We start from the raw sequence: 288,358 nt of genomic DNA on the forward strand, positions 1-288,358 counted from the left end.
GATAGGAACTTCCATATGCTGGTGTGGCCCTAAAAGAAAACAAAAAAGAAAAAAAAGAAAAAAATGAGGTTGTGATTGAAGGACCAAGGCATATTCTTCTGTTAAAGTACAAAATCCCCTGGATGATGAGGCAGATGAAATGTAATCCACAATTAGAATCTTGGGAGATACTTATTTTTAATTTATTTTTTTTAATTTTATTGGGGTTGATTTACAATGTTGCATTGGCTTCAGGTGTACACCAGATTGTGTCAGTTATACACATACATATATTATTCTTTTTTCCCATGTAGGTTATTACAAAGCATTGAGTAAGTCTTCCTGTGCTCCACAGTAGGTCCTTCTTAGTTATTTATTATATAGATAGGTGTGTATATGTGTTAATCCCACCTTTTAACATTTGATTTCTAATGTGAAAAAATTAATTGAATTGAATGGTGTCGAACAGAAAAAGGAAGTGGATAAAGGGAAGAAAACTGTGGAAACTTGACAAGTTCCAAAGAGCAGCCTCTTCTGCTTTGTATTTTGCCTTTAGAACCTGACTCAGAATTAGAAGATAAGAAGAATTTGTCTCCAAAAAAGTAACTTTTCAAACACTTGGCCTTCTGACCTCCAAATTGAAATTTAAAGTGTTGTGATTGATGCTTCTTACTTATGTCTTTGGCTAAACCATCAAAACACTGTAATTGCGTGTTTTTTTTTTTTAAGGATACAAAAAATGCATTTGAGTGAAATGATTAACTCTTTGCTAAGTCTTGATCGAATGTCCTCCAAAGTAAAAAGGTCAAATTAAAAGCTGTCCTTAATTAAAATGAATGAATAGAATTGATTTAATAAAATTGTAATATTGTTTAATGACTGTGGGGGATTGTGTTCAGGGCAGAACACTGACATTTTGTCATAATCAATGCACATTTTATTAAAATCAATGGGGTCTATTATGCAAGTCCTATTGAAAAGAACTTTAATAAAGTTTAATCTATAAAAAATAACCAACTGTAATTCAATTGAAATTTAACCTGATTGTAACCATAGTGTTCATTCAGTGCATACTTACTACATACTAGGCACTTAGGAGGTATTTACCAGGAGTCACTTTCTTTCCCTTAAGGTATGTAGTCTACCATAAGTGGCTTAAAATTTTGCATTAAATTCAAGTGCACCTAAATGTATAAGTATTTTGCTAGCATTTTAAAGAACTATTTCTGTTACATTGTAAATAAAACTTCACCTTGAAAAAAATTTTTAATGCTAATGGCCTTTCCAATTCTAATAAATGACAAGTTGTTAATGCAAAGTAGAATGGTCTCAGTTTCAAGTTCAAAGGGAATTTTGGTTCTGGGGGAAAAAAATCTACTTATCTTTTGCATTGTGTATAGCTTTGTGCCTCCTGGATTTTTCTCTCCTACAACAAAAATTAGATTTCAGGCCATGCCTATTTTTCATCTTATCCTCTAAAAAGCTGAGATGCTCAACTTCAGGAACCAAGGAGGGGGTGGGCATAGGATTGCAGCTTATTATTAGTCATGTGTCTTCATCTTGATCTTGACTGCCCATTAACACTTCTATTTCCCTGATTCTGATTCTCCATTCTTACTGACATTGCATTTCATTCTATTACATTTGCTTTTAATGCCAGATGCTTCAAAACATTTAAGGAACAAAGAAATTGATTAAAGTAAAATATAACTTTTTGAAAATATTTTTAACTATTTGAGGGCTAAAACAATATCTTGGTTATTTTTTCCTGCTGTTTTGGCTCCATTCTTGTCACATGGCAAATACACATTAAATTCTTATCTTAAATTTGGTAGATTTTTTTTTTATTCACTCATTCTACAAGTATATATCCTGAGCACCTACTATGTTTCAGGAACCCTACTAAATGCTGAAGCTACAGATTAAAGTTAGATGGAGGCACTAGAGTAGGCTAATTGCTGTAATCAAAAAAACTCCATATCATGGAAGCCTACAAGCAAAGCTCATCACTCATTCCTGGCTCAGTCCTGAGCCAGAAATAAAGGCTCCCTGTTTCATTACGGAAGTCTCACTGTTTTCCATATGTAGTCCCCAAAGTGGTCCAGTGTACCAAAATCCAGTCGGAAAATGGAGAAATTGTGGAAACTCCCGTGAGGGGACAAGGTAGAACCAGCCCAAATGACCAGCCAATTCCACTCATTTTCCAGCAGCCAGAATTCAATTCTGAAGTCCCACCTAATTTTAGAAAGTATATATTTGTTGAAAGAGGCTGGGCACACATCTTCCTGGATGAGCAGGAAGAAAAGAACACTGGCTTGGTGAGCTTCCAGCACCATACCCTTCAGGGTCTGCCCTTCTGGTTGCCATAGAGCCCATCCCCCCTCCCTCCCACAGAAAACAATGCAGAGACCATGTGGCTGCTTGTGGTCCAGTGACAGTCCCCTGCCTGCCACACACACATACCCACTTGATAAGCAACAGCAGGCAGGTGGGGTTAGGAAACTGGCAATAAAATTTTGTCACTGAACATGAAAGAATGGAGGACACACAGAAGTACTGGCCTAGTTATGAAGTCCAGCTGATTCAGGGTGTGAGGGGTGCTCCCCAATCAGGCTTTGACTTAGTTTCCCAGGAGCGAGGCTTCTGTCCCCATTCCATCATCCATCCTCCTTACCACAAGAGAAGAGGATTTCAGGAGGTACATCTTCCCTCAGGACATCACAGCTTCCCTACCCTTTTCTGGCTGCAGCAAACTGAATGTTCTAAAGGTCAAACAAGCACAAGGCTTTCTAATTGAGGGGCAGAGCTTTGTTTTATTTATTTATTTTTTTATTTTCCAGGACTGTAATTTTGTTGGTGATAAATCCTCTTCAAAACTTCATTTTGCTGAACATCACTAATTATTAGAGAAATGCAAATCAAAACTACTATGAGGAACCACCTCACACCAGTCAGAATGGCCATCATTAACAAGTCAACAAATAACAAATGCTAGAGAGGGTGTGGAGAAAAGGGAACCCTCCTGCACTGTTGGTAGGAATGTAAATTGATACACCTGCTATGGAAAACAGTATGGAGGTACCTCAGAAAACTAAATATAGAACTACCATATGACCCAGCAATCCCACTTTTGGGCATATATCCAGACAAAACTTTCCTTGAAAAAGACACATGTACCTGTATGTTCATTGCAGCACTATTCACAATATTTAAGACAGGGAAACTACCTAAATGTTCATAAACAAATGGTTGGATTAAGAAGATGTGGTATATATACACAATGGAATACTACTCAGCCATAAAAAAGAATGAAATAATGTCATTTGCAACAACATGGTTGGAACTAGATACTCTCATACTAAGTGAAGTAAGTCAGAAAGAGAAAGAAAAATACCATATGATATTACTTATATCTGGAACCTCATATATGGCACAAATGAATCTTTCCACAGAAAAGAAACTCATGGACTTGGAGAACAGACTTGTGGTTTACCAAGGGGAGGTGGAAGGAGTGGGATGGACGGGGAGTCTGGGGTTAATAAATGAAAACTATTGCATTTGGAATGGATAAGAAATGAGATCCTGCTGTATAGCACAGAGAACTATATCTAATCACTTATGATGGAACATGATGGAGGATAATGTGAGAAAAAGAATATATACATGTGTGACTGGGTCACTTTGTTGTACAGTAAAAATTGACAGAATCCTATAAATCAGCTATAATGGAAAAAATAAAAATCATTTAAAAAACTGCATTTAGATTCTGATTTATTTAATTCCAGTAGACCCGTGTAGCTCTAACTACACCCAAAGTTCTTTCTGAGATAGTCTCAACCCTGTCTCTCTTTTGCATTTTGAATTCCTTTGTTTTGATTGTTTGTGTGTGTGGTATAATGATATGGAACATTATATTGGTTTCAGGTGCAATATTTCTCTGTATTGCAAAAGGATCATCACATTAAGTCTGATTAACATCCATCACCATACATAGTTGCAGAATTTTTTTTCTCATGGTGCCAACTTTTGATATCTACACTCTGAGTAACTTTTAAATATTCAATATGGTATTATTAGTTTTAGTCCCCATGCTGTTCATCATATCCTCAGGACATTTATTTTATAACTGGAAGTTTACACCTTTTGACCAATTTCACCCACCCCTTGCCCCCAACCCCTGGCAACCACCAATCTGTTTTCTGTTCCTATAAGCTGTTTGCTGGTTGCACGGAGGGGTGTATTCCACATATTAAGTGAGATCTCAAAGCCATCTGTCTGAGTCAGCTTCAGATGCTATAACAAATATCATAGGATGGATGGCTTTAACAGCAAACCTTTCATAGGTCTGGTGGCAAGAAAATCTAAGACCAGTTTACTAGCTGGTTTGGCTTCTGGTGAGAGCCTTCTTCCTGGCAGGTGCTTTATTGTAGATAGAAGGCCTTACATGAAAGAGAAAGATCAGCACTCCATGTCTTTTCTTATAAACAGCACTAATGAGGGCTCCACTGTCAGGACTTCATTACCTCCCTGCTGAGGCCAGGTGGCTGGGAGGGACCTTAAACTGACCCTGGACCCTCATGCAAGCACTTGCACTAGACCACAGCCCTCAGGGTCACAAGCAAATGTCAGATCCTGATACGACTTCCCAGGGGCTTCTGTGATCTCCAGTCTTCCCTGCCTCCCACAGCCTCCCGTTATGCATCTCTTAGAGAAAAACTCCATGGAGCTCACTAAAACCTCACTCTTTTGGTTTCAATTGACCAGACCAGCCTTGGCTTAGGGACCCCAAAGCACTCCACCCACAGACCTCACAGGGGCATGTGCCCTAGGGCCCGTCTCATCTGTGCTCTGCCTTGACCTCCCCCTGTGGCCTTGTGAGGCATTCCAGATATTTCTTCCAGGACCTGTGAGTAATAAGCTCCTCCCCTCTCAGTTTTTCTTGTGGTCTGTTGTGGAGACACAGCTCACAATCTGGCACCCTGTGATCCATTTAACTGAGTGCTAATTTAGCAAATTAGCATTCCCTAAGGTCCCGTGTCCAAACACCACTATACTGGGGGTTAGGGCTTCAACATATGAATTTCGGGGACACAAACATTCAGTCTAGAGCAGTCCTATGTCTAAGCTCCATGACCCCACAGCCCATGCACTTGGGTGATCACGGGGAGCCAAGAGCAGGCTGGACCCTAGAGTCCAAACAAATTCAAGTGTGGATGCCAATCATTGGCTCCTGAGCTTTACACTCCTGGGCCTTTGCTCAAATGGTGTCTTTTCCTGAAATAGCCTTCTCGTCTTTTTTGACATGCACCTGCTAATGTTTCAAGTCACCTGAGCCTCATCTCTCCTCTGAAACTGTTTCTGATATAGACAGTCCTGACCCACAGCTCTCTCCTCTTTGCCCCACAAGCTATGTCATCTGGGATGCTCTTGAATTTTTTTGCATTTGCTTGTTTGTGGACAAGTTTACTCTTCTTCCAACCCCCAAATCCTACCCCCACATCAAACACTGAATCTCATTAATCTCCCAGCTGCTAGCATTTACTCTCAATGTGGTAGGTTTCTAAGCTGTCCTGTTGAACAAATTAATAATATGTTCCATACTAGTCTTTATCTGTAAGGAACTCTATGGAGAAACTAAGCATTCAGAGTACTTTAAAACTGATTTGTAACCTAAAACTCCAAGTTAGAAGAGAGGTGCCTTGGTGGTATCAATTTAAAGCAGGACACCCTCTAAAATGCATGTCACTCTCAGGTGGCTGAAGGGTTTCTCTTGCAAGTTTGCTGGCTGTGGGATTTATCTGGATTTCCTTATGAACATGTATTTCCCTCATATACCAGGCTTAAGCTCATTCTCTGCAGACTTCCTCCTGCCGTTCCACTTGTATGAATCAAACTGGGAGTGCTCATCTTGTTGTCAAATTCATCTGACAGATAGATTTGCTACAACAAATGAAAACACTAAATAAGCAGCTCCCATCTATTTTTTATGGCTGATATTCATTCCCAGCAAACAGCAAATGTTATCCCAGGATGAAAGCAACTATAATTCCTGAAGTTTTCATTTTCTTATAAATTACAGTGAATATTTCCATTGTGAGACTTTTTTTTTTTAAATGTAAAGCAATAGTTAAAATACATGTACCTGTATTTTAAAAATTCTTTAGAAAGTGTCACAACCAAGTTTTGGTTCCATAAATAACTGCAGTGAAGATGGCCACAGGAATTTTCACAGAAGGGTTAAAAATATTACCAGAAACATCTAACTTAATCATAATTTTAAAATAAATATGTAAGTATAGAAACATATATAGTCAGATGCAATCAGAAGTTCAAAGGCGGGAGTTCCTGTCGTGGCGCAGTGGTTAATGAATCCGACTAGGAACCATGAGGTTGTGGGTTGGGTCCCTGCCCTTGCTCAGTGGGTTAACGATCCGGCATTGCCATGAGCTGTGGTGTAGGTTGCAGACGCGGTTCGGATCCCACGTTGCTGTGGCTCTGGCATAGGCCAATGGCTACAGCTCTGATTGGACCCCTAGCCTGGGAACCTCCATATGCCGTGGGAGCAGCCCAAGAAATGGCAAAAAAAAGACAAAAAAAAAAGAAGAAGACGTTCAAAGGCAAGGTGCTTAATTACAAATGCTTCAACTCCTGTCAATACAAAACTTTCATTTTTTACCCATCTTCAAAGTCATTGCTTCAACTGGCAGTATTCTTAAGCCTGAGATGTTACAGCATCAGCTATTAGATGTCACCAGCTGCCCAAACCTTCCACACCTTCTTGGGGAAGCTTGACCAAAAGAGCCAGGGAAATGGAAAATGATTCTGGGGACTAATAATGAGAGTAAGAGCTAGCGTTGTTAGCTACCTCCTAGGCATTATCTCCTTTATCCTTCATGACTGCATTTAGAAACAGGTTCTCTGATTAGTACCATTTCAGAGATGACAGAATTAGGCTTAGAAAGATTAAGTAACTTGCCCCAAATTACATGACTATTAGGTGACAGAGGACTTGAAAACAGTGGGCTTTCCATTCGATTTGAAGAGCAATATAAACAAAGATGCTGAAATGCCCTACGTAATTTTCCTTCTTCAGTTTTGAACTTAAATTAAGAGGAGACAAGAGCATTGGTCACACGGAGTTCCCACTGTGGCACAGTGGGTTAAAAATCTGACTGCAGAGGTGCGGTTCACTGTAGAGGTGTGGTTTTGATTCCCAGGCTGGTGTAGTGGCTTAAGGATCCGGCATTGTGGCTGCTATGGTGTAGGTTGCAGCTGTGGCTCGGATTCAATCCCTGGTAGGGAACTTCCACATGCTAGGGGTGCAGTCATAAGAAAAAAAAAATGGTCATGCATGTAAGAAGATTCTCTCCTTAATAAAGTCATTTTTTCAGCTTTTTCAGCAGTCTAAGAAAGTTCTGCCTGCTCATAATGTGCCTACAAATCTGGCTATTATATCCTGACTCCCTGGGGACAGTCTTCACCCCTACGAGACAGTATCTATATTCACCAAGATGGATGTGACTGGAAATTTGCCCATACATCCTATCTTTCACCCTCTCCTCACTCAGAAGATTCCTAACAGGGGAATAATGAGAGGATTGAAATTTAAAAATGCTTGGTAAATATCACCTCAGTTACACATTACTGTCACTGGAGTAATGTGGTTCAATTTCTTAAGTACCACCTGCTATGTTCCAGTCACCTGTGCAGGTATGTCTGTATGGACCATCTCATTTCATCTTTGCAATATCCCCACATGCAAAAACGTTTTAAAGCCAGAGGTTAAATAAAGTGTCCAAGGTCAAAAGGATTAAGAGAAATAAACAAAATTTCAGCCTGTGTCCAACTGTCGGTACAGTACAGGATGCAGTCAACTCTTGCCCGTCGAATAGACAAATGCCAAAACTTAGGCAAAAAATTCACCATTAGGCTTTTTAGTACTTTCTATCCATTTGTTTTCTGGGGTTTTTTGTTGTTGTTTTTTTTAACATCTTGCACAAATGCATCCTCTGATTTTTTTTCTGAGAGGTGCTGAATAAACAGTTTTGGTGATGTGTGGCCACAATTGCAAACGTGTCAGAATCCAATTATTAAACTGATATTTAGGTATTTATTGCTGTCATAAGAACTCCGCACAATGGCTTTGAAAAATTGCCCTGACTCCTGGTTCATATCGGAGGCTTTATCAAATGCACATTTTTTAATATAATGTAGGTGCTGAGAGGTTATGGGCACATTGCATTCATATTCAATAACACTCTATAGTCCTGGAAATAAAATACGGGATTACTTTTAGGGAAAATTTCTTCCTGCTTATATTTCTCATTCTAAAACCATAAGTCATCTAGGAGAGGAGTGTGGCAGTTTCTAAGTAGGAGAGACAGTTTAAAAACTTTGAGAAAATGGAAAAATGGTCAAACATTAAAATAAGGATTATTACTGCCCTACCCATCACACAAATGTAAGGCATCATTTGTGTTCAGCAATTAATAATGGCATATTTGATTCCAATGAAGCTTCCTCTGAACATGCATCTAATTACTAGAACATTTACTGAGAAAATTTTGGATAATATTCTAATGCTCAAGATCATTTCTCTTTACATTTGTCAACAGAAAATAGGTAGAGCCCAGAACCCTCTTGCTTTGGGAAATGCTTACAGGGAGCCAAAAAAGGTTGTCATATTAATTCAGATAAATTATGCTTCTCCAAACAATAAGTTTACTTGTAGCTATGGAAGCTCCCCAAGGGAAATTTCAAAGACAGTTTCTAAAATGATCCTCTGCATGTCCATTACTTCCTTCTTCTCATCCATGACACCAGCTATTCCCAATGGCTAGGATCTTCATCAAGGAAAGAGGTAAAGAAATGAGCAGCCCTCTCTAATGTTAGCCAAGGGCTCTGTGCTTTTCTGAGATTCCACTCAACACTCCTTCCCATCCCCCAGGGATCTATCACAGGTAGAAAACATGCCCTGGTCAACTCAGAATCTTAGAACTGGAAACAATGACACTTAATGACTGTAGATTCTAGGACTCGAAGCCCCAAGTCAGAGGGGGCTCTATACAATCCATCTTCTCCCAGTGGATCTCAAAAGAGCTCTAAAGTGAGAGCTCATTATCTCAACATGCCCACCAAAGCCCCATATCTGGTGTGTTCTTGAAGAAAGGAACAGAGAAGGATGAAGCTTCAAGCCGAGATTTTTGAATGTAAATGCACACCCCAGAAGAACAAAAGGTAAGAGTCAATGGTACATCAATGGTATATATGGAGGAAGATGGGCAAAGAGATGTACCAGTACACACTGCACACCTATAATGCACCTAGGGCTAAGGTACAATCATCCTATAAATCAGGGTACCAACCTCAGCACTATTGGCATTTGGACTAGATAGCTCTTTGCTCCGGGATTTGCCCTGGGCACTATAGGATGTTTTGCATCTTCCCTGGCCTCCATCTACTAGATGCCAGTAGCACCACCCTGCCTTCCAGTTTTTGTTTTTGTTTTGTTTTGGGTTTTTTTTTTAATGGCTGTACCTGCAGCATATGGGAGTTCCTGAGCTAGGGGTCAAATCAGAGCTGCAGCTGCCAGCCTACACCACAGCCACAGCAACACCAGATCTGAGCCACATGTGTGACCTACACAGTAGCTTGCAGCATCACCAGATCCTTAACCTCCTGAGAGAGGCTAGGGATCAAGCCTGCATCCTCATGAAGACTACTGGGTTCTTAACCTGCTGAGCCAAAATGGGAACTCCATCTCCCAGTTTTAAAAAATCAAAAAATGTTTTCAGATATTGCCAAATATCTCTGGGGAAAAACTGGTCCTGTTTGAAAGCCACAACCATAAAGTATGCAAATTTATGTCCATCCTGCCATGGGGAAGGCACTATGATGCTTGTTTTACCAGGCAGGAAATAACTGAGAAAATGAACACCTCATTAGACTTTATTGTGGGCCAGGCATCCTTGAAAGTAGTTTATATATAAAGCCACCCATCCCTTATATAATCACCAGGGCCTTATATAAAGCAGGAGAGACATTATTATCCCCATTTTACAGATGAGGACGCTGAGGCACAGAGCGGGGAAGAGACCTGCCTGAGGTCATATTTCTAGCACAGTCATCCCTTGGTATCCTAGGGGGATTGATTTCAGGACCAAAATCTGTGGATGCTCAGTCCCTTATATAAAATGGTGTAGTATTTGCACATAACCTACACACATCCTCCCATTTAAGTCATCTATAGATTACCTATAATAGTTCATCCAGTGGAAAAGCTAGGTAAACAGTTGCCAGTGTACAGCAAATTCAAGTTTTGTTTTTGAAACTTTCTGAAATTTGGGGGGAATATTTTGTATCTGAGGTTGGTTGAATCTGTGGATGCAAAATCTGTGGCTCCAGAGGCAGAAACAGAACCAGCACTCTCACCCCAGCAGTGAGTGTGCCTCAGCAGGCCTTGCCTAAACGGTCCCATTGCAACAGGAGATGGGGAGATCCACCCTAAGGCTGTTTCCTCCCACTGTGTGAAGCTGTCTCCTAGAACAGAAGGAGAGATGATGCCCTTGAGGATGAAACATCTGCATTTCCAATGAGAAAGAATAGCGTCTTCCACTTTGTGTGTAAATGAAATCTGGCATGTGCTCTCCCCACCCTCACAGAGAGTGCACCAGGTTTAAGGGACAGTCAGGTGTCCCCAGGGAAGACACTTGCTAACAATGTCCCAGGTTCACAGCCTCCTGTATTACCTATCTCAAAGAACCTGTTCCACTGCAGATCATTTGTCTATAACCATACTCAATGTTTGCAGCTGTGCCTATGATGGTTAATTTTATGTGTCAGCTTGCTGGGCTAAGGAATACTCAGAGAACTGGTACAGCACTGTTTCTGGGGGTATCTGTGGAGGAGACCAGCATTGGAATCAGGGAAGAAACCACCCTCCCCAGTGAGTGGGCATCACACTTAGGGGCTTGAGTAGAGCAGAGAAAGCCAGAAGAAGTTCCAATTCACTTTTTGCTGGAGCCAGGACATCCATCTTCTCCGGCCCACCAACCTTGGAGCTCAGGTTTCCTGGGCCTTTGCACTCAGCTTGGGTCCTACACCGCCAGCCCCCTTTTTCTCAGGCAATCTCTCTTGCACTGTATTATACCATCAGCTTTCCTGGTGCTCCAACTTGCAGATGGCAGAAGTGGGGCTTCTGAGCCTCCAAGATACATGAGATAGATAGATAGATAGATAGATAGATAGATAGATAGATAGATAGATAATAGATAAACAGACATAGATATAGATGGATGGTTGGATGAATGGATATAGATAGATAGATAAATGATAGATGATAGATGATAGATAGACAGAGGCAGCTATGAATAGATGGATACAGAAAGATGGATAGATATTGATAGATAAATAGACAGCTAGATAGACAGATATAGATATTTACATAGACAGACATATAGTTACATGGATATGCAGACAAACAGATATAGAGATTTACTGTAGAAATAATATACATTTACATTTGGTAATATAGTATATACTATAATACATAAATAATATACACCATATTTAGAATAGTAATATTAATTAAGTAATTTTAATACAATATTATATATTTGTTTATGTATTTATTATGTTATTTTATACATAATAAGTTATATAATAAATTTTATTAATAATTAATATTTAGGTGGACATATATAAATATGTTTTATATTATTCTCATAATAAATCTCCATCTATACCACCTATTGGTTCTCTTTCTCTGGAGAACCTTAACACAGAGTCCTAACTGGTTCTTTGTATAATATAAAAGCAGAAATATTGGCTGAATTGTTTAGTCATTAAATAATAATTAACAAACAGGCAAGAAAGCCTTACTAAGTGCACAGGCTCCTGAATAAAAAGAGCCCAGGTTCAAGTCCAGCTCCACTGACCTCCAGCTCTACTGTCCTCCAGTTCTGTGGACCAGCAGATCCCATGTCATAGGTGAGGCAGCAAATCCAAGCACCACCTGGTAGGGCTCATCCTAGGCCACAGGGAGACCCTGCTGAGGGTTGGGAGATCAAGCGCTTGTGCTGAATAAGGATGTGAATGGATGAGGATTCAGGCACTGTAAGGGGACACTGGGCTTCCTTCGCACAACTGCCTTCCCTCAGCAGGACAGGGCGAGAGATAGTTGAGTCCTTGGTGCTGTTGGAAGCAGGTTCCAGACCCATTTCAGCATCTTCTCTCTTCCCTGAGATGAGACCGCTTTATTGATTCAGCTTTGAAACATCAAGTTCTCATCTCAGGAGATATAACTAACTCCCTTCTTTTTGCTCATAAAGAAGAAGTGCTAAAAAATAAAAATAAATAAAAAATAAAAATACCTATAGAGCATCCATGCATGTGGGTTGAGGATGTAAAGTTACTGTTCTGGGATTCCATTTTTACAATAACCCTTCTCGCAGGGGCTTCAGTATTATTCAATACAGTCACACTTTCCAGGAGGGTGAATCACTAAATCTGCAAAGCCTCCAGGGACAGCTTAACTGAAAGCCATGACTCCAGGGTCACACAGTGATGCACAGCCCTCCTGGGTAGAAATCTTAGTGGCTGCAGCTCCACAGCTCACAGCAGAGGCTGCTGGGGGCAGTCAGGGAGGAAAAAACTCTTGGGAATATGCAGGCAGAGGGAGTCCTCATTCCACCAGCCACTTAGGCAGCCTGAGCCACTCCACTAGATCCCCTAAATGATTATTTCAATTCTCATTGTGCCTCCTCTACCCTCCACACACACACGCTTACCCCTTCCAGGATTCTGACACAGAGAAAAACCAAGAAGAGACGTTTGAGGGTTGGGCAATGTAAACGGCAGGCTCCTGCAGGAAGGGTCTTAGCTGATGCCTGACCTCTACTCTTCCGACCCATTGGTGCCTTTCCCCACCCTGTCCCCAGCACCACAGGCCAAGTGATGGTTTCTCTTGAATCCCTTCCCTTTCTTTTCTTCCCCAAAATCGCCACTGTGGAGCAAAGATGTCTTAATTACCTCCTGTGAACTGAGAAGCATATTCTTTTCTAAGAATCAGAAACTTAAGCTGAGATTTCCCAAAGTTTAACTCTAAGCAGATACCTACAAACATTAAATAGGGAAACACTAATAAAGAGCACATCCAAAGATAAAACAGATTGCCTCAATGTTTCTAGGTTTTGTTATGCTTTTGCCTTTCTTTGACTGCTCTCAATCCCAGCTAACTTTAATCTTATTAGATTCTCTGGTCTTGGAATAGAATGCTCTCTTGTAATTCCTTAACCATCTCTTCTTAGAGCCGAAATGGTCCCAGGACATAAAGATAGGATTCTACTTGGCCATCAAAATTCCCTACAGTGACACCTGCCATGCATCTTTCAGGAATGATTCCAATGGCACAGCCTGCTATTGAAGCCATTTACTAAAGGTTTTACTGCCCTCTATTAAAACCTCCAGAATATATAGAGAAAGAGGAGACAAAATCTACCCTTGTGATAAAGTACCTAACAACCCAAGAAGAGCAGAAATGACTTCCAATCAGGAAGACATTCTCTATGTAACTCCCTAAATTGGATAAAACAAACTACAGCTGAACACATATTTTCCAGGTCTGCTGATAGCTGGATGGATGAGACCCTGAAGGCGACAGCAGTTCTTCCAAAGAGTGTTTGAACTCCAAAGCATCCGGCTTCTCTTAGCCTCCAGGTACCATTTAAGATTCTAACAAACCAGAACCTTTGAAAAGCAAATTTAAACAAGGATTTAATTTGCTTCCATTTGGTGAGGCCAAGAATTAAAATAACCCCATCACTTTTTCACAGAGGTATTACCTTTTTTTTCCTTTCGCCTTTTTTGTGCCACACTCACGCATATGGAAGTTCCTAGGCTAGGGTTGAATCAAAGCTGAAGCTTCCAGCCTATACCACAGCCACAGCAACACCAGATCCTTAACCCACTGAGCAAGGCCAGAGATTGAACCTGCATCCTCTTGAATACTAGTTGGGTTCATTACCACTGAGCCACAACGTACTTTTTCCCAGAGATGTTCACCTTTTAACATGAACCTCCAATTTGGCAAAGCTAAAGCAATACATTTCTCATGAGGTTAAATAGGATCCATTGTTGAGAGAGCTGTAATTAAGACCAAGGTGAATGCATTCTTTTATTTATAACATTTTTTAATTCTTTTATTTATAACATTTTTAAAATTTTCTCCCCACCTTCCCCCACTCAGTAACCATAGGTTTGTTTTCAGAGTCATTCATAAGAATTATGAATTATTATGAATTACTAAGGACCTACTCACTACATATCAAGCATGATTCTAGGGGATTGAAAATATGATGAAAAATAGAGACTAAGATCCCCATCCTCATGGGACTAGAAAGTTATGTGGGCTTCTAATTTTGAAAGGGAGGGTTATGTTTTTATTTCCTCAACATCTTGTCTGGTATCAGACACAAGGCTAGCCTTAGGACTGTTCCTTTTCTAGCCAGAATGCACTGGGTGCGTATTATGTGCCTGACGTTGCAGGACCCAAGTGAATGTCTTGATTCTTCCTCATGAGAAATCAGGGTCCCTGGTGCAAGCCATGCACAGCTGCTGCAGTGGACATCCACACAGAGCATAAGAACAACAGAAGATGAGGACGAGACTAATTCAAGGAGCAGAAGAGCTGATTAGAGGAGATGCTGCCAGAGCTGAATCTTGGAGCAGGAGTTGCTGAGCCCCAGGTGAAGGGAGACAGGTGTCAGGGGCCGGAAGGGATGGAAATTCAAGGCTGATCACACAGTGTGCAGCAAGGCAGGGAAAATACAGGCAGCCTGGTGTGTCTGGAGTGGCCAGAAGGTGAGAGTGGTCCTTTATCCCAAACCAGAAATGGGATAAATGCTCACAGATTTCTCAGCTTTTTCTTGGGGCAGATGGGTACCAACGCATAGCCTATGCTGCTTCCAAGAAAGAAGTTTGAATTCTCCCTAAAACCCAGGAAAAATGAAGCCCACATTCTTCTGTGAAAAATAAATTTTCTTTTGTCTTTTTAGGGCTACACCTGCAGCTTATGGAAGCTCCCAGGCTAGTGGTTGAATCAAGCTGCAGTTGCCAGCCTATGCCACAGCCATAGCAATACCAGATCCAAGCTGCATCTGTGACCTACACCACAGCTCACAGCAATACCAGATCCTTTTTTTTTTTTTTTTTTTGTCTTTTTGCTATTTCTTGGGCCGCTCCCGCAGCATATGGAGGTTCCCAGGCTAGGGGTCTAATCGGAGCCGTAGCCACCAGCCTACGCCAGAGCCACAGCAACACAGGATCTGAGCCGCGTCTGCAACCTACACCACAGCTCACGGCAATGCCAGATCGTTAACCCACTGAGCAAGGGCAGGGACAGAACCTGCAACCTCATCGTTCCTAGTCAGATTCGTTAACCACTGTGCCACAACGGGAATTCCACAATACCAGATCCTTAATCCACTGAGTGATGCTGGGGATCAAACCCACATCTTCATGGACACTGGGTCAGGTTCTTAATTGGCTGAGCCACAATGAGAACTCCCTATGAATATAAATTTAACCTTGAGTCAGGGAAGAAGCATTCTGGGACTTTAAAGACAGAAGCAGGGAAGGCTCAGTCCAATTTATGCTTCCAAAGCCCAAAGGAAGATGGCAAGTCCTTGAATTTTTGGAAAGGCGCACTTTTTAGGGTTTCCACACTGGTCCCTTTGATGGCCAGCCCTTAATCTGCCTTTGCACACATCCTCTGGTGATGGGATTGTTTGTCTCCTCAGCCTTGGCCACTGCAGGGAACTAAAGATGCCTTTAATATTTATCTGTGTTGTGAAAATTGCTTCTACATGCAGCCCTTTGAGGGAAGTAGGTGAGATCAATGCAGGACTGACATATACTAAATGAAGAAACAAACAGAAATATTTATTTCTCTGTCCACAGACCACAGAGCCTTCTGAGGGTGAGAACAAATTGGCAGCAACGATACAGAACTCCAAGTGGGCATTGACTGTCTCCACAAAGTGCTGTTCGGATTTACTTCTGTCCTTATGGGAGAGAGATCTATGCAAAAACAGAATGAAAGGAAAATTATTTCTATTTAAAATGAAGTTTCTCTGTCACTGTTCTGGGAGTCCATGTTTCAAAGCTTACTTTTGGGGTTATAATCAGTAGTACATCAAATACCAGGTGTTTTAAATACTTGATCCCACTAATTTCAGACGTCTCCAATTTCAGTACCATCACTGACACTTCACACATTATGAAACAAGCAAAGGCAGTGGCTACCTTCACCAAGGGCCTCAGCATCAGTGGTTCAGTCTGCAAGATCCATGGGGCTCCAAACGTGATGCCATTGTTTCCATAAACATCACTCTCTGTGAGTTTCAAACAAGCCCTGATCTATAAATATGTAATAGATAAGCATGAATATTGCATGTATTAGGTGGGTTTCCCCAGAAGCCAATCCTGAAGCAAAGATCAGGAGCAAATGATTTATTAAGGAGAATCTAGTGAAAGAGAGACAGACAGACGGAAAATGACAAGAAGCCAAGTAGGTGTGATTTCAGACAGCACCCTGTGGAAACAGCTGTGACCAGTGTTGCAGGGGAAATCAGGACATAAGTTATGTTCACGGCTGTCCCACCTGGTGAGGGAACCAGGCCCCCATGACCTTGCCCAGTAGGTCACCAGGAAGGGTTGTTCCGGGAAAAACTCTTGGGCACTAGGGCCCTCTGCAGGAATCATGCCTTTGACCTCATGACAGTGCTTGAAATAAGGCAAGAACTCACTGAATGAGGGACAGAATTGCATAGAAACATTAACATGGATCCCAGAGGATGCATGCGGAGCACCGACGAGGCTGTACTATTTCAAAGGAAATGTTCACCACCACAAATAGGAGCAGGGATTCATTCTCCAACAGGCAGATCCACAAATAGCAAGAGTTCCAGCCCCCTCCCAACCAACCCGCACATAAGGGCTTGGATCTACAGCTTCCCTTTCTGCCCCTCTTCTTGCTGGCCACTGCATCACGTCTGACCAAGGCAACATTGGGAATTAGACTTGGTGCCACTGCTTGGAGTGGGCACTGGAGTGGGGGAGGGCCTTTCTTAAGCTTCAGATGCCTGCTCAGGATGCCTAGAGGCTATTCCCTGGACCTCCACCCCCCTGCACCCTCCAAGCTGCAGCCTAAGTTCTCATGCTTGACCAGTCTTTACAACATTTTGACAGGTCTGGGGTCTTTGCCTGGCTCTTGCCATTTTCCCTCTCTGAGAAGCAGAGCCTCACTCCTGTATGTGGTGATGGAGATAGCATGAGGTTTTCAAGATTATAGAGACATTGGTTTGCCACCTACTTCTGCCACTTACTGGCCCTGGATCTTGGGTGAATGACCTAAATCCTCTGGGTTTCCTCATCTGTTAAATACAGAAGAGCAAGACTAGCTCAAGATGTCTTGTGAGACAGCAAAATTATTTGCTAAATAGCAAAGTGTTATATAAACCCTTCTCTGGAAAGCACCTTAAAATAAATCCTCTTAACCTCCTTCCCCTCTCTCTTTCCTTCTCCCTCTTTCTTCCCTTCTCCCTCTACTACTCTTCTTATCTCTCTAGCAATAAATGGAGAAAGAGAATATCCTTGCATGAGATCTGATGCAGACCCACAACAACTAACACAAAAGAGTAGCACTATTCAGTAAGATACATGATGTTCATTCATGTTAAGAACAAAGAAGCTTGGAAATTATCCACACTGGAGCTCCTCATTTAATGAGGTCATTGGTCCTATTATCAAACTCACGTTCAAGTTTTTGTTCCCTATGTACATTGAAGCAAAGAGAAACAAAAAGAAATGTCAGAGTTTGGAGTAGATGTTTATTGCAGGTTCAAGCAAGGAGCATGGACAGCTCTGCTCAAAAGACCCAAACTCCCTGAGTGGTTTTCACAGAAGATATTTTAAAGGCAACATTTGGGGTGGGGGCTGCAGGGTACATGATTGGTTGGTGGTGATGTCACAGGACAGTGCTCTAGGAAACATGTGCTCAAGCTGAAGTTACCATTCTCCACCTGGACAAGGGCCTTAGTTCATACTGAAGAGCTCAAAAGTACTATTATGTATATTTCCAAAGAGGAATCAGGACCCTCACCCAAGGCTGCGCCTTTGTTTCTTGACTGCCCTTTGCCGGTCTCCATATCCCCTCCCTTTCCAGATTGGCAACATTTGAGTCTGCCCTTTGGAATTCAGGGAAGGTCTAGGAGGGTGAAGCCTTTTTCTACAAACAAGAAGTAGGGGACACAGAAAAGCTTTTGTACTCTCGAGGGTCCCACAGGATCCTGCTTGGTTTCAGGTCCTCTATTCTGTGATCCCATATAGCATATTGTCCTGACACTCTCCTAGAATGGATCCCACTGGATCTTGATTACTTTCTTTTATATTTACCTTCCCACTGAATCAGGCAGGGACACGAGTCTAGTCCTTTCTTTTTTTTTTTTTTTTTTTTTTTTTTTGTCTTTTTTTTTTTTGTTATTTCTTTGGGCCGCTCCACGGCATATGGAGGTTCCCAGGCTAGGGGTCCAATCGGAGCTGTAGCCACTGGCCTACGCCAGAGCCACAGCAACGCGGGATCCGAGCCTCATCTGCAACCTACACCACAGCACACGGCAACGCCGGATCGTTAACCCACTGAACAAGGGCAAGGACCGAACCCACAACCTCATGGTTCCTAGTCAGATTCTTCAACCACTGTGCCACGACGGGAACTCCCAGGCCTAGTCCTTTCTAATCTCAATCTCTCAGCAGTATCTGACACATAAACGGCATCCACTACAGAGTAAGTGAATGAATGAGTGAATGAACCAACAGATGAAAAGCATTTCGGAGGCTGTAGTATGGTGGGTTCAGGAGGTTGATCCAGTGTCGGGGGGTATGGACTGCCAAATGAGTCAGTTGATCAGATTTTTACAATATTCTGACATTGGAAAATATGGCAATACATACTGACCAACTTGATCAGAACCATATGCATCTTACTTTGACATACCAAAAATAACTTTAAGTGAAATTTTAAGCCATGAAAATTAGCATCGAAAACAATGTAACACATAGAGGAAGTCAGTTTTCTCATGAAAACTGTTAGAAAAATGTTTATGGGTGAGCTACATGGGTTGTGTTGAGAGAAGATTCAAGTCATGATAATTTAGATGGTAACTAAACCCTGTGGGTCAGTGATTGCAAGTTCAGTTGTCTCTAAGGCTCACCCAGATAATGTAAATCAAAACATTAAGTTGACTGTGGATTATGACAACTGAAGATTGAATGGTGTGCCCTGTCCAGATGGGGTAGTTGTGACCCAGTTCCAACCTATTATTGGGCCAGTTTTTCAAAAGAAACCAGAAGTGTAGCTGTACAATGGGAAATCTTCCAGTTTTTACTTGTAAGTCAACACTATATACCACAAACAAAATTTGAATGTTGCTTGGATTTTAGCCTGAGGTCTTAGAGTCTAAATGACCATCTGGGTGAAAAGTAAAAATTTGAGGAGCATGCAGTTTCTGCAAATTGACCAGAGTGAGCCAGTTAAAAGATTCCTGACTCTATTTTCTTTTTAATTCTTTGTCACACACACACCCAGACCCTTAGTCTAAGTTTCTGCCAATAATGGGTATTTTAGACACAATTTTTACCTACTAAAAGATTATAGCTGGGAACAAAGCGGGTTATAAATAAACAAGTCACACAGAAAGCAAAATTGACTCTTGCTATTTTTTGTACTCAAATTGTACACCTTCTTCTGTCACAACCCCTGCAACTCTTTGTTGTTGGCTCTTGGCATTTATGAGTTCAACTTTTGCCATTTCAATTATATGTGATCAGACCTAAAGGTCAAAGTTATACAGAAAACTCTTTGCTGAAGTCTAAGTGTTAAATACAAATGTTGTGAGATCAACACAACTAGTGAGACGGCCTAACCCACAGCCCAGCCGTTCATCTCGACACACCCTCATCTCACATTATTCTCTAATTATTACACGTAATGTATTTCATGGAGAGTTGAAAATGGTGGGGTTTTTTGTTTGTTTGTTTGTTTGTTTGTTTGTTTGTTTGTTTGTTTGTCTAGGGCTGCATCTGGGCATTTGGAAGTTCCTGGGCTAGAGGTTGGATTGGAGCTGCAGCTGCTGGCCTATGCCACAGCTATAGCAAGCCCAGCTCCAAGCCACATCTGCAGCCTACACCACAGCTCACAGCAATGCCGTATCCTTAACCCACTGAGCGGGGCCAGGGATTGAACCTGTGTCCTCATGGATACTAGTTGGGCTCTTAACTCCCTGAGCCACAAAGGGAATACCTGAAAATGTTTTTTAAAGAAAGCAACCACCGGCTCCTAATACATGCAGACATAAAAGCCAACATTTAGGGCTGGTAAAAAATGAGAAAAGAAAGTGAGGTCTTCATCTTGAGTCGAAGTTGAACATTAGCTCCACTCATCATTCAGAAGCTCAGTTTCTCCTGGTATCTGGCTGATCACTCCCTCTCTGTCCCTTCTCTGTGTTCCCCCTCATCTTCCCAACACCCAAACTTTGGGATGACCTAGACTTCAGCCCTCACCCCTCTCCTCTCTTTATATTTACTCTCCAGGGGCTCCCAGCCCCACTGAGGGCTGCAAGTAACACCCATAGAATTGGTCTCTCAAATCAGATAAACTCCAGCCCAGACTTCCCCCAAGCCCACACCCCAAACATGCTCTTCCCTTAGCCTTTCCATCTAGGTAAGCACACACTCCTAACCATCAATCACTTAGGACGAAATCCTCGAGTTGGCCTCACTGTTTATTTATTTTAGAGCCACACCTATGGCATATGAAAATTTCTGGGCTAGGGTACAATCAAAGCTGCCTCTGTGACCTACACCACAGCTCATGGTAATGCCAGATCCTTAAACCACTGAGTGAGGCCAGGAATCGAACCTGCATCCTCTGGAACACTATGTCAGGTTCTTAACCTAGTGAGCCACAATGGGAACTCTGCTGTTTCTATTTTTTATTTCTCACACTACATCACAATCCACCATCAAATCCTGTTGGCTCTAAATTTGACCTACATCTAGAACCTTCTCTTCTTGCCCTCACCATTCTAGCCCAACCTCCCAACATCTTCCGCCAAAACCATTTCCATAGCCCATGACCTGCTTTTCCTGCTTCATCCTTGCAAACTTACAGGTTATTCCCAGCACAGTAGGGGGAATGATTTTATAAAGTGAAAGTGGAGGATATTAAAAACTTAACTCTTTCTCTCTACTCTCCTATGTTCTCCAGCAGGGGCTCTGCAAATCACACTGAAAAATGTGAGAAAAATGAACAGAAGAAAAAAATGGACAGAAGTCTAGTATTGTGTGCATCGCACATCCACACGGGAGTCCTCAGTGGCAGTGACTCAAAGGGGCATTTAGAGCTTTGACATAGAGCATCAAAAGAATAATAACTTTGAAAGACAAAGAGGAAAGGGACTTGGACCTTGAGCAACAAATTGTGAGAAGGTAAATATATAGAGGACATTTGTAAGGTGGCAGTTTAGCAAGGTTTGCTCCATAAATTCCTCTGATGTTACTTCTGGGCTGACAAGAATCTAGACTTCTCTCTGGGGTGATTAAGAACCACCTCTTCAGAGTTCCTGTGTGGCTCAGCAGTAAGGAACCCAACTAGTATCCATGAGGATACAGGTTTGATCCCTGGCCTCGCTCAGTGGGTTAAGGATCTGGCATTGCCATGAGCTGTGGTGAAGGTCACAGATGTTGCATGGATCCCAGGTTGTTGTGGCTGTGGTGCAGGCCAGCAGCTGCAGCTCCAATTCTACCCCTACTCTGGGAACTTCGATATGCCACACCCCAAAAAGAAAAAAAAAACAAACTGCCCCTTCTTGGTAGAGAGGGGAGAGGGCAGAGGGTTTTTCCCATGTCTGTTTATCCTTAAGTGTCTAGAATTCAAAACAATCCTTATGCCAACCTGGTACATTTGAGGCCAGCATACTCTGAATGCCTTCAAAAGCCAGATGGCCCCTCACTTCTGCTCAAAACCACTATGAGCTGCCCATATCTTTCATTATACAAGGTGGTCATACAGTTTGGAAACAGAGATAGAATGATTTGATTACACTGTTATATTACATTAAATAACACATATTGTCTACTCATCTGTTTCAAGGCTTCTTAGCCACTCCTTAAAACTCCAAATCCTTACCAGGACCCATGCCACCAGGCATCCATACCTAAGAGGCCTATACTTCCTCTTTTTCCTCATTACTTCCTTCCTCTTCCTCTTCTGCAGCCCAGCCAGCTTCCTGGCTGCCCCTTGAACAAGTCTTGTTCATTCCTGCCTTAGGCCCTTTGCACATGCAGGTATTTGATACCTTTAAGTCTCACACTGTCTCTCTATCCCCTAAACTGACCTTACTTCCCACTACCTTTATCACCACCTAACACCTGATACCTTTAAGTCTTACACTGTCTCTCTATCCCCTAAACTGACCTTACTTCCCACTACCTTTATCACCACCTAACATAGATATAAGTCCCATGAGAGATTCTGTTGCTTATTACATACTCAATAAATATTTGTTGAATTAATTAATAGATTAATTAATGATACTTCAAGCATTATAAAGGACCTAAAAGACATTAACTTTTCTTTCCCAGGTTATTGCATGTTGGGGGCCATACTAGACTATGGGGTTAATCTCAGAGGCATCAATATGGGTTCTCTGGTGAATGTCCAGGTCCTTCCATGCTTGGAGTGCCTCAAGGACTGGAACTATGCCACAACCATCTTTACACCCCAGAGTTAGCAAAATGATTTGCACAGATATTATTGAATGGTTAAGTAGATGACCAACTAATGTTTCGATCAATTGAAATCAAACAAAGGAACTTAAGAAATGATTACCCATCCTGCTTGACACTATTTGAAAAAGGAGAAAGAAAAACTTCTGAATTAAAAACAAACAAACAAAAAATCCTCCTAAGATACACAGTTGTCATAGTAGAAGTTGAAGTCAAAATTCAAAAGCGCCCTTTTTGTTTCCCTAAATAGGCAACTGGGATGCAAGTCCATCTCTCCACTCTTCACCGGGGAGGTGCAAAGGAAGAAAACTGTAAGAGAGAAGCAAATGGAGCTTTGGGTTTGGGGAACGGTGGGATGTTTCCAGGTGACATTCCCTTCAGGTGTGTGATGATGTGATGATAGAGATAATGTCATGGTCAATGACAGGACAGAGGACCATCTCTCAGCTATACCAGGTATACTGATCTTCTGCCAGGCACATGTCTTTCTCTTTCAAGAACCACATAAAGTTTCCACAACCTGAAAATCAAAATTCACAACTGTGCTTTCTTGTGCTTCAGCTTCTCAAATCATGTGGCCAGCATAGACTGAGAGGGGGGGCATCCAAGAGTGTTTAAAATGTGTGTGATCACACAGCTCCATTGCTGGTTTTCCTGCTATTTCTGCTCAGCAGAATAGTGTAGAAGGAAACTATAGCCAGCCCATGGTGCCAGCTCCACAAGCAGCCATAATTGTCTGTTTCTTTGTCAATTACATTGTCACAGTTCTCCTACCAACTCGATCCCCACCCACACCTCCTGCCTTCCTTCTGCCAGGTGATTAATTGTGGATTTTTAAAAGGACACCAGGCTTGGAATTCAGCACAGCTGAGTGAAATGGGAAAAATGTTCCTTTGGTATTAATGGGGAAGAAAATGCAGTCATCAGGCATTTTATTCCTTGAACACTGCATTGACTTCTCCTTAAACTGGTTCTGATGTTGTGAAGAATGCCCCCACTGTAGCGTGCACCTCCTTGGGGTGCAAAGAGGCCACCTTTCTTCTCATTCGTGCCTTGCAATTTTCACAGCAAAGGGGATGTGATGGGAAAACAGTCACATGGAATTGGAGCAGGTTATACAGGACACTGAGTAACAGGCAGAGTCCACACTCAGCCTTGGAAAAGGGAAAGCCCTTGTAATCCCCTTCTCACCTGTCACCATCTGACAGCCTCTGTGCTGTTCCTTTCTACCTGCCTCTCTCTGTCACAGGCCATCATAATGTCTGAACCCCCTGCCTGTATTTGGGTTTTATACACCTCTATGCATGGTAATTGGGAATGAGACCCTCTACTTTCCCACAGTTTCTCATTCTGTTTATGGAACTTAACTCAGCATGCACCTGCTGTAAAGATGTTGAATGTTGGGACAGATGTTGTAGCTTTAAGTGACAACCAGAGTGAAAAGATCCATCTGGGAACAGAGAGCAGGTTCTTTAGCCAGTTCCACATAACTTGCCAAGAGTCTTCAGGAAAGAATGAGTGGTCACCAGGTGGGATCCTTCAGAGAACCGTCATTTCCTGGGTAGTTTTGACAATGTCCCTTTGTAGAGTGGAACACGGCTTATCATGAGAGGTGCCTGAATGTGTTTGACAAATGATGCCAAGTGGGGAAAGGATGGCTTTAAAACTCTTTCAATGTTTGTTCCTTCAGCTGGACTTGAAACAGCACATTTCTTGACTCCATGATGCCGAGTGGTGGTTCCAGAAGCTCTCTAGTCCTTTTCCTGTCTGTGCTGCCCTCGTGATTCTAAGGGTCCCTTGACTCGCAGGGCTTGAGGGGTGTTGAGGAGTTGGAAGAATGATTTCAATGAAAGTTCTAGGGTAGTTACTGAAATAAAGAGCAAAGCCAAAGAATATTTCCACATTTAATAGCCATTGAAGTTTTATATATATAGTCAGAGGCCCTTGTCTTATTTGTTACTTTGTTATTAATTATAGTCCACCTTCTTCCCTTTAAAGAACAATTTCCTCTACTTTGCCTACAGTTTCCTTCCTGATCCCCAGAACATCTCTAATTATGTTCATGCTATGACTTTTGTAAGGTTCCTATAAACTACAGTCTACTTACAATGCACTTTTTTCAGTTCTTTTCTCTTCTTTTATCTCATAAACAATTGTATGTTTTATCTCATAAACTCCAGGCCTATTCTAAGTTGGCTACAAGGACTGGTACTATGAGGTTAATTTAGATGACTCTGACCTCTGTTCTGAAGCCCCTTAGTCCCAGTACTACAGACCAGAGCTTCCCAAAACACCTGGGAAATCTCTCAATGGTCTTTAAGAGAATAAAAAGTCAGACCACAATCTCAGAGAAAATACACAAAAAATACCTCCCATAAAGAACTTGTATCAAAAACATGCAGAACTCCTAAAACTCAACAATAAGAAAACAACCAACCCCATTTAAAAGTGGGCAAAAGATCTCAGCAGACTCCTGACCACAGGAAGATATATATATGACAAACAAGCATATGAAGAGATGCTCACTATCGAATACCACCAGGGAAATGTAAAACAACAATACACAATTATCAGAAAGGCCAAAATCCAAAACACTACCCATACAAATTGCTAGGAAGGATATGGAGCAATAAGAATTCACATTCATTGCTGGTGGGAATGCAAAATGGCACAGTCACATTGGAAGATAGTTTCATGGTTTCTTACAAAACTAAATAGTCCTATTGTTGGATCCCATAGTCATGCTCCCAGAAATTGACTTGAGTGAGTTGAAAATCTATATCAACAGAAAAACTTGAACACAGTTGTTTATAGCAGCTTAATTCATAATTTGCCAAAAATTAGAAGCAACAATATATCCCTTCCTAGGTGAATGAATAAATAAACTTTGGGACATCTAGAAAAGGGAACACTATTCAGCACTAAAAAGAAAGGAGATAACAAGCCATGAAAAAACATGGAGAAATCTTAGTGCTCAGTGAAAGAAGCCAGTCTGAAAAGGCTACATATTGTATGATTGCAACTGTAGGACTTCCTAGAAAAGGCGAAACAATGGAGACAGTAAAAAGATCAGTGGTTGCCAGGGTTTGGGAGATGGGGGTAGAGGGTAGGGTAGGAGATTTTAGGGCATTGAAACTATGTATTGCAGCACACTGTAAGGGTGGATATTTGACAATGTATCCATATTTGGTAAAAACCCATAGGAACTACACAACCCATTCTTTATAAACTGTAGGTTTCAATAAAATATAATGTGTCAACACTAGTTAATCCTGGAGTTCCTGTCATAGCGCAGTGAAAACATGACAATGAATCTGACTAGGAACCATGAGGTTGCAAGTTCAATCCTGGTCTCATTCAGGGGGTTAAGGATCCGTTGTTGCCATGAGCTGTGGTGTAGTTTACAAAAATAAGTTGGACCTGATATTGCTGTGATGGTGGTGTAGGCCAGCAGACGTAGCTCTGATTCTACCCTTAGCCTGAGAACCTCCATAGGCCATGGATGCGGTCCTAAAAAGCCAAAAAAAAAAAATTTCATCTATTGTAATAGAAGTACCACACCAATGCAAGATGTTAGTAATAGGGGAGGCTGAAGGCAGGGGTGGGATGGAGGGGGTATGAAGGAACTTCATGTGTTCTGCCCTAATTTTTCTTTAAACATAAAACTGCTGTAAAAATAAACTCTATACATTTGTTCAAGTAATAATTGTCAAAATGCAGATTCCTGGATCAGAGATGCAGTGGGGCTGGGAGGAGATCTGTGAATGTGTATTTTAACAGGCTCCCTACACTGATGCAAATCCCAGGGTGTTGCCTGGCAGGTAGCCCTGGCTCAGCCTCCATGCATCTGCTGCCTTGTTTTCTTTCTTTCCTTTTTTTTTTTTTTTTTTTTTTTTTTTTTTTTTAAAATCCCATGCATGCAGCATATGGAAGTTTCCAGGCTAGGGTTCAAATCGTATGTATAGCTGCTGGCCTATGCCACAGCCACAGCCATAGCAACACGGGATCTGAGCCATGTCTGCAACCTACACCACAGGTCATGGCAACGTTGAATCCTTACCCCACTGAGCAAGACCAGGTATCAAACCAGAATACCCATGGATACTAGTCGCATTCACTTCCACTGCACCACAACAGGAACTCCCTGCTGCCTTGTTTTCTACACTACACTTGCCTGTCTACCCCAATGTCTTTGTAAATTTTTCAGGGGATGGCCCAGGCCTCCTTCTTCTTCTTTCTGTCCCTGTGGTGGCTCAGCTGAGGATGGCTGCAAAACATCCACAAGTAGTTTCTGTCCGTTTTTTGCAGGACTTGCTGGATGGAACAGTTAAAAACCTTCCGGCTGTAGTGGAGCAGTACCCTACAGGGCCTTAGTGGACAGAGGATGACAGACCCCTTCCCCATATCCTCTGCTGTGCCTCCTCTGAAGGACCCCATAATAGGATCTCATGCATATTTCCTGAGTCTTTCAAATGCTAATCCCCCCCACCCAAATGGAAAACATTAACTACTTGATGACCTTGAGCAGCAGCTCCCACACCTACTGGAGACTGAGGATTGATAAAGTTAACCCCTGTGACCCCGCCCTAAGACCTCACCCACAGACACAAATATTACGAATTGGACAAAGGTTCCCTCTCACAGTGCATGTAAGGGGAACCCTGAGTCTTGGTGACCAAGAAGCTGCCCCCTAGGAAGGACACAGCCCTCCCACATCCAGCAACATGATCAGGCTCTGCACCAGCACCAGCAAACCTCCTGCCCAAAAGGATGGTCTGTACCCCTTGCCCTCCCGCAGCCACGAGCTGCCTTAAGCCTTGTTTTCTGGGTGAGCTCAGCCCTCTGGAGCAGCACAGACCAGGGTCACTGGGAGGAGGTAGCCCAAGGATGAAAAGCTCAAGTGCAAGAAGTCAAGCACAGCAGATGGAGCAGAATGGTGCTCGGGTCTGCAGACAAGGGTTCCACTTGGTTACTCGCAGATGTCTGGAGAAAGACCAAACATTTTTCTAAGTCAGTAATGCTGGGAGATGAACCCTTCCACTCCCCCCAGCCCAGGAGAGCAGCCCAGGAAGCGAGAAGAGTTAAATAAGCCTCCTAGGATTTCTTTGGCACCTCCTGGAGGTTTTTATTTGTTTGGGTTTTTGGTTTTTGTTTTGCTTTTTAGGGGCACACGAGCAGCATATGAAAGTTCCCAGGCTAGGTGTTGAATCAGAGCTACAGCTGCTGGCCTACACCACAGTCCCAGCAATGTGGGATCCAAGCCTGGAGGGTTTTTGAAAAATCATTTTCATTTTAAAAGCACAAGGGGAAACATTATTTTCAGGTACTCACGTGGGTACAGACGAACCTGCTTGGTTCCAGCTACTGTGCTGGTTGAGCGCAGGAGAAAGAACAAGTCACTTCCAATCTAGGGTTTTCCGCTGATGCTGACAAGAGCAACCCCCTTGGGGCTGAAGAGAAAAAAACTGTACTTACTCACATTATTCCCCTCTTCTTTCTAAGGTATCTGACTGCCTCAGGAAGTAAGCACCCTTTCTGCTCTTCTTCCAGCCTGGAGCCCAGAACAGATGAGAGGGGATGAGGGAGTGAATGGATGTTGGGCAGATGCAAGCTAAAAATTGTTTTTATTAAAGTATAGTTGATTTACAATGTAGTACTAATTTCTGCTGTACAGCAAAGTTTCCCAGTTTTATATATATATATATGTATAAATAAAATATAAATAAACTAAATATAAATAATAATAAATAATATAAATATTCTTTTTTATATTATTTTACATCATGGTCAATCCCAGGAGATTTGATAGAGTTCCCTGTTCCATACAGCATGACCTCATTGCTTATCCATTCTAAATGTAATACTTTGCCTCTGCTAATCCCAAACTCCCAGTCCATCCCATTTCCTCCCCCCTCCCCCTTGGCAACCACAAGTCTGTGCTCTATGTCTGTGAGTCCATTTCTGTTTTGTGGAAGTTCATTTGTGCTATATTTTAGATTCCACATATAAGTGATATCATGTAGTATTTGTCTCTCTCCTTCTGACTTATTTCACTCAGCATGATAATCTCTACTTGCATCCATGTTGCTTTGAATAGCATTATTTCATTGGTTTTTTATGGCTGAGTTATATTCCTTTGTATTTATGTACCACATCCTCTTAAACCATTCATCTTTCAATGGACATTAGGTTTCCATCTCTTGGCTATTGTGAATAGTGCTGCTATGAACATAGGGATGCATGTAGCTTTTTTATTATAGTTTTGTCCAGATATATGCCCAGGAGTGGGATTTCTGGGTCATATGGTAGTTCTATATTCAGTCTTCTGAGGACCCTCCATACTGTTTCAGACAGTGGTTTTACCAATTTACATTCCCTCCAACAGAGATGGAGGGTTCCCTTTTCTCCACACCCTCTCCAGCATTTTTTATTTGTAGACTTGTTAATGATGGCCATTCTGACCAGGATAAGGTGGTACCTCACTGCAATTTTGATTTGCATTTCTCTAATAATTAGTGATATTGAGCATCTTTTCATGTGCCTGTTGGCCATCCATATGTCTTCTTTGGAGTAATGTCCATTTAAGTCTTCTGCCCATTTTTTGATTGGGCTGTTTGTTTTTTTGATATTGAGTTGTATGAATTGTTCAAATATTTTGAAGATTAAGCTCTTATTGGTTGCATCATTTGCAACTATTTTTTCCCCATACCAAAATTTGTCCTTTTCTGCTTATGCTTTTCTTTGCTGTGCAAAAGTTTGTAAGTTTGATTAGGTCTGATTTGTTTATTTTTGTTTTTATTTCTATTGCCTTGGGAGACTGACCTAAGAAAACATTTGTATGGTTTATGTCAGAGAATGTTTTGCCTATGTTCTCTTCTAAGAGTTCTATGATGATGAGCAATTAATTAAACATAACTGTTGACATCGAGGTGTTGAGAGTCCATGGTGATTACAATGGTTAATCAGCCTGCAAAGGGCAGTAACTGCTATGAAATGGGACTGAGTGATCCTTAGTGACCTTTACCATTTCTCCTGAAACAACAAAATTAGGGCAGGGATCCTGGATCAGGAATCCTAGCTCCTTAATCCTTTGCCTACCAAAAACCACTAGAACCTTAGATTTTTGTTTATATTCTTACAGCATTTTAAATTCTCTAATTAGGTGGCAATTACAGAGGCTTAGAGTCCATAATCCTGGGCTCCAGCTTTTATTGTAATATGCCAAGTCATCATTCTGAAATTTGGTTAAAAACACGGTCAGAATCAAGCATTTATCCTGCCTTTTGAATATCAACCAAACTTCAGGGTAACTAAGTAATTAGGAAAATTTTTCATTCTAGAAGGTAGCTAACTAATGAATGTATCAGGAAAGAGAGAATTATAGAAATCACCATTTTATTTTTTTTTATTTTTTTTTTTTTGTCTTTTTGTTGTTGTTGTTGCTACTTCTTGGGCCGCTCCGGCGGCATATGGAGATTCCCAGGCTAGGGGTTGAATCGGAGCTGTAGCCACCAGCCTACGCCAGAGCCACAGCAACATGGGATCCGAGCCGCGTCTGCAACCTACACCACAGCTCACGGCAACGCCGGATCGTTAACCCACTGAGCAAGGGCAGGGACCGAACCCACAACCTCATGGTTCCTAGTCGGATTCGTTAACCACTGCGCCACGACGGGAACTCCAGAAATCACCATTTTATAACAAGTGCTGGAGGGGCTGTGGAGAAAAAGGAACCCTCCTGCACTATTGGTGGGAATGTAAACTGGTACAGCCACTATGGAGAACAGTTTGGAGATACCTTAGAAATCTATACATAGAACTTCCATATGACCCCACAATCCCACTCTTGGGCGTATATCCGGACAAAACTCTACTTAAAAGAGACACATGCACCCGCATGTTCATTGCAGCACTATTCACAATAGCCAGGACATGGAAACAACCCAAATGTCCATTAACAGATTATTGGATTAGGAAGATGTGGTATATATACACAATGGAATACTACTCAGCCATAAAAAAGGATGACATAATGCCATTTGCAGCAACATGGCTGGAACTAGAGAATCTCATACTGAGTGAAATGAGCCAGAAAGACAAAGACAAATACCATACGATATCTCTTATAACTGGAATCTAATATCCAGCACAAATGAACATCTCCTCAGAAAAGAAAATCATGGACATGGAGAAAGGACTTGTGGCTGCCTGATGGGAGAGGGAAGGAGTGGGAGGAATCGGGAGCTTGGGCTTATCAGACACAACTTAGAATAGATTTACAAGGAGATCCTGCTGAGCAGCATTGAGAACTTTGTCTAGATACTCATGTTGCAACAGAACAAAGGGTGGGGAAAAAAATGTAATTGTAATGTATACATGTAAGGATAACTTGATCCCCTTGCTGTACAGTTGGAAAAGAAAAAAAAATGAAAAAGAAATCACCATTTTATAACATCTAATGAAATAATCAACCTGGACGATGATCATCAGTGGCTTCAAAACCATGAGTGAAAAGTTTGGCAGGGGGCAGGGTGGTTGCAAAGTATGGTTCAGATCATCAACACCTGAACCCAGTTATCAACTGCAATGTTGACAGAAAGGGAGACACCAGACATCATGTATTTCTTGAAGTGATGCAATAAGATGGACACGGTACCAAAAGTTTTGCCAAAACAAAGTACATTAATTGGAATCTATTGATGCTGCTAGATTGTCCTACTCATTTACCAAAAATATGGTAGATATAGGAACACGTTAAATAAAACCAAGGGAAAGAGTCAGTCCAATCCTGAATGTGGGAAATTCTACAAAGGAAATAACTAAATGTCTTCAGCAAGCAATTGGCAAGACAAAAAGGGGCAGGGTGGAGAGTAAATTATTAAAGGTAAAAATAGCCTTAAAAGGCCTATTAACCAAATGCAGTGTTTGGATCTATTTGCAATCATAATTGCAAAAAATTTAAAAAAAAGAGAAACTCCAGAAAAACATTTTGAGACAATCAGAAGAAAGTAAGCATGAGTTGAGTATCAGATGATATGAAGCAATCATTAAAGAATATTATTAATTGTATTTGTTGTGGTAATAGTATTGCTTGTATATTTATAAGTTCATATCACTACCCAAAGTAAAACAATACAAGTGAAATAATATAACATCTTGGAATTCCTTAAAATATTTCTCTGACCAAAAAAAAAAAAAAATATGGGAAACGATGATGTGATTGATGAAAAAATAATGGCAAGCTATTGATAACTGATGATACTGATATTTGATATTGATAATTGATGCTAGGTGTTATTTGTGCATATTTGGAAATACCACTAATAAATATGTTGAAAATCAAGAAACAGGAAAATTAAAACCACCAGATCAATGAAATTTAGTAAGAGTTTATTGTGCATATAATAGTTCATGAACTGGGAACTTTAAAGTTGAAACAAGAGTCTTAGGGGCAGAATGTTACAGGATGGCTTATAAAGTTAAAATGGGGGAAATTAAGAAAATGATTTCATTTAAAATTACAAAAAATACTAAAATACGTAGGAATAAATTTAACCAAGAAAGTGAAAGGCTTGTACACAGAAAACTATAAGACACTGTGGAAAGACATTGAAGAAGCAAATAACTGGAAAGTAGTCCATGTTCATGGACTGGAAGAATTAACATTGTTAACACGTTCACCTAAAACAATATAAATATTCAATGCCATCCCTATCAAAGTGCCAAGGTCATTTTTCACAGAAATGGAACAAAAATTCTAAAATTTATATGGAACCCAAAAAGATTTCGAATAGCCAAAGCAATCCTGAGAAGAATAACACAGTTGAAGGATTATACTGCCTGATTTCAAGCTATATTACAAAGCCATAGCAATCAAAACAGCATGGTATTGGAAAAAAAACAGATACATAGATCAATGTTACAGAAGAGACAGCCCAGAAATAAATCCACACATATAATGACAATTGACTTATGACAAAGGACTTTACAATATACAATGAAGAATGGATAATTTCTCCAATAAATGATGTTGGGAAAGCTGGACAGCTGCATGAAAAAAAAAGAAAAGAAAAGAAAAAAGAAAGAAACTAGACCACTATCTCACACCATACGCAGAAATTAACTCAAAATGCATTCGAGAATTGAACATAAGACTTGAAACCACTAATGGAAGACAAGATGGAGATTCCTCAAAAAAAATAAGAATAAAATTACCATGTGATCTAGCTAGCCCACTTCTGGGTATTTATCCAAGAATATGAAAACACTTAATTTTGATAAGATAGATGCACCATTATGTTTATCATGGCATTATTTAAAATAGCCAAGATACAGAAACCACCTAAGTGCCCATCAATGGATTAAAGTATACAGAAAATATGGCATATATATGTACCATGGAATACTACTCAGCCATAAAAAGATAAAGTCTTGCCATCTGCAACACTGTGGATAGACCTTGAGGGTATAATGCTAAGTGATATAAGCCAGATAGAAAAAGACAAATACTATATGACTTCATTCATATGGGGAATATAAAAAGCAAATAAATAAATGAACAAGCCTAGCCAAACAAAATCAAACATGTAGATACAGGGAATAGAGTGGTGGTTAGCAGAGGGGGAGGGGCAGGGACAGGGTAAAATGGATAAAGGGGGTCAGCCACGTGATTACAGAGGCAATTCAAATTTTGGTGGTAAATGTGATGTAGGATATGCAGAAATAGAAATACAGTGCTGTACACATGCAATTTGTTATAAACCATTATATGAGGTAACTAACATTACTTCAATTTAAAAAAATCTTTAAGAAAATTAGAAAGTTGTTTAACCTTGAAAATGATTAGTGATTACAATGTGTCCCCAACAGAAAAGGATTTTTCAAAAACTTTTATCTTATACCATTTTAGGAAGATAATTTAATTTTCTTTTATAATTACCAGAGACATTTATAACAAATAACTTAAATTTCACTTTTGCTTATGAAGTAAGCTAGATTTAGTTTGTTTTTATGGCTTCAGTGACTTTATCTGCTGAGGTTATTTTTAAATTTGATCTCCTTTTTGTATTTTATTTTAACAAAGGATAAAAAAAAACTTTGCAAATTTATAATTGGCCATGTGACATTGGACAAGTTTTAAATTTCCTGAGTTCTGATCTTTTTATCCATGAAACATGGATAATAATGTTTCTCTTCCCATAATTACTTTGGATATTAATGATTGCAATAGGCCTGCCTAATGCCAGGCTCCTAGTAGGCACTTAAGAATGTAAAAAATCTCTTTCAGATACCAGAGAAGACCCAAAGAAAACCCTTAACATCTTCTTGACCCTGATGCTTTTAAGATTGCAGAGTCCATCTCAGCAAGTCCTCTGAAAGCCTTGTTTTGAGTCCAGGCTTAAACATATCCTGCCCTCCTGGATGTTCCTTAAGGATGAAAATTCTGTTTCATTCCTCATCATGTAGGATATCTACATTCCTAGCATATAATATGAAATCAGCTGTCTAGTGAGGACATTGTTGGCTAACTGAGCCTAGAAATGAATGAATGAATGACGCCTGCTAATCTAGTCCATTTAAAACATGATCAATGTGCAACTATGTAAAACAATAGACTCTTAGAGCTATGGTGAAAAGGAAGAGAGTTGGTAAGAAGGTAAAATATAGTCTCTGGATGAAAATGGATGGTAGATAAGAAGGTATAACTGCCAAAAGGAGCCAGGGAAAACAGTGACAAGATGCATGTGAGACACAGCAGAGACAGGCAGACCAAGAGACATTTTAAAAGTACAAAGGGAGAGACAGACACAGAGAACCAGAGCCCAAATGAAATCCTGCTCCAAGCGAAACACCTTTTCAACATTCTTGAGACCAACAGAGCTTTTGTTCAAGTCAAGACTTTACAATTGCACAGAAATGTAGTTATATCTTTGTTCAAACTGAAAAGGTCCCCTTAAAATTTAGTTTATCTAAAAGTTTTGCAAAAGTTACTTGTGTATAATCACAAAGCTTCAAACAAGAACCACACCTTTGGGTACAAACAATGATAAACTATTTCTAAGTGAGGCATTAAAATGTAAGAGAAAAACTTAGTAGAAACGCATAAAGGTGAGATCTGGGGAGAGGATATTAGGATCAGTCAGAAATGTAAAAGGATGGGTGAGATGTGAGAATAAGACCCATTAAGTATACATCACTCACAGTTTTGAAGAACTAGAACCAACACAACAGGGATTGTTATTGCAACAGCTCTGGAAAAGAATTTCATTTTGCTCCAAGTGAAAAATGGATACTTCAAGTTGAGTTCCATTAAAGGAAAATGGCATTGTAATAGGAAATGTGTTAGAGACATGGTATCTCATTATAGAGAAGAGAAAATCTTTTTTAAAAGCAATATCAAAATCAGAAATGAATTGATGGGAAATTAAAGGAATCGGGATGTGATCTCTGGTATGTTGCAAAGTTTAAAACACTGTATTTTAGGGCTTCTGTTAATAAATAATGAATTAATAATAGAGTTGAGTTTAGGGCAACTAGTTCATCTTGAATAAGAGAGATAATTTGTAATCCAGGAAATGCCCCCTATGCTGATGTATAGAGAGGAATGAATGAGGCTATTTTTCTTGGCATATCCTGTCAAAAACAGCACTGATAAATGTGGATGCAGTTTTGAACTGTCTGATGCTTTCAGAATGTGGAAGCCTTTTAGGAGATCTGATTAATTTAACATGTCAAACCTAATGGTGAATGAGTTCAATTTCTCCAAAGAACAATTAGTCAACAGAATAAATTAACATAAGATATTGTCAAGTGCAAAATCATGCTCGTTTCCAAAGATAAAACACTTTCACTGCTCTTGTTGAACTTGCTTCTTTGTTCTGTGAAGGGTTTCTGTGACATAATTCCTTCATGGACCCAAATGCTTAGAATAAGCTGCCATTATTTCTCACTGCCAAAGCCTCTTAATTTCTCTCTAGCCACACTCACCCACCTCCTGTCTCTGCTTCATGCACTATCCACATATTTCAAGACCACAAAACTCTCTTGGGAAAACCTTTCAATAACATTCCTTTGCACTTGGGATAGATAAACAGGTGTTCTCACTGCCTCCCCGGCTCGGGTAGAGCACCTGTCCCAGTTCCACATCCTCATGACCATCCTTAAAGCCCTTCCATTCCTGCTTCCAAAGCCACTACTCTACAAAAATCACTCTTTCCAACACCATAAAAAATCTCCTCATCAAATGCATTGATGTCTTCCCTGCTGGATGGCGTCTCATCAGCATTTGACACAATGAGAAGCTTCCTTCTGTTAAAAAGATTCATTTCTGCTGGTATTTGAAGGGGGTCACCACCCAGGCTTCCTTCAATGACATCAGCCACCAGCTGGTAGTGTTAGTTTTTGGCTTCCCTTCCTCAGCTAGATCTCTTAATTTGGGGGTTTATTTTTCTAAGAACTAGACTCACTGTTCTTTTCTACCTGTATCCTCTCCCTGTCTTATCTCATACTGTACCTCAGCTTTAAAACAACTCTCATACCAATGGCACTCCCATTTATAGATCTAGGTCCAGGTGCCTTCACTGAATTCCTTACTAATCTAGGCAACTAACTGCTTAACATCTCTTTTTGGACCTAAATAGTCATCTCAAGTTTATCTCAATTAAAACAAAATCCTTGATTCCACCCTTCACCTGCACAGTAATACATGCAAGCTCACCCCAGTCTCAACAAGTGATCTACCACCCACCTAGTCCCTCAAGCCCAAACCCTCCTTGATTCCTCTCTCCTCTTTCCCTAACTCCTAATATACAATCATCATGCACTATTGGTTCTCTCTTGAAAACATGTCCCTTATCTGACCATTTCTCTCCAGCTGCATGAGGCAACCACAAGGGCTAAAGCCACCATTATGTTTCCTAAGACTGTTGTAAGTTTCCTCACTGAGCTATGATTTCTCTTGTCTCCTACAATCCACTCTCCATTGTTGTACAAGGGGTTTTTCAATAAGGCAGATCATGTGACTATCCTGGTTCCATTTCTCCAGTGACTTCCCATCACACTGAGAATAAAACCCAAGTTCCTCAATAGAATCCACAAGGCCTAATATGTCTACCTTTCTGGACTCATCATCTATGTCTTTACTAAACTCTAGGCATAGTGCCTATGAGAAGAACTTGAGCTAAAGGCCATCAAGAAGATCGGGGAGAAAAATGGGAATCATAAAAGAAAACTGCAACTAAATCCTCAATAGAAATTTAATAGATCATACCACTTTTAGTTACCTTGGTAATCAGACTCCCTGGTAATGATAAAGATTTCAAAATATAAAAAATCTACATGCAAATGAAGTAAATAGTAATCATGTCAAATTGATGGAGAGCATAGGCTGCCCTTTAGTGGAAAGTCCAGGGGGCAGGGGGGGAACAGGATTGCTCCAATTCAAAGGACGAGGAGCTAAACTGAGTCTGCTTTCCCAGAACTCCCTGGAAACTGCAGACACACGTCGCTCTAATTTTGGTAAAACCGAGGTGCATAATAAAGTAAGAACTACATGGTTGTACACTGGCTCACCTGTGTGACTGGAGCTGTCACCCCCTTAGAAAAGCCCCTTGGAGTACTAGGATACTTGCTCTTGTCAGAACCTATCATTGCTGGGTTGATGGACAAATATTTGCTGAATGAGCAAATGAATGAATGCATGAGTGAACAAAGGAAGGTTTCTTTGAGAAATGTGGCCAAGTCAGGAACTACCTTCTCACCTGGGGGTTTAGAGTCTATCCAGAGGGATGGCTTCTCCCCTGGCTGTATGGGCTCACTAAGATCTCAATTCAGTATCAAGGATGAAGCCCGTCTTGGCTTTTGCCACTGAAACTCAGCAGAGCCTATTGAAGCAGAGGGAGCTGGAATTCTCCCAGTGGAAAATCAAACTTAAACCAAGTAGACCACTTCTCTAAATACATAAACATGTAAGTATATACAGATGTATTGGGTCAAGGATGCACTCTTCTATAATAAGTCAAGCATGTAGCAGCTGATGACTTAGGGCTGCTAAGTTGGTTAGAAGTACCCTCCAGCTCAAAATTGCCTCCCTTTCCAAGCAGTCATAAATCTGAAGCATCTTTATCATATTTGTCACCCATAATTAAGAATATTTCCAGAAATCCCCTGCAAAACTTCAAACACATTATGTGAGAATGTAACAACATTAGGCCAACAGGGGTGAGTGAGGCATAGGAGAAAGGGGATCTCTGGGCAGGAAATCCTTAGAACTACACTAATTAGTTGAGTCAGCTAATGAGAGTTAGTTAATTTTGCTGAGCCCCCATTCTTAAAGTGTGAAATATGAAGTAAAAAAGAAATCCCAACTTCAGAGCATTGTTATAAGAACAATAGTGGGAACACTGTAAACTATCATGTAGATGGAGTCTCATTAAATGTATTTCCCACGAACATCTTAGACTAGTTGGGTTATAAAATAAGCTAGTGGACATCAGAGTTATAAAATAATGGAATACAAATCAATCAAATTTTATTGACAGGAAGGATTGAGGTGCTCAGAGAAAGTGCAAAGAAAATTAAATTATAGAGACACTTAACCCATTTTCCTCATTCAAAGGCCCTTACACTCAAACAAAAACCCCCCCTCCTTCCTCTCACGGTGATCTGATTTTTTTTTTATTGATGTTTGGTTGATTTACAATGTTTTAGGTACACAGCAAAGGGACTCAGTTATATATATACATATAAAACTTTCCATTATAGGTTATTTTCAGATTCTTTTCCACTATAGGTTATTACATGTTATTGAATATAGTTCCCTATGCTATAGAGTAGATCCTTGTTGGTTATCTATTTATATGTAGTAATGTATATGTGTTAATCACAAATTCCCAATTAATCCCTTCTCCCTCTTCCCCTTTGGTAAGCATAAATTTCTTTTCTATATATTTGGGTCTATTTCTGTTTTGTAAATCAGTTCATTTGTACCATTTTTTTAGATTCCACATGTAAGTGATATCATATATATTTTCCGTCTCACTTCACTTAGTAAAATAATCTCTAGGTCCACCCGTGTATCTACAAATGTCATTATTTCATTCTTTTTCATGGCTGAATAATATCGTGTGTGTATATATACATATTTATACCTTCTTTATCAATTCATCTGTCAATGGACATTTAGGTAGCTTTCATGTATTGGCTATTAAAAATAGTGCTGCTATGAACATAGGGGTGTATTATCGTTTTGAATTAAGGATTTCTCCAGATATATGCCCAGGTTCTATTTTTAATTTCATAAAGAACCTTCATACTCTTTTCCATAGTGGCTGCACCAATTTCTACCCACAGTGTAGGAGGGTTCCCTTTTCTCCAAATCCTCTCTAACATTTATTGTAGACTTATTTATTATGGCCATTCTGACAGGTGTGAGGTGATACCACATTCTAGTTTTGATCTGCATTGAGCATCTTTTTCATATGCCTGTTGGCCATCTGTATATCTTCTTTAGAGAAATGTCTACTTAGTTCTTCTGCCCATTTTTTGCTTGGGTTGTTTGAGGTTTTTTTTTTTTTATATTGAGCTGCATGAGCTCTTCATATACTTTGAATTTAATCCCTTGTTGGTTGTATTCTTCGCAAATATTTTCTCCCATTCTGTAGGTTATCTTTTCATTTCATTTAGAGTTTCTTTTGCTGTGCAAAACTTTTAAGTTTATTAGGTCCCATTTTTTTATTTTTACTTTTGTTTTCTTTTCTCTAGGAGACAGACCCAAAAAAATATTGCTGTGATTTATGTCAAAGAGTGTTCTGCCTGTTTTCCTCTAGTGTGATCTGATTTTTCTTTTTTTTGTCTTTTGTCTTTTTAGGGCCACATCCATGGCATATGGAGGTTCCCAGGCTAGGGGTCTAGTAGCAGCTATTGCTGCCGGCCTACACCAGAACCACAGCAATGCCAGATTGGAGTCATGTCTGTGACCTACACCACAGGTCACAGCAACGCAAGATCCTTAATCCACTGAGCGAGGCCAGGGATTGAACCCACAACCTCATGGTTACTAGTTGGATTCGTTCCTGCTGCACCACGACGGGAATTCCTGATCTGATTTTTGATGGCTCTCTAGCCTGGTTACCTTCACCTGAGTACTCACAGGCCACACCATTGTTTTTCAGACTGTAGGTAATGACCCATTAACGAATTGTCATTAATTTAATAAATCGTGGCTAGCAGCATTTTTTTTTGGCTACATTGATGGCATATGGAAATTCCCAGGCCAGGGACTGAACCCAAACCATAGCTGTAGCAATGTTGGATCCTTAACCCACTGCAATGGACTGGGGATTGGACCTGCACGTCCATAGAAACAACACAGGATCCTTAACCTGCCATGCCACAGTGGAAACTCCTAGTATTTTTAAATGAAATAGAACTGAAGAAATGAGGAAAGAAAATATCAGAACATATGGTAAATATTATTTAAATTGTTATTAAATATTATTTATAAAATAATATTAAGTATTATTTTTAAGGCTTTTCTCTTTTGTGGCTGTTGAATGTGTATATGTCCATATTGGATACATCACAAGGTAAAATATACTTTAAGAGTTCCTGTTGTGGCTTAGTGGGTTAAGGATCTGGCATTGTCTCTGTGAGGATGCAGGCTCAATCCCTGGTCTTGCTCAGCGGGTTAAGGATCTGGTGTTGCTGTGGCTATGGCGTAGGCTTAAAGCTGCAGCTCCTATTCAGCCCCTACCCAGGGAACTTCCATATGCCACAGGTGCAGCCATAAAAAGAAGAAATAAATTAATTAATTAATTAAAAATGAAATATATGTTTTACTACTGGTCACAATCAAAAAAGTTTGATCATAACCAGTAGTAAAAGCCATTACTATATGTCGACTCAGATACTTTTAGTTCCCCCCATATCCAAGACTGTTTCACATCTCCAGGCCTAAGCAGATGCTTTTCCCTCCCGCAGAATGTCATTTTGCCACCAAGTTCCGTCTGGAAGTCTCTTCTTAATCACACACAGCCAAAGTTCAGTTACCTGTTCTGGTAACCCAAACATCCGCCTTGTTCTCCCTGGGACAAAAAGGATACTTTAAAAGTACCTTGAGCTTATTTAATTTAGAGTCAATCAATTACATCATATTTAATCCACCATTAATTGAACACTGCTTGTCTGCCTACTTAATTCTTGACCTCTTAAAGGCAGAAACTGTATATGCATATCATTTTTATTTACTCCAAGAACATGTTATATTGTAGGTGTGTTTGAAATGTTTGCTGAACTGACACATAAAAGATAAGCTGGAAAATAGCAAAGCCATCTTTTCTGTTGAAAAATGCTTCCTAGCCTGCCATCCACTTCTCAGAAGTGAGATCGGCTGGGTTATTGCACAAACTAGGACAGGAAGTACACGCCCAAGATAAATGTGCCTATCTACATTCAGCTGCCACCAGTGAAACTCTGGAGTTGTTCGTGAAGGGTCATCTTCAGAGTATAGACATCAAATCAACACAAAAAGAACTTCAAATCCCAAATAAATGTATCAATGCTTAAAACAAAGTCAACCAGGCCAAGATCCTCAACTTGAAATGTCAGTGAAATCTGTCCTTTCAAAAGGTAATAATATGTTTTCTATGAGACATAGAACACTTCCAATCAATATTTATTATATTAAAGCCTACTTTTAGAGGTTTTTTTTTAATTAAACAACAAAAGAGAAAAGTTCTGTTTCAGTCCCCCAAATACCCAGGGAGGCACGAAAAGATTTTACAATCTGTTGACAAGGCCACAGGAAAGAATCATCGACAGAGAAATGAAATCAAGGCAGTATTTCCATTAGACGAGGGCAAGAGCTGGTTTCTCTGGGGACAGTAATTTTCACACAGTTTCCAGTGGCTCTTGGCTGGCACACCCATGAAACATAATGCAGCAGGAAGATAGAGGTGATCATAGCCACTAAAGCCCATCTCTCATTTCATCACAAGGAAGTTCTATTCAACTGTCCCATATTTAGCCCCCAAGTCCCCTACAGACAGCACAAAAGCTAGCATACACTTCCTATCATTACTCAAATCAGAGGTCAGCATGTGCTCTGGCTCAGCTCTGCTCAAACATAAATGGGCAGTTGAATCTTCTGAAATTCTTCCTAAAATGCACATTTCTAATTCAATGCCTTTAGGATTCTGCATTTCTCATGAACTCCCAAGTGGCTCTTATGCTTCTGGTCACTCTGATTCCAATCTTCACTGACGATATTCTTTCCTACATAGGGAAATAGCAAATAACCAAGGAGTTGGAACCACTTGTAATTTGATCCTTTGCTGATGCAGGGGACTATCATCAATTGGCCTCTCTTAAAACAAAAATAACCTAAAAGCAGCCCTGTTTTGAAAGGAGGGGGAAGGAGAGTGGTCCTAACTATAGGTCCTGCTCTGTGACAGTGACCATGCCAGTGCTGTCTCGTCTAACAGAACACATGATTCTCCTTTTGTCAAACAACAAGCCAAGACTCAGATACTAACTTTTCCAAGTCATCTTAGCCATAAATGACCAAAGTAGCATTTAACCCAGTTCTCTCTGATCCCGAAAAGCTTTTGAGCTGCTGCTTCTTCTTGTTTGTTTGTTTGTTTGTTTCAGCTGCACCCATGGCATATGGAAGTTCCTGGGCCAGGAACTGAATCCAAGCCAGAGCTGAAACCTACGCCACAGCTATAGCAATGCCAGATCTTCAACTCATTATGCTAGGTGGGAATCAAACCAGCACCACCACGGAGACAAGCTAGATCCTTAACCTGCTGTGCTACGACAGGAACTCCTAAGCTTCTTTTATTTTTTCTGCCTCTCTGTTATTTCTGTTATTAGTTAATGATGCTTTCATTTCAGTTCCATTCCACAGATATAGAAAGAGAGATCCATTATGTGTGTGTGTGTGAGTGTGTGTGTGTGTGTGTGTGTGCAAGGAAAAAGAAGAGAGAATAGATATATCAAGAAGACAGGTTCTCCAAGAGCTCAAGGTCCAGCAGGAAGGAAGACACCTGAAGATGTCACCTTCATTCACGTGTTAAGTCCCTGCTGAGAGGCTCTCAGCTCATCTAGTTTTAAAGGGTGAAGAGGAGTTTATTTGCTAAAAGAAGGTGGATATGTTGCCAGGTAGAGGAAACAGCTGGAGTAAAGTCATGGAATTATGATATAGATAGGATGTCCCATAAGGAGGGTTTTTGACTAATAATCAAGGAAGATTTCTTTTTTCACCAGGTCCAAAGATAATGAACAGTTATTTAAGGTTCTGAACTTTAAGAAATAGACCCAGTGAGATGGGTTTATTGACAAAATCCCTTCATTGCTCTATTAAAGATATACTGTGGGATAAAAGTCATGCTTTACTCATAATAATGTCTCAGGCAGCTGATAAAGCAGACAAAAAGAAATGAACCTGCATGTAAATTCCATGGGCTCAACTTAGTTACTGCCTCCCCACCTATACTTGAGATGATAGACGGCAATGACAGCCAATTCCATCTCTATTTTCACTATTTCAGGCTCTGAGAGGTGGGCTTGCTCTACTCTATCGGAGAGCTGTTACAAAGCTGAGTCCACAGTATTTAAATGACCCCACATGATAGAAAGCCTACAGAATATTACATTCATGGCTTTACCTTAAATAACATAATACAAAAGATGCCCCCAGGCCCAGATTACTGAGTCATGTGATGCAAGTTTATCAAATGGCCAATGGGCAGAAAGCCTCACTGCCCACTGTCCTCTGGCACATTGAGTTGCCTGAGCATCTTGCCAGTGGTGATTTTCTGAGTCTTTTGGCATCATGTTCTGGTCCAGGACTGTAGGACCACCTCACAGTTCATACCATCCCTCAGTGACAAGACTTAATTCTAAAAAAACAGTAATGATTTAAAAAGACCAAAAAAAATTCTAAAAGGCCCAAGCTCTCCAAAGTCTAGACTATCCCTCAGTTGCAAAGAAAGACACACGGGCCACAACATAGATGAACCTTGAAAACACTGTGCTAAGGGAAATAAGTCAGACACAAAAGGATACCCACATGAAATATCTGGAATAGGCAAATTCATAGAGGCAGAAAGTGGTTAGAGGTTACCAGAGGTGGGGGCAGGGAAGAAGATGGAGTTACTGCTTAATGGATACAGTTTCTATTAAGGGTGATGAATATGTCTTAGAAATTGATAGCAGTGACAATTGCACAACATTACAAATGTAATTTATTTCACAGACTTGCATAGTTACAATAGTTTAAGTTGCCAATTTTATGTTATATATATTTTACTACAATAAAGAGAAAAATTAATTTTTTTAATTAAAATTGTTTTAAAGAGTACTCAAATCAAATAAATAAAAGTGACAAGTATATTTTGGTTTGGTTTACAGAGAAGTATCTGTAACAAAAACAATCACAAGAAAATTGAAAAAAAAAAGATGGAAAATATATGCAATGCGAGGGCTAATAAAAGAAATAAAATGGAGTGTTATGGGAGTTCCTGTCATGGCTCAGTGGTTAACGAATCTGACTAGGAACCATGAGGTTGAATGTTCGATCCCTGGCCTTGCTCAGTGGGTTAAGGATCCGGCGTTGCCGTGGGCTGTGGTGTAGGTCACAGACGTGGCTCGGATCCCGCCTTGCTGTGGTTCTGACATAGGCTGGTGGCTATGGATCCAATTCGACACCTAGCCTGGGAACCTCCATATGCCATGGGAGCAGCCCAAGAAATGACAAAAAGACAAAAAAAAAAAAAATGGAGTGTTATAATGTTAACAGTAAAAGTTAACAGAACTCAGTTTGGAAAACACTAAGAGACAAGAAGACATTTCATCTTGGTAAAAGAAACAGTTCAGTTCACAAAGAAAACATGAAGTCATAATTTTTTTTCCTTTTAGGGCTGCACCAGTGGCATGTAGAAGTTCCCGGGCTAGGGGTCAAATTAGAGCTGCAGCTGCCAGCCTACACCACAGCCACAGCAACTCAGGATCCAAGCCATATCTGCAACCTACACCAGAGCTTGCAGTAATGCTGGATCCTTAACCCACTGAGTGAGGTCAAAGATCAAACCTACATCCTCACAGACACTATGTTGGGTTATAACCCACTGAGGGAACTCTGAGAATCATATTTATTTATGTACCTGGCCACATAGATTAGAAATATGTGAGGTAAAATCTGTTGGAAATATAAGAGTAATTGACATCTAAAATCATGGAAGTAGATTTACCTACAAGTTTCTCAGAAATAAATTAGTTTTTTAAAAGATTATAAAGTATCTATCTGTACATAGGAATGTCTCACTACAAGATCAACAGGTTCTCTTCAAACATACATGGAGCATTGAAACATGAATCATGTGTTAAACGAAAGGAAATCTCCCCAAATTCTAAAAAGTAAAAATCAAAGAGGCCATATTTTCTGAACACAAATGCAATCAAAGTAGATGATAGCAATAAAAGGCTATCCAAGAGAAAATCCACATGCCTGGGTATTAAAGCACAAACTTAATTAATAATTATGTTAAAAAAGTCACCAGCTAAGATTATAATTTCAACAGAAACATTAATGATAGGTTAAATACAAACTAAGGGATCTAACCAAACCAGTAATGAGATAAAATATATAGAAGGTCTATATGGGAAAACAAGAAAAATTAAGTACTGGTCTTTTTTTCTAAAAGCTAGAAAAATGTAGTTAGTAACAGCATAGGAAAGGATTGATAAAGATTAAAGCAGAAATTAATAAAAAATGAAGTCTTCAAATATGGTTGATTAATAAAGTAAAAAGATAATTTGGGGAGTTCCCGTTGTGGCGCAGTGGTTAACGAATCTGACCGGGAACCATGGGGTTGGGGGTTCGATCCCTGGCCTTGCTCAGTGGGTTAAGGATCCGGTGTTGCCATGAGCTGTGGTGTAGGTTGCAGACGCGGCTCGGATCCTGCATTGCTGTGGCTCTGGCGTAGGCCAGCGGCTATGGCTCCGATTCAACCCCTAGCCTGGGAATCTCCATATGCCGCGGGAGCGGCCCAAGAAATGGCAAAAAAGACTAAAAAAAAAAAAAAAAAAAAAAAAACATAATTTGGAAAATTATCGAAATCCAGAAAGATTAAAGGAACAATGAAGTAAAAATAGATATTGTAATAAGCACTATTAGGAAGTTGTTTTTACATATAGATGAAGAGGAAAATGTTAAAGTGATAGAAGAGTGGCAGGCATGGCCTTTCAATAATAACATCTGGAAACCTAGAAGGAATAGAAAATTCTCCAGAAAAATTTAAATTATCAAAACTGATTCAATACAATGTAGAAAACATAATAGTTCAATACTCAAAATTGTTATTGATAAGCTAATAAGAGAAAATTTATTTTTTAGCAGAGTTCTAGCAAAACTCTCAAATGATTCTATGATTTCTTTCAGAACATAGGAAGAGTTCAATTCATTTTATCCATCAAATATAATTTAATAACAAACTGTAAAAAAGCAAATGAACAGTGAAAAACAATTAACAGATTGAGTAAACAGAGTAAAAGGAAAAAAAAATATATAAAACCCACCTTATGGGAATTCCTGTGGTGGCTTAGTGATTAATGAACCTGGCTAATATCCAGCAGGATGCAGGTTTGATCCCTGACCCCACTCAGTGGGTTAAGGATCCAGAGTTGCGTGAGCTGTGGTGTAGGTCACAGCCACGGCTTGGATCTGGCATTGCTGTGGCTGTGGCATAGGCAGGCAGCTACAGCTTTCATTGGACGCCTAGCCTGGGAACCTCCATATGCTGTGGGTGCAGCCCTAAAAAGACAAAAACAAAACAAACAAACAAAAAAAAACACCTCATGACCATTGACTTTAATATTAGGAATGCAATCATGCTGTTACATCAAAGGATTTCTCAGGCTGATGCTACATGAAATTGCATTCATTTTGAGATGGAGCAAAGAATGAAAACCATGTCATCTTTTTGATAGATGCTGAAAAAACATTTGATAAAGTTCAACCTTCATTCACAGTTTTCAAAAAAGACAGTGATCTAGGTTTAAACGAAAACTTGCTTAACTTGACATTTTTCTCTCTCGAAAACCTACAGTCAACTTTATACTTGATATAAAAGTAAGAGCAACCACTATCAATCATGTGATTCAATACTGTGCCTTGATTCTAGCCAATGCTATAAGAAAGGAAATAGTATTTTTGTCATTCTTTGTAGGGTATGATCTTCTAGCCAGGAAATCAAAGAGGATTACTTGATCTGTTATTAAAGTTAATTGAATTCAACACAGAATTGGCATTGCCTTATATAAAAACAAACTTACATACACCCTGACCTCAGGTTTTTGGTGAAAGTAAGTATGAAACAGAAAAGGTTGTCTGTAACACATGATTATCCTACCCAATTAACCGTTTGCCATTGACATTCCTAAGCGTTCATTTATTCATTTAAGTGAGTGGCTGTTTGATATGCATTTGTTTTTTGTTTTTTTTTTTCTTTTTGTCTTTTTAGGGCTGCACCCATGGCATGTGGAGGTTCCCAGGCTAGGAGTTGAATCAGAGCTGTAGCCACCGGCCTGCACCACAGCCATAGCAATGCCAGATCTGAGCTGAGTCTGCAGCCTACACCACAGATCATGGCAACACTGGATCCTTGACCCTCTGAGTGAGGCCAGGGATCAAACCCACAACCTCATAGTTCCTAATTGGATTTGTTTCTGCCGTGCCATGATGGGAACTCCTTTTGTTCGATATATATTTGCTTCATAGACAACAGAGGGGCACTTAGGGGGTTTTTTTGTTTGTTTTTGTTTCGTTTTGCTTTTTTTTTTTAATTTTATGGCCACACCCACACCATATGGAAGTTCCCTGGGCCAGGGATTGAATCTGAGTCAGAGCTATGACCTGCAGCTGCAACAATATTGGATCCTTTAAGCCACTGCCCCTGGGCAAGGATGGAACCTCTACCTCCACAGCAACCCGAACCCACATAACCCACTGCAGAGTGGCACTTGTTTTTATTTCTGTTGCTGCAAGTATATCAGACAATCTCAGAAGTAGAGCATCAAGGACCAGTCAGCAGGGTCCTTCTCCCAAAATAAAGTAGAGTGTAGCTCAAACAGTTCATCAGAACCGTGATTGCCTATAACAACCAAATGGAGAAATTGTTCAATAGCGGTTTCTGAAATATTAAATTACTTCATTTTTCTAACAAAGAGAAAAAGCCAGGCAGACACAATCCCCTCCTCAGCTGGGAGGTGAGAATTTTAGCTGGCTATACTAATTATAACAAAAGAATAACAGGGAAGATGAAACTTTTAGTAATGTAATAGACCAAGTGAATCCATGAACTCTTTGCAGTGGGGGGTTATATAACAATGGCCAAGTGAGATTTAACTGTAGATAGTTAGTGAAAAAAACAACATGTTAGAAGAAAGAAAGGAAAAGAAAAACATCAATGTATGAAGATTGGGCTTAAAGAAAAACTTTCTATGTTGATTTATTTTATGTAAGGTATGGGCAAAACATCTGAAATGATTTTAGCTGTTCTGTAAGACGTGAACAAATTAGCAGATGTGGTGATGTCATTGAGAAGAAGGGACCCGTAAATATAACATGATTGGGGGAGTAAGAAAGAATCTTCAGGAACCGTTTGCACTCATTCATGTGTCAAAAAAGCCCTAAAAAACACTGGGCATTGGGTCATTGCCCTAAAAAACACTGACACAATTGGAATATGGAGGGTAGATTATGTTAAAGCATTGCAGGTAAGTGTTAAATTTGCCAAAGCTGACAACAGCATTGTGTTTATGTACAAGAATGCCCGTATTCATAGGAAATACTAATAAAGTGTTTAGGGTTAAAGGGTCATGATGTATGCTACTTATTCTCTATTGCCTCATGGGAAAAGTGTATGTGTGTATGTATATATATAGAGAGAGACAGACAGACAGACAGAGACAGAGAGACAGAGACAGAGAAAATATAAAGAACAAACATGTACAAATAACAATAGACGAGTCTGGTAAGAGGTATATGGGCATTCCTTACACTATTCTTTTCCTTGCCACTTTTCTGAAGTTCGACATTTCCAAATAAGTTAAAAGAAAAACAAAGAGAGGAATCTGGGGAGTTCCCGTCATGGCTCAGCAGTTAGCAAACCCGACTAGGAACCATGAGGCTGTGGGTTTGATCCCTGGCCTCGCTCAGTGGGTTAAGGATCTGGCACTGCTATGAGCTGTGATGTGGGTCGCAGATGCGGCTCACATCCTGTGTTGCTGTGACTGTGGTGTAGGCTGGTGGCTACAGCTCTGATTTGATCCCTGGCCTGGGAACCTCCATATGCCATGGGCGTGACTCAAAAGATACAAAAAGACAAAAAAAAAGAGAGAGAAAGGAATCTGTGAGAAGTTTGTTTGTTTGTTTGTTTGTTTTGGTCAAAGACCTCATTCTCTAATAAATAGTCCAAAGATAACATAGCAACCACTTGCTGTATCTACTGGCGCTGTGTGCCTGGCCCTGGCCTAGGAATTTTAGACTTATTTTTTTTTCATATTCATAGCAACCATGTAATGCAAGCTCTTATTTTCTGCACTATTTGTATTACTTTTATATGATGTTTCAATGTCTAGAACAATTACAGTTATTTGTAGGTTTGAATTAAAAACTTGATTCTAATCATAGATCTGTAGATGTGCCCCGAACCTATTTTAAAAAGAGAAATATTAAAACCCATTAGCTGATCCTTGATGATAAACTCCAATAGATAACAGTAAGGCAAGGCTGTTATTTTTCCCTTATGCTACCAGCAACTTCCAAGCCTATATCCAGCCTATGTTGTTGCTTTTTTTTAATCTTTCATTTTAACCATACACATGGAAAGCTGAGAGATAACCATATTTTCTATGCATGGCTTTCTCTCTAGTCTTCAGAAAGTTATTAGAAACTATATCAGTGGTACCTTGCATTCAATCGTTTGATTACACCAAAATATTTCCCTTCAAAAATCAGAAGTTGCCTTCTACCTCCTCCTAGCAAATTGCAATGAGGCTTGTCATTTAAAAAGCTCAGCATAAGAGGCACATGGATAAATGTGCTGTCAGGAAAAAACAGAGAAACAAGGATCTAGGAAAAATCAAATATATTGTACAGAAAAGGACTACAACTTAATACACATCTTAAGAAATGTCTAAGACAGACAATTTTCTACTTCTGGAGTTATCTTTTGGTCAGGTTCTAAGTATTATCAACTTAAAAAAAAATTTCTTAGCTCTAAGGAATACTTCCTTGGTTTAGGAGATTGTCAATTTCCTTCACTTTACTATAGCTTTTAAATAACTGATTATGTAATTCATTATTTATGTAGCTGATAATATAATTCATTATTTGACCACATAATTATCACTCAATGATCAGTAATGACCAGAGAAATGAAATCTCTGGCTTCAAAGTCATTTTATTATATTAGCAGTAAGGATAATGAGTTTAATTCTCTGACCCCATGAGACAGAAAACTTAAGATAAATTATACTGTGGAATAGTAAACATTAGCATTCTGTCTACTGTGAGCTTTGCAGCCGTCTTCCTAGATGAGAATAATAGAAATTGGGGAATTTTTGATGCTGGGAGAAAACAAAAAGATCTCCCCAACACCTTACTTTGCAGATGAGGGTGCTCAGGTCCAGAGAGGGGTCATGACGCCCTAAGTCACTCAGGCAGGCAGAGTTGAGGTCCTGCTGTGCGGCACAGGGAACTATGCCCAGTCTCTTGGGATAGAACCTGATGGAAGATAGCATGAGAAAATGAATACATATATGTGTATGACTGTATCATATGCTGTACAGCATAAATTGACCCAGCATGGTAAAGCAACTATACTTCAATAGGAATTTTTTAAAAAAATTAAAAAGCAACACTATAATGGATAAGCAATGAGGTCCTAAGTACAGCACAGGGAACTATAACCAATCTCTTAGAATAGAGCATGATGGAAGATAATATGAGAAAAAGAATATATATATGCATGACTGGGTCACTAGCCTGTATAGCAGAAATTGACACAACATTGTATTTTATACCTTAATTTTTAAAAAAGAAGAAATAGAATTTTTTAAAAAGAGGTAGTGTCAAAGTTCCCTCTCCATAGGGACTATAATTGACTTTAATTGACTATGCTCTCTACTTCTCATGCCAAGAGTTATGACTCCATGGAGAACACTTAAACTAGCTGTTTATCATGCAAAATCTTCAGGAAATTACATTTCCCTTATTGCATTATTTTTTATTCTTGTATGGTTTATACTTTTTAAAAAATGCTAATATGTATGGCTCATTACTTAAATTTAAATGCACTAATGGATGGCAACCCATAATTTGTTCTAAGCCGGTGCAAGATCCAGCTCAGGTCTTACTTCCACCTGGGGGAATTTGGTTATAGAATATCTTTTTTGGTAGGTTCCAGTCTTTTTTACTGATGGTTTATCAGCAGGTAGTTGTGAGGTTGGTGTGCTCCAGGCAGAAGGTGAGCTCGTGGTATTCCTCTGCCATCTTGTCCTTGGCTCTCCAGGGGAATTTCTATTTGGTTATAGAATATCTTTTTTTGGCAGTTCCCAGTCTTTTTTTATTGATAGTTGATCAGCAGGTAGATGTGATATTGGTGACCTCCAGACAGGAGGCGAGCTCTGGGTTCTACTCCACAATCTTGTGCTGGGCTCTCCAGGGGATTTTCCTAACCACATACTTTCTATCCCTGTTAGTTGTTACTCCATGTACACTGTTGAAAGAACGAATGAGAAAAGAAGGAAGAAGGGCCTGGGGAAAACTACGGAAGAAGGTCCCATCATCCTGCACAAGTGTCTTCCTAATCCGGGAATTCAAGAGTCCCAGGTTCATGTCTTGCCCCCTCTGAGCCCGTCACCAAGCAGGGACACTTGCTAGGGACACAGCTGTGGACATGTGTCCAGGGTCTCCTCTCTGGATGAAGCCCATAAGCATAAGTCCACCTGAGCACATGGAGACAGGTGGGTTGATAGAAGGTGACTGGACCATCCCCGGAAGAAAAGAACCAAAGCCCTTGGCAGGACATCCTAGTGTAAACCACACCTCCATTCTCTCCACCCACTGATCCACTTAACTCCTCTGTCCTTTCTGACAGGCTCTGCTCACTGCCTGGGCTAGTCTTCTCTCTACTTGTAACCAGGTGAAAACTTAGATTCCACCCTTTCTTGTGAAGCCTCCCCCAATTCCTCTGAGACATCAATTCTGATGCAGCCCTCTGAACCCACCATGCTACAGCCTCTGAAATGCTTTTCATCAGTTGATTCATTCATTTATTCACTTACTCACTAGTGATGCCTTTTATGTGTCAGGTACTGCTGGGAGATTGAGATTAGAAAGGACTAGACTTGTTACCCTGCTATCCTGATGCAGTGGAAAGGTAAATACAAAAGAAGACAATTGAGCTCCAGTGGGATCAGTTCTAGGAGAGTGTCAGGACGATGTGCTACATGGGACCACAGGATGCACACTGCAGTATGATTTGACAGTTTTCTCCTTTGACTGAACTTTAAATCTTTGCATAGAAGACAGAGACAGTATTTCATCTCCCCCTTCTCCTTCTGAGAACATTAGACAGGTACCCTCAGATGTTCCCTGACTCAATAACACATGCTGTTGAAGAGACTTGTCTCATCAAGCAGGTCAACCTTCTGCCCAGAGGCCATGATGTGATGCCTTAACTCAGTCACCACAAGGTGCCAGTGATGCAACCCTAGGACTCAACCCCACAAAGCTGGAAGCTTTCTCTCTCTCTCTCTTTCTCTCTCTCTCTCTGTCTTTTTAGGGCCATCGCATATAGAAGTTCCCAGGCTAGGGGTGAATCAGAACTGCATCTGAGGCCTGCACCACAGCCATAGCAATGCCAGATCTTTAACGCACTAAGAAAGGCCAGGGATCAAACTCAATTCTTCATGGATGCTAGTTGGGTTCATTACCACTTAGCCATAACATGAACTCCATATTCCTGGTAAATATATAAATGTCCTTTTTAATATTTAGTGGTATTTTATTTCATAAAGTATTTATTTTTCTGACATTGATACAGTTACACTAATTTGCCTGGCACAGAATAGATATTCAGAACATCTTTGTGAAATTAACAAGGCTGTTACATGAACAAGACAGCTGAGCTTACTGATAAAAGCCCCCATCATTTATGTTTAATCTTATTTATCATTGGACCCACATGCCAGAGAATCTTTCCCATCATTATGCCTCTAATTTCCATGGTTTAATTCAATAAAATCAGGATGGCAGAGAATGATACCCTCAATGAGACAGTCTGCCATGAGGCAAATTTCAGTGAGCAATTTCAGCCAGAACTTTTCCATCATACACCTAGATGGAGAGGAAGAGAAATCTTGATGTCTGTCAAAAGATGAATAAGTTTTTATATACAGTTCAAAGCTGTCAGGTACAGTTCATTAGAATAATAAATCTGTTAAATCTTGGAAGGATTAACATCTCATTATCTCATCCTGTTATGAGAATCAAGGTTTTATTATCTCAATGACTTAAAAGATTCTTATCATGTAATGTGTTCTCACCACCCCATCCCCATAATTTAGGCTTTGATAATAATTTTTTTAAGTTGGACATTATCCTTTAAGGCAAGTGTTAGAATGTCAGTCCTGGCTATGAGAGACAGATGGAAGCCTGTGTTTAAAATGGTTATTCATCTTAGATTCATTCGTGGTTTTATATGCTGTTTCCTAAATACCTATAATTATCATATTTAGCATCTAATCCATTAAAGTACAAACCAAGATGAAGAACAAAGCAATGAAAAACAGCACTAGATCAGGAATCCATAAGCTGCTGGATAGGGGTCTGTGTCTCTCTCCATCACCCCTCACTAGAGGAGCCTGGTCAGCTTCCCATTTGGAATGCTCCTCTCCCTTGTTCAGACTGTGGGTCAGCAGCATCTTTTTTGAGCCTTCCCTGACATCACCAGCCCTTTGGCCTTGTCTATATGCTCTCATTAAAAAACTTGACAGCATCTCTCTCTCAGTCTATTTATCACACTATCCTGCAGTCCTTTTTTTTTTTTTTTTTTGGCATTCATTTTAGTGGCTGGGCACATAAAAGATTCTTACAAAATATTTATGAATGACTAAGAGTAAATCTGGCTCTCCAAGGTTGACTCTGGTACATAGTAGCTATCCAATCCATGTATGGATTTCATTGAAAGGTTTTGGACAGAATTTTTGTTTCTATGCCAATTGAGGGATCTAGAACTCAGAGCAGTTCCAAAACTCATGCCAGGCCAGAGAGGTAATAAGTGTTGTGGTCTATGTGTGGGTTGGAAAAAGAATTTCCAGATTCATAGTGAGTCTGAAGAGAAAGAAGAGTTTATTGAGAATAGAAATGCTGCTAGCACAGCAGAACAATTTCCTGTTCATCAGGAAAGCCAATCCTGAGCCCATGGTTTTGCCTGTTTTTATAGCCCAGGGAGAGGAGAAGTCTTACAATACACCTGCTGACCTCCTGGTTGGGGAAATAGGGGTCTTATGATACACTTGCTGTTTGGTTGGGGGTGTATATTTCCCCCATAGGTTCAGGGTGAGGAGTGAGCCACATACCTTTCCTAGTAGGGGGAAGGAACCAGGTTGTTTTAGTTGAGGGAGGATTACAATAAGACGGGTGGAGTGATGATAAGGATCTGGTAATTCTTATGTCAGCCAGAGCCTTTTTGAGTTTTGTCTCCTTGAAGAGGCCTTAAAATCCCACAATAAGTTCTGGAGCACTTGATTTGAATATGGACCTGCTGGGCTCCAAGCTTTCTCATGTTCTCCTCTGAATCATCAGAGGAGACATTACTGACCCACTGGAACACCTCCGGGAGCATCAGTTGTGCAGGTGAGTCAAAATAGCCACTGAACTTGCTGCTGCTGCTGCTGCTTCTCTTTGACAGAACAACTGACTACTGTACGAAATCCATCCTTAGGGCATCTCAGAGTATCTTGTCTTTTTTTTTTTTTTTTTTTTTCATCCTAACAGTATTCCATGCATAGAACTCATCAAAAAATAGAGTCTTGAAGAAGAAAAGAGGACATTCTCTCTTAGGAAATTCCCACAAGTGAGAAACCACTGCAAGAAAGAAGACAGAGTAATTAATGCCTCCAGTGACACATCTTACCACCACCATTCCCTCCCAAAGGCATCCAGAAGGGAGACCCATTAGTGACATTTCTAACGATTTCTCTGGGACACTGAAATGGGCTGCTCCATCAACATTGCTGAAACCAGCTTGGCCATTACAGGTTTATTACAAAGATAACATCATTTCATTTTACCTTGTCAGGTAATGCTATATCTAACATAGAGAGGGTGTCTATTCAATAACAAACATCTAGCGAGCAGAAAAAATGGTCATGTCACTCAGTGCTGTGACATCCTCATGCCACATCCAATCTCCAAAATAGATTACAGAGTCAGCTTGAACAGCCACTGGCTTGCCCAACTGAATCATTGTATTTGTTTTCTTGTTTTGTCCAGACATGATGATAAAGACCTCATCAATCCGCCCCCACCCATACTCTGTCCTTCAAGATGATGAAGGTCTTCCCAGCATGGACTGTGTATGAGCATCTTGTCTTCAATACATCAGCTTCTTCGGGGTAGCTTCTTTGAAGTCAGGGTATATAGTCTCCTTCAAGTTTATCTAGTTAAGCTTTCATAATCTCTGCATGAAGCTCCTCTGAGTTTGTAGATTAAGTTATTTAATTTTATTTTTATTAGAGTATAGTTGACTTACAGTGTTGTGTCAATTTCTGCTGTACAGAATAGTGACCCAGTCATATGTATGTGTATATGTGTGTGAGTGTATGTATATACATGTGTGTATGTATATACATGTGTGTATGTGTGTGTGTATATATATATATATATATATATATATAATATGCATGTGTATATTTTTTTTCTCATATTATCTCCCATCATGGTCTTATATGCTGTTTTGAAAAAGAGAATAAAACTCTGCAAAATATCTTAATTAAAACTAAACATAAAGGACATAGAAACAACCTGTATGTTTAGTTTTAATTAAGACATTTTGGAAAGTTTTATACTCTTCTTCAAAATAGCCTATATCCTAGGCTGATACAGTTCTTCAACTATACATTCAAGACAGCCTAAGACAAACAGATAAAAGGGAGGTGGGGCAGGACATCTTTCCCAGTGTTAGCTTTGTTCCTTTCCCTTTGTAACCCATGCATAATGAGTCCTTACCTATGCAGATGTCTCTTCCCAAATAAGCTTTGTCTTCTGGAAAAGCTCAGAAAAATCAAATAAGACCATTTCAATAATCTGAGAGCTTGACCTGAGTAATGTTACTTTCTCTTTACTTTTACATAAAAGCTTTTATAGCAATTCATTTTATTTTTAATCCAAATGTGTTTAAAATAGTTAATGGGGAGCTTCCAAATAAATACACTGGAATAAAGCATTTCTACTTCAACTTACTCTCTGAAAGCAACAGAAAACAACAAAAAGAATGAAAATGGACATTGAAGAAAGAATTCCCGGTTGACACACGTATAACGAGGTTGAGTATGAGTGCACAGGAAGTTCCCTTATAGCACACTGGGTTAAGGATCCAGAGTTGCCTCAGGTATGGTGCAGCCTCCATCCATGGCCTGGGAACGTCTACATGCCACAGATGCAGCCAAAGAAAGAAATAAGTACACAAAACTAGGCGTTAAAAGGAAATGATCTATTTCTCTATTTTCTGTAACAATTAAAACTCCTCCCATGAAGTGGTGGGAAATTAATCTCAGTTGATTTTGATTTCTCTCAGATTAATCCTAAGGCCATATCCAGTCCCAGAGGTTTTTGTGACACCAAGGAGATAAGGCTTTGGATCTTGTCATTTAGAGGGAAAGCAGGTGACAGCCATTAGAATACGGCAGACACGTCCACAGAGAAATTGTAGTACCCACGCCTCAAGGATCCTTGGCCATGGTTACACCGGGTTGTTGCTACAAGGGGCCTATACCCATTTGCTTACTCCCTTCTAGTCCACTTGGACACTCTCAGGTGAGACCTAAGGGCGAGGCCAGCATGTTGCTGCTTCTGGTTCACCCAGGGTCCCAGGAGTTGTGGGCAGGCCAGCCACGGCTGGGACACACCAGGCACTGTGTAGCACACCCTCCGAGGCCACTTTCCTCCATTCTCTGTGGGAAACGTACAAGGCTTTCTTCAAAGGTCTTATGTCTACTCAGGACAAGGAGCAAGGCAAGGGGACAGGCACAGATACTCTTCCCTGAGTCTGCACCAACTTCACTCTCATCAGCTCCTCTCAGCCTCATCAATTTCCAACTCTGGAGGAAATGGTTTCTGGCCTGGAAACAGGATGTGCAATTGAAGGGCACATTGCCTGCCTTTCTAAATTACTGTTTCTAATGCTTCAGGCTTGGGGAACACAAAAGCCAAACTCTACCAGATAGAGATATACAATTTCTATTAATATGCAAATAATTTGTAATAACACAGTAAATAACCTGTAATGGTTTTTTAAGTTTCCTCCATTTTACAACATGCATCTTATTTCATTTCCTTTTATGGCTGAATAATATTCCATTGTATGGATAGATCACATGTTTTTGTCCCTTTCTCAGTTGATGGAAACCTGTGTTGTTTTCACCTTTGGGCTATCAGAATAATGCTGCTATGAACATTGTGTACAAGTATTGTCTGAACACCTGTGTGTATTCCTACATCTTTGTGAACACCTGTGTGTATTCCTACATCTTTGTGAACACCTGTGTATATTCCTAGATGTGGAATCACTGGGTCATATGCTAAGCAGAAAAAGTCAGACACAAGAGGCCACATACCATGTGACTCCATTTGTATGAAATATCCAGAATAGATAAATCTATAGAGACAAAAAGCAAATTAGTTGTTGCCAGAGGCTGGGAGAGAGGAGGATGAGGAACAGCTTCTTAATGAATGAGGGAGTTTATTTTGGGCTGATGAAATGTTCTGGGTGTAGATAGTGGTAAGGACTTTACAACATTATGAATGTACTAATGCCACTAGACTGTATACTTTATCTTTTTTTTTTTTTTTTAGGGCCACACCCATGGCATGCGGAGGTTCCGAAGCTAGGGGTCTAGCTGGAGCTGTAGCTGACGGCCTACACCACAGCCACAGCAACACGGGATCTGAGCCATGTCTGCAACCTACACCACAGCTCAAGGCAATGCTGGATCTTCAACCCACTGAGCTAGGCCAGGGATCAAACCCTCAACCTCATGGTTCTTAGTCAGATTCGTTTCCACTGTGCCACAACGGGAACTAGACTGTACATTTTAAAATGGTTAAATGGTAAATTTTATCTTATGTGACTATCACCACAATCTATAAATTGGAGAGAAAATGTCTTATATAATATAAAACATTATAGGATATATGATATAGTAGATAAAATGTAAAATATATTTATATCATATAAAACAATTTATATCATATAAAACATGTGTTTATACTTACATACATTTATGATTTTCGTACTGATTTAATACACATGCTTGAGTACACACCCCCAAATAGCCCCCCGCCTAAAACTGCTATAAACCCAGCCTACAGTGTATGAAAACTAACTATAACAAGTCAGTGACATTTGGAGGAAGTTACAAAATAACACTGAAAGTATCCATACAGGTGCAGCTTTTAGATGAAAGTAAGAGGATGTTTAGTTGTTTAGCTGTTTTTCATACCAGTGTCAGTGGGTGCTGTTTAATACTGAAGAGCAAGATGTACAAGTTTGAACATCTTACTTATTCTATAAAGATAACTGTTCATAAATGGCATTATGGTCAGGTCATGGTACCAGGGATAAATGTGAAAAGGTAGAGGTTGGAAGGTGAGAGGTGGGGCTGGGGTTGCCCTTGGAGGTAGAAAAAAAACAAGTCAAAGGTCAAAGAAGCAAAAGGTGGAGTTCTCATTGTGATTCATTGGGTTAAGGACCCAACATTGTTTCTGTGAGGATGCGGGTTCAATCCCTGGCCTCTCTGTGGGTTACGAATAGAGCATTCTGCAAGCTGCAGCATACGTCGCAGATGTGGCTCAGATCCAGTGTTGCTGTGGCTGCAGCGCTGGCTTCAGCTGCAGCTCTGATTTGACCCCTAGCCTAGGAACTTCCATATGCCACAGATGCAAGTGTAAAAAGGGGGTGGGGGGGGAGGAAGCCAAAGGCAGTGAAAGGAATTAAATCCGCACTAATTATTTTACCTTTCATAGGGGATATAAGTAGATGCTGCAAGAATCTTAGAAATCAGTGAACTTAAAGTTGAATATATTATTAAGTTATGAGAAAAAAATCAACAACAGAACACAAACAAAACAATGTTAACTAACATTTAAAACAGAGCATAAACTTTCCAGGTTCTCAGAAAGAAAACATGCACAAAGCCAAGCAAACACGGAATATGTACCATGGGTAGAAAATAAACTGAAAATCTAAGTTAAACAAAAATGAATATACCAAATCCTAATGTCATATCAATGAATGTTAATAAAATGAGCTCATTTTTCAAAAGACAGTATTTCTCAGATATCATAAAATGTGAAATCCAGGAGTTCCTTTGTGGCACAATGTGTTAAGGATCCTGAGTTGTCAAGGCTGTAGCTCAGGTCACTGCTGTGCTACTGATTTGATCCCTGCCCTGGGAACTTAAGCATGCCATGGGTATGGCAAAAACAACACCACCAACAACAAAACCATGAAATCTATCCACATACTGTAAAAAAGAGAAATAAACAAGAGACTCAGAAATTTTGAAAGCAAAATGATGGGTAGCAATATACAAGCAAACAGACATATGAAGAAGTCAAGACTCAAGAATAAATATTAGTCCTCATTGAATGAAATGCATAAAACATTAAGTGGAACCAAGAAGTGAACTTACTAATGATAGAAGGCAACATCCACGTCTTCACGCAAGAACACATACACTTTTACTAAGCAAAGACAGTGGGGGAGACAAATGAAAATACAGACCCATATGACGCTTTCACTCCTTGTTCTCTGGCCATCAAAGAAAGGTAGAAAAAATAAATTAGACTCTCACAGATCTGCATTATCTGACTAACATGTTATGACTAACAGGTGTATCAAGCTCTACATGTGAAATTAGAGGACACAACTTCCTTTCAGATGCCCAGGAAACAATTTTTTATTTGGCCATATATTTTGCCACAAAGAAGACATCACTATGTCCTACAACTAGCCTATATTCACCAAGCTCTGTGATAACAAGATAAAAATTTGGAAATTAATCATGCAAAAAGATAATAAATGAAAATACCAATATTTTCTGAACACTCTCCTTTAAATAATCCTGGGCTCAAAGGGAAGATTAAAAAGTAAAATTGCATAATCTAAAAAAATACTAATTTTAATAGCATTAAGCATCAGAATTTTGGTGCTATGAATATGCATATGTTAAGTAAATAATTTAAAATAAAAATAAATAGCATTAATGCTTTTTCAAGGTTGTAATATGTATCTGTACTTTATTCCACTTATGTCTGAATAATATTCCATTGTATGGATATACCACTCTTTGTCCAATTATCAGCTATTTGAAAGAAAATATTTGAAAGTATTTGAAAGAAAATTTATAGTTTTAAATACTAAATTTCTAAATACAAACTCATTAAAATAATTGACTTATTCAGAAAAATTTAAAAAGATGAAAAACTGAAGAACAAAATAATACCAAAAGGGGGAAATATTGAAAGTAACTTGGAAAAAATTAAAGCAACAAATTAATAGAACAAGTAAATGGATCCAAGAGGTTTCTTCTTTAGAAAAAATTTATAAAAAGGTTCCTTCTTCCCCACATCTTCATCAACATTTGTTTTTTGTAGACTTTTTGTTGATGACCATTCTGACAAGTGTGAGGTGGTAACTCATTGAGGTTTTGATTTCCATTTCTCGGATGATTAGCAATGCTGAGCATTTTTTCATGTGCCTATGGGCCATCTGTATGTCTTCTTTGGAGAAATGTCTACTCTGGTCTTCCGTCTATTTTTTAATGCAATTGTTTCTTTTTTGATATTGAGTTACATGAGCTGTTTATATATTTTAGATATTAATCCCCTTTGGTCATATTATTTGCATAATTTTTTCTCATTCAATAGGTTGCCTTTTCATTTTTTCAGTGGTTTCTTAGCTGTGCAAAAACTTTTAAACTTAATTCTCAATTGTTAATTTTTGCTTTTATTTCTTTTGCCTTAGGAAACAGATCCAAAAAAAATACTGCCATAACATACATCAAAAAGTGTTCTGGAGTTCCCGTCGTGGCTCAGTGGTTAACAAATCCGACTAGGAACCATGAGGTTGTGGGTTCGATCCCTGCCCTTGCTCAGTGGGTTAACGATCCAGCATTGCCATGAGCTGTGGTGTAGGTTGCAGACACGGCTCAGATCCTGCGTTGCCATGGCTCTAGTGTAGGCTGGCAGCTACAGCTCCAATTAGACCCCTAGCCTGGGAACCTCCATATGCCATGGGAGTGGCCCAAGAAATGGCAAAAAGACAAAAAAAAAAAAAAAAGTGTTCTGCCTAGCTTCTCTTCTAGGAACTTTATGGATTTAGGTCTATAATGCATTTTTAATTTATTTTTGTATATGCTGTGAGGAAATATTCGAATCTCATTCTTTTATATGTAGCAATCCATTTTTCCAGGACTACTTATTGAAGAGAATACCTTTTCTCCATTGTCTATTCCTGTCATAGATGGATGGACTTTAAGTGCATGGGTTCATTTCTGGGCTTGCTACTCTGTTCTGCTGATCTATGTGTCTGCTTTTGTGCTAGTGTCATGTTGTTTTGATAACTGTAGTTTCACTGTACAAAGTCAAGGATCCTGATACCTCCAGCTTTGTTCTTTTTTTCCCTCAAAATTTCTTTGGCAATTCAAGGTTTTATTGTGGTTCCATATAAATTTTAGGATAATTTGTCCTAATTCTATGACAATGCCATGCAAAGTGAGGCAGCCACTATGGAAAACAGGATGGAGTTTCCTCAAAAAAACAAAACATTGAGTTAGCATTGATCTAGCAATTACTCTCCTGGGTATTTATCTGAAAAAAAAAATGAAACACTAACTCAAAAAAATACATGCACCCCAATGTTCATAACAGCATTATTTACAATAGCCAAGATAGGGAAGCAACCTAAATGCTCATCAACAGATTAATAGATAAAGAATTTGTGGTGTGTGTGTGTGTGTGTGTATATATATATATATATATATATATATATATATATATACACACTACATATAGTATGTAGTAAATATATATTATATTTATATTAATAAATACATATAATAGTATATAAATATATATACTCACATATAAGTAATACAAATATAAATAGTATATATTAGTATATATAATACTATATATATAAGTAGTATATATAAATACATACTGTATATACGGGGATTATAACACCCCATTTACAATAGACAGATAAGCCAGACAGAAAATCAATAAGGAAACACAGGCCCTGAATGAAGCATTAAACCAGATGGACTTAATAGATAGTTATAGGACATTCCATCCAAAAGCAACAGAATATGTATTCTTCTCAAGTGCACATAGAACATTCTCTAAGATGGATCACATCCTGGGCTACAAATCCAACCTCCGTAACTTTAAGAAAATTGAAATCATATCAAGCATCTGTTCTGACCACAATGCTATACAACTGGAAATCAACAACAAGGAAAAAACTGCGAAAAACACAAACAAGTGGAGACTAAACAACATGCTACTAAACAACCAATGGATCACTGAAGAAATCAAAGAGGAAATTAAAAAATACCTAGAAGTGAATGACAATGAAGATACAACACTCCAATACCTATGGGATGCAGCAAAAGCCGCTCTAAGAGGAAAGATTATAGCAATACAAGCCCACCTCAGGAAACAAGAAAAAGCTCAAATAAACAACCTCACTTTACATCTAAAGCAGCTTGAGAGAGAAGAACAGACAAGACCTAATGTTAGCAGAAGGAAAGTAATCATAAAGATCAGAGCAGAAATCAATGAAATAGAAACAAAGAAAACCATAGAAAAGATCAATGAAATGAAAAGCTGGTACTTTGAGAAGATCAACCAAATTGAAAAACCCTTAGCCAGATTATCAAGAAAAAAAGAGAGGGCATAAATTAATAAAATTAGAAATAAAAGAGGAGAAGTAACAACATACATCACAAAAATACAAAGGATCATAAGAGACTACTACATGCAGCTATATGCCAATAAGACGGAAAACCTAGAAGAAATGGACAAATTCTGAGAAAAGTACAATCTTCTAAGACTAAACCAAGATGAAATAGAAAAGATGAATGAACCAATCGCAAGAACTGAAATTGAAACTGTGATTTAAAAACTTCCAACAAAAAAAAGTCCAGGACCAGATGGCTTCACAGGCGAATTCTATCAATCATTTAGAGAAGAGCTAACACCTATTCTTCTGAAACTATTTCAAAAAATTGCAGAGGAAGGGATACTCCCAAACTCATTCTATGAGGACACCATCACCCTGGTACCAAAACCAGAAAAAGATTCCACAAAAAAAGAAAACTACAGGCCAATTTCACTGATGAACATCGATGCAAAAATCCTCAACAAAATACTAGCAAACCGCATCCAACAATACATTAAAAGGATTGTACATCATGATCAAGTGGGATTTATCCCAGGGATGCAAGGGTTCTTCAATATCCGCAAATCCATCAGTGTGATACACCACATTAACCAACTGAAGAATAAAAACCATATGATCCTCTCAATAGATGTGGAAAAAGCCTTTGACAAAATCCAACACCCATTTCTGATAAAAACCCTTCAGAAAGTGGGCATAACAGGAACCTACCTCAACATGATAAACACCATATATGACAAACCCACAGCGAACATCATTCTCAATGGTGAAAAGCTGAAATAATTCCCCCTGAGATTAGGAACAAGACAAGGATGTCCGCTCTCAGCACTACTCTTCAACATAGTTTTGGAAGTCCTAGCCACAGCAATCAAAGAAGTAAAAGAAATAAAAGGAGTCCAAATTGGAAAGGAAGAAGGAAAACTATCACTATTTGCAGATGACATGATACTATACCTAGGAAATCCTAAAGGCTCTACCAGAAAACTGTTAGAGCTCATCCATGAATTTGGCAAAGTCGCAGGATACAAAATCAATACACAGAAATTGATGGCATTTCTATATACTAACAATGAAATATCAGAAAGAGAAATTAAGGAAGCAATCCCATTTACCATCGCATCCAAAAGAATAAAATACCTAGGAGTAAACCTTACCTAAAGAGACAAAAGACTTGTACTCTGAAAACTATGAGCCATTGATGAAAGAAATCAAAGATGACACAAATAGATGGAAAGATATACCATGCTCGTGGATTGGAAGAGTCAATATTATCAAAATGACTATACTACCTAAAGCAATATACAGATTCAATGCAATCCCTATCTTATTGGGCATTTTTCACAGAACTCAAACAAAATATTTTAAAATTTGTTTCGAAGCACAAAAGATCCAGAATACCCAAAGACATCTTGGAAAAAGAAATATGGAGCTGGAGGAATCAGGCTCCCTGACTTCGGACTATACTACAAAGCAACAATCAAAAAAAAATGTATGGTACTGTCACAAAGACAGAAATATAGATCAGTGGAACAGGATAGAAAGCCCAGAATTAAACCCATGCACCTACAGCCAACTAATCTATGACAAAGGAGGCAAGGATATACAATGGTGAAAGGACAGCTTGTTCAATAAGTGGTGCTGGGAAAACTGGACAGCCACATGGAAAAGAATGAAATTAGAACACTCCCTAACACCATACACAAAAATCAACTCCAAATGGATTAAAGACCTAGATAGAAGACAAGACACTATAAAACGCTTAGAGGAAAACACAGGCCAAACACTCCCCCATAAACAACAGTGACATCTTCTCAGATCCGCCTCTTAGAGTAATGACAGTAAAAACAAAAATAAACAAATAAGACCTAATTAAACTTCAAAGATTCTGCACAGCAAAGGAAACCCTAAACAACACAAAAAGACAACCCACAGAATGGGAGAAAATCTTTGCAATGAATCAACTGACAAGGGATTCATCTCCAAAATTTATAAACACCTTCTGCAGCTCCATACCAAAAAAACAAACAACCCCATCAAAACATGGCAGAAGATCTAAACAGACAGTTCTCCAAAGAAGACATACACACGGCCAAAAACACATGAAAAGATGTTCAACATCACTCCTCATTAGAGAAACACAAATCAAAACCACCAGGAGGTACCACTTTACACCGGCCAGAAGGGCCATCATCAAAAAGTCTACAAATAATAAGTGCTGGAGAGGGTGTGGAGAAAAAGAACCCTAGTACACTGTTGGTGGGATTGTAAATTGGTGCAACAACTGTGGAAAACAGTATGGAGATTCCTCAGAAAACTAAACATAGAACTACCATTTGACCCAGCGATCCCACTCCTGGGCATCTATCCAGAGAAAAGACACATGTACTCCTATGTTCATTGCAGCACTATTTGCAGTAGCCAAGACATGGCAACAACCTAAATGTCCATTGACAGAGGAGGTGATCAAGAAGATGTGGTACATATACACAATAGAATATTACTCAGTCATTAAAAGGAACGAAATACCAGCATTTTTAGCAACATAGATGGACCTAGAAATTATCATGCTAAGTGAAGTCAGCCATGAGACACCAACACAATGAGACACCAACATCAAATGCTTTCACTGACATGTGGAATCTGAAAAAAGGACAGAATGAACTTCTTTGCAGAACAGGTACTGACTCATAGACTTTGAAAAACTTATGGTCTCCAAAGGAGACAGTTTGGGGGGTGCAGGGATGCGCCAGGGTTGTGGGATGGAAATCCTATAAAACTGTATTGTGATGATCATTGTACAACTATAAATATAATAATAAAAAAATAAATTAAAAAAAGATATACCTACATGAAAGTTGAAAATATTTATAGAGCATAAGATAGTTGGAATAAATTACTAACTGGGGGAAATGTTTGTAATATGTATGATAAGCAAAGTGTTAAAAGCCCTTACAAAGAAAGATCTTATAATAGTGTTAAAAAACAATTAAAGACAACAATTTAGGTAATATAAACAAACTTTAACATGTTATGAGGCAGTCTCCATTTGCAGACTGTAAAAAGTCACGAAGCTTTTTAGGATAAAGAATAAAGAACAAGAAAGAGAAAAAGCAAAAATAAATATATATATAGTATATATGATAAATATATACAGTACATATGGTAATGTGTATATAGTAAATATATAAAAATATATGTTTATTTATGTATGCATATATGTGGATGTATATATGAATAAATATACATATGTGTGGTATATATATCCATATGTATAGTAGCTATAAAAAAGAATGAAATTCTGCCATTTGCAACAATGTGGATGACCTAGAGGATATTATACTTAGCAAAATATGTCAAAGATAAATACTGTATGTTATCACTTATATGTGGAATCTAAAAAATAAAACAAACAAATATGTATAACAAAACAGAAACAGACTCACAGATATAGATTACCAGTGGGGAAAGGGAAGGGGAGAGGCAAGATATGGGTATGGGATTAAGAGAGGCAAACTGCTATGTATAAAATAGATAAGCAACAAGGATACATTGTAATAATTTTAAATTGAGTATAGGAGTTTCTTTCCTGCCTCAGTGGTTAACAAACCCAACTAGTATCCATGAAGATGAGGCTTCAATCCCTGGCCTCGCTCAATGGGTTAAGGATCCTCTGTTGCCTTGAGCTGTGGTGTAGGTCACAGATGCAGCTTGGATCCCGGTTGCTGTGGCTGTGGCATTGGTCGACAGCTACAGCTCTGATTCAACCCCTAGACTAGGAACCTCCATGTGCCACAGGTGCAGCCCTAAAAAAGACTAAATAAATCAATATAAATAAATAAATTGAGTATAATCCATGAAAATATTGAATCGCTATGCTGTACACTTGAAATTAATATAATATTGTAAACCAACTTCAATAAAACAGGAAAATGTATATAAAAAACAAAAAAAGCATAAACTTAGAAAGGATTAGAAATGAAAACTGAAGGAGTTCCCATCGTGGTGCAGTGGTTAACAAATCCGACTAGGAACCATGAGGTTGCTGGTTCAATCCCTGGCCTTGCTCAGTGGGTTAAGGATCCGGCATTGCCATGAGCTGTAGTGTAGGTTGCAGACACGGCTCAGATCCTGCATTGCTGTGGCTCTGGCATAGGCCGGCAGCTATGGATCCAATTTGTCCCCTAGCCTGGGAACCTCCATATGCCTCGGGAGCGGCCCAAGAAATGGCAAAAAAAAAAAAAAGGAAGGAAAACTGAGAAATAGTCACAGACAGAGAAATTAAAAGAATCACAAATGGAAGCTTTGTTTCTATCTTCATTGCTATCTAAAATTGTTTGCCAAATTGAATGCAATGGGTGTTAATCTAAGAAACTGTAAATGGCCACTACTCACAAAACACAAAATATCTAACGTATGGATTGCTAGATAACACTTGGAAAAACCTGTCATAAAAAAAGAAAGAGAATTTTTATGACAAATGAAAGGATGTACCATCTCAACTTTGAATTAAAATAATACAAATTTAAAATGAAATACAATTTTCAAATATCAAAAGGCAAAGATTAAACTGTTGCTTATTTACAGAGGGGAGGACAGTCTGATACTCTGGAGTGGAATATAAAGTGGTATGACATCTTTAGATTGTGACATGGCAATAATTACCATTTAAAATGTACATTCTGCTTCTAGTAAATTATCCTACATATATAGTCTCCAGGGTAAGAAGATATGTACAAAGATGTTAAATGAAACACTGTTTTTAACAAGAAAAATAAATTTTGTACATGCCCATGGATAGTAAAATATTTAGCAAACGAAGGTCCATCCAAACAAAGGAATATTACAAGGCAGTTAAAGAGAACGCTGTCAGTGTGGGCAGGATGTGGGCATGAAGAGGCACTGGCAATGCTCTGTTTATTGATCTGGATGCTGGTGACGTGGGTTTGTTCATTTTGTTAGAGTTCATCAATCCATACATTTATGTGCACTTTTCTTTATGACATGTCTTATCCTATGATATGTTATATGATATGATATTATAGCATATTGAAGGGGGTGAAAAAAAGATTTTAAAGGGCCAGATGGTAAGGAAATACTCAAGGCTTGTGGGCCATGCGATCTGTTAAAACTACTCAGCGCTGTCATTGCAGCCATCAGCAGCCTGTAAATAAGTAAATGTGGCTATGTTCCAATAAAACTTTGTTTCTAAAAACAGATGATGGCTCTGTGGCCATAATTTTTCAATGTCTGTTACACAGCACATAGGATAACTATGAATATACTCTATTATCCTGTAATAATTTTTCAAAAAGCATGAAGTGCATTGATTTTTGTTAATAGGTTAAAAAAATCTAGGTCAGAGCAATTAATTTATCTAGAACAATGTATGTCCCCTCAAAAAGAGGTTGTAAAAATATGTATGTTGTGCTTGTGGGTGCCCATGCAAGGGACATTTCTAGAAGTGTCACAAGAACCTGCTCCACAGGATCATGGTCATTTGTGAGTGGGACTGGGAACTGGGCATGTAGAGAGACTAAATTTTTATTGTGCATCTGCAGGATTTATTCAAAAACAATTACAAATTATTATATAATTACATAATTATTCTAAGCCTTAAAGTGAGGTCCAACCAGTTTGATCATACATAGCTTTATCTACTCAACATTAAATTTTCTAAAAGTAATCATTTTTCTATGAAAATGAAAACAAAAAGCTAACAGCACTTTCCTATATGTGTGTGCAAAATTGTCTAGAATGTAAGAAGGAACAAAAACACTTTGTGCATTGGAAATGGGTTGCTAACAACTTTTGGGTTTGGTTTTTTTTTTTCATTTTATTAGAGTATAGTTGCCTTAAAATGTTGTATTAGATTCAGGTGTGCAGCAAAGTGACTCAGCCAACAGCTCTTTGTTTCATGAACTTATTTTCTCCTTTATTTATAACAGCAAATTAAAATTTCATTATCTCTAAAAAAAACCAATACCATTTTTTTCTATTGCCTTTTGGTATTTCCATGGGGAGGTATGAAAATAAAGTGAAAAAGGAGGAAAATAAAATAGAAAAAGAGTATACACTGTCTATCAATACTTATTTTCAGTAAATCACAAATGTGCATTTTGTATTTTGTGAGTAGGCTCTTCAGTTTCAAAGTTATCAGGATAAATCGAATTACTGAAAAAATATCAAGAGCTCTTTCATCTTAGACATATAATAAATTTTTGTAATTACCCCCAAATGGGAAAATCCTCACAGTCTAAGTAGATTCTTTCAGCAACGGTTGAACATTAGGTCAACTAAGGAAGGGGTCTGGGCAGAGGGTAGGTATATAAAACAGATTTAAATTTAGGGACCATGAGTCTAACCTGTGAAAAACAAGAGGATTAAAACATGAAAATAGTCTGGAGATTAGTATTTTTCTGGCAAATGGCTAATAGAAGCCTCAGTGGAAGATACAGGGACAGACTACACCTGCAGTGGGGGTCAAAATCATACAGACAAAGGTCAAGGTCGGGAACAGACAGAACATGTCTGGGTGTGGAACCAAGCATTCACTGTATTGTACAAGGCCTTACGTGCATCTTTATATGATGTGAAATGTCTTTCCCTAAATAGTTTTGCTCTCAAAGCATTCTCAAGTTTCTCTGGGGTTTACTGAAATTTCTAGATCATTAAAGCATGGGAACTGAGCCAACTTTTCTAAAAATTAAAGATGTGAAGTTGCAGTCTCTCCTATAGGCTTTCCCTTTTTTTATGTATCTCCTGAGCTCCTTGTGTCATAAAATGTTTGTGGGACTCCAAGGCATTGTAGCTCTTTACTAGGTTCTGTGGAAGGAAATTAAATATATAGTTATAAACCACTGAAATTTAATTGAAGATATCCTCAAAACACCTCCTCCAGTGAGTACTTATCCTTTTATCTTTAACTTTAAGGAGAACACTTCTTGTCTGAACTCTCGAGGTGGCATGACCTCATGCACCAGAGTGACCAATGACTCTGTAGACAAGTCAAGAATACCAGTGAGATACTAACTGTCTTTGGCCCTATTGTTTTCCATCCATTGTCTACCAGCCCATGTTATACCTGAACCTTCACTAATGGCAATGCCCCCTTTGGTATGAAGCCAATTTAATTCAATGGTAGCAATGGTTTTATGTTTCTAATCAATCAGTTCCTAGACCCTTTATCATTGCCAAACCAATCTTTACATTTATGATTTAACAAACACCCAAAATATCTTTTCTAACACTAAGACATTGGAAGTGGAGGGGTTGGGGGAGGATCTCAATTACTCTTAACATTTAAAGGGTTAGATAGAATGGTGTTTAATTGACCAGCTTTCTCCTAAAATGCTCTCAAGACACAAAGAAGTTCCTACACAAGCAGGGTAGACTGTTTTAACTTCCCATCATTGCCTGAATCTAACTGAAACTACAAATACCTAAAACAGTAAGTGTGTGTTGAGTACTTCCTAACTCTACCTGCTCTACACAGATACTTAATTCTTTTTTTTTTTAAGGCCATACTTGTGGCACAGGAAATTTCCTGGACTAGGAGTCAAATTGGAACTGCAGCTGATGACCTACCATTGCCTGAAGTGCCACAGCTTGCATCAACAACACCAGATTCTTAAACCATTGAGCAAGGCCAGAGATCAAACCTGAATCTTCATGGATACTATGCCATGTTCTTAACCTACTGAGCCACAATGGGAACTCTTTTTTTTTTTTTTTTTTTTTTTTTTTGGCTACACCCATGGCATGTGGAAGTTCCCAGGCCAAGGACTGAATCGGAGCTACAGCTGCAATCTAGACATAGCTGCAGCAACACTGAATCCTTAGCCCACTGGGCCAGGGATTAAACCCAAGCCTTAGCAGCAATCTGAGCCACTGAAGAGACAAATGCCAAATCCTTAACCCACTGAGCCACAGTGGGAACTCCAGATGGTATTTAATTCTAATTACACTTATTTACGGAACAGAAATAGATTCACCAACAAAGAAAACAAACTCAACGGTTACCAGAAAGGAAAGGGGTTTGAGGGATAAATAATTAGGAGTTTGGGATTAACATATACACACTACTATACATAAAGTAAATAAGAAGGTCCTACTGTATAGCACAGGAAGCTATACTCAATATCTTGAAAAATAAACTATAAGGGAAAAGAATCTGAAAAAAATCTATGCACATATGTATGAATATATAAAATGATAATTATCTATATATCTGAATCACTTTGCTATATGACTGAAACTAACACAATGTTGTAAATCCACTTCAAATTCAAACAATTTTAAATAAATAAATAAAACTTTTTAATTAAAAAATAATTCTAATTGCCATCTTAGAAATGCATTCTATGACTCTCCTCTTTTCTCAGACAAAGAATTGCAGTGTAGATAGGTGAGCTGCATGCCCACAGCCAGCAGCAGAGGTAGGATCTTAAGTCAGGAAGCTGGACACCAGTGCACCACCACCTCCCCGTCTGAACCAGGTGTAAGAGTGCTCAGAATTATAAAATAGTTTCAAATATATGTAGATGGAATCTGGCTAATTTTTGCCTTATGAAATTACTTGCTGTGGGAAAAATCTCCATTTATTGGTATTATTTAAATGATCGAGTCAGCTGCAGAGAAATGGTCTCATGTATGCATCTGGTGAAGTTTTAACTTCCTCTGAAATTTAGTTGATACTCTGCACTTACCAGACACCTTCTTAATTATAATAACAGATGTAGGAGTTCCCTGGTGGCTTAGCAGTTAAAGGAACCAGTGTTATCTTTGCTGTGGCGAGGTTCGATCCTTGGCCTGGGAACTTCCATATGCTGTGGATGCAAACAAAAATAAATAAATAAATAAATAAATAAATAAAATTATATTTTTAAAATAATAATAACAACAAATATATTGATTATCTACTATGTCTCATGCTTTCCTACAATATGTCTAACCACAGGGATGATCAGCTCCTTTGACAGATGGGGAAACTGCCGCTCAGAAAGCATAAATGATTTGCACCCCCTCCAGGAGGCAAGGAAGTTTTCAGCTTGCCTTGACCAGCTTAAAACCAGTGCTCATAACTAGAGATTCTCATACTAAGTAAAGATTCTCATACTAAGAAAGAGAAAGACAAATAAATACCATATGGTACCACTCATATGTGGAATCTAATATATGGCACAAGTGAACCTATCTACAAAACAGAAACAGACTCACAGACATAGAGAACAGACTTGTGGTTGCCAAGGGGAACAGGGAAGGGAGTGGGATGGACTAGGAGTTTGGGGTTAGTAGATGCAAACTATTCCATTTAGAATGGATAAGCAATGAGGTCTTACTGCATAGCACAGGGAACTATATCCAGTCACTTGGGATAGACCATGATGGAACATAGTATGAGAAAAAGAATGTATATATCCATATGACTGGATCACTTTGCTGTACAGCAGAAATTGGCACAACATGGTAAATCAACTATATTTTAATAAAAAATGAAAAAACCTGTGCTCATTTAATTGCCACGCAGCCCCCTCTTTGAAAGCAAAGTATCTCCCTTCCCCAGAAGTCTAACATCAGGGGAGTTCCTTTTAAGTGATAATATAGACCTGTAGCCACTATCATCTAAAAAAAAGAAAAATAGAATAATAAAATTTAAAATTTCTGGAAACTGGCATAATATTGTAAATCAACTCTACTTCAATTAAAAAACAAAAATTTGTAAGAGATAACTATATGGGCATGACCACTAAGCTACACATTTAAAAAAAAAAAAAAAAGGAGAGAGAGAGAGCTCAATGTAAAATTCCAGGCTGATTTTACTGCTCTCCCATTCTGGTGTCTTGTGAGTCCTACCAAGGTGGCTGGGACTGGTGGGAACTCAGGCCAAAGTAGCTCAGGTTCCTGGAAATGTCCCTGCAGCAACTTTAACAGAAACCACCTTGTGATACTTTTTCCAAGGTTGAAATAACCTTGATCCATCTTCAGACAATAATACCGTTCTAGGCTGAGAGTGTTGATCAGTGCATTAATAGAAATAACAGAGTGTTCTGCTATTGTGTAGTGAAAGGAAATTCTGTTTCTGGTGCTTAAAAACCCACGGGGTTATTCACAACTGTTGTACATTATCCTGATTTAAAGGCTCCATTGCTACTCTGCCAGGTTCCACTCGAACTCATCCACTACAAGACATCCACTGGCCAGAAGGAAACTTGTAGCTCTTTGTGTCTTTGCCTGTAGCCACAGCCAAGTTCTCTGTAAATTCTTGTTCATTACTCATGACAGAGTTTTTTCTTCAACACATGCACAGTTTAATGTATTAGGCATGGGATAGCACGGGGTTTTTTGGTTTCTTATTTTTTTGTTTTTTTGGGGTGTTTTGAGGGGGTTGTTTTTTTGTTTTTGCTTTTTAGGGCCACACCCTTGGCATATGGAAGTTCCCAGACTAAAGGCTGAATAAGAGCTGTAGCTGCAGCCTACACCCCAGCCACAGCAACACAGGATCTGAGCCACATCTGCTACCTCATACCACAGCTCACCGCAACGCTGGATCCTTTAACCCACTGAACAAGGCCAGGGATCAAACCCACATCCTCGTGGATACTAGTCGGGTTCCTTAACACTGAGTCACAATGGCAACTTCTGTTTCATTTTTAAATGGAAACTCCTCCCTTAAATCACATGCAACATTGCATTGCTCTGCTTGAGAATGCTAAAGTGGGATCAAAACATTCATCTTGTCCTAATGATCAATATCCACGCAGTCGGAAAGAAATCTTAACAGAGGGTAAATTATGGTTTATAATGAGATAAATCACTCCATGTATTATGCCCAAGGCTGTGGAACCATGAGACAATCATATGTGCTGATTGCTTCAAATATGCATGGATGTTGTCACTGAATACTCCTCTGTAATCCCAGAGATGGACCTTACCATATAATTTAAAGCAAGGTAATTTGTGTAGGACTTCTCCCCTATAGAAATTTGCCTTCCCTCATAACCACTCATGATAATAAGTGAGAATAAGGCAATAAAGCCTGAGAACCAGAAAAACAATTATCTATGAAAATTTAGGGGCAACTGGATCTGAAACTGTGGGTTTAGATTCGGTGACATTCCTGAAATTCCTTTCTTCCTAAGAGCTGATGTATTTTAGGATACAGCTGTTCATCTGACAAGAAAACTTGTATCTCCACCGTGAAGAAAGGAAAAGTGAAGACCGAGGGGAAGAGAGAAGGAAGAAGGATTAAACCAGAGGAGGAAGGGAGAGAAAGAGAGGGAAAGGGACAGAGACAGAGAACTAGTGACAGTCCCTTAAATGTAATAAAACATCATTTATTCCTGGTTTATTATTAAAAAATATTTTAACCTTCTCCTCTCTTCAATTTCAATGTGTTAATACTTGCTGTTTAAGGAGTTAACTAAAAAAAAAATCATTTTGATTAGAAAGCCAGTTAAAGCAAAAGAAAATAAAGACTGACAAGGTAGTTAAGTTCAGATTTTGGCAGTCTGCATACCTTAGTCCCAATCTGACTTTCTGTCTGACTTGTTAATTTGAAGTTCCTGGTATAATCACTCCTGTTCACATGCATGTAATCTCACAGAGAACCAGGATGAAGCCTTATAAATTGTACACAAGCAACAAGTATTTGCTGATGGTTGGTCATCTGTTCTGGAAAAGGGAATTCCCAGGGAGCCTTCACTTGCACTTCTGATACTCTCTTTAAGAAGTTTTAAGAGCCAGACCACTTAGCAACCACCAGAAGACTGCAGTATTTCAGATACAGTTAAACATTATTGTGTAAAGGTTTTATGGCCTAGATACCATTAGCAAGCCTATGGAGATCACGTCTACCATATAAAAAGGTTGATGATACTACATAATAAATGGCATGCCAGTATTACTTTCTTTGGTGTTTACCGTAATGGAATAAACCATGATGAGTCCTTTAAATTCTCATGCACAAATCCACAGCATTTTCATTGTGATTTGCAGGAAATCATGCACATTTTTAAAGCTCTGCCACTTTGCAGAGATGAGCTGGAGAAGAAACATTTTCATGGGATAATAGTTTTTTGGTCTATCCTTAAAATGCAGCCACTACTGGATTTCTCCTTTCATGAGAAGTCTCTAGTCTTCCCTGTGTTCCCCATGACATTTACATTTCATTGCCTTGATGCCCCTTCTAATTCCCCTGACCTAAAGAAAGTGTTCTTCAAGTCAGTAGTCCTTCTATCTATTGGGCAATCTTTCATTCCAACCATCAACCCATATTAAGCTCCTGCTCTAAAAATCACTGATTACAAGAGCATGGTATTTACAAAAAGAGGGAGTTGCTGGATTCAAGAAGCCTCCTGAACACAGAAGAAGGGGAAGGGCTTGTGTTGATTGAGAACCTGCATAAACATACTGGCAGTCCAGCCAGAATCACTCCCTTTTGCCCTGCACTATTGCATTTAATCCTTACAAAGACTACAATATGATATCACCATATCGACTGATGATGATGGCATCATCATCTGGATGCCATCATCATCATCCTTTATTAGAGGAAGAAATGGGGATTGGAGCTAACAAATAATTATGAGTACTTAGCTAGTCAGTGCCAGATCCGGGATTGCAACCTAATATGTTGTACCTTAAGCCTGTACCCTATGCCATGTTTACCTAGTGGATTAGAGAAAACAATTCATTGGACACACATAAACTACATCAGTAAATAAATAATTAAAGAACCAAGGCTGCGAACCATTAACTGACCAATATGTTCATGAGGAGTACGAAGTCACTGTGATGAGTTAGCCTGGATGACCAGGGTGATTACATTCTCTAAAAATAGAGAATGTTATTGCATTTCAGTTATGCTGGTCATATGTTAAGTCTGCCTTGTGAATGCTTTTTCAGAGGTGCCCAACCTTTTCAGAACACGAAACAAAGCTTGCATGTGTGGCTGAAATAGGCAAAATAAATGAAAACCCAAACATAACATCCTGTCTTATTTGAGAAGACACAAAATTTTAGGGTTAGAAAGTTGAGACTTTTTATCCCCAGAGCTTCATGTAAGCTGATAAAATTGCAGGCCAGAGAGTAAAACATTTTTGCCCATCTTTAGCTAAAGACAAATGGAAAGAAGTGAGGTCTCTGATTCGTAGACCAATTTTTCCACTACATTATAAGAAGAATTTCCTGCTTTCTTAACTAATTTACTAATCTAATTATCAAACAGCCTAAGAAACCTAAAGGGCAATTAATCCAAAGCCAGTGAATGTGAATTAACCCTTGATTCAATCACTCATTTTCTGCAGGAAATAACGCAAGCTGCCTAATGCAGTCATGTCTGTCCTTTATAATTTCTTATCTACTTCTCCTCAGTCAGGGACATTGGAAATTTCTCTAGTTCATGCTTCCCCCAGGGATAGTATCATGACACTGGACAGGTACAGCCAGTACATTTCTGTCAACATCAACTGTCTATTCAGTGCCCGGTGAGGGTCATTCTGAACTTTGGGTTCTAAGAAATCTGCATTGCCTAATGAGAAAAAAGATGTGAAAACATGTTACTAGGTGACTTCAATATTTTTATTCTGTTAATTCAGTTTAATATTTACCGAGCCAAGCACTGTGCTAAACCAGGAACAAAACCAGACATAGTTCTCCAAGTCTACTGCTCAGATCATCATAGAATAAGTACACCATTTGCCACTGGGATAAGTGACAGAAAAGAGAGGTAGGTGCATAGTGGTCATAAGAGTAAGCCACACAGGGAATCAACCAAAAGTCAGGGAAGTCGAGGAAGATGATCCCCCTTCAGAGAAAAGTGTGTGTGTGTGTGTGTGCGTGTGTGTGCGTGTGCACATATGCTATAGTGCACTATAATATAAGCTAAAATTTTTAAGTCAGTAAGAAACTGTCAAAAGAAAACAATGACAGAGAAATGATTAGAGCAAAAAGTCAGGGGGTGAAAACACTTAAGAGAAAGTTTGGCTTGAGCTTGTGCACATCATATGTGCCTGGAGCCATGACTCATTTGCTCCAATGTGATGGACCATCTCATGGTGATATTTTAAGACAAAGTCAAAATTTTTGCCAGCATTTCACCTTTTCTTAGTTTACTAAAACTTACTTAAGTCCTTATAATAATTTGCTGTAGGAATAAATCATGCATTCTGTAAAACCACAGTCCAAGACTTCAACCATTTGAAAATACCTTTTGCATAATTTCCTTATAATAAAATACTCTAAAGCACCTCTACCCTCAAGAATACGCAGGGTCTTTCTCTTGAATAAAAGGCATCTAATAATAAACAACATTTTTTAACCTAAAGTGTCCTAGAATAAAAGAACATAGCTTTAGCACCAAAAGAAAACTTGAAAGGACAAGCATTAAATCAATTTCTACCAGTCACAGTGCTGCCCTACAGCCAACTGTCTGGCTCGATATTATCCAAATATAGTAGTTCTGAGGGTGTTGCTGTGGGGATGGAGGTAGGGGGAAAAGTTTCCATAGACTCACTCAATTAGCAAACATTTAATAGTTGTCTACCATGTGTGAGACGATGACCAGAGAAAGGTTACAATTTGAAAGTTCTTTTTAAAATGAAACTCTGAAAAAACTCTCTATTTCACCCATGTACTAAATCAGACTAACCCTGTCTTTTCTCTCCTACCCAAAATTTCCTCCTCCCCCAACCCATATGCACATTATTCCTAATTAGTGAGATTGCCCTTTATTCTTTGCTGCTCAGAAGTGTGGAAATAAAGACCCTACAACTAAGCCAGCCTGTTTATTCAGAACTTGCTATAGCAAGGGAGTCAGTCACTACCACTTGAATCTGGCAGAGACTCAAGATAGGCAGGGACATAGGAAAACTTTACAGTGAAAAAAGGAGGAAGGCTTCAAACATGACCTGATTGGAGATTTTTACCACAGGAAGGTAGAGGTGGGCTAACCTGATGTGAGGCATCTTATGTAACTGGTTTGGGGAGCACATTTGCCTTTCTCTAGTTAGTTGGTCCTAAGTTGAAAAGAGGTCAGGGGTAGGAGCAAAAATTGGGGAAGCTGTTAGTCACTGACCAAGCCCTGACATTCTGGCACACTTGCTGCAGAGGTTGTAGGTGGGCTTCCTGGACTGGTTGCTGCCCATATAAGTCACAGTTTACTGTCATATATGGTCTTGCATTTGTATTTATATTTGTATTTATATTCAGTCTCTCAGTCCCCTCTTTTGATCAAGTGAGAGGTGAACCAACGCAGAGAAAGGTAGAGATCCAGACCATCCCCATTCATGGATTGTACAATTTTCTCTCTTGTCAAATGTATCGTGAGATCTTTGACCTTCTTGTAATTGTGTCATCATTGTGATCATCTGACAAAAGAACAGCTGCCTAGAAGCATTTAAGACTCTGGATGGAATGCAACAGACCAGAGTTGTAACAAAAACAAGAACAATTAACAGTCCCTGTGAAATATTTTAGAAGTTGGGAATCCCAATTGCCTGACTCAAGCCAAGAATAAATCCCCCCTAGGCCATGAGCATCAAACTTAGAGACTCACATAGCTTTTTCCTGAAGGCAATGTACAGCCTGCTCCATGCTGTCTGTCTCGTTGACCAAAGTACAGAGTAAGGTATTAGCAATGACAGACATGCCAAAACAACTTGGTCAACAAGAACATCTAGAGCAACTTAACTGTCCACTACATCCAATGAGTTGAGACCAATCTGTATTCCATCCAGGGCAGGGGTGGTGTCATTAACTACCTCTGCAAAGAGTGATTCACATAAATGAGTCAGTAGTTCTTCCAGGTAGAGAGAGTGGAGGATGGTTTGTTTTGGAGCCCCCATTTGAGTCAGAATTTTGAGCCTTGCTGATTTATAGAAATGGGGCTTTGTGTACAGAGAAGTCTCATAATACTATTTCTAAAGTGCATGAGGTGTTAATCAGAGGCAAATAGGACCAGGCATCCTGGCCATAAAAGAGACAATATCCAGTAGAGGCACTTGGAGACCAGGAAAAAAGGAGTTTTCATGACATGAGATTGGGTTGCTTTAGGACCTGTATTAGTCTCTTTCAGAGACTTGAGACTTAGCTTATCGCCATACAGTTTGCCGAATTCAAATTTAGAGTTTCCTAGGATCTGATTAATAGGTTGCAATAAATTGTTCTTTTTCTGGGAGAGAGGAACACTAATAAAGTCACAAGTGGACTTGTTTACGATCAACTATTCATGTAGGTGCAACTGAACATGCCATTGGCCATGATTGTCTCATTTGATGAAACAAGAAATGCCTGGAGGTTTTTTATCATGGGAAGCTGATAGTGGATGGCATATCCAGCAGTCAGTAAGATTGAAGGCAGTGGATGCTATTTGGGATAGTCAAAGAACAATGTTTAAATGAGTTGGTTAAGACTTAACAGTTACAACAAAGGGGAAAGAAAAGAGGAAAGGGTCAATATGGCTCAACAATAACCAAGGTCTAGAGAAAATAGGAAGATGATGATTATAAGCAAACAGATGAAAAACAAAACAGGAATTTGGCAGGACTTGGTCCAAATTTGAGAAGAAGATTTCCACTATCTGATGTCATATACAAAGATCTTGGATCAGCTCTCTACTTCTGAACATCAGCTCCTTCTGGAGGATCTCTGAGAAACTGCAGCTGGAGCAGCCTTTCAGATGGGTGGAATTCTGAATTACTTCTTTAATTGTGAAATGTGAACCCAAAGACTAACTCCCTGGAGTTGCTGTATTTGTTGTTAATAGAACATGATATGTTCCCTTCCAACATGACTCCAGAAGAGTTTTTCTCTGATATCTCTTCCAATATATGAAACCTCATGGTCAAAGATCGTGAAGAGACCCTTTAGCCTCCTACACTGTTTGTGGGAATGTACCTTTGTGCAGCCACTATGGAAAGTTGTGTCACATTCCTGGGCATCTATCTGGGGAAAACTCTAATTTGAAAAGATACATGCACCCCAGTGTTCATTGCAGCACTATTTACAATAGCCAAGACGTGGAAACAATCTAAATGTCTATCGACAGAGGAATAGATAAAGAAGATGTGGCATTACATGTGTGTGTGTGTGTGTGTGTGTGTGTGTGTGTGTGTGGTGGAATATTACTCAGCTGAAAAAAAAGAATGAAATGATGCCATTTTCAGTAACATGGATGGACCTGGAGATTATCATATTAAGTGAAGTAAGTCAGACACAGACAAATACCATATAATATTACTTGTAGGTAGAATCTCTAAAAAATTTACTTATTTACAAAAGAGAAATAGACCCACAGACATAGCAAACAAACTTATGGTCACCAAAGGGGAAGGGGAGGATGAATTGGGAGTTTGGGATTAACATATACACACTATTATAGGTAAAATGGATAAACCACAAGGACCTACTTATAGCACAGAGAACAATACTCAATATCTTGTAATAACCTACAATAGAAAAGAATCTGAAAAAGAATATATGTATATAACTGAATGACTTTTCTGAATACCTGAAACTAATCCAATGTTGTAAATCAACTGTACTTCAATTTTTAAAAAGAGATGTTTGTTAAGCTATTGTGGGAAGGTAGGTTAACCTGTTGGTGATAGACTTAGTACATCATGGGTTTCCTATGATATTTTGCTATGTTTGTGTGCAGCATGGCAGAGTCTAGTGTTAGAAATAAAAGTCTTAAGTACGTGAGACTTCTAGTTATCAATTAATAGGGAAGTGACTAACATGTCCTAGAGGGATTGAACTTAAGGTCTATTTTAGAGGAGCTTTGGCCAAAAGAGCTCAAAGGCTTCTGGAAGTTTTGCTCATTTTTAATTTTAAGATACCAATTATTCTTTCAATCAGTCCTGATGATCATGCCTGTTTAGAGCAATATAGTTATTGAGTAACAGGTAATGCCTTGCCAAGTTTTCTATAACTCTTCTCAGAAAGCACGAGCTTCAGTAATTTAATATAAATGTTGATATGTCCAGGTCAAAAACACAAAATCAAGCAGGAGTCTCACTTTTATAAAGTCTGTAGTTTTTGACAAGTAAATTCTTTAACCCATCCTGAGAATAAATACACAATATCTAAAATATATTCAAATCCCATGGAGGCTAGAAATCGATCAAATCCATCTGAAAGTGTTCATAGGACCCTGAGGTTTTGGCTTCTGGCTTTGTTCCTTTACAGTTCTTCCAGGATTATGTTCTTGACAGGTGACGTGTGACCTCAAAATAACCTCAGCTGTCTTTTGAAAGTTTCTTCACAAATGTTGATTTAAGATGGAACCAATTCGTCTGTACCGTAAATAAATTTCTAGAGAAATGCAGCCAGTATCTATTTGAAATAATCCAGTACCACCAGGTAGCCATAGTGAGGAAATTTCTGTAACAGTTTGGTGAATCTATCTGAATGTTGATTGGTTCTGCTCCAATTATTTTTTCCTAACACAGTGGAATTTTTTAAGCCCTGAGAATGTCAGACATGGTGTCAAGACCTTTACCTGGGATATGCAGCCAACATAATGGAGAAGACAGAGGTATAGCCAGAGCAGAAACTGCCCAATTGCAAGAGGAGGAGTCCTCTGGAACCTCAAGAAACAGTCCATCTGGTGTGCATATCATACTACAATTCAATGTGCGAAGTAAGTTTCTCCCTATTAAACGTACAAAGCTGTTATCTCAGTACAAGGAGGAATGTTTTTCCATCAAGAGTCAAAATGTTATCAATAAATTCTGGGAGATTGGGAAAATTCTGGGTTATTTGAAATATATACCATCTCTTGGTATGTTTCCTCTGAGGAAAAGTTTGAGCAAAAGTTCAATGTTAGAGCAAAGGGGGTTTAATGTAGAAAGCATAGCAGCCATGGGCACCAGGAATCTATAAGATTGGCCATCTATATTTATAGTCCATTCACTTGAGTCTTTAAGGGTGAGGCAGGATATTGGGTGCTTTTTCCTTCCACAGAGCACCCTCACTGATCTGAATGGAAGGATTTTTCTTTGTCTTGTTTTTACTTGGCAAGATGAGCTGATCTTTTCTCCAGCATGCCTTCTATTTACAATGTCTAGAGGTCTCCCTGTCAGAAAGTGGTAAGCTAGCTCTTTGATTCACAAAGCATGAGTTTATTGGGAATCCTATTCTATTTTTATTCTAAGGTTCTTTCACAATGTTCTTAACACCATGACATTAAGTTCAAATAAAAGGGCTATTTCTCATTTTAATTTTTGCTTCTTTTTTTTTTTTAGGGCTGCACCCAGGGCATATGAAAGTTCCCAGGCTAGGGGTCGAATCAGAGCTGCAGCTTCCGGCCTATGCCACAGCTGCAGCAATGCAGGAAGAGATGCAGGAACTGGGCTCATAAAAACTTCTCCAGATACTGCCAGGTGACAACTGCTCCTCATGACTTGCAGTAACCTTCATAAGACTGGCAGTGACCTTCTGTAAAATGTGTGTTTGGTTGCATTCACCTCCCCTTCATCAAAATCCCATATACACTGACATTTCCCTTTGCCTCTCTGGAGCCATATTTCAGAGCTCTCCAAAATGCTGCTTCCCAGGCTATAGTCCTCATTTTGCCCCAAATAAAACCAAACTCTCAACTTTTAGGTTGTGTAAATTTTTTAAGTCATTGGCCACCAACCCAGTGGCTATCCTCCCCCTGAGGCAGCCCTGACCATCTCTGCCTTCAGTAGGCAAATCGCTGGAAATAACTCACTCTGTGGATCAAAGCCAAGCATGTGGACCAAAATCTGAGATGGAAGTGGAGCCTCGCATATCTCAGTCACAGAAAATCCTGTCCCCTTTGTTTTAACAGAGGGCTTTCCTTCTTATGGCAAGCAGTAATTGTAGGCAGCCCAACGTAAAACAGAAACACAAAAGAGCATGGCCTGATTCCATGGAGGATGCCAAGCCAGTGGGAACCAATAGCAAAACCCAAGCATCAAACTGAGAAGAACACTGAGGAGTTCCATACAGGGAGCAGAGCCAGACCTGGTGCCGACGTGACTCTCTTCATCATTCAACAAGCCGTGAGCAGCAGGCACAGGCAGCCTCTGGGTACCACCCCCAGGGGATGGCCTGATTCCTCCAAGCCTGGTGTGGCAGAGGCAAGCTTTCCATCCTCTGAGCTGCCTCAGAAGAGGTCATTCTCCCCTTTCTTTGAAGGATAACACTTGTTGGCAGCTGAATAGCACCATCAGCCCAGTTCTTGCCCATAGAATCCCATAAGTCCGGCATCCTTTCTCCATTTCATCCCAGCTCTGTCCCCTTCAGTCCAAGCAGGCAGAGTTTCTACCAAATGGTTGGGTGGACCCATGAACCACAGACCTAATCTCCTTAGGATGTGGCTGTCCAGCCTCACCTTGGCCCTGCTTCCAGAGCACAACCCATACAGGCTGGGGATCCTCTAAATCATCGAAGGATGACTTTTTTTTTGCTTGCTTAGTTGTTCCTCTTTGGCTCCTCTCTCTCTGCCATTTTACCAGTGCGGCAAGAAGCAACCACTTTAACACTTCTCTTGGAAATCTCCTTGGCTAAATACCCAAGTTCATTGCTGACAAGTTCTACTTTCCAAAACACAGAGCACAATCCAGCCTAGTCATCTGCCACTTTTTCACAAGGATGGCCTTTCCTCCAGGCTCCAAGGACACTCATTTCCATCTGAAAACTCACTTGAACCCCTTTAACAATAGTGTTTCTACCAACAATATTTTAAAAGCCATCTAGGCTTTTTCTTTTTTCTTTTCTTTACTCTTCTTTTCGTTTCCTTTCTTTTCTTTTTTAGGGCCACTCCTGTGCCATATGGAAGTTTCTGGGCTACAGGTGGAATCAGAGCTGAAGCTGCAGCCCTACACCACAGCCTCAAAAACATTGGATCTGAGACCCAATCTTCAGTGTAGGTCACGGATGCCTGATCCTCAACCTAATCCACTGAATGAGACCAGGGATGGAATCCACATCCTCACAAGTTCTTAACCCATTAAGCCACCGGGCTCAGGCTTTTTCTATCAAGCACCAAATTCTATCACCAAATTCCAAAGCCACATTCTCCTTTTGAGGAATCCATTGCAGCCACACCCCACTTCCTGGTACTAAATTAGTTTTAATTAGAATTGCCTAATACATGACACACTACTGTTAAGTGAGTGGCTTACACAACAGAAATCTATTGTCTCCCATTTCTGGAGGCCAGAATTCAGAGGTCAAAGTGTTGAAAGTGTAGGTTCCTCCTGCTGCCTGGGAGGAACACTGGCTCATGCTTCTCTCCTAACTTCTCTCTCATGCTGGAAATATTTAATATTCTTTGGGGCTTGTGGGAGCAGAGCCTAGATCTCTGCCTTCACCTTTGTGTGGTATTCTCCTGGGGTGTGTGTGGGGGGGGGGGTCCAGATTCCCCTTTTTATAAGGACACCAGTCATGTCAGATCAGGAATCCATTCTAGTCCAGGAGGACCTCCTCTTAACCAAGTACATTTGCAGTGACCCTATTTCCAAGTAAGGTCACATTTTTTTATTGATTTTTTTATATTTCCCCAGTACATTATTTTTTTTTCTACTGCACAGCATGGTGACCCAGTTACACATACATGTATACATTCTTTTTTCTCATACTATCATGCTCCATCATAAGTGACTAGACATAGTTCCCAGTGCTACTCAGCAGGATCTCATTGCTAATCCATTCCAAAGGCATCTATTAACCCCAAGCTCCCAATCCATCCCACTCCCTCCGCCTCCCCCTCCCCTTGGAAACCACAAGTCTATTCTCCAAGTCCATGATTTTCTATTCTGTGGAAAAGTTCATTTGTGCCATATATTAGATTCCAGATATGTGATATCATATGGTATTTGTCTTTCTCTTTCTGACTCCAAGTAAGATCACATTCTGAGGGACTAAGTGTCAGGAATTCCACATATGAATTTGGGAGACATAATTCAGTCTATAACTAACTATTTTTTCATATATGCTTTGTATTTCTTAAGTATATCCTTCTTTCCTTAGAAATGAATAGTTTCTTAACTTTAATAGGATCGAAGTGCATGAAAGAAAATGCCTACTTCTGTAAAGATCAAATGTTTCCTTAATAAACATTAAGTGACTATGCAAAGAAACCAGAGACCTGATAGTCACTGATCTTTGAATTGAAATTTATTTCTGTGATTCCAAGAAACTATTCCAAAGAAATACAGCTCTTTAGAAAGGTTACGTTTATAGTTTCTATAGTTTTAATTACAAAAGGGCTATATTTGGGTCCAACGGGAATCAGAATAAAAATGGGTAGGTGTCTGAACAATCCAGACACGCAGGAGGAGGAAATCAGCCAGAAGACAGAAGGGCAACGTGTAAGGGAGAGAGTCATCGATTTGCCAAGATTACTTAGAAGAACCAAAGGTAATTGTAGGTCTTCCAATTTTTTTTTTTTTTTTTTTTTTTTTGGCAGTGCCCACAGCTATGTCCATGTTCCTGGGCTGGGGACTGAACCGGGCCGCAGCAGTGACCTGAGCCACAGCAGTGATAACACCAGATTCTTAACCCTCTGCATCCCAAAGGAAACCTAGGTCTTCTCATTTTAAATCCACTGTATCTTTGCTGATTTGAAATGGAATTCACCCCAAGCACAACCTCATCAGCACACAGTGAGGGAAGGTCTGTGACCTTGGTCTTTGCTCCTGCTTACACAGGGGGCCTTTGAGAAGAAAAGGCATCTCTGGAAAGAAAAGACTGCATTGTATTATATCTATGAACAGTGTCCTCTCTGCTGTGAGAGAAACCCACAGCTGAATAGACTGCCTCATTCACAAAGACCACCAACCCTAACTTTAATTGAAAGATAGTCTTCCTAAAAATACGAATTAAAGTAATCTCTGGACCTCTCTTTTCTTTCAAAGGAAATGCACAGTTTTATAAGATATTTGCATAGCATTTTATAGCTGGTTTTATATACGCATCTCTAGCTACATTTACATTTCAAAGTCCTTTATATCCTGTGAAGTTCAGCAGGATTTTTTTTCTTTTCTTTTGATGAGTGAACAATTGAGACAGAGGGAAAAAATTCAATTTGCCAAACTTCATAATGATCTAACTGGGACTAGTAAGCAATGTAGCTAGTCAGAGGGGTACTGGTTAGTAGCAAATTAGTTGTAGACCAATTTGTTCAGAAACTCAGCTGGGTGGGTTTCAGGACAATATTGTTGTGATTCCACACAACTCTTTACATGATTTTCTAAGTTCTTGGTTGCCTTTTGATTTCATCTACCTGTGAAGAAATAAAACTGCTTGTTGTCAAACAAAGCATATTCCACAAAGCAATCTTCATCTAAATTTCCAAAAGGCAACAGCTGCTTCCTTAGGGAACTCCATTGTTACTTCTGTAATTAATGCAAGATGGCCAGCTGGCCTCCACACAAAACCGCTTTATTTTACGTTACCTGGAAAGCCACTTAAATCATGGAGTAGAGAGTTTTCAAGGGATCCTCCATAAACTGTGAAGGATGAAAAGAATTAATGGCAGGCAGTGTGGGCAACTGTTTGCAAAAATAAGAATTAAAAGGAGAAAAGAATAATAGGCAACATTTATTAAGGGCTTACTCTGTGTCAGGCACTGATCCAAAGGTTTTTTCACATAATCCACGTTTGATCTTCGCAACAGTCCAATGACCTGGCACCATTGTTATAAAGCTTCTGTGATGAGAACAGTGGGGCAAGAACAAGTTACCCAAAGTCAGAGAGCTGCTGCAGAGCCAAGTTAACCAACAGAACCAGGCAGTCCTACCAAAACCATAGGCTAAAAGCAGCTTTTTGTGTAAAGGTATTTGTGGATATCAGAGAGAAAATAAATGTTTTCATCATTAAGATGCAGATAGAATGATAGATTACTCTATGGGCACTGAGAATTACATTTACGAAGCCTCTGGAGAAACACTGAAATTTGTTTTCTGTACACAAGGATGAAAGAAGACAAAATGGTATGGACATCCTATGTTTAAAAAAATGCATTTAGGAGTTCCCGTCGTGGCACAGTGGTTAACGAATCCGACTAGGAACCATGAGGTTGCGGGTTCGGTCCCTGCTCTTGCTCAGTAGGTTAATGATCCGGCATTGCCGTGAGCTGTGGTGTAGGTGGCAGATGTGGCTCAGATCCCGCGTTGCTGTGGCTCTGGCATAGGCTGGCAGCTACAGCTCCGATTCGACCCCTAGCCTGGGAACCTCCATATGCCGCGGGAGCGGCCCAAGAAATGGCAAAAAGACAAAAAAAAATTAAAAATTTTAAAAATTAAAAAATGCATTTATAGATAAATGGAGATAATGGCAAATAACATACCATTAAATAAGAGTAGATTATGATTTTAAATTGCGTAGGGCATCACATTCTTTTACCATAAAGCTACAGAGAGAATGTTTTGTTGGCTAGGAAAAGAACAGAAAGATATTATAGATGTTTGATTTGAGGTCTCATGAGAAGAGTTGGGAATGCAAATTTGCTGATGACAGTAATGACGATGGCTTCCACTACAATACAGGTTAAATGCCTTAAAAGTCTTTTGGGGGTAAATCCTACGAAGCACAGTGTCTAGATTTCTGAAAAGCTGCATCTCTGGAAAGAACATTATCTATAAAAAGCATGATTTAAGGATTAACATCAACACACTACAGTATGTAAAACAGATAACCACTTAGGACCTACTGCATGGCACAGGGAACTCTACTCAATATCTTGTAATAACTTTGAAATGGAAAATAATCTGAAAAAAAGATAGATATGTACAGCATAACTGAATCACTTGACTATACACCTGAAACTAACACAACATTGTAAATCAACTATATATTTTTTAAAAAAATAGTGATTTCCCATTGTGTCTCAGTGAGTTAAGAACCTGATATAATGTCTTTGTGGTTGTGGGTTTGATCCCCGGCCTCACTCAGTGGGTTAAGGATCTAACATTGCCACAAACTATATAGTGTAGGTCACAGATGCAGCTTAGATCCAGTGTCGCTATGACTGTGGCATAGGTGGGCAGCTGCATTTTCGATTTGATCCCTGGACCAGGAACTCCCATATGTCACAAGTGCAACATTAAAAAGAAAAAAAAAAAAAGAAAAAAGTAAAAGAAATCAGTAAGACCTCTAGAATAAGAAATTTTTATGAAAGATACTTATTCCTCAGTCACTTAATGTCAGGGTTGCATTAAGTGGTGATTAAAAATAACTGGAAAGTTGAACTAAGCTAAGTACCAATCTCAACTGAGAATGTACCATCTTTTTAAAGCATATTATAAATCTTATTTATAATATGAATACAGTGACAATACTAAAAATGCAATTCTTTTCATAAAAAAGAATGTTGAGGAGTAGGGGGGAAAAGCCAATGTTCTTTTCATGGAAAATGCCAAAATAGGGGGGTTAATTCTCATTTCCATAATTGCCCTCTGTTTAGGTCACATCTGTTAAGCCAAATACTGTTAAATACACATTGCAAACCCTTTTCTTAAAACTCAAACCTACTCCACGTGGACAAGCAGAGATTCACATCCAGGTCAGAAAAGAGGTCATGAGGGGACCGAAAGGACTCAAGGTTTGAATTCACAGCAATTGTTTGGAGAGCTCTGAGCTCACACAGTCCAAGATGTTGAAGATTATAGTCATGGTTACCTATTCGGGCAGCAGGCCAGCCCCAAGTGACTTCTGAGCAATGCTGGGTCACCAGCCTGGATCCTAAAGCAAACCAGACCCAGTGAAATGCAGAGTGGATGAAATGACTACTCTCCTGAGACAAAGGGTACCCTCCTCCTGACTGCCAAACCCATGGACCCACAGCTCAGGGAAGAAAGATGGCTGTTCCTGCATGGGCTGTGCTGATGTTGGGTCAGAGGACAGTGGTGACATAGCCCCAAGGCCAACATGAAGATGTAAAGGAGTGATGTCCCCATCTAGCCAGGTAAAAAGAGCAATACGTACAGAGCATCCACTGGTAAACTGGACAGAGCAACAGAGGATCAGAAATAAACTTATCAACTAGCTAATCAAAGGGAACATGGTATCACCTATATGTGCAATCTAAAAAAAGGATACAAATGAACTTTTTGCAGAACAGAAACAGCCTCACAGACTTTGGAAAAGTTATGGTTACCAAAGGGGACAGGTGGGGGAGTGGGAGGGATGGACTGGGGGTGTGGGATTGGCATATGCACATTGAGATGTATGGAATGATTCACCAACAGGGAGCTGTTGTACAGCACAGTATTTTTGCGATCGTCTGTGTGGGAAAAGATTCCGAGAGAGAATGGTTATGTGTAAATGTATGACTGGGTCACATTGTTGTACAGCAGAAATCATCACGGCCTTGTAAAGTAACTATACTTTGATAAAACTTAAAAAGGGAAAACTTAGGGAATTCCTGTCGTGGCGTAGCGGTTAACTAATCCGACTAGGAACCATGAAGTTGCAGGTTCAATCCCTGGCCTCACTCAGTGGGTTAAGGATCCGGCATTGCCATGAGCTGTGGTATAGGTCGCAGATGCGGCTAGGATCTGGCGTTGCTGTGGCTGTGGTGTAGGCCAGCAGCAACAGCTGATTGGACACCTAGCCTGGGAAGCTCTATGTGCCTCGGGTGTGCCCTAAAATGACAAAAGACAAAATAAAAATAAAAAGCTCAGAAAAAGGGAAAACTTAAATAAATGACAATGTAAGATGTTTAGAAATATTTTTCAATGGTTAGCCCTTATATAAATATATCAATATTAAGTATACGGGAGATCGGAAATTATGTAAAGAGATACAGGAATAGATTAGGAGCTAAAAATGTTAGGGTGCAGTCCTTTTAATGGTAACCATTTTCAAAATAAAAATAATTTCATTTATTTAAAACAAAAACAACAAAGGAAATCTGGTAAACTGATGGTTGATGGTTAATGCAGCTTCTAGTGACACTCAATCCTAAAAGAGGAGACAAGAACCTGAATCACCCAGCCAGTCAATGAGAAGCAACTTCATCCTCCTTTGTTTGCTGGGACAGATGCCCCAGAGCCCCACCACCTGCTAAGGGGTAACTATGAACCAAGCCTGCAATTGACTGGTCACAGGTACTTGGATGGTGGCCTGGATAAGGCAGCTGGGGAAAGGTGGTACCAGATTGAAGAGGAAGATTTTTGAGCCGAAATTAGAATGTGCCACTGAAATGTTCCAAGGGAGGCCAGTCTCAGATATGGAGAAGCAATGGTGATTAAGAGTAAAATTGCATGGTCCAAAATTAGAAATTACACCAGGTCAAAAGGCATAAATCTCTGTCTCAGGATAGAAGAGCACTCAGGCCAGTGGGACTCTGGATGGTGCTGGGATCCACATGGCAGTTTCCTGCACAGATACCAACAGAGAAGAGAATGGACCTCAAAGTATAAAACCTCTCCAGGCTTTGGCAGGAAGCTGGGTACCAATCTTTTGTAAATCTGGGTGATCAGATCCAGCTGGAGCAAAGTGGAAAGGAAATGATTGACAGAGAGACACAGCTAAGAAACACAGCTAAAAACTGAGGCTTTCTGCCCCCAACTCTTGCGAATTTAGGAAAACTGAAGTCCGCTACAGAGACAGGCTGGGACCTGGAACCCAGGACACTTTGCTGCAGTGGATGCACTGCTTGCACCTGGACAAACATCTCCTTGAGCAACGAAATACAGAGGCACTCTAAGGGGCTAAAAATAACTGTACATGGGCAATGGAAGAAAATTATGGGCAATAAGACACAAAAAACCTAAAAAGATCAACTGTCACTTTTGAAGAGCAGGGAACAAAAGCAGGGGACTATGCATTCCCCCTGCACACAGCACCACCAAAGGGCTGGGTAGACCTCTGGCCTCACCCCTGGACCACCCCCACCCTCACCCCATATAAGGAACCAGCTTGTCCCCTCTTGAGAGTGAGCAAGTAAGGGAAGCTTTTTGTGTTCACTCCTACCTCCTGCTGCAGCAGGGGCCCAAGTAAAGCCTTGCCTGAATTTCTTGCCTGGCCCCTTATCAATTTCTAATGGTTAAGGAGGCCAAGAACCCACGTCGGTAACATTAGCTCCAGGAAACTTGCTACCTTCAGGAAACAAACCTTACAAATATTTGGGAGCTTAAGCTCAGATTCTCAGACCCACAGCTTATACAGAAGGCTAGAACCGCCAATGGGGCAGCGTCCCCCACGTGAGGTGATTATTAGATTCCTCTGTTCTGGCCAGAAAGGATCTTCAGAAGAGCCTCCTTCTCTTCCAGACACAAGGATGGTTTCCCCGGGAACTGCCCTGTGGCACCTGTCAGAGCCCAGGCGCTGATGGGGAAAATTTAGGAAAATACAAAAATGTACACCACTGTATATGGCATGGATGGTCAACAGGGAACCTACCGTAGAGCACAGGGAACTCTGCTCAATATTCTGTGATAACCTCCATGGGAAAAGCATCTGAAAGAGAATGGATGTGTGTATGTGTATAACTGAATCACTTTGCCGTACAGCAGAAATTATCACACCATTGGAAATCAACTCTACTTTAATAGGAGTTCCCGTTGTGGCTCAGCAGGTTAAGAGCCCTCGCTCAGTGGGTTAAGGATCCGGTGTCGTTGCAAGCTCTGACATAAGCCGGCAGCTCCAACTTACATTCCCACCAACAGTGTAGGCGGGATCCCTTTTCTTCACACCCTGTCCAGCATTTGTTATTTGTCGACCTTGGCATGAGAGCCATTCTGTCTGGTAGAGCTACTCATTGTAGTTTTAATTTGTGACTCTTGACAATTGCAAATATTCATGTAACCACCCTAATCACAATACAGAACATTTCCAAAACCTCGGGAAGTTCCTTCCTGCCAACCCCTAACCTGAAAGCAAACCCCCATGGCCCTGAATTCTATCATCACAGATTAGTTTTGTCTGTTCTTGAACTTCACATGCATCTTTCCCATGGGACTTCTTTGGCTGGACAATATTTCTGGGCTTGATCCACAAGGCATGAATGGAACATATCCATTAGGAAGGATGACTCCACTTGGGAAATATTTAAGGAGTGTAACAGGGTGGCTACAAAGTTAGGGACAGAGATTAATGGACACACAAGCATCCTGGCATCAGAAACAACTGGGAGCAGGAGCTGGACAGAAGGAGGAGGCCGCCTGACCCAGAGGAGAGAAGGTGGCTCTGTTAGGTATGCTGACCATAAGTCAGGAGCACAGCCAGCAACTGTGTAGGGGAAAAGCCAGAAGAAATACCCCATCTCTCCCTCCCCTCTTGATGTGACTCGCTGACCCAGCACAACTCAAGTCAGAGAGCAGGAGAGCCTGTGGGTTTCCTCCTAGGAGGTTGGCCTAGCCAGCTACAGATGCATGGTAGGCACCAGGAGGGGAAAACAGATTCCTCCTAATCCAAACTAAACAGTTAAGGCATTTATCACCTCATGGTTATTCCAGGAAAAATCCAGAGAATGGGTAGAGGCGTGGACATGAGATAGAGTGACCTGGAGGAGGAGCAGGAAGGCTATGGTCTGACTGCAGAAGAAAGTTCTAGAAAATTAGCTTCTTTCCCTCCTTCTGTCCTTCCTCCTCTCCCTCCTTCTCTCTCTCCTTCTTCCCTACTTCCTCCTTCCTCCCCTCCCCTCATTGCCTTCATTCCTCCCTCCCTCCTTCCTCTCTTCCCTCCTTCCTTCCTTTGAAATGACTCACCTACTCTGGACAATGCTCGTGTGTTTACTGCCTACTGTGTGCCAGACACCTCTGTTAGGAGCTTAATGCAGTCATGTCATTTACTATTAACCCCATAGACCTATTTTAGATGAATAATTATCTTCATTCTAAAGATTAAAAACAAACAGTTTCAAAATGTGTAGCTGTGAGGCTCCAAAGGAAATAAGCCACAGTCCAGCAGGATTAATAACCCATGGACAAACAGCCACCGTACCCCACAGCCTGGGAGAAATGACTGCAGGGGTAACCAGGGCAGGTAGTGGGAGGGAGCAGGAGAAGAATCCCAGGCAGAGTGCAGGGGTCTCCCAGGCGTGTGAGGGGCTGGCAAAGGCACAGAGCGGGTGAGTTTCCAGTTTAGGCCAGAGACCATTCTCTTTGAGGAGATTAGGTTCTGTAACATTAACAAGTTCTAGAGATCTACCAACCAACAAAACTCCTAGAGCTCACAGCTCCATATTGTGTGTTTATAAACTGGATCAGAATGCAGATTTCTACAATACTCTCACATGTTAAAAGGAGGGGGTGTGGTAAAATTAAGACAAAGGTGGGGAAAAGTGAAATTCTGGATTTCACTCCAGAGACAGTAAGAAATGATTAACAAGTTGGCTCAAGCGATTCATAGAATCACAACAGACCTCCAAGAAAATCTGTCCTGTGTCAGCTGATGACATGGGTGACCTGGGATGAAGACGTGCGGAAGTGACTAAGGTCATCTGGGAGGTAAGTTGGGACCAGCATGGAGGCCGAAGTGATGAAAAGAGACAGTCCTGGAATGAACTGTGAAGAAGCCAATAGGACCTGGCAACTGAGTAGACAGGGTCCTAGAAGACCAGTGAGTGGTGGGGAAATGACCAGAGAGCTCAAGTTGGGGTGGCAGCACCCCTGAAAGGAGAGAATCCCTCAGCAGAAGGAAGACCTCTAGGGAAGAACTAGCACTGAGGCAAAGAGTGACACCAATCTGATTTGGACATGAGATGCCTGCAAGGCATCCAGGGAGAGCTCCTCAGCAAACCACATGGAGGGAGTACAGTGGACAAGGCATCTTCAAAGAGGAGCCTGGTCAGGTGCTGAGAGTGGAGAGGGTGATGCATGAAACTGGTACCAAACTCAGATTCATCTACTCGCTGCTCAAAAGCCAATAATTCCAGAGGCAACTCAGGAGAAAGGAAAAATGCTTTAATTAGAAAAAAATGCAATCTGGGGAGAAGGTGGACTCGTGTTTCAAGACCAACTCCAAAGATTCTGCTTGGCCACAACTGTTTTTAAAGGCAAAAAAAAGTGGGGAAGAACCTCAGTGATTTATAGAGGCAGGAGACTGGGTTCTGCACCTTCTTGATGGCAGGCAGACTGGCTGACTCGCTTCAGATGTTCTCTTGCCCACGTGATCTGCCTGCGGGATTGCTAGGGGGGTTGTTGGGGATGGAGAACTAGTCGTTCTCTAACTACTTAGTTCATCTTTCTTTCTTCTTTTAATCTAGGAAAAGAGTCCACAGGTTAAGCAAGTTGTGGTGTGCATTCAGGAGAGTGTAAGTCAGGAGTTGGGTTAAATTGCTTAGTGATCTCATTCCTGTAATTAGGTTCTTTGAAGGTCACGGGGGACAGAAATGGGCAAATAGGAAAAGGGCATAAAGGCTGCTTTCCAAATCTTGGGGTCCCTCCACCCTCAGTGATTCAACCATCACAGTGCAAAGATCCAAGGATTTAGCAACAGTCAAATTCCCGGCTGACTGGGGTTTGGGGCGAGAGAATGCTTCTGAAGCATAGTAATACTCCTTAAACGGCAGATGACAGGCACATTAGAAGTCAGAAGTCACCAGTGGAACTTTATTTATAGACTATTCTTGATTTGTTTAAATCAGATCATCAGGAGTTGTGCTTCTGGGCAATGCTGTACCCAACACTTATTAAAATATGTAGCCCTGAAGTTTGTTTCTGCGACTTTCTTAAGGGTAACAATTAACCTTTAAAAAGTGTGACCTTTCTGAGAAGGTAGACCTGGGCTGGTGGGAGCTCTCTGAGGTGTTGGGTAAATGTTTCAGAGAACAGTTTGCCTCACAGGAAACACAGACATTGCTCTGCCAGGGTTTCCTTAACATTTGAACTCTTCAAAATGATCCTGTTCATTGGTGTGTGTCATTTGTGACACGAAGCCCTCAAGTGGAGACACAGGGCACAACCGCCAGCACAGTGGGACCTCTCCTTCCCAGAGGAAGGAGGTGGAAGGAGGTAAGCTTCGGTGAACGTTTTCTTCTTCCAAACCCCCTGGGGGCACAGTGCAATGGCAGAGATGGGTTTGAGATGACCCTAAAGCTTATCAGCCACTACTCCCTGTATGCAGGTACAGCCTCCCCAGCCCAGGCCCCAGCAGTGAGGGGTCTCTTTCCCTGCCACCAGCATCATTCATGCATTTCCCCAGTGAGGTGATTTTTCTGCTTGGAAATTTCAATAGGTCATTCCCTGATTTTCAAAAAGTACAATATCCCTGTGTTTATCCTTAATAAGGGCCCTCTTCTCACTTCTCAGATTCTGCTCCTCACTGTGCACGCGTGCGCGCGCGCGCGCGCGCGCACACACACACACACACACACACACTGTCCCCAGGGCTTTTGGATCCCTCTGCACAAGGGTGCTTCACACACTCTGCTCCTCAAGACCTTCAGCTCTGAGGGGCCACTGTGCCTGTTCTTCCTTTGAACTCATCTTCTCCTCTGGAGACCCTGCCGTGACCCACCTCCTTGGAGCTGGGCAGCCTCCAGAGCATCCTACAGATGCCCGTCTTACCGCAGTGGTTCTGTTCTGTCCTATTCACCCTCTGAACTGGCCCCAGCTCCAGTCGACCCCACATAAATGAGACCCCTCAGGAACACTAATGCAAAGCAATCCAAGGATAGTTCAGTGATGAAAACTTCTCCTCCAAGGATTATTCCTAAAAAGCACACTGTTCTCAGACCCCTTCTGGAAAACGGAAACAGTGCAGATATCCCAAAGATTCTCACCAAGATGGCATGTGAGAAGGGACTAACAGAAGAGGAAAGGACAATTTACAAAGATTTAGGCAGCATTAAGGGAGTCAACAAAGGATGGGAAAACACCCAAGCCTGATGGAGCAAAAGGAAAGAACAGAGTTTCTAAGTGAGTCTCCACACTGATGGTTCTCAGATGGTAGTACCCAGACCAGCAGCATCAGCACCACTTGGAACTGCAGATCCCCACTGCAGATCTACAGGATCAGAAACTCTGGGGCTGGGAATCTGATGCCTGTGCTAGAAGAGTCCTCCAGTGATTCTGATACACAGCGAAGTTTGACAGCTCCTGCCCTAGACTCCAGGGCAGTGGTTGGCCAACTATGGCTGGACCAAACCTGACCTGCTGCCTGCTCTGGTATTGCTCATGAGCTAGGAATGACTTTACATTTTCAAATGGTTGCACTTAAGGTGGTTCCAAATCTTAGCCTGAATTTTATCTCTTGGGTCACAAAGCTTAAAATATTTACCACCTGGCACTTTACAGACAATGCAAACTCTGCTCTTTGGGAACACAATTAGGGAGGAGGAACCACCCCATCTCTGTCCCCTATCCCAGTGCCTCCATGGGAAAATGTGTGGTCGGCCAGCAAGGGAATAAGACACAGAGCTGAGCTTCCAGGACATGGGGCAGAGAGCTGGAGATGATACAGGCAGGGGTGGTAAATGGAGGGAAGCCAACATGGCCCCCCTATGCCATGTTTTTAAACTCCACAAGGACCCCATCAAATCTCACAGCAGTAAGTATCCTCTGGAAGGTGGGAAAGGAGTGGGAGGGACGAAGTCCTGTCAAGGTGCAGGGGTGAGAGAACAGAGAGGAGGGAAAGGGCCATGTGGCAAAGGGGTTAAGACCACAGGCTTTGAAACACAAGAGGCCAGTGTTCTGTTCCCAACCCTTCCACTTACAAGCTGAGCCATCTTAGACAAGTCACCCAACTTCTCTGTGCCTCAAATGACTCAACTGTGAAACAGAGGAAACACAGAAAGTAGAAACAGATTGTATCACAGAGGTAGCAGTAGATGGATGGGGAAGGCAGGGGCCAGGAACTCAGTGTCTCTTGGGGAAGAAAGGACAGACCACAGGTTCATTAGAGATAGAGAATGGCCAACCGTCTGCAAAGCCAAGAGGGCTTCTCAGAGGAAGAGCCATTTCAGACTCAGCCCCAAGAGGTGGCTGGTGAGGGAGTTCCCCTGTGGCTCAGGAGTAATGAACCCAACTAGTATCCATGAGGATGGGGGTTCGATCCCTGGCTTTGCTCAGTGGGTCAGAGATCTGGTGTTGCTGTGAGCTGTGGTGTAGACTGGCAGCTGGAGCTCCAAATTCAACCCCTAGCCTGGAAACCTCAATAGGCCGCGGGTGCAGCCCTAAAAAGACAAAAAAATAAATAAAAGATGCGCATTGACCAAAAAATTCCCTCTCTTCACCGACCCCTTTCTTCTTTGCAGGAAAACAAACTAAAAGGATTCATTACCCAGGAAGCCAGCAGAGATAATCTTCTCTTATCAGATAATGAGAGTGCTGTCCAGGAGCCGGGCATAAAAGCACATCCGTTACAAACACCGATCCCAGATGCGATGGGAAATGCAGCAGCCTCACAGACTGCCTTAAAAAGATACTCCATAAATTTAACCCCAGAAAGATACTCCATAAATGCCAGACCCAATTAGAAATGCAAAGGTAACATAGAGGGAGACACGAGGGGAAGAAAAATATTGGTTCCAGAAAGATGGTTAACAGTGAGGAAATATGAATACTGATTTCTACCTTAATAGCAGCAAGGATAATCCAGCTGAAGTGGTGACTCAATTAACACGTTAGATTTTAATCTGAACTCCAAAAGTAAAGTTGGCTGCCCTGAACATGCTCAACTCTGTCCAAATCAATTTAAAATAATTTCCCCTCTTCTTGCTTTGTGATGAAAGTAGAAACAGATTGAATTGAAAGAATGGATCCTTTCCCACAATCCACCTATGAGTGAGTGAGTGGGTCACCAGCCCCAGACCCTAGGTACTCTAATGGAAGGCTTGGCCTAGGAAGGGGCTGCAGCAGGGGAGCCTTGTTCTGAGGACTTTGTGGCCTGACCTTCTTCTCCCAGATGCCCTCAGGGAACTTTATACTTGATTATAGCCTCCAAACATTAGAAAAATTGAAGCACTGGAGTTCTCTGTTGGCCTAGCGGTTAAAGGTCTGGCATTGTCACTGCTGTGGCTCAGCCACTGCTATGACACTGATTCATTCCCTGGTCATGGGATTTCTGCATGTCACAGATACAGCCAAAAAAAAAAGAATCAAAGCACCTCCTGAGACTTCACTTCTGCACCCCACACTGCTACCACCACAATGAGCCAAGGGTGTGTGTGGAAAATGCCTCTATGTCTTTAAGACAGTGGAACAAAGTGAAAGCCTACACACAGATCAGGGCTATGCCTAGTAAGATGAGAAAGGAAAGAAGTTTCTTTTCTTTTTTTTTTTTTGAAGGTTTTAATTTTTTATTAAAGTATAGTTAGTTCAAAATGTGCAAATTTCTGCTATACAGCAAAGTGACCAAGTCATACACACACACACACACACACACACACACACACACACACACACATTCTTGGAGTTCCCATTGTGGTTCAGTGGTTAACAAACCCAACTAGTATCCATGAGCATGTGGGTTCCATCCCTGGCCTTAATCAGTGGGCTAAGGATCCAGCATTGCCCTGAGCTGTGGTGTAGGTCACAATCACAGCTCAGATCCCACGGTGCTGTGGCTGTGGTGTAGGTCAGCAGCTATAGCTCCGATTTGCCTCCTAACCTGGGAACCTCCATATGCCACAGGTGAGGCTCTAAAAAGACAAAAAGACAATATATACATATATATGTGTGTGTGTATATGTATATACATATATATGTGTGTGTGTATATGTATATACATATATATGTGTGTGTGTGTATACACATATATATGTGTGTGTGTGTGTATACACATATATATGTGTGTGTGTATACACATATATATGTGTGTGTGTGTGTATACACATATATATGTGTGTGTGTGTATACACATATATATACATGTATATGTATATAGGTGTGTATATGTATACACATATGTATATGTATATATGTGTGTGTATGTATACATATATATGTATATGTATATGTGTGTATATGTACACACACATACATATGTATACACACATATGTGTATGTATGTGTATATATATATATATTATTTTTCTTATGTTATCTTCCATTATGGTCTATCCCAGGAAATTCGGTATAGTTCCCTGTGCTGTACAGTAGGTCCCCATTGCTTATCCATTCTAAATGGAATAGTTTGCATTTATTAACCCCAAATTCCCTGTCCACTCCCTCCCCCCCTCCTCCTTGGCAACCACAATTCTGTCTCCATGTCTGTGAGTCTGTTTCTGTTTTGTAGATAGATTCATTTGTGCCATACTTTAGATTCCGTATATAAGTGATATCATATCATATTTGTCTTTCTCTTTCTGACTTACTTCACTTGGTATGAGAATCTCTAGTTGCATCCATGTTGCTTCAAATGGCATTATTTCCAGTAATCCCACTCCTGGGTATATATCCAGACACAAATATAATTCAAAAAGATACCTATGTTCATTTCAGCACTATTCACAATAGCCAAGATATGGAAACAATCTAAATGTCCATCAACTGATGAATGGATTAAGAAGATGTGGTACATATATACAATGGAATACTACTCAGCCATTAAAAAGAATGAAATAATGCCATTTACAGGAAAGACCTTGTTGAGGTACCCTTTCTGGCACCACCACTAAGTGCTTGATAAATAATATTCAAATGAGGAGAGGCAAAGCAGAAGTGAATGGGCCAGGTGAAGGAGAAATACCATGTTTGCATCATTTAAGGAACTGCAACATTTGGTCCAGTTATGGGGGTGCAGGTGCTGTGCTAAGCTCCTTGTATCTGTTATTTCTTTGGATGCTACGTGGTAATCCTATGAGGAGGGGCTGCTCAGATTGCTACTTTGGGAGGTTAGGGAGCTGAGATTCAGAATGAGGTTTCAGATCACTCCCTCGGATAGTGATGCAATTAGGATTTAAACCCAAGACTCCTGCAGCTGGATCCAGGACAATTCTCACTAGAACCAAACAGGACCAAGGTAAATAGGGCTGCGCTGGTACCATAATTTCTGTCCGTAAACAGCAAACTTTCTCAACCACTCTGCCCAAGCCCTGCAGGATGGGCCCATGAGGATGGCTCCATGCATCGCAGGAAAAAGTGCCTGGGAATTGTTGATATTCAGAGCTGCATGTTTCCCTTTTAAATTAAAAACACTTGCATATTCATTCCTATCTCACCATTTTTGTTATTACTTATGAGCACCCAAATTATTTGTGCCCTGCTTTTACAAGTCCCCCCGTCTTGAGTTCCATGGGCCTAAAATTTTCATTCAGGCTAAATTAATAGTGGTTTTATTGGCTCGTTATTTTTGACATCTGGTTGCAAGTGCAGAGCAATAACTATTAGGTAATAATTGCAGGAAGCCCTGATTAGAAACTAATAACATTAGCAATAAACTTTCAATGTGGCTGCCGTGAAGCTTGATAAAAGGGAAGGACACAAAGAGAAGCTGGAGCAGAGGATGGAACCCACCTCCCCATTCCTACCCCATCCAACAACCAGCCCATTTGTAACATGTCATCAAGACCTACAACTGGGAGTTCCCATTGTGGCTCAGTGGTAACAAACCTGACTAGTATCCATGAGGACTTGGGTTCGATCCCTGGCCTCGCTTAGTGGGTTAAGGATCTGGTGTTGCCGTGAGCTCCAGCATATAGGTCGAAGACGCAGCTTGAATCTGGCATTGCTGTGGCTGTGGTGTGGGCCAGCAGCTGTAGCTCCAATTCAACTAGCCTGAGAGCCTCCATATGCCATGGGTGCAGCCCTAAAAAATAAAACAAAACAAAAACCAACATCTGATTCCGTCACAGGAAAGAAAAGTGATGTTCGACAAAAAACCACTCTAGTTGAATGGAAATGTCACAAAAGAAATACTCTGTCTTGCTCACGTTTCCAAATCATTCACAAAGATTTCTAATATTTTGCTTTCAGCATTTACTTTTCTTCTTCCACAAATGCACACAGAGCCTTCTCTTGCCTTGGTAATTACTGGTATTTGTTGAGCCCTAACTATGGGCCAGGCCCCCTTCTCAGCATTTCACACGCATTATTCTTGTGCTGTCCTCACAAGAAGCAGGTAGAGTGGAGGCTGTCATCCTTCCATTTACAGATCAGGAGCTGAGACACAGAGAGAAAGTCACGTTTTTTTCCAGTCACACAGCAGGAACAATCACACATCAGGAACACTGAGGCTGGAAACCCAGCAGCAAGGCTTACACTCTCTGTAAGCCACAGACGTTGCCTCATCCTCGTTTGCTTCCAGTTTTTGTTTTGTTTTGTTTTCTTTTCTTTTTAGGGCTGCACCCACAACATATGGAAATTCCTAGGGTAGAATTGGAGCTGGAGCTGCCGGCTCACACCACAGCCAGAGCAACTCGGGATATGAGCCATGTCTGTAACCTACACCACAGCTCAGACAACACCGGATCCTTAACCCAATGAGTGAGGCCAGGGATAAAACCCATATTCTCATGGATATTAGGTGGGCTCATTCCCACTGAGCCACAATAGGAACTTCCTCGATTTCAGTTTTTAACAAGGGTTTAGCGCACACCTTTCCCTTTCTGTAGTGCAGGGACAGTGGATGCGAATTCCAGTAGATGTGGCCCTAGGTGCTAACCCGCTCACTCGCATGACTGCAAAGCCTCATAATTTCTCTTTTAGTTTTAAATCTCATACTGGTGGAAGCAAGGCTATAATAGCTCACCTAGGCTTCTTTTTTTTTTCTTCTGGCATTATGGAGATGAAATTGACACCCAGCACTGGAGAAGTACAAGGTGTACAGCATAATGATTTGGCTTACATACTTCATGAAATGATTATCATGATAAGTTTTTTGTTTTGCTTTTAGGGCCACACCCCTGGCATATGGAGGCTCCCAGGCTAGGGGTTCAATCAGAGCTGCAGCTGCCAGCCTACACCACAGCCATGGCAACACTGGATCCAAGCAGCATCTTCAACCTACACCACAGCTTGCAGCAGCTCCCAATCCTTAACCCACTGAGTTTATCTCACATCCTCAAAGACACTATATTGGCTTCCTAACCTGCTAAGCCAGAATGGGAACCCCAATTATCACAAGTTAATCTCATCAAGATAGAAAATTAAAGAAATGGGAAAAAAATTTTTCCTAATAGTCTTCTCCTTCTTCTGGCTTTTCCCTTGGAAGCAGCCAGAGGGAACCTCTTAAATGCAGCTCAAGGTAGGTCCCTCCCACCTCAGAGCCCTCCTTTAACTTCCAGGCTCATTCACAATCAAAGGCCAGTTGGGAAGAAAGGGGCCTGTCCACCCCAAGCTCCCCCTCATCTTCCCCACAGCCCCAGAAACATGCTAGCCATTCTGTGAACAGACCTGTGCCTCTCACCTCAGGGCCATCACTGTCTTTTACAGGAGAGCATTGAGGAGGACGACATCCTAGAAAAGGCACACCCTGCCCAGTGTTTCTCCCTGGGCATGTCGGCCACAGTCAGGAACATCAGCCAGGATGTCCCAAACCTTCCCAGACAGATCCTCACACTCAGAAGATAACAAATCCTTTGGATATTTCCAAACAAGAACTCCCAACCTTTCAGAGATGCACAGCACTCTTCTTACTTAGAAGAGATCTTACCCTGGGAGTGGGGGCTGTGGGAAATAGAGCCTGGCATGGAGGAGCAGCCTTGGTTTTACCATTTTAATAGGATTTTTTTTAATTATATAGTAATTGATACTCATTGCACAAAATAGAGCAAAGAGAGAATACTGTAAAGAAGAAAATCGGAGTTCTCTTGTAGCGGAGCAGGTTAAAGATTTGGCGTTGTTACTGCAGCAGGTCACTGCTGTGGCGCTGGTTTGATCCCTGGCCCAGGAACTTGCACATGTTGTGGCCAAAAAAATTAAAATAATAAAAATAAAGAAGAAAATTAAAACCATCCAAATGTCCATAACCTAAAAATAATTATTATTAGCACTTATATAAAAGTGTAAAATTAGAAGTACGATGTAAAAAAATTAAAAGTTAAAAATTTTAAAAAGAACCTCAAGGAGGAACAGGGTCTTCAGCCATTGCACTGGCTTCCCAGGCTGCTTGGCTCTGTCACCAGCATCCCCTCCCCTCTCCCACGCCTCCATTAAGCAGACAGCTGCTCCCCAGTTCCTGCACGTGGACGCATGTTCCTCTACTGAAACTTGGCATCAGCCCAGCTCATTAGCCCCCAGGGTTGGGCTGATCTACATGGCTGATTAGAAGCATTTTCGGTCCTATGTTGTTCCCTCAAATCTGCCACATTTAGCACGGTTTATTAAGTCCCAGCTATGTCAACTGTCTCCAGGTCTCTTTAGGGCCTCCAAGGTGGAGCCTCCGGAGCACTGTTGCAGGCAGACGTGAGATGAGCACCAGTGGCCCTGCCAGGGTCATGGGTCTGCTGGGCCCTCAGAAAGAGGGGCCCTTCCCTTTTCAGCAGGACTCAGATGCCTTTTGAATTGTGATTTTGTTAAAGTACCAGCTTTTGGCAAAACCTGGACAAATGAAGACACAATGAAGGAACACAAATCTTCTAGGAGGTTTAGAGTCTGTGCCTTGTGCTGACTAGTGGCCTTGCTTCTGCCCCTCCTCCACATCACCCGGGCACCCAACGCTTCCCGGAACCACAGTGCAGGGAGCCCAACTACAGTGTCTGGGCCTCAGGACAGAGAGGGGATGGGATGGCAGGTGGAAACACAGAGAGCCGGTACAGTCAGAAAGTCCCAGGCTTGAGCTCTGACTTCATTTATAACCCATGGCGCTGGGGACATACGGCTTCATCCACCTCTAAGTCTTGGTGTCCCGGCTATAAAATGGGGGAGAGTGTCAATCCCAAAATATTCTTATGAGGATTAAAGCCCAGAATTCAGGGCGAAAAGCCTGGCATAGAGCCAGGCAATCATAAGCACACAAGTTACCTTTCTCCTGTGGTCAGCAGGATACCGAGAAAGACATTGAAGGTGGTTATGGACTTAGAGTAGTTGTGCCATCAGCGTTAAATCAATGGATGTAGAGAATCTTGTTATCCCTGAGTCCAGCTCTGAGACCACAGTGGGAAGCCATTTTCCAGGGAGTGGAGTCTTCTCTTTAAGCAGTTTGGTAATTCACCAAACTGAATTGGGTGAGATCCTGTGAAGCCCACCTACTGTCCCCTCTAGACTCTGAAGAGCTGAGATCCCTTCATAAGAAATCCACAGTAGAACCACAGTATGGCTGGCTTCCTGTTAGATGCACAATGATTTCAAGCGTGAAGATAGGGGGATCACCCCCACCTTCCAACCTATCAAGACTCCCCATTGCCTACCAGATAGAGTGAAACTCCTTGACTTGACAGAGCTTTGAACACTCTTTACAATCTGGCCCCACTGTGTTTCCAGACTCAGTTCTCACAGCCCCTTATAATACCACCTCTGCTATTTCAACATCACTTGCTTAGTTCTCACTTGCCAAACCCACCATGGCCTTCCACAGCTCTTGGTGTTCTCCTGTGATCCCTGTTCCTGAAACACGCTCTTCTGCTTATCCATCTCCTGAGCGCAAGTATAAGTCCCAGCCCCAAATCTCGGGATCCCTTGTAGACAGGGACATGCCTCTGGCCACAGCCAACGACAAGGAGAGAAGGAATGGGGTTTTGTCATTTTCTAAAGATCTGCTATGGTGTTCCAAGCTCTGTGCTAGAAAGTTCACACAGATAGACTTATCTCCTTTTAATCTTCAGAAAAACCCTCAGAACAATCTCAGTTTTATGGAGTTCACCTTGTGGCTCAGTGGGTTAAGAACCCCACTAGTATCCATGAGGATTTGGATTCAATCCCTGGTCTCACTCAGTCGGTTAAGAATTGGCATTGCTGGAGTTCCCGTCATGGCTCAGTGGTTAACGAATCCAACTAGGAACTATGAGCTTGTGAGTTCGATCCCTGGCCTTGCTCAGTGGGTTAAGGATCTGGCATTGCCGTGAGCTTCAGTGTAGGTCGCAGACATGGCTTGGATCCCACGTTGCTGTGGCTCTGGTGTGGGCCAGTGGCTACAACTCCAATTCAACCCCTAGCCTGGGAACTTCCATATGCCATGAGAAATGGCAAAAAGACCAAAAAAAAAAGAAAGAAAGAAAGAAAAAGAAAAAGAAAAAAAGGATTGGCATTGCTGCAAGGCACAGTGTAGGTCACAGATGCAACTTGGATCCTGCATTGCTGTGGCTGTGGCATATGCCAACAGCTGTAACTCTGACTCAGCCCCTACTCTGGGAACTTCCATATGCCACAGGTAAGGCCCTAAAAAGAAAAAAACAAAACAAAACAAAAAAATCTGTTTTAGAGGGGAGCACACTGAAATGTAAGAAAGTAAATAACTTGTCCCAAATCATACCATCTGTAAGAACCACAGGGAAATTATAGCAAAGCCAGGGTGCTGACCTCTTGTCAATCACCCTGAGGATGCTGGGACAGTTAACTGAAGCTCATGGTCCAGTCCCATGGCCACATTTGCCTTCCGAACTCACTCCCCCATGTCTGCCCAGCAGCCACCCTGGGAGTAAGTCTGCCCATTCTTGCTTTTCCCTCTTTTGATCATCAGGGCCACCTGACTTTACTCAAGTCATTGGGCTCATGCGAGGCAGTATCTAGGACCATTCATCGCCAAGAGTGTCCACCTGGGGTTCTTTGGTTAGAGCAAAGATAAAGGAAAACAGCTGCTGGTAAAAACACCAACCAGTGAAAACAGCAGCCACCATTGTTAGGAAGGAAGGAAAACAAATTGGGCACATTTCAGAGTCCCTGGATACCCCTCTTCAGGAAGTCATTCTAAGCCTCTCTCATGAGACATCCTTTTCTACTTGCTCATGATTCTGTCTTGCCTCTTCTGGTCTCTTCACTCCAAGTCTGCACCCTGCTCCTTGCTCTCTCCTCACAAAGCTCCAGGCCCCTGCTGACACCTCCCCATGTACATCTCCAGCCTTGACATTCTTCTCTCCACATCTGTGATTCTCTCTGCTGCTGCATCTATTCTCCCCAACGTACCAGAGGCACCTACAAGGCAAGTCCAAAGACAGTCTTTGTAACTCCTCTTCCTCTTCAACACACCCTGAGTTGTTCACATCATAAATCCAGGAGTCATCTCTGATCCCTCCACTCCTTCCTCACCCACATCCAAGCAGTCACTGAATCCAGCAAGTCAACGTGTTTAAATGCAACCTTCTTCACTCTATTCTAGGACCACGGCTATCACTCAAGACTTAATGGAGTCTCTCTGACTCTTGTTTCATCCCATCCATTGACAAGTCACAGTGACGTCACAGTCATTTTTCTGAAACGAAAATCTGATTTTGGACTCTCCTACCCAAACCTATCAGCATCTCTACACAGCTTTCAGAGTAAGGCTCAGATTCCTTAGATCCACTCATGATATCCAGATCTAACCACTCCCTGCCCATGTCCCCTTGTTTCCTACGACACATACACCACCCCCCTTCAGACAGACAACATGATTTGAGCTACCCCCCCTCCTACGCTGCTCCCTGCTGGGCCTCTGCACACATCATCCTCTGCCTCTGATGCTTTTCTCACCCTGACCCTGCCCTGAGTTTGGCCAACTCCTCATTCTTCAAACTTCCGTTTAAGGGTAGCCTCCTCCAGAAAGCCTTAGATGTTGCTAGCCTGATTTAGAAGGCTCACCTCTATTGCCTGTAACTGTGGGGTTCCTCTGTCATAAAATACGTTGCACCTCCCTGTCATCTGCTTTCACACTTAAAAAAACAAGGGTTACATTCAGTTCAGCTTCTATTCCTTCTGACTAGCACAGTTGCCAGCAGGGGCCAATGGTTACTGAAAGCATGAAAGGATGAGTGAATTAACAAATAAATGGATGAGTTCAGCGAGCATCTAAGAACTCCACTAAGGTCAACATTCCTGCAGGAAACATTCAAACAGCAAAATTGCTATTTCCTTCTTCCTATTCACAGCCGCCAAAATTCCCAGGCACCCCCCAAACTTTTCTGTTAAGCAAGTTGAATGAAACTTTTGACATATACACACAACTATATATAAAACAGCTAAACAACAAGGGCCTACTGTATAGCTCAGGGAACTATACTCAAATCTTATAATCTTGTAATAAACCATAATGGAAAATAATTTGAGGAGTTCCTGCTGTGGCTCAGCCAGTTAAGAACCTGACATATGTCCATGAAGATGCAGATTTGATCCCTGGCCTCACCCAGTGGGTTAAGGATCCTGTATTGCCGAAAGCTGCAGCGTAAGTTGCAGATGTGGCTTGGATCCAGTGCTGCTGTGACTGTGGTGTAGGCCTCAGCTGCAACTCCAATTTGACCCCTACTCTGGTAACTTCCATATGCCGCAGGTGCAGCCCTACCCAAAAAAAAAAAAAAAAGAATTTGAAAAAGAATACACATACATATTACATATATTATATAATATATAATATGGTGTATATATATGTTGTTTATGTTATATATTATATGTTATATGTTATGTATATTATATATAATATGTTATATTTGTGTTATATATTGTATATAAATGTGTTGTATATTATATATAAATATATATACATAAAATAAAAGAATTTGGAAAAGAATGTGTATATATATATATATATAATAACTGAATCACTTTTCGGTACACTTGGAAGTAACACAACATTGTGTATTAACTATACTTCAATTAAATAAACAAAATAAAATAATTATGGGCATTCCCTGGTGGCCTAGTGGGTAAGGATTTGGCATTGTCATGCTGTGGCTCGGGTTACTATTGTGGCTTGGGTTCAGTCCCTGGCCTGGGAACTTCCTTATGCCATGCATGTGGCCAAAAAAAAATTACTAACTATGAAAAGGGAAAGAACAAAAAGAAAAAGAATCAGGCAGGCTTCTGGCCACACTGGTCCTGGCAGGATGGAGGCTAATAGAGAGGTCTTTCTGAAAGATGCATTTCTTCTCTTGATTTTCTTAACTGCAAAAACTTAATTCAAAAGTTCAGATGTGTCTGCGGACAACCAAATACAAAGCAGCCCATGCAGGAACGTGGGCCCCTCATGAGGAACTATGAGAATGGATGCTTTGTCGTTACTTTGGCTCAGATTCGGTGGGCACAGAACCCCCGTGTGGCTCCTGAAGCTTGTTGGAGTCACCCCCAGACCTTCTGCTTCAGCAAGTCTGAGGAGGGGCCCAGAAAAACGCATTTTCAATGTGTACTGGCTGCCAGCATTTCTGATGCGGGTGGTCTGGGAGTCACACTTTTCAAATATGGCCTTAGGTATATGGAAAACAGTCCCACATGTTCTTTAAGCCAGGGATAACTTGCTGTGATTTTCAGAGGCCTCCTCAGGACAAAAACACTCCCAAGATCAAATGTATTTGATATTCTCTTCAGGACTGATGGGCACAATCACTTCTCCTCAGCTTAGAGAGCCCACCAGGGGAGCAGATGAGCTGAGTGTTTGAGAAGATCCAGATGTGTCTGGAATATCATTACCACTCCTCTTTGCAGGGATGCCGAAAACAGTTCTATACCAGACACACACACACACACACACACACACACACACACACATACGCACACACGCACACACACACACACACACACACACACACCTCTGCTCCACGGACTCACCAAGTTCATCTCCCCTTCTGCAAACACAGATATCCCTGTGTTACCCATCTCTCTATTTAAAGTTCAAGTTAACCCAGGATAAAATAAAATCTAGAAACTCTCTGCTCAGTTTTCTCCAACTCCTGCTGGGGTTTGTTGTTCTTTTCTTGGTCTGTCTGATTTGTTTTTGCTCATTTGTTGGTTTTTAATGATGCTAGAGTGATCCCTGTGCCCAGATACAGACTCAAGCCCCGCTCCCGTCCCCCAGCTCAGAATCCAGGGCCCTCTTCCTTAGGAAACCCAAGACTGCTGTAGCCAGTTCTTTTCCTTACAAGCATTCAAATTCCTTCAGAATCCCCATACCAAATAAATATGTGCATCAAGAAAATCAGATTAATAGTATAAATTATTTGCAGCAATTACATACACATGCTATACTCACCACTGTGTTTAAATAAAGGTTTCTGACCATGCAACCTAGTGGATACTGACACTTAAATCCGAGGTCAAAAGAAATTAAAATGGAGAGAATTGGAGTTCCCGTTGTGGCCCAGTGGTTTAGGAACCCCACTCTGTCTCTCTGAGGATGTGAGCTCCATCTCTGGCATCATTCACTCAGTTAAGGATCAGCATTGCCACAAGGTGTGGCATGGGTCACAGATGCGGCTCGGATCCAGTGTTGCTGTGTCTATGGTGTGGGCTTCAGCTGCCTGCCCAAATTCTACTCCTAGCCCAAAAATTTCCATATGCCACAGGTGCAACTGTAAAAAGGGGAAAAAAAAATGGGAGGAACTTTCAGCCATGAAGAAAGAGTTGACATAGACCATGTGTATTTTCTACTTGATCCTACAGCGAGAGGTCTCGTCACTCATCTACTTTTTTAATCAGAGCAAAATTATGCCCTTCTGGATTTTAGGCCCCGAAACTGACTTTCAATAAGAAAACATGTTTTGTTTTGTTTGGTGTTTTTTTTAAGGATTTATTAATCCTACTCGCAAAAAAAAATATTAGTGTAAATAAAATTATTCACCTGTCATACAGTCAGTTTTCTGAGAAAATCAATTCAAAATATTTCTATTTCCACTTTTGGTTCCAGCCTGTCATCTTCCTTCCAGCTCCCTAGCCAAGGAACTTCCATGGCAAATGCAAGAACAAAAGGCACGAACACCATGTTTGTGATCTTTTCCATGCCAGGCTCTGTTTTAAGGGTTTCACTTATTTTGACCACACAGTCCTTACCACAACCCTACAAATTTTATAGATGCAGAGTCTGAGGCCAGAGCACCATCAGTCTTCATGCTCAGCACCAGACAAACAGCTATGGGAACCTGAGTAGGTCCCTTCGCATCTGTGGACATCAAATGCACAAATGCTGGGTTTGGACCATGTTATCTCAGTGGGTCCTCAAGATGTCACCCTCCAGGGAGACCCAGTGATGGAGACTTCACATCCCCTACCCCCTGCAGCCCTGCCATGTAGACTTCCTGCTGTCTCTGTAATTACCAGGAAGGTTTTTCTAACATCGTTATCTCAGAGTTGAGATCCAGCAAAGGAGCCATTAGGGATTTAACTGTGTTTAAAAGAAAGTGTAACAAATCTGCAGCTCTCCCACAATACTGTCTAAAGACAAAAGGTTATCATTTAAGTTAGGGTTAGGGGAGTTCCCATTGTGGCTCAGCTATAACGAACCCCACTAATATCCATGGGGACTCAAGCTCAATCCCCAGCTCTGGTCAGTGAGTTAAGGATCCAGTGTTGCCATCACCTGTGGTACAGGTCACAGATGCAGCTCAGACCAGGCATCGCTGTGCCTGTGGTGTAGGCCAGAAGCTGCAGCTCCAATTTGACCCCAGCCCAGGAACTTCCATGTGTGGCAGGTGCAGCCCTAAAAAGGCAAAAATAAATAAATAAATAAATGAGTTAGGGTTAAGGTCTGTTGAGCTGTTGATGTGTGTGTGCAGTGCTATTTATTGCCTTCCTCATATTCCCTCTTAAAGTTGAATGTGGTGCTGGGTGAAGCCTATCGCATCTCGAGAGTTCAGTGGTTATGGGCAATGTCATCCTGATAAGTTCTCAAAGAGGGACACTACTGATTAAAGACCACAGTGAGTCATCTAACCTCTTGATTGCCTCCTCCTACTCTCTAACAGGGTCCCTCCAGCTTGGGTGCCCTGCGGGGGAAGGGGAAGTTCAGCCCAGCTTGGTGGTTGCAATCATGGTGGTCTCTGTCCATTTCCTGGTGATGGCTGGTGGGTAAACAGGAGGTCAGCTGGCCAGTAAGACAGGAGGGGAGGTCCCTAGGGGTCCTGGGAAAGCAGGCCTTGTATTTTAAGGAAGAGATCTTGGAAGAGATAACATCTTACACCCCTGGAAATCACTATGTCTGAAGGTAATACCTGGAAACAGTGACCATCATATGATGAAGGAGGCATCCTGGGGGAAAGGTGGCACAGGAGGACAGCAGAAAGGGGAGATTTCCTCAGTGTCATCCTGGGGCTTCTCATTGCAGGAGGCCTGGAGCTTTCCTACTCCTGAACTTCCTATTAAATGCAATAACAGCTTCCCTTGTCATAACAATGACTTTGGGCCACTCTTCTCTTAGAGCCAAGGGCACCCTATAACCCATGGGGTCGGTAGGTGTTGGAGCAGAGGAGATAATGGTTTCCCCAAGTCCCAGGAGGGTAGCTGGTAGAGACACTGACAATAGGAGAATCAGTAATGTTAGTCTATCAACATGGCAGTCTGACCTGGAAGATGGAATCAAGCCAGGAACAGGGACAGAAAGTTCCCACAGGCCAGCACCAGGGGAGCCAAGACAAAGAGGAGGCCACCGTTCACATGGATAAGAGTTCCCCAGCCTACCAAGCCAAGCATCTCTGGGGCCATTAGTTGCCAATGACCCACTAGCCTAGCCTCATCCCCCAACACCAATTTTAAAAACTCTTAGGTAAGGAGTTCCCATTGTGGCTCAGTGGTAATGACCCCAACTAGTATCCATGAGGACGAGGGTTCGATCCCTGGTCTCACCCAGTGGGTTAAAGGATCCAGCGTTGCCATGAGCTCTGGTGTAAGTCTAAGATGTGGCTCAGATCTGGCGTTGCTGTGGCTATGGTGTAGGCTAGAAGGCTACAGCTCTAATTTGATCCCTAGCCTGGGAACTTCCCCTTCCATATGTTATTATTTAGCATGTGGCCTTTAAAAAAGATTTAAAAAAATAAAAACTCTAGGTAAATATATGCAATTCATTTGAGGGAAGATGCTAGAATACTAATAGGTGGGGGTGAAGGGGATGCTAGGGAAATTTAAAACGTACAGGGTGGAGACTTTGAAGCCCTCCAAATCACACCCAGATCTATTTGTAGCTGACAAATAGATCTGCACTGAGCACCAGCTCCACCTAGGGAAAAACATTTTCCCTATTTTAGAATGAGGTCACAACCATGTAATTGATTTACACCTCGAGTGCCACAGTGCAGCGTTTGACAGCATTGAAAGGCAGCTACCTTTCAGTGGAGGCTTTTTTCTACAGGAACATTAGCTGGTGTTGTCAGGAATAATGGCACAGTCACAGGGTGATGAGTGAAGTCAGTTGTTTCTGACACTTAGGTATTTGATTTCCATGCCTCCTTTATTCTAAGATGTACAATCCATGTTACCCAACACAGAGCAGGACTCCCAGCTACTCTCCCTTTGAAGGCTGTGCTAATTGGAGATCTTCCTACCAGGCGCGCCACGCCGGCCTGGGTTATGGAGAATGCTGATGATTCATTTCTCAGGAAAGCTCTGAGAAGGAGGAAAGTCACCCATCTGTCTGAGAATTTTGGAGGGCAACAAGCCTCTCTCGGCAGACTCAAGGATAAATGGACTGACCCGTAAAGGTCCCTGTCACCTGCAGCACTGATTGATGAGCAAGGGGTGCACTTGGAGAGAAGAGTTTGAAAAGCTTCATTTCAAATGGGACTCTGAGGCTGAGAACGACTCTATAACCACAAGTGGCTGGAACGGTTTTCTTTTCTTTCTTTCTTTCTTTTTTTTTTTTTTTTTTCTTTTTTGGTCTTTCTTTTATACCCTGGTTTTTTATGCATATCAATAGCCAAGCCGACAAGGTCAAGGAACTTCCTCAGACACTCTTTACCCTTCTCTATTATACTTCAGTCAGCCAAGGTACATTTCCAGGGCAGCAATCACATTAAAAAGCCTAAGTATCCAAGAATCACTTCTATAATTTGGCCCCCTTAGTCTCCTTGGAACAGCCATCGAATAAATCTTTCGCCTTAAGACAGAAATGTAGCATCTCCACTTTACCAAATCGGTGCTCCATTCCTGGTGCTTACATTTTTTGAAAGGCTGTCTCCCTCCTTGGGTCAAGGCAGAATTGAGTGTTTGCCTGAGGATGGCTCTGCCACCTGGAAGAGACAAAGGAAAGGAGATCTGTGTGCCAATGTTGCACATCTCATGTGATGCCTTCGCCATGGGCTGCAACCTGGCCCTAAAAACCTTACCTGTAAAAGAAGGGAACAGGAATGTATCACACACCTTCAGTGAACCAGGCCCAGGTGGGCCATGCTTTTGCAGGAAGGGCTGGATCCAAATGCAGAAGTCTAATGAGAAGGCTTCTACTGGGTCCCTACACAGCTAATTAAGACAAGAGCCTGCTTCCCAGCCGTGTGTGACTGACCCTGCAGGCACATTTTTTTCTTATCACACTGCATCTCAAAATGAAGATCATGCAGTTGAGATAAAGAAGATGTGATACACATCTACAATGGAATACTACTCAGCCATAAAAAGAATGAAATAATGCCATTTGCAGCAACATAGATAGACCAAGAGATTATCATACCAAGTGAGGTAAATCAGACAGAGAAAGACAAATTCCATACTTATATGTGGAATCTCAAAAATGACACAAATGAAACTATTTACTAAATAGAAACTCACAGACAGAAATTAAACTTATGGTTACCAAAGGGGAAAGGTGGGGGTGGGGATAAATTAGGAGTTTGGGATTAACACATACACACTATTATATATAAAATAGATAATAAACAAGGATTAGCACATGGAACTCTACCCAACATTCTGTGATAACCTATATGGGAATGAATATGTGTATACAGTAATTTAATTACTTTGCCATACAGCAGAAATTAACACAGCACAGTAAATACTTCAATAATAATTTTAAAAATGGGGGGGAGGTTAAATAAGATGGGTTTAAAGTGCAAGGAAGGGCACAAGTTTTGAAGCTGTAAAGCCCTGGGTGTGAATCATCCAGGGCTTTGGCATTTATTTCTAGCTCTGCACTCCCGACAGTTGTTTAACCGCTTCAAGTTCCACTTTTCCCTGCCTATATGACAGAGATGGCTTATCTCCCGTAGGACCACAGTGAGAATTAAACATAACAGTATGTGCACATCTAATGCATACTCCATGCCAACAAATGGTAGTTATTATTTTCTTTCATCTCATTATCAACACTAATATTTTATTAGCATTGATGACCTTGGCTCCTAAGAAATGAGTGGGAAGAAAGGAAACACACTTCCAGAGCCCTTTTGAATGACTCGAAAGGGGCAACTGACAATACGTTCCGGTGCAGAAAGCCCTGTGGACCATGGCAGACAATTTCTCAAGCCCCTCTGGGCTTTTGATATGTCTTCTTTTCTGCTGAGAGCTCACAAGGCAAGGTTTCTGTTCTCTCTGTCGCTGGTATAAAGCCAAGGACACAGGCAGCCCTCTCTATCACAATTTCATCTCCTCTCTCTTTTTAGAGCTGCCTCAAAGAGAAGAAAATCAACCACTCTCTGGGCAGTTTTTGCGGAAGAAAAGCAGCATCAGAAATTGGAGGCTGCATGTTTAACTTTCCCACCAAAAGAAGCATTATGATCTTTTCACATTGTGTGGCATGTTGTCGAATCAGATTTTATCCAACGCAGGGTGTCATGGCATCAGAGAAAGGAAAAGACAACAGTCAGAAGATTCCACCTCCTTCATGAGGATGAACAGTGGGAATGTGGAGGCTGTGAGCATCTCGTCATGTCAGGATAAAGGGGAACATCCAGGGAGCTCCTGCAGGAGACAGATTAGGAGGCAATCACTCTGATGGATGACAGGGGGGCCCAGAGCACCTGTGCAAAGCCAGGCTTTGAAAGCAGGAGGGGGAAATAATAAGGAAAGAATCATAAGACCAATTGCAGCATGAAAAACATTCTTCAGTAAAGGAATGCTTCTGTAAAAATGACATCCTGCAAATGGCTACAAAAGGGAAAATGGTTTTAGTCCATTTAGGTCACCGTGGACTGGTTCTATCAGCCCAAGAGACCCTGCAGCTCATCCTCAAGGACAGGAAGGCACTCCTGACATCCTCAAGTTCTCCAGCATTTTGCTGGAGGACAGGGAGACAGGAAGTTAAGTGCCTCGCTCAGTGTCCCTGAGCAGGAAGGAACAATCCTGAGTAAATCTCCTGTACTCTTTTCTGTTTTTTCGGACTAACTCATCCCCCAGGAGGGTGGTTTACCTGAAGGTGGAAATGTTCATCTCTGAGTTGAGGTCACAGGCAGAGTTGGCCTCTTTGCATAATGGGCTGAGGGAAAACTGTTCAGCCAGGTGAGATCTAAGGACCCTCAGAAAGAAAGATTGGCCCTCAGGAACCAGGTCAGGCATGGGGAGAAAGAGCCCACCTGGTGGAGGGAGAAAGCCCAGGGCTCACCTATGGATTTTACAGCAAGACAGAACTGGGGTGAGGCACCCGCATGTCATTTTTAACAATCCCCATGCCCCCCTTATTGATCTGGTGCCCAGATCCAAGGTGGCTCAGGTTCAGAAAAGGCAGGGAGGGACAAAAAGTGCATATCACAGAAACCAGGACCTAGCGGGGTAGAAGATGAGACATATGGTGGGGGAGGGCTGCTAAAAGTACACTTCTGTGCTTTTCAAAGGAGAGTATATTTTTTCTTCATCTACTTGTCTTTTTATTGATGTATAATTGATATACAATATTATATAAGTTACAGGTGCACAATATAGTGATTCACTGTTTTTAAAGGTTCTATTCCATTTATAGTTATTATAAAATACATGCTGTATTCCCCATGTTGGGCAATATATCTATTCATCCACTTGTTAGTCTCTCGAACTTCCCTTCTTGAAATTTGCCTCTCATAGACTTTGCTATTTCAAGGTAGAGTATTTTTAGGCTGAATCCCTCTTCATTGTTGTTCCAGGTTTCTGAGACTCCCAAAACTCTAAAGTATTGATTGATGGGCAGGTCAGTTAAGAGTGGCCGTTGGTGACCATACTATGTGGTCGATGTCTTTGCGTTGTTTCCCAGAGGAAAGGGGACAAATGAAACACTCTCTTTTGATCTTGAATTTGCTTTAATAACAAAAGTCATGATTGAAATATCTCAGATACTTGGAATACCTGTCTTTCTTGTGCATTTTATTCTCTATCTTGGTCCCAGATTGCGGAGGGGAGGAGAAGGGACACCTCGGGAAGGACTTTGTGATGGAGGTAAGTATCTGGCCCGCAGGAAGGAGCAGGACCATCCTTTAAGCTCCAGGCAGGAACCTGAGGAGGGCAGAGAGGCAGAAAGGGAAAGGGAGGAACTCTCCCCTTCTACTTATGTGCACAGATCTGAAGCACAATCCCAGACACACAGGGAGAGACTCCCAGACACAGAAAGGAACTTTCTAGACCCCATGGAGATCACCGCCTGCATCCTGGTGCCACTCTGGCCATAGGTAGGAGAGCAAAGGGCAACAGAACAAGTTAGCAGAGGGAATAATCACCCTCAACTATCCCCAGAGCCCAGGCTGGGGTAGCAGAGGTTCCCTAGTGTCCTGCAGGCCTGGAGAAGATCACTAGCAGTAATGGATACAGACAGGCCATGATGGCCAGGCTCAGGGGAAGCCCCTGAGGTGCACTGACCCCACCTGGAAGCCGTGCAGTGGGGCACTCAGGATGGGGAGACAAGGGCATGTTCTCAGGTCAGGGAGGTAAAAAAGCAGAAGTCAACCACATGGCTGGAGCCCACAAATGTGCTGCCTGATGACCAGAAGCTAGACGGACCACCCCAGAGCCAGGCAGGGCAGGACACCAGCAGCCAAAGCCAGCGCAGGACCAACAGGGCCCCGACAGCTATGAATCTTCAAGGGATGAGAGTACAGCCCCCAGAAAACAATGCAGCTGTCCTTACTTCATGGCCAGCAGCACCAGATCCTCATTCTGATAAGACTGGCCACAGAGCACTGGACACCTGTAAAGGACTCAATGACAAAAAGCAGATCTGAACCTATGCATATCCTTGGTACTTAAGAAATCAAGCCTGACTTGAGCTGGTCTGTTTCCATCCCAGAGCTTAGCACTGTCACTCACCTAAAAGCACACAGAGGCCTGCTTATCACTATATGCATGTTCAAAACATTAGGAAAACACATTCTTGAAAGGCCCAGTGGTTATGGGTCAAGGGAAGGCTAGTCCCAAAGGGCAAATTACCTTTTGAAGAACTGTGGACTGTCAGTCTTTACTTTCTGAGAACACATATTAGCTGATTTATTTATGTTTCTCTCACATGGGAAGAAACAGCAGGGTGAGGGGTAGCATTTACTGAACAAGCTCTATCCCCCTTGCAGCAACTGTTCAAGGAAATAATGATAATAAGTAGCTTGCATGCAACTAGACATGCAACTAGGATGTGTGAAAACTCAAAATTTGAACCCAGGTTCTTTCCTCTACACATTGCCCACAGTTATATATCAGAGATGGAATGTCCAGAGGTCTCCCTCATGAAACATCTGGTTCTCATTTGTTGACTCACATGGGGCCCTTCACGGGAGAACTCTAGAAATGAATCCCTTTTGCCTGAGAGAAGAGTTCGTGATAACACAGTGACTATTCAGTCACAGTCATGGCGTCTAGAAGACAGTAATTTTGGGTCTAAAATTGGATTTACTGGAGTTCCTGTTGTGGCTCAGTGGAAACCAATCTGACTAGCATCCATGATGATGCAAATTCTATCTCTGGTCTTGCTCAATAGGTTCAGGATCTGGTGTTGCCATAAACTGTGGTGTAGGTTGCAGACGTGGCTTGGATCTGGCATTGCTGTGGCTATGGTGTAGGCCAGCGGCTATAGCTCCAATTTGACCCCTAGCCTGGGAACCTCAATATGCCAAAGGTACAGCCCTAAAAAGACAAAATAAAATAAAATAAAATAAAATAAAATAAAATAAAATAAAATTGGATTTCCATATATCAGTTGAAAACTAGAGGATAAAATTAACTCACCCCTCCTCATTCTTTTCAAGGTAGCATGGGGTCAAGTGGAGAGGTTTAATATGAAAAAGAAAATCTAGATGGACTTGGTATAACTGACCCTAAATGTTCCCAAATGGTGTGTTCTACAGGAAAAAGCTGAGGTCGCTTAACTCTGTGGGAAGGGTTTTTGCTTTCCCTCTGTTCCCAGGTACAAAATGACACAGTAACTCTAACCCCATTTCAACTCCACCAGCCCTCGGCTTTGAAGTTCTGCCTCCCAAAGTCCCCTCAAGTCCCACTCGGGGAAAGTGAAGTGCATGAAAAGGGCAGAGCACTGTGCTGGCCGTGCAGGGGTGACCCTGCTTTTCCCAAGTCCAGGACAGCACGGTCCCACCTTCCTCTGACTGGTCATTTGTTAGTCCCAGGTCATGGACTGCCCAGAGAGCCCTCCATGGTCCAGCAGGTGGTCTTCTCAGCCCTGTGATATTGGGGGGTGTAAGGCAAGTGCGGAGAAAAAGAGAACAAGCCAGGTGTTCAGGCAAAGGGGAAGATAATATATTAAAGGGAAAAGAGAGGGTGACTGACCCTTGAAAAGAGCCAGCCCCCTGCCCTCCTGGCAGGTCCTTCTTATGCCCCGCAAACAGGAAATTGGATTCCCTGAAGCTGGGGTGGTTAGTTCATCTTTCGCCTGCAGCTGGACTCTGGTGGTCAGGTAGTCATGAGAAAGTTGGAGGGGTCCCACAGTAGGGTGGTCTCCTAATCTTGAGAAAGCTGGAGGTGTGTGGTGTCCCATGGTGGGGTGGTCTCATAGGCTTGGGAAAGTAGGCACCAGCAGCGAAATCAGGATGTCACTTGAGCAAGGTAGTCAGTCTCATGGGTCACTGGGCCCTCATTTTTTATTTGCAAGGTCAGCACAATGAGCCATTTTAACAATGAGCCCCCATGTAGCCCCTAACAGGGGGGTATCATCTGTGCTGATCTGTAGAACTGGCAGAATTCATCCCAAAGGGTGCTGACAAGATCCCTCACTCTCTCCTGTTTCCAGCTAGGACAGCCTAAATTGGGGGGAACAAAACAAAAATATTCTCTCTGTCATCTTAAAAATATCCTTATCGACAACTTCTCAGGAGAGTGGGCAAAATGTGCCTGAACCAAATCATGAGTGTAACCCTTTGTATTAGGAAAATAACTTGAATATCTGTCTTTTTTTTTTCTTTGTTTTGTAAAGTTTTACCAAAGTATAGTTGGTTTACAACGTTGTGATCATTTCTGCTGTACAACACAGTGACTCAGTTACACATGTATACACATCCATTCTCTTTCAGATTCTTTACCCACAGAGATTATCAAAGAATATTGGGTAGAGTTCCCTGTGCTGTCCAGCATATCACTGTTGGCCAGTCATTCCATATACCTCATTGTGCTTATGCCAATCCCCAACCCAAACTAGCACATTTCTAACAGCCTTGCACGAATTGGAAAAAGAATACAAGCATCTCCACTGTGTTCACTCCAGAGAAGGGGAAGCAGCTGGGCCCAGGGTTTTTCTGGATTCTCCAGTGTGCATTTCAGAGACGTCTTATGGAACCTCCACTGATGGTACCACTGGAGTTCATGCAACACCTGCAGAGCCCAAAGATTTCTGCCTCCAGACCTGCTTTGTAAACATAATAGATGGCTTTGTAAACATAACTCTTAAGTCCGGTATTTCTAGCACTTTCTTAAAAGTTCTTCTAGGTTATGTCAACAACTAGGCAAACAGAGAAAATTTTAGAGAGTAAACTGTCTTTGTTCACAAGAGATGATCCCAGCCATGGGATGGACCTGCATTTGTGTAGCCAGGAGGCCCTCTCTGTCAGGGCAAAGCCTCTGAGAACTGACAGAGAAATCTCACAGCAGAACATCTGGTGCAGTTTTCGGGAGGAGACCATTTTTGGAACGGTGTGTCTTTGAGGCTGCACTGCATGAAATGCACAATCCCACATCTTTGGTGGGGAGATCTTGATGCAGACAAGCAGGTGCTGGGCCTCTCAGATCCATTTACTGAGCAGAGTCTCTAGAGGAATAGACAAGAACATCTCAATCAGGACTGGAAGGGACAACTCATCTCTACCTCCCTGGCATGTAGCAAGGTGCTGGTACACAGTAGGTACCAAAAAAAGGTAAATGGATGAATGGATGGCTATGCAACCTAAACTTGGGTTTTCCCATCTATGAAACAGGGGCAATAAACACAGGACCAGACCACTTCATAGTGTTACCAAATGCACATTCATGTACCTGACACATGCGGAGGCCAAATAACAGGGTTTTTTAAGTCCTTTTTTTCCTTTTAAAGACCACACCTGTGACTTAAGCTCCCAGGCTAGGGGTGGAATTGGAGCTGCAGCTTCCGGCCCATACCACAGCAGTGGCAACACCATATCCTTAACTCACTAAGAATGGAATCCGCATCTTCACGGACACTATGTTGGTTCTTGACCTACTGAGCCACAACGGGAACTCTCAGAGAAAAGTTTACTGCAAGGCCAAGCAAGGGAATTTGCTTGGTTTTCTGAGAAAACCCCAAATCCCTGGAGGGTTTCAGCAAGGTATTTTTAAAAGGCTGGTTGAGGGAGGGGTGTGGTTTGTTGTTGCAAACTTCTTGGTGTTGGACTCCTTTGTTCTCACAGCTGTCCTTGTAGGTCAGGTCACAATGTTCATGGGTAAACCTCCATCAACACACATGTTAGTCTCTGTTCTGTAACTTTTTATTTCTATGTGAATGGGAAAGTGTTATACTCTTAAAGTCAGAGCCTTGAGAATGGGTATTTCAGACTCTTGGCAACATTCTTAACTTGTAGCAAAAGCAATAGTATACAGAGGTTAAAGTAAAAGAAACAGATCCACTATGGAGTCAGATTTGTTCTTCCCAATTACACTAGGATGAGCAAGAGTTTCAGGAACCTTCATTTTATGATAAGCCTTCATTTATGATTGCATCTCTGGGCAGCTCTTCAGATTTACCCCTGCCTTTTGAACTCAGATGGTTCTGTGTTATAACTTACACATTGCAGGGGGTCTGTCTTTGCTCACAGACTCCATGCTCTTGGGGGATGAAGACTGGTGATGTTTACTTCTGTCTGGTCCTGATGCTCAGGGATATTGCCAAATGAGTCCTAGAGAGAATGCACCCTGGAGAACATCTCTCTGAACCCTAGCCCTGGTGGCTGTGTACCACTGGCCCCTCAGGCCAGAGGACACTGACTTGCACCTGAGCGACAGTGGTTAAGAAGTGAAGTTAGATGTCTTTGTTAGGTAATGTCAGATGCATAAGGAAGAAATGTGAAGCAGGAAACAGTGGGCTCGAGGAGCATGTATAATGAGGCCCAGAATGGCGGGAGGGCAGCCGACATGCCACGGAAGATTAAGTTGATTGTACCCAGCAGAGGGCGGAGGGGCTTTGGCCGTTAGCCTCCCAACTTCTCATCGTTAACGCTATTTCCTTCAACAGCTAAAGAGCCCGGTGCTCCCTGGCGGTTAGCGGAGGAGTTTGTCAGGATGAGAAATCCACTCCGAAACATTTTACATCTTCCAGACAATTGGCTCATTCACAATGTAATTGTGCCGGAAGCAGAGGCATTCAAGCACTCCCCAGACTTTGCACTGCCGTCTGTACCCAGATCTCAACACTACTTGCCAAGCTCTCTGTTTTACCCTGATTTTCACAGAAGGAAGAATGGAGCAGGATACCCTGGGACCTTCATCAAAACAAGAGATACTTGAATATATTGCTCATCTCCAGCAGGAAAACCTGTCTCATATTATCTTTCTCAAAGGAAAAAAGCTTTCTCATTTTAAAGGCATTAGTGACTAGCATGGCCAAATAAAGGCATTTTCTCCATCTGGGTTGGCTAACCCCTGGCACTTTTTTTTTTTTTCCCCACTGTACAGCATAGGGACCCAGTTACACATACATGTATACATAATTTTTTCTCCCATTGTCGTGCTGCGAAGTAAGTATCTAGACATAGTTCTCAGGGCTACACAGCAGGATCTCATGGTAAATCCATTCCAGGAGTAATAGTTTGCATCCGTTAACCCCAAGCTCCAAATCCCTCCCACTTCCTCCCCGCCCCCTCAGGGAAACAACAAGTCTGTTCTCCAAGTCCATGATTTTCTTTTCTATGAAAATGTTCATTTGTGCTGGATATTAGATACCAGATATGAGTGATATCATATGGTATTTGTCTTTCTCTTTCTGACTTATTTCACTCAGTGAGAGTCTCTAGTTCCATCCATGTTGCTGCAAATGGCATTATGTTGTTATTTTTATGGCTGAGTAGTATTCCATTGTGTATATGTACCACATCTTCCTAATCCAATCATCTGTCAATGGACATTTGGGCTGTTTCCATGTCTTGGCTATTGTGAATAGAGCTGCAATGAACATGCGGGTGTCTTTTTTGAGGAAAGTTTTTTCCAGATATATGCCCAAGAGTGGGATTGCTAGATAATATGGTAGTTCTATGCATAGATTTCTAAGGTATCTCCATACTGTTCTCCATAGTGGTTGTACCAGCTTACATTCTCAACAGTGAGGAGGGTTCCTTTTTCTCAACACCCCCTCCAGCACTTGTTATTTGTGGACTTATTAATGATGGCCATTCTGACTGGTATGAGGTGGTATCTCATGGTAGTTTTGATTTACATTTCTCTAATAATCAGGGATGTTAAGCATTTTTTCATGTGCTTGTTGGCCATCTGTATATCTTCCGTGGAGAAATGTTTATTCAGGTTTTTTGCCCATTTTTCCATTGGGTTGTTGGCTTTTTTGCTGTCGACTTATATAAGGTGCTTGTATATTTTAGAGATGAAGACCTTATCAGTTGCATCATTTGAAACTATTTTCTCCCATTTTCTCCCAAAAAGTTGTCTTTTTTTTCCTTTGCTGTACAAAAGCTTGTCAGTTTGATTAGGTCCCACTGGTTTATTTTTGCTTTTATTTCTGTTGCTTTCAGAGACTGACCTGAGAAAATATTTATAAGATTGATGTCAGAGAATGTTTTGCCTATGTTCTCTTCCAGGAGTTTGATGGTGTCTTGTATTATATTGAAGTCTTTCAGCTATTTTGAGTTTATTTTGGTGCATGGTGTGCATGGTGCATGGTGTTCTATTTTCATTGATTTGCATGCAGCTGTCCAGGTTTCCCCAGCAATACTTGCTGAAAAGACTCTTTTTCCCATTTTATGTTCTTGCCTACTTTGTCAAGGATTAATTGACCCAGGTGTCAGGGTTTATTTCTGGGTTCTCTATTCTGTTCCATTGGTCTGTCTCTCTGTTTTGGTACCAGTACCACACTGTCTTGATGACTGTGGCTTTGTAATATTGCTTGAGATCTGGAGAGTTATGCCTCCTTCTTGGTTTTTGTTTCTCAGGATTGCTTTGGCAATTCTGGGTCTTTTATGGTTGCATATAAATTTTGGATTGATTGTTCTAGTTCTGTGAAAAATGTCATCGGTAATTTGATAGATAGAATCTGTAGAATTGCTTTGGGTAGTATGGCCATTTTTATAATATTAATTTTTCCAACCTAGGAACATAGGATATCTTTCCATTTCTTTACATTTTCTTTAATTTCCTTGATTAATGTTTTATAGTTCTTGGCATATAAGTCCTTTACCTCCTTGGTCAGGTGTATTCCGAGGTATTTGATTTTGTGAGGTGCAATTTTAAAAGGTATTGTATTTCTGTATTCCTTTTCTAATATTTCATTGTTAGTATACAGAAATGTGACTGATTTCTGAATGTTCATCTTATATCCTGCTACTTTGTTGAATTTGTTGATCAGTTCAAGGAGTTTTTGGGTTGAGTCCTTAGGGTTTTCTGTGTATAGTATCATGTCATCTGCATACAGCAACAGTTTTATCTCTTCTCTTCCTATACGGATGACTTTTATTTCTTTGGTTGTCCAATTGCTGTGGCTAAGACTTCCAATACTATGTTGAATAGCAGTGGTGAGAGTGGGCATCCCTGTCTTGTTCCAGATTTTAGTGGGAAGGCTTTCAGCTTTTCTCCATTGAGTATTATATTTGCTGTAGGTTTGTCATAAATGGCTTTGATTATGTTAAAGAATGTACCCTCTATACATACTTTGGTGAGAGTTTTTATCATGAAGGGATGTTGGACTTTGTCAAATGCTTTTTCCGCATCTGTTGAGATGATCATATGGTTTTTGACTTTTCTTTTTGTTAACGTGGTGTATGACGTTGATGGATTTGCGTACGTTGAACCATCCTTGTGAACCTAGGATTAATCCCACCTGGTCATGGTGTGTGATCTTTTTAATATGTTGTTGCATTCAGTTGGCTAAGATTTTGTTGAGAATTTTTGCATCTATATTCATCAATGATATTGGCCGATAGTTTTCTTTTTTGTCTGGTTTTGGAATTAGGGTGATGGTGGCATCATAGAATGTCTTTGTGAGTATTCCTTCTTCTTCAACCTTTTGAAAAAGTTTTAGGAGGATGGGCACCAGATCCTCTTTGTTTGTTTGGTAAAATTTGCCTGTGAAGCCATCTGGTCCTGGACTTTTATTTGCAGGGAGTGTTTTTATTTGCAGGGAGTGTTTTTCAATTTCATTTCTAGTGATTAGTCTGTTCAGTTGATCTATTTCTTCTTGATTCAGTTTTGGCAGGCTGTAAGACTCTAGAAAGTTGTCCATTTCTTCCAGATTTTCAAATTTGTTGGCATATAATTGTTCATAGTATTCTCACATGGTTTTTTTGTATTTGTGCAGTATCCATTGTGATTTCTCCTTTTTCATTTTTTATTTTTTTAATTTGGGTTCTTTCTCTCCTCTTCTTGGTGAGTCTAGCTAGAGGTTTGTCAATTTTGTTTACCTTTTCAAAGAACCAGATCTTGGTTTTATTAATTTTCTCTATTGTTTTTTGAATCTCTATTTTATTGATTTCCTCTTTGATCTTTATGATTTCCTTCCTTCTGCTGACTTTAGGGTTTTTTTGTTCTTCTTTCTCTAATTCATTTAGGTGGTGGGTTAAGTTGTCAATTTGAGATCTTTCTTCTTTTATGAGGAAGGCCTGTATTGCTATGAATTTCCCTCTGAGCACTGTTTTTGTGGCATCCCATAGATATTGAGTAATTGTGTCTTCATTATCATTTGTCTCGAGGTATTTTTTTAATTTCCATATTGATTTCCTCATTGACCCATTGGTTTTTTAGTAGCATGTTGTTTAGTCTCCATGTAGTCAGTTTTTTCTCATTTCTTTTCCTATGATTGATTTATAGTCTCATGCCATTGTGGTCAGAGAAGATACTTGAAATAATTTCTATACTCTTAAATTTGTTGAGGTTAGCTTTGTGCCACAACATGTGATCAATTTTTGAGAATGTTCCATGCACACTTGAGAAGAATGTGTATTCTGATTTTTTTGGATGTAGTGTCCTGAAGATGTCAATTAAGTCTAACTTTTCTATTGTTTTCTTTAGTATCTCTGTTGCTTTATTGGTTTTCTGTCTAGAGGATCTGTCCATTGATGTGAGTTGGGTATTAAGTTCTCCTACTATGATTGTATTCCCATCAATTTCTCCTTTTATGTCTGTTAATATTTGTTGTATGTATCTGGGTGCTCCTATATCTGGGACATATATGTTGATGATTGCAACATCCTCTTCTTGAATGCATCCTTTAACCATTAAAGAGTGTCCTTCTTTGTCTTTCTTTATGGCCTTCATTTTAAAGTCTATTTTGTCTGATATGAGTATTGCAACTCCTGCTTTCCTGTCTTGTCGGTTGGCATGAAATATCTTTTCCCACTCCATCACTTTCAATCTATATGTGTCCTTTGACCTAAGGTGAGTTTCTTGTAGGCAGCTGATTGAAGGTTTTTGCTTTTTTATCCATCAGCCACTCTGTGTCTTTTGATTGGATCATTCAGTCCATTGACATTTAAGGTGATAATTGATAGATGTTTATTTATTGCCATTTTAAACCTCATTTTCCGGTTGATTCTATGATTCTCCATTCTTCCTTTCTCTTTTTAGTTGGATGGTCTCCAGTTATTTTCTGCTTGAGTACTTTTCATTTTTTGTGAATATAATTTTCAGTATTGATTTGTGATTGCCCTGTTTTTTAAGTATGTTAACCCCTTCCTACAATTGTGTGTTTTAGCCTGATAGTCCTGTAGGTTCGAACACTTCATTACCATAATAAAATTTAAAAAAGAAAAACGAGAAAAAAGAATAAATTTATTTCCTTACTTCCCTTGCCCACATTTTATGATTTTGATGTCTCTTTTCTTTAATTTTATTTTAAACATCTTCATGATTAGATCTGTATACTGGCTTATTTGAGTGACTGTTCTCTGACTGTGGTTTCCTCCATCCTAGTTCTTCCTCTTCTTTTTTTTAATTTAGAGAAGCCCTTTCAATATTTCCTTTAGAATGGATTTTGTATTGTTGTATTCTTTTAGTTTTTGTTTGTTGGAAAAATTTTTTATTTCCCCTTCTATTTTAAATGATATTCTTGCTGGATAGAGTATTCTAGGTTGCATATTTTTTTCCTTTCAGTGCTTTAAATATCTCTTGCCATTCCTTCCTGGCCTGTAGAGTTTCTGTAGAGAAATCAGCTGACAGCCTTATGGGGGTTCCCTTATAATTGACACTTTGCTTTTCTCTTGCTGCCTTTAGGATCCTCTCTTTATCATTGACTTTTGCCATTTTTACTATAATATGTCTTGGTGTGGGTCTATTTGGGTTCAACTTGTTTGGGGCCCTCTGTGCTTCCTGTATCTTGAAATCAGTATCCTTTAGATTTGGAAAGTTTCCAGTGATAATTTCTTCAAATATATTTTCAATCCCCTTTTCTTTTTCTCCTTCTTCTGGAATTCCTATTATGCATAGATTGCCCCATGTTATATTATCCCATAGGTGTCTTATATTGCTTTCATGTCTTTTCACTTGGTTTTCTGTCTGCTCTCCTGTTTGAGTGATTTCCATTGTTCTATCTTCCACATCACTAATTTGTTCCTCTGCATTATTCATTCTAGTTTTTGCTGCCCTTAGCTCAGTTTGTATTTCTGCAAATAATTTTCTAGTTTTCCTTGGCTCCTCCTTATATTTTCTAGTTCCTTTCTGAGGGAGTCTGCATTACTGTTCATTTCTTCTCTTAGTTCCTTCAGTATTTTCACTATCTCTCTTTTGAATTCCATGTCTGTCAGACTGCAGAGTTATGTTTCATTGTTGACTGCTTGAGGTGAGTTCTCCTGTTGGTATAACGGGGAATGGTTTCTGAGCTTCTTCATCTTGCTTGTGTTTTTCTTTCTCATAGTGGAGGTGCACTCCCTGTGGCTGGGCAGGGTTTGCCCTGGTGCTGCTGTGGAGTGCTTCCCGAGGCTTGGTGGTATTGGCTGGCCTTCTTTGAGGCAGCAGGGCATTTCCTGAGGGTGGGTGGGGCTAGCAGGGTCACTCCGAGGCAAAGGAGCACTTCCCAAGGGTGGGCGGGACCGGCAGGGGCGCACCACAGTGGAGGTGCACATCCCACGGATGGACCGGGCTTGACCTGGTGCTCCTGGGCTGTGGTGCCTCCCTAGGATGGGCAGGCTGGGCTGGGGAAATCTGCAGAGGTGGTTGGCTTCCCTCAGGTGGTGAGGCCAGTCCACCAGGAATGCAGGCAGCTTCTGGCCAGGCTCACGCAGGGGAGGGGAGGGGGGATGCACTGGGAAGCTCTGCTCTCTGCTAGCTGGCAGGCAAGCTCACTTGCCGGGGTGCAAGGAGTATTCTATGGCAGCCTGCCCCTCCTTCTCTCCCCTCCCCAACACTGGCACCTTGTCTCTCCTGCGGGTCCAGACCTTCTCCCAGGTTCCCTCTATTGTGTCTTTCCACTCCCCAGCCCTTAGCTTATTGCTCCCTCCACCCACAATGCACCACTTCCCAGTCCTTCAGGCTGTCTCCACCCCGCCAACCCCAGCCTGCTCCCAGGGACTAACCTCTGGAGCATAGGTCTCAGTGCCCAGCCCCTACCTGAGCGTCTCAGTTTTTGGTGTCTGTGCCAGTGGTTCAGATGATCTGTGCGTCTCTAACTCTGCTTTTCAGATCTAAGACCTACTGCTGCGCTTTTCTTGGCATCTGGAGATCCCTCTGACGTGATCGATGTTTCCAGGATGTGGGTTCCCTTTCTCTTTCACAGTTCTCTCTCAGGAGTGCCAGTCCAGTCCTGATTCCCCTTCTCTCTCTCTCCTCTTTTCTCTTGTTTAACCCAGTTATGTCAAGCGATTCTTGCCATTTTTGGAGGTTTAAGTTCTGCCAGCATTCAGTTGCTGTTCTGTGCCAGTCGTTTAATGTGTAGATGGGTTTTTTTTGTTGTGTTTGTGGGAGAGGGCAAGCGTGTCCCCCTACTTTTTTGCCATCTTGCCTCCTCCCTCCCATGGCACTTATAACACCAGCCCCCTTTTCTACATCCATGATAGACATGCTTATCAGTCACTGCATCCTGGAGGAGCCTCAGCATCCTTCTCAACACCAGGTTTCAGGCAGTCATTGCAAACAAATGATATTCAGGAATTTCTGTTGTGACTTAGTGGGTTAAGAACCCCACTAGTATCCATGAGGATGCAGGTTTGATCCTGGGCCTTGCTGAGTAGATTAAGTATCTGGTGTTACCACAAGCTACAGAGTAGGTAGCAGATGTGACTTGAATCCAGGGTTGCTGTAGCTGTGGTGCAGGCCAGCAGCTGCAGCTCCAATTTGACCCCTAGCCTGGGAACCTCCATATGCCTCGGGTACAGCCCTAAAAAGAAAAGAAAAAAAGTGGTGTTCATAGCTGAGACTTGCCACTGTTGTTCTAGATGCTTCATGCCCTTGCCTTATTGCTCTAAACTCCTGCTCCTCTCCATATGCACTAGATATTTTTCCTGCCCCCCTCTTCTAGTAACAGAACCCCTGTATACTTCAAGAAGTCATCCAGCCTCCAAACCTTCCAAATTAAGTGGTTCAAGTGCAATAATTTATCCCCACCCCCATCTCAGAATGTAGACTGAGGAGCTAGGTCTGGCCAATCAGAGCATTGAAACCCCACTCCCATCCCCAGGCATAGAGATTGGACCAGGGATGTACATGGGTTCCACACTGGTCCCCAAAGACTCAATCTCAGGACTTAGACAAAGAGTACCTTATTTCACTTCTGGACCTGAGTCATTAAATTTTAAGCCACAGAGGGAAAACCTGCCTGGGGGTGAGACCAAGTCAGAGATGAGTAGAGGTGAGTGACAGAGGGCGCTTGCACCCCCATGAGTCACAACCTCTTATAATCCTCTGTCTTCTGGTGTGTGAGTTTGTTTTGTACCTTTTTCTTTGCAGCTGTCCAATACAGAGTACAGTATTACTAACTATTGTCACCATGGTGTACAGGACACCGTCATGACTCATTTATTTTATAATCAGCAGTTTGTAACTCCTGACCACCATCAACTCTTTTCACCCACCCACCATCTCCAAACTCCTATTCAGAAAACAGCTTCTAATGTTATTGAATCTAGATCATCTGTGTGTTTCATTTATATGAGGCAATGAAATTCATTTTTGGAAAGCAATGCAAACCTGCTTGAGAGGAGTTTCTGTCACTTGCTACTGAAGCAGCCTCCACTGACACCATCACGTACTTCAACAGGATGCTTTTCCTGGGTGATGGACTCCAGCAGGAGGAAGATAATATAAAACAGCAAGATTACCCCAGATGAGGTGAGCAAAGGTAGGTTTGTGGGAGACTAGGACCCCAGATTCCCTGCATCCACAAAGTGGGAGTCCAGCTCACACACATGCCCTCCAAGCAAGTGGTCCTAGGAAGGGCAGTTACAAAGAAGAGATGCCACCAAGGGGACCTTTGGCTGGTCCGGCAGTTCCTAGACACAACCTGATCTCCTGGGATGCCCAGACCTGAAACTGTGGCTTTGATTTGCCAGTTCAGTGGAAAAGACAGCCCGGGACCAGACGGCTGTCCGAAGTGTTATTCTCAAATGCTCACCCCAACCCACAGCGTGGACCCTTCCTTCACCTGTCACTTTTCACCCTCTTTAACCCCTAGTAAATCTTCCTGCCCAGTACCATGGCTCCCTGGTACCTCCAATTATCCAGCCTCTCCCTATAACTGCCACTGCAGGGTCACCTTCTTCGGTGAAAAGCTTCCACTGAGCTTATCTTAGCTCCTTAAAAACAAATCTTTTTTTTTTTTCTTTTTTTTCTTTTTAGAGCCACACTTGTGGCACATGGAGGTTCCCAGGCTAGTAGTCAAATCGGAATTGCAGCTGCTGGCCTACACCATAGCCACAGCAACACAGGGATCTAAGCCATGTCTGCAACCTACAATGCAGCTCATGGAAATGCCAGGTACTTAACCAACTGAGTGAGTCCAGGGATCGACCCCATGTCCTCATGGATACTAGTTGGCTTCATAACCCACTGAGCCACAATGGGAACTCCCTTAAAACAATCTTGACCCAAATTCACCATGTCCTACTTCATCTTGGGCCTTTGATTTCTGCACGTGAAGGGAGACTGGGTTTCCCTGGGCATCAGGGCTCCTTGCCGATAGAGCTGAGTTTGCTTCTTTTTATTTTTTCTCTTTCTTATGGCCACACCCATGACTTCTGGAAGTTGGATCAGAGCTGCAGCTTCCATCTTACAGTACAGCCACAGCAACACTTGATCTGAGCCACATCTGCAAATTACACAACAGCTCACAGCAACACCAGATCTGTAACCCACTTAGTGAGGCCAGGGACCAAACCTGCATCCTCACAGAGACATCAGGTCCTTAACCCATTGAACCACAATAGGAATTCTGAGCTGAGTTTGCTTCTGATGGCTAAGGAGAATCTTCTTCACTGTTGTTAAAGAAGCTGTTAAAATGCCAACACTCTCCCTGTTGGTGCAATATTGAGGGTTAAAATATTAATCAGGAATAATCATGGATACATTATTCATCCTTCAGACATTTTGGGTACAGATGCCAAGGAAGTCCACATATTTCAAACCCTCAATTCCTTTCTTTCCCAGAGAGCTGGCGTCTCCACAATCGCACCAAAGGGGACATGTGGGCTCGTTTCTCAGCGTGTGCCAAGAGAAACAAAAGAGTGCAATTTAGCTCCCACTGTTAATAACAGATGCCCCGTCCGGATGGTTTGTCAAAACCTCTTAACAAACACATGCGCCCGCTTCCTTCTTGGCCTGCTCACTCTCCCAGCTTTTCCCCAGAACACATTTCATACCCTAGCAAGAACACACCCAGAGACAGAAAGACTTCAGCCTTTCTATCAACAAAACCATCTTGAGAAAATCAGCTTTCGAGGAATCTTTGGAAATGCGTTAATTTTTAGGAACTGGTCTCCAGCAGGATATCAGTTACTTATATGAACCAAGTCTATCTTTTTTTTTTTTTTTTTTGTCCTCAGAAACTGTCTTTTCACCCAAGAACAATGATGAAACTATTTCTTTGATAAGAATTTTTCTCCATGCAAGGAATTTTCTTTATCTCCTTTCTATGCTCCCAAATAGCTCATTCACAGGAATAGTCCTTCTTCCTTCTGTCACCACTTCACTTTCTCCTCATGAGCCTGTAAGCATGCACTTTGCTGGGTTCTTTGAACAGAATATTGTCACCAGTTCTCCTGGCCTAAGTTTTCTCGTGTGGCACAGGGGAAGGAGGCCAGAAACCACAGTTCCCAGACCCTTTTGCCAGTGTGGTTTCTTCCTTGACCCATCCAAGGAGAAGCACTCCTGAAAGATTTAGAAGGTGGAAAGAAGCAGAAGCCACCATGGCCACAGAGGCAGGAAGCTGGACAGCAGCTTCCAGAATCTTCCCTGCAAACCGTGCCTTCAAGTTCGAGCAGTTTGTGTCCATTCCCTCAGAATCTGCTTCCCACAGTCATGAGTCTGGAGGCAACGCAAGGTTGTGGGGATGGAACTGGTAATATCCATGTTCCCTTATCAGTGAAAGGTCAAGGTGAGGACAGGACAGAGTGTCCATACAGGATGAGGATGACCTCCCCAGAGAGGAGCGGAGGGGCCTCTTCTGCTGAGAAGAAAGACTCAGTACAGAATGAAATATCAGCTTAAGCAGAATTCATACAGTATCCCCATTTCCATTCTCAGCTTCTGCTCTTTCTTAATCAGTGTGCCAAAGTTTACATAACATATGGGGTTAGGCTCTAAGGTTAAGGTCAGTTATATGAGTACAATCTGCAGGACCAGATCCAGCCTGGAAAGAGGGCTGGTCAGAGAGATAGATCTGCATTGACTCATGACTGGTAACAATGGTTTGGCTTTGGGGTGAAGTTTGGAAAGGGGTTGGATTAGGAAATGGTGGCAGGGAGGTGAATCTATCGGAATGAACAGACAGTGTGGAAATATCTGCTTTGTACATGATTCTTTACAAAAGGGCACCTGCCTGCAGGTCTCACCTGTTGGTCTCAGTCGCCAGGTAAAGCAATCAATCCGTCCTCGACAAGTCAGCCTGTTTCCCCAGCGCCCTTAGGGCTTGCTCGACAAGCTCCTGAGTCATGCAGCCAGGACGTAGATTGAAGTTGTGTCAGTCCTACAATACTGATCTCAGCTGGCTGCTACGATTGCCACACACCCTGCCTGCCAAAACCAGAGATGGAAACCATGTTCACGATATGACACCGTTCCCTAGAGAACCAGCCAGACACCTGGTGGCAGTTAGATTTTACTGGGCCCCTTCAAGTGAAGGGTCAGCCATTTGTCCCCACTAGAATAGACTTGCTCTGAATTTGGATTTGCTTTCTCTGACCCTGATGTTTCTGCTGGACTCTCATCTCTGAAGCTACTAAATGCCTTTGTTATTACCATGGTATTGGTTCTATAGACCAATGCATCTCACAAAGAAATGTATTTTTCAGCAGCAGGAGTAAGGCACAGCCTTGTGCCCTGGGCATTCACTACTCTTACTATTTTCCCAATTATGCAGAAACAGATGACCTTCTAGAAAACTGTAGTGGCCTGTTAAAAACTCACTTATGGCACCAGCTCAGAGATACCACCGTACACTGTTGAGAAGCAATCCTGTAAAATACAGCATATGCTGTGACCCAGCAACTCTGTCTCTGATAGCCACGTGTAAAAGCGGGAGAAAGCAAGCCATGAAGACAAGCGTGGCCACCCTCACTGCTACTCCTACAACCAACCTGAAAAATTTTTTCTTTACCCCTCCAACCCTTTGAACTCTGCCGGTTTAGAGGTCTTTGTTCCCAAGGCAAGAATGCTTTTACTGGAGGAGCTCAACAATTGTTTCACTGAACTTTAACTTGATCTGGCTACCTGGCCATTCTGAGCTCCTCCTTCTACTAAACTAACAGGCAAAATATTGGGTTATTGTACTGAATTTAGCAGGTCAAAGAGAAATAGAGCAGCTCTTAAACAGTGGGAGCAGAGAACAGTTCAGAATGGCCCTCAACCTAAGACGGATTGACTTATGATGTTTTGACTTTACAATGATGCAAAAGCAATATGCACCTGGTAGAAACTGTACTTTTAATTTTGAATACTATCTTTTTCTGGGCTCCTCTCATAGCTCCCTGTCAGCCACTCAAATGTGGGGGTACACAACCCATACACTTACAACCATTCTGTCTCCATACCACCATTCTGTTTTTCACTTTCAGTACAGGACTCAGTAAATGACGTGAGATAGTCAAGACTTCATTATAAAACAGGCTTTGCATGAGATGTTTCTGCCCAACTGTATGCTAACATCAGTGTTCTGAGCACATCTAATGTAGGATAGGCTAATCCATAATATTAAGTAGGTTAGGTGTATATTAAAAGCATTTTGGACTTATGATATTCTCAATTTACAATGGGTTTATTTGGATGTAACCCCACATCACTTCACATCATCAACTATCAAAAATCCATAGAATTCCCTGGGAAGCCATCTAGTGATTACATACCCAATGGCAAAAATTATTGAAAAACCACAGCAACTCAATGAATTCAGCACCACGCAGGGCACAAACTCTCTAAGAGAAAATATTGAAGTCCTCTCATCAGGTGAAAAGCTCTGATCAGCTCAAGTGTTGGATAAAAGAAGGACAAAGAGGGCAAAGGGAATTGGGAATGGATAGTGGAAATAATAAGTTATAAATGCCAAAGATGACTTCATAACCAATTGCAAAAGTGGGGGGCTGCAATAGCTATTATTTATATACTTGTATATATTAGCCAATTTCCTTTCCCGCCGGTTATTTCCTATAAAATGCGTGTAATACGTGTTGTGATGTTTATTTAACCTTATAATTTAGTCTTTAGTAAGATTTCAAAAGGAGAATCATGACTGATGAAGAAAGGCTGTGAGCATCTGTCAGAACCACGTACCATGACTAGGATGATCCTGTTACTCCTATTTTATGACGAGAACAAGAGCATCTTTGTTGTAAAGGAGATAAGTGTGTTTGTATTAGGTATGAGCATGATATATCTGTTATTGTTGTTAGGAAGTTTAAATATGAGTAGAGGTATTTAAGGGTGCAGGGGAGGTAAAGATGTAGTCTGTGCTTTCTGACAGCAATGGCACTCAGCACCACCCTGTCCCCTTAATGTCCAGCCTGCAGTGTAAGGGCTGGATGTCTGAAAACCACATTCCCCAAACTCTCTTCAGGTAGTCCAACTAAGACTGCCAAGGAAAGGCAGATTCACAACACTGGGGAGGCAAAATAGTAATGGAGAGCAGTCAAGTGGTCTTTGATTATTGGCAGCTGTAAGGTTTCATCATCAGCTCACAAGTGACTGAGCACATAACATGAATTCTTTATTTCTGGCACTTATTGAAAACTTAGAAAATACTCTTTCATGTAGATTAATGCATATGTAAATAACTGAATGGATATATATATATATATAAAGGATAGACGGATGGATGATGGATGGGTGGGTGTATGGGTAGATAGGTGGATGGACAGATGGACGCTGGATGGATACATTCATGCACGCTTGAAAGGAAGTGTGACAGAAAACCGATCTTTAAGATATTTGATGTCCAATGGAAAATTTGAATAAAAATAAGCATAGTAAATTAACCAATGGTTTTGTTTTTGTTTTAAAGACAAATGAGGGAGTATCTAAAGTTTAAAAGACATTTAAAATTAAAGGAGAAATCCCCAGGAAGGAAAAAAAATGAAATTTTCTAGATGGGATGGGGACCACTATTAATGGAAATTATCAGACTAAGATGGGAAAATATGGGCTCCTTTCCTTTAGAAAGGAAATCTCTGAGTCTTCCTCCAAGGAAAAGGGAGGTGGGATTGGAGGAGATCTGCCTTCTAACCTTTGTAGATCATGGCAATTCTGGGTACCTTTTCTGTGTTGACATGAAACCTAGAGAAACAGATGAGGCTCTATTGAAAAAAGACCCTTAAAGCCAGTAGACAAAATTAACCATAAAAAATGGCAGCCTCTGTCCACAAGAAGAATTTGTACAGCAGCTAAATGCTCAGACATGGAAAATACTATTAAAAAGTGTTCAGAGTTCCATTAGGGCTCAGCAGGTTAAGAACCTGACATGGTGTCAGTTCCCTTTGCGGTACAGCAGAAACGAATCCAACTACTATCCATGAGGATGCAGGTTCGAGCTGTGGTCTTGCTCAGTGGGTCAGGGATCCAGTATTGCAGTGAGCTGTGGTGTAGGTCACAGATGCAGCTCAGATCCCGTGATGCTGTTGTTGTAGCTCTGGCGTAGGCTGGCAGCTGCAACTCAGATTTGAACCCTAGCCTGGGAACTCCCATATGCCACATGTGCAGCCATAAAAAGAAAAAAAGGGGGTTCTTGGCCAGAGGGGAGCTGGATGAAGAATTTGAAGATCCTTTGCAAATCCAGCTTCCAAGGTTGCTTTCCGTGTTTCTGGGGTCAGTTTGTTACATAGGACTGGCCTGGATACAGAGGCTTAGCTGCAGAAAGACTCTGGGTGTGATGCCAGGAGGGGGGCTATTTTGGAATGAGGGCCACCCCAGCACTCCTCAATTCAGGATACATAAGTAGTTGCCTATTCTGCATATTCAGGAGGGGAATGACACTGAAGAGTGTCTGCTAAATAAAGCAGTCTAATTAATGAAGCACCTGTCAAGTGCCTGCAATGCTAATTTCACCTTGTTGCGTTCTCACCCATAGGCAACCATCTAACCAAGGTAAAGTAGTTCCTAAATTATCTTTTAAGAGGAAGACAAGTGCCCAAATGGGTAGTGAAATGAGAGGAATGCTGGAGGCTGAAACAAGATCTGAAATTCCAAGCCTATGCCTCTGATCTCTCTCTTTCAAAGAAAATCTCACCCCTGTAACACCCTTTGAGGCTGGAGAACAGCAGAGGAAGGGACTACTCCCTGCCCCCACACCAACAACTCTTCTGCAACCTGCATTAGGACTGGAATGCAAAGGTGTCCTGCTGAACATACTCTCCAGCAGAGCCAGGGTTTAAGTGCCAAGCAGTGTTCCTTTTCTTCCACCTAACTAGGTCTCTAGATTTCCAGCCACTAGTTCTAAGACCCAAAAGGTGGGAGAGGTAATTCTGGCACAGGGTCTGTTGTCATTCCAGCTAAGGGTTTCAGTCCCAGTTGCACTGCTTTCCAGCTGTGTGAACTTGGGCAAACTGCTCAACTTCTCTGAGCTTTATCCATAAAGTGGGGACAATGTTTTTGCAGCTTTTATTCAAGATGAGGTGAGAGAAAAGGTGTGATGCTCTGGGCAGAGTCCATCTCATGGCTGACTCTCACAAAAATATTCCTTTTCCCACCCACTAACCTTAAAATCATTGCAAATTTGAAAAGCCAAGGGTCTCTTATTTTTTTCCCAAGTTCTAGACTTTCTCTTTTTTTTTTTTTTTCTTTTTAGGGCCACACCTGTGGCATATGGAGGTTCCCAGGCTAGGGGCCTAAGGGTCTAATTGGAGCTACAGCTGCTGGCCTACTCCACAACCACAGCAATGTGAGATCCTTAATCCACTGAGTGAGGCCAGGGATCGAACCCGCAAACTCATAGTTCCTAGTCGGATAGATTTCCACTGCGCCATAATGGGAATTTTTTTTTTTTTTTGTCTGTCTTCATTCTTAAGTGGCATTTTCCATCTATTAAGTGTTATAGTTAATAACTCCAGATTCATGTATTCATTCAATAGACAATGAGCATCAAAGATGTGCTGAGTCATGTGCCTAACACTTTGACTGTAGAGATAAATAAAACATATGTCCTACCCTCCAGGATTCCATGTCACTTCTTCACCTCAACCAAGCAGAGAAGTTAAATACCTTTGTTATTGTCATAAGACCCACTTAGGGCCTCACCATCTCTGGACTTGAGACTATTGTTGTTATCAAGGGTGGGTGTCTGAGCCCTAAGACGAGGCCAAATTCAAGGGTTCAAATGCAGTCACTAAACATAGCCTAGCAGCCTGACAAATGATTTTTAACCAAACTGAGAACTAAATAGAAAGGGTTCCTTGGACAAAGGTTTTCAACATGACGTAAGCAGTGTCACTGGGTGGTGTTGGTTTTGATCCACTGCTGAACGACTCATTCATTTATTCCCCATTCAACAAGTTCTTGAGAACCTACTATGTGCCTGACACTATGGCAGGTCTTTGAAGATAAGATAAATCAACGGTCCCTGTGTGTGAGATGCTCATGGCGCAGTGAAGCCCACAGATAGGCAGGATGTAGAAATGGATGGTGCAATGCCCTTGGTGCTATGATGGGGGATGGAGTGCTCAGTAGAGGGTGTCTGCCCTGTGCTTACCTCTGGCTACCTTCTTTAGACATAGCTTTAAGTCTTAGTTCAATAATGAGATTAAAATGTTCTGAGTGAGTGAACAGTGATTCAATTTAGTCAAGGAAATATGAGTCAGTTGATTTCACTTCCATGAGAAAAATATCATGTGTTGCACTTGTACCAAATCTTTGCCTATCTCATGAGGTAGACCAAGGGGTATCTTTCCATGCCATCATCTATGACTGATGGGAAAAGTGAGGTTCAGAGAGGTCTCATAAGCACTAAACAGTAGAACCTAGTACAGAACCCATGTCTCCTGAATCCCTGGGTTATTCTTTCCTCTGCTTGCCCAGATTTGCCTCATTCAACAGCACAGGGATCATCTATGTGTTGTGTAACCTGAGCCTATCAAGAAAAAAATAGCATGGCACTATTCACAACAGTCGAGACATGGAAGCAACCTAAGTGTCCAACAACAGAGGAATGGATAAAGATGTGGCATATACACACAGTGGAATACTACTCAGCCATACAAAGAATAACATAATGCCATTTGCAGCAACATGGATGGACCTAGAGATTATCACAAGAGGTAAAATAAGTCAGAGAAAGACAAATAGCATATGATATCACTTATATGTGGAACCTAAAATAATGATATAAATAAACAATTATAAAACAGAAGCAGACTCATAGACCAAGAAAATAAACTTATTATTACCAAAGGGAAAAAGGGAGAGAGGGACAAACTCAGAGTTGCTATTAACAGATATACACTACATATAAACTAGATAAACAACAAGGACCTACAATACAACACAGAGACTTATACTCAATATCTTATAATAACCTAAAATAGAAAAGAATCTGAAAAAAGAATAGATATGTGTGTGTGTGTGTGTAACTGAATCACTTTGCTGTATTTGAAACTAACACAACATAGTGAGTTAACTATACTTCAGTTTTTAAAAAACTAGGGGAAAAAGGAAAGAAAATGGTATTACTCCAGGGTCAATAGTTCTGCCTATTATGTGGCTATCACTTTCCTCTTCCCACTTTAAAAGACACAGAGGTGGTTTTCTGCCAGCTAGAAGTACTAGTTCCCCGTTCAATAGGAAATCTTTTGTAGAGAAGAGCAAATATTTAAGATGAGGTTTTGGGTTGTTTTTTTTTTCCCCATAGAGCAGAGCTAAGCAAGGGATAAAGACATTCCATTATCTTCTTCGTCCGGATGCAAGGAGGAGCTTGAATCTGCATTCTGGTAAACCTGGAAGAGTCAGATAACCAACATTACTTAATCCAGGGGCTCAAATTTCAACTGAATGTCACTTTTTCTATCTTGCAAGACAGATGTGGCCATCCAGAAATGTTATTATGAGGCTATGGAGAACGGGAAAAGTGCAGTTTGTACTTACATGACAGTGAAGAGATAGCAAACAGTGCCCCAGAATACCGTGCATTATGAATCCAGCGGAACAGGAATCCTTTTCCCTGGAGAAAGGGATGAGTGACACTAATATCAGTGGGACTCAGGAATGACAGTGTGATCCCTGGTGTTACAGAAGGAAACACAGACAAGAAAACCTAGTATAAACATTTGGGGCCAAGACTGAAGTGAAGGCAGAAAGGTTGCTGTTGACAATGTGGGTATAAAAGCACCAATCTGCAATATAATTATAAATAAAACGGTTGTTAGCTTTTACAAGGCCTATATATTTTTATGTAATGTCAAAGCTTACACATCGCCAATCTTTATATCAACTTTTATATCGGCGTTTTGAGAAAAACATCATATTTCCTGGAGCTTTTTGTAAAATGACAGAGAAGCTGTGGTCCTAACCATCCTTTGAATGCATAGACGGCATCTCTGTGTGTGTACATGGGTGTGTGCTATGTGCATGGGATAAGTAACTCACCGGAGATGCCAGAAATGGTTAGGCAGCAGTGCCAGTTTGACCTTTGGCAGAAACAGTATGAAAATATTACCATTGCGGGAGTTCCCATTGTGGTGCATCAGAAACAAATCCAACTAGTACCCATGAGGACACAGGTTCGATCCCTGGCCTCGCTCAGTGGTTTAGGGATCTGACGTTACCATGAGCTATGATGTAGGTCGAAGATACAGCTCGGATCCTGCATTGCTGTGAATGTGGTGTAGACCAGCAGCTGCAGCTCTGATTCGACCCCTAGCCTGGGAACTTCCATATCCCAAGGATGCAGCCTTAAAAAAAGCAAAAAGAAAAATGGAAAAAAAAAAGGAAAGAAAGAAAACATTATCATTGCACCCCTATGCTTCCCCCCACCCCCAATTTGGGATGTAGAAGGGAGAAACAGATGCCCTGACTGACTGCCTCTGGTTGATGGTCAGGCATAAAGAGTGCCCAGACCTGGGTTGAGGAGACTGAGTTTAAGGCCAGACCCACAACTAGCTGCTTGGTGATTTTTTAAGCAAATCAAACATCTGCTATCAGTCTTTATCCATAATGGAGATTTGAGGGCATAAAGTACTATAGTCAATGTCCTATGATAAACCATAATGGAGAAGAATATTTTAAAAAGGCTGTATGGCATTCCTGTTGTTTTCTTAGCAAGTTAAGAACCCAACTAGGAACAATGAGGATGCCTCACTCAGTGGGTTGAAGATAAAGCACTGCCATGAGCTGTGGTGTAGGTCACGGATGCTGCTGGGATCTGGGTTGTTATGGCTATAGTGTAGGCCAGCAACAGAAGCTCCAATTTAACCCTTAGCCTGCCAACATCCACATGCCTCAGGTACAGCCCTAAAAAGAAAGAAAAAAAAGAGTGTATGTGTATGTGTATTTATATATACACACACATACATACATATACATATATATACTAAATCACTTTGCTGTACAGCAGAAATCAACAGAATATTGTAAATCACCTATACGTCAATTTAAAAAATAATGAAATATTCTACCAATAAAAAAAAAAGATGACACCAAAAATCACATAAAAGTCTTCTTGATACCCAGCCAAGGGCCATCCCACTCAAGGAGGTAACAATTATGCCAAGGATGAAATTGTCATGACCATCCAGTTGCAGACCTCCCCAGTGGCAGCCATCCTAAAGGGCAGTGCCCTGGAGAGGAAGCAGCACAGCTCTATGGTCCATGGGGTGGGCTTTAAATTCTGACCCTATCACTTACCAGCTATGTGGCTCTAAACAAGTCACTTAACCTCTCTGAAACTCCATTTGAAACCCCCATCTCTATTAGATGAGAACAGCAATGTCCATCTAATGATGTGGTCTCTGTCTGCATTCAAATCCCAGCCCTGACACTCAAGGGCTGGATTGGGGTCGGGTGTGGAAACCACATTTTGCCTCACACCTAGACTCCATTCTCCAATTTAGGGTTGACCTGAGCTTTGCTTTGGGGTCCCTAGAACTTGCCCAGGTTAACCACAAGTTCTTGAAATGTAGTCAGTGAGAGTTCCTGCCATGGCACAGTGGATTAAGAATCCAACTGCAGCAGCTGGGGTTGCTGCAGAGACTCAGGTTTGATCGTTGGCCTGATTCAGTGGGTTAAGGGCCCAGTGTTGCTGCATCTGTGACTTGCATTCCATCCCTGGCCCTGGGAACTTACATAGGCCTCAGGAGTGGCCATACAAAGAAAATAAATAAACAAATAAAAATAAAATGCAGGAGTTCCTATCATGGCACAGCAGAAACGAATCCAACTAGGAACCATGAGGTTGTGGGTCCAATCCCTGGCCTCACTCAGTGGGTTAAGGATCTTGCATTGCTGTGAGATGTCGTGTAGGTTGCAAATGAGGCTTGGATCTGATGTTGCTGTGGTTGTGATATAGGCCAGCAGCAATAGCTCCAATTAGACCCCAAGCTTGGGAACCTCCATATGCCATGAATGCGGCCCTAAGAAAAAAAGACAAAAGACAAAAAATAAATAAATTAATTAATTGATTGATTGATTGATTAAATAAAATGTAATCGATCCACTGGCCTTAATGAGCCCCATCCATTACACTCTGCTGCTTCCTCCTCTTAGTCTTTGCACCTCTCATCATCAGAAGCCAAACTCTAGGCCTATTCACCCATGCCCTGGGCCCAAGAGCTGGCCAGGTGTTCTTTGTTTTCTAATCTCAAAAGCCTTAACCTCCAATTTTTCTGTATTGCTCAAACCATTCCTGGTGCAGTGAAACAAACCAGAGGAGTGTGGATGAAAGGTGGCTCCACTGCATCTTTTGCCTGGATTACTACTCAGGTCTCAGTCTACATCTCACCTCCTCCAGGGAGCCTGCCTTGACATCCTCAGGCTAAGCTCCAGGCAGTTCCCTAACACGGCCTCTTGGCTGTGCATGCTTATTGCTGCATGTGTGTCCTGGCTGGACCATAAGCTCCTTCAAGGCAAGGTCATGTTCTAATCACTGCTCTATTCTTGGTGCCAGATACTCAACCTTCCAAAACCACAACTATATATTAGGATAGGAATAGTCCGTCCAGAGGGAACTCTACTTATAAAACAAAAAAATTACTGTGAAGCCCTTAGCCTGGTATCTGGCATATAGGTAATAACTCAAGAAATATTATTTTTTAATTTTTTTTAGGGCCACACCTGCAGCATATGGAAGTTCCCAGACCAGGGGTCAAATCAGAGCTGCAACTACCAGCCTACACCACAGCCACAGCAATACCAGATCCAAGCCACATTTGGGACCTACACCACAGCTTGTGGCAATGCCAAATCCTTAACCCACTGTGCCAAGCCAGGGATCAAACCCCAGCATCCAAAGGGACCAGAGCCTCTGCAGTCAGATTCTTAACCCACTGGGCCACAAAGAGAACTCTGGCATTCTTTACATTTGAAGCTGCTAGTAATGACCCTATTCATGTTTTCAAAACCCTGTCAGAGGCTGAATCCCTCCAAACACTGGGGCTGGACTGTGACAGTAGCAGCTCCTCTTTCTTCTCTAACCTGCAAAGCCCCAGCCTCCTGTACAAACTGGCATTCCTGCACAGGAACAAGCCAGAAACGCCTGGTTAAAGCCACTCTCCGTGAGAGGTGGGAAGGGCTTCTGCCTTGGCAGGACCCTCTCTTCACACCTGAATCGGAAGATACTACCACCAACCAAAGCACTTCTTCCTCTGCTTTGAGTGCAGCATTCTGTCCTACACCTATTTGGGACGCCCAGTTTGGCTACCAGGAAAAGGAATTCCTTTATTATTTCTATTATCGGCTTAACCTAGTAGCATGTGTCCCAGATGACAAAGCCTTGAATGTGTATTCGCAAACCCCACAGCCCTGCTGAGAAGCAGGCAGGGCGAGCACAGAGAGACCCGCAGAGCCCGTGTTTCACAGACGGAAAGGGACAGCTTCATGTTCCTTTGACTTACCCAAGGCCAGTCAGTGAGACCAGCCCAGCCGAGCAGGACAAGAACCCACGTTCAGTGCCACACAGTCCAAGGTACACTTTCCAGAAAACCCAGGGAGGATTCAGCTCCAGGCTTTACCTCCGCATGGGACATGAAAGCACTCAGACCCAAGAGCACAGGAAATTATTCTCCATGGAATAGAGATGTCTGCTTGGTAGGGACTCCATAAGTCTTGGGAATGAATGAATGAATGAATTCCTCAGACAGTGGAGCAATCTGTCCAAGTAAAGCTGTGATTATGTAACAAACGTGTCATTCCCCACCTGTGTAGCCCACTGGGCGATCCATTTCTCACCCCTTTAAAATGATAGAAAGACTATTCCCTGGTTCTCACATGGGTCTTTCAGAATTTTATGTGCATATTAATTTTGCTCTTAAAAAAAATTGATCATGGCTTGCCTTCCCACAGACTCTTTTTAAAAAGGATCTGGAGCAGGGTCCCCAGTTCACTGTCCCAGGCAGTTTTCCATCCTCTGCTTCATAAATTCAATGTCGAGTCAAAAAATATTTTTTTTTCAAATTGGCCAAGAGTGAATCCCCGCAGGTCTGAAGATGTGCCGTGAGGCAGCCTGCTGCAGGCACAGCATTTCTCTGCACTCCAGTGTTTTACCTTTTGATAATTCATGCAGATTTCACACCTGGTGCCTAAAGTATCTATTTAATATAAAAATAATGATATCAAATACTTAGCAGTTAAATTACTTGACTTTCTCCAAGACACTACCCCCCCCAAAAAAAAAACAATTCAAATTGAAACTCCAGGAAGGTGAGTTGTATTGATGCTATGCCAGGTTAGGTCACACCAGAAGGATGTGGCACCAAATTCTAGTATCAGGGACCTTCGGAGCCCAGGCCAGCTTCCCATGCATGGCCCCCAACCGCCCTCGTCGCCCAGAATTCTCCCCACCCAGCCTCGTCGCTCATCCCGCCAAGCTTTATATACCACAGTTGGACTAAATCAGGCTTCCTGCCTCTCCCTGAATGGAGGCTGATAGAGGCTGGCAACAAAAGTATATTTACAGAACAGGGTGAGAGCAGGGCCCTGGGCCACAGGCCAGAAATCAGAGGGAAGTTACAACTCAACTGGCCTACAGGCTGTTCCCCACTGAATGGTGCCATGATGATGGTAAGCTGCTATTTGAATGAAGCCAGCAGACACCTCACAGCTTTGTGCCTTCCCTAGGGAAGGGAGGTGGGTGTGGGGGCCTCCTGAAGCTTCTGATCTCCAGACATCAGGGGTCTATTTTGACCACACCACTGCCTCTGGCTCTGAACCAATCTTTGCTGCCATTACCTTCAGTTCTGAGTCTTCCTGAATCTTAGATGTAAGCACTATCCATGCAAAAATGAATATTTTCTATCATTAATCACTTTTTCCATCATAATGGTGACACACGGTCACCACAGGACATTTGGAAAATATAAAAAAGGACCATCACCCACGCTCCCACCACACAGAGGCAACCACTATTAAAATTTTGGTACTTTCCTTCCAGCCTTTTTTCTCCATATCACTCTTAGTTTTAATCAAAAGGCCTATCTGTTTTATATCCTTTGTTTTAATGTCACTTTAGACTATCAGCATTTCCCCCGGATAAAAACTCCTCATTATCCCTGAACACAAACAATAATTGCTCTCTCATTTCTAAGCCCAAAATGAGAGGGAAAAAAAGAGCTAAGGACTAAGGTGCTCAAACTATTTGTCCTGGCAGCCAAGCAAACCTGGAAGAGTTCACTGACAGTGAGTCCCTTCCCCTGCCTCATTCCTGGCATGGGTCATCCTTGCACAGAGATAACCATCATCCTCTAAAGATAATTCCTCAAGAGTAAAGCAAGTACCCTTCCCATAGGCCCCTTAGTTCAGGTACTAATCCTTTAAGGAGCTGTATGGATTTGCCCTGAGTCTTTGAGCTTGCTTAGGTTTTTTTCAGCTACAGAGACCTACAAAGAACCATAATACTCCCAGAATATACTTCCAGTCTGCCCAGGATGTTTTTAGAAAAATCTTACATTAACCATGACAGTTGGGATTCCCTGGGAACTAAGAATTCTTTTTTCTTTTCTTTTCTTTTTACAGCTGCACCTGCAGCATATGGAAGTCCCCAGGGTAGTGGTCAGATCAGAGCTACAACTGCAGGCCTATGGCACAGCAACATTGGATCCGAGCTGCACCTGCAACCTATGCCACAACTTTTGGCAATGCCAGATCCTTAGTCCACTGATCGAGACCAGGGATTGAACCCACATCCTCATAGATACTGTGCCAGGTTCTTAATTCACTGAGCCACAATGGGAACTACAAGAATCCTTTTTTTTTCTATTGTGCAAAGTATGATTTCTCATGATGTGCTCAAAAGATAATGGGGATAAAACTCAAGAAGTCATGAGTTGAATCCTATCTTTGCTAGTATCTGACCCCAATTAAATCCACAAAGGAGAGGCAGGAGTTCCCTATCAGCCTAGAGGTCAAGCAGGGTCTGGTGTTCAGGCTCTATCAAAAGAGCATCTAGAATAAGTCATGTTTGAGAAGGTAGGCCTAAGGGTCAGGCTGTCCTCTCCCACCTCAGAGCATCCTTGACAGCCTTTGTAACAAGCTGCACTGCCAGGAATTCTATTCCTGAAGCGCATAGGTGAAGATATGCAGGAACCCTCCTGGCTCAGCTTTGCTTAGTATGGGGCCTTTATATCTTTATAAGTTATATCATTTATATATGGAGTCTAAAAAATACAACAAAGGGGTGAATATAACAAAGAAGAAGCAGACTCACAGACATGGAAAAGAAACTAGGTACCAGAGGGGAGAGGGAAGGGGCAAGGGGAGTAAGAGATACACTCTTAGGTATAAACTAAGGTACAATTTATCATGTACAAAAAACTATATATGGAGTATAACTTTAAAAAATTGTGACTCACTATATTGTGCACCTGTCACTTATAAAATATTGCACATCAGTTACAAATCAATACAAATTTTTTAAAATTTTAAAAAGATCCTTTATAGAAACTACCATATCTCAACTGATTCCTCTCTAGATGATGAAATTATTATTATTGAGGATGCTGTCTATTATGCATATATTTTTGTCCTAAAGACAGACCCTTCTAGGACAGATTCTTATAACAAAAACTCTAAAAGCCAGCAAGTTTGGGGCCCTGATTTTCATGAAGCTCCAAGTTCAACTTCACATATCAGAGCTTAGACTTTGGAGTCAAACTGTGCTCCTTCCTCCCTAGTGATCTTAGGCCAGGGCTCAATCTGCTTATCCGTGAAACAGAGGTGACATTAGAAACTACCCATTGTTACAGCTAGAATTACATGGAAATGGAAATGTACAGAACACTGTAGTGCCTGACACATGTAGTCAATATACTTTATCAATAAAAAGTAGTTGGTTTGAGAGTTCCCACTGTGGCTCAGCAAGTTAAGAACCTGACATAGTGTCTGTGAGGATGCAGGTTCGATTCCTGGCCTCGCTCAGTGGGTCAAGGATCCAGCATTGCTGTGGCTGTGGTGTAGGCCAGCAGCTGCAGCTCCAATTCAACCCCTGGCCCTGGAACTTATATGCTGCTGGTGTAGCCCTAAAAAGAAAAAAAAAGAAGTTGGCTTGGCCTGTTGATGTGATGCAGTTCATTATTTGTAAAATAATGACTACCATTCACACATAATCGCCATGTCTTTTTCTCATTTTTTTTCCCCCAAGGAGGAGTGAGAGGCTGTGCTAGGACTAGGGAGCAAACCTGATCCACAGCAGTCACAAAGTCAGGTCCTTAAAAGCTAGGCCATCAGGGAGCTCCCCAACCACAGTCTCACAGGCACATGGCTCTGTTTGTGTCCCTCCACAGTGTGCGGGAGAGAAGGCTGGACTTGGCAGAGGGTGACCCTCAAGGGAGGCTTGTGGGACTATCAGCATTTTTCCCAGTGGGAGACAATGATTGAAGAGTCAGAGCTCCGAGCACAGCCAGCTCTCCACTGCACACACAGAGAACAACAATGGGGTCTTCTCCTTCTGTGTCACATCCCTCCCCAGATATCCAACGGCCCGGGCCTCCAAAACACTGAGAGCAAACACGTGATGCAGGCGTCCTCGTGCATGGGATGGACCAGTGGGCTGCAAAATTAAACTCCTCTTTTCAGAAGCCATTTGTGTTAGGGAAGAGAATAAATAAGCCAATACCAGGGCCAGTTAAAAAAAAGCACCCAGACAGAGACTTGATTCGACTCTTTCAGGCCAGGAGGGGACAGAAACTTGGTGATTGCAGGTTTTAACAGGATGAGCTAAACTGGCGGCTGAGGGGGAAGGGTGGAAGGTTCTTGGGGGTGGTGTCTCCAGAGGTGACGTGCATGGGGTGTGGGGGGCAACTTTGGTGCATCTCGGAGAGAACGGGACAAAGCATCCTGGATCACCCAAGGGCACAGAGTGGCTTGGACTCCAGAGTCCAGCATGGGGACAGACCAAAGTGGAAAGGTTTCATAATTAATGACCAGACACAACCCCTTCCTTTGCTGTGTCTTCACCTTTCCGTGTTCTCCTTACCAGGAGCCAGGCCCTCATCTCTCCAGGACTTCAGATGATGCCTGAGAAAAATGCCTCCAATTGCCCCGCCTTCTCCTGGGGAAAAGCACATGAGTGATGTGTCCTCTCTGAGTAAACATCCTGACAGCTTTTTCTTACATGGCACTGGGCTGGGGAGTGAGTGCCAAATAAGACAGGCAGTTTCTGTCCTCAGAGCATTCCCAGTGGGTCCCCTGCACACGCTTGTCAGTTCTAATGGAAGAACTTGAGAGTCGAGTGGAGACAGGATATTTTGGAAAAGGCCCTCAAATTATTCCAGCCATGGAGAGAGAGAAAAAGACTTTGTTTCCACAGCCCCAAAGTCTGGAACCAAGTGTCAGCCTTCCAGCTAAGAGAGCTCAGACAATCATGTTGCAATGTCTTCCCAGACAAACAGAGGGAATAAGAGCAACTTTGGAGCCGATGGAGAGGAGGAGGAAGTGGTGAGTGTCTGAGTTGGGAACAGCACCTGGCCTATCCCAGCTGTCCAGCCAGCTACAAATAGCCACAGTTATTACGTGAAGGACAGGGCCGTGGAAGAGAAGATGCTGAAACATGAAAAGCCCCTGATATGTCAGTGTAGGAGCCTCGGGGGACCAGGATGCTGGCAAGTCTTCCCTGCACCATTGGTCACAGGCACACAGTGGGACCTCATGCTCCTTTGCTGAAAATAAACTTTAGTTTTAGGGAGAAGATAAATGCCCTCCATCACCACCCCCCTTTGGAAAGGTGACAGGCCCTCCACCCCTCTCGCCTCCCACCCTACCTCCTGGCCCCTGAACAACAGCCTAAGCTCACTTCCCAGCACCGGCAGAACTCGTGTGAACCCTTCTATGTTGGGGAAAATCCAACTAAGGTGAGGAGGGACAGGTTTTGGAATCAGACTGTCCTATTTTGAAGCCCCAGGCTTAGCACTTACCCAGCCCATCTGTATAACTTTGGGTCCTCAGTTTTCTCATCTATGAAATGGGAATAATGACATTGCCACTCTCACGGGTTCACTGCCAGGATTAAGTGACCAGATACATGTAAAATGCTTAGCACAGCATCGACACACAGCAACTCAATAAACACCTCTCATTGCAACCCAGTGATGTTGTTGTGGGTTTTCTCTTTCTTGGGTGAAATGAATATTTCCACCCTGGTGGCAAGAACCAGCTCTATGTCAGGCCATATCCTATTTCTTTTATTTTTGGGGGGAGGGCGGCTGGGGGGAGCATGCCTGTGGCATGTGGAAGTTCCCAGGCCAGGAACTGAATCCTTGCCACTGCAGTGACAATGCCAGATCCATTTTGTTTGTTTTAATTTTATAGGCATATAGCTGACTTACAATGCTGTGTCAACTTCAGGTGTACAGAAAGTGAATCAGTCATCCATATACATATAGACATTCTTTTTTCCCATATAGGTTATTACAAACTATTGAGTAGATTTCCCTGAGCCCAACAGTAGGTTCTTGTTAATCATCTACTTTATTCAGTAGTTTGTATATGTTAGTCCCTTAACTGCTTAGGCCATCAGGGAAATCCTAGGTATCCTCTTTCACACAGGACATAAGAAGTCCCATACTTGGGTCTGAACTTGGCAGAGAATGATAGCATCATCATGGGCAAACAAAGAAGCCCATCGGCTCAGCAGCCAGTTCGTGTCTGAAGGAAGGACCTTGAGATGAGCTTGAAATATAATTTAATCCAAGCAGGAGCCCTTCTCATCACCCATCTTCTATCCCCAACCACTCCTCAACCTCTGCACACTCATCCTGTACCATACAAATGCCCTGGAGCTGCCTGATCATTTTATCAAACAGGATGCACTTTTTTGTTATCCATGTGTGGGTGCGTTGGTTGGTGTGGGAAGTAAAGCACTACTGGCCAGGCCTTGGATGTCAGTGCAGCACTTCTCACCTCTGTCCCCATCAGCCAGCACCGTCCCATGCCAAGCCCCCCTCCCCCTCCGTAATGAATATTAACAATAGCAGCAATTACTTTGGAGCACTTGTTCCATCCCAGTGTACTGCATCCATCCTATCACTGAATTCTCACAAGAAGCCAATAAGTAGATGTTATAATATCTCCTCAGGGAGAGGGAAACTGAGGCACAGAGAGGTTAAGTAAATTAAAACTTTACACAGCCACCAGGTAAGTAGAGGAGCTAAAACTGAATCCACCACAGACATGGAAAACAAATGTCTGGTTACCAAAGGGGAAAGGTGGGGAGAATAAACTAGGAGTTTGAGATTAACATATACACACTTCTGTATATAAAAGAGATAAACAACAAAGTCCTACGGTATAACACAGGCAACTCTACTCAATATTGTGTATAACCTAAGAGGGAAAAGAATCATATTACCTTGCTACACACCCGAAACTAACACTACATTTGTAAATCAACTTATCAATTAAAATAAAATAAAATAGGAGTTCCCACTGTGGCTCAGCAGGTTAAGAAACTGACATAGTGTCCATGAGGGTCTGTGTTCAATCCCTGGCCTCACTTGGTGGGTTAAGGATCCAGCATCACCACGAGCTTCAGCGTAGGGCATTAGGAACAAGCATTGCTATGGCTGTGGTGTACACCTGAAGCTGTAGTTCCGATTCAACCCCTGGCCAGGGAACTTCCATATGCCACAGGTATGGCCCTAAAAAGCAAAAAATTAAAAATTAAAATTAAATAACATTTTTTTAAAAAACACAAGAAATCTGGAGTTCCCGTTGTGGAGTAGCAGAAATGAATCTGACGGGGAACCATGAGGGTTCGATCCCTGGCCTCACTCAATGGGTTAAGGATCTCGCATTGCTGTGAGCTGTGGTGTAGGTTGCAGACGAGGCTCGGATCTGGTGGTGCTGTGGCTCTGCTGCAGGCCAGCAGCAACAGCTTCAATTAGACCCCTAGCCTGAGAACCCCCATATGCCATGGGTGCAGCCCTAAAAAGACAAAAAAATAAAAATAAAAAACACAAGAAATCTAAAACTGAGTCCACCAGTCTGACTCCAGGAATCTCACGCACCAGGCTTTAGCCTTCTCCATGAAGAAATGGGGCTTTGTTCTCCCTGGGGCCACCTTCTAGGTCACACACTTGCTCAGTGCCTCACACGTAGAGCTGCCCCCTCCAGCCCCACCCTCTTCCCCTTCAGCTCTAACTTGTCCTTAGGACTCTGCCGGCCAGGTCCAGATCAGCCTCATGTGGGCACAGAAACACGTGGGCTTGTGCTCCTGGTTCCTGGCCCCTGAAGCTGATGGCTCCCCTAGGGTAGCATATGGCTTTGGGTCTACATCCAGGTAAGTAGTGGAGCTCTGCAGGGAATAAGCCCTTTCTGCAATCATAGCTCTCGTTCCACCAGCCAGTGGGGAGATCCTTGTCATTACTGATGACGTCTGTTCAGATCATGCCTTCAGGGACAGGAAAGGACCATAAGATGGGTGGGTCCATGAGCCTGACTTCTGGACCTCAGCCTTTTGGGCTCCCCAGGAATTAGCATTCATAAAAAGCCAGCATGGAGGCATCCACTAGAGGTCTGGATGCTTCCCTCTTCCATTTACCTGCCCACTGTCACTCTGGTCAACAGACCCAGGACCCTTTGGAGGCAGCTCAGAGGAAGACTGGAAGATGCAGTTGTGGCCATAAGACAAAGTCCTTCTTCAGGGACACACAACCTCCCCTTTAAATAGGGGGCTCTGGGTCTGTGAACCAACTCAGTTCGAAAATCAGGTGAAAGTCTCTGATTCTGTGCTGTGGGGACTTGAGTTTCTAGCCAGCAGAATTCGTTTTTCTGGTTACAAACTAAGACCGAGTCACATTTCAGCAGGCTGCCCAGCCTCCTGCTTTCCTAGGAGCAGCATCACTGCTAAAGATCATGGCAGGTCAAACTACTCAGGTTACTGGCACTCACCTGATCTCAGCAGTTTGGCCTCACCACTGGGCTCCTGCAACTCCTGAACCTGCGGGGCTCCATGGAAATCAGGACACCCATCCAACTGGAAGCACTTCCCACCATCACCCCAGGCCTCCAGAGGCCAGTTACTGCAGAGATTTCCACAGCAACCAATGTTTTTCCCAATGCCTTCATGAAAGGGGATTGTCCACTGGGCCTCTCAGCAGATGTAAGGGGGGTGCAGATTGCAGGTGATACATGATAAATCCACTTCCACAAATCCAATCTCCCTAAACTTTTGGATTCCTTCTCCACGTTATAGGAGGAAAGTTCTGGCATCTCAACCTCACTGACATAGGCAACCCTGTAGTTTTATTCAACCAATCAAGCCAACTCTAAGGTTCGTTTCCAGTTCTACAAGCCTACATGCTAAATCTAAAATCTCTGGTAAGTGTATGCATGTCAATAAATGCCTCTTGATCTATGCTTAAATTCTGACCTCCATCTAAAATCTTTAGCACCCATTTCCACATATTCTCAGGTCTTCACTGACCTGAGAATTAACCAGATGTTGCAATGACTGTGGAGTGTAAACTCTCTTCTCCATGGACAGATTTTGTGCCTGTCCCCTGCAGCAGGCTGAGACTGGACTCTGGCTGCAGGTCTATGTGTTAGTTTTCTATGGTTATAATAAATTATCACAAACTCAGTGTCTTCAAGCAACACAGATTGACTTCCATACAGTTCAGTTGGTCCGCTCCCTGACACAGGTCTCATTGAGCTGAAGTGAAGGTGTCTTTTCTGGAATTTCTAGGGAGAGATTCATTTCCTTAGAGGTTCCAGCTTCGAGAAGGTCCCTGAATTCCCTGGTTCAAGGCCCCTTCTTTCTTCCTCACTGCCAGCAGCCTTGCATCTCTCTGACCATTCTTCATAATCACATTTCTTTCTAATTCTCTCCTGCCTTTTTCTTCCACTTAGAAGCAACCTTATGTTTACATGGGGTAATCTCATGTGTGAAAGGCTCTCTGCCAGGGAAACTCATCAGAGACCTTGTGCCCAGGGTTTCTCCTGGGGGGTTGTCACCCTCTGCCTAGCACGTTCCAAGGTCCCAGACTCCACGAGGGAAGCTGGGGTTCAACATAGACCATATTGCTTGTAAAGATGGCACAGGCCCAGGGAGCTGCCCCATCATTAAGGAAGCAGTGTGAATGCTCCCAAAATGCGAGCCAGCCCAGAGCCAACCTTACAAGCAGGTTGGGGACTTGAGCCCAGGTTTCTAGCCAGCAGAATTTTAAGGACAGTAGCCAGGCTGTTAGGTCATTATATTCTCCACAAAAGGAATGTGAGGCAGCCAGAATGCTCTCAACCTCAGGAAGCAGCCATCACCTGGAGAAAATTTTGGACCCTCATAATCTGGAAGTGTGGAGGAAACCCACTCCCAGAAGGGGTGGGGGCTGGCAGGACCTGGAAGTGGAGGGGCCTGGCCAGCTGAGCTGGAACTTGGGAGAGAGACTGTGAGGCTGGTCCTGGGAGGCTTGGGGAAAGTTGGAGACTGGAATCTCTGGACTGGGGGTGTAAGAGCATCACTGGGGTGATGCAAACGGGAAAAGCAAGGTCCCCTCTCTCCTCCTTCCTTCTCTGCTCTCTGTCGTTCCTCCTATTGGTAGAACCCAACAGGGAGCAGCTGGCGATGCAGAAGGACAGTTTGTAGAAACAGCCACAGCAGCCCAAAGCCAAGGAGTAGGGATGCGCAGCTGGGAGACAACAGCTTCTTAACTGGCCTGCCCGCTAAGTCACAGGCCCTCGGCAATGTGCCTGCATATCTCATCTTAGCTGATTGAATCTTTGCAAAAACCCAGAGGCAGGCCTTCTTATCCTCATGTAAAAATGAGGCAATTTTGGAGTTCCCATTGTGGCTCAGTGGGTTATGAATCTGACTAGTATCCATGAGGATGTGGGTTCAATCCCCTCCCTCACTCAGTGGGTTAAGGATATGGCGTTGCCCTGAGCTATGGTGTAGATCACAGACGAGGCTGGGATCTGGCATTGCTGTGGCTGTGGTGTAGGCCAGCAGGTAAAGCTCCAATTCAACCCCTAGCCTGGGAATTTCTATATGCCACAGGTATGACCCTAAAAAGAAAAAAAAAAAATGTTGTCTCAAAGGGGTTAAGCAAATTCTCAAACTGTCACCCATTTGATAAGGAATGGAAATGAGTTCCACTCCCTTTTCTACCATGTCACTTGCAGCTCCCCGGCTCTGGCAAAGACACCTGCCTAGTAGCCAGAGTAGAAGAGCATCCCCCCTGGCCAACCAGATGGCAGCCAGGCCTCCACATGTGCTATCTAGCTCCTGGGTACCCCAAGACCAGAGATGCTCAGAGGAGACACACTCAGCCTGCTCATTCCTGCCTGCCACCTGCCCACCGACCCCTCTGACCAGCCTGCTGCTCCCCCAGCCTCCACCAGGCACAAGGACCCACGTCCCTCCATCCACCAGACAGCAAGCCATGACCTGAGATGTGTTCCTTGTGGAGCAAGAAACACCAACCCATCAGAAGAAAATCCCAAACCACTGAGTCCTAAACAGATTCCCCCCCCCCCCCCGCAAACCACTGTAAAATACTCAGGAAGAATTATCTATGTCTTCTAAGTCAGAGAATAGGCTGAGTATTCCCAGGTGAGGGGCCAGCAGGGGCTCCGGGGTTGTCAGAGAACAGCCCCGCCCTTGAGGAAGATGCCTACCCCCTCCCACTGAGTCGGTCTTAAAACTGACCACTGAACATAAACTCAGAGGCCAGCAGCACTGTGGAGACTAGAGTGTCTGCAAAACTAGTGCCTGCCAGGGTCACCAAAGCCTACAGGACCAGCAGAGATGTTATTCTTACAGGCGGTAACGGGGCTCCCAACAGGCCTAGAACAACAAAATTAATGGCTTGGAAAGCAGAATCTAATGGACGAGCTCTCAAAATTCCCCAGACTAGCTGACTCACCATCACACCCAGCAATCACAGCTCTGGGGGCTGAGCGGGCTGGGCAGGGTGTGGGGAGCATGGAGAGAGCAGCAGGGGTCAGCCTGTGCCAGCACCTTCAGCGAAGCAAAATACCATTTTCACGCAAAGCTTCTTTGAACTTCAGTAAAACAAATAGTATTGACACAAACGGCCTCCAAAAAATAAACTCCATAATGAGAGCGCGAGGAAGCAGACGTCTGCTCGGCTCACCCGCTTGACGGTTAAATCATTTTTTATTGAATTCAAGTTTCATGGCCCATTAGAGGCCTGGAGGCAGAATTCTCAGGGATGCTTTTGGACTAATGAGTATTTTGCAAATTGTTTTTCTAACAGATCCGTTGCTCTTTTTTCCTGAGAATAGGAAGAGCCTTTGGTGTATGTCATTTGGCCCTGCACTTGAAAAACAGCAGCAAGCATTTTAATTGAACCTACTTGATTTCCATTATTAAGAGATGTTGGTGTTTTGTATCTTCCTAATATGTTTTTGACACCGAAATGAATGTGCTGTCATCAATCAAAATAACACACCCTCCCACACTTGGCTTTTCACATTTATCAAATACTCTCTGACAAGCATTCTCTCACCTCCTCCATAAAGACGTGGGCCTCCCTTTGTGGATCCAGCAATCCAAAGAAAATGGAACTTCCAGATAGTACCTCTGCCATGTATTACCTCCTTTCTCCAGACTTCTCATCTGCTTTCTTTGTAAGCTCAAAACAGAGCAGAGCAGGGAGGAACAGCCCAGCACCTTCCAGAACACCCTTCTCTGCCAGATGGGGCCAATGCTCACCCCTCCCAGGATGGCAACTTTCCCCCAAAGCTACCAGAAAAGCCTTTGCTTTTCTGCAGGATGAGTAAGCTGATAGGGCTCGGCTGAAAGAAACCAGCCTCCTTACTCCAGAAAAGAACCTGGAGGGAGACAGGATTAAGATGGTGGAATAGGAGGAATAGAGCTCGTCTTCTCTCCTAAAAACAACAAAATTCACAACTAAAGAATGAGCATTCTTCATCCAAATGGACCGGAAACATTAAAAAAGTTATCCTACTCCAAAAGAAAAATAGGAGGACACATCAAGAGGTAGGAGGGGAGATTTCATGGTATAAACAACCCCATACCTCCCAGGTGGGAAGCTCCACAGACTGGAAACTAACTGGTTCACAGAGACTCACCTATAGGAGTGAGAGTTCTGAGCCCCACATCAAACTCTCACGTGTGGGGATCTGGCACTGTGAGAAAGAGCCCCTGGAGCATCTGGCATTGAAGGCCAGTGGGGCTTGTGTGCAGGAGCTCCATGGGACTAGGGGAATCAAAGACCCCACTCTTAAAAGGCGCACACAGATTTTCACATCCACTAGGTCCCAGGGCAAAGCAAAGTCTCCATAGGAATCTGGGTCAAACCTGACTGCAGTTCTTGGAGGACATCCTGGGAAAACAGGGGTGAATGTGGCTTGTTGTGAGGGAAGGACATTGAAAGCAAAGCTCTCAGAAATATTCAGCAGCCCTGCTTTTCTCTGGAGGTGGCCATTTTGGGGAAATCTGGCCCCAACCCTCAGTCAGCTGCTGAGAAGCCCCAGGGCAAACAACAATCCAGGTGAGATCACAGCCCCACCCCTCAGTAAACAGGCTACCTAAAGACCCCTCAGGCACACAGATGCCTCTAATCCCACCAGAGGGATTAGAATCGGCTCCACCTACCAGTGGGCAGGCATCAGCCCCTCCCATCAGGAAGCCTACAGCAAGCCCCCCATACTGACTTCAGCCACATGGGGGCAGACATCAAAAGTAAGAAAGGATACAATTCTATTATCTGTAAAAAGGTCACCACACCAAAAACCTATAAAAAGGAAAAGACAGAGAACTATAACTCAGATGAGGGAGAAAGGAAAAACCCCAGAAAATCTGCTAAGCAAGGAGGAGATTCTCAGTCTCCAGGAAAAAGACTTTAGACTGTTGATGCTGAACATGATGCAAGACATTGGAAATAAACTGGTGGCAAAGATGGATAACTTACAGGGAACACTGACCAAACAGATACAAAAGATAAAACTTAAACAAGAAGAGATGCCAAATACAAAAACTGAAATAAAAAATTCACTAGAAGCAGCTAACAGTGGAATACAGGAGGCAGAAGAATGAATAAGTGAGGTGGAGGACAGATTAGTGGAAATTAAGGATGCAGAACAGAAAAGAGAAAAAAAATTGAAAAGAAATGAAGAGAGTCTCAGAGAACTCTGGGACAACGTTAAACGCTCCAACATCCATATTATAGGGGTGCCAGAAGGACAACAGAGAGAGAAGAAGACAGAAAAAATATTCCAAGAGATAATAGCCGAAAACTTCCCTAATATGGGAAAGGAACCACTCACTCAAATCCAGGAAGCACAACAAGTACCATATAAAATAAACCCAAGGAGGAATACACCAAGACACATATTAATCAAACTGACCAAAATTAAAGACAACGAGAAAATCTAGAAAGCAGCTATGGAAAAGAAACAAATAACATACAAGGGAACCACAATAAGGTTATGGGCAGATTTTTCAAAAGAACCTCTGCAGACCAGAAGGGAGTGGCATGATATACTCAACGTGATGAAAGGAAAAAACCTCCAACCAAGATTACTCTACCCAGCAAGGCTCTCATTCAGATTTGAAGGAGAAATCAAAACCTTTACAGCTAAGCAAAAGCTGAGAGAATTCAGCAACACTAAACCAGCCTTACAAAAAATACTAAAGGAACTTCTCTAAGCAGAAAAGAACAAGAGAAGAAAGAAAGAAAAAAGAACAACAAAACCAAATCCAAAGCAATTAATAAAATGGCAATAAGAACACACATATCAATAATTACCTTAAATGTTAATGGACTAAATGCCCCAACCAAAAGACATAGACTGGATGAATGGATACAAAAACAAGACCCACATATATGCTGTCTTCAAGAGACCCACTTCACTTTTAGGGACACATACAAATTGAAAGTGAGAGGATGGCAGAAAATATTTCATGCAAACAGGGATCAAAAGAAAGCTGGAGTAGCAATACTCAAATCAGACAAAATAGATATTAAAATGAAAAATATTTTAAGGGACAAGGAAGGACATTACATAATGATCAAAGGATCAATCCAAGAAGAAGATATAACAAGTTTAAACATCTACGCACCCAACATAGGTTCACCACAATATGTAAGGCAACTGCTAACAACCTTAAAAGGACATATCGATGAGTTCCCATTGTGGCACAGTGGTTAATGAATCCAACTAGGAACCATGAGGTTGCAGGTTCAATCCCTAGCCTTGCTCAGTGGTGTTGCCGTGAGCTGTGGTGTAGGTCGCAGGCGTGGCTTGGATCCCACGTTGCTGTGGCTCTTGCATAGGCTGGCGGCTAAAGCTCTGATTCAACCCCTAGCCTGGGAACCTCCATATGCCTCCATAGCAGCACTAGAAAAGGCAAAAAGACCAAAAAAAAAAAAAAGACACATCAACAACAACACAATCATAGTTGGGGAATTTAACACCCCACTTATAGCAATGGACAAATCAACCAGACAGAAAATCAATAAGGAAACACAGGCCCTGAATGAAGCATTAAACCAGATGGACTTAATAGATAGTTATAGGACATTCCATCCAAAAGCAACAGAATACACATTCTTCTCAAGTGCACATGGAACATTCTCTAAGATGGATCACATCCTGGGCTACAAATCCAACCTCCGTAACTTTAAGAAAATTGAAATCATATCAAGCATCTGTTCTGACCACAATGCTATACAACTGGAAATCAACAACAAGGAAAAAACTGCAAAAAACACAAACAAGTGGAGACTAAACAACATGCTACTAAACAACCAATGGATCACTGAAGAAATCAGAGAGGAAATTAAAAAATATCTAACAGCAAATGACAATGAAGATACGACACTCCAAAATCTATGGGATGCAGCAAAAGCTGTTCTAAGAGGAAAGTTTATAGCAATACAAGCCCAACTCACGAAACAAGAAAAAGCTCAAATAAACAACCTCACTTTACATCTAAAGAAGCTTGAGAGAGAAGAACAGACAAGACCTAAAGTTAGCAGAAGGAAAGTAATCATAAAGATCAGAGCAGAAATCAATGAAATAGAAACAATGAAAACCATAGAAAAGATCAATGAAATGAAAAGATCAACCAAATTGATAAACCCCTAGCCAGACTTATCAAGAAAAAAAGAGAGGGCATAAATTAATAAAATTAGAAATGAAAAAGGAGAAGTAACAACAGACATCACAAAAATACAAAGGATCATAAGAGACTACTATATGCAACTATACGCCAATAAAATGGAAAACCTAGAAGAAATGGACAAATTCTGAGAAAAGTACAATCTTCTAAGACTAAACCAAGATGAAATAGAAAAGATGAATGGACCAATCACAAGAACTGAAATTGAAACTGTGATTTAAAAACTTCCAAAAAACAAAAGTCCAGGACCAGATGGCTTCACAGGCGAATTCTATCAATCATTTAGAGAAGAGCTAACACCTATCCTTCTGAAACTATTTTGAAAAATTGCAGAGGAAGGGATACTCCCAAACTCATTCTATGAGGACACCATCACCCTGATACCAAAACCAGAAAAAGATTCCACAAAAAAAGAAAACTACAGGCCAATTTCACTGATGAACATCAATGCAAAAATCCTCAACAAAACACTAGCAAACCGCATCCAACAATACATTAAAAGGATTGTACATCATGATCAAGTGGGATTTATCCCAGGGATGCAAGGGTTCTTCAATATCCACAAATCCATCAGTGTGATACACCACATTAACCAACTGAAGAATAAAAACCATATGATCCTCTCAATAGATGCGGAAAAAGCCTTTGACAAAATCCAACACCCATTTCTGATAAAAACCCTTCAGAAGGCAGGCATAAGAGGAACCTACCTCAACATGATAAAGGCCATATATGACAAACCCATAGCAAACATCATTCTCAATGGTGAAAAGCTGAAAGAATTCCCCCTGAGATCAGGAAACAAGACAAAGATGTCCACTCTCACCACTGCTCTTCAACATAGTTTTGGAAGTCCTAGCCACGGCAATCAGAGAAGTAAAAGAAATAAAAGGAATCCAAATTGGAAAGGAAGAAGGAAAACTATCACTATTTGCAGATGACATGATACTATACCTAGGAAATCCTAAAGGCTCTACCAGAAAACTGTTAGAGCTCATCCACGAATTTGGCAAAGTCGTAGGATACAAAATTAATACACAGAAATCGTCAGCATTTCTATACACTAACAATGAAAGAGCAGAAAAAGAAATTAGGGAAGCCATCCCATTTACCATCGCATCCAAAAGAATAAAATACCTAGGAGTAAACCTACCTAAAGAGAAAAAAGACTTGTACTCTGAAAACTATAAGACATTGATGAAAGAAATCAAAGGTGACACAAATAGATGGAAAGATATACCATGTTCGTGGATTGGAAGAGTCAATATTATCAAAATGACTATACTACCTAAGGCAATTTACAGATTCAATGCAATCCCTATCAAATTACTAAGGACATGTATCACAGAACTCGAACAAAACATTTTAAAGTTTGTTTGGAAGAACAAAAGACCCAGAATAGCCAGAGACATCCTGAAAAAGAAAAATGGAGCTGGAGGAATCAGGCTCCCAGACTTCAGACTATACTACAAAGCAACAATCATCAAAACCGTATGGTACTGGCACAAAGACAGAAATATAGATCAGTGGAACAGGATAGAAAGCCCGGAATTAAACCCATGCACCTGGGTTGCTGGATCCTGGTTCAAGGTCCTGGGTCCTCTGAGGAGTATTTTCCTTCTGCCCAGAACTCCAGATCATAGAGTTCCAGTTACTATATCAGTATCCTCTGGAGGGGAGATCTACTTGAGCCACCAAATCCTCTATTTCCACAGTCACTGCTGATTTCAACCATGGAGACTTAAAACAAAGACTCTGCACCCAAATCCCCTCCTGGATCTGTGATCTCTTAAGCTGATGGCCAGAAAGAACAATCCTTTTCCCCTGTACACCTTCCACTGCTGACCTTCAGGGAACACCAATTCAAGGTGTACTAGGGAGATCTGTCCCTCTGTGCCCCCTTCTCCATCCCCACATTCAGCTGGTTTTTCCCAGGAGTGATGCACCCCAGCCCCTGGTTTCTCCCTTGAAGAAGGTGAATGTGTAAGTGACAGAGTCAGCCAGGCCCCCTCGGGACTGTTCTGGCTCTAACATCTGACTAGAACGGCAGAGAAACCCAGAGTTCTTGCTTTCTCCAGTATTTCAGCACACAGCTTGTTCTCTTTGAAGGTTAAGTTGCTCCCACTATAAAAATGGTTTGCTAATTGGGTGTAGGCAGCACAAAACGAAAGGGGCCGTGAGCATGGACAGCTGAAAGTAGTTTTCTCAAATTATCTCCATTAATGTTGAGAATAAATTCGCAGGACACTGTTTTCAGTGCCTCCAAGTTGTCTGAAAAATTAGAAACAGGCTTAACTGCTTCTACATTCTCTCAAGCTACTTCAGAGCCTCATCACCCACAAGAAGTTTCTTCATCCTAAGGCTCATTCCAGGAAGCTCGGGGCACAGGCAGAAGGAGCTTACTGCACCATCAAAGCTTGGCCGGCCACCCTCCTCAATTCTCCATCAAGGCCAGGAGGGCAGAGCAGGGGCACTGTAGGCTGATGGGGACCAGCTCCTCAGTCTCCAGAATTCCCCCCACGGTGGGCATTGTGCTCTTTGAGAGGAGCCAGTCCAGGGCTGACCCCTCTCAGATCAACCTTAACTCACAGACACTCATAAGGCAGGTGAGATTAGCAAATGATTGCGATTTTCTATTAATTGGTCTTTGTGGTAAGTCAATGGAAAACTGTTTGTGAGCCTGCCAGAAGAAAGTTATTTTCACTCAAGGGCAAAATAGCCCTTTTCACACTTTGCAGTAGAAAAAGAAATGGGAAATTTAAATTAGTGAGAATGAAAGAAATAATGGGTGGAGGTCAGTGGTCAGTGTTTTGCATCTGGTTTCAATGCGGTCCTTTCATATGATATTGCTTATATATGGAATCTAAGGAAATGCTGCAAATGAACTTACTTAGAAAACAAAAACAGACTCACAAACATAGAAAATAATCTTACCAAAGTGGAAAGTGTGGAAAGGGATAAATTAGAAGGTTGATATTAGCAGATACGCACTACTATATATAAAAGAGATAAACAAGGACCTATTGTACAGTACAGGGAAATATACTCAATATCCTGTAATAACCTATAAAGGAAAAGACTCTAAAAAAAGAATAGATATATGTATAACTGAGTCACTTTGCTGTACACTTAAAACTAACACAACATTGCAAATCAACTATACTTCAATTTAAAAAAAAATAACATAAACACAATCCCTTATTAGATCTCTTCTAATTAATAATTATTATTTTAGCTATTATTTGGGAAAATGGTCATCAATTGCTAAATTACCATGCTTCAGTCACTCTATTGAAAAGGATTTATTTGCACCAGCAACCCTTAAGCTACTCTTGCCTTTGAACTTCCCTTGGTGTGGCTGCTAAGCTTCACAGGATGGCTCAGCCTCAGGCTGAAGGGCCTTGGGGTCAGGGTGTCCCTCCCAGTGCCCAGGTGTTGAGGGGCTGCTGGTGAGGACAGTCTTGCTAACAGCGAGCAGAGTCATCCCACTATAAACATCAAGCAGACCCATAACCCCTTTATTTCCAAGAGTAAATCATGCCTTTGCCTCCTAAGGCAGGGCTGTTTAGACACTGCACTATTCCATGTAAAGCAAACAGGACTTTGCTGCCCCCCCCCACACACATCTCCTCCCAGACCTCCATGGGCTTTGACCTGTCAGACTGGAGAGTCTTACAACTGTGCTCAGGATCCTAGAGTGAAAAGCTGGTGATACTTCCTGGGAAATTTCTGGTCCAAAAGAGATAGGATTTGAAAGGGCAACGAAGTGGAAAGAGCACTTTGCAGGGTCAGGGAAACCTGGGTTTGATATTGGTTCCACCTTCACAGCTATGAGAACCAAGGGAGGAACTCAACTTCTTCGAACCTGAAACTTCTCACAGGTAGAGTGGGTGAATAATTCTTACTTTACATACCTGTTTGGGGGGAGAGGTGTGGGTGGTGAGTGGAAGTTCCTGGGCCAGGGATCGAACCTATGCCATAGCAGTGACCTGAACTACTGCAGTGACAAGGCCAGATCCCTAAGCCACTCCACTACAAGGGAACTCCTTCATAAACATGCTTCAAAGCTTCAGGTTACTACATGCATTAGACATTTAAAGTCCTGGACCACATGCACAGGATGGCAACTTGCTAAGTGGCCTCTGAATCAGGATCTTGGTGGGAGGAGAGCAGCATTAGGAGAACCTCAGGGAAGCAGAGCTGGACCTCTGGCATCCACAGCATGAGTCAAGGGGCTTCCGAAGTTCTTAGGATGTGAACAAGCCCATATGAGTCAAAGGTTTTCTGTTTCCTTCAGCCAAACACATGGTCCAGGACTTTAAATGTCTCCACGAGAAATAACATTTAATTTCTACCGAACAGAAGTCACTGCGGCTTTTTAATTAATGAGCTGTACCCTGAATATGTTATCAAAAGTCTTAAAGAGCTGTACCCTGAATATGTTATCAAAAGTCTTAAAAAAAGAAAAGAAAAAAAAAACTAACACCAAAGGGAGTCCCTCAAAGTAACTTCATTCCTTGTTAAAATTCCCCATGAATCCTCCTTCTCAAGCAAGATGTGAAATTACCAATTTTGCTCTATCTTCTCTGATTTGCACAGATTTGCCCTTTTGAGAGCCACAAATGTGCAATTGTCATGCCACTATTAAGTCTTTTAAAATATTGATTTCAAATGTGAATTCCCATCCTTACTCATTACCTTCAGAAGGAGACGTGTGACTCTCACCACTGCTCTTCAACATAGTTTTGGAAGTCCTAGCCACAGCAATTACACAAACAAAAGAAATAAAAGGCATCCATAGGAAGAGAAGAGAGCAAACTGTCACTGTATGCAGATGACATGATACTATACCTAGAAAACCCTAAGGAATCAACCCCAAAACTCCTTGAACTGATTAATAAATTCAGCAAAGTGGCAGGATATAAGATTAACATTCAGAAGTCAGTTGCATTTCTGTATACCAGCAATGAAATATTAGAAAAGGAATACAAAAATATGATACCTTTTAAAATTGCACCTCACAAAATCAAATACCTCGGAATACACCTGACCAAGGAGGTAAAGGACCTATATGCCGAGAACTATAAAACTTTAATCAAAGAAATCAAAGAAGATGTAAAGAAATGGAAAGATATTCCATGTTCCTGGATTGGCAAAATCAATATTGTGAAAATGGCCATCCTACCCAAAGCAATCTACAGATTCAATGCAATCCCTATCAAATTACCCATGACATTTTTCACAGAACTAGAACAAACAATCCAAACATTTATATGGAACCACAAAAGACCCAGAATCGCCAAAGCAATCCTGAGAAACAAAAACCAAGCAGGAGGCATAACTCTCCCAGACTTCAAGAAATACTACAAAGCCACAGTCATCAAAACAGTGTGGTACTGGTATCAAAACAGACAGACAGACCAATGGAACAGAATAGAGAATCCGGAAATAAACCCTGACACCTATGGTCAATTAATCTTTGACAAGGGAGGCAAGAACATCAAATGGGAAAAGGAAAGTCTATTCAGCAAGCATTGCTGGGAAACCTGGACAGCTGCATGCAAAGCAATGAAACTAGAACACACCCTCACACCATGCACAAAAATAAACTCCAAATGGCTGAAAGACTTAAATATACGACAGGACACCATCAAACTCCTAGAAGAAAACATAGGCAAAACACTCTCTGACATCAACATCATGAATATTTTCTCAGGTCAGTCTCCCAAAGCAATAGAAACTAGAGCAAAAATAAACCCATGGGACCTCATCAAACTGAAAAGCTTTTGCACAGCAAAGGAAACCCAAAAGAAAACAAAAAGACATCTTACAGAATGGGAGAAAACAGTTTCAAATGATGCAACCGACAAGGGCTTAATCTCTAGAATATATAAGCAACTTATACAACCCAACAGCAAAAAAGCCAATCAATCAATGGAAAAATGGGCAAAAGACCTGAACAGACATTTCTCCAAAGAGGATATACAGATGGCCAACAAACACATGAAAAAATGCTCCACATCGCTGATTATAAGAGAAATGCAAATCAAAACTACCATGAGATATCACCTCACACCAGTCAGAATGGCCATCATTAATAAATCCACAAATAACAAGTGCTGGAGGGGTTGTGGAGAAAAGGGAACTCTCCTGCACTGTTGGTGGGAATGTAAACTGGTACAGCCACTATGGAGAACAGTTTGGAGATACCTTAGAAATCTATACATAGAACTTCCATATGACCCTGCAATCCCACTCTTGGGCATCTATCTGGACAAAACTCTACTTAAAAGAGACACATGCACCCGCATGTTCATTGCAGCACTATTCACAATAGCCAGGACATGGAAACAACCCAAATGTCCATCGACAGATGATTGGATTCGGAAGAGGTGGTATATATACACAATGGAATACTACTCAGCCATAAAAAAGGATGACATCATGCCATTTGCAGCAACATGGATGGAACTAGAGAATCTCATACTGAGTGAAATGAGCCAGAAAGACAAAGACAAATACCATATGATATCACTTATAACTGGAATCTAATATCCAGCACAAATGAACATCTCCACAGAAAAGAAAATCATGGACTTGGAGAAGAGACTTGTGGCTGCCTGATGGGAGGGGGAGGGAGTGGGAGGGATCTGGAGCTTGGGCTTATCAGACACAACTTAAAATAGATTTACAAGGAGATCCTGCTGAATAGCATTGAGAACTTTGTCTAGATACTCATGTTGCAACAGAAGAAAGGGTGGGGGAAAAAGTGTAATTGTAATGTATACATGTAAGGATAACTTGATCCCCTTGCTGTACAGTGGGAAAATTTTTTAAAAAATTATAAAAAAAAAAGGGAGACATGTGAGAAGGGGGGAAAACTTCTTATTTCCCCACCTTTTGCTCTGGGTCCAAAGCTACTTATAAATTTAATATTAAGTTCAGGAGCAGCTATTTCCACCCAAACTTTAGACACGGGGAAACTGAGACCATATTCATGGAGCAAAGGATGCTCAAGCCTGTGGAGCTGGGAGTGCTGCATTTTTCTGGAAAGGACCTTGCTGATTCCTGTTCAGGAGATGACTGTACTAGATTTCTTTCTCCTGCCTCCCATACCTCTTAGCTCCCTGGAATCTGCCTCCTGCCCTAACATTCTTCCAAACTGCTTTCCCTCTTTTTTCTTTTTTGGCCGCCCCACGGCATATGCCATTCTCAGGCCAGGGATCAGATCCAAGCACCACTGAATCCTTAACCCACTGCACTGGGCTGGGGATCAAACCTGTGTCCCATTGTCCAGAGATGCCATGTGCCTCAGCAGGAACCCCCCCAAATGGTTTATCAGACACAACTTAGAATAGATTTACAAGGCGATCCTGCTGAATAGCATTGAGAACTATGTCTAGATACTCATGTTGCAACAGAAGAAAGGATGGGGGAAAAACTGTAATTGTAATGTATACATGTAAGGATAACCTGACCCCCTTGCTGTACATTGGGAAAATTTAAAAAAATTTAAAAAAATAATAATAATAATAATTCAATGAATTTTATTATATTTACAGTTGTGCAACCATCATCACAACCTAACTTGAGGACATTTTCCAGCCCAAACCCCCAATCCATCCACCCACCTCACCTCCTTTCTCCTTTGGTAACCATAAGTTTTTTAAAAGTCCGTGAGTCTGTTAATGTTCTGCAAGTAAGTTCATTTATATCCCTTTTTTTGTAAAGATCACCATTTGGAGCAGCTTTTTTGCTCCCACAACCCCTGCCCCCTGTCCCCACGAAGCTTTCTCCCCAGGTTCATTAACCCTCTTGCTTTTGCCTGCTCCCCGTTGATCTGTCCATGCCTTAGTTCATCTGGCTGGTCTTCCTCCTCCAAGTCACCCTCCCACAGAGGCCCATCCCCAGGGAGCCTGAGCCCTTCTGTCCCCACACTCTATTTCTCCTTGAAAATGCTCAGATTTTTAGGTCCAGTGAAACCCTTTGTCTTGAGCTCCAGCCCTGATTTAGAAACTCCAACTGAGCATCCCCCCTCCTGGGGTGTCCCACGTGAAGAACATGCAAAGACAACTCACTGTCTCCCAGGCGGCAGTCCATGTTCCCCCAGTTCCTCAGAACAAAAACCCTAAACACCCCTCCTGTTTCTCAAAGCTTCTAGAGATTGTCTCTCCCTGAGTCCTGCCCATCGTCCCTCATAATCCTTGTGCCATGCCTGTCATTTCCCACCTTACATGCACAAAGCTGTGCATGGCTTCCCCAGTTCTTACAGCTCTTGATCCTCTGCCCACATTTGCTGGCTCAACCCCTTCTGAATGTTCCAGTCCAGCCAGCAAGGAGGCAAAGAGCACTAAGTCACAGCTTTGGTCCTCAAAGATTTTCTTAAGTAAGGACTTTGTAAGTGAGCCTTAAATGGACAGTGATAGGTATTTGCTGCTCCAGAATCCCTTCCTCCAATGATAGTGCCCGTGTTTTCCTCTGAAGATCCACACTTCCGAGCCCATATGGTTCCAACTGGGGCTGGCCATCTTGACATCCAGGGCACAGGCCCATGCCTGGCCAGGCAGAGCATCCACACTGCCGACTGCACAGTTGGCTCAGGGACAGGCATGCGACTCAGTCCAGACTTTTGCAGAAACTGCTGGAAAGGAAGTACTTTGTCCTCAGAACATAACCTGGACCTGCTAGAGATCACGTTCACCACCCCAAGGTGTGTGCCTGAGAATAAAGTCTAACAGGGAAAATCCAGCCAATCGACAGGCAAAAGGGACACCTTCCTGATGACACATCCTTGGACCCAACTGCATCTGAAGACAGATTCACCTCTTGAATCTCCCAGTTTCAAGAGCCACCCCAGAGTACAACCACAATAATCAGAATCCTTTTTTTTTTAATTTAAGTTTGATTAGATTTCAGTTACTTGAAATCAAAGAGTCCTTTTTACAGACATGAAGTGTTTGTAGACGTGCCTGCCACGTGTAGAAAGGGACCTACGTGTGAGAAATGGATTTAGCAGAAAGAAGGGAGTGAATAGCAGCGAAAAATAAGGGAGGGGCGGGTCATAGAGAATAAGCAGAACTTCAGGGGGAAAAAAGATCTGAGTGTAAAGTTAAGAGCAGCAGTGAGAGAGCACAACCCTGGGCCATGGCAGCAAGATGAGAGCACCGGCTTCTTCCCAGGGCCGAGGGGCATTGAAGAGTTTAATTAAAAAATAATACAAAGGGAACTATATCCAGTCTCAGGATAGAACATGATGGAAGATAATATTTAGGAAAGGGAATGTGTATATATATATATGTGACTGGGTCACTTCACTGTACAGCAGACAATGACACAACATTGGAAATCAACTATACTTCAATAAAAAATAAATAAAATCGTTTTTTAAATGATAATAATACAAAGGAATATATATCCTATATGCAAAACAGAAGCAGAGTCACAGACTCAGACAACAAACTTCTGGTTATCAAAGGGGAAATAGGGGAAGGATAAAGTGAGAGAATGGGATTAACGGATACACACCACCACATAAAAGTAGATAAAGGAGGACCAACTGTACAGCACAGGAGATTATACCCATTATCTTGAAATAATCTACGTGGGAAAAGAACAACTGTGCTGTATACCTGAAACTAACACAACATTGCAAATCAGCTATACTTCAATAAAATAATAATTTTTTAAAAGACATAGTATAGACATAGATACAATGGAATATTACTTAGCCATAAAGAAGAACGAAATAATGCCATTTGCAGCAACATGGATGCAACTAGAGATGCTCACGCTAAGTGAAATAAGTCAGATAAAGACAAACTCCACATGATAAAACTTTATATGTGGGATCTAAAAAATGATGCAAATGAACTTATTTACAAAACGGAAACTGACAGATATAGAAAACAAACTTTTACAGAAAGTAAGGAGAGAGATAAATTAGGAGTTTGGGATTAACATACACCAACCACTATATATAACCCCAACGTTCTCTAGCTGCCATTGAAGATATAGAAGCATGAGCTGCAGGTGGCCACTGAGCAGGTGACAGGTGGCCAGGTTGAGTTGAGATGTGCTGAAAGCTGAAAATAGGCACCAGATTTTGATGGTCCTCCCCAATGCAAATCTCTAATTGTTTTATTTATTGCTATTAAAATTATAATATTGAGGATATATTGACTTAAATAAACTACATACTGAAATTAACGGCACATCATTCCACATCAAACCCTTCAATGGGCTTCCAGTGAATTTTAAAAAGCACACAGGTAAACAGTGAGAGACAGACATGATGTGATGTCCCTTCTGTGTAGAGCCTAAAAAAAGATACAAATGAACTCAATTGCAGAACAGAAACAGACTCACAGATTTAAAAAACTTATGGTTACCAAAAGGGACAGGTGGGGAGTAGGGAGGTGTGGACTGGAGGTTCGAGATGGAAATGTTCTAAAATTGGGTTGTGATCATGGTTGTACAACTATAAATATAATATTTAAAAAAAAAGAAAAAGAAAGAAAAAAGCACCTAGGCAACTCACATTTGTAGCTCATGTACTTTCATGGACAGCACCACTCTGGAGCACCAATTTCCCCTGTCTGCCCCGAGTCTCCACTTGGACATCCAAGAGAAACCTCACATCTAATAAGATGTGACAGAACTCTTGATTTCCCCCTCAGCAGCCTCCCACAAATGTTGTTTTCTCACTTATTTTTCCACTTCTTCATATGTGGCACCGCCATTTCCCCAGCTGCTAGATTCAATGCCTAAGAATTAATCCTAACTCCTCTCTTTTCTTCACTCCCTGCATCCAACCCCCTGCAAGACCTAGTGAGTATCCCTCCAAATCCAAGTGCTTCTCTCCCAGGCCCCCACTTCCTCTCTAACCCTTGGCTCCCCAGCCTCACTCAGCATTTTCCAGCTGTACATAAAGCACAAGTCCTGAGCCCAGCAAACAAGACTGGAGACCAAGACCAGTGACCAAGACTGGTGACCTTCTCACACACAAGTGCACACACGTGCACACACACACAAACTCATTTTTCCTGGGAGCCTTTGAACCTGCTGTTTTTTCTGGCTGAAATGCTTTTGTCTCTGCATAACAATGGCTCAATGCCTTATTGTAAAGGATCTCCTGGACCCTTCACCTAAAAAATCCCCCACCTTGGCACCTTGGGCTCTCTGATACACCCCCTGTTTTCACCTTCCTGGCCCTTACTACTCTGAAGTTCTCTTGTTTATTCTTCATTATCAACTTGACCCTCCCTATTTGTGGAATGAAAAAAGAAGAAAAAGGCTACAAATGAACTTATTTTCAGAACAGAAACAGACTCACAGATTCTGAAAAACTTATGGTCCCCAAAGGGGACAATTTGGGGGAAGGATGGACAGGGGGTGTGGGATTGGCAGATGCACATTGTGGTACATGGAATGATTGGCCAATGGGGATCTGCTGTATAGCACAGGGAACTCTACCCAATATTCTGTGATGATCTGTGTGGGAAAAGAATCTAAGAGAGAATGGATGTGTGTGCATGTATGACTGAATCACTTTGTTTTATGGCAGAAATTATCACAGCCTTGTAAACTAACTATATTTCAATAAACCGTCAAAAAAAAATCTTGACCCTTGATCATTCCAGGGAGGCTGTGCATGTTGTTTATTCCAATGCTGGCTTTGCTGTCATCCTGAGGGAAGTCAGCACCCACGTGGGTGACCCCACGATGGCCTTTTACTCACTTTCCTGACCATCTTATTTCCAGGCCTCTTTTCCTCTCCTCCACCTCCAAGATACTGTGACCATGTTCACGTCTCTTGTCTATTTCCTCCCCCAAGGGCAGAGGTCCTGTCTGCCATACACACAGCTGCACCCCCTCCCCCCCCCCCGGCCACATACACCTGTCTGGCCTTGCGAGGCACTCAGGAATGTTAGTTGAATGCACAAACCTACACACCCCTCTTTTGAGCCTCCCCTAAACCCATGACTGTCCCCATCCTGGCCATTTCCATTCTCCATCTCTTTCTCCATCTCCCTAGCTAGCAATGAATGAACGAGGCTAAGGCCAGTTCTTCCTCATTTTACCCCCCCAGCACTTGTCGCAGGGACAGTTTCACAGGCATGTCTGGTGAATTCATGTTGAGTCACAGGGATCCACTGGCAGCTCCTGACTCAAGTACATCTCTCGGAGCTAACTCATTGCTAACAATGAGACTTGTCCCCTGGGTCAGAGTTGATGCTGTTATGGGGGCGGTGTCTATGGGCTGTCAGTGACCTCCTCCCCTCAATGCTCCCCACATGCATGCAGAGGCTGCAAGCGAGGAGGATGGAACAAGCATACTGCCTGTATCCCTCAGACCTTTTCACATCCTGGGTCTACCCTGTAAGAGGTCTGGCTGCCTTCCTGCCCTTGAAGTCCAGGAAGTCATTTATGTTCCTTTATCCAAAATTCCTCTTTCCTGTTCAGACCACCTCCAGTGGACCAGGGCCCTTGGCTCTGCTGTTTGCATCCAACATGCCTGACTAGGTTGGGAGTTCCCAGTGGGAAGTAGTCCCGCAGCCCCTGCTCCCCATGATCTTTACATTCACCAAATGCAACTTCTCCCCAGAGTGACTTCAAACTTAGAACAAGAAAATTAGCTCCTTTCTGCAGAAGCATAGGGCCCCAGCCCTGAGGCTCCTCCTGTGACGGTCCAGTGCTGGAACCCAGGGCAAGGGCCATTCCTGGGGCCCTCAGGCACACCAATGTGGAAAATTCCTACAGCCCTCAGTTTATGCAGCAAGTAGCTTCCTAAAAACTGCATGCAAGTCACATTTTTTAAGATGGAGCCCCACTTCCTCCATGACTGGGGCTATCTCAGGATGCTTTCTTTTCCTTCCTGCTTTATCAGCTGAAACCATAACCCTATCTTCCCATTTCTCTTTGTCCCAAGCGGCTCGTCAATCAATCAATGGAATTTTCATTCAGAGCCCATTTTATGTAAGATGTTGTTCATGATCTGTGCAGAACAGGGAGCAGGCTGGAAGCACCAGGGGAGCCAGCTCTCTGTGAATCCTCTATAAAACCAGGTGAATAGCAACCTCTCATTTATCTCTTCCGTGAATTCAGGTTTTCTTCTGCCAGGGTTTCTCAAAGAAGTGTCCATGCATTCTGTTCTGAGCAGCCTCTCTGGGTTATCACAGAAATGAAGAGCCAGAAGAGGATGTTTAGAAATGTTAGCACTTCCATAAATCCTCAAGTACAGCAATCACAATTGTGTGGAGCCATAATTGAGGCTATTGAGGGTGAATTCTGAGAAATCAGCACAAATGACTCACCAATTTGTGACTCCTGGCAAGGCAGGGGCAAACTGGGAAAAGGTTAAGATGCTTTCAAAATGAGTCCTGCCAGGCCAAAATAATTTCCCTTCATGGAAGAGAAGTTACTCCTCCAACTGAAGAAACCCCAGGTCCACCAGCAACCTCTCTGTGGTCTGGACTTCTCCTAGGCCCTATCTCATCATCGGCGACATCCAAGAGATTTCAGGACCCACCTAGGTGTCGACCCACCTTCAGAGGAGAGTATCAGAATGTTTTTCAGTTATTCATAATCCACTTGTTCCCGCAAAGATTCCTAGGCACATTATAATAAAGATGGTTTGACACCAAAGAGGTTTGTCTGTTCAGAAATAACAGACATGAATTTAAGCTAGCTTTACAAGAAAAAGAAAAGAAATACTGCAATAAGAAATACTTAAAATTTCATCTGTAGAACCCAAGAGCAAGAAAGTAACCAGGTCCCAGGTGGGACAGAACCAGTGGCAAGGCTTCTTTCTGGACTCCAGGGAAGAATCAGGTGCCCATTTCTCCACTCTGTTTATCTCGTGCCTCTGCTCTTCTCTGCTTTCTCGCAAGAATGGCTTTCTTGCTACCTGTCCGCATAGTTATCTGTGGCCTCCAAGTCTACTTCTTAGGGTTTAAGCCACCTCTTGGTCCAAACTCAGAGTGCCAGGAAGAAGTCATCCTTGGCTCAGTTTGTCACTGTTGGCTGCCACTTATACAGTGATTCATTGAGGCTGAGTGGGGGCATCTTATCTTGGTCTGCCACTAACAAAAAGCCATAGATGGAGGACTTCAACAGCAGGACTTTGTTTTGTCACCATTCTGGAGACTGAAAGTCCAAAATCAAGGTGCCAGCCAGCATGGTCAGTATCTGGTGAGACCTTCAAACAGAAGCCTTCTCACTGTATCTATTTTTTTTCACTTTACATTTTTTTATGAGTATAGGTGATTTACAACATTGTTCCAATGTGCGCTATACAGCAAAGTGACCCAGTCACAGGTATAAAAACATTATTTTTTTCATTTTATCTTCCATCATGGTCCATCCCAAGAGATTGGATATAGTTCCCTGTGCTATACACCAGGACCTCATTGCTTATCCATTCTGCATGTAATAGTTTGCATTTACTAACCCCAAACTCCCCGTCCATCCCATTCCCTCTGCCCTCCCCATCAGCAACCACAAGTCTGTTCTCCATGTCTGTTCTCACTGTGTAATATGTGGCCTTTCCTCTGGGCCTCTGAGCAGAGAGGCAAAGAGGAAGCAGGCTTTCTGGTGAATCTTCTTATAAGGGCACTAATGCCATCAATGAGGATCTCATAATCTTATCTAAACTGAATTTCCTCTCAAAGTGCCTGTCCCCAAACACCAGGGCACTGGGGTTAGGGCTTCAGCGTATGAATTGGATGGGAGAGGCAGCTTGGGGTGCACAATTCAGTGGACAACTGAATAAGGCTGTAAACATCTAGGATTAAATGTATAGAATGGGGAGGGATAAATGAGGTATTTGGGATTAACATATACACACTATTGTATATAAAACAGACAAACAATAAGGACCGGCTCCACTTTGATGCATTTGCCCACATCAGCACCACAGTCAGTTCCAGCTGCTACGCATCTGCCTTCTCAAACTCTAACAGGTCTCCAGGATGCAACTGGAGATGACAGCACTAAGCAAAGTAAGTCAGAAAGAGAATGACAAGTACCACAGGCCTCCATACTTATGTATGGAATCTAAAATACTACCCAAAAGAACTCATCCATGAAGCAGAAACAGACTTATGGACACAGAAACCAACTTGTGGTTGCCAAGAGGGAGGGGGATGAGGGAGGGTTAGACTGGGAGATGGGGATTAACAGATGCAAACTACTATATATAGGATGGATAAACAAGGTCCTACTGTGTAGCACAGGAAACTATATTCAATAAACCATAATGAAAAAATATGAAAAAAGACTGCGTGTGTGTATATACATATACACATGAATATATATTCATATATATATGAACCACTTTGCTGTACACTTGAAACTAACAAACAATATAAATTAACATACCTCAATTATTTTGTGGTTAAAAAAAAAAACCACTATTGTTAAAAAACACACTATGCCCAGAGATTCAGTTAATGCTACAATCAAGACAACTCACATATTTATCACTCTTCCCAGTTTCAGGTCTTGGCAAAACTTCCTAATCAGCACCTCCTCTTGAACGGTTTCAAAGCATCTCACACTCAGAAGGATCCAAAACTAAGATTTTGCTCTTCCTCTCCACCCGTCATTCTGAACTCTTCCAAGATCTCACTCTATAGCATCACTAACCATCCTGCAGCTCAAGCCAGAACTGTTGGTGTCATCTTGACAACTGCCTCCCCCTCACTCACCATATTGATTGGATGGCCAAGCCTACTGCTTTTAATCTCTCAATAGTGCCTGGGCCACCTATTTCTCTCTGTCTCCACCAACATCCTGATCCATCTCTTCCCTGGATGACTGCTCTGGAACTGCTCTGCTGCAATCAGAATGATTTTTTTTCTAAATGCAAACCCCATGCCCACCCACTCCTCTCCAATCTCTGGTACCCACACCTATAGTGAAGCCTCTAGGTCCCTCCTCTGGGGCTACCGCATCATCCCACATGTCTGCCCAGCACAGGATACATATAATCTCACTTGGAATTGTTCATTCCATCACACACTCAGAATTTTTCATTCCATCACACACACACACGCACCCACTTGTTAGTTCCTCGAGGCAGGGACCATGTCATTCACATCTGTATCACCTTTGTGGTACCCAAGCAAGGTGTGTGCAAAGGAACTAAACTATAGCGAATTTGATTGAAACCATTCATTTTTCACAGCAGAAAATTCAGAAGGCCTGGTGTCCCCTTCTACATCAAATGCCCACACTTACAACCTAGTCAATACATGAGATAAAAGTTGGCAACATGTTGTTAATCATTCCTTAACAGTGGCTAACCCTGCTCAGCAATGAATTTGAGTTATGCAGCAAGACAGAATTCATGCCCAGTAGGTGAGGCATGAAGAAGAGGATGAAAAATGTGGGTGGACCACCATCCTGGGAGAGCTAACCCTGTCCTTCAGGGAAGGAGCGTGAGAACAAGGGCTGTTTTTGTACTGAGAGTGAATGTCTCCACTGGGCTTCTCAGCTCAGCTTCTTCTACTTGAATATAACTTTTACGAGCTCCTGTTCAAAGCATGCATACTTCTCTTTGGCAGCAGACAGTAGCAGTAATAAGCCACTGTGGCGCACTAAACACTGACAGGTGAGAGGGAAATGGGCTCCTCTTCCTGTTCCAAAGAAAACCCATCTTGGAGACCAAGCAGATAGACAGAAACCACACAGAACCATGTCTTTTGCAATGAGGCACTAATTCTGCAAAGTGACGTCCAAGTACTTTCCCCACAGACCAGGAGGACACAGAGAGGTCTTCTTTGTAGATGTGGCCAAGGTTACTGCCACTGAAGCATCTCCATGGAATTAGCCCTGAGGTTTCATCTAGTAATTAGCATTGGGTCTCTATATAGATGGCAAACAATAAGCTCCAAGGAAACCAAAGGTCCACAAAGGGTGCCCCCTCCTCCTTTGGCCCCCACAGCATTCTGAGCCCACCTCACTCTGCACTTCCATGCTGTTTTCTAAGGACCCTACAAATATCTGTTTCCCTTGTCCCACAAATCCTTCTCAGGGAGTGACACGGCGTCTTATTCAACTTTGCAGTCCCCCAGGGCCCAGCAAAATTCTTGGTACTTAGTAGGAAGTTTGGCTTCATGAAAAGGACAAGCTTTGATAAGATTCTGGGTTTAAAGCTTTCTAGACACAGGATCACAGACAAGCCATCCAACTTCTGTGGACCCAGTGTCCTCTTCTGTAAAATTGTGCACCTGTGCTCAGAGTAAATGCAAGAAGCATACTTGGTTTAGAGGGCATAAGCCATTAGCACAATGCCTGACACATACCATAGACTAGGATTAATTGAACAGCACAATTTCCAGGGCTAACTCCCTGCCCAAGCCCCCTTTAAATATTGAAAGGAAACAAGACTTTTCCTTCAGAGATAATGAGGCGTATGATATGTACGGAGGGAAAGAATTATCATTCACAGAGTTTGTACCATGGACTGTGCCCTCTGCCAGGAGCATCCTCACCATAACCCTGCAGGTTGGACATAATTACCCCTACTTACAGAGGAGTAAGTTGAGGCTCAGAGGGGTTTGGTGCCTTGCCCAAGACTAAACAGGTAGTGAATGTCAGAGCTGAAATAGAATCCTTGACCTTTATAACCCTTAGAGGGTCAGTTTTTTTTTTTTCCTTCCATCACAAAAACCACAAGTTGTGCAAGCCAGAAATGGCCGAACCTTTAATTTCTTAATAGTTCTTTCTTTCTTTCTTTGGGGCACACCTGTACCATATGGAAGTTCCCAAGCGGGTGCTCAAATCAGAGCTGCAGCTGCCTATGCCATGGCCACAGCAACATCGGATCCTTAATCCACTGAGTGAGGCCAGGTATTGAACCCACATTCTCATGGAATACTAGTTGGATTCATAACCCACTAAGCCACAACGGGAACTCCAGTCTCTTAATAGTTCTTGAGACACCTAACATTTCTCTGTCTCTGCCAACATCCTAGTCCATGTTTTCCATCAAGAGTAAAGAAGCTGGAGTTCTGCTGTGGCTCAGTAGGTTAAGAGCCAGACATAGTCTCTGTGAGGATGTGGGTTCAACCTCTGGCCTCACTCAGTGGGTCCAGGAGGATCCAGCACTGCCACAAGCTGCAGTGTAGGTCACAGGCGCAGCTCAGATCCCACATTTCTGTGGCTGTGGTGTAGGCCTGCAGCTGCAACTCCAGTTCAGCCCCTAGCCTAGGAACTTCCATATGCTGCAGGACTGGCCCTAAAAATTAAACAAATATATAAAAAATAAAAACTATAAAGAAGGCACCAATTGATTCGGCCTGTGCCAGAAAGGACACATGGCTGGAATGGCTCGGCTGGCCCTCAGCCCACAGAGGACATACACAGGACTCTCTGTACAAGACAAGGGGTGTGACCATGCAGCCAACTTTCCACTTCTCCTTGACCTTTTGCAGAGTGTTTGCGGATTAAACAAGAAAGCAGGACTAAATTCCCTAATTTCACCCAGTGGGTTTTCTACCTAAATGCACATAAAAACATTTCAGTCTCCAGCTTAGAACTCTTCAAATTCTCCCCATAACCAAAGCCTAGTCCTTCGAAGTGGTGGTCCATTCACTGGTCTCATCTCCAGATATTGCACCTCGTAGTTTATACTTCAGCCACACCAGGATTACAATTCTCCAAACACACCATGCTGTTGCTTGCCCTTCCTTCCACTCAACTCCCTTTGCCTGATTAGTCATACCCACCGTGAATTAATATTCAACTCAAGCATATCTTCCTCCAGGAAGTTTTCCCTGATCTGCCAAGCAGGTTTAGTTCCCCTTTTAACATCTGAATTTCTCTCTCATCCCTATGATTGCCATATTGTTTTTTAAATAGCTACTTAGACATTTATCTAAGTGTGAGCTCTTTGAAGACAGAAAGTGTATCTTAATTCACCATTTTATTCTCATCTGCTACCATGGCTCACACATAGAATAAATAAATAAATATGTATTTTTTTGAATAGTCACCATTGTTAAAAAAAAAAAAAAAAAAAGAAGTTCCTGTTGTGGCTCAGCATGTTACAAACACAACTAGTATCCATGAGGATGCAGGTTTGATCCCCGGACCCCCTCAGTGGGTTAAGGATTCGGCATTGTCATGAGCTGTGGTATAGGTTGAAGACATGGCTCGGATCCCTCTGTGGTGTAGGCTGGCAGCTGCAGCTCCAGTTTTACCCCTAGCCTGGGAACTTCCATATACTGCAGGTTTGGCAGTAAAAAACGAAGATTACCATTGTGTTCTTTTCAAAAACTAAGCACCACAGGAAATGCACAAAAAGCTAAAAAACAACAGGGTGGGTGAGAGGAACAGTGTGGACTCCAAACAAATGGAGAATAATTACAGGGTGATTAAATGGATGACATGCCCATTGTGCATAAATGCCAGTGAACTCACAGTGCTTGAGGATGGGCTGTGTCAGGAGGGCTATGAGGAAGCACTGAGCATTTCTCTGCACAGGTGTGTCCATGTGTTTTACTGCCCTGAACACCATTTGTGAAATGGCCCCCTCACTTAACCACTAGTCTGGGTGCCGGCTGTGAGCAGTCTTCCAAGGAAATCCTAGACTGGGAAAAAAGGAAGTCATTATGGATCAGTTATTCAACGTACAAGAAGTGATGATCATTAGAGCATTAACGATAGCATCAACCATCATAAGAAAGGAAGAAAACCAACCATTGACATTGGGTTTCTTGGCAAAGAAGTGAGCACAGAGGTCTTAGGAATATATGTGTGTAAACGTACCACCTCTTTATCCATTCTTCTGTTGATGGACACTTAGGTTGCTTCCATAACATAGCTAATGTAAATAATTATGCTATGAACTTGAGTTGCATGTATCTTTTTGAATTAGTGTTTTCATTTTCTTCAGATACATACTCAGGAGTGGAAAATAATAAAATTAGAACATTTTCTCAGATCAAATACAAAAAAAAAAAAAAAGAAAGAAAAAACCTCAAAGTGGAATAAAGACCTAAAAGGAAGACTAGAAACCATAAAACTCCCAGAGGATTTTAGTTTTAATCTGCACAATGGGCACTGTCAGTGGTGCTGTTATGAGAGTTGAATGTGATCAATATAACATGCCTAGTCCAAGGTCTGGTACGTGCAATCAACAGTAGCTACTACCGATGGGTCAGTTACTTCTCTATCAGTTCCTTTTATTTCTGAAAGCTGAAATCCTCTAGAAAATATTTGTTGAATTTGTGTGTGAGAAGACAAGTAAAAATTGTTCCTCCAGCAGAGTCTCCCCTGGTGTATTTGTTTTCCCTGAAGTGTCTCTTTTATTTAATCCCTGATGTTATTCCAGTATATCTATTCTAGCAAATAGTCTTAAGAAGGAAGGCTTGAATTCAGAAATAAATTGCACTCACAGATCATGTCTTAGAAAGTGCATTATCGGTGTTTAACTGGCAAATACAGATAGAGAAGATCGATGATCCCATTGGAAAAAGCCAAATCGGATTTTGAAGAGATTTTGACTGGCCCCCTTTTTCTTTTTCTTCCTAGCAAAAGGAAAGCAAAAATTAAATGGTTCTGCATATGGTTTCTGTGCTTTGCAGCAACTCAAAAGGGCTTCATCACTCCCAAGCTGGTCAGCTCTGTGGTTCCTTTTCTCCATTACTGAGAGTGGCTCAAAAAGAAAGCCTGGGGTGAAAATAAATTCTCCTGTTTGCATCAAGTAATGTTAATATTTGACTGCAGCCCCTCTCTCTTCTTAGACCTGAAAAAAACAGCTACCTCTTTCTTCAGACTAGAATCTTATGATTTATCAATTATTTATCTCTTCCTCACTTTGCTCTGAAATTCGGCTCTGCCAAACTATTCTAGAAGATCACGGGATTCAGATTAAAAGGCTACTAAGACAGTCCAACATCCAAAAATAGAAATTGAATCCGCTTATCCTTGCCCCACCTAACAAAGGAATCATTCTAGATGGTATGATTTTTACCTGCACATGGGGCAAAATGGAGATGCAAAAAAAAACACGAGTTTAAGTTCTCCAGCTTCCCTTTATGTTGACCCCCTCAGATCCCTCTTTGCCTCCTCTCCTGGAATTTTCGTCTCCCTCCTAAATTCTCTCCTGCTCTCTGGGAAGGACATGTGCTACAGAAAGCCGAAGATTCAGCCAAGGCTCCTGAATTCCATCATCCAGTTTACAAGCAAGATCCAGACGGAGACCACAAGAAAGGCCAGTGGGTTTTCTGCATCCAAATGCGCATGCAAACACTTAAGTCTCCAGTTTAGAACACTTCAAAGGCTCCCTGCAAGGTGATCATCCATTCACTGGTCTCATGTCCCAACACTCCCTACCTCTGATTTTACATTTTAGCTGCATCAGGCTTGCACTTCTCAAAATACACCAAATTGTTGCTTGCCATTCCTTCCAGTCCACTCCCTTTACCTGGTTAGTTCTCTCTATCATGAACTGAGATTCCACCTAATCGTCTCTTCCTCCAGGAAGTCGTCCCTGACCTGCCAAGGCTTTAGCTCCCATTTTCACGTCTGAATTTCTCTACAGTTGCAATTTTGGCCATTCATTTGGGCAGGCCATCCACAATGGGACATGGAGGAAAAGACCAGGGAAAATACTAGGCAGGGAAATTCTGGGAAACTCCCCAGTGAAAGAATCAGTGTGTCATAACTTGCTTTTATTGGCCACCAGAGCAAGATCTGGAGTGGGGAAGCAGGCAGGGTCACAGGTTTGAGGCTCATCTTAAAGATAAACTTCTTCCTTGGGTGTCCCTCCACCACTGTAGGTTGGAGTCAATCTTCAAGCAAGTCTTCCCCTACCTGTTTCTATGGCTTTGATCTAATAGTTTGAGCACAAGTTACAGAATGTATTCCTTTCCAAGCTCTATAGAAATAAGCAAGGCATAGAATAACTGTATCTCTCTTGGAATCATGAGTTATTAAAGGATAATAATATCAAAAAAATGTGTTCACACACATGAACCCATATGACCACATACCTTTGAAGCTTCAAATGTCCTTCTGTCATTCAACCAAAAAGGCATATATTTATCTTCCAAAAACTAACCACAGCTATACACAGTATTACCTTAACTTCAGGCAACTTTAAGTCTCCAGAATCCAGTCAGAGTTAAGAGAGAAAATCCCTGGACCTTGAGTAGCCAAGATAGTAAGTTTTAGTATATGGTTGCTGATGGCCCACACCCCAGGCAGTCTGAGGATCTAGTCCACTGAATAGGAGAACTTGGGACCTGATTGCACCAGGTTGGAGGTGGGGAGGGAACAGCAAAAGTCTTACTTATTCAAAGCTGTGGATATAGGTGGCATTAGAGAATTTACATGCTGATAGGTAATTAGTAAGCCAGAGTAGAAGGTGTACACATCAGCAAATCAAAGTTCATTTCTCCAAAGGCTAACAGGTACATGGATAGGTGTTCAGCATCACTCATTATCAGGGAAATGCACATCAAAACCACAAGGGGGCGTCACCATACCTGTTAGGATGACTATTATCAAAAAACATAAGATAAGTACTGGGGAGGATATGGAGAGATCAGGACTATTGTGCACTGTAGGTAGGGATGTAAATTAGTACACCCACTATGGAGAAGAGTATGGAGGTGCCTAAGAAGGTTAAAAATACAATTATCACATAATCCAGCAACCCTACTACTGGGTATTTATTCAAAAGGCTGAAATCAGAGTCTTAAAGAGATGATTTCACCATTGCATCCATTGCAGCATTGGTCACAGTCACCAAGATATGAAAAGAAGCCATATCCATCAGTGAATGAATGAATGAAAAAATATTATATATATGTATATATTATATATATACACATACATACATACATACATGCATGCATGCATGCATACATACATACATACATACATACATGTATCGTGGAATATTATACAGCCTTAAACAAGAAGGAAATCCTGCCATAAGTGACAGGATAAACGTGAGACATTATGCTAAGTGAGAGAAGTCAGTCACAGAAGGACAAATACTACAGAATTCCATTTATCTGGGCACCTAGAAACCTGAAACACACAGAAGCCGAAGAAGAAATGCTGGTTTCCAAAAGCAAGGGAAGGAGAAATGGAGAGTGCTATTCAACAAGTATTCAACAGTTTTACAAGATGGGTACTTCCTAGAAGTCTGCTCTACTGCATCATGTCTATTCTTAACTATACTGTGTTGAACACTTGGAAATTTTTTAAGAAGATAGATCTCATGTTAAGTGTCATCATCATCTTCATCAAAGTTCAGTCTGTAGGAAATGCCAGGAGTCCAGAGATGAAGGCAGGGGATGAAAATACCAGGCAGACACAGATAGGGACTAACCATTGCAGCTGCCATGAGTGGAATCCTAGGTGAATATGGAACCCTGAACAGTGACTTCAGTGGGTAAAGAGTATTTCTTGCCCATTACCTGAGTATCCTGGGTTTCTTTAGGGGTCCAGTGAGGAAGCAGACACAGAGCAAGAGATACAGCCCTCCCTGGAAGTCTGTCTCAGACTTTGAAAAAAGATTCAAAAAACCTGGGGTTTCTCAGCCTCCTGCTTAGGACAAAAAAAAAGCAGCAAATTGCCAGTGAAAATCATCTGTAATCCCAGCAGCAGGGGTGATGGTTGACAGTACAACAAAAGGAAAGGAGATCCCCTAAATTTAAGGAGGGCATATACAAGAACCCTTAGCACCCCTGTGTTTAACCCTAACCCAACCATGTCCTAGGGCCTTTGATCAAGTCATTTAACCTCACAGGACTTCAGTTTCCTTGTCTGTAAAATGTAAGCAGTAATATTTGCCCAGGTGGCTGTAGTGAGGATTTCATAAAACATGAAACTGAAAAATCAGTCAGAGCTTGGTATAGAAAAAATTCCCCAAGACACTGCTCCCCTTGCTTGCTGCCATGGGTATTAACTGAGTCCACTGCATAGTAAAGGATTTGGCCCTTTCTCATCCAGAGAATCAGGGATAAATGTTCTTATTTCCTTAAGCTGAGGAGAGAAGACTCAAGGTTGAAGCATTGGAACATTTTAAGAAACCAGGGATGGCCTTTGGAATGAAGATTTGAGTGTAAATATCTTAGAAACCAAGAACAAATAAGCAATAGAAAGTTGTTGCCATTGTTATTATTGTGGTGATGGTTGTCATCCACTTTGTCACTGTTGTTTTGATAATACTTTTTTTGTTTAAATGGCCACACCTGCGGCAAGTGAAACTTCCAGAGCTAGGGGCCAAATTGGAGCTGCAGCTGTAGGCCTAAGCCACAGACACAGCAACATGGGATCTGAGCCACGTTTTTGACCTACACCACAATTTACAGCAATGCCGGATTATTAACCCACTGAGCTAGACCAGGGATCAAACCCGCATCCTCACAGATACTATGTCGGGTTCTTAACCCACTGAGCCACAGTGGGAATTCCTCTTTTGGTATTCTGGAAGAGAAAATGCTTCACCCACTTCATGAGAAGTTCCCTGTTTGGAGTGGGTGCTGGCAGGAATGAGGGGACTTTCAGTGAATGATAAGGTAAGGGAAAGAAGCAGCATGAACCTATGAGCCTACATGGAAGCTCCAGCTCCTGTTCAACAGGCTAGAGCTTAAAGAAGGCAATGCAAGAGACAAAGCTGGCATCTTAGTCCATTCAGGCTGCTGTGACAAAAATACCATTGACTGGGTGGCTTACAAACAACAGAACTTATTTCTCATCATTCTAGGAGTCTAAGATCAAGGCACTGGCAAAATCAATGTCTAGTGAGGGCTTCCTGGTTCGGTGATGGCCATCTTCTCCCTGTGTCTTCACATAGCAAAAAGGACAAGGGAGCTCTATGAATTCTCTTTTGTATAACACTAATCCCATCCATGAGGGCTCCCCTCTCATGGCTTCATCTAAACCCAATTATCTCCCAATGGTTCCACCTCCAAATAACATCACCATGGGGATAAGGGAATCAGCCTACAAATTTTGGAGGTGCACAACCATTTGCTCCACAGCAACTGGAAGGCAGGAAATGCCAGATCACAGTGGACCTTGGAAATCATGCTATGGAAACTGAGCTTTAGCATGGGACTGCTGAGACAGGTGAAGCTTTCACCTTAGTAAAGTCCTTCTCTTAAGGCAAGTCATCTGGGGGCTCCCAGGAAATGACTTTTTTGCTCTTTATAGCAGCATTGTCTAATAATTACAATGTAAGCCATACATATAATTTTAAATTTTCTAGTAGCTACATTATTTTAAAAGTACAAAAAAAGGGGGTTATTGATTTTAATAATATGTTTTATTTAACTTAACACATTCCAAATATTATCATTTCAATATAGGGCTTAAAGTTTAATAAATATTAAAAATGATTGCTGGTGAGTTCTCATCATGGCGCGGCAGTAACAAATCCAACTAGGAACCATGAGGTTGCAGGTTCGATCCCTGGCCTTGCTCCATGGATTAAGGATCCGTCATTGCCATGAGCTGTGGTGTAGGTCACAGACGCAGCTTGGATCTGGCGTTGCTGTGGCTGTGGCATAGGCCGGCAGCTGTAGCTCCGATCAGACCCCTAGCCTGGGAACCTCCATGTGCTGCAGGTGTACCCCTAAAAAGACAAAAGACAAAAAAAAAGTGATTTCTGGGATATTTTGCCTTTTTCACCACATGAAGCCTTCAAAATCTGGTATGTATTTTACATCTCAATCCTGACCAGCCACATCTCAAGATGTTAGCTGATGGCTGCCATATTGGACAGTGCAGCTTTAAAAAAAAGGAAGAAGACCCACAGTATTTTTGGAGAGAGCTTTCACTAGATGGAGGAAGCACTGAAAAATCAGTATGGAGAAACGGGGTAAGAGACAGATCCACCACTCCAGTTCACCAATAAACCCTAGTTCACCCTCCTGGACCTTTAAGAATCTCTGTGTCATTTGCCACCCACCTTACTTTCAGTAGAAACCAAAGGATGTTCCCTGGTGCCTCAGAGAGGGCAGGGGTCTGGGAAGTAAAACAGGTGGAAATGATGCAGAAGATACCACAAGGGAGCTCTTTGGGTCTCTGTCTCACCTGGGTCCTCCACCAGGATGCTCTGAGGCTCAGGCTACTTGGGACCTCTAGCAATCTAGTGGTCTTGTCTGGTACTTTGTGTTTCCAGGACAGACCTGATCTTCTTGCCAGAGAAGCCCCAGTGGGTCCCTAGAGCCGTTTCTTCTAGGGAACAATAGCCTGGTTATGACCAACATCCTCCAGCAACACCTGAATCTGCCCCTACCTCCCCCAGAAACCCATGAGAGTATTCTACACGTAGTGGGCACACAGTGCCTTTAAGACCCCTGTTCATTCACCTTAAATTATAAGTACTCACTGAACACCTGGTTTCCATAACCAAACTCTTAGTGAAGAGGTCCTCAGATTCTTTCAAATCTGCTGCTAGGAAAACAGGCAGACCAAAAGCACTCTCCCAGAGCCCAGAGCCTCCCAGGGGATGGATGTGTTGCCTCTCCTCTGGGACAGTAGAGATCATCATGTTTTTTGGTACCTGCCTGGGAGGATAGTGACATTTTCTTCTTTATCCTCCTCCAAAAGCAGATCTATGAAGACAAGCATTCTTGTTGGGAGGAGAAAAACAAGATTGATTTTGTCCTAATTTTATTTTGCCAGTGTGGGTTCAAAAGGCAAAAAGGGGAGAGAAAGGACAATAAGACAGGCATGAGGGGTTCTACACTTGAGTCACATACAGCTCTTTGAATGCCATCCATCTGGTCTATGGAGATAATAGAGGCAGCTCACCCTCTTGGATGGAAAAGTAGTTTTGCCATGTGACAGTATAGCACCAAGTAGGATGGAATTCTGAGATAGTTATATCCCTCTTAGGAGGACAAAGACGAGGAAAGGAAGTTCCCGTCGTGGCGCAGTGGTTAACGAATCCGACTAGGAACCAGGGGTTGCGGGTTTGATCCCTGCCTCGCTCAGTGGGTTAAGGATCCGGCGTTGCTGTGAGCTGTGGTGTAGGTTGCAGACGCAGCTCGGATCCCGCGTTGCTGTGGCTCTGGCGTAGGCCGGTGGCTACAGCTCCGATTCGACCCCTAGCCTGGGAACCTCCATGTGCCACGGGAGTGGCCCAAGAAATAGCAAAAAGACAAAAAAAAAAAAAAAAAGACGAAGAAAGGATGCAGTGCCCAACTCCCGATGTAGGCATGGACATCACTTCCCCAAAGCCAACTCATTTCCTCCAGACATGTGGCTTAGAACCATCTACATATGGGTCTTTCTCCAGTACCTGTCTCCAGCCCCCTGCCCACTGCCACCACTGTCCACCCATCTGTTCCTGCCAGTTTCTTTTTCAGCCCAGTCAGCCAGTGACTGAGGCTTAAACTCTTAGAAGTACCCTTGACTCACCTGTTTCTCTTATCCCACATCGAATCCATCAGCAAATCCTGTAAACTCAGAAGACATCTGAGATCTGACCATTCTCATCTCCTCCTCTACCATCCTAACATGCTCCATCTCTCAGCTGGCTACAAGGCTTTTTGACTGGTCTCCCCTATGCCACACTTGTCCTCTATGATCCACTCTCCACACAGCAGCAAGACCAATCCTTGAAAACCTAAGTCAAATCATGTCACTCCTCTACTCAGAAGCCATCTCTTCCCCAGGTCCCCTAGAATAATTTCCAAGCTCTTGTTGAGATTTACAAACCCTCTGGCAGCTCCCACTCAGCTCCCACAAGTGACTTTGGAAGGACACCTTGTTCCTACCTCAGGGCCTCTGCACTTGTGTTTCTTTCCAGCTAGTCCCATCACAGACCTTCACATGACTATCAACCCTATTTCATCCAGTCCTCAGCCCAAAAGTTGTATCTGCAGAAAGCCTTTCTGGACCATCCCCTCCAAAACTGAACCTCTACCAGACCCTACTCCCTTACTCTGCTTTATTTTTCTTTATAGCATTACACTTACCTGACTTAATATTCTATTTTTATTTGCTTACCTCTTTATCATCTGTATGCTTTCATCAGAATGTACACTCTTGGAAGGCAAAGACTTGTCTTCTCCATTGTTATATCCCTGTACCTAGAAGAATGCTTGGCACAGAGGCATTCAGTACATATTTGTTTGAAGTTCCCTGGTGGCTCAGTGGGTTAAGGATCCAGCATTGTCACTGCTGTGGTAAGGGTTTTATCCCAGGCCCAGGAACTTCTGCATGCCATGGGAGCAGCCAAAATAATAACAACAACAATAATAATAATAATAATAAATATTTGTTAAACAAATGAATGAATTAGTCAAATTGCATCATAGGCAACTCCTTTGAAATTCTTAGTCCCAGAAAATGGTACAATGAAGGCTGTCATTTCCATTCAAATATTTATCATTTATTCAGAAAAGCAAAGCCTCTGCAGCCTTGACTCCCTGATAAAATGATTTAGTATCAGTTTGTTTCAAAATTTTTCCTTGAGTGCTTCTTATGTTTATCAAAGGGAAAATGTGGGGAAGGATAAATTAGGGGGTTGATATTCGTATATACACACTATATATATAAAATAGATAAGTAACAAGAACCTTCTGTATAATATAGGGAAATTCACTCAATACTGTGTAATAATCCATATGGGAAAAGAATTTGAAAAGCAATGGATGTGTGTACATGTATAAGTGATTCACTTTGCTGTACACCTGGAACTAACACAGTTTTGTAAGTCAACTATATTCCAATAAAAAAGTAAGTAAATAAGTAAAACAGCCACTTAAACTCAATTTTTCACTTTAGACTTTTAGTCTGCCTCGCCCTCCCCAAGAACTTTGAGACATCGCTCCCTGACGTAACAACGTGTGTTTTGTGGGTTTGTCTCCCCGGTGGAGCATGGTCCCCATAAGGACAGGTCTTTGTCCATCGGAGATTAACCTGTAAGAGTCTCCAGCATCAGAGACCAGGGCACAGGCCGCACCATGGCTTCTGCTATAAATGAGCTCACTCTGATCTCAGTCCTCTCCACCTCGGCTCATTTTCTTGCTGTCAGCCACTCTAAGGTCTTGAAAAAAGGAGGCAGGATGGCCATGATTTTCCTTTTGAGAGTTTTAAGTAGGAAAACGTCCCAGAGCTACCTGGCCAAAGCCGAATATCAGTTCCTTTTTTTGTTGTTGTTTTTCGTTTTTTGTTTTTTGTCCTTTTAGGGCCTCACCCATGGCATACGGAGGTTCCCAGGCTAGGGGGCTAATCAGAGCTGTAGCTGCCAGCCTACGCCAGAGCCACGGCAACACCAGATACAAGCCACATCTGTGACCTACACCACAGCTCATGGCAATACCACTGAGCAAGACCAGGGATCGAACCCACAATCTCATGGTTCCTAGTTGGATTCATTTCCACTGCGCCAGGACAGGAACTCCTGAACATCAGTTTCTTAAGAAGATTTTTCTTCCCACCAAACAAAGCTATAGGTTCAAAGAAACTGTCATAGAATTCTTGAGTTAGAAGGTACTTTCAAATTCATCAAGTTCAGCTTCTCCCATTTTACAGATGGGGAGACTGAAGCACAAAGGAATAATGGGCTCAACATTTGATCGTGAGTCAATGCCAGAGTTGATGCAATAACCCTGTTTCCTGCCTGCAACCAAAGCTCACTTCACTACCAACTTCTTAACCTGCCTCTGGACTGGTCCTGGGAAATCTCCTTGGCTCTAAATTTTAAATAAATGGCAGGTTCTTCATCTTGAATAAAGCATTTCTGCAATACCTAGAAGTGAAGGCATTTTATGAACCGATGTAGTTTTTTTTTTAACTTCCCTGCAAGATAAAGAAATCTCTGCATAATGTGACCCTTTTTTAAAAATTGTATTGATGTATGGTTGATTTGCAATATTGTGTTAATTTCTGCTGTACAGCAAAGTGATTCAGATATGTATCTATATATATATATATATATATATGCACACACACATACATCCTTTTTCAGTCTTTTTCACAGCTTTTTCCATTATGGTTTATGACAGGATATTGAATATAGGTCCCTGTGCTATGCATTGGGACTTTGTTGTTTATCCATTCTATAAGCAATAGTTTGCATAGGCTAATCCCAAGTTCCCAGTCTTTCCCTCTCCCATGCTCCCCCCAGGCAAACACAGGTCTGTTCTCTATGTCTGTGAGTTTGTTTTTGTTTCATAGTTATATTGGTTTGTGTCATATTTTAGATTTCACATTTAAGTGATATGATAGTTGTCTTTCTCTTTCTGACTTACTTTGCTTAGTTTGAGACTCTCTAAGTCCATCCGTTTTGCTGCAAATGGCATTATTTCATTCTTTTTATGGATGAGTAGTATTCCATTGTATATGTGAACAACATCTTCTTTATTCATTCATCTGTCAATGGACATTAGGTTGTTTCCATGTCTTTGCTTTTGTAAACAGTGCCGCTATGAACACTGGATTGCATATATCTTTTTGAATTAGAGTTTTGTCTAGGTATATGGCCAAGAATGGGATCACTATAATATGACCCTTTTATATAAAGGTTTAAATGTGGATATCAATATACCCTGTATTTATTTGGCTCTGTGATGTACATGTAACATTTCTTAAAAAAAAAAAATCTCTTATATCCTAGAATCTCCACAACCACTGCCAGCCAGGCAGAAGCTATAAGGTTTGTGTAAAGAACATCCATTGGCATATCGTAGTAAGACCAAAAAAGGGCTGGCACTAAGCATCCTAGATTCTATAAAATATAATACATTTACTAGTAAGTGTATAAAAATTCATCCTAGAAAGAATCAAAGACACATTAAGAAGCAGTTACCTCCAGGGAAAGGAACAGAAAATGGGAAATGAGGCTTTCACTTCCCATTTCCTTCCACTCTTCAAGGTTTGACTTTTTCAACCTGTGAAATATATTCAATAATAAATGAACCATTTGAGGCTTATTTTCTCCTTTGTACTTCTATGACTTTAAAAAGGCTTAATCGGTCCTAATTTTTTTTTAAATAGAAGAATAAGTGACATAAATAATGAAGTGAATTATCTTAATTTCTGATCTTTCTCACTCTCAGCTTCTTTGCATTTGAGAAATTGGGAAAAGTTTCTAAAGATCTAAAGAGAGACAAAAAGTCATGACAATACAGTTCAAGGAGCACTGGGCCAGAGATGGGAGATGGGAGTGGACAGCACCCCAAATTAGCAAAATTGCAGAGACACTATTACATTCATGCATTGCTGGTTGCTGCCAAATTTTGTACTTCCCTTTTGGAACACTATTGTTAAAATATACCAATTAAATATTCATGTTTTTGACCCATAGACTTTACTTCAGGCTTTTTAATGTGAAGGAAGTTTCCACAATACTTCAAAAACTCCAGGCATAAAAATATTCCAATAATTTCTTTTAATAGGAAAAATAATTGGCAATATCTCAAATTTACATCAATAGGTTAATAGTGAGGAAAAATATGATACATCCAGTGAATAGAAATGAATCCATAATAACATTATTAAAAACTTTATTAAAAAGTATGATAACCAGATTAAATTCTACAAAGAAAGATATAAAATCGCATATGTAGGACAATTCAGTCCAAGAAGAAACACCTTTTTATGAGAAAATTTGATGTTGAAGAAAGAGCCAAATGAATTTATACAGGGAAAATATGTGGAATAAGAAAGAGAAACAGGAGTTCCCGTCGTGGCGCAGTGGTTAACGAATCCGACTAGGAACCATGAGGTTGCAGGTTCGGTCCCTGGCCTTGCTCAGTGGGTTAACGATCCGGCGTTGCTGTGAGCTGTGGTGTAGGTTGCAGACGCGGCTCGGATCCTGCATTGCTGTGGCTCTGGCGTAGGCTGGTGGCTACAGCTCTGATTCAACCCCTAGCCTGGGAACCTCCATATGCCGCGGGAGCGGCCCAAGAAATAGCAACAACAACAACAACAAAAGACAAAAAAAGAAAAAGAAAGAGAAACACCCTAAAACTAAGATTCATCTGTTTATTCATTCATTTCTTCAACCACTGTGGCACTTTGTGCTTCATACTGTGTTTTGGAAGGAAGTACAATGGTGAAGAAAACATGCAGGAAACTTGCCCAGAAGAAGCTTATGACCTCATAACATACAGATCATCCATTTTCCTAAGGAGATTAGCAGAATAAAGGGATCAAAGCAAAACTCAAGAAATAATGGGATAAAAATGAACTAACTCAAAATGCTGCAAGAATAGGGCAAATAAAACCTAAAGAAAAAAAAAAAGAGGAGGGAATTGCTAAATATAAAAGCTGGAAATAATTCATTTCTACCGCGAAAGTAGCATCAGCAGAAGAACTTGCTTTGTGAAAAAAGCCATCACATAGACAAACGTTTCACATCACAAATCAAGAAAACAGAGAAAAATGAAAGTGTGAAACACTAGCATGGAGGACCTCCAGGTCCTGGTCCTACATGTCAGGAGCTTGGACATGGCTGCTCCTGACCTCAGGATGAGAAAAAGGCTGAACCAACTGAAAATCGACAGCTCTTTTCAGGTTGATCAAGCACTGAGATCACAGGCAAACTGAGGCTCGGAGATGGGTGGATTCAGGGAATCACAACTGAGTGGAGCAGAGGCCTCTATGGCAGCCAGTACTGTGTAGGAAAACAAATTGCAGCTGACAAATGCTAGAGACTTGGTGTGCACAGGTTTGGAGTTGGAAACTCTAAGGGGGCTATTTGTAAGAAGACCCCACACCTCTCTCAGTTTTACCCCCAGGAGCTCTGCCAGGTTCTCACAGTGTAGATTGGACAGGAATTCCCCACAGCAGAAGGAGGGAAAAGGAAGCATTCTCAAGTATTCCTAAAGCATCCTGTTCTTCTTAACAAACTAGTAAGAATGAGAAAGTGAAGAGCTTCTTTGCCTAACCACTCCCTCACAAGTCTCTTCCTGATCTATTTCTTACCTAAAAAGCAAGCAAGCAAGCAAGCAAGGAAGAGAGAGAGAGAGAGGAAAGAAAGAGGAGTTCCCATTGTGGTGCAGTGGTTAACGAATCTGAATAGGAATCATGAGGTTGAGGGTTCGATCCCTGGCCTTGCTCAGTGGGTTAAGGATCCGGTGTTGCCATGAGCTGTGGTGTAGGTTGCAGACACGGCTCGGATCCCGCATTGTTGTGGCTCTGGCGTAGGCACGGCTCCAATTAGACCCCTAGCCTGGGAATCTCCATATGCCACAGGAGCAGCCCTAGAAAAGGCAAAAACACCAAAAAAAAAAAAAAAAAAAAAAAAAAAAAAAGAAAGGAAGGAAGGAGTTACAATTACAGGCATGAAATGGTATAAGAGAAAATTAAATATACAAGTAGGTAATATGGTTTAAAATTCCAGAGAAGTGGTTGATTTTCAAAGATACGAATTGACTGAAACTGATGAAGTAAGAGAAAAATTGAATGGAGTAAGAAAAGAGAGCAAGAGAAATGAGCTTTGACCTGTTCTTCTGTAAGAAACAAGCTGATACCGTTCTTCTGGAATGCAATGTGCAAACACAATGACCTGTGAATCATCCTCATGAAAATTTATCCCAACAAATAATAAATAAGAGTGCAAAAATGTGTTCTTCCATTCCCAAAGATATTTATCAAAGCACTTTATATAATAGAAAACAAAACCTGGGAAGAGCTCACATGTCTAAAAATAACACTTTTTTTTTTTTTTATTGGCCACACTGTCGCATATGGAAATTTCTGGGCCAGGGGTTGAATCTGAGCTGCAGCTGCAACTGCAGGCCTATGCCATAGCCATGGCAACATCAGATCCAAGCCACCTCTGTGACCTACACCACAGCTTGTGGCAATGCCAGATCCTTAACCCACTGAAGGAGGCCAGGGATATAACCCACATCCTCACAGAGACATCATTGGTTCCTTAACCTGCTGAGCCACAACAGAAATTCTTAGTAATAATAATTTTGATAAATAAATTGTGGTACACTCATACAATGGACCACTAAACCAATCACTAAAAATGAGGCTGTGGGTACTTCTTGGTTCCAAACAACGTTCATGATATGTTAGTTAGGAAGTTGCCAAACAAGATGAATAGTGCGATCCCACTTTTTTAAAGAATGTATTAGAGAAGAAGAAAGCATTTCCACAGACTAGGTGTCAAATTGCTAACATTACTTAACTCTGGAGACTTGAATTATGGGTGAGTTTTCATTTTTTATTCTGTATTTCTTTTTCTTTTTAGATTTACATATTTATTTCAATAAGTGTGGAAATGACCAATTTTTAAAAAAAGCTGAAATGTCATTGTCTCAGGTGCTAAAAATAAGGACTCATATTTGTTATTCTTATCCTCATACTTCAGCAGTTTAGAAGTCTTAATGATAATTTCATTGATGATTGAAAAATATATAAACTTATAAATGATGAGGGTCCCTAGGTTGTAATGCCAACTCTGCTGCCAACAATGTGAACTCAGCAGTGACCTCTCTTCTCTCTGAAATGAAAGGATTAGAGGAAACTTTCTCCAAGGCCCAGTCCTGATGCCCACGTTGATGCCATCTTTTTGTTTTTAGGGTTTTTTTTTTTTTTTTGGTCTTTTTGCCATTTCTTGGGCCGCTTCCACGACATATGGAGGTTCCCAGGCTAGGGGTCGAATCGGAGCTGTAGCTGCCAGCCTACGCCAGAGCCACAGCAACACAGGATCCGAGCCGCGTCTGCGACCTACACCACAGCTCACAGCAACACCAGAACCTTGACCCACTGAGCAAGGGCAGGGATCAAACCCGCAACCTCATGGTTCCTAGTCGGATTCGCTAACCACTGCGCCACGACGGGAACTCCCCTGATGCCATCTCTTTTAAATAACCTCCTCAGTCCAGGGAATAGATACTGCCATTGTTGCAAGGTTGGTAGACAGTCCATTTAGAAACAGACTGTGAAGAAAAGAAAAAAAAAAAGTAATGTTCATTTGTTTCATTACAACAATTTAATAGGAACAATCATCCAAAAAATAGAAAATGTCAAGTGGGCCATTAAAGGCCTCCAGCAGGAACGGGTGCATCTAGGCACAAATATTAAATAGGTGTGATCACCAGAAAGGAATACAGAGGGGTGTGCTCACTGCAGCAGCTCAAACACCAGTTTTGTTTTAAGACACTATCATACAGGAGGCCAAGAGCCATACAGGACTTTGCATGGTTCCAAGGGTCATGAAAAGCCTTGGCTGGTCTTCTTCCAACATTGGAAGATATGCACATGCTGTTGTCAGTGTAGTGCATCGAGTGTCATTCTGGGAGTGTCAAGTGCTGTGCTGGGGTTGGGGACTTAGAAGCGAATGAGGCACAGACTCAGTCACAGATCTCATGCAGCCATAACGAGAAAGAAAAGCAAAGAGTGAATCCAGTATTATAGAGGAATGCATTAGAGAGGCATGACAGGGGCTTGTTCTGAGAACTTGGCATAGTTGTCTGGGCCCTGACAGGTGAGTGAGTGCTAACCAGACTGTTTGAGGATAGGTGAGAGGTATTAGGAAAGGGTCCTGAGCATTGGGGTGTTCTGCACAAGGAGCCCACAGTTCTACTCCTGCAGGAGCCCAGTGGGAAGGAGGGAGGCTGGGGCCAGAAGGAGACTTCTACTGGGCAATGACAGGCTCAGATTTCATTCTAAACCCAGGAAACAGCCCCTCCATCAGCTGGAAATCTAGGGACCAAGAAAATACATCCAGGGACTTGCCCTTGATCCCTCCCCATCCCACACCCAACACAACCCAACTCTAGGTGGCCTGTTTATGAGAACAATGGTCTTTCCACAAGCCACCAAAGATGGCTGGGACAAAACAATAGGGAAGGGGAGGGATGGGGGGACATGCTCTGACTTTGCCCTTGGCCTCCAACTGCTTCACACTCAAGAAATGCAAACCAGCAGAAAGTTTGCTTTTCATGTTTCCAATTCTCCACACTTAGTTCTAATTTGCAACTCGTTTCAAGGTCTCTGCTTCCATTTAAATTAAATCTGCAAAAAATAATTATCTGGTAATTTTCAAGTGGAGGAAAAAAAAAAAAAAAAAGAACAAACCACATTCGTGCCTTGGTGCCGCTTGCTGAACTTCACAGTCCGGAACTGGGGTCTGTGCCTGCCCAGGTGGTGGGCAAGGCACTGCTCAGGGTCAAGGACAGAGGCAGAGCTGACTCAGCAAATGCTGTACTTTAGCCTGAATGGGAATATTCCTCCTGGGATTCAGAGTCCCAAGAAGGAGACTTAGAAAGGAGGAAAAGGAGTTCCTGTTGTGGCTCAGCAGGTTAAGCACCCAACACAGTGTCTGTGGGAGTTCAGGTTCAATCCCTGGCCTCACTCCATGGGTTAAAGATCCGGCATTTCTGCAGGCTGTGTGTAGGTTGCAAATGCGACTGGAATCCAGCATTGTTGTGGCTGTGGTGTAGGCCAGCAGCTATGGCTCTGATTAGACCCCTAGCCCGTGTAGCTGTGGGTGCATCTATAAAAAAGGGAAAGAAAGAAAAAGAAAGAAAGAAAGAAAGAAAGAAAGAAAGAAAGAAAGAAAGAAAGAAAGAAAGAAAGAAAGAAAGAAAGAAAGGAAGGAAGGAAGGAAGAAAGACAGAAAGACAGAAAGAAAGGAAGGAAGGAAGGAAGGAAGAAAGGAAGAAAGAAAGAAAGAAAGAAAGAAAGAAAGAAAGAAAGAAAGAAAGAAAGAAAGAAAGAAAGAAAGAAAGGGGCCAGTGTGGACTCCCCTCCAAGCATTGACTTGCTTTGAGACTTAATTCCACCAGAAGACAGATGACTCCTGATGGGATAAGGCCCCTGCAAGCAGCAATCATATTTTTAACTCCTGGTCAGGAAAGGAGAAGAGCTGGAGGCTCTCTGGAACAGTGACATTGACCCTGTGTTTGGAAAGCAACTCAGCTTGTTTAGGCCTCAGTGTTCTCTTTCATAAATGAGGGAGACTAGCAATATTTCCCTTTAGTGATGAAAAAGGACTGACAGGTATTCCTGGCGGTGACCCTCCCACTACATCCTACCTTCACAAAAGTGATGACTGGAGCCACAGCAGCCCTCCTGTGGCCATGAGGGAAAGGCCAACAAGCACATGTATATCTATACTGACATATCTGAACCACTGAATCAAGGCCAGCAGGCACTGTGTCTAGATTTTTGGTTATATGAAAAAAATACATCCTATTTCTTTTTCTTTCTTTTTCTTTTCCTTTTTTTTTTTTTTTTGCCACACCAAAGCTTGTGGAAGTTCCCAAGCCAGGGGTCAAACCCATGCCACAGCAGTGACAAGGCCATATCCTTAACTACTAGCCCAGCAGTGATCTCCAAAACCCTATTGCTTTATATTTGTTTTTTGTAAATCAACTATACTTTAAAAAATTATTCAAGTAATTACCAATTACAAAGCTGTGTGGATGTATGGATACATATACATACACACACAGAAACATACGCCTATATATACATATACACACATACAAACATAAAATATCAAACAGCAAAAGAAATGACCAACATCCTGTTGCTTTAAATCACAGTGAGTTGGATTTTCTGTTAGTTCAGCTGAATTCAATGCTAACTAAAGGACCTTCGCTAGGATAATTCAATAATATAACACATGAACATTGCACAGCACAAAACCTAGAAAACAGCAGGAGCTCAATACTATTAGCCTTTCCTCATATCGTCTCTTCTTTGAAAATAAAATCTCTCCTGGAATTGAGGTACCATCAAAGGGAGTAAAAAAGTAGGTCATGTTTACAGTCTAGACTTAAACACATTGACCATGAGAGTGTGACCATAGGTGTCGCATCCCCATCCTACAGATGAGGAGACAGATGCCCAGAGGAAAAGTGACTAGCCTGAGGTCACCAGGGTATGAATGGCAGCGTGAATTGCTTCCCTTGGGGTCCTGACAAGCTGCCACTGACCCTCCCAAACTCTGGGAAGGAGAAACAGGGCTCAGTAGCCTGACTGGCCTGGAGCAGTGCCTTCAGCCTCAGGCTCTCTCCTGCCCAGCTCTCCCCTCCATTTCCTGCCATCTCCCAGTCCAGAACTCCAGGTCTTCCTTCTGTAGTTCCTGCACCTTCCAGATTCATCCAGATTCACCTCTTGCCCATGTCTGAATCACACGTCCATTTCATCCATCATCACCACCATCCCTGCAGCCCTGCTTACAAACCCTGACCAACTCTAGGGGGAAGAAGGTCCAGTTCCACAGTGGGCATGCACAGCCCTAGGCAATACAACTCCAGCCAGTCCATAGCCCCCCAGCTCGCTCCATTCTTATAAATCAGAGACCCTCTCCCTTCTCAGGGCACCTGGGCCATGCTCATCCCACCACAGCCCTTCCTCTCTTCCTGTCCTACTGAAAAGAGATTCATTTCTCAAGAGCCAGCTCGCCCTCCTCCAAACTGCAGGAGAACTTACTTCCAACACTAGCCCTTGTGGACTTAAGAAATATGCACAACCAGGAGTTCCCATTGTGGCTCAGTGGTGATGAACCTGACTAGTATCCATGAGGAAACAGATTCAATCCCTGGCCCCGCTCAGTGGGTTAAGGACCTGCTGTTGCCACAAGCTGTGGTGTAGGTCATAGACACAGCTCTGATCTGGTGTTGCTGTTGCTGGCAGCAGCTGCAGTTCTGATTGGAAACCTAGCCTGGGAACTTCCATATGCTTCAGGTACACCCTCCTCCACCCAAAAAAAAAAAAAAAAGCACAACTTAAAAGTTGAGAGTTAAGTTTTATTTGGAGCAAAATGAGGACTATAGCCTGGGAGACAGCATCTCGGAGAGCTCTGAGATACCACACCAAAGAGGCAGTGGGGAAGATCAGTATATATGCGATTTTGGTAAAGGGAGAGATCCATGCCAGCAACCACACATTTTACAGAAAGTCGCTGCTCATCTTTTGAAGGTTACTGCCAGTCACAGGGAGCAGATGTCACCATGACACCATGAAGGATTTTAGTGTTTTCTAGACACAAGGAGATGCAAAAATTGGGATGATAGGAGTTCCCACCATGGCTTAGTAGTGACAAAACTGACGAGTATCTTAAGGACGCGGGTTTGATCCCTGGCCTCTCTCAGTGAGTTAAGGATCTGGCATTGCCGTGACCTGTGGTGTAGGGTCACAGATGTGACTTGGATACCTCATTGCTGTGGCTGTGGCATAGGCCAGCAGCTGCAGCTCCAATTCAACCCCTATCATGGGAACTTCCATATGACATGGGTGTGACCCTAAAAAGACCAAAAAAAGAAGAAAAAAAAAAGAATTGGCATGATAAAATCTGAAAATATCCAACTCTCTGAAGACCTGTTCTCCCAGTCTTCCCAGAGCACAGAGCAGCTCACGCCTCATCTCTACCCTGAGTTCCTTTCAGGGGGTGTTGAGGGTCAGCAGCTGCTGTGGCTCATGATTCAATCCATGGAGAGGCTGATGGCAAGTGCCAGTCTCCAGTTCACACCATGTTGACACTTAGCATTTATGGCTTCAAGTTTCTGTTTAACGTTTAGGTCCCTAAATGTCCAATCCCTTTACCTAGACTGCAAGGTAAAAAGCAAACCATCTCTGTATCTCCCTTAGCAATGAACACAGAGGGAATCTTAGAAGCAGCAGAAGCAGCCAGCCATTGGCTGGGCAGCAGCTAATGTAGGAAGGCATAGCCATCACCACACATACTTTCTAAGAATCTTGCTACTTGTCGGGGTGTGGACTAGGATCCTTGCAGGTAACACAGTGTGCTCACTGTTATCTTGAAGAAAACTTAACAAAGAGACTATCATGTATGCAAGGGGAAAGGAACCAGAAAGGATGGGAGGTGCCCAAGGATTGCAGTAGATTAGACTGCGGAGGTGGGGGGCCGGGCAGGGGTGGGGTAAGGCAAGAGTGAGACCTTGAGACTCAGTCATAGTCACTGTGGCTGGAGAAAACTCAGTTGGTGCAAAACCAACACCAAAGCAACCAAGAATCAGTGGAAGAAATGCCCTGCCTCTCTCTTCCCACTTCTCATCATCTGCTGATGACTCCCACTGGCCAGAGTCAAAGTGGAGCAGGAGGGCAGAGAAATCTAAATGTTGGAGTCCTGCCAACACCTTCCCAGGGAAAAGAGCAGGGAGAAGAAGGGTCAGGAACATATGGGGAGGGGGAGGCAGAGAGGTTCAAATGGAGAAACCAGCACAGACAGCCACTGCCCAGGCAACTTAGAGCTCATCTAAGCCTTCCAAGTAAAGGAGGATGAGATCTTCATTTAAAAATTGAGAAACTGAGGCACATGGAGATTCATTAACGTACCCAAGGTCCAGAGTTAAAGTGGCTGAGCCAGGACCCAAATGCAGACATCAGAATATCTGCAAGATATGAGAGCCTATCTCCTTCAGGCAACTGCACTGAAACGTCCCGTAGAATGAACAAGGGAACTAGATGTACTGAATGAACGCAGTGGTCAATTGTCTCTATGCATCAGTCTTTGCACTGTCAAAACTTAGAGCATCTTCATAACTGCCATCCTGATGAATTTCTCTCCCAACCCCCCGAAGGGTCTTGGGGACATGCCAGGTGTCCTCAGGTCAGAGTTTAAGAACCCTTAATCTAGAAGGTTTTTTGTTTGTTTGTTTGTTTGTTTGGTCTTTTTGCTTTTTCTAGGGCCGCTCCTGTGGTATATGGGGGTTCCCCAGGCTAGAGGTCTAATCGGAGCTGTAGCTGCTGGCCTACACCTCAGCCACAGCAACGTGGGATCCAAGCCACATCTGCGACCCACACCACAGCTCACGGCAACGCCAGATCCTTAACCCACTGACCAAGGTCAAGGATCGAATCTGCAACCTCATGGTTCCTAGTCAGATTTGCTAACCACTGAGCCACGACGGGAACTCCTAGAAGTTATCTTTGTTTCATTCAAATAATTTTGTGTAAACCACAGCCTTACATATTATCAGTCTGAACTTGGTGAGCCAAACCTCATGTCTCTTTCCTTGTCTTTATTTATTTTCTTATTTATTTTTATGGCATACCTGCAGCATATGGAAATTCCCAAGCCAGGGATTGAATATGACCCGCAGATGTGACCTCCACTGCAGCTGTGACGAGACCAGATGCTTTAACCCACTTCCCTGGACCTCTGCAGCAACCTGAGCCACTGCAGTTGAATTCTTAACCCCGCTGTGCCACAGAAGGAACTCCTCCTTCCTCCTTGTTTTTTAGTCTTGCTGTCACTGAGATGTCTTCTTTCCAGAATGCAAAGGCACTCTTGGGGGACACGTCCCAGGACCAGCGTCTTCAAAGGGAAGATGGCTCCTAGGGGGTGCCCTGGAGTGGGTCACACATCAGGAAAAGCCCACCCAGGTGCATGTCTGGGAGCAGGTGATAGATTAATAACACAGGGAGCAGGCTCTGCCCAAAAATCTGATAGACTGGCAACAGCCTGGCAGGGTCAGCGTGGGCAGACACAAGAAGTGGTCATCGCAGAGCAAGCAAGAGATGAGAGAGGTTCAGAGGAGAGGGGCCAGCTCTGAAAGAGGCTGAGGAATGCAGACCCCAGTCATTTTTTCATTTTTGAAAGGCTTGGTTTATGCTGTGGCTTTCCAGGCAAGATAAGAGGTGGAGGCTGTCCCCTTCCTCCTGCCCTTAAAGCTGGTCATCTGATTGCCTGATATTCTAGCCTCCAATAAACTCAAAAATGCAATCAGAAAAAATGGTGGATGAGATGCTGCATGGATTCACCTGATATGAAATAGTGTCCTTTTTATCTGGTTTTATACTTTATCTTTCTCTGATGCTACCTTTAAGCTATTTGATTTCGTCTACCTACTTTCTATCCTTCAGTGAGTATATTTATATTCTGCAGTGAAAAGAAAGATTTCGTATTCTAGCCCCTAACATGAAGCTATTCCGTGGGAAATGTATGTGACCTCACCTCCCTCTCCCATCTCCCCAGGAAGAAATGAATTCTCCTCTCAAGTCATCTCTGCCAACCCCCATTGGGTACCATTCATCCCCAGCCGAGAATCAATACACTTACAGATACAGCCCATCATCTTCACAATTGTTTCTATTTTTTCCTCATCCACTGTGTGTTGAGGATCAAGACACACATTTTATATCGACAAGCCTGCACGCAGTGGGGGGTGGCAAGGATTCTGACCCCACCCCCACCTCCATCTCAATGATTAACTGAGATCACTTCCCTTTTCCCTTGAAAAGATTCATGGAGTTCCCGTCGTGGCGCAGTGGTTAACGAATCCGACTAGGAACCATGAGGTTGCGGGTTCGGACCCTGCCCTTACTCAGCGGGTTAACGATCCGGCGTTGCCGTGAGCTGTGGTGTAGGTCGCAGACGCGGCTCGGATCCCGCGTTGCTGTGGCTCTGGCGTAGGCCAGTGGCTACAGCTCTGATTCGACCCCTAGCCTGGGAACCTCCATATGCCACGGGAGCGGCCCAAGAAATAGCTAAAAAGACAAAAAAAAAGATTCATGACAGAGCAGAATCTTTGGAGGTGGTTTGGGGCGAGAGAGGCACTGAATCCACCATCTCCCCAGACTGCTGGCGTTCTGATTAAAAGCAACTTTCTTGGAGTTCCTATTGTGGTTCAGTAGGTTAAGAACCTCACATAGTGTCCATGAGGATGGGGTTCAATCCCTGGCCTTGCTCAGTGAGTTAAGGATCCAGCATTGGCACGAGCTGCAGGACAGGTCACCGACTCGGCTCAGATCTGATTGCTGTGGCTGTGGCATAGGCTGGCATCTGCAGCTCCGATTCAGCCCCTAGCCCAGGAATTTACATGTGCCACATGCACAGTCCTAAAAATTGATTAATCAATTAATTAAAAGCAGCTTTCCTTTTTCCCATTTGTGAGTATGTAATTGATTTTGGAAACGGCGAGCAGCAGGACGAGTCACTGGGGAACAATTAGTGTATGGTTGGTTGGAGCGAGAATGTTCAGGGTCTGCGATCTTGCTCATGAACTTGGTCACAGGAAATCAGGAGCATGGATCCTGGTTCTGGGTGCTGGTTTGTCAATGTACGTGGCCACCCCCTAGAAGAGAGGCCTCCCAACTGGGAGTTCAGCTCACGTTCTTCGTCCTAATACTGGACCCTGTTTATTAAGAACTGTAGGTTGCTCTGAACCTGGGGGTCGGGGTGAAGCAGGGTAGAGAGGAGCTTAAGCCCCAAATATACTTTTGTAAAAACACATTTTGGAGGTGGGTTAAGCCAGTGCAACCCCTATGTCATTCTGCTGGGAGGACTTGGGGCACAGTTAATCTGTAGTTTATTTTATTGAATTTTTTCCAGCTTTATTGAGACATAATTGATACTTGATGCTCTGTAAGTTTAAGATGTACAGTGTGATGATTTGATATATGTGCACATTGTGAAATGATAACCCCCCAGCAAGATTATTTAACCCATCCATCACCTCACAGAGTTACCATTTTCTTGGGGGTGGGGGGAGGGTGAAGACTTTTAAGATCTCCTCTCTCATCAACTTTTCAAAACTACCATTCAGTCTTGTTAACTCTAGTCATCATGCTGTACCTTAGATCCCAAGAATGTATTCTTCTAAAAGCTGGAAGTCTGTACTCTCTGATCACCTACAACAATTTCCCACATGTAGGAGTTCCCGTTGTGGTGCAGTGGTTAACGAATCTGACTAGGAACCATGAGGTTGCGGGTTCAATCCCTGCCCTTGCTCAGTGGGTTAAGGATCCAGCATTGCCGTGAGCTGTGGTGTAGGTCGCAGACGCGGCTTAGATCCCACGTTGCTGTGGCTCTGGCGGAGGCCGGTGGTTAGAGCTCTGGTTAGACCCCCAGCCTGAGAACCTCCATATGCCGTGAGAGCAGCCCTAGAAAAGCCAAAAAGACAAAAAAATAATAATAATAATTTTAAAAAATAATAATAAAACAATTTCCCACATGTAAATAAGATCCTACAATAGTTTTCTTTCTCTGTTTGGCTTATCTCAGCGTAAGCCCTCAAAGTTCACCCATTTGGCATAAATGGCAGGATTTCTCCTTTTTTATGGCTAATATTGCATTGTATGTATATGCCACATTCTCTTTCCATTCATCCATTGATGAACACTTAGGTTGCTTCCATTTCATAGCTATTATAAATAATGCTGCAATAGATGGATGTCTGTACATGTATCACTGAGTCACTTTGTTGTACAGCAGAAATTATCACGACATTGTAAATCAACTATACTTCAATGAAACTTTAAAAAAAATCCAAAAAAATAATGCTGCGATGAGCATTATAGCTCATCAAGATAGTGGTTTCGTCTCCTTTGGATAGATAGCCAGAAGTCAAATTGTTGAATCATATAACAGTTCTAATTTTTATTTTTCAAGGAATCTCCATACTCTTTTCTATATCAATTTACATTCCCAACAACAGTATACAACTTTTCCTATTTTTCCACATCCTTAGCAGCCCTTGTTATCTCCTGACTCTTTGAAATAGCCATTCTAACAGATGTGAGGTTATATTTTATTATAGGTTTTATTTCCCCAGTGATTAGTCATGTTGACCACCTTTCCATATACCTCTATATTTTATTTGGGAAAATATCTATTCAGGTCCTTTGCCCATATTTAATTGGATTTCCTTTTTTTGTTGTTGAGTTGTTTAAGTTCCTTATATATTTTGGATATTAACTTCTTATCAAATATAAATTTGCAAATATTTCCCCCCATTCTTTAGGTTGTCTTTTTATTTTGTGGAAATTCATTGTTTCTTTTGCTGTGCAGAAGCTGAATAAGTAGTCTCACTGGTTTATTTTTGCTTTGGTTTCTCATGCTTTTGGATTTCAAATTTTAAAAATCTTTCTTAAGATTAATGCCAAGGAATTTTCCTGTATTTTCTTCTAGGAATTTTACATTTCAGGACTTAACTTTAAGTCTTTAATCCATTTTGAGTTAATTTTTGTAAGTAGTATAGGATAGGGGTTCGGTTTCATTTTTTGCATGTGACCATCCAGTTTTCCGTATGCCGTATGTGGGAAAGACTTTTATGAATTGAGTATTCTAGCTCCCTTATCAAATATTAGTTATATGTATATTTATGGCTTTATTTCCAGGCTTTTGATTCTTTTCCATTCATCTGTATGCCTGTTTTTTAATGCCAGTACCATACTATTTTGATGACTATAGCTTTGGAGTATAGTCTGAAATTAGGAGGTGTGATGGCTCCTCCTTTGTTGTGCTTTCTGAAGACTGTTTTATCTTTTATGATTCCATATGAATTTTTAGATTTTTTTTTCTATTTCTATGAAAAAACTGTTGGAATTTTGATAAGGGTTGAATCGAGTCTATTGGTGGCTTTGGGTAGTATGGACATTTTAATCCTTCTGATCCATAAATATGTAATATCTGTCCATTGATTTGTGTCTTAATTTCTTTCATTAGTATCTTATAATTTAAAGTGTAAAAATCTTTCACTTCTTTGCCTAAATGTATTGCCATATATTTTGCTATTTTTTTTATTTTGCTATTTTTGATGCTACTGTAAACGGGATTATTTCTTTTTCATATAGTTTGTTGTCAGTGTATAGAAATGCAATGACTTCTCTATGCTGACTTTGTATCCTATAAATTTATTGAATTACTTTACTAGTTCTAATAATATGGGATATTTAAGGTTTGCTGTACACAAGATTACATCACCTGCAATGAGATAATTTTGCTTCTTTCCCTCTGATTTGGATGCTTTTTATTTCTTTTTCTTGTCTGATTACTCTGGATATGGCTTCCAGTATTATGTTTAATAGGAGTGGTGAGAGTGGGCACACTCATCTTGTTCTTGATCTTAGAGGAAATGCTTTCAGTCTTTGACTACCATGTATGATGTTAGCTGTGGGTTTATCATATATGGTCTTTATTATGTTGAAGTGCATTCTTTTTATAGCTGATTTGTTAAAACTTTTTAATCATGAATGGATGTTTATTTTTTTGTTACAAGATTTTTCTCCATCTATACACATCTATCCAATTTCAAAGGCTACTTTATTCATTCTTACCATAATCATCATCTGCAAAAATCAGAAACAAATCAATATAAATCTTGCACTATAGATGATTTGTTGCCTTTGTTTTTGCTAAGCTCAAGTTTTCATGTAACTTTCTAACATGTTTTAAAACAAGGCACCCTAATTATAATCCTATTAAATTTTCTTTAGGCATAGATTATAGTGATATTCTTCCATGCCTTACTTTCCTATTACTGATGTAACAAATTACCACAAATGTAGTGGCTTAAAACAATGCAAAATTATTCTCTTACAGTTCTGGAGCCAGAAGTCTTTTTTGTTTTTCAGTGTATTTTTCCACACTGAAACCAAGGTGTTGGCAGAGTTGTACTATTTGTAGAGGCTTATGTTCCTTCCCTTTTCCAGCCTTTACAGAGTTTCCTTTCTTTTTTCCTGGTTTTTGGTAGCTGCCCATATATTTTGAATCTTTGTCACTTTTTCCATCTTCAAAGTCTACAACATAACAACTTCAAATCCATCTCTCTGCTAAGTTACTGAACTGACTTCTTTCTTCCAGCTACTAGTATTTTGCTGAGAATTTTTGCAACATAGTCATCAGCAACATGACCTGTAGTATTCTTTTCCTATAATGTCCTTACGTGGCTTTGGTATCAGGATAATTCTGGCCTCATACAGTGAGTTTGGCAGTTGCAGAAATATTGGAGTTTGAAAAGAAGGAATTCTTTAAATGCTTGGCATAATTTACCAGGGAGGCCATCTGGTCCTTGGCTCTTTTTTGTTTGGGAGGTTTTTTTTATTGCTAATTCAGTCTCCTTACTCATTACTGCACCATTCAAATTATTTATTTCTTTGTGATTCAGTCTTGGCACATTGTATGTTTCTAGGAATTTATTCACTTCTTCTAGGTTGTCCAATTTGTTGGCTTAGAATTGTTCACAGCAGTTTTCAATGATCTTTTGTATTTCTGCGGTATCAATTGTAATGTCTCTTCTTTCATTTATAATTTTACTTATTTAAATTCTCTCTCATTTTTTCCTTGTTAGTCCAGGTAAAGGACTGTCAATTTTGTTTACCTTTTCAAAAACCCAACAGTTAGAAGTTCCCACTGTGGTCAGCATGTTAAGGACCCAGTGTTATCTCAGTAAGGATGTGAATTCTATCCCTGGCCTAGTTCAGTGCATTAAGGATCCAGCATTGCTGTAAGCTACACTGTAGGTCGAAGATGCAGCTGGGATCCAGTGTTGCTGTGGGTATGGTGTAGGCCAGTGGCTGCAGCTCTGGTTCAACCCCTAGCTTGGGAACTTTCATATGCTGCAGGTGTGGCAGTAAAAAGAAAAAGAAACAAACCAACATTTAGTTTTTAAAAATCTTTTGTATTGTTTTCCTATTTCTTACTTCATTTATTTTTGTTCTAATCTTTATCATTTCCTTCTTTCTGCTAAATTTGCACTTAGTTTGTTCTTTTTCTAATTTCTTGGAGTGTAATGTTAGAATTTTTTTGAGATTTTCTTTTAGTCTTATTTGCATTTTTAAAGCTATAAACTTGGGGAGGGAGTGGGAGGGATCGGGAGCTTGGGCTTATCAGACACAACCTAGAATAGATTTATAAGGAGATCCTGCTGAATAGCATTGAGAACTATGTCTAGATACTCATGTCGCAACAGAAGAAAGGGTGGGGGAAAAAACTGTAACTGCAATGTATATATCTAAGGATGACCTGACCCCCTTGCTGTACAGTGGGAAAATAATAAAAAAAAAAAAAAAAAAAAAAAAAAAAGCTATAAACTTTCCTCTTAGAACTGATTTTGCTGCATCCCATAAGTTTTGGAATGTTGTGTTTGCATCTACTTTTGTCTCAAGATAACCTTGATTTCCCTTTTGATTTCTTCTTTGATCCACTGTTTGTTCAAGAGTGTGAGGTTTAAGTCCACATACACGTGGATTGTTCAGTGTCCTTTCAATGATTGAATCCTGGTTTCAAACCATTAAGGCTGGAAAAAAATTTCTGTGATTTCTACCTTCTTAAATGCGTTGAGACTTTTTTTGGTTGCACTAATGTATAAAGTATCCTAGGGAATGTTCCATGTGTGGCTTTAGAAGAAAGCATATTCTCCTGCTATTTGATGGAAAGTTCTCTATATGTCTGTAAGGCCCATTTGGTTTATAGTGTTGTTTAAATCTTCTATTTCCTTATTGATTCTCTAGCTAGATGATCTAATCATTGTTGAGGGTGGGGTATTAAAATTCCCAACTATTAGTGTATTGGTATTTATTTTTCCTTTTAGTTCTCTAAGTATTTGCTTTATATATTTAGATACTCCAATATTGGGTGCATAAATATTTATGATTGCTATATCTTGATGAATTAACCCCTTTACCATTAGATAATCTCCTTTGTCTTCTGTAACTGTTTTCAACAGCTTAAAACCTATTTTGCCTGATACAAGTACAGCTATAAATGTAGCTACCCATACCTTTATTTTGGTTACCATTTATTTGGATTTTTTTCATCCCTTCACTCTCAACTTAGGTGTGTCCTTAAAGCAAAAGTGAGTCTCTTGTTGGCAGCATATTGTTGGATCTTGGGATTTTTTTAAATATATTCAGTTAGAATTAGAAAATTAGAATTTGATTAGAAAACTTAATTCATTTACATTTAAAGTAATTATTGATAGGTAAGGTGTTACTATTTTCATTTTGTTAATGGTTTTATGATTTTTTGTGGATCCTTTGTTCCTTGCTTCCTCTTTATGTCTTACTTTGTGATTTGATAACTTTTTATGATAGTATGCTTTGTTTCATTTATCATAGTCTTTTGTGTTTCTATTACAAGTGTTTCCTTTGTAGTTACTAGGAGACATATAAAACTCTATTTTAGTAATAACACCTTATTTTAACTGGATGACAACTTAAATTTGGTATCATACAGAAACTTTATACTTTACACTTTTACTTCTTCCCTATTTTAGTGACTCTGGTGCCACTGAAAGTACACAGTCTGCCACATTTTGAGTGCTGGTTTCTCTCAAGGTTTGCAGATGCTCTGCCTTTCCTCTCCATTTCTATATGGTCCTCAATGGCTGAACCTTGCAGATTCTCCAGGGATCCCTAAGAGGGGAGACACAAGTAGTCTTCCTGGGAAGTATCCCATGATCATGGGAGAGCTAGATGTCCACCTCAGGCTCTCCTTTCCCACTGGAGAAACTGGAGGCCCTGTAGTGGGGCTCTCACATGTGGCATTGAGTTCATCTGGAGGAGGAGTGGTGCAATGCGTGTGAAACCACTCCTCTTACCCTTCTAAAGTGGTCCTTCTTTGTCTCTGCATCTCAGGGTGCTACAACTTTAGCCCTAGGTTCTGGGATTTTCTCCATGGTGTACTATCTATGAATTACTGCTAGTTGGTCTTCTTGTGAGAGGAACTAACTCAGGGAATGACGTATGTTACCATCTTGAAGATGTCACTCTTGAGACTTCTAAGCAAGGGAAACAGTATGCAAGCCACATCTCTGCAAGCTACTGTGACTATATGTACCTCCCTCCCTTTGAGCTGAGACTAATCTGTAGTTTAAGTGTCTTTGGTTCTCCACATTTTCTAAGACCTGAGGGAGGCCAGGTTTACAAGAGTTCTTTTTTTTTTTAATTAATTTTTTTTTTAATTTTTTGGCCATGCCCATGGCATGTGGAAGTTCCCAAGCCAGGGACTGAACCCATACCACAGCAATGAAAATAAGCTACAGCAGTAACAATGAGCCTGCCACAGCAGTGGCAACTCCAAATCCTTAATAACCAGGCCACAAAGGAACTCCAAGAGTAGTTTTTAGTAACACAATCTATTCATGCTCTCCTTATCATGTCCACAGAACACATATCTCCATGCATACTTGCAGGTATATACACAGATGTACTCAACCCAGAGCCAGTGTCAGGCCAATTTTCTGCCTTAGAAAACTGTAGCATTTGCCCATCTGCTGTGTTAGTTAACCTGTGTAGACTCAGGAAAACGGGTGAAAACGGGAGCTTTTGAAATGCTGATAAGAAAGCATTTGTTTTGCCCTTCTGAACCTTTCACCTGATACAGTAAGCCAGATATTTTCAACGTCCGTGCTCCCTTTTTTTCCAAATGACCAGAGAGAGTTCATTTCTCCAAGGACAATGAGAAAACACACAGAGTGAGCAAGGAGATTACTTAATTTGTTTTTAAACAAGTGATTGCAATTGCCAGCACCAGAGACAGGCTAAAGGTAATCAGCAAAGCACTGAAGGAATCATTTCTGAGAAAAGAAGAGAATGATAGTGTCACTTATAGTCCACGGAGGAAGCGGTCAGCTGCAAGCCCAAGAGGCAGTGAGCATGCTTTCCACATGATTATCAGGAAGTTCAGCTGGTCTGCTTCTCAACTGAAGAATCATCACACCAGGGTTACACACCCCTCTCGGGAGACATCTGACTAAAATGACAGTAGGCAAGTTTGGGATGCATGGGGACAACATATTAGAAGGCTAGAACTAATCAGTGCAGAAAAAAAATGCTGGAAAAACATGGGACCTGGGTGGACATGGGTTTTAGAGTCCTTCGTATCTCCTGGGTTCAAATCACGGCTTAGTCACCTTCTGGGTGGATGAGGCATGTTATTTCTTAGATCCTCAGTTTTTCCATCTATACAATAAGGGTGATGGTGCTCCCTTAGTGGAATTGTTATGCATCTTCCTCTTGGTCTTATCTTTTTGGTCACACAGTTTGTTGGGGAGATGACTGAAAGGGAAGCTGAGGAAGATATCTGGTCGTCTGTTCATGACTTATTCTTCATTTCAACTTCCTTCATCTGTGGAAAGAGCTGACAAGATAGGCAAAGTATTGTGTGATCAAAAGATTTGACTGGCGTCCTTGGGCTGGAGATGAGGAGAGCAGGGGGTGACTGGTTAAAAGGTAGTTACAATATTGCTTTGCCAAAGTGCAAGAAAAGAGGCTTCCTGCTGAGGATGGTTTCCTGCAAAGAGCTGCATACAAATACTCACTTGTCAGATACCATTTCTATGGGGTTAGGAGAGAAGGTCCACCTTCTGTAGCTTCTTCCAGCTGACACAGGGCACTGTATTCTTACAGTGGAAGATGTCAATACGGGTCTGTAGCATCTTTGCCAAAAGTTGTAGTTGCTCATTTACATATACAGGCAGAACAAGCTACAGTTATTTTGATGCCCTCAAAGATACAGATTTTATTTCTTTTTTTTTTTTTTTTTTCTTTTTAGGGCCACACCTACAGCATATGGAAGTTCCCAGGCTAGGGGCTGAATCAGAGCTGCAGCTGCCGGCCTATGCCACAGCCACAGCCATGCCAGATCTGAGCCACAGCTGTAACCTACGCTGCAGCTTGCAGCAATGTTGTATCAACCCACTGAGTGAGGCCAGGACCAAAACCCACATCCTTGTGAACACTACGTCAGGTTCTTAACCTGCTGAGCCACAATGGGAAATCCTAAAATATAGATTATTATGAGCAATAATGTTAATCCCATTCTCTTGAGGCCAAGTTCTTGGAATTGTACTATCCATAGACTCAGTACTGCTCAAAATGGGGCAGCTTATGGCATGGCTCTAGTCTGGTCACCACATGGTTAGCTTTTTCCTCTGGTGGCAGATACAGTATCCATAAAACAACTCAGGAATGTTCTTCAGACATGGAATCTGTGGCTCTATTATCTTCATCACTAACTGCTCCCTTTTGTATTTGTTGGATAGGGGATGGCCTGGAGGGTTCTGCTCAGCTCCAAAATCACAAAAGAAGATAAAACACTGAAACAAGGATCTCAAATTGGTGTCTCTGGAATACCGGGGTGGAAAGGTGGCACATGAAGAAAAAAAAAGTGGGGAGGGTGGGTGTCAAATGACCTTGGGAAGGAAATTCTGCAGACAGTGGTCCCCTCTGGTGGCTGGCAGAGTGCATGAGCATTCACAGGTTCCTACAGTCCTGCAACAGAAAGAAACCTGTTTAACCAGTTCCACCCAAGTTTATTTGGCCACAGAACTGCCTTTTCTGTGTAACTTTCCTTAGACTCTTGCGAAATTAATGTTCCCCTAGGCAGCTTGGGGGAAATGCAATTCTTAGTTGTTTTTTGTGTTTTTGTTGTTGTTATTGTTGTTTTGCAGGCTGTTTCTGTCAAGAATTATGTCTCATAAAGGAGCTACTTGAAAAAAACCTACAGAGGAGAGAGAGTGAAGGAGGGAGAAAGGGAGTAGTCCAGGCAGTTAAGAACTCACTGAGGCCTGGCTAGGAAAGCTCACTTTTCTTTGTGGATTTCCTTTTTTTTTTTTTTCCCTTTACCTTCTGCAAATGTGTGTGCTAATTGCATGCATGGTAACCTCTGTATACTGTGCCCATGTGTGTACATCAGTGTGTGTGTGAAGGGGTTCCCCTCAACGAGGGAAAACAAGGCTGCATTTAGAGCCCTTCAGAAAGGACCACAGCTCCTCCAGCTCATCAGGAGGACTGAAAATGTTGCCAACTGGGTTTTCAAACCATGCATTAAAAGTGAGAATTAAAATGCAATATCTTCAAGGGATTTTTTCCTCCTCCCATTGCTAATTAGCTTAGGGCCAGTTTATCTAGGAGTTATCATGCTTTTCACTCCAAGTAGATGCTTTAGTTTATTTTTCTTTATAAAAGTATAGTTGATTTGCAGTACTGTGCCAATTTGTGCTGTACAGCAAAGTGACCTAGTCATACATATATGTACATTCTCTTTTTAATTTTCTTCCATCATGTTCTATCCCAAGAGATTGGATATAGTTCCCTGTGCTGTACAGTAGGACCTCATTGCTTATCCATTCTGAATGGAATAGTTTGTATCTACTAACCCCAAACACCCAGTCCATCCCACTCCCTTCCCCCTTCCCTTTGGCAACCACAAGTCTGTTCTCTATGTCTGTGAATCTGTTCCTTTTCTGCAGACAGGTTCATCTGTGCCATATTTTAGATTCCACATATAAGCGATAACATATGGTATTTGACTTTTTCTTTCTAACTTGCTTCAATAGTATTAGGGAGATTCTGAAGGTGGGTCTTATTCTGTTTGGGGACTCAGGTCACTTGACTGTGATAAGAGAATTTGACGTCAGCCCTACCTTTAGTCCCTTTGCACCTCCCCCACATCACTCCTGAGATAAACCCCCATGCCTAAAAAGACAACCCTGAAGTCAGCTCAACAAGTCTGCATTTGGTTGGCATGGACAACTACCTATAGCTCAGATGAATCTGGATTTGAATTGTGTAGCACTGCAAGTGTCGATTGAAGAAAACACACAACCTACATGTTGCAGGTAAAGTTTTATTCGGGGGACTTTACCGTGAACAATAGCAGTTCCAAGGAACTGCTCCAAAGAGGTAGAGAAGGAGCCAGGACATATAGGAGTTTTTATTTTTTTTCTTTTTAGGACCACATCTATGGAATATGGAAGTTACCAGGCTAGGGGTGGAATTGGAGCTGCAGCTGAGGCCTACACCACAGCCACAGCAATGCCAGATTCGAGCCACATCAGCAAACTACACCACAGCTTGCAGCAACACCAGATCATTAACCCACTGAGTGAAGCCAGGGATCAAAGCCACATCCTCATGGATACTAGTCAGGTTCTTAACCTACTGAGCCACAATGGGAATTCCTATAGGAGTTTCGTTTTAGAAAAATACATTCATACGTCAAAAGATTACTGTTTTTGCTAAACACAAAAAACAGACTTCTGAAGTTAAAGAATTTAGTGCCTTTTATGTATGAAAACATGCAAGAGTCTGGGCTCATGGAAATTATTCCTCAGATACACATCTTAACTATACAAGATCAACATTCAAAGCAGAGAAACGTCCTGGTTTTTTCCATCCTGAATCCCCTCAGGATGCAACACTGGGGGGTGGCTGCCTTGACTGATGGCTTGATCCTTGTAGAACTGGATGTTGGGCAATATTCTCTGTTTACCGGAATGGCAGGCAAAGTTCCCTGTCCAGACAGGCATGAAAACAAGTAAACCGAAAACAGGGTCCAGACACTCTGCCAAGCACTTCACAGTGCCTCTGAAAGGAGATCACTGGGGTCACATTCTACAGAGGAAGAAATGAGGGCTTAGAGGCATTGAATGCCGTGCACAGCTTCACTCTGTGGGTGAGCAGTGGGTGGCGTAAACCCACAGCAGTGTAACTCCTAAATCTGTATTCTTCTCACTGGACCAGAAAACTCCTTCCTGTGTTAAACTTCACAATGAAATTCTAACCTCCCTTGGCTTTGACCTTGAGTGACAGAGACTCTGCCTGAGTAACAAGGCAAGGTGTGAGCCCAGAGTTGGGCTGATCCAGGCCTAGGCCAGTTGCCAAAGAGTGGTCTCTCCCCCAAATCTACCTTCTATCCTCTCCCTTGTGATACCAGGAGAGGAGAACTCTACAAACTGCATTTTTCCTTTGTCAACTGACTTTTGCCCACAGGGACCAGGAGGGAGATGGGAAGACAGGAGTTGGGGAGCAAAGAGGGGTTCTGTGCTTTGGAAGGGTCAGTCCTGCCAGGATTGTCCCAGCAAGGGCTCTAGATCCAGCAGCATAGGAGGTTCTGGTCTACAGCTCACTCAGCCACATAGGGACCCTACCTCCTTGTGACCCCTTCTGGGGCCAATCAGGCAATGGTTGCCTGAGAGGTCTGGTCTCCCCAGAGACTGTCCTCTGAAATTCTAAGGTTCAAAGGCATCCACTCCAGCTGGGATATGCCTGGCTCTGCAGGACCCCTTCTCTAACCCCATCAGTAACCCAAACCCTAAACCCTAAGCCCTGTGAATTATGGAACCCAATTTCCTCCTTTGCTCCCCATCCTTAGGGAACAGTGCTTTTTACATACTCAACTCTGTCCCACCTCTGTGTTTTCTTTCTGCTCCTTCATGACCCTCCAAGGCCTGTATATACTACTCCCAGATTAAATTCTTTTTGTGAAATATCTGGTGTTATTTCCATATTCTTGACCTCATAAGAGGCTCAACTCCTGACATCATCTAAGCAAAACTCACCCCAAACATGAAATCAAAGATGCAGGCTCTCTGAAAGAAAAACCTGCTGCCTCTGCTCATACCCACCACACATTTTCAGAGCAATGTAGTAGCTTTCATCCTATCCATCAAAGAATCTTCCATAGGTCCAGGAAGCTAAGGTCACCCAAGGCAGCCACCTAGTCCTTATCTCAGCCCCATTATGCTGCCAACCTTGGGGCCTCGTCTGAAGCTCCTGGGAGCAGTTCCACCAACTTCTAACTTCCTCACTTCTGCTGACCCTAGTTCATGGTGAAAAGGGGTTGAAGCTTTTTTTTTTTTTTTTTTTTTTTTTGGCTTTTTAGGGCTGCACCATGGCATATGAAAGTTCCCAGGCTAGGGATCGAATCAGAGTTACAGCTGCCGGCCACAGCCACAGCAATGCCAGATCCGAGCCGCATCTGCAACCTATTCCACAGCTCACAGGATATGAGCCGTGTCTGTGACCTACACCACAGCTCATGGCAATACTGGATCCCTAACCCACTGAGCAAGGCCAGGGATGGAACCCGCATCCTCATGGATACTACTTGGATTTGTTTCCACTGTACCACCACAGGAACTCCAGAGCTAAAGCATTCTGTGTGGAAGAAGGGACACGGGCAGACCAGCAGCCAGTAAGACTTATAGGAATGGTGAATGTAAGACACCACACAGGCCTGGTGGAGAGAGAAGAGGAAGGGCTCATCCTTCCACTGCTCCAGCATAGCCCTTATGACTCTGCATCACAGTGTCCCCTCCTACTACATCATAACCCTTCATCAGCCATGCTTCCTCTTCCATTCGTAGGAACTGATACATAGGAGGTACATATTCAGCATCTACTACGTTTTAAAAATGAAGGAATTGGAGTTTTCATTATGGCTCTGTGGGTTAAGAACCCAACACAGTGTCCATGAGAACGTGGGTTCAATCCCTGGCCTCCCTCAGTGGGTTAAGGATCCAGCATTACCACAAGCTGTGGCATAGGTCATAGCTGTAGCTCCAATTTGACCCCCACCCCGGGAACTTCCATACGCTGCAGGTGCAGCCCTAAAAAAAAAAAGAAAAAAAAATTTAAATAAGGAATTAAGGAAAAATGCTATTAAGTTCCTTCCAACTGACTGAGGCTGGTAGAAAAGGTGAGGTCAAACTTCTAAACAGAATTAAATTTCCAGCCCCCTGATGCGGTGATACGGAGATGGTTTTATGGGCTGAATTGTGCTCCTTTTAAGTGTCTAAGTTGAAGTCCTAACCTCAGTATCTTATAATGTGACTGTATTTGGAGACTGGCCCTTGAAAGAGGTAATGAAGGTGAAATGAGGTCATGTGGGTGAGCTCCCATCCAAATGACCGGGGTCCTTATAAGAGTAGATTAGGACTCAGATGCATGAGGACACAGGAGAAGGTGGCCACCTACAAGCCAAAGAGAGAGACCTCAGGAGAAATCTCACCTGCTGACACATTCATCTCAGACTTCTGGCCTCCCAAATGGTGAGTAAATAAATGCCTTTCATTCAAACCACTCAGGCTGTGATGTTTTGTTGTGGCAGCCCTAACAAATTAATAAAAGGACTGTAGATGCCAAATTAAAATCCAGGACCCAAGGATCAGAGGACTTGTGTAAAACAAAGGACTGAAATTCTGGAGAGGCTTGAAGTGAATCCATGTGGAGAAAGGTCCTTCAGATCCTCAAGAATTGAGGTGTATGAAAGGGGATACAAGTTGTACCTACTTTATGCTGAACCAGCTCTTACCAAAACTTACTTCCCAAGGCTGAATGGAAAAAAGGACTGACCTCCTTCTACTGGGAAAGTGACAGTCAGCCACATGACCTGGGGCAAAGTCCCCAGTGCTTGGACTCCACTTCCCTGCCCATCCCCTCCCATCCCTCTGCCCCACCCCAAAATTCCGTAGGCTGCACGTTCCTTCTCTCCCTTTTAACATTGGTTAAAGCACTTACTTTCTCTGAACTTCCAATAGTCCTATGATATTGGGAAAATAAAATCTACTTCTAATTATGTTGGTTATATGTGAAAGGTCTTTACAAATTATGCAGCACAATGCATAAAATATTAGCCAATATTTCCATGATTATCATCCTGTTTCAAGGAAGAATGTGCAAATGCCATTTTCCTTATTTCTCTTTAACTCAGCTGACATTAACCATCATTCTCAAAAACTGTCTTGGTTTGGATTCCCCCAGAAGCACAGCCTGAGATAAGCATTTAAGTGCAAGGAGTTTATTTGGGAAGTAACTCCAGATATGCCCACCCCCCACCCCCACAGCCAGGGGATAGAGAAGTGAGGCAGGTCAGGGAAGACAGTCCTTAAAATGTGCTTTCTCAAACAAGCCACCACTGTGGGTGACTGGAACTTTGGGACACACACACCACAGGGAGCTGAGTGTATTTTTGCACCAAGAGATATTTCCAGGGTTTTAATTCTAACATTGACAGTGGGCAGGACACACCCTGGTCACCCAAGAAAGTCCTCAGGCAAAGACGCTGGCAGTCTGAAGTCAAACTGAAATATATTATAAGTCTCAAGAACCATCTTTGGGCACCCTCCTACACTCTTGGTGGGAATGTAAACTGGTGCAGCCAGTATGGAGAAGATTATGGAGGTTCCTCAGAAAACTGAATATGGAACAACCATATCATCCAGCAACCCCACTCCTGGGCATATTTATGGAGAAAATTCTAATTCAAAAATATACATGTACCTCAATATTAATTGCAGCCCTGTTCTCAACAGCCAATACATAGAAACAACCTAAATGTTCATCCACAGATGAATGGATAAAGATGTGGAACATGTATACAATGGAGTACTACTAGGCCATAAAAAATAGTGAGATGATGCTTTTGCAGCAATATGGGTGGACCTATTCTCATACTAAGTAAAGTAAGTCAGATGGAGAAAGACAAATACCATATGATATCACTTATATGCGGCATCTAAAAGATGATGCGAATGAATTTATTTACAAAATACAAGTAGACCCACAGATATAGAAAACAAACATGTGGTTACCAAAGAGGAAGGCGGGAGGTATAAATTAGGAGTTTGGGATTAGTATATACACACTACTATATATAAAATAAACAGCAAGGGCCTACTTATAGCTCAGGGAACCATTCTCTACAGTATGATACTCTATAAGGGAAAAGAATCTGAAAAATATATACATATATTCTGAATCACTTTGCTGTACACCTGAAACTAATATAACATTGTAAATCAATTATAGCTCAATTTTTTTTAAAAAGCAGCATCCTTGGTAAGTGGTTGCTCAAATTGCACTTAATATGACTTTGAAACTTAAAGAAATGTTCCATTTCTAACCCCAAGTGTCATGGACCAGTCTAGTCCATAGGTCCGCATGCAATATGCATTTTTGCTTTGAATGTCCCCATACAGCCCTCCTCCTCCTTTGGATTTCGACTCTAAGGCACTCCAGGTTCCCTTGAGTCCTAGTGAAAAACCAAGCCCTTCCCAGCATGGTCATCATCTTCACCCACCCATGGAATGTACTTAGGGGACCCCTCTCTGGGGTCCCTACTGGTCACACACACAGTGCACCACACCTACACACACATGCACCACATACACACACTCCCTGCCATACCAATGCACTTTTTAAAGATAGTTGTCAGTATAGGACAAGCATATGCTGCAGTAACAAGTAGCCCCAAAATTTTTAAGTTTTCACACAATGATTTATTCCTTGCTCAGCCTGTGTAGGGCTGGGTGACCCCAACACCTTGGTGATTCAAGGTACTTTGAATGCATGGCTCCAAACACCCTCAAGAGCCTTCCAAACTCAGTGCGGCAGGAGAAGAGACACTCAGATCACACGGGCTTGTTCTGCCTCAGTCCAGATTGACAGCACCATGTACACCTCCATTTCTTCATCCAGAAGTGGTCACAATCTAACAAGGGGCAGGGAAGTATAATGTCCATATGCACAAAAAGGAAAGGAAAACAGATGTTACTGCACACCAGGAAATGTGCACCCATCACTCCCAGGGAGTGTACTCTGAAGAACCCACTGCAACAGGGCAACAGTGCAGAGTGGGCTCCATCAGGCCCGGGAGACTTAGTCCAGAACCAAGAATGTGCAGTCAGGTTGCTCCAAAAAGTTTACCAAATTTTTTTCTATGGATCCCTTTTTTTTTTTTTTTTTTTTTTTTTTTTTTTTTTTAGCCACGTCTGTGACCTACACCACAGCTCATGGCAATGCCAGATCCTTAACCCACTGAGTGAGGCCAGAGATCAGACCCGCATCCTCATGGGTGCTAGTCAGATTTGTTTCTGCTCCACCACAATGGGAACTCCTATGAATCCTTTTTAAAGAGATTTTTGGGGGGTGGGGTGAGTTCCCATCATGGCTCAGTGGTAACAAACCTGAGTAGTATCCATGAGGACGTGGGTTTGATCCCTGGTCTCACTCAGTGGGTTAAGGATCCGGCATTGCCATGAGCTGTGGTGTAGGTCACAGACATGGCTCAGATCCCATGTTGCTGTGGCTGTGGCACAGGCCAGCAGCTACAGCTCTGATTTGACCCCTAGATTGGGAACCTCCATGTGTCATGAGTGCAGCCTTAAAAAGCAAAAAAAAAAAAAAAATATGCATTTTTAAAAATGGATTTGTAGAACAAAATTTGGCTCTCAAAAGACCAAAAAGGAAAAAGAGGGTTTTTTTTTTTTATTAAAGTGTAGTTGATTTACAGTGCTGTCAATTTCTTCTGTACAGCATAGTAACCCAGTCATACATATATGTAAACACTCCCTTTCTTACCTTTCATCATGGTCTATCCCAAGAGATTGGGTATAGTTCCCTGTTCTGTACAGTAGGACCTCACAGCTTATCATTCTAAATGGAATAGTTTGCATCTACCAACCCCAAACTCCACATCCACCCTCCACCCCCACCACCCCGGCAACCATAAGTCTTTTCTCTATATCTATGAGTCTGTTTCTGTTCTATAGATCAGTTCATTTGTGCCACATTTTAGATTCCACATATAAGTGGTATCATATGGTATTTGTCTTTCTCATTCTGACTTACTTCACTTAGTTAGAGAATCTCTAGTTGCATCCATGTTACTACAGGTACCGTTATTGCATCCTTTTTTAGTGACTGAGTAATGTACACTTGTACCACATCTTCTTACCCATTCATTTGTTGATGGATATTTTATCATTTTAATAAGCCACCTACAATAAGAAGCCCTTTGTATGTTTTGCTTTTCACTTAATCAGTGTGTCATCTATGTCATTTGGATTATCATTATTATTATTTGTCTGAGATAGCCTAGGTGTGCTCAATTCTGAAATGTCCTAGTGAATGCCCCAAGATGCCCGGAGTTCACAAGGAGATGGGTGGGCAGTTCCCAGGATGGATATGTGACAAGGGAAAAGTGCCAGTCACAAGCAGGCTGACTCCAGACACACACTGGCAGACTCCCTGTTTGTGACAAGGAGGGGGACCTGGCACTAAGTAGGGCTGTTCCAGGCCACATTCAGTGTTCCACCATGGAGCCAGATAAGAGATTCATGCTCTGGTACCTCGGATGCCCAGATGCACATCAAGACACCAATGGAATCCCCCAGCGCTTGTGAATCAGTGGAACTTTGTCTTGTTTTGAATTATTAGAAGACCCCAAAGAGAGGTTGACAGTGGGGTCCTGGCCCTGAGAAAAAGCACAGTAGCCACACATTAGGAACTGACATAAATTTAACAGTAAGAAGATCCATCGCAAGGGCCTTCACATAGATAAATGCCTTCCAATTGAATGGAGCCATTGAGCCTTTGGGTTGGTTCCTGACAAGCTCATTTGCAGTTACCCTACCTGGGAAACATTTATAAACACCCATGTTTATGGGGTGTCTAGTTCTTTACCCTTAAAATGAAGATAGGCTCTTTGCCAGCACAAACATCGCCTTCACTTCCAAGCGGCTTCAAAAGCAGCTGAATATGGAAACCTCAGCCAAGCAGACCCTGAAGCTGGTTCCAAGGCCAGGAAACCACAGGCATCAAAGGGAGGAATTGGTCCAGGCGTCCCGGAGGATGGAGACAGCAGTCTCGCCCCAAAGGGAGTGTGACGACAGCTGCACAGCCCCCTAAGTGGCACCCTGCCCAACAGGTGCTAGCCAGGCCACTGCAACATGTCTTACTACTTATTCTGTTGGAAATATGTGGCTATTTTAGCCAGGGAGATGCAGGCTCAAAAACCCAGCCCCACCAATCAGTCCATTCTTACCCACCCTGCTGCAATTTTTCTGAAGAGAAACTGGCAGTCAAATATCAGGATATGACTTGTCCAACTGCCCCAAAGGAAATTTCAACCTGTCGGTGGTCAGGGGCAGGCAGCTTCTAGGCTAGTACAGAGTCTTTTTTTTTTTTTTTTTTTTTTTGGAAAATAAGACTGCCTTACATTTATTGGAGGCACTTAAAAACATCGATTTTATCAAGCGATAAAAATTTTAATTAACACTCTAACTTATAAACCCTGCACATTGCACGAAATAGAACATAAACCCAAAGTGATCATTCCTTCAGTACAAGAGAATCATCTGCTTGGCTATAACAATGAACTCACCCATCTAATAGCTTTTCAGCCAGAGTGGATGCTTTCTGAGTTTGGGAAAGAATAGGCTCCTTGGTGTGTGATTCAAGGAATAACTGTCTCCTCCACCTCTGAAGTGGCTGCGCTGAGTCTTACCAAGTCCACATCAGAGGAACCATGTGTTTCCAGTCATTCCTGTGTTGCAGGAAGACCCTGCTGGCAGGCTGGCATCCAGGGCAGCAGGTGCTCGAGTCCATGTGCTCAGGAAGCACAGGAGTGAATGATGGGAAACAGCACAAGAGGGTTGGGATGGATCAGGATTCCCCATCCCTTGGGCTGAGTTGAGACTACGTCTCTGAACTACTGTGGGCTTTTCATGCCACAGGTCCCCTTTTTCTAACACTCTCCTGTTGCCTTTCCTTGAGGCACCCAAATTACCAAAAACATCATCTCAAGTGGGAGGGGATTCAGAAAAAAACTATCCCAGCATCAATAACCCTGTTAGGAGCTGCCTAATTTCAAATTTAAGGAAACCATCCAAAAGGCAATGAATCCATATGTGCTTCTTGACTTCCAGCAACAATCACATGGCATGAGTTATCCGAAACATCAGCCACTTTCTAGCAGTCCAGACGTTCTAAATTTTGCTTTTGCCAATATACACTTCAGCCCCAAATGGAGAATCATTTTGTAAACCGGAAGTACTCTGTGGAATATGAGATGAATATATAATTCGTGGGGGGGCTATGACTGTGAAAACCCTTCAATTAATCCTCAGCAATTTCACAAGGACTTGACTCTGTCCCTGCACTTCCTAGGAGAATTCCCGCAAACCTCCAACCTGTTGAGACACTCCCCCTCAAAACACTACTGAGACAGGCTGGGACTAGGGATCCTGGACCCTTGCTGCAATGGCTATATCTCCTCAGAGCAACAAAATACAAAGAAAATACAAGGGACTAAAAGTAACTGCAGACATGAGCAGCTGGGGCAAATTATGAGCGAGAAGGTACAAAAAAGCTAAAAGCCCAACTGCTACTTCTGAAACTGTGTACCAGACCCTAAATCTTTGTGTTTTAAAGCAAAAGGCATTTTCTTTAGCCTCCCAGGCCTCCCCCAGTCTCAAAAGGCTGACTCAAGAGGTAATGATTAGGAAATACTATTACAGCTAAAAACTAGTTAAAAGTCTCCATTGTGTTATCTCCTGCCTTGGCTAACTTACCTATTACTAATAATTTCTAGTTAAGAGTTATATTGCACCTAATGTCTGACTTTTCACAAATGCTTTGTTTTACTAATACTTACTTTCTAATTAGGGTTATATTGTACCTAGAGTTTTCTTTTGCAATTGAAACACTCCCTAACACCCCTTCCCTGTAAACAGTCTTCATTCCAGAGAGAAGGTCAAGGGACAATAACCCCAAAGACAACCAGAAACCATCACGGGACCCACGGACACCAGCCTTGATGACTTTGAAATGATCTATGGATGAAGAATAATATAGACACCTTAATCAATAACCCCATTTTCCAAGCTAAACCTATAAAACCCCTTGCTATCCCCTCCCAAGACAGGACATAGCTTTGAGGCACTAGCCTGCTGTGTCCTCTTTTGCCTGGCAAAGCAATAAAGCTGTTCTTTCTCTTCTTCAAAACCCTGTCTCTCAGACTTAATTGGTGCCTGTGTACAGAGGCCACATTTTCAGCTACACTTCTGAAGAGCCAGGAGCAAAAGCAAGGTGTCAGAAGAAAAAGCAGGGAACTACACATGCCCCCTGCACACACCACCAAATTGTGGGCAGACCACCCAAACCACCCATCTGGACCCACCCCCGGACCTGCCCCTACCCTCACCTCATGTAAGAAACCAGCTCAAACCCCCAACACTGTTGCTTGTTTCTGCTCCCTGCTGCATCAGGGGCAACCAGAAATCCTTGCCTGACTTTTCTTATCTGGACACTTATCAATTTTCATTGATTAAGGAGGCCAAGAACCATGGACTGTAACACTACCATTGTCAAATTTCTTAAGTGAGTTATTCTCCTAAGGGCAAGTGAAAGAAGTAAACAATGAATTCTTTAGTTCTTGGCCCATGCAAAAAGTATGTTTTGCTTCTAACCCTTATTATGATGGATACAAGCTTGTATAATCATTTTTCCTAGAGGAGTTCCCACTGTGGCTCAGTGAGTTAAGAATCCAAATGGTATCCATGAGAATGCAGTTTTGATCCTTGGCTTTCTCAGTGGGTTAAGGATCCAGTGCAGCAGGTCCCAGATGTGACTTGGATCTGATGGTGCTGTGGCTGTGGTTTAGGCAGCTACAGCTCTGATTCAACCCCCAGCCTGGGAACTTACATATGTTGCAGGTGCATCCCTAATAAGAGATGAAAAATATTTTTTTCCTAGAAAAAAATATGGCTGAGTATCCTTTTAGTTTTCAATCATCAAGTAAGCAAAGAGCTCTTTGTATAATCTACTGGGCTGTATGATTAGAAATACAGAAATTCCCCATGCTTCTCAAATATATTTCCCCTGCAAGATACCTAAAGGCCAGTCTTCAGCAAGGCACACCTTTAGGTTAGGCATTGTCCAAGATGAAGTAGTCTTTGGAGGGAAAAAATTTAGCTCCCTACCACTGAAGTTTAGTTGAAGATACCTATACTAGTGTCTGCCCAGGGTTGGGACTGAAGTGATGAATTGGGTATAATCTGTCCTTCTCTTGAGAAGTTTACTGTCAGTGGGGAGATGGGCACATCCATCAGTTGGTCCAGAACCGTGAGACCTGCACAGTGGGTCCTGGTGTGAAATAGCACCATAGAACTGGGTGGACCGAGAGGAGCACTTTTGACAGAGGGACAGGGGAGCTTCCAAGCAGAGCAAAGGCCAGTCAGGATATTTTTAGGATGGCAGAAATTCAACGAGCAGTCAAGGAGAGCAATGCTGTTCAGATGTGAAAATCCACAGTGGGCTAAGGAACCACACACTCTTGGTCAGAACTTGTCGGGAGCTTAACTAGGCAAGGGTTTGTCAGGGTTGGTTTTTCTCTGCCCCCAGGAGATATAGAAACTCTAGAGTGTGAGCTGGGGCAAGATGAGGGGGGATGCTGAAAGAGGGAGAAGAATCCAGAATGAGGGGTAAGGAACTCACACAGGTGATTCCCTGACTTCACTGACAAGCCGGGTATGAGTGTGTGTGTGTGTGTGTGTGTGTGTGTGTGTGTGTGTGTGTGTGTGTGTTCTGACAGAGATGCAGAGGGAGAGAGATAGAGAGAGGAAGGGAGGGAAGAAGCAGTGGATCCTAGTGTTATCACAAGTCCGCATGCCTGATGCACCGTGAGGCGAAACAAACCAAAACGTCAGAGTTTGGAGCAGAGAAAGGTTTATTGCAGGGTCACACAAGGAGACAGGTGGCTTGTGCCCCCAAAAAGTCCTGAATTCCCGGAGCCAAAATTACAAAGCATTTTTAAAGGCAAGGTGAGGGATGTGCATGGTTGATTGTTGCAAACTTTTTGGGGCGGGAATCCTTTGTTCTTGCAGCAGTCCGCAGGGGTCGGTCAGGATGTTCCTGTAAACCTCTAACAAGATATATGTTGTACTTCAGAGAGGAGCTAAAGCAGAGGATACAGGAGTAGGGCTTGCCCTGGGACAGCCCAAAAGGGTCCTGCTCTGTTACACTAGAAGCATCATAAAGTCAGGGCCAGAAGGGAATTGAATCCAGCACTTCTCCCTGCAGCATCACACACCTGCTTCTTAGCTCAGGCACTGCACACACCAGGGCCATGCAGGCCAGCTGGAAACTGAACCATGCCTGAGTCATTGTCCCCTGGAGTGCAGCTCTGAAGACCCAGGCCACCTGGTGCTCCCTGGGCTCACACCTTGGAATGTGCTGGTGCAGAGGACATCACATGTTGGTGGGATGGCCAAGTCACTCCTCCTGGTGTCCTAACACTCCGAAGGGGTAGGTGGCTGATGAGGAGCCTCTCTGGGAACCCAGCCATCCCCATGTATCCTTTCCCTCCTGGCTTCTGCAGAATGATGCAGCCTGCCCTTTCTCTTCCCCTGAAGGCTGCCCCTATCACTCTCTTCCTTAAAGGGGTCTCCCCTTAAGACCAGCTGAAGATTGGACCTCAGTGCCCACAGTGTCTGCTTTCTCTGTGGCCTTTCAATCATCTGAGTCTGAAGGAGGCAGAGTTACATGGTGGGAAGAGGGAAGTGCTGGCCTCAGAGGCCAAGGAAGTGGCTTGGGTCCTGGCTCCCACCCTTATAAGCTGTGGGGCCTGGGACACACCATCTCTGAGCCTTGGTCTCTCTCGCTGTCAAGGGAACGAGGGAACCACTGCTGGCTCACAGGGCCTGGTGCAAAGCCTTGTTCTTGGGATGCCCTTCAGCGCTGAATCAGGAGATGCTTCAGATCCTTGCAGCCAAAAAAGCAAAGGAACATGGAGGAGCTGACTGGGTGGGAAATATTTGAAGGAGTGGAGGAAAGAAGAAGAGAGCAGTCTGCATTTGCTGGTGAGCTCAAGAGTGTCAGCCTCACTCAGGGTCCATCCTTGCCATCATAATTGGCTCAGGTTGTTGCCAAAACTCGGCCTCTGTCCACCAGTGCCAAATAGAAATGTGGGACAGAACTTGGGATGAAAGAGAAAAAATAGCTTTATTGCTTTGCTAGGCAGAGGAGGGTCACAGCAGCCTAATGCCCTAAAGACTGTGCCCTCTCTTGGGAGAGAATAGGAAGTGGTTTTATAGTTTAGGAGCAGAAAATAGGGCCATACATAAGGATCAGGGTAGATCCATTGTTTTTCAAAACAGGTGATCCTTCTTTCTGGAATGAAGACTGCTTCATTATGTCTTCCATTTGTTGGGAGGTTTGTTTCTGCAAACCTTGAGGGAGAAGCAAGACCCTTCCCGAAGGCTGCACTACTGTTTCTTAACTGCTCCTCCCTGGTCTCTGCATCCCCTCCCTTACCCGACCAGCAACTGTTAGAACCTGCCCTTTGGAACTCAGAGAAGGTCACAGAGGCTGAAGTTCATTACCTAAACACAAACAATGGGGAACAGAGAAAGGCTTGTGTTCCCAGGAGCCCCACAGAGCCCTGCTTGGTTTCAAGACTAACCTAGTGCATCTTGACAAGGGAAGGAGAGGAGAGCAGGAATTAGAAAGGTCGGGAGAGGCCAACAAGAAGGAACGAAAGAGCACTTTTTGCTTAAGGGTGGCCCTCGATATCACAGCTCTGAAAGAAAAGGCGCTGATGTGAGGCCAGGAGGACAGCTCTGGCTTGGGTCCAATTCAAATATGGCAAATATGGGGGTATGGCATACATAAAACTGAAACTGACAACACTAATGGCCTGAATCTAGCCAGAACCCAGATTGGGACCTGAATCCACATGCCAGGGCTCGAACCCAGCCTAAAGCCAGATTGGGACTTGAACCCACGTTTTAAATTAAAATCACTCAGCTGGTGTCTGGACTCACTGAGGTTCAAGTTCTTCTTGCCTCTGCACAGAAGGAATTTAGTGAGAGACAAAGTGATAGGCAAGAAACAGATTTATTAGGATAGGATGCTTATGAGAGATGCAAGAGGGCAGGCAAAGAGGCCCTGCCCTGAGTTTTATCGTCCAAGGGGAGTAGGGGTCCAAGAAGACCTCCTCTTCCATTCTGGGAGTAGTAGCTCCTCCTTAGTATCCAGCAAGACGTTTTTTTCAAATCAGCAGAAGGGCAGTCCTCAACTCCTGCCCTTGATCTGAACCTGAATGCAGGCCTCATCCCATCCACCACCCAGTGACCTGAAGCAATTCTCCCACCTCCACTAGTCAAGCAAGCCTGTATTGTTCTGATGGCTTTTTTTGAGCAATTTATTAACTTACAGTGATCTCCCAACATCCCCTAGATTTCTCTCTATCTATGATCCTGTATTGGGACTTCTGCAACTACCTGTGCCTACTCCATCCCTATCCCTCCCATTGGAGCCCAGGTGCAGAGCCCCCTCCCTGCCCTCAGAGTGGAGGGCAAAGACAGGAAAGGTGAACAGGGCCACCTTGTCACAGGATGGGTTTGTCCTCCATGGCCTGGAAAGATTTGGAGCTGCCTCCACTTTTTTTGGTTTGGTTTGGTTTGGTCTGGTGGGAGGAGGGAGTTGTTTGTTTTTTGGCCATGCCCATGGCATGTGGAAGTTCCTGAGCTAAGGATCAACCCTGTGCCACAGCAGTGACCGGAGAGGCTGCAGTAGCAACACTGGATCTTTAACTGGCTGTGCCACAAGGGAACTCCAGAGCCGCCTTCTCTTTGATGGGTGTTTTCACAACTTCTTTACAAGAAGGTCCTGTGGCCTTGCCAGATCCTTGTCCTCCCCCTGGCCAAGCCCGCCCCAGCTTCCGGATGTCCTCAGACACCCACTACCACCCCACACTGTCTCTCTGGTGGAAGCCACCACTCCCCAATGTGGTCTTTGGGGCAGAAAGTAAAGTGGCTCTGGGCCAGCCCTGTCTTCAGGGAGCTCACTTCCTTCCAGCTCTTGAGAAACAATCTCACATCCCATGTGTTGAATATTCTGGAAGGCAAAGTTGGCTGACTTTAGCTGTCTTGGAGCCGCTGGCCCCTGACCAACGGCCTTGTCCACGGGGATGAGGAGGGAGTCACAGCGCCCCCTGCTGCCGAGGACGCAGATCAAATTTGCCAAGTGTCCTGCTGAGCCCCTTTCTCGATTTGACTTGAAGTGGGAAAGAATCAGGTAGCCAGTGCTTCACCACCTACTTTAAAATTTTGCAAGATATTCTTTGCAGAATGTGTCTTCTGTTGCCTTGGTGTCTCAAAAAGAAATTAAGATCAAAAGAGATTCACCACTTCCTCCACTATTTCTACTTGTGGCCACATATTATATATACAAATTCAGTAACCAACACAGAAAATACAATTAAAAAAAATCAGCATCAGAAAAATTGGTAAAACAGTAAAACCAAAAAATAACACCCAGCGAAAGATACTTTACTGTCATACAGTCATTAAATTTAATCTGTAAATTTGGTGCTAAGCTTCCTGGCAGTCAAAGCAGAAAAGCATAGTATATGAATTATTCAATTTACATTTCAATGGGAGAAAATCTCAGCAGTAGTTTGAAGATAAAATAAGCATAGATTTTTTTTTTCAGATTCTTGGGTCAATGGAATGCCTTCCCAGACCTTCTTATACTAGAACTAAGTGAGAAATGAAAAATATCTATGATGCTGTATAGCAGAAACTAGCACAAGATTGTAAATCAACGTTTTTAATAAAAAAAACGAAAAGAAAAATATCTGTGATATTATCTCTACAATTAGCACAAATTACATCTCATCAGGAGCAATTCTTGGGGGCCACAAAACGGGGTCTGATACCATGGCTCAGTACTGAGAATATTATATTAATGATTTCAAACATGCATACCAAAAAGACATTTTTTGCTATTGAGGGAAAGCACTGCTTTGGTCCAAACTGAGCCTACATCATCCATCGATTGTGAGAGAACTCATTTCAGAATGTGCATCTGAGGACAGGCCTGGTGAGAGTTTGGGGTGTTAGAGATTTCTCACTGGTGAACACATAAACATGGATTTCTGAAAAATGCAGAAATGGGCTCATGATCCCTGAGCCCTGGAGGGAGCAGTAAGTGACTTGCCAGTGTTCCACCCTCAAGAGGATCTAACATTATCTCAAAGAGCACAAGGGCCAAAGACAAATCCAACCACAAAATGTCACTAGGAGCCAGAAGTAGCAGCCACCTGGGAAGGACATGCAATGTGGTGGCGGGGGTGGGGGCTGACTGCATCACTGCATCACTGACTGCATGCCATCACCTGGGGGAAGTTCAGCCCTAGAGTCTGTGCTGATGCTTGTTGTCAGCTGTCTGGATCATCTTCCTCAGACCTCCTGCTTCCCTGGCACACAGCTGCCAGGATGGCACTCTGCCTAGTCTGATGGGCAGAAAGGCTCTAGCCCCTTGTCCTGCCAGTTAAACCTGGACTTAATGGAAAGAGGCAGGAAGTAAGTCCTCGCCGTGCAAACTGATTGCTCTGGTAGCCCAGAACCCAGCTGAGCCCCATGGCAAAGACGCCGCTGGGCCTCCTGAGAAGACTCAGCCAGTCTCCCAGTCTTTCTGAAAGAAGCACAAAATGAGGAAATTATAATTCTAGAGACTTCCAGAGAAGGTCCTGCATCCCATTCATGGGCTGATGGTGTCCTCCAGCACCACTGTATTGAAAGCTTGGAGAAAACAGACCCTTACAGTCTGGCTCAGGCTCAAGGATCTGCATTTTGCAGAGCCAGGGTATTAGCTGATTGACCATATCTGCCTCATATGTGAGGAGGAAGTGGGAAGTGGCTTGTGACACCCTCAGCGTAACTCCTGACATGTAAGAGGGGCCAAAGACCCGTTTGTGTGACCAGTGTGCTGAACAAGAAGGATCCTGGGATGTCATCATAAAACTGCTTCCCCTGACCCTTCTTGTTCAAAGCCCCTCAGAGAGTCCACACACCCAGCTGGACACCCCTGGGGTATCCAGAGGCCATGTAGATTTAAGCCACAAATATACTTTCGGTTTGGTAATAAATAGGTCCAGTTCCCTATTTATTCAGATTTCCTTTTCTCTGGGAATGAAGCTGGGGAAAAGGGAGCTTCTGGGACTCTCCCTTTCTCTCAGCCCAGGTGTGTTTCTGGAGGGGGTGGGAGGTGGGAAAGAAAGGTGAGGAGAGAGGTGGGCAGCCCTTGTTTTCCGTCTTTCCTTCTATGATTCCTTCTGCCTTGCTCATCAAGGTCATCTACCTACTCGGGCACTGGAGCCAGGAGGGAGGAGATGTGAAGGGTAGGGAGGACCTTGTTTGACTCCTCCTCTCTGATGACCCAGCATCAGGGAGATCAGGGATAGGCCAGGGTTTAGAGATAGCTCTGTGCTACGGATCATGCATGATTCTTCAGAGACCTCTGTCTCCAAGAGGAATCTCATACCTGAGCTCCCTTGATAGGAAAAGGCATCTCTTTTCAGCACCTCCACAGCCCCTAGGCACCTGGATGTGCCTCCAGCATCTTTCCGCTGAAGGACCCTTTGCCCACTGCTGTCAACCTGGGCGACTTCCCCAGTTCTCTTGCCTGCATGGTGACACTTTAGTCCCCTGGAAACACCAAGTATCCTACTTTGCCCAACATCCTTGAAGTGTGGGCTGCCCCCAGTTCAGACACCCCACTCTGCGTCACCTGCAGAATGGTTTTGAATTGTTTAATCATGCAAGCATCTTTCAACACCATTAAGTTAAGAGTTTGTGAATGGACTGGATAATCCACAGTGTATTAAATGCTTCCACTTACAGGAGAAGAGGGCACCCTCCCACGCTGTTGGTGGAAATGTAAACTGGTGCAGCCATCATGGAGAACAGCATGGAGATTTCCTTAAAATGCTGAAAATAGCATTGTCATATGATCTAGCTGTCCCACTCCTGGGCATATTTCCAGACAAAACTCTAATTTGAACAGATAGAGCATAGTAGCACTATTCACAATAGCCAAGACATAGAAACAACCTAAGTGTCCATCGACAGATGAATGGATAAAGAAGAGGTAGTACAGGAGTTCCCACAGTGGTGCAATGGGTTAAGAATTCAACTGCAGGAGTTCTTGTTGTGGGTCAGCGGGTTAAGAACCCAACATAGTGTCCTAGAGGATGCGTGTTTGATCCCTGGCCTCACTTGGTGGGTTAAGGATCTGACGTCACCTGTGGCCGTGGTGTAGGCCTGAAGCTGCAATACTGATTTGACCCCTAGCCTGGGAACTTCCATATGCTGCAAATACAGTGAGAAAGAAAGAAAGAAAGAAAGAAAGAAAGAAAGAAAGAAAGAAAGAAAGAAAGAAAGAAAGAAAGAAAGAAAGAAAGGAAGGAAGGAAGGAAGGAAGGAAGGAAGGAAGGAAGGAAGGAAGGAAGAAAAGAAAGGAAGAAAGGAAGAAAGAAAGAAAGAATCCAACTGCAGTGGCTCAGGTTGCTGCAGAGGCATGGATTCCATCCCCAGACTGGCCCAGTGAGTTAAAGGATCCAGCGTTGCCACAACTGCAGCTCAGTTGCAATCCCTGGCCCAGAAACTTCCATATGCCATAGTAAAGCCATAAAAAAGAGAAAAGATGTGGTACCTATATACAATGGAATATTACTCAGCCATAAAAGAATGAAATAATGCTAGTTGCAGCAATATGGATGGACCTAGGGATTATCATACTCAGTGAAGTAAGTCAGACAGAGAAAGACAAATACTATATGGTATCACTTATATGTGGAATCTAAAATACACAAATGAACAAATTTACAAAATATAAACAGATCCGCAGACATAGAAAACAAACTTATGTTTACCAAAGGGGAAAGGAGGTGAGGGAGGGACAAATTACAACTTTGGGATTAGCAGATACAAACTACTACATTCAAAATAGATAAACTACTATATAGCAGAGAGAACTCTATTCAATATCCTGTAATAAACCATAATAGAAAAGAATATGAAAAACAATAGGTATATATACGTACAACTGAATCACTTTGGTGTACACAGGAAATTAACACAACATTGTAAATTAACTATACTTCAAAAAAAATCCTTCCACCAACATCCTGTTAAATGTCTACACCATGGGAATTCCATTTTAAGAAAGACATTCATTTCTTAACAGTGGATACGTGAAAAATCTAGTGAAGCCCCTTACACAACCGCCATTAGAGGTGAAAGAAAACAGCTGATTTTATAAAGTTAACTTGGTTCAAGTTTTTATGGCTGTTTGATTGTTTATGTTCCTGAATTCACTCATACCCATTTGCATGTAAACACCACTATTTTGAAGGACAACAGCAAAAGAGATCAGCCAGGGTCCCCAAAGAAGAAAAGAATTCTCCATGGACAGATGCCTGATAAAGTCCGACAAGCCTCTGGCAGAACTGTGGGGAGAAGGAAGGGAGTGTGCAGGCAGGACTTGCTTCATCATTTGCAGGTCTCAGTGCAAAATGAAAAATCAGAGCCCCTCGTTCCAAGATTCAAGAGCGTGACAACAGAGCATGGCAGCAGCAGGGGGCAGGAAGCTGGCCCATCTGCAGCAGAGAGAAGGCTGCTGACCCTGGACAGGTTTTCCTGCCCCTCCTGGCAGCTCCAAAAACTCCCAGAAATGCCCCCCACCCCCAAAAAACCCAAACTCTTAAGAAAAATAAATCCAACTTCAAGTAGAAACATTACCATGTCTTTTTATAATTCTTCCTCAAACATAAAACCTTCTAAATGGAAAACAATATACTCCTCAGCCCTAGATTGAGTCCTTCACTTTAATATCTTCTTTGCCTATTCTTAGATTATATTAATCACTAATTAATACTCTTTTGCTTTTCATTCAGGCAGAAAGAATCAATACTTTAATTACAGATCACTTAATAATATTCCCTTTTCTGTCTTTAATGGCTCAACCAGTTTATTTAGATGCAAACATCTGAGGATTTTTATATCCCCTGGAGCCATTTCTCTTTTAAATACTTTCAGTGATAGAGTTGCTTTAAAGCAATAAGCAAGCCAAGGAGACGTAGCATGAAATTACATGCCATCTCCAGAGCTTTTGTAATTAAATAAAAATGTGTCACTTACAAGGTTATAATTCTTGATCAGTGGATTTTCTGAAAGAGATTGGTGACTTTATGAATTAATTGGTTATCAATATCATGTTCTGTAAGAATCACCAGGTTGGAGAGAGGTTGGGAATTCATCCTTTGCTAAAAGCGGTGGCCATTCTACTTAACCATGGTGGGCGGTGTAATGGGAAACACTCATGGTCTCAGAGCCAGGTCATCCTGGGTCGGAATGGCAGATGTTTCCCACTTGGATGACCTGGAGCACCTACCCAGTCTCGCTGAACCTGAATGATCTCTTTTGAAAAATAAAGATCGTAGCAGCTTGTAAGTTGTGGAAGGACTAAATGGGTTAGTATGTTTATATTATTATTATTATCAGTGACACCAGAGAAAGACAGAACATTTAGCTCTCTCCTAACACGTTTCTCCCGAGGGAAATGATAGCAATTACTGTGGCCCTGGACCACAGAAGTTCCAGTGATGCATTACACACAGGTTTTTGCAATATCACATCGTGCAATTTTCCAGGATACAGTATATTTTTTTCCTCTCGTTTTTCAACATAAGTCATTTTAAGCGATAGAGAAAAAAAAGCATTCAAGGCAAAACCATTTAAAAGTGTGTCTTTATCACCCAAAGGGGAGGAGGGGTAAGAAACAGAGACTATGGGGCCAGCTCTTGATAGTCTCTGCTTCACCTGCTGGGGCTGGAAGGACAAGGCCCTTGCTGAGAGTGATGGGACACCTCTCTCTCTTTTTTTTTTTTTTTGTTTTGTTTTGTTTTGTTTTGTTTAATTTTTTTAAAAGGCTGCACCTACAGCATATGGACGTTCCCAGGCTAGAGGTCGAATCCAAGCTACAGCTGCCAGATTACACCACAGCCACAGCAATGCCAGATCCGAGCTGTCTGCGACCCTACACCACAGCTCACAGCAACAACGGATCCTTAACCCACTGAGCAGGGCAAGGACTGAACCCACAATCCTCATGGAGACTAGCTGGGTTCATTAAAGCTGTGCCCAAAACAGGGGTACTCTCATTTTTTATGGTGTTCTTTCTGTGAGTTTTCTTGGCGATCTCTAGCCCAGTGGAGCCAAGATGGATTTTTTTCTTTAATTTTAAACAACTGAATGTGATTTGCCTCTATCTTGGCAGGATGATGAATTCAGAAGGAGAGGCCCCGGGACAGATAAACTGTCCTGACTGCGTCCAGATTTGTCCTCAGATTTCAGCCATGCAGAAAGCTGAAAATATCAGCTAAGGAAGAGGATCTGGGTAGGAGCAGAGAGATGCAGCTGAAGTTCCCCTGATGGGTCCACATCGGGTCGGCATACACTCCTGCACTGGATGTGTGGTTATGGCTTCAGACCCCGTTCACCAGGCAGTTTGAGGGTGGATGTTCTGGGAGCCAAGAGGGCACAGGGACCAGCTGGAGGGGAGGGACCAAGTCACCAAGGAGACTGGACAAGGACCCCACATGTGAACTCACCCTGCGTTCTCTGAGTCACCTCTCTGCCTGCTGATCAGCACTTCTGGTGGTGAAGCTGGTTAAGCTAAACTCCCCCAGCTTTACCACTGCCTGATGTGTGACCTAGGGAGTTAGTTAGCTCTGGTTACTAGGTCTCAGGTTCCCAGTCTACCTTTTTAAACAGCCTTCCTCACTCCTTGTGAACCCACCAGCCTGTCCACTTCCTTCCCCCCCATCCCCACACCACGCTCACACCTACCTCTACCTGTGCACATGGTTTTAACAGCTGGGACGACACTGTGAACTGGAGATTGGCACTTGCCATCTGCATCTACAAGGACTGAATCATGAACCACTGCAGCTGCCGACCCCCAACACCCCCTGAAAGGAGCTCAGGGTGGAGATTGGGGGGCACTCAGTGCTCTGGGAAAACTGGCAGAACAGGGCTTCAGATAGTAAGATATTTTCAGAAGATTTTATCAGCCCAATTCTTCTTCTTCTGCTTCTGCTTCTGCTTCTGCTTCTGCTTCTGCTTCTTCTGCTTCTGCTTCTGCTTCTGCTTCCTCTGCTTCCTCCGCTTCCTCCTCCTCCTCCTCCTCCTCTTCTTCCCCTTCCCCTTCCCCTTCCCCTTCTCCTTCTCCTTCTCCTTCTTTTTTTTTTTTTTTTTTTGTCTTTTTAGGGCCACACCTGCAGCATATGGAAGTTTCCAGGGTAGGGGTTGAATGGGAGCTGTAGCCACCAGCCTATGCCACAGTCACTGCAAACCCAGATTCGAGCCACGTCTGTGACCTACACTATAGCTCATGGCAACACCAGATCTTTAACCTACTGAGCGAGGCCAGGGATCGAACCTGTGTCCTCATGAATACTAGTCAGGTTCACTACTGCTGAGCCACAGTGGGAACTCCTATCAGCCCAATTCTTGCATCTCTTCATATCTAGAAAAGCACTAAAATCCTTCATAGTGACATCTGCTCCCCGTGGCTGGCAATAACCTTCACAAGACAAGCAGCAACCTTCTGTAAAATGTGTGGACCTCCCCCATCATCAAAATCACATATATGCTGACCTTCCCCCTGCCTCTTTGGAGTAGTATCTCAGGGCTCTCTGAAATGCTGCCTCCCGGGCTATAGTCCTCATTTTATTCCAAATAAAATTTAAATCTCAACTTTTAGGTTGTGCTTTTTTTTTCCTCTCTCTTTTTTGAGTTGACAACACTCTCTGAGGACACTGTCCTCTCTGGGCAGTGGAGTCCCACCCATCTTCTGAAATCCATTCATTTGCCTCCTCCAGAAGCCCACAGCTTCCCCTGCAACTTATAGAGCTCAGTCTTCGGGTGCTGGCTGTGCTTCAGTGGATTTGTTTGCCCTGCCTCCATGGTGGGTGGGATCAGGAACCATGTCTCAGGCTTTTTCTTCTGCAAATCACATGGTTTCTATTAGAGGCAATGCATTGATAAGCGATAGCAATTATGGAAAGATCCTCCTAGGCCGAGAGGGTCCAGCTTGGGTCCAAGGGACAGTGGTGCCCTCTTGCTTCCTCCTGTGAAGCAGGATGCCATAATAGACAGGTTACTACAGGATCCATGGTCCAACTGCCCAGCAGCCGTCTCTACCTCTTTGCTTACCAGCTGTGTGACCTCAGGCCTATGAACTGACGTCATTAGAGGTTAGGGCGTGGAAGGCCTAAGTACCATGAAAAGAATATGCTCTAGAGCCAAGCTTATTGATTCTGGAATGTTCCACCCTCGGTCCAGGGAGCCGGAATGATACAGAACCCTAAAGGAAGAATTAGACATGGGTCCAGTTGACCTTCAACAACACAGGAGCCATATCCTGTTATTATCATGGAGGTTGGAGAAAAGGTCATGCCCACCAAATGGATTTCTGCATAAGGGAACCTGGTGGCCTAACCTGGACTCCTACTGAGGAAACAACGTTTAGCTTATTTGAAAATTAAGGAAGGATAAAACCTGCCTATTTCCCCTTTAGAAATTGCCTCCCAAATTAAAAAAAAAAAAAAAACTACTCATAGGTACTCAAAGGCTTCAAAAGCATCCTTGACTCCCCCTTCACAAAGCTGGCATTCCCATTAAAATGCCCTTTCATAAAACTGGGTGTTCAGAGCAGATCATTGACAAGAGAGACTCTGGTGATAGACAGTGCTGTCCTTTGCAGCTGAAGGCACTTCTGTTGCTGCTGCTACAACCACCAACCACAAATGGATCCATAAAATCAGCCATGTCCCTTGTGGCCCATTCAAGCCAGACACCTGAGACCTTCATAATCCTGTTCCTGAAGATCTGCTGACAGGGGCTGGCCCGGTGTATAATTCAATCCACCAGCCTGTAAACCAGAAAGTAATGCTGAGCCCAAGGTTTGCTCTGACCTGTGCTGAGGGGTAAGAGGTGGGGTGAGGAGGGGATGCTGAAGAGGTGTATCTATCCATTCCCAAATATTCATCATGGTTCCTCTGGCACCACCTTTCTAGATACTAGGAGATAGGGGATTAAATATAACCAAAATGTTACAACCTAGTGGGAGAGACAGGGGATAAATGAGTAAATAACGAAGAGTTTATTTCAGATAATGATGAGTGCCGTGGAAAAAATTCACCCGAGCAATGATGCAGGGACTAAGAAGAGTGTGATGGAGAAGGTGGTATGAAAGTTGGTCCTTGTCCACAGCTGGGAGGGGTACATTCTAGCTTAAGAAAACACTCAACTCAACAACAGTGACAGTCCAAAGCAACATTCATTCGTGTGGTGTGGCTGAGACTTTCAGGGATATAAACTTCAAAGGATGAAACAAGAGACAGAAATGGTGCCATCATTATAGACACATCACGGAGGGGACCCCTGGGGCCAATCTTGAAATATGAATAATTTGGAGAGTTACCAAAACCCAGCACCTTTCATGAGCCAGACGTTCCTATACATTTTATATCTGAGGAAACTGAGACTCAGAAAAATTAAAGGACTTGCCCAAGGTTCGCTGCTGGTCAACCTTGGTGACAAGTCTTGGCTACGCAAGGCTTATGAAACTCTGATGTCAGTGGATCTCAGATGAGCACTCAGCTTCCCCCAGTGTTTGAAAACAGGTGCTTCAGAGGGCAAGTAAGACCAGAGGACCTCTCCTGGAATTGTGGGGTCTCTCAGTAAAATCTGCAGCTCCAGCCCTAGAAACCCCATTGGCTTCTGTCAGGCTCAGCTGGCTGCCTCTCCCACCTACCCCAACCCCACAGGGTCTGAGCGCACCTGAAAGACAGCTCTGTGCTCTCCAATTGGCAAAAGCAGTAACAGAGGCAGCTTCCGGTGATAAAATAGAGGCTGGAGTTCCCATTGTGGCCCAGTGGAAACCAATCTGACTAATATCCCTGAGGACACAGGTTCAATCGCTGGCCTTGCTCAGTGGGTTAAAGATCCAGCATTGCTGTGAGCTGCAATGTAGTTTGCAGATACAGCTTGGATCTGGTGTTGCTGTTGCTGTGGTGTAGGCCGGCAGGTGCAGCTCTGATTCAACCCCTAGCCTAGGAACTTCTATATGCCGTGGGTGTGGCCCTAAAAAGCAAAGCAAAAAAAAAAAAAAAAAAAATGAGGGCAGAGCTTGTCCAAGAACTCCCAGCTCTGCTGTCATCACTAAACTCATATAAACCTCCCTCAGCCATCAAACACCAGCTCCGAATTACCAGGAAAGAGCATGCACCCAAGTGCAGCATCCTTGGACTTCCAGCCTCCAGAGTTGTGAGAATATGTATCTCTGTTGTTTAACCCGCTCTGTAAGTACTTTGTTACAGCAGCCCAGGGAAACTGGCACAAGCTCCATCTTCCTCTCTCCCTCTTCCATCGTGTTCCTCCCCTAAGATCACCTCTCCTGGTCCTCTTACTTATTCTTTCTTGTCAGTTCAGCCACTGCCTTCTGGTGGTTGAGCATGAGATCTCTCCCAAGTGACTATTTAAAGTAATTCTTTCCAATGAATACAATGCTCCGCCTGAATGGAGTTCTGGTGCATGCGTACCCTTGTCTCTGCTTCCTGACATCTCATTAGATAAATCCTGATACTTCCACTTGGACAAGGATTTCAGGAGAAGTCCAGAGCGCTCTCAGTCCAGTCCAGTCGTCACCTGGGCCTTGGCATCTGAGAAAGTCCACAGCAGGGGTTGTGCTTGAAGGGCCAGAAGCACAAGGCTCTCTCCTGGGACCAAATAACATCACCCAACTGCAAAGTCCCACTGATATGCAAAGAACTGAAAATATGCAGTTTTGACCCTAGCATTTACTTATTGATCTAAGAGCAGTGAGGACACATTAGTTCAAAGGATGTAAATGGATAGAAATATGTGGGAAATGTGGCTGAGCCAATAATAAACCTTTTTGAATAGTTGGACATACTTGGAATTATGTGCAGAGAACTGCTCTTATTTTCTCACAGATTAGGAAGGAAAGAAACATAATCAATCTTTTATCCAACCCAAAGCAAGAAACAGTGGTAGAAATAAACTCAGCAATGGCTAATATTGCACGTGGTAAAATTTGACCCAGAAAATTGGACTTTGTGTAATTAATGACCACAAAAGAAAGCTCAGAACAGTAGAAGCCATAATCAGTAAAATTTCATATTAATAACAAAGCTAGCCAACAAATTAAATCTCCAGAGCAAAAAAAAAAAAAAAATTATGTGAAAAGAATCGATTTAGATAAAAATAATTTCAGGGAAATAAAAGTGCAAACAATTGGAGGTAGTTTAACTGCACTACATAGAAAATTGACCAAGAAATTAAACTGGATAATAGGGTTTACTCTGAAAAATGCATTCCTCATGAATATTCCTCAATGTGGGTGTATATTCAAAACACTGAATGTAGAGAGAGGAAGATCTGGAATGTGGTTCCTAGGCCCACATATGAACAAAGTAGACAAGTTTGCATTCATGACCAAGTCTGAAGCAACGCTGTGTATTCAGCTAATAGCTATAGAAATGAGATCTATTTAATCATCTGAAAAGCAGGTAATTCTGCCTCCTTGGGCTGCCTCGTCAATAGACTGCTCTTCAGAATGCACTGCCAGGTACATGCTTCTCTCTTAATGCCATTTTTCCCCTCCTGACTGGGCCAGAGGAGAGCAGAGACCATTACCACCACCATCAGAGCCCCCACCCACCCAAAGTCTGCCCCATTCAGAACAGAAGGTAGTTCCCATCTGTCAGCTAGGAGTCTCTTGAACATAATGTAAATGTCTTGATGTTGGAACTGTATGGAGGGGGCGAGAACTGAATGTGAGGTACCTGGGAATCACTTCACTGTTGTTCCAAAACACTTTTCAGGTTTGCTGATGTTTAAAAAAAAAAAAAAAAAAAAAGTGTTCAAAAGGGGGAAATGATAGGGCTTCTCATGTATTTTCCACACAGACCTCACCGAAACCACACCCTATAATCATGGTGGTTACTTATTTAGTCTGTTTCTCTCACTAGTTGTGACTGGGGCGGGAGGGTGGGAGGGTGGTCTCCACCCAAGAGCCGTGGCTGATACAGAGTCAACATTCACCTGTGTTTTCTGATTAACAAGAGAGATCAAGGGCCCAAAACGAACTGACATAAAAGTGAATAGATATCCTGTCCAAGTAGAAAATTTCCAGTTGTATAGAAACAGACCCACAGACATGGAAAACAGACTTGTGGTTGCCAAGGGGGAAGGGGAGAGAGTGGGATGGACGAGGAGTTTGGGGTTAGTAGGTGGAAACTATTCCATTGAGAATGGATAAGCAATGAGGTCCTACTGTACAGCACAGGGAACTCTATCCATGATAGACCATGAGAGAAGATAATATGAGAAAAGGAATGTATGTATACGTATGACTGGGTCACTATGCCATGCAGCAGAAATTGACACAACACTGTAAATCTTAACTACAGTTTTTTTTAATTTTCTTCTGGAGTTCCTGCCATGACACAGTGGGTTAAGAATCTGACTAGAGTGGCTCAGGTCACTGCAGAGGTGCAGTTTTGATCCCCGGCGCTGTGCAGTGGGTTAAAAGATCTGCTGGCTGTGGCTGCTGCGTGGGATTCAATCCCTGGAACTTCCATATGCCGCAGGGGTAGCCATTAAAAAAAAAAAATTCTTCTTAGAAAATTTCCAGATCTGGATGGCTTTATTAGCTTCAGGATGGGAGACCCATACTATTTCGAGCTCATGCACAAAACCAGGAGAAAATATTCCAGTAAGTAAATTCATTCCTTAAACCAGCCATGATCAGCTGGCCACTTGAAGGCAGAAAGTATCAATAGGAGGACAGTTTGTTGAACACCCACATTCATGAATATGTGCCCAGTATATAAAGTGTACAAACCCACCAAATGGCAGCCTCCCTGGGGCAGCCCATTTCACAGAAAATGGATTGAATTCCCCCAAATAAATCAAATTCGTGTTTGTCAATCACACCTCTGCATTAGAGCAACAGCTTTTTTATAACGGATGCTCAAGACCCATCCCAGTAGAGGCCACGACTTAGTGGGTCTGGAGTGAATGAAGGCATCTGCAATGTGTAACTTCTTTTTAAAAAATTTTATTACAGTTTATTCACAATGTTGTGTCAATTTCTGCAGTACAGCAAAGTGACCCAGTCACATATATATATGACTTTTTCTCATATTATCTTCCATCATGTTCTATCAAACCATATTTGACATTGTTCCCTGTGCTGTACAGTAGGGCCTCATTGCTTATCCAATCTAAATGGAACAGTTTGCATCTATTAACCCCAAACTCCCTGTCCATCCCCCTCCCGCTTGGCAACCAGAAGTTTGTTCTCCATGTCTGTGAGTGGGTACATCTCAGACAAGTGGGTACAACAGAATCATCTGGGGAGCTTTTAAAATGCCATTCTGGGTGCCTTGCCCAACCAGTCCAATCAGAATCTGCAGCAGGAGCCTGAGCTTGGGGATGTCTAACAGCCAGGGTGAGCGCTCCTGGGAACCAAAACCTGCCCTGCACCATCCATGTCCCTAAGATGGAAAAAGTGATGCTGGCTGCTCCCGGGAAGACTCATTGGCCATGACTGCACCACAGACGCATAAATCTGGAGTTTAGCAGCAGGTGCTGCTGTCTGTGTCTTTGAAGAGAAATTTGCAGACTCTAACCTGCGAGACCCTGGAGGATAGGAACCATGTCGCATGCATCTCAGTGCCCCAAACCTTTACCCAGAGCAGATGCCATTAATTATTCTTAAACTCTGACATTCACCACAGACATTCCATCACAAGCCTAATAGGAGCATAGCTGTAAAGCACTGTCAGCAACCTGGGAGGGTGGAGGGAACTTCAGGCCCTGTTGCTGCTCCAGACGGCCCCAGCTGGCTCTCAAGGGTCTGGGTGAACTCTGCTTCTCAAAATATCGTGATGCCAGGAGCCAAGCTGGAGCCTCTATCACAGGTCCGGCTGACACAGCCTCTTGGCCAGCATCTGCCTGGTGCACCGCATGGGAACAGCTTGGTGCCAAATGCTGGGCCTACCACCTGCCAGGAGGTGACATGAAAACCCTGTATCCGCCCAGCCTCACCTGGAAGCTAAAAGTGGTGCAGGTGGATAATGATCCAGCTGGGCCCTGGGGCCTCCTGATGGCAGTGGATTCAGGTTTCCTGAACTCTTGAAAAGTCAGTTTTTTCTCTCCCAGGCCTCTTTTGGAAAAGCATGGAAAGTGTGTGGGTGAAGATGGGAAACTGATGGGCTGGGCTTGCTTTGCTCATGGTCATCCTGAATGAGGAGGTTCTGAGCGCTAGCACCATGGGGACCTGCCAGCTGCAGAAGGTGTGGGTCAGGGGGAGTGGGGCTCAGGCATGGCTCTGTTAGCTGGACCCTGCAAGGTGAGCTGAGCACGGGACCAGAGAAGGGTGACATTAGGGACAAAGAAAGGAGTACCAGATCACAGGCTTGGGTCATACGCTGGCACTGCTATTCTGCTAGCTATGACCTTGGGCAAATGACCGTCTCCATTTCTTCCTTTATGCAAGGGAGATTAGGATACTCGCCTCACAGCACTGCTGTGACAGGTAGGGGAATGTAGCAACAGGCCCAGCGCATAGCAGGTGCCTGATAAGCAGTAGCTCTTACCATCACCTCAAGATGCTGTGTGCTCAGTGCCTGCTCCTGAAATATCTGTGATTTATTTCTATATAATTCAATTAATTTATATTATATTTGTAGTGGTACAACCATGATCACAACCTAATCTTAGAACACTTCCACCCCAAGCCCCCAGTCCATCCCACCCTCCCCCCAACCTGTCCCCTTTGGTAACCAAAGTCTGTGAGTCTGTCTCTATTCTGCAAACAAGTTCATTTTGAAATATCTGTGATTTAAATGAATGAATATGGTCCCTTAAAAATAGAACTACCATGTGATCCTGCAACCCCACTCCTGGGCATATGTCTAGAGAAAACTATAATTCAAAAAGATGAAATGGACTCCTATGTTCATTGCACAACTATTCACAATAGCCAAGACATGGAAGCAATCTAAATGTCCATCAAGAGGAATGGCTAAAGAAGATGTGGTACATATATACAATGGAATGTTACTCAGCCATAAAAAAGAATGAAATAATGCCATTTGCACAACCTGGATTAACTAGAGATTATCATACTAAGTGAAGTAAGTCAGACAAAGACAAAATATCACTTATATGTGGAATCTAAAAAAGAAAGACACAAAAGAATTTATACACAAAACAGAAACAAATACACAGACATAGAAAACAAACTTACGGTTACCAAAGGAGAAAGAGGGGAGGGATAAATTAGGGGGTTGGGATTAACATATACACACTCCTCTACATAAAACAGATACACAACAAGGACATATTGTATAGCACGGGGAACTGTAGTCAACAGTTTCTAATACCTATAAGGGGAAAGAATCTAAAAGAGAATGGATATATGTATATACATAACTGAATCACTTTGCTGTACACCTGAAATTAATTCAACATTGTAAATCAACTATACTTCAATTAAATTTTTTATTTTTTTTTTATAAATTTTTTTATTTTCCCACTGTACAGCAAGGGGGTCAGGTTATCCTTACATGTATACATTGCAATTACACTTTTTTTTCCCCCACCCTTTGTTCTGTTGCAACATGAGTATCTAGACAAAGTTCTCAATGCTATTCAGCGGGATCTCCTTGTAAATCTATTCTAAGTTGTGTCTGATAAGCCCAAGCTCCAGATCCCTCCCACTCCCTTCCCCTCCCATCAGGCAGCCACAAGTCTTTTCTCCAAGTCCATGATTTTCTTTTCTGAGGAGATGTTCATTTGTGCTGGATATTAGATTCCAGTTATAAGTGATATCATATGGTATTTGTCTTTGTCTTTCTGGCTCATTTCACTCAGGATGAGATTCTCTAGTTCCATCCATGTTGCTGCAAATGGCATTATGTCATTCTTTTTTATGGCTGAGTAGTATTCCATTGTGTATCTATACCACCTCTTCCGAATCCAATCATCTGCTGATGGACATTTGGGTTGTTTCCATGTCCTGGCTATTGTGAATAGCACTGCAATGAACATGCGGGTGCATGTGTCTCTTTTAAGTAGAGTTTTGTCCGGATATATGCCCAAGAGTGGGATTGTGGGGTCATATGGAAATTCTATGTATAGATTTCTAAGGTATCTCAAATTTTTTTATTTTTAAATGAATAGGTGGATAAATTCATGAAGATAAAATTTAAAGGAAAATAACTCTTCAAGGAAAGAACAAATCACCTTAACCCAGTTTAAGAAGAGGTCAAAATTCAGAATTTTGGAATTCCAGTCGTGGCGCAGGGGTTAACGAATCCGACTAGGAACCATGAGGTTGTGGGTTCGATTCCTGGCCTTGCTCAGTGGGTTAATGATCCGGCGTTGCCGTGAGCTTTGGTGTAGGTTGCAGACGTGGCTCAAATCTGGTGTTGCTGTGGCTCTGGTGCAGGCCAGTGGCCACAGCTCTGATTAGACTCCTAGCCTGGGAACCTCCATGTGCTGTGGGAGCGGCCCTAGAAAAGGAAAAAAAAAAATCCAGAATTTCAAAATAACCACAGCTGTCATTTACTTAGTGACAAGTCTCTGAGTGCTCACAGCATCCCCTCCAATCCACAGTCCTCTTGTAGACAGTATTTATCAATTCTTCAGGTGGAGAAATCAAAGCTCAGAAATGTTCTTACACTTTGGCCTCATGTGCTGCATCAAGTTCAGGTGTCCAGAGCTTGGCAAAAAGGAACGTGCCCCCAGCTCCCCACGGATACTCTAAGGGGCTTGTTTACCTGCATTACGTGACTACAGACATTATGAGGGCCTCCTGGGTGCTGGTTCCGTGGGCAACACGCAAGCACCAGTCAACCACCAACTGGGTGGGTTACAGATAATCCGTCCCTCTATTCACAATCACAAATACTTGTTGGATTTATAGGAGATGCCAGGCACTATCCTCAATGCTGAAAATACAGCAGTTAACTAAACAGACCAACCGCCCATCCTCATGGAGTTTACCTTGTAATGGGAGGAGGCATACAAAAAGCCAATAAAGATGTCTAAAATGGGATGGATCCTGATAAGTACCATATTAAAAGAATGTCATTTAGAGAGGAGTTCCCATTGTGGCTCAGCAGGTTAAGAACCCAACATACTATCCATGAGGATGCAGGGTCCATCCCTGGCTTTGCCCAGTGAGTTAAGGATCCAGTGTTGCTTTGGCTGTGGTGTAGGACGTCAGGTGCAGCTCCAATTCAACCCTAGCCCGGGAACCCCCATATTCTACAGGCGCAGACCTAAAAAGAAAAAATGAATAAAATTAAATTAAAAATTAAAAGAATGTGGTTTAGGGAGATGGAGACTGGCCAATCGGCAGAGTAGCTTTCACAAAATGGTTAACCAAGTTCTCTCTGACCAAGTAGCTTTGGAGCAGAGACTTCGACACAATGAGGGCGCAAGCCAGGTGGCTAGGTCTGGGGGTAAGGTGAATGTTCAGGAAAGGATTCCGGTTTGCACGGTCTATAGAGAAATGGGAGGGGCAGGGGCTGCAGAGGAGGGGGGAACATGCCAGCCAGGGAACCAGGGAGAATGACAGGACAGGGGGCCTGAGATTTCTTCTCAGCAGATGGGAGCCCCTGCTGAGGGGCTTGATCAGAGGTACAGGACCATCTAACTGGAAGACCTGATCTGACTCTTCTGTCTGCTTTTTGGGGGAGAGACTGTGAGGGTGAAGGAAAGAGGCAAATTCACCAGCCAGTGCCAAGAACTGTAATCAGAATCTGAACATATGAATTAATTTCATCCTTGCAACCACATGGCAACGGGTCTATGGTTTTCCTTATTTTATTAGCATGGGAACTTAGAAACAGAGAGGTTAAGTAACTCACTCAGTATCACACAGCCAGGAAGCAGTCAAGCCAGGATATGAAGCAGGCAACCTGGCTCCTCAGTCCTTGTAGCTAAGCCTTGTGCTATATAGACTCATCCAGTGTCACAGTGAGAGGCAAGGAGCTGCCTTCTTGACAGAGAGAAGTGGAAGTCAGTCATCCAGAAATCCTTGAGTAAATATACGGACCAAAAGAAGTCCAGTGTTTGATTACTTGCTGATCTATCTATATATCTCTTAACAAATACTTTGCTAAGGCTTAACTAAGAAAAGAGTATATGGGGAGTTCCTGTTGTGGCTCAGCAGGTTACAAACCTAGTTGTATCCATGAGGATGTGGGTTGGATCCATGATCTCACTCAGTTGGTTAAGGATTCATGGTGCTGTGGTGTAGATCTCAGACATGGCTCAGATCTGGGGTTGCTGTGGCTGTGGTGTAAGCTGGCAGCTGCAGCTCCAATTTGACCATTAGTCCTAGAATTTCCATATGCCGCGGGTGCAGCCCTCAAAAGACAAAAAAGAAAAAGAAAAAGGAAAGGAAAAAGAAAGAGTACATCAGCATCAATGAAGCTTATGCTATCTTATTCCTCTAAGCTTCCTAGGAGGCAGACATCGGCATCCCCATTTGACAGATGAAGAAACTGAAGCCCCAGCAAGTTTAAGTAACAGGCTCAGGGACTCAGATCTTGTTATTACTCTAAAGACTTTGCCCTGCACCCTCCACCTTCCCAATAGTCCTTGAGAGAAAACATACACTGTGCTCTCATAATCTACAACCAGGCTGGAGGCTTGGGCCAGAAGAAGCAATGGGAAAATGTAGAGGATTTCTTTGGGGAGCAAAAAAATTTCCCCTTGCCAGAAACATCAAGCCTGAGAAAGTGACCGTGTCCCTGTGAATCCCGGCTGACAGCTGTCACCAAGCTCTTCTTGGTGGTGGAATCCAATGAGGGGACAAAGGTTGGCCACCCCCAGTGTTCAGTGACAGGAGGAGAAGCTCCTGGTGAGCCTCGAAGACTGCTTCTCAAGTGATGGGCTCTGAGCTGTCAGTACGCTCAGCCCAGGAATGAGCCAGGCTCGGTGGGCCTGTTCCAGACAACATTCCACCGATGAGCCTCAGCTGCCTAATATGCCAGCAAACTGCCAGCCATGTCTGGAGGGCAGCCTGGAAAGGAGAGCAGAGAGGAGCTGTGACTCCTCCCTCCTGCAAAACCATAGCTCCCTGACCTTGACTGTGCTAGAACAAAGCTCTAGAAGGGCAACTGCCCTGAGCAGAGAAATCCAAAGCTGCTTCTGGACCAGGACCAGGAACAACCCAAGAGCTTTTCTTACCATTTACTCTTACAACAATCAGATTACAGGTGTTTTATCTCCATCTTGTACAGGCTGAATCTGAAGCCAGAGAAAGTGATGATGTCCCCAGAGCCACTCAGTTGGCAAGTGGTCTAGTCAAGATTCAAAGTAGAAGTCTGGCCTCTTAGATTCCAAAGCCAGAAGTTCTGGTCATGGCACAGCAGAAATAAATCCGACTAGAAACCATGAGGATACAGGTTCAATCCCTGGGCTCCCTTAGTGGGTTAAGGATCCGGTGTTGCCATGAGCTGTGGTGTAGGTCGAAGATGTGGCTCGGATTGGACCCCTAGCCTGGGAACCTCCATATGCCACAAGAGGTTAAAAAGATAAAAAAAAAAAAAAAAAAAAAAAAAAGATTCCAAAGCCATAGTCAATTTGCTTTGCCATAAGTCAGGTCAACTCCACACACCAGCCCTTCCCCACAGGCGCTCAAGCTGGCAGGCATCTTTCCTGCCCACTGGTGCTTTTCACCCGTCTCTTTCCCAAAGCCTCTTGATCCCTCCCTCATTGCAGTTCTTGCTACTCCTTGTGTTTACTACCCCACCTGTGACCATGACCTCTCAGCCCCAGAAAGCCACTATCCTGAGAATTCAAGACTTCCATCCACAGGGTCTGGCAGCCAAGCCTTGAGCACCAAATGACAGCAAAAATCAATAGCACGTGTCATCAAAAAGAATACAAATAACAAATGCTGGCAGGGAAGTCCTCCTACACTATTGGTGGGAATGTAAATGGGTGCAGCCATTATGAAAAACAGTACGGAGTTTTCTCAAAAAACTAAAAATAGAACTACCATATGGCCCAGCATCTGACCTCCTGCATATATATCCAAAGGGAAAAAAAACCACCAATTTGAAAAGATACATGCCCCCCCCGCCCAATGTTCATAGCAGCATTATTTACACTTGCCAAAGTATGGAAGCAGACTAGGTGCCTATGAATGGATGAAGATGTGGTACATATATACAGTGGAATATTACTCAGCCATAAAAAATGACATTTGCAGCAGTATGGGTGGATCTCTGTACTTCACTTTCCTCATCTAGAAACTGGGTTAATAAGATGCAATAATAGATAACCTTGGTTAAGACTTTTTAAACTTTCCACTCACATAGCTAATGCTTAATAAATATTATACATTGCCATTTTTTTGGACTGTGTTTTCTCTGCAAGGAACAGAAGAAGATGGTTGTAATATCTTTCATTATCAAAGTCAAAGAAAATTATTCACAACAAGTTTGACCTGATTTATTTTCCTTCAAAACTGTTTACTAGTATTTAAACTTTTAACTTGTGTGAATGTAATATGAGTCTATCCCAAACTACATTGTACAAATAGACATCTACTCATACTGGAGCTCTGTCTCATGTGCAGAGAGCAGCCAAATGTAATTTGCTGACAATCCAACCTCAATGGCTAAGCAATGGCTCTCATCTCCTTCACATGTTCATTGTACAAATTCCCAAGTGCACGTCTTTTGCAGTATAATGGAAAATAAGAAAAATAAAAGCATGTTTATTCAGTTACTTGATTCTATAAAAACACAAGAATATTCTGTAAGATTTTCAGTGGCGCATCACATAAGCTTTGGACTCACGACTGGAGTCCAGATTTGCCATTCAAAGAGAGAATATTAATTTACTTCTGGGAACATGTTGCAGCGGAGATCTAAGAACAAGGTGCCAAACAGCTATATCAGTGAGAACTGTCACCTAGAGTACTAGGTGTTTTTATTTTTATTTACTTATTTATTTATTTGTTTGTCTTTTTGCCATTTTTAGGGCTGCTCCCGTGGCATATGGAAGTTCCCAGGATAGGGGTCTAATCAGAGCTGTAGCCACTGGCCTACACCAGAGCCACAGCAACACGGGATCCGAACCGCGTCTGCAATCTACACCACAGCTCACGGCAACGCCAGATCCTTAACCCACTGAGCAAGGCCAGGGATCAAACCCACAACCTCATGGTTCCTAGTGGATTCGTTAACCACTGAGCCACGACGGGAACTCCAAGTACTAGGTGTTTTTAAAAAAATAATAATAGTAGTAGTAATAGGAGTTCCTTTGTGGTACAGTAGGTTGAGGATCCAACATTGTCACTGCAGTGGCTTAAGTCACTGCTGTGGTGCAGGTTCAATCCATGGCCCAGGAACTTCCAAATGCCATGGATGCAGCTACCAAAAAATTATTAAAAATAATAGTAATAAAAAATAAGGCTCAGAAAAATATGGGCTTAGGAAGATTATGTAATTTGCTTAAATGCAAGTCAAGAATTTCTTTTTTCTCCTTTTGTTTTCTTTTTACAACCACACCTGCAGCTTATGGAAGTTCCCAGGCTGGCAGTCAAATCAAGCTGCAGCTGCTGGCCTACAACACCACAGCCACAGCAACACTGGATCCAAGCTGCATCTGTCACTTAAGCTACACCTTGCAGCCACACTGGATCCTTAACCCACTGAGCATGGCCATAGATTGAACCAGCATCTTCACAGACATTGTGTTGGGTCCTTAACCTGCTGAGCCACAACAAGAACTCCCCCTCATCATGAATTTCTATTCCTATCAAGAGTGAGTTACATAAGCTCAGACTGATCTTTCCTTTAAAGACCATTAAAAATCTGGACAAATAGCATTGAGAACTCTGTCTAGATACTCATGCTGCAACAGAAGAAAGGCTGGGGGAAAAATGTAATTGTAATGTACACATGTAAGGATAACCTGACCCCCTTGCTGTACAGTGGGAAAATAAAAAAAAAAGAAATCTGGACAAGAGAGAAAGAACAAAAATCTCCTTGAAAACATCGATCTACTCACAAGATAGTAGGGATTATTTGGTTGAGCCCAGCATTCAAAGTGACTATATTTTATTTATTTATTTGCCTTTTTAGGGCCACACCTGCAGTCTATGGAGGTTCCCAGGCTAAGGGTCAAATAGGAGCTGTAGCCACTGTCCTACAGCCACAGCAACTCCAGATTATTAACCCACTGAGTGAGGCCAGGGATTGAACCTGCATCCTCATGGACACTAGTCAGATTCGTTTCTGCTGAGCCACGGTGGGAACTCCTCAAGATGACTTTAGCCATGGAATATTTGCTGGTCAAGCTTAGATGGCCAAAAGGCTGATCTGTACCTTTGAAGCCTTGTGGAACAAGTGGGGAAAAATTATGGGAGGAAATCTAGGTAAACCACCCTTCACTTTGGTCTGGGAGGGGCAAGAAAGCGCTGTACCCTATGGCTGAGATTAACTGGATGTCAACCAGCTCTTTCACAGACAGCAGTCTGGTGTCACATCATCTGATGACCTAGAAAAACCTCAACATACATTTAAATGAATTTAGGTTAAGATGCCCCAGATTAAGTAGCACCTCTAGACCCATGATGAAAACAATGGAAACCCCCTCTAGATGTAGAGAAAACCACGCTAGGCCTCAAGTTAGTTCAACAAGTATATTTTCACTCTAACATCCAGAATATAGTCAAAGATGTGAAGACAAACACCTGAGCTGGTAGAAAAATTGGACAACAGAAACAGACCAACAGAGAGGCCAGATATTAATATTATCAGATACAGATTATGAAACAACTCTACTTATGCTCAATGTCATGAGACATGTTTTAAAGTTTCAAAAAACAGTTTTCACAAAAAACATTTCAAGAAATTTAAAATGAGACATCACAGATTTTTAAGAGTCAAATAGATGTTCTAGACCTGAAATACACAATAATTTAAATTGAGACTTCAATGAATGAATTTACAGAAAATTAGATATGAGAGAAAAGAGCATCTAAAATAAAACACTGTGTTATGAAAGGGAAGGGGGATAGAATTTTTTTAATCAAAAATAATTTGAGAAAGAACAGAAAAATAGTACAGGGTAGGCAAATAAATAGCACATCATGATAAGGAAGATCTGATGATAAATGTAGCTATCCTTTCAATAAATGTCAATAAAAATGCTGCAGTTAAAAGAAAATTATCATACTGGATTAGAAAATATCTATTTTAGGGAGTTCCCATTGTGATGCAGTGGAAATGAATCCAACTAGTATCCATGGAGATGCAGGTTTGATCCCTGGCCTCACTTAGTGGTCAGGGATCCAGCATTGCCATGAGCCGTGGTGTAGGTCACAGACATGGCTCGGATCCTGCATTGCTGTGGCTGTGGTGCAGGCCGGAAATTGTAGCTCCAATTCGACCCCTAGCCTGGGAACCTCCATATGTAGGGGGTGAGGCCCTAAAAAAAGAAAGAAAGAAAGAAAGAAAGAGAGAGAGAGAGAAAGAAAGGAAGGAAGGAAAGAAGGAAGGAAGGAAGGAAGGAAGGAAGGAAGGAGAAGAAAGGAAGAAAGAAAGAAAGAAAGAAAGAAAGAAAGAAAGAAAGATAGAAAGAAAGAAAGATAGAAAGAAAGAAAGAAAGAAAGAAAGAAAGAAAGAAAGAAAGAAAGAAAGAAAGAAAGAAAGAAAATATATATTTTATGCTACTTAGAAAAACTGCATCTAAAATGTAAGGATATACTGGAGTTCCCACTGTGGCTCACCCAATTAAGAATCCAACCAGTATCCATGAGGATGTGGGGTCAATCCCTAGCCTCGCTCAGTGGGTTAAGGATCCATCGTTGCCACAAGCTACAATGTCGGTTGCAGATGCAGCTCAGATCCCAAGTTTCTGTGGCTGTGGGGAAGGCTGGCTCTGATTCAACCCCTAGCCTGGGAACTTCCATATGCCACAAGTGCAGCCCTAAAAAGAAAAAATAAAATACATTTTTTAATAAAAAATAAATAAAATGTAAAGATATAAAAAAGGTTTCAAGGAAAGGAAAGGTAAAGAGTATCCACATCAACACTAACTAAATGTAACTAGGGCAACTCTATTAATAAAGGAAAAAATAGAATCAGTGGCCAAAAAAAGCATTTTTTTAGAAATGAAAAGCATCATTTCTCAATGCAAAAAGGATCAATTCACTAGGAATTATAACAATAATAAATCTGGATGCACCAAATAACATGGCCTCCAAATATATAAAGCAAATATTTACAGAACTATAAGGACCAACAGACACATTTAATAATATAAAGGCAGATGTCAATACACTTTCTCAGTAATTGATAATATAAGCAGATTTTTTTTAAGTAAGGCTATAGAACAATTTGACCTGATGGAAACAAACATACAAAACATAGCACCTAAAGACAGAAATATACTTCACTTTTTTTAAATTGGCCATACTGTGAGCCATAAAGCAAGCCTTAAAAAATTTCAAAAGGTTAAAATTATAAAGAGCTGCACTATGTTTCTCATGAGACACATATGGCTCTTCAAAATTGCTAATTAAAATTAAATAAGCTTTAAAATTCAGCTCCTCAGGCATGCTAACCACATTCCAAGCTAGTGCCTTTTTTTTTTTTTTTTTTTTTTTTTTTTTCATTTTAGGGCCTCACCTGCAGCATATGAAAATTCCCAAGCTAGGGGTTGAATTTGAGCTTCAGCTGCCAGCCTATGCCACAGCCACAGCAAAGCTAGATCTGAGCCACCTCTGTGACCTACACCACAGCTTGTGGCAATGCTGGATCCTTAACCCACAGAGCAAGTCCAGGGATTGAACCACATCCTCACAGACACTATGTCAGGTTCTTAACCTGCTGAGCCACAACAGGAACTCCTGGTGTCTATTTTATTTGTAATCCTCAGTCAGACCTTTTTAAGTTGTGTCTATAATATCTAAACCATATGAAAATAATACTCATCTGTCTCTTTACTAGCAAATTTCTTCTTTAGTAACATGCATTTTGCCTGCCTTCTCACCTCAAAGTAGATTTTGTGATGCCAAGCACTGTATTTGTCATATTGACCCTGGGATCTACTTAGTAAAAGTTTATAGAGTTGTTTGATAATCTAATTAATTAATTATTATTATATTTTCCTATAGTATAAACTGAAGTTGGGAGGTTGAATGGCAGGACCATGCATATCAAATGAAAATTTCAGGCAAAAATTCTTAGAAGTGAAAAGTGATTTCACTTCCATTGGTGATACATCCTACAAATGGTTAGTGTGGAAGAAGTCTTCGATTTTTAATTTAGGAAAGCATGAAAATGTCTGACTGTAAGCGGATGAAGCTCTGGAGTCCCACCTGACTGGATGATTTAAAATTCCTCTCTTTTGGTATGAAGTTGTTCAGAATAATCTCATACCATGCTTTTGCCCCAGAATAAGGTATGGACTCTATTCACCAAGATCTTTAACAATGACCCAGAGTCATCAATGAAAGCATGCATTCCCAACAATCTGAGAATGTCATATTGTCCATGAGGTGATTAGAAACGAGACAGAAAAAAAATTAGAAGTGCCTGTATACCATTCTTTATCCTGAAGCAACAGAGGATCACCAGAAAGCTCTAAATACAGAGAAGATAAAAGAGAGAAAGGGAGCCTACGATGCCCCAAATGTGAAGAAGAGCTTTGACTAATAGTTGAGTTTTAGAGGACCAGCTTCCCTGAACTAGGTGCAAAGGTGACACTTTTTGTTTCACCGTCCCCAGCTTTCAGAGAATGTGGGTTCCTATGGAGAAGAGTTTAACCTAATATAAACCTATGTAAAAAGCACATTTCTTCAAGGCAGGCTTGGAGAATGGCATAGCCTGGGCCATGACAAGTGGCATGGATAAAGTGAGGGGGGCCAATAATTTAATATACCACCAACAGAAAACGTTCAGAGGCAAAGCCAACTGGAGCAGATGCTTGGCCAGCTTTGTGAAATCTCACAGAGCCCTGGGGGCTTGCACTGAGAAGAGTTAGCCCTCAAGTCTTCCTGCCAGACGCTGGACTAGGAATTACGCCTTTCCCCCTTCAACCAATCATAGGTTCTACCCCACCTCACCCCCGCCCCCCAGAAATCTTCTCAAGAATTCTACATATTCAAACAATGATTTCCAGACCCCAAAATTGTGCATGAGGCATAGTCACACTCAGAAATCAGAGCTGAAATGCCTGTAGGTTTCTTTCCATTAAAAAAAATAAGAATGGTGTTCCCGTCATGGCTCAGTGGTTAACAAACCCAACTAGCATCCATGAGGATGTGGGTTCAATCCCTGGCCTAGTTCAGTGGGTTAAGGATCCGGCGTTGCTGTGAGCTATGGTGTAGGTCACAGACACAGCTTGGATCCCATGTTGCTGTGGCTGTGGTGTAGGCTGGCGGCTGCAGCTCCAACTCGACCCCTAGCCTTGGAACCTCCATATGCCACGGGTGCAGCCATAAAAAGACAAAAAGGCAAAAATAAAAATAAAAAATAAATAAAAATAAGAAGAAGAAGAACCTCACAGTAACGTTGAGAATAACCTTTAGCAATAAAGACCTTGGCTTGTGTTTAGTCTTTGACTAGCCCTGAGAGAGGCAGCCTGGAACTGGGATCCTAAAGCTGATGATAACTAAGGTACGTATATTTAGCACTTACAGTGCACTGTGTGCCAGGAACTGTTCGAAGCATTTGCAGCTTTAATTACTGTAGCCCTCTCAACAACCTCCAGAAACAGGCACTCTTAGGAGCACCATTTTTCGGATGAGGGAACCTAAAGCACAGATATGTTATCTACCTTGCCTATGTCACACAGCAAATAAGTGGCCAAAGTAAGATTTGGACCCAGGCAGTCAGGCTGCAGAAACTGTGCATGTAACCACCACTGTAAACTGTTCATAAAATGAGAAAACAACCTCAATACGATTCACATTAATGATCTACCTTCATTGGCTTACGTCACTTATTCAAAGCAATTGAACTCATTTAAATCAAAGGGTCTATGTAAACCCAGGAGCACCACCTGGTGAAAACTGCTGTCTTTTCTTCCTTTTCAGGGAGATTAGGATCATTAAATTCTAGAGACAATGATAGTTTAATTAAAAGGCAACTGTGGTATAAGAATGTTTCATTTGGGAGAGGGAATTACTGCTTATTAGAACATCCCAAGGGGGGACCAACCTGGTGATGGCTGATCAGATGTTGGAAGGATGTCACTGGTGGTGGCTGTAATTCTTGGACTTGAAAACATGTGTTGTTGCTCAGCACACCATTAGCTCAAGCACCTGGGGACACTTAAAGTGACAGCGGACGGCAAGCTTTCGGCTCCTGCAGAATCACTGGTTTATAAGGAAGTTGAGGACATATTTCTGCAGTGGAAAGAATGCAAAGCTAGGAGATGGAAGAGCCGTGCACGCGGCTGAGGTCAGGCACTGCCTCCCAGGAGAACAGGCCCTCTGCTGGGTGGGCACAGGAACGAAGGGCTGGAATGGCACCTGCCCCTGGAGGAGACAGGGCTGAAACTATTATTTGCACCCTGCTTGTCAGACATCATGGGATCTAACAGCACAGAGAGGGAGATGGGGAGGTATCACTCTCAAGGTCAACACAGATCTGCCACACATACAGCAAACCATCCATGAGGATGCAGGTTCAATCCCTGAGCTCTCTCAGTGAGTTAAGGATCTGGCATTGCCGTGAGCTGTGGTGTAGGTCACAGACACGGCTTGGATCCCATGCTGCTGTGGCTATGCTATAGGCCAGAGGCTACAGCTCCGATTGGACCCCTAGCCTTGGAACCTCCCTATGCCACAGGTACAGCCCTAAAAATACAAAAAGACCAAAAAGAAAAAAAAAAAGAAGAGAAAAGAAAAAAGAAATGAGCCTGGTACAAAAAGAGCAATAGCAAAAACATCTGAATCCTGATGAGATGCCGATGGATTTAAATGGGAGCCCTAGGAATCAGGGCAGGCTTGGGACTCAACCATATGTGGGTTTAAAACCTAGCTAGTTATGACACTTAGGATCAATTCTTAACTTCTGAGTCCCACTTGCTCTTTGATTTCTTCAGCAAATATTTATCAAGTACCTACTGTAAGTAAAAACAAGAACTAGAGGAAGGGAGGGATACATTAGGAGGTTGGAATTAACATATCCACAGTACTCTATGTAAAATAGATAACCGGAGTTCCCATTGTATTTCATCAGGTTAAGGAGCCAATGTAGGGTCTGTGAAGATGCAGGTTCAACCCCCTGGCCTTGTTCAAACCCAACATTGTGTCCACGAGGAGTCAGGTTCGATCCCTGGCCTTGCTCACTGGATTAAAGGATCTGTTGTTGCTGCAGCTGAGGTGTAGGTTATAGATGTAGCTCGGATCTGGTGTTGCCATGGCTGCGGTAAAGGCTGGCAGCTGCAGCTCTGATTCAACCCCTAGCCTGGGAACTTCCACATGCAGCAGGTACAGAAGTTAAAAAAAAAAAAATAGATAACCAACAAGGACCTGCCATATGGCACAGGAAACTATACTTAATATCTTATAATAAACTTTAATGGCAAAAATATGAAGATATATATATGTATGTATAACTGAATCACTGTGCTGTATACCTGAAACTAACACAACATTTTAAATCAACTATACTTCAATTTTTAAAAAGTTAAAAAAGGAAGAAGACAAGCTAAAGGACTAGAGTCTATAGAATTGACTCCGTGGAGTTCCCGTCGTGGCGGAGTGGTTAACGAATCCGACTAGGAACCATGAGGTTGCAGGTTCGATCCCTGCCCTTGCTCAGTGGGTTAACGATCCAGCATTGCCATGAGCTGTGGTGTAGGTCGCAGACGCGGCTCGGATCCCGCATTGCTGTGGCTCTGGCGTAGGCTGGCAGCTATAGCTCCGATTAGACCCCTAGCCTGGGAACCTCCATATGCCATGTTAAGCGGCCCAATAAATGGCAAAAAAAAAAAAAAAAAGAATTGACTCCATTTCCCTACTCATCAAAATGAAGACAGTAACACCTATTGGGCAGGCTCATTGTGAGAATACAGGTAAAGACCCAGCACATGGCTCATCACACATGTTTGGTAAGTGGTCCCACCTGCTGTAGGCTGGAACTCTAGGTTGGGTCCAATATAAGAATTCATAGTCAGGAGTTGGCGTGGCTTCCAACAACTCAGAAAATGCTCAGTAAAAAACAGTAATGAGGTGAATCCACCACCACCACCACCCAGCTCTTTGCCATCCCCCAGTTCCACCCCCAGCATGTACATAGCTCACCAGCTCACAGCAAATGATCTTCCAGGACATAATGGGAGCCGGTGAGCCACAGACAGAACACAGAGCTGCCTTTTACTCTAGGCCACTTCACATTCCAAGTGATTTGGTGCCGTGAGCACATCAGCAAGAGCATAGTCTTCATGTCAGGCAGTCATTAGCCTTTTCTACATGCAAAGGCTTTAATTAGAACAAATGAAGAAGAGGCTGATTTTTTTTTCCATGGCTGTACCTGCAGCATATGGAAGTTCCTGGGCCAGGGATTGAATCTGAGACACAGATGCAACCTGCATCACAGCTGCAGTAACCCCAGATACTTTAATGCACTGCATCGGGCCAGGGATCGAACCTTCACCTCCACAGCTTACCTGAGCTGCTGCAGTAGGATTCTTAACCCGCTGCACCACAGTAGGAACTCCCCAGAATTTTTTTAAAGGAAGAAAAATTGTCAGTAAGAAATAACTGACTATAAATTCACAGTGAGCATCTGTGTCTTGGTGGGAAAGCCCAGATTTCAAAGGATGCCTGCTTTTTGTTTACAAAATGGGATGTGATGAGCATCCAAAGTGGGATGTGATGAGCATCCTACATGGAGAAGAAAAGGTCTCTAAGGAGGGGTGATGTTTGTCATCCTTCCAGAGCACACAGGAGAATACAGTGGCTCATCTGATATTCAAGAACCAACAAATTTGGATGTCAAAAGTTTGGCTGATGAAGGAATGCGGAAGGGAAAGATGGCCCCAGGAGGGAAGGAACATTCAAACAGAACTATAGGCTTTCAAACCTGGAAGGGTCTTCAGTCCTCAAAGGGTTGAAGCAACTGGAAGAAACCAGAAGCAAACTTGCCCAGAGAGACACTAGAGAGCATAATGTCTTAGATTGCGTTCCCCAGAGCCTAAGACAAAGGCCTGGGTGCAGGCCATCTGTGCTGGGGGTCCCAGGATACTGGGGCTGGGGAGACTGCAACAGGGAAGAAAGAAAAGCCAAAGAAGGCACTGCTAAGGTCACTGCTATGGGCAACGGGAGCTCCTGGTCTGAAAGGACCCCCTGAGCAGTGCACACCGTGCCCCACAGGATGACCTGCCAGAACCCAGACAGGTCCTGTCCCCAGTGGTAAAGGACTGTCCCTCCAGGTTTTAACTCCCCTGCACATTTGCACACGTACTGGCTGAGCAAGCCTCTGCCAGTTCCACTGTGGAAAGAGCCCTAGGGCAGAAGGCCAAGTCAAGGGGCTGGTGCTTAAGGTCAGACACCATCAGCAGAAAGAGAATCAAAGGCTGCACAGAACCATCCACCCCAGTCTTGGCTGAACTCAAAGGTGAGGTCAAGACAGTGCAAATCGGAGCACCAGAGGCATCTAGTACAGACAGGAGATTAGAGCTGATCCCTTAATGCTCACACATGTTCTGTGGGAGATAGGTGTATGACCCTAATCATCAAAACAGTCTCTGAAAGACTTGGGTAGCCTCTGTGACTATCACTACCATCAAACCAGAGACCCAAGTTTCTAATCAAAGACCTGAGATTCCAACAAGGGACCCAAGATTCTAGCCAAGGATTGAAAGTTCTAACCAGAGACACACAAACATGTTGCTTCAAAGGCCAAAATGCAAAAATCCATCGTGTCACATTCCAACTCTACCTTGAGGTCCTAAGGTGATCTTGAATGCTGTTACAGGGAAACTCTGAGCTCCGTGAAAGCATAGCCAATACTGTAGAGACAGATAAACTTTCACCTCCAAAGCACCCTTCAAGCCGGCTTTGATGTCAATACGTAACAGCGCTCTGAAAGAAAAACGGGGTCCACGCTAAAGGAGCATTTGAACAGCAGACTTCAAAAGCCCAGAATCAGTGTTGTGCTCTCCTTGTAAGGCTGCTCCATAGCTCTCAAGGGAAATTCAGTTGACAAATTAAATGGAGGACCAGTGAAGTGTCTGGAAATGTCAAAAAAAAGTGACAGGAGAAGCCAAAAATCTGTCATATCCATTTGCAATGGTGCATAGGAACAACCAAACAAGGCCTGCCATTCAATTTTATTGTTCCAGGAAGGCTGCCCAGTGCAATGCCACACTTCACAAACTGAGTTGGGCAGGCTCCCAGGGAACACAGCTGCATGCCAGGGGTACAGCAGGATGCTCAGGAAACATGTCTTTCTTCCAGCAGCATCTATTCTGCTTAAAGATATCAGACATCTTTGTAGCTAAAAGGATATGCGATGGAGTAGAAGGCCAATTGATATAAATTTTTAAGAGAAAAGGTAAAACTCATAAGAATTTTCATACTGTTATGGGCAATTTGGGCAGAAGCCTTCAGGCCCCCCTAAGGGCATGGATTCACTCTCCTGTGCCCTGGAAAAACTCTGACGGAAAAGTTTAAAAAGTGCTGGTGAGGGGGAAAACTCTCAGGATCCAGATTCAAAGCTTTTTTCCTATGGAAGCATTTTGGGTGAGTCATTTAATTTTTCTAAGCCTCAGTTTCCTCATATGTTAAAGGTGGATAATAATGCCTTCTGCTTGGTGTGGTACATAGATACAATGGAATACTACTCAGCCTTTAAAAAGAACAAAACAATGCCATTTGCAGCAACATGGATGGACACAGAGATTATCATACTAAGTGAAATAAGTCAGAAAGAGAAAGACAAATACCATATGATATTGCTTATATGTGGATCTAAACTATGATGCAAGTTAACTTACCTACAAAAATGAAACAGACCCACAGACATAGAGAAGAGATTTGTGGTTGCCAAGGGGAGGGGGTTACAGTTGGGCTGAGAGTTTGTGATTGGCCTAAGAGTGATCTTATATATAGGATGGATAAACAACAAGCTCCTACTGTATAGTACAGGGAACTATATACTCAATACCCTATGATAAACCATAATGGAAAAAAATATGAAAAAGAAGGAGTTCCCTTGTGGCTTAGCAGGTTAAAGATCCAGCATAGTCACTGCTGTGGCTCGGGTCACTGCTGTGGCATGCATTTGATCCCTGACCCAGGAAACTTCCACGTGCCACAGATGCAGCCAAAAAGAAAAACTATTAAAAAGAAATGTGTGTGTGTTTTATAACTGAATCACTTTGCTGTACAGCAGAAACTAACACAACATTGTAAATCAACTATACTTCAATAAAATCATGTTTTTAAGATAATAATGCCTACTTCTTAGGGTTATTGGGACAATTCAGCGAGATAGTATGATAAAATGCCCAGAAGGCAGTCAGTCAGTACGTGATAACACTAACACATCTACTTCCCTATTTTACTTGGTGGAAGAAAATGGAAATTCAAGTAGGTTCAAGAAGGGCTTAAGTAGAAGAACAATGACAGCTTGGTGAGCTAAGAGTCTAGAGTAGCCCCACTGCATTTATGACCCCAGCTTTTAACCCTACCAAACCCACATCTCCAGCCTTTGCTGTGTGACTTTGTACTTAGTCATAGGACAGGTGTCTTAGTCTGTCTGGGCTGCTGTAACAAAATGATTATAAACAGTGGAAATTCACTTCTCACAGTTCTAGAGAAAGGTAAGTCAAGAAACTAGCAGATAAAGGGACTGGCACGAACCCATTCATTTGCTGGTTCATAGACTACAATCTTCTTCCTGTGTCCTTCCAGGGCAGAAGGGGTGAGGGAGCTGGCTGGGGAATCCTTCACAAGGACACAAATCCAACTCATGGGGCTCCACCCTCATGAGCTCATCACCTTCCAAAGACGGTGCCTCCTAATCCCATCGCCTTGAGTGGTATGTTTCAACAGATGAATTTTAAAGGAACACAAACATTCAGTCTAGAGCATCTGGCTTTAAGAGGTGGGATGGAGGGGTACATGAAGCAAGCAGAGGTCTTAAAGCTGTCTTTTCTCTGAATCTGGTCTGCTTTGCCATCTCCCCTCACTTTGAGGACACAGTCTGGGTAGCCTGCTGAAAGAGAGGACATGGTGGAAGGGGCGGGGGTAGAGCCCAGTCATGCTACATACCCCAGCCAAGGCTATTCTGGAGAGGCTGGCAGACAGCCAACCCCTAGAAATGTGGATGAACAACATCAGGGCCACCTGGCCGGCCCTTAGGGGGACCCCTGACCCAAGAGCAAGCCCACGCAGTGTGCTAAATAACTATTTATTGTTGAGTGCCAGTGAGCTCTTCTGGGTGTTAGTTGGTAATGGATAGCTGACCCAGCACTGTGGGCTGAGCTGTGTCCCTCCCATAACCATATGCTGAAGCGCTAACTCTCAGTACATCAAAATGTGACCATACTTGGAGACAGAAGCTTTAGAGAGGCAATTAAGTTAAAATGAGTTCTTTAGAGGGGGTCCTAATCTGTTGTGACTGGCGACCTTATAAGAAGGGGAAATGTGGGAAGTTCCCATTGTGGCTCAGTGGGTTAAGAACCCAACACAGTGTCTGTGAGGATGCAGGTTCAATCCCTGACCTCACTCAGTGGGTTAAGGATCCAGCATTGCCACAAGCTGTGGTGTAGGTCACAGATGCTGCTCAGATCCAGTGTTGCTGTTGCTGTGGTGTAGGCTGGCAGCTGCAGCTCCAATTCGACCCCTACCCTGGGAAATTCCATATGTCACAGGTGCGGCCTCAATAAGAAAAGAAAAAAAAACAAAAACAAAAACAAAAAACGAGGGAGGGGGGAAGAAGAGGAGATGTGGACACACGAAGAGCTACTAGGGACAGAGGAAGGACCACATGAGGACACAGCGAGGAGGTGGTCATCTGCAAGCCAAGGAAAGAGGCTGGGAGCCAAGGCTTCCATTATGGTCCTCAGAGAAAACCAATATGGCAGCACTTTGATGCTGGACTTCCAGCCTCAAAGCTGTGAGAAGAGAGATTGAATGTGTAAGCCACCGGCTCAGTGGTATTATAAAATTAATAATAATAATAACCCCATGACAGATTAATGTAAAAAACATACTTTATGAAAAATAACTCTATTGTCCAACAAAAATTTTTAGTGAGAAAAGTTGGCATATTTTACATCTTTGTAAATTTGTTTAATGTCTGCTTCATACAACACAGCTGGATTCTCACATCTGCTTATGCATGCAATCTGTTACAACATGTCATTTTGGTTAAGGAGATAAAGGAAATCTAGCTTCACCCAGATATGCTGTCAGAACAGGGAGGAGAGGTAATTAACCCTTCTAGGTCATTGTGGATCATTTTCTTTACATCACTAAACTAAATAAGTGGTGTTTTCTCCTTGCAAGTCACGATGTGTAATAGGAATAACTTTTGTTCTAAAACCATATTGATTATTTTTTGTACTGTTCCTAAAAAATTCCTTGGTCCACCTTACACTTTAAATGGATATTTAAAGTTATTTACTCATGATTGGTTATTTAGAAAACGTTGATTCACTGAATTCTACAAATCTTCCAAATGTTGACACACTTCATTACATTGTAGCAAAAAAAAAAAAAATTCATTAATATCACCACAGATTTTGTCAGTGAAACAGATTCTTTTTTTTTCTTTTTTCTTTTTTTTTTACTGTGACTTTGTGGGAAAAAGTAGGCAATGACTAGGGCCATGATTTGTGCTAAGTCACGAACAGTTTTACCCACTTTTGGTCTTGTACCAGTTGCAAATGTCAGCCCAATGAAAATGTAAGTGACATTTCACGCTATTGTGAAAACAGTTCTGAACTCACAGAAGCCCTCCAAGGGTTTTGGGAATTCCCAGCGATTCCCAGCCCAAACTTTGGGAAGTTTCTCCAGCACGATACTGAAAAGATAAGCTGTCATCTTTTTTACCCGTCTCCAAGTTTTAGACAGAATTTCTTAATACTCTGACTTTCACAAAAATAAACAGCTCCTTCCACCAGAGTTGAGAGTAGGAGAAGGTGTGGGAAGGCAAGAAGAGCTGGTGAGACGGGGCAGGGATTTGCATTAAGGCATTAAGCAGGGAAATCTCTCTGAAAGCAGATCTGACTCCCCAAAAGCTACTGGGAGTGAGATTACAAGTTTTTAACTACAACCCAGTGATCCTTTACCATTAATCAACAAAGTTAATTAGCAGATAATCACTGTCCCTTAGGGTGTGTGCTACTCAAAACTCTCAGCAGATAAATTAATTTTTCAAAAAACAAACAACCCAACTCTTAAGAAATAGTGTGAGTGTAGTTTTTTGTCTCTGGCTCGTAAATAGCAAGTTGATGATTTTTCCTTCACGAAGTCTAGGCTTCCGTCAGCCCTGGGGCACCGTATTTTCTGGATGGAGTGCAAGATGTAGGTGTGTGTGCTTCTGTCAGCCAATCACTGACAGAGGAGCCCTGAGCTCGGACATCGGACAAAACGCTGAGCGAAATCAGACCTGGTCCGCATTCAAGGTCCAGTAAGAGGGAGGCTTTCAGGAGAGAGCCACACAATTGAATGCATAATTACAGACAGATTGAGCGCCCCCAGGGCAAGGAATATGGAATCATGAGAACATGTTAAAAAAAAAAAAAAAATACAGGAGGTCCCTGGTGGCTAAGCAGGCTAAGGATCCTGCATTGTCACTGCTGTCACAGGGGTTTGATCCCTGGCCCTGGGAACATCCACATGCCTCGGGGACAGCCAAAAAACAAAAACAAATAAACAAAAAAACAACTTTTTTAACTAAAGAAATAAATAAAACCATCTTTAACTGGAGTCAGACACTTCTGGGAAGCAAAGTCTTCTGTTCTGTCATCTGGAGACTGGATAGGAGCTCACAACCAAAGGCTGCTGGGGGACCCAGGGACACAGGTGATGAGGCCCTGTGTCAGGGTAGAGCAAAGTGCACCAGAGCTAGGGAAGGTAAAAGCTAGACCAGACCAAATGAAGGATGTGCGTCATTACACAGAGAAGGAAGATCAGTGAAGGAGGACTCTTAGGCAGGGTCTGAGGTCAGGATTAAATTTGCATTGAAGATAGTACTGAATATGCAGTGTGGGGAGTAAGAGCCAGTAGTGTAAAGTAGGAAGACTGCCTAGGACATTGCATATGGCAGAGGGAGGGATGGGGTGGTGACGGCAGGGAGGGAGAGGAGGATTCAGTGCACCCCAGGAATACTGAGTTGATAAAATAGAGCAGGACTTGGTGGCAGAAAGGATTTGAAGGTGCAGAGGGGGAAGTATGAAGAATAAGTCCTAGCTTGTTGGGTTGCATAATGGCAGCCCTTTCTTCACCCTTCTTCAAGGTTAATTGCTTCCACCTACATGCCAGCCCTCTTCCTTGCCTACGAGTTCTTTCACATGAGTACCCAAAATGCCCAGGTAACAGCTGTGGCTTGATTAATGGGAATCTCAGTGTGTCCTGTGGAAGAAATGTTCCTCTTTGGGGCACCAGGACCTTGAAACCCACAATTCCCAGATTTGCAGATACAAAATACAAGTTCCCCAATGAGGTTCCTGGGTGGTGGTAAAAGGAGAGCACACACTCCCAACCTTTGGCCTGGACCATCACCAAGGACTCCTCTTCAGGAGGCAATCCCCAAATGAGTTGAAAGTGGATGGTTTTCTGCAGGCAGCACTCCCAAGGGCTGAATAATAGCCCTTCATTGCTAGAGGTGGGGTTGGACGGGACAGCACAGCATTCACCATGAGCAGCTCACCACGAGCAGCAGTTAGAAGAAACGGAGAAAGCATGGGTCCAGCTCTGAGGAGGTGTGGATGGGAATTGGTGGGAGTAGTCTATGAACTGACTTTTCTCTTGAAGGGGGAAGATACTCTGCTCAAATTGGAGTGGGGGAGGGAAAGAAATGGGTTGTTTGTGGGAAAGTGCATTGTCCTGAGACACTTGGAGATACCTCTGAGATAGTAATCAAGAACTTATGTTAATGTCCATTTTGCCTTATTGGAACTGTGGCTACTCTGCGTTTTTTCAGGTGGGGTGAAAACAAATAACAAGTTTCATGCAAGGGTGAATCTTGGCCAGTAAGGTCAGTGTATCAGAATGGCCATCATTAACAAGTCAACAAATAACAAATTCTGGAAAGGGTGTGGAGAAAAGCGAACCCTCCTACATTGTTGGTGGGAATGTAAATTGGTACAACCACTATGGAAAACAGTATGGAGGTACCTCAGAAAACTAAATATGTAACTACCATATGATCCAGCAATCCCACTCCTGGGCATATATCTGGACATTCATTCAAACAGATACATGCACCTCTATGTTCGTCACAACACTATTCACAATAGTTAAGACATGGAAACAACCTAAATGTCCATCAACAAATGAGTGGATTAAGAAGATTTAGTATATATACACAATGGAATACTACTCAGCCATAAAAAAAGAACAAAATAATGCCATTTGCAGTAACATGGATAGAACTAGAGATTCTCATACTAAGCAAAGTAACTAGCAGGACAAAGACAAATACCATATGATATCACTTATATGTGGAATCTAAAATATGGCATAGATGATCCTATCTACAAAACAGAAACAGATCATGGACATGGAGAGCAGACTTTTGGTTACTAGGGGGAGGGGAGAAGCAGTGGGATGGAGGGGGAGTTTGGGGTTGGTGAATGCAAACTGTAACATTTGGAATGGATGAGCAATGGGGTCCTACTGTACAGCACAAGGAACTCTCTGTAATTGGGTCACCTTGCTGTCAACAGAAATTGAAGAAACATTGTAAATCAACTATACTTTAATTGTTAAAAAAAAAAAAAAAGATGGAAGGAGGTTACAATTTTGCTGTAAGGAAAAGAACCTTTCATTATCCATAAAATTCAGGTAGGAGTTCCTGTTGTGCCACAGGGGAAACGAATCCGAATAGGAACCATGAGTTTGTGGGTTCAATCCCTGGCCTCGCTCAATGGGTTAAGGATCCAGCATTGCTGCGATCTGTGGTGTAGGCTGCAGACGAGGCTCAGATCCTGCATTGCTGTGGCTGTGGTGTGGGCTGATCACTGTAGCTCTGATTGGACTCCTAGCCTTGCAACCTCCATATGCCACAGATGTGGCCCTAAAAAGCAAAAAAAAAAAAAAAAAAAAAAAAAAAAAAATCCAGCTAAATACCCCAAACAAAAATTTTCATCATCAATAAAAAGCAGTTAAACTCAAAAAATCCGGGAGTTCCTATCCTGGCTCAGCAGTTAACAAATCCAGCTAGGATCCATGAGGGTGCGGGTTTGATCTCTGGCCTCACTCAGTGGGTTAAGGATCCAGCATTGCCATGAACTGTGGTGCAGGTCACAGGCAAGGCTCAAATCTGGCATTGCTGTGGCTGTGGGATAGGCCAGCAGCTATTGGCCCCCTAGCCTGGGAACTTCCATATACCACAGGCATAGCCCTAAAAAGCAAAAAAAAAAAAAAAAAAAAAAAAAAAAAAAAAATCGTGTTCCACCCAAGTGGTGGTTGATCTCCTAATTGGAAGAGGTATTCTGACTGTCAGGAGAGATCTATAGAAGCCCAGTGACACTGGAAGAAATTAAGATTTTCATTGAAATAGTGAGAAACAAGATGTGAAACAGAAACAAACAGACGAAAGGAAGAAAAAGAAAGAACTGCAGGTATTGAGGAGGCACTGACCCCATTCACAGATAGAAGGAAGGGGAGCTGCCAGGATCGCTGACTGTGACACACACTACAATAACATCCCCAGCAACCTCAAGGCCACCACCACTGCTGTCCAGCGCAGCTTCCTGAATGCTGCCAGGATGCTCTCTTCCTGTTCAAGCCTCGGCATCTCCACATTACACATAGGACAAAATGCTGGTTGGCCTTTACCTCATCTCATGCCATTCCAGCCCCATAGGAGGCCACTCCACCCTTCACTTACATACTCAGGTCACACTGGCCAATCTCTCGTGCCTCAGGGCCTTTGCACCTGCTACTGAACAAGCCAGGAAGGCTCCTTATCCTACCCTACCCCTGCCAGCCCTTCATCAGTCTCTCACCTGCTCACTCTGTGTCTCTCATAAAAAATGTCCCTTCTATGGATCTCCTTTATGGTCTAGTGGTTAAGAATCCTGCATTGTCACTGTTATGGCTCAGGTCGCTGCTGTGGTGCAAGTTCAGTTCCTTGCCCAGGAACTTCTGCATGCCATGGGTGTGACCAAATAAAATAAAATGTCCTTTCCTCAGGAGTCTTATCTGATACCCAAATATTACAAAAGCATTCTGCATAATCACTTATCACACCCTGAAGTTTTCTCACCCAGCTCACATCCCAATATATGAAAAAACACTTATTTTTGTCCTTCTCCCTGGATTCAGCAGAGGAATGGCTTGGACATCTGGGAACTAAAATGTGGGTCAGTGGCAGAGCAAGCAAAGCTTAAATGGGATGCCCAGATCCATGAGAACCGGCCACAGAGCCACTCCCTGTGACCAGGGAGTGCCACCAGAGGAGGACAAGCCCAAACAGACTCCCCAGACAGAGGGAATGGCAGTTCATTATAAGGCCTGGGTTTGCTTGGGTGCAGCCAGTACACGGCCAGAGTCAAAGGGAATATGTGCCATGCTCACTCCTGTGCACACCCTCCATCATTCTCTCTGAAGGAGGGCCATATATCACCCTTTACTCACCGTGGTCATCTTTCCCTCCCCAGCTGCCCGGTGTTATTTCCATCTTTCTTCCGTAGTGTCAGGTAATCATTTCTGCCCTCATGGAAGCTTCCCCTGCCCAGTCGACTTGTGGGCAGATATCGCTACAGAAATATTGTAAGACCTTCGCAGGATGCTCTCTTTTTTTAAAATTGAAGTATATCAAATCTACTATGAGGTACCACCTCACACCAGTCAGAATGGCCATCATTAATAAGTCCACAAGTAACAAATGCTGGAGACAGTGTGGAGAAAGAGAGCCCTCCTCCACTGTTGGTGGGAATATAAATTGGTACAACCACTATAGAAAACAGTATGGAGTTACCTCAGAAAACTAAATATAGAACTACCATATGATCCAGCAATGCCACTCTTGGGCATATACCTGGACAAAAATTTCCTTGAAATAGACACGTGCACCCGTATGTTCATTGCAGCTGTATTCACAATAGCCAAGACATGGAAACCACATAAATGTCCACTGACAGATGAATGGATTAAGAAGATGTGGTATATATACACAATGGAATACTACTCAGCCAAAATAGAACAAAATAATGTCATTTGCAGCAACATGGATGAAACTAGAGGTTCTCATACTAAGCAAAATAAGTCAGCAGGAGAAAAGACAAATACCATATGATATCACTTACATCTGGAATCTAATATACAGTACAAATAAACCTTTCCACAGGAAAAAACTCATGGACTTGGAGAACAGACTTGTGGTTGCCAAGGGGGAGAGGGGAGGAGTGGGATGGACTGGGAATCTGGGGTTAATAGATGCAACCTACTGCATTTGGAATGGATAAGCAATGAGATTCTGCTGTATAGCACTGGGAACTATATCTAGTCACTTGTGATGGAGCATGATGAAGGATAATGTGGGAAAAAGAATGTATATATGTTTGTGTAACTGGGTCACTTTTCTATACAGTAGAAAACTGACAGAACACTGTAAACCAGCTATAATGGAAAAAGTAAAAATCGTTAAAAAATAAAATAAAATAAAATTGAAGTATAGCTGATTTACAACGTCATGTTAGTTTCTGCTGTACAGCAAAGTGACTCAGTTTTATATATAATATATATATATGTGTATGTGTATATATACATATACATATATATATATATATATATTCTTTTTCATATTCTTTTCCATTATGGTTTATCACGGGATACTGATAAAGTTCCCTGTGCTCTACAGTAGGACCTTGTTGTTTATCCTTACTATATATAAGAGTTTGCCTCTGCTAATCCCAAACTCCCAGCCTATCTCTCCCCTACCCTCCTCCCCACTTGCCAACCACGAGTCTGTTCTCTGTAAGTCTGTTTCTGTTTCATAGATAAGTTCATTTGTGTCATATTTTAGATTCCACAAATAGAGAAATATGATATTTCTCTTTCTGACTTACTTCACTTAATGTGATAATCTCTAAGTTCATCCATGTTGCTGTAAATGGCATTATTTTATTCTTTTTTATGGCTGAGTCATAGGGCTCTCTTTTTAATGCCTTAAATGAACTCTGTGGCTCCTAATACCCAGTATGGATACCAGCTTATTCTGGAAGGCTGCTCTCATATCCCCCACTGTGTATGAGTCCAATATAGGAAGGAACACAAGCCACTAAGGTTAAATACCCCCATTGTTGGAGACACTTTGGCCTAACCTGGCAAAGATGGAAGTGCACATAACCCATGACCCAGCGCTTCTTGACAGAATCTCACTCTAGAGTGACTTTAGCTCATATGCACCAGGAAATGCTAGAAACAACTGAATTGGCCCTCTTCAATAGAATGAATAAATAAATATTGGCATACGTGTTCAGTAGAATACAATATGGCAATAAAAACCAGTTCAGACACACACAAACACAGATGGACTGAAGCATAGGTTGAATGAGAGAAGTCCATGGGAAACTATAGGGGGTCAATCAATATAAAGTTAAAAGCAAGTAAAACTAAATATTATAGCTTGAAGAATGTATATAAATGTGGTAAAATAATAAAGAAAAACAAGGATATAATTCAAACAAAATTCAGGATGGATATTTATTCCATTATGAGTTCTTAAAGTGCAAATACCATCATATCTGTTATTTTGTATGTAAATGTAGTGCACAATTCAAAAAGGAAAAGCAAACGAATACACTAACTCAATAGCACTCAGTCCAGTGGTGACAGAGAATTATGTTCTGTTTTATTTCTAATAAGAAAAATATTTGAAAATAAAAGATGCAAATATTGGAAGGAAAAAAACCAAAAATGTGGAAAGGATAAATCTGTATGTCACAGGCTAGAAAACTATACAATAGGAGACAAATCTAAAACAAAACACAAAAATCTCTCACCACCATTATTTTCTATATCTCAGCTTCTCTCGCTCTTGAACCCTTATTGATTGTAAGATGCCTATAAATGCTCAATCCTATCAGTCTGAAGCATTTGGGTAATTAGTCTTCCCAAATGTCTCCTCTTTCCAAGAATATCTCCCTCTCTTTGCTACTTCCCTAAATGGCATGTAGATGCTGGGAAAGGTTAGGTTTCTGGTGATCTGGAAGTGTGTCTGGTCCCCACTGGACCAACAGTGAAGGTGAGTGTCTGTGGCTGTGGTCCTTCCTTCTGACTCAGCCCTCTTACTGGAGAACCCAAAGCTGGCATCACTCCCCACTGGGTCCCAACTTCTAGGGATGGCTTTCCCAAGCCCCTGAGGACCTGGGAGTCACATCCTACATCCATCTCTGAGCACCTTTGCTTTGCTTTCTAGTGCCAGGTGAGAAGTGGCAACCCCCCATGTTTTATCCAAGAAGTACATGTTCTTTCCAGGCTCTGCCTAAAGAGCCAGGACAAACCTCAAGCTCTAGGACTCACCCAGACCTTTCCAGAAGCCTCTGCTCATCTTCTTCTTCCCCAACAAAGGATGGGGCACATAAAGAATGCTAGACTCCACATGCTAACTGTCCACTCTCCTTTCCTCAGCTCAGCTACTCATCTGGCAACATTCTTGGCTGCTCCACCATTGTCTCTAGAGTCAACATCTCAACTTTGGAGTCTTGACATGCACATTAGTCATGATTAGGTTTGGCTGCAATTGGTAAAAGATCCAAATAATAAGGTTTTTTTCACTCACATAAAGATTAATATATCAGTTTTCTATTGCAATGTAACAAATCACCACAAAAGTAGTAGCTTTGAAAAACATGAAGTTATTATCTCACCATATCCAGTGGATCAGAATCCAGACATAGTATGGCTCAGCTGTGTTCTCTGCCTAAAGCCTCTCAAGGCTGAAATCCAGATGTTGGCAGGGCTGAGCTCTTCCCTGAAAGCTGTGGAAAAGAACCCACTTCTAAGTTCACCCAGGTTGTTGGCAGAACTTGGTTCATTGCAACTGTAGAACTAAAATCCCATTTCCTTGGCAGATGGACCCTTCATCTTCAAGCCAACAACTACAAGTCAAATCTCATGCTTCTTCTCTGACTTTCCCTGCTCATGCCATCTGGATAAAGACCTTTCCTCTCAAGGACTCACACAACTTGGATGTGGTCCACCTGATTAATCAAGGATACTCTTCCCAGCTTAAGTTCAACTGATTAGTAACCTTAATTACATAGGCAAAGTACATTTTGCCACTTAATGGGACATACTAATGGGATAACATCAGGGACAAAGTCATGGCGTCAAAGCTTTGCCTCTCACAGCTGGTGAAGCAATTCTGCCCTGTGAAATCCTCAGGGCCAGTGTACCTCTCTTCACCCTGGGAAAGGGCCTCTCCCCCCTCCCCCCTCCCACCCCCAAGGTCCAGGAGGAAGCATGGGGTTCACTCTGATCAGGTTTTAAGGAAGGTTCCCAGAAGCTGCCACCTGACACTTCTACCTTCATCCCATTGGTCCAGCTTTGTGACTTTGTGATATCCTTTCCTAGCTGCAAGGGACACCGGGTAAGGTAGCTTTATTCTGGTGGTACTGCTCCAGGTGAAAATTCCATCACTCAGAAAGAAAACAAAAATAACCAGTCAGGGACTATGTGTAAAAACACAATTCAGGTAAACTCAGTCAAACCCTTTTTCTCCTTTGTAAGCTTGGTTTTCAAGACTTTACAATCTTTAATTTGACACTCAAGCTGAAGCTTGAATTTTTGTTCTAGGCCAATGGCCACTTCCCTTTCCCCCTAGGCCAACAGTCTCAGCCTCCAGGCCTAGACTTCTTGGCAGAAAAGCTAAAGAGGAGTTCCCTTCATAGCTCAGTGGGTTAAGAAACCAATACAGTGTCCCTGAGGATGCAAGTTCCATCTCTGGCCTTGCTCAGTGGGTCAAGGATCTGGCATTGCTGTGGCTGTGGCATAGGCCGACATCTGCAGCTCCAGTTCAACCCCTAGCCCGGGAAATTCCATATGCCACAGATGTGGCCCCAAAAAGAAAAAAAAAAATTTTAATTTAAAACTTTTTTGAAAAAAGAAAAGCTAAGGGAGTGGAGGCGAATCAGGGAGCAGCTGCTTCCCACAGCGCATTCAAATGCAGGAGGTGTGAAGGGACAGCTGTCTCACAACGTGCACCTCCCACCATCATCTTGCAGGGTTTGACTCATGGCCTTCCTTAAGCTTGTGCAAGAAGAAAAGAAATATCGCAAGGCCATCTTTCTCACGCCATGATTGGGTCACAAGCTTTGTAAATATAAATCCAATTGCCAAGCCTTAAACAAGCCAGTGTTTATTTTTTCTTTTACAAGAAAGGAAAGATGACCTCCAAGAATGTTGTGCAATTATAACCCCTCCAAGCACAGAGGAAAATCACAGAAATGGAACTACAATGAATGCTTTTCCAGGCTCAGCCATACTTAAGAGATACAGTGACTGGAGTGGCCACTTGCTCCCTGTCACAGTTCCACACAACTGTGAGAGACCTGGAGGCAGCTTATCACCAGTCAGGGTGAGCAGGGGGTTCCTGGCCTGACTCTTGCAGCTAACAGACCCCTCATTGGAACATCCTGGAAGAGTGGAGATTTCACGCAGGCTCATATCTCAAGCAGTGCCTTTCTTCCTGATGCCTATTTCTTAGAAAACATAATGAATTCCTAGTTCCAAACGTAGACTGGCCTAGGAAGAAAAAAAAGAAAGCAAGAAAGAAACTTTTAATTCTGATGAATCTGAATGTGCAAATTGGCTCAGTCACTTTCCAACTGTGAGAGCTTAGCAAAACAATTTAGACACTAAGCTTTGGAGTCTTCATTTCCGGGATGAGGATATTAACATACATCTTCCATTCCCTGGGTCCCACTTTAAGGCTCTGAGTTCATAAATGTGAAGTTCCAGGAACATTTGCAGATCCCAGGGCATCATTTGACATGTCACTATTACATGTCAAATCAGGATCACATCTTTATTAAGTGCTGGGATGGCCGGGCTCAGCTGTGAAAAAGTTTAATTAGACAATCTAAGCTACTGATCTTAAGATTCTGGGTGATTTTATTTTGACCACACCCACAGCAGAAGTTCCTGGGGCCAGGGATCGAACTCTTACCACAGTAGTGACAGCACCAAATCCTTAACCCACTGAGCACACCAGGGAACTCTAAGATTACGAGTATTGACCCAGGCTAGAAATGCCAAAGTTGAGTTGCAGGATGTGACGTTCTGTCCAGAATGCAAGGAACACCCAGGTCACTCTGTACACAAAGCATATCAACCTTATTTTTTCCACTCAGGAGATGCTGAAATGCCAGACATGCTCTGACTCTGATGAAAATGGGCAAACAGCAGACACCCTTTGACACCCACGGGCCATTCCTAACCCAACAGTGTCCATGGCAAGAGATCTCTGCAGTGCCACCCACCACTCGTTTTGGTGTGGCCAGGATAACCCAGGCAGAGAATGACTTTCTTACAAAGCATTAGAAGAACACAAGAAGGTAGCTGGAGAAATTCTTACTCCAACTACAGGCCTTGGTATTACTCCCTCTCTAGTTTGGATCAAGACTGGCCTTCAGCCCACCTCACAAGTTCCCAGGCCCACCAAGGAACCACAGTTGAAAACCATGGATCTAGGGCTGGGGTCGGCCAACTACAGCCTGCCAGCACACTGAATGCCACCTACCACCTGTATCTATACAGCCCACAAACTATGAATGGTTTCGCATTTATAATGGTTGGGAGAGAGTGGGGAGGAGAATTTCATGACACTTAAAAGTCGTATGAAATTTTCCTTGCAGTGTCCGTAGATCAAGGTTTACTGAAACACAGCCATGCTCATTTACATTAAAAGTAAGCTGCTTTTGCACCATGATGTTGTGGCTGATTTTGCACCATAATCTCATAGCTGCTTTTGCACCTCAATGGCAGAGCTGAGCAGCTATGACAGAGACCACCTAGCCCACAAAGATTCACCATATGTCCTTTACAGGAAAACCTTCCTCTAGGGTAAACAAACAGCTCACAGCACACCTGAGGGGGGCATCATACCTGGTTTCCTGCCCTCTGTCAGATGCTCTGGGTTCATCCAAAGATGGACACTTTACAAAGAATAACTTCCTTAACGCTTCGGTATTAATAAAAAGAAGAGAGATTTTTTAAAATTACCTTTCGTCTTTCCCTTTTTGCTTGCATTCAAATAAGAGCAATTACAGGGCAAAGGCCCGCTAAAAATTCTGACAATTTATACAAAATTAATGTCACAAGAGCCCGAAGCAAATGTATTTATTAAAATAACCCACACATAATCAGATAGCAGCAAATAGAAAGGGTGCGGGGCGGGGGGGGGGGGGCTGGAATTCTAGGAACCTATGATTCCCAGTCAGTATTTCATTTTCGTTTGCATTTAAATGATAACACATCTTGTGGTAAATTACTGCAGACTTTTTCTATCGGGAAAGAGGAGAAGAAAAAAAATGCACTCATTGAAGGAAAGCTCTGCAAGAGGCAGAAAGTGATAAACTTCCCCAAGCCTATTTACAAATGCAGTCAATGAAACAGAATTTTAATGAATTGTGCCACGTAGTCTGGTGGGTAATGAGCTGCAAAAGCCTTTGTCAATTGCAGCAACTGGGAACTAACTCTTTCGGTTTCAAGATCAATAAGCGAATTCTCAGCTCTGCACTACCCAAAAGTGGAACTCTGGGGAGAAAGGAAGTTGTCAGAGGCCTGCCATCTCTACAGATCACAGCGGCAAGGCGGCCATCTGGTTTATACCCCTCCCCCTTATATTTAAATCCGGACTTCAGACCAAGAGGGAGCCAAAGACAGTCTGGAGATCAAAGAGCACAGCTCCTGTGAAATGCTGATACAAAATGACAACAAAAAGGCTGCAGTGACTCTAATAATAGCTCCCCATATTTCAGAAGTTCTATTGCGCTCAACTGCTGGTGTGAACCTTTGGGAGGTGGTAAAGCCCTTGACATTCAGAGTTCTTGATTTACAAAGATAATGGGCAGTGGACTCTTTGGGGATTAAGCGCTGACCTAAGGCTTCCTGCTAATTCTGCTTCCTATCATCCTTCTTTCATCTGCTGTACCTCATTGTTGTGGCTCCAAACAGTCGCATTCTTTTTTGGAGGCTTGGAATTTGCAGTCTTATTCCTCTCCATTACCTCTACTGTTGCTATGGAGATGGCGGTTGTTGCTCTGGCCCTAATGCCACAGGACAGAAGGAATCCCAGGTGGAAAAGAGGCCCCCCGCCCCTTTAACAGCAGGTCAACATTTCCTGAATGCCTACTACATGGAAATAACAAGAAATCTTGGGAAGGTGGAGACCAATCAAAGTGCAAACCTCACCCTTAATTTGCTCTTAGACTACTGGAGGAGATGAACTCTTATGTCCCCTTAAAGAAATTAATAGACAATTGGGTTATAAAGTTTTTGTTTAGGACGTTCCCATGTGGCTCAGCAGTAATGAACTCAACTAGTATGCATGAGGACACAGGTTCGATCCTTGGCCTCACTCAGTGGGCTAAGGATCCAGCCTTGTTGTGAGCTGTGGTGTAGGTCGCAGACACAGCTCAGATCCCACATTGCTGTGGCTGTGCTGTACGCTAGCAGCTGCCGCTCCGATTCGACCCCTAGCCCAGGAACTTCCATATGCCTCAGGTACAGCCCTAAAAAGACAAAAAAAAAAAAAAAAAGGTTTTGTTTAACAGAGGTCTTAAAAAGATTATATTTCTTGTTAAGGGCACAGTGAATGTGTAAGAAACTTGCCTCATATTTTGACACCGCATCAATCTAAGGGAAAATATTCCTACCAAGCCATTTCCCCACCCCCAAGCTTGGAGTTCACTTAGAGGCGACTTCCTCTGCACTTCTCTTTTCTTCCATTAAGTTTGTCTCTCTGGCATCAAGGTATGAGACCATTAGCAAAAGCCACAGGAAAGCAATTTCGGAAGGCAAGCGAGGGGCAAGGGGCCGGGGGGAGGACTCGCTAAAATGGAAAACTTGGAGTGATCCTGAATGTTGCATGGAGGAAATTGCCACAGGCCTTCCCATCCTGTCAACAGAATGTTCCACTTGACTGAAATCGAGACACAGGTGAAGTGTTTTAAAATGTGGGCTTGCAGGGAGGGAGGCGCAGTGAGGCGCTCCGAGGAAACCGGGCAGCCTTGGGTCACCCAGCATCCATTCTTCTAGCCAGGAAACTCTTATAGAAGGAGGGGATAAAAAGATGCAGTCCCCATAGTCGAGGAGCTTACGATCCAGCCAAAGAATCAGGTCTGTGCAGAGAAATTCATAATAAGAGGAGCAATAAATAAAGCAATTCCTATGAGGAGTGGATGGTCGAAGACCAGAAAAAGAGCAGGTGAGATCTGCTTCTCCTTTGCAAAGGTCTGAAATGCAGCAACAGCCCACTGGGGAAGGAACCCCCTGCGGCAAGCCCATCCCACAGGGAGAGGCACAGCCACAGCTCTGTCCCCCTCATTTACCCTCTCCTGGACTTGGGGACAGGAGGAGACTGCTTTCACTAATCAGGACCAATCCTGATGTGCAGCCTGCCCAAGATGCCAGCGCGTTTGGATAAGACTCAATTCAAGTGTCCAGGGAAAGGGAGAAGAATCACCTTTGAAAAGTGAGAGTGTGGATGACCAGACATGACACACTCATCTTTGGCTTATAGCCCTCCTGCTCCCAGGAACTCTTTCTTGCCCTCATGGTGGGCACCGTGTTGTTATCACCAGGGAGGCCCCCAAGCCAGGACGATGCTCTTCTTCAAACCTGATTCAGAGAACAAGATGCTGTTAAAGAGGAGGGTGTGCTGCCTATATCTCAGGGCTGGCTTCTTCTCCAATGAGTCACCTTGGAGGACTCCACAATAACCACCGCCTGGGAATAGGCGATGCCCATAGGGTCACAGTTACAGCCCCAGCAAACAGCCACACCTGCACCCAGCACTCATGTTGGTAAGAGGAGATATCAACATGCAAAGCTAGAGGTGAGCAGGGATGGGCAAAGATGGTTTGTTTGTTTGTTTGTTTGTTTTTCAACACATGTTGTAAGCAGGAGATTGCCTTTCTTATATTAAAAAAAAAAAAAAAAAACGAAAGTTGAGAGTTGTCATGTTTATTTAGGGTTCTTTTTTTTTTTTCTTTTTTTCATTTTTGCCACACCCGCAGCATGTGGAAGTTCCCAGGCCAGGGATCGAGCCTGTGTTGTTGCAGCAATGAAAACAAATGCAGGAAACTTAAGCGGCTAGGCCATCAGAGGACTCCCGAGATTGCCTCTCAAAATCACTAATCCCAACGGCAAAGAAGAGTGTGCTGCCACTTCACCATCTTTCAAGGTGGCAAAATAACATCTCTTGGCCCCTGTCCTTCAGATCCAATTCAGACTCCTCTCTCTGGTTCCCTAAACCTCCAGGGCTTCCCCAGCTGCCCACCCCCTTCCCACATCTGCTCTAGACCCAGCTACTCCCAGAAGCCTTTTCCATCTTCAGCCAAGCTGACCTCATAAACGTTATCCATCTGTACCTGTAGTGAGTCAGATGCAGTCCTCAACACAGGAAGCAACATCACATGAGAGATGACCCTGCCCTTAGCTTCCCATCAGTGAGGAAGAAGCACAGGAAAGCAGGGATTTGCACCCATGGGAAGGGCGGGGAGCACAGGAATCCTGTGTGCAGGGGAGAGGGGGCTAGACAAACAGCAGGAGAGCAGCATCTGAGCAAAGGGATGAGTGGTAGAAGGAAGAAGCAGCACAGTCCATTCCAAGAGAAGCCGCAGGAGCAGGTCCCCTCCAGAGAAGCCGCAGCAACAGGTCTAAGGGAGCCTAGGAAAAGACCGGGTGACCGTGCCCAGCAGCAGCCAGCCCACGACAGATCTGGGGAACCAAGCTGGGGAAGTTCCTCTTCAGCCTGAAGCCAACGAAACCCCAGAAATGGTTTAAGTGAAGGCAGATTTGTACTTTTAGCTCTGGGGAGGTTGTCAGGGGAGGGGGACGAAAGCGGAAGGGCTGCTCAGGGACAATCACAGTGGTCCTGGTGAGGATGCCACCACGGCGGCAGGAGGGCAGGGGACCCAGCATCTGGAAGGGGAGGATTCCGTGAACCACGTTTGGTGACTCTCTGTCGAAGACAATTGGCTAAAATTCAGATTTGAAGGAAAGGCAAGTACCTGTATGCTCATTCCTTCCTCCGAGCCTCTGCAGGTTGGCTGCCCAGCCTCAAGGGCCCTCTCCTCTTTTCTCATCCAGCTGGCCAGAGAACTACTCTCACCTCCTCCAGGAAGCCACCCTGGCAACCTCCACCTGCCCGGTTCCCGACCACATGCTGTCAGGGGTAGAACCTGGTGCAGTTGTGTTGCATTTGTCACTGTTCTAGGTGCCGGCCCAGCATGGCTGCCTGGGGGCTGATGTCGGGCCAGGCTCCCATCCCAGTGCTGCACCAGCATCTTTTCCCTTTCTCAGTGTCATCTTATCCCCATTTACATGTACAAGTGCCATTCAGCAGTCTCAGTGGAGGCAGTAATAACTGGCTATCAAACAGTCATCATTTTTTAAGAACAAGGTATGTACCAGAGAACACGTTAGGATGGGCATCTGTGTGTCTCTCCATTTGTCTGTCCATCCACTTATCCATCTAGAGAAATGGACAACAGATAGACACACAGATAATAGATAGATAGATAGATAGATAGATAGATAGAAACACAGATACAGATAGATAGATAGATAGATAGATAGATAGATAGATAGATAGATGGAAACAGATACAGATAGATAGATGATTGATAAATGGATAGACAGCTAAATAGACACATAGATACATGGATACATAGAGATAGATGATAGATAGATAGATAGATAGATAGATAGATAGATAGATAGATAGATAGATAGACAGACAGACAGACGGATACTATATCTATACAAATATAACCCTCTAGGCAGGGAAAATTATCTGTTTTTCAAAGACCCAGCACTAAATGTGAAAGTGTTGAATCAGATCCTGATGGGCTTGGAATTTCACCCTCCTTGGTTGTAGACAAGGCAGCTGCCCCCCAGTTTACCTGTGGATACTAACAAAAGACACAAGACCTCTGGGGCAGAGACAAAGACCAGTGATCCCTCAAGGCAAGAGCAGCAGTCAGAGCAATACCTTGCGTCAGTCACCTAAACCCCAACTCCCTCTGGCAACAAGGTGAGAGCCAGGTTGTACCCACACCTGCAGTGGAGAGCATCACAGGGCAATGAAGAAACTGCTCTTAGATGGGCTGCTGGTGACTGCAGGGGAAGGGAGAGGGAGAGAGAGAGGGAGGGGGAGAGAGAGAGAGGGAGAGAAGGAGGTAGATGCGATGCGGGGTAGGAATGGGGGAGGGGAAAATAGTGGGAGAGGGAGAAAGAGAGGGAGAAGGAGGGAGGGAGGGAACAAAAGAAAGAGGAAGGGAGAGAAGGAGAGGGAAAGAGAGAGAGGGAGGGCAGCTTTTTTTTTTTTTAACTTGGAATGTGAGCAGATCTCTTCAGGGGAATTTACCATCCTGGTATGGTAAGACAGGGAGGCAGGTCTAAGCTTCATTTCATCAGCTCTAGCTTCCAAGGCTGCCTGCTATCAGACATGCTTGACTAGACAGCCTGGGAAATGTGGGGACGTCATGGAGGATCGCCTCCTGCGACCAAGTCATCATGTGTTATTCCCATCTTAGTCCCCAGATGTGCCCATGATGCTTCTCTGGTACACAGTTCCTTATTCTAGGACCTCTATCATCCTCCCCAAGATCTGGCTCTTATGGAACCAGAACCAGTTAGTAATGGCCACCATCTACCTAACTCTTATAGGTACGTCAGAAGCCAGGTGCTTTACAAACATTATCTCCCTTCCCAGCAACAACACAGTAGGAGAGATGCTAGTTGTTGTTACCACTTTTAAAAATGAGGAAAGTACAATTTGAAGGTCAATGTCTTGCCATTCCTACACCAGAAGTGGTGGCGGCAGGATTCCTGGCCATGTCTATCCAACTACAAAACCTGTGCTTTTCTTCTGCTCTTGAAGCCTCGGGAGTTGGCCTGAGTCCCTAAAGAGGTCGGGCTTCTCCCTGTCTAGGTGGAGAGGGCCAAGCTGCTTTCTTGCTTACTATTAATTAAGAAGAAAGCCATCACTTAGCCAGACCCTTCCTAGCAAGATGGCCTTTTAAGAATAGCAATTAAGAGTTTGCATTTTATAAGCAGTTCTAATTTAACTTAGAGCAGAATGAGATCAAGGGAACAAGCTCATTAGCTTCCAAATGCCAGGCTACCTTTGTTACAAAAAAGGAATTTTTAAAAATCCAAGTGCCTTAAGAAAGTAATGCAACATTTAGGCAGCTTCCTACAAAACACAACCACAATGTTACAGCCACAGATGCCAAAGCTCTGTGCAGTAATGTCATTCCCTTCCCAGGCACTGAGCAGATGGGAGTGGGGCAAAAAGCAGCAGTCAATAGAGCAGAGGCCTCTCAGAACCGCTTCTGCTCCAGGTCTGCAGGCACCACTCCCATCCCAGCCACCCAGAGCCATGAAGAACCCTGGGCCACCGTCAATCTGGTGTGCAAAGAAGAGCCCAGAAATATCTGATGGTTATTGTTTTTAAATCCCTACCATTCGACCAGCACGCCTCTTCCTTGGGGTCTAAACCATTCGTGGCACCTGACAGGCAGTGCATGCAGGCTTATTGGAAGACATTAGACATCTGCCAGGTTGGAAGACAGAGCCGCCTGTGGGAAAAAGGACAGAAGTCACACACCAGCCAGAGAGGAAGGGTCAGCTCACTCCAAGTGAATTCTGTCCCAGGAGCCACCAAATTGAGGCCGCTGCTGGGAGTCAAAGTTAGATGAGAATGTCATGTGTATTGTCCCACCATGGGCCAAATCTCCCTGAGGACCTATCCACAGGGAGCCCTAATTGAGTGAAGATTGATGGAAACAGCAGAATTTCCAAGGTCACTTGCAGATGAGGGTGCCAGCTTGCTAAGCCATGGCTGGCAGAATTGTGAGAGTTGCTATCTGTCTCTCAAACCCCTGCTCTGTCCCCAAGAAGGAGCTTCTTCCTTCCTCTCCAGTGACCTTCAACAGCCTGCCGACCAGCCTTCCAAGGACGAAGATCAAAGATAAAGTTCCTTTTCTTATTTCCTTCATCTTCCTGTTTTATCCCTGCCCTGGTTGAAAAGCAGCATATTTAGCTGGAACAACCCACGGCCAATGGTGAATCTGGCCGAGTTCTCCTTCCACGCCTCCCCGTTCTTCTCAGTGACCATCTCCTCCCTCCACTGGGTCACCACCCCATTCATTCCATTGATTTTAATGGGAAATGTTTCCAACTTTAATAGAAAAATGCATCCACTGAATGGGAGATAAGTTGAAGTCATAAACAACAATTTCAAAGTGTGTACATACAATGCAATGCGATGAAGGAAGAAGTGCAGCTTGTTAAGAACTGTGGGGGATGGAGGAGGTCCAGGGGGGTCGCCCTCTGGAAGGTGAGAGAGAGACAGGTGTTCAGCTTCCAGGCAGGCCTTTCATATCAAAATCAGGTGAACTAGATGACAATTTTCTTTTCCTTAAGACGGACCCTGGAAGGAGCTTCTGATGTGGAAGGCATGACTGCAGAAGTCATGGAATCTATAGGTTAAAAAACAGGGGAAGAGGAGTTCCCGCTATGGCACAGAGGATTAAGAATCCAAATGCAGTGGTTCTGGTCACTGCGGAGATACAAGTTCAATCCCCAGCCCGGTGCAGCGGGTTAAAGGATCCGGCATTGCTGCAGCTGCCACTCAGATTCAATCCTTAAGCCAGAAACTTTCATATGCTGTGGGTATGGCCAAAAAATAAAATTAAATAAAAATAAATAAAAATAAATTTTTAAAAGAGAGAAGAGCAGAGGCAAACCAGTATATATAGGATGGATAAACAACAAGTTTCTACTGTATAGCACAGGGAACTTTCTTCAATATCCTGTGATAAATCATCATAGGAAAGAATATGGAAAACAATGTATATATGTATAACCCAATCACTTTGCTGTACAGCAGAAATTAACACAACATTGTAAATCAACTATACTTCAATAAAATTTATAAAAAATTTAAAAAATGGAGGAGGCAGGGAGAGAGAGCTTCAAAGTATGAGCAAAGAGCATATGGATTCTGCAGGCTAAAGACATAGAAAATCTGATCTCTTTAGCCTTGCTTGGCACACACACACTCACAAAAGAGTATGGGTTCACCCACAAAAGCACACATTTAAATTGTCCTATGTAGTATTCTGTGACTAGAAACTGATGTCACGTCAACGGCTGCCAATACGTCTGCCCCAAGTGCAACGCCAAAATCCCGCCACTTATTCACGCAGCATACTTGAAGGTGAGAAATCATGGTACTGGGAGAAGAGCCATGGTGTGAAAAGAAGAATAATTTCCCCAGAGCCACATGGCAGAAGTCACTAAAGGCATAGTTAGGGCTCAGGCCCTGCCCTGGCCCTCTGGAGCACTCGCCACCCTGGGCCACCCTCTGTGCGGAGCCTCTGGGATCTCCCTTGTGAACCAGACTTGTTGTTTCCTGCCTTCATTGCCTTAATCCTCCTTTTACCCACAAAGTGCGCAGAACTGGGATAGCCCCTGAGGGGCACTCCATAGTGGGAAGTTTTAATTTATCAAATAGCATTTTAAATGGGGAACCCACACACACGTCCTAAAACTTCCAAGCCAATGCTTCTCAGAGTGGGGTCCCTGGACCACCAGCAGCAACTCCTGGGAACTAACTAGGAATGCAGATTTTCAGGCTTCATCGCCAATCTAAGGAACTAGAAAGTCTGGGGCAAAGAGCCAGCAACATATGTTAAAACAAAACAAAGTACTGGGGATCTACACTAAAGCTTGGGAACCTCTGCTCTAAAGAATCAGACATTTCATCCAAAATGTCCTTCCCTGTTACATGCAGAATGGATAAGCAATGAGGTCCTACTGTACAGCCCAGGGAGCTATATCCGGTCTCTTGGGATAGAACATGGTGGTAGATAATATAAGCAAGGGAATGCATACATGTGTGTTAGCGCCAATCCACGTGCCTGACACATAGTGAGGCCAAAACAAACCAAAATGTTGGAGTTTGGAGCAGAGAAAAGTTTACTTCAGGACTCTCAAGGAGACAGGTAGCTTGTGCTCCAAAAATATCTGAACTTCCCAAACCAAAATTATAAAGTATTTTTAGGTTTCTTTTTTTTTTTTTTTTGTCTTTTGTCTTTTTGTTGTTGTTGTTGTTGTTGCTATTTCTTGGGCCGCTCCCGCAGCACATGGAGGTTCCCAGGCTAGGGGTTGAATCGGAGCCGTAGCCACCGGCCTACACCAGAGCCACAGCAACGCGGGATCCGAGCCGTGTCTGCAACCTACACCATAGCTCACGGCAACGCCGGATCGTCAACCCACTGAGCAAGGGCAGGGACCGAACCCGCAACCTCATGGCTCCTAGTTGGATTTGCTAACCACTGCGCCAGGACAGGAACTCCCTGTAAAGTATTTTTAAAAGCAGGGTGAGGGAGGGGCTGTTTGCTGTTGCAAACTTCTTAGTGTAGAAATCTTTTGTTCTTGTAGCTGCCCACAGAGGTCAGCTCACCAGGTTCTTGTAAACCTCCAACAAGATACCACTTTATACTTCTGCGAGGAGCTAAAGCACAGGATATGGGGGAAGGGCCTGCCCCCAGAAAGGCCACACAGGATCATGCTCGGTTACATATGTATGACTGGGTCACTTTGCTGTACAGCAGAAATTGACACAATATTGTAAATCAACTGTACTGTGATAAAAAACTTTTTTTCAATTTTTTTAATACCCCACCAGATCTTGGATATTCAGTCTCAGGAGCTCAAACCAAATACTCCTAGGACGGAAGCCTGATTCCTCTGACTTGCTGGCTAGCTTGTGTAATATAACCACTCAAAGGTGTTGATTGTCCTTTGATTTGCTACAAGCCTCAAGTTCAACATTAGAGGTTAATTAGTCATTCTTCCCAGTGTTTTGTATGTACAGAGAAATAGATGAAACTTGAAAGTGTCGTTACATTAAACTGAACCCACCCAAATTACCATATGAAGTTAACAATGAGCTCACAGAAGGCAAAAGACATTATCCTTTTCACCTCTGTATGCTAATGATACAGCACAAAACTGGTCCAGAATTAATGCTTATTGAAGGAAGGAACATGTGGATACTGAAAAAAATAGTGTGGGAAAACCTGAAATTCTTGGTTTGAAGTAGTCTGTATGAGTAAAACATCTGTGAACTTGCTTCAATACTGACCAGTGATTCAGGCCCATTCTAGAATGAAATTTCAATGGCACTGAAAGAAAACATATGGTTCCCCTGTCATAACGGGGCATTGTGTAGACATAACCGAAATTTGAAAACCTCTTCAAATAGAAACCTTTATTCCATCTGTCTCTTAAAAAAGAAAAACTCGTAATTGCTTATAATCATGTTCATTTACCATTTTCGCAAAAGCTTAACAGCTGGTAGGGGGCGGCGGACAGACGGGCAGGAGGAGACATGGGTAATTAATAAAAGTCATTCTCCTGCCTTGATTTTAAATGGTCTCGGTGCTTAAAATGTCAAAAGCACTTCCTCACATTCCTCAAATGACTCGCCCATGACATGTCATAACTGAACCCACTTCTCCAGCCCATGGGTTTACCCCTGGAGAATTCCACAGAACGAGCGAGTGCAACACAACTACTCTTTTTTTAGTTAAAGGAGAGATGATTTATAATGTTGTGTTAGTTTCAGGTGTACAGAAGTGATTCAGTTATACATATAAATGTTTTTTCATATTTGTTTCCATTATAGATTATTACAGGCTATTGAGTAGAGTTCCCTGTGCTGTACAGTAGGGCCTTGTTGGTGATCAATTTTACAGATAGTCATGTTTACACGTTAATCCCAAACTTCATTTAAAGGACTTCCAAGAGGCTCTGATGAAGAGCGAAACATTTGCAGGGACAATTCAAATGATCAATAAAAATATATGGCAAATTTTTTGTCTTAACATTCAAATTGAACTTCTTTTCAAGACTAGGGATGAAACCAGCAGGCAAATGGGACCTGCTTCTGCAAGGGAACAGAGCTGACAAGCATCTAAGGATATGTGTCCCCACAGGTACACTTTAGCCCCAGTACTTTGTCGTGCACGAGGAGAACCTGCCTTGTGGAGGTGTGTCCTGTCCACCGAGGTGGTTGTGAGGCCCACAAGCCCAGGCTACCTGTAAGCCCACAGACCATGCATACCCACCCCCCACTGCCAGACTTCCAGAACCAGAGTCCCTGGGTGGGTTCTCGATGGCAAGGTAACAGTGTCCCCTGGTGACTCTGATCTAGGTCAGGGCTGCTGCTTCCCTGCCACTCACTCTGGGCATGTGCACAGCTTATCTGCATCCGGCTGGCTTTCTGCAACAGTACCTGAAGGAAGTGGATATTCCACGTCTTTAACAGGACACTAAACAAGCTTATTGGAAGTGTCTGCACACACAGACACGGTCTGGAAGGAGGAGGACTTGGAGCGTTAACTTGACCACAATAGTAGAGCATCCTCTAAATGGCCATCTCGGGGGGGGGGGGGGTTCCTGGATGGCCTCAATTCTTCCTCTTCAGAAATTATTGAAGCCCTAAAGGGCTCGGCCTAAAGCGGCCTAGGCTGTTAAGAGCCTGGTCTCCACCTTCAGCCAGACTGAAGTCTTCAAGTGACCGTCAGCTTTTGCTAGAGCACCTTTCCCCACCCAGTCTCCTCCTGGGCCATCTGCTCATCAGAGCCCCTGTTACCAAACATGAAATATGCTCATCCCCGTCACTTTGCTGTATACCTGAAACATCCTAAATCAACTGTACCTCAATTTTTTAAAAAAGATGTAATAACCTATAATGGAGAAGAATCTGAACGAGAATAGTTATATATTTGCAAGCGAATCACTTAAATACACTTGAAATGCACACACTACACTGTATATTAACTATACTCCAATAAAAAACAAGAAACCCACAGATGTGTGCAAAAATAAATAAGCAAACAAAGTTTAACATTTTTAAAAATTGTAAATAAAATAAAAATAACAGGACAATCATACACTGTGTATAAGGAACTCATTTTAGGAAAAATGATAAAGGTAAATCAAAAATCAAAGAATTGGAAAAGTCAAAAGAAAATCCTCAGCCTTTTCATCCATAATTAAGTAGATGGAGACTTAAGCAGATGGAGTAGGAGAAACAATAATAGTTGAGGAATTCCAACGTGGCTCAGTGGGTTAGGGATCCAGCATTGTCACTGAAGCAGCTTGGGTTGCTGCTGTGGCACGGGTTCAATCCCTGGCCCAGGAACTCTGAAAAAAACAAAATAGTAATGGTAATAATAATGATAATAGAGATCAAACATCCCTGTGAAGGACTAGTGCTACACCTATTTTGGAATGAAACAAATGGAGGAACAGAGAAGTTAAGAACCTTGCCCAAGGACACACAGCTGGTCATTGCCAATATAACGGATTGGCTCACTTTGGAGCATGGGTCAGGAGTTGGTATGCCTAGACTTCAAATCCTGCATCTACCTCTGACTAGGGAATTATTTAACTGCTCTAACTCTCATTTATCTCATCAAAGAAAGAGGAATGATACTAATAATAATAAAATTGTGGAGCTGGCTGGATGAGTGAACTTGCAAAATGCTGAGCCCATTGCCAAAGCATGATAGGCAATCAATAAATGTTGTTGTCATTGCTATTATACAGTATTCCACAGGAAGTCTGTCCCCTCTGGTGCTCTGTAACATGTCTGCAAATTACCCCCTCAAGAGAAGGACCTCTTCCTGTGTGGGCTCAGGGCCCCTGCACAGGCTGCAGCATGAATGTCTGAATTTCTAGTCAGGAAAATTTCCCTTCTCTCTCTCCTCCATCTGCATCTTGCCCAGAGGGACAGTGGGCAAGGGAGGTCCTGCTCATTTGGTGGGAGAAATGCCTGCTTGGTGGCACATTCACAAGAATGGATTTTCCTCCATTGCACAGAAACATAGCTGCGACCACACTTACGTCCCCATCCTGCAGCAGGGGTTCCACCTTCACATCCGGTTGCCAGCCCTTGCCCTGCACTGCTCAGCCCTGCTGGAAAGAAAGCATTTGGTATGGGAACTCCCTATGAAGACCGAGGTTTTCTTCCCCATGTCTCTAGTGGCAGGTGGGCAGCCACTAGGCTGCAGAAAAGAAGCCAGTGCCTATCTCATGCACATGGCTGTCCCCACTCCTTTTTTTTAACCCTACTATTTCATCCATCCCAGATCCAGCCCATCCTCTCCTGGAAGCCTTCCCCATCCACTGGGACCTACACGCTTTGTCCCCATTCTGCATCTCACTGAAGCTTCTGTCATGTTAGAACGGATGTCTTCTGAGTCACCTTAACTTCCCAACTGGTCTTTGCCTTCCCTTCTTCTCTGAGCATTTAGGGTTGAGGACCATCTTAAAGGAAGAGGATGATCTGGACTAGGTATAGTTGGAAAGGAGTTCCAAAACCCAGACATTGGGGGTAATTTTTTTCAATTTTTTAATTATACTTGATTTACAATGTTGTATCAATAGAGGGTAATTTTTTTAAAAATTCAGGTTTAAAATTCAGATTCTTCCATCCACAGGTATTGGCGAATGTGTAAATAGACACAGCGTTTTGAGAAGTCTATTTACCTCTATCCAAATCTAAAATAGGTCTATCCTTGGAGTTCCCGTAGTGGTGCAGTGGAAACAAATCCGACTTGGAACAATGAGGTTGCGGGTTTGATTCCTGGCCTCGCTCAGTGGGATCCGGCATTGCCGTGAGCTGCGGTGTAGGTCGAAGATGCAGCTTGGATCTAGTGTTGCTGTGGCTCTGGTGTAGGCCAGCGGGTACAGCTCCAATTAGACCCCTAGCCTGGGAACCTCCATATGCTGCAGGTGTGGCCGTTTTTAAAGACAAAAAGACAAAAAATAAAATAAAATAAAATAGGTCTATCCTTCCACTTGCCAATTCCCCTTCCGGCTACCTATCTCGCTATATCTTTGCGTGTGCACACAGAAAGTCATTGTTACCAAGTTCATGTGTTCATGTGCCCTATACATAGTGAGGCCAAACAAACCCCTATCCTGAGTTTGAGCAGAGAAAGGTTTATTGCAGGGTGATGCAAAATGATGGGTGGCCCATGAGGATTGGGGGAAACAACTCCCAGAAGGGTTTCAGCAAAGCACTTTTATAAGAAAGGTGAGGGAGGTGCAAGCTAGTTGTTGCAAACTTGGTGTCGGAATCTTTTCTTTTTGCATCTGTCCACAAAGGTTAGGTCATGATGTTCCTATAAACCTCCTAAGGCAAATATTATTCTCCATTCTGCAACTTATCTGAATACAAATGGGTACAAAGGTCAGAGGCCTGAGAACCAGCTATCCTGTGTATTTCAGGCTCTAGGCAACATTCTTAACTTGAAGCAAAAGCAATAGAATACAGAGGTTAAAGTAAAAGAAACATTTAATATGGAGTCAGATTTGTTCTCCCCTATTACAATATTTGGAATCATTCCTGGCATTTATTATTTATAACAGCAAAAAGCTGGAAGACATCCAACATTCATCCCTAGAAGAAGGACAAAAATTATCTCACCACATTATGCTGAAGTTAAAGAAAATGATTATCTGGATATACTGAGAAAGATCTCAAAACAAATTCCATTAAAACAGAGATCAGCAAACTTTTTGTATAAAGGGCCAGATGGTAAAAATTTTAGTCTTTGCAGGCCATGGGGTCTCCAGTTACAACAACTCAGTTCCACCATGGCAGTGCAAGAGTTGCTATACATGATAAATTAACAAAAAGGTATGGCTGTGTTCCAATAAAACTTTATTTACAAAAACAAGCTTGGGGCCAGATTTGGCCCACAAGCCATAGCTTCCCAACACTGGAGTTTTGTTCGTTTGTTTATTGTTTGGGGGGGTTGGTTTTTTCTAAGTGAACTCCAGATCAATATGCACAAGTTGAAAAACAAATCTAGACAATTATATAGATAGACACAAAAGCATATAGTTCTGTATATGTTCTTTACTACATGTAAACATGCATTTATAGAAAGTCCTGAAGGATTATAAAAAATAGTAAAAATTAGGTCACCTTCAAGTAACAGTTTGAGGAATTTTGACAACTTTATGCATGACCTCTGTTCTCCTACCACCTTCAATTAGACAGTAACTCTAACACATTATTCTTCTTA

Source organism: Sus scrofa, chromosome 15 (genome assembly GCF_054392235.1).
Source record: "Sus scrofa isolate SSC_HxYL_T2T_F1_AM1 chromosome 15, Sscrofa_HxYL_maternal_Yorkshire_Landrace_v2.0, whole genome shotgun sequence".
Lineage (NCBI taxonomy): Eukaryota > Metazoa > Chordata > Mammalia > Artiodactyla > Suidae > Sus > Sus scrofa.